This window comes from Rhinatrema bivittatum, chromosome 4 (genome assembly GCF_901001135.1).
Source record: "Rhinatrema bivittatum chromosome 4, aRhiBiv1.1, whole genome shotgun sequence".
NCBI lineage: Eukaryota > Metazoa > Chordata > Amphibia > Gymnophiona > Rhinatrematidae > Rhinatrema > Rhinatrema bivittatum.
The window spans coordinates 481,177,497-481,465,854 of NC_042618.1; the positions used below are offsets into that span (position 1 = coordinate 481,177,497).

The window sequence follows — 288,358 nt, forward strand, 5'->3', positions numbered from 1 at the left end:
AGTACATCCTGTTTTATGCACTAGAACTTAAAGCTAAACTAAACCAACCAAAAAATATAAAAGGCCCGGCTCAAGCCCCACTTTTCAGCCTCTTCCTCTCACCTGCCACAGCCGGGGGTGGGGAGGAGGAGCCCCCTCATCCTCGCCTCTTTGGCACATGTTGAAAGGTTTTTAGTCATTTTGTAACTTTGGGAGCTGTCCCCTGCTGGTGCGCGGGAAGCGGCCGGGGCCTGCCCGGTTGCCCGGGTAACGACGGCTTCCTTTGCGCGTGCGCACGCCGCGTTTGTGCCCTCGCGAGGGTCCGTAGCGCGTGCTCCGGGTGACGCCATTCCCCGCCCTTCTGGCAGCTTCTGCGGCCGTTTTTCTCCTTAGGCGGCAGAGGAGGGCGCGAGCAGCAGAGCGTCATGGCTGCTGCCGAGGGAGCTGGGCCCGAACCGCCCGCCGAGCAGGAGCCGCCGCCGCCGGAGGAGGAAGAAGAGGAGGGAGAGCGAGGCGGCGGCGGCGGCGGCCCGCAGGCGGGGGTGATGGAGGAGGACGAGGAGGAGGAGGACGAAGACGTGGAGGAGAGCGAGAGCCGGAGCAGCAGCAGCAGCAGTGGTGTCGGGGAGGAGGAGAGTGCGGAGAGCCAGGCCGGTAAGGACGAGGAAGAAGAGGAGGAGGAAGAGGACGAGGATGACGACGAGGAGGAGGAGGAGGAGGAGGCGGGCAGCGAGGCGAGCGAGGAGAGCAGCAGCAGCGGCGTGGGCGAGAGCGCCGAGAGCCTGGCGAGCAGCAGCAGCGAGCGCTCCGAGAGCCCGGCTGCCAGCAGTATCGACGGCGATGCCAAGGATGGCAAGGCCGCGGGCTGCGGCAGCAGGGGGCCGCAGGAGCCGCCGCGAGCCGGGGGGCCGGCCGCGGCGGTGGAGGAGGCCGCGGCGGCTGCAGAAGGCGGCGGCGGCAGCGGGGCCCAGGCCGGGAGGCGAGCCAGCCTGGAGATGTCGTCGTCCTCCTCGGACGGGGAGCCGCTCAGCCGCATGGACTCGGAGGACAGGTGAGTGAGCGAGGGGGCTGCCCAGCCCCTTGCCCTGAATGTCTCTCTCTCTCTCGTTAGTTTGGAAAATCCGGCACGTCCTGCTGAGGGTGTGCATGAGCACAAAATGGGAGAGAGAGCTTGGCCGAAGAAGTAAGATGGGGGAAGTCATCCTAGAGTTAGTCCTCCGAGCAGAAGAAGTAGGCTCTGGCTTTTGTAAGGGGATGCACGCTGTGGCCGCTTCTGTGCTTACAATTAGCAAAATTAACACATGTATAGGGAACAAAAGGTTCTGGGAGCCTTCCTACGTTTCCTTTCGCATGATTGACACGAGAAGCGCTATCGTATGGCAAAGTTCACCGTCTGGATAGTATCCGCTCTGGTTGAAGCGCCATACTCCGTTTATAATGAAACCTCTCGGGGTGAGAGACTTCCATGTTCATCGTGCATTGTTGACGCCTCCTAGTACGGCATGTTGGTGCATAGTAGTGAGTTCGTATTAAAATTTTAAAGTAAAAACTCATTGTCTTCATGGGATGTTTGTCATCAGTGTGGTTCTTACACAATGTATCTCTTTTTTTTTTGAGAGAGCAATCGGTTTTTGAACCTTATAAAATACATGTTGCTATCTGTGAGCTATTAGACTAAGCGCTGGCCAGCGTACTTTGCCAAGATCTTGAGAGTTAAATCATAAAATTGGTTTATAGTAAAAACTTTTTCATTGAACTTGTTAGAAACAGCTGTTTTTCAGTGCAGTGTCTGGTATGGTTTTCTGCGAATGGTAATGGTTAAGCCAGCAAATTATGAACTAATAGATTGTGGCTTTAATGTTTAAATATTTCTGTTTTGTGTATTCTCTATTTCTCAGATATTAGAGCATAGTATTTTCAGCAGTTCAGTATGCTTCAGTTAACTTTCAGCTGAAACTTAATTTGTTTAGCAGTATGTAGTGATTTAACGGTAGATACCAAAGACATGTTGATTTGCTGTCTCAGCTTCATACAGTCACATGCCTCCCAGTACATCCTGTTAAATGTAACAAGGTATAAAAAGTGAGTACTAATGTATCTTTACTAATGCAGATTTGTTCCAACTCATCAGCTTAATTTGGGGCCTTATGCAGCTTGTGTGAATTGCAATGAAGATTTAAAAGCTGTCTCTATTTTGGGTTTTGAAGTTTATTGATATGTAGGAAATAAACAGAAACTCTTGTCTAAGTTTGTATTTCTTTCACATGCTAGATTGCTGTTTGGAAACTTTTTTCTTTACTTTGGACTTGGCAAATCAAATGATTTAGTAGATTTTATAAGCGTGGTAAAGTGCCTATAAAAACGTAATTTATAAAACTATTAGACATCTCTGGTAATACTGTTACTTTAAATCCACATTTTTACTTCTTCCTTTTAGAAAACTTTTGCAGTAATTATAAAAATGCACTGTGTAGCTTAGTAAGTTGAACTTACTGGGCTTTCTAAGCCAAAGAAATTGGTAGATAATTTGCATTAGTCTTTTTTAAAATTATATACTGCAGGGCTTGAAAAATCCTGGGAGCCAGGTCACCTGGCTGCCTAAAATTTAGAAAAGCAAACATATAAAGGAAAAGAAACATCATTTAAAAAACCCCCAAAAAATAAAACCCTAGAAAAACACAAAAAGCAAAATATCAACAAGAATGAGAAAAGTAAGGAAAATATTTCCGTCACCTATCTTTCTATACATATTTTCCACCCTTGGTGTACTAGTTTAATATTCGCCTTTCATGACACTTTAAAACAGATTATAATCGGGTACTGTAGCTAACTTTTTGCTTAGCCCCCCCCCCCCCCCCTTTTCTGAAAATTTCACTTGATTCAATGAGAGAATAAGTAATTTGACCAAAATGTTAATTTAGTTTCAATTCTTCTGTTCCTACGCTGAAAAACAAAATACATTGTATTGCATAAGATAACCTGAAAAAATGTAGCTTTTATATAAAATGGCAACTTCTTTACATTTTGTTGATCAGTCTTCTGCCCTGTGTTTGCTGTTAATTCTGTTTTGATTTAGTCTTTATATAAAGGAAAAAAAATAACTTAAATTAAACTTTGAAATATGGTATTCTAAGGTGCACAATATAATTACAATTTTACTTTTTCTTGCTATTAGTTTCTACTGTGTGCTGCTTTGGGATCTGTGTTAGGTGGTACATGTTTTTGCAGAAACTCGCATGTTTAAAAATCTTAACAGGAGTATATATCCATAGGTCCATATTGTCATAATTAGGGGAGTAATTTGCAGGCAATTACAGTTACAATGCAGATTGTGTGAGAATGCAAGTTATTCAGTCAAGAAAACAGAAATTCTGCATTTTTTTCACAAAAATTTGACCACTTCTATTATAATTAAAATTGAAGTACTGTGGTGTATTCCCAAAAGATGGGAATGGCATCTTAACATCACTGTTTTCAATCTCTGGGCTTTTTGATGACCTACGAAACTGCAATCAGTCATTTTGTGCTTTTTACATTTTGATGCAAACAGAACTATCATTCTGTTTATTGTGTTAGATATATGACTGTTTTTCAAAAGATGGCGTGAATGAAACATTGAAAGTGAGTCATCTTGTAAACTGTAAATTTAATTTAATGAAAACTTGTTTCCTTCTGGAAAGAAATAACTTAACATAGAAACATATAAGAACTTATGAACATGCCATAATGGGTCAGACCAAGGGTCCATCAAGCCCAACATCCTGTTTCCAACAGTGGCCAATCCAGGCCATAAGAACCTGGCAAGTACCCCAAAACTGTCTTATTTCATGTTACCGTTGCTAGTAATAGCAGTGACTATTTTCTAAGTCAACTTAATAGCAGGCAATGGACTTCTCCTCCAAGAACTTATCCAATCCTTTTTTAAACACAGCTATACTAACTGCACTAACCACATCCTCTGGCAACAAATTCCAGAGTTTAATTGTGCGTTGAGTGAAGAAGAACTTTCTCCGATTAGTTTTCAATGTGCCCCATGCTAACTTCATGGAGTGCCCCCTAGTCTTTCTACTATCCGAAAGAGTAAATAACCGATTCGCATCTATCCGTTCTAGACCTCTCATGATTTTAAACACCTCTATCATATCCCCCCTCAGCCGTCTCTCCTCCAAGCTGAAAAAGTCCTAACCTCTTTAGTCTTTCCTCATAGGGGAGTTGTTCCATTCCCCTTATCATTTTGGTTGCCCTTCTCTGTACCTTCTCCATTGCAATTATATCTTTTTTTGAGATGCGGCGACCAGAATTGTACACAGTATTTAAGGTGGCGTCTCACCATGGAGCGATACAGTGGCATTATACTTCCCAATTACTAAGTATCCCCTAATTATGGACACTGTATCAAGTACTACTTTTAAGAATCTGCAACTGGACAATTATCTTTGAGCTCAAAAATTTACTTTATTTCATATATATATTTGGCATTGCTTATATTTATATTTATTGCTACGTTAAATAGTTAAACTTCTTATATAAAATTATTATATTTCTTTATTTATTACCAGTTAAACTATTATTACTTTATTTAGCACTATGTTAAATTGTCAACCAGTTATACTGTTCCATATGTTCTACGGTTCCATGTAAAGCTCCGCTCTCTGTTGAGCAGTTCTTCGTTTTATGTAAACCGGAGTGATTTGTAGTCCCTACAAGAACTTCGGTATATAAAAATTTAAAAATAAATAAATAAATAAATAAATTATGACATTTTCCGTTTTATTCACCATTCCCTTCCTAATAATTCCCAACATTCTGTTTGTTTTTTTGACTGCCGCAGCAGAAACATAGAAATGACGGCAGAAAAAGTCCAAAAGGTCCATCCAGTCTGCCCAGCAAGCTTTCATTTTTTTCCCTTCATACTCATCTGTTACTCTTGTGCTATTTCCTTTCCACCCCGTTAGCAGTGCTGGAGCTGCATCTAAGTGCAGTATCTAGCTAATTGTTTAGGGGTAGTAACCGCCGTCATAGCAAGCTACTCCCACGCATGTTTATCCAGCCTGTGCAACCCAGTCCTTGGTGGTTGTCCAAATATACATCTTTTCAACATTCCCCCTGCCGTTGAAGCAGAGAACTATGCTGGATATCAGTGAAAGTGAAGTAACAGGCTTATTTGGTTTGGGGTAGTAACCGCCGTATCAAGGAAGTTACTCCCCTGCTTTTTTGTGGATGCAATTTTTTTTTTTTTCCACATTTCCTCTTGCCGTTGAAGCATAGAGCAATGTTGGAGTCGCATTAACCGTGTGTATGTTTACTGAATTAGGATATTAATCTCCAGGTAGTAGCCGCCATTCCCGCAAGCCACCCCCATGCCTCTTCACTTCATTCACATCCTCTAGACTTTATGGATCCGCAGTGTTTATCCCACGCCTCTTTGAAATCTTTCACAGTTTTGGTCTTCACCACTTCCTCCGGAAGGGCGTTCCAGGCATCCACCACCCTCTCCGTGAAGAAATACTTTCTGACATTGGTTCTGAGTCTTCCTCCCTGGAGTTTAAATCGTGACCCCTGGTTCTGCGATTTTTTTGCAATGGAAACGGTTTGTCGTCTTTGGATCATTAAAACCTTTCAAGTATCTGGAAGTCTGTATCATATCACCTCTGCTCCTCCTTTCCTCCAGGGTGTATATATTTAATTTCTTCAATCTCCCCTCATAAGTCATTTGAAGACCCTCCACCTTTTTGGTCTCCCTTCTCTGTACCGCCTTCATCCTGTCCCTACGGAAATATGGTCTCCAGAACTGAACACAGTACTCCAGGTGAGGCCTCACCAAGGCCCTGTACAAGGGGATAATCACATGCCTTTTCTTACTCGATATTCCTCTCTCTATGCAGCCCAGCATTCTTCTGGCTTTAGCTATTGCCCTGTCACATTGTTTTGCCGACTTCAGATCATTAGACACTATCACCCCCAGGTCTCTCTCCTTCTCTGTGCACATCAGCCCTTCTCCCCCCATCGAATACAGTTCTTTTGGATTTCCACATCCCATATGCATAGTCTGCACTTCTTGGCATTGAATCTCAGCTGCCATATCTTCGACCACTCTTCCAGTTTCCTTAGATCCCGTCTCAATCTCTCCACTCCTTCCGGCGTGTCCACTCTGTTGCAGATCTTAGGGTCATCCGCAAAAAGACAAGCCTTACCTTCTATCCCATTCGCAATGTCGCTCACAAAGATATTGAACAGGACCGATCCCTGCGGCACTCCGCTCAACACAGCGCTCTCTTCAGAGTAAGTTCCATTCACCACTACACATTGTCTTCTGTCCGTTCAATAGAGGACATTTTTAAGTGCCTAATGAATCTCTTCAGAGTACTTTTGTTACAGTAGTTTTTAAGCCTGGAATTAAATCTCTTTTCATTATGCTTGACATAAAAGTCCAGAAATTTGTAAACGTATGTAGTGAGTTAGTAGCAGAATTTTTATTGTTCAGTCTTGAAAAGTGGTCCTGAAGGCTGATGAGCCCTAACAAAGTTAGGGCCTCATATACTTAGGGTTTTTTTCCTCCCATAGAGACAGATTGGGGATGGGGCAGAGTCTTGGTAAGTCACTCTTAGTTGAGCATTATCAAACCAGCCAAATATTTTTATGCAGTGGTCATGTGATGCACTAGCAGTGTTTGGCCATGTCCTTGTTTATCTTCTGCTCCCCCCTAATATAATTCAGTAATATCTGAGAGCTTGTAAAATACTGGAAGATGGCTGAGAGAGGACAAAAGTCTCTGCCCATGATGTGGGAGGAATTGGCACGGAGACCAAAACAATCGTGCTGAAACGTAATGGTGGAGAAAACTGCATGTGCACCGGACGAAATGGCTTCAGATGAGGAGGACATGATGGAAGTGCCCTGCCAGCTGAAAAGTTTGGGTCTATGAAGGGGGTACTGCAGCAACTAGGCGACAAGATTCGCCTCATTCTTGGAGCCAAATTAGATTTGTTGGTGGAAAGGGTCAAGCAGCTGGTCTTCACGTTCAGTGAGAATAACGCCAGGCTGAATTTCATGACAGAGTGAATGGAAGAGGTGGACATATCCCTTACTTCAGTTAGGAGTTTGGAAGTCCTCGAGAATGCTCACAAACAAACCAAGGAGAAGATGGACAACCTTGAAAATCAAGGTCGCTGAAACTTGCGCATTGTGGGAGTTCTGGAGAAAATGAAGGGAGGTGACCCCGCAGGATTTCTGGAGTTCTGGATCCCTACGCTGCAAAAATGGATTGTTAAAAATAGATCGTGTGTACCAGGCCCTAGCCCCGCCTCAAGGAGGTCAACTGAGGGCGCTGATCTTAAGGTTACATCATTTTCATGATGAGGCCAGCTGAAAGGAAGCAAGTGATTTCTGTATTGGCCACAGAATTTACTTCTTTCAAGACTTCTCCCTCTATGTGCAGAGACGAAAGCAAAGTTTCAGGGAGGTAATGAATCTCCTATGCGATGCTCTACCCCGCACAGCTGAGGATTTATCACGGAATCACCAAGTGTTTTGCTGACGTGAAGGTGGCATCTGCCTTTATACAGCAGCTCATGAGGGAGAGAATATACCTGCCTGAGCGGGGAGACCGATTTCTTCTTTATATACTGTACACAGTCATCAGGGTCTTATAGATCTGGAGGTCTCACTGAACCCCACCGCCCCCACCTACATTGTGGGTGGGGGCGGTGGGGTTCAGAGTTTCCCCTTGAACTTGTGGGATTTGGGGGGGGACGGGGATGATAGGGGAGGGATGTGTATTATCTGGTTTGGGTTTGGTGTTAGTATTCTATATTTTTGTAATGGAAACAGAGGTGATGCAAAGCTATAGGTTCATAGAGCATATTGCCACGAGTATGGATGGTGTGTAATCCATTGAATATTGTATCATTAAATGTATGGCGCATTGGGACACTAATTAAAAGGAAGCACATTCTGGGGTTTCTTCACTAGGATTGCTATGTTGCAGGAGACTCATCTCACTGATGTGGGACACAGGAAGCTCCTCAGGGAATGGGTGAGACAGGTGCATTTCTCCTCTTAACTAAAAGTCAGGGGTGGGGGTGTATATATTATACAAATCTTGTCTGGTCATTATTAATAGGGAAGGTTCATAGCTTTGGAGTGCACTTTATATGAATGGCAATTTGTGTTTTAACATACTGTCCCAACGAGGATCAGCAGTGGTTTTTCCATCAATTTTCTGCAATAATGGAGAGTTTTTGTCTCTCCCCATGGTAATCGGGGGAGATTGAACACCTGCCTGGACCCACTTCTGGATAGTTCTGGAGGAGGTGGGGGGGAGATTTTGGCTGAGGGTTTGAGGCATCTCGTGTCCTGTCTAAGGCTGGTTGACCTGTGGAGGGTTCACTACCCTTTGGTAAGAGATCGCTCTTACTTTTCTCCCAGACCCTGCACCTACAGCCGCATAGACTTCTTTCTTTGTTCGGCAGAGTGGCTGGTCTGGACACTGTGTCCTGTAATATCTTGTTGCTTTTGAATATATATTCAGATCTGCAGTCTAAGGCATGGTGTTTTAATTTTTGTTGGGTCAGTGTAGTGAAATGATAGCAAAAGTTATCAAAGATTTTCTGATAATGCTTAAGAATGCTACCTAATCATCTGTGATGCTTTGGGAAAATCCCAGTGGTTTTCAGAGGTCATAATATAAGTTGTTAGTCACATCAACAAGCAGAGAAGACAGAGGGGAAAGATCACTTAGGGGTGCATTAGGGTGCTGGAGACTAAATGCACAGCCTCTTGTCGTCCGCCCCCCCCCCCCCCCCCCCCCCCCCCCCCCCCCGAGTTTATAAAGAATTTATTGCCCTATGACAGGAATTGCAAAGTGTGCAAGTGGGGTAAATAGAGAAGGTGCTCAAATTTACAAGACAGAAATTTTATGAACATAGAAATAAGATGGTGATTTCAGCGCGATCTCTGTGTAAGAGTGCAGTGAACGGGGTTCCTTGGCATCATATTCACTGGGCAGGGAGCTGGGACCTCACAGCTCTCGGAAATCAATATCGTCTCTCGCAGATTTTATGAAAAGCTATACATTGCTTCAGACATCTGTAATGTGGTGGAGATTAATGTTTATCTGATCAGATTACCCTGCCGGGATTGTCTGAGCACTAGGTAGGCTGGCAGCACCCATTTCTTCTCCTGAGTTCTTTAAAGTGATTGCTCAACTGTCCAGTGGCAAATGTCCTGGCCTGGATGGGTTTTCTCTAGATTTCTATAAGTGCTTTAGGTCAGATTTAGCCCCATTAGCACTTAAGTTTTCCCATTGGATTGTGATGTATTGCAGGGAGGAACTTGCGAGACTGAAAGCTTGGACTTCCAAATGACAGATGAAAGTTAGGGGCGTACTTTTGTTCGCGCACCTGGCGCAAACGAGTATGCTGGGTTTTAAAAGATACGTGCGTAGCCGGCTCCCCCCACCTTTCCTTTCCCTAATTCCCCCTCCCCTACCTTTATTGCAAAAGTTACACCTGCCCAACTGCTGGCGCGCCATGTTCCAGTCTGGGGGCTGGTCCAGAGGCCGCGGCCCCGCCCCCCCAGGAAAGCCCAGGGACTTATGCGCGTCCTGGGGCTTTGCGTGCGCCGGCAGCCTATGCAACATAGGCTCGGCGCACGCAGGGGGGAGCTTGGGGCAGGCTTTTGGGGGGTACGCACGTATCTTAAATGCGTACCCCTTTGAAAATCTGCCCCTTAATGTGGACAAGTGTAAAGTGACGCAAATAGGGAAAAATAACCCTTGCTGTAGTTGCACAATGTTATGTTCTGTCTTAGGAGTTACCACCCTGGGAAGAGATCTAGGCAACATAGTGGATAATACATTGAAATTGTTGGCCCAGTGTGCTGTGGCAATCAAAAAAGCAAACCATGTTAAGAATTAACCAGAATAGAAAAGAATACTGCGGATGTCATAATGCCTCTATATCGCTCCATGATGAGACCGCACCTTGAATACTGTGTGCAGTTCTGTTCACAGGATCTCAAAAAAGGATATAGCTGCACTGGGAAAAGGGCGACCAAAATAAGGGCATGGAATGGCTGCTCTATGAGGAAAGGCTAAAGAAGTTAGGGCTTTTCAGTTTGCAGAAGAGATGACTGAGGGGGATATGATAGTCTACAAAATCATGAGGACTTGAACAAATTAATGTAAATTGGTTATTTACTCAGATAATAGAAGGACCAGGGACTCCATGGAGTTAGCAAGTAGCTCATTTAAAACTATTTGAAGAAAATTCTTTTTCACTTGGTGCATAGTTAAGCTCTGGAGTTCAATGCCTGAGGATGTGGTTACAGCAGTTAGTGTAACTGGGTTTAAAAAAGGTTTGGATATGTTCCTAGAGGATGAATCCATAAACTACTATGATGGTAAATAATAAGCAATAGTAGCTTGTGATCTGTCTAATGTTTGGGTACTTGCATTGTACTTGTGACTTTGTTGGCCACTGTTAGACACAAGAAACTGGGCTTGATGGACCCTTGGTTTGATACAATATGTCGTATATTATGTTCTTATGGATTTCAAGCACATCTGTGCCCAAAGGAATTCAAAATGAATTCCCTCAGCATACCGAACAGAGATTGGAGATGTCTTCAACCTAAAGGATGCCTACGCACATATTCCCACCCATCCCTCCAATACCTTTTACCTGCACTTTATAGTGGATTCTTTCTATTCTCATTGCAGAATGCTTCTCTTCGCTCCATTCTAGCACTGAGGGTCTACCAAGTACCTCGCTGCAAAAGCTGTCAGAACATCCAGGAGTTGCCATAAATACATGGTTGGTGGTTAAATGGCCACCTCTAAAGAAGATTCGCTTCCTACCTGCAAAGGTCTGTTCACTTATTACAGCTGTTAGGGATCTTGCTATACTTCTAGAACTCAGCACGAATTCCCTCCCAGCACATTTTCCTTCTTGAAGTAGGAATATTTCTTCATTGATTTCATCTTTTCTCCTGAACACTCCAAACCTCACTTGCTTGCAGATTGCTGTGTGCATAATTTATCATGGGGGCATTTATCTAGATCAGGGGTGGGCAATTCCAGTCCTCGAGGGCCACAAACATGTCGAGGTTTTAGGATATCCTAATGAATATGCATGAAATAGATTTGCATACAACGGAGGCAGAGTGCATGCAAATCTCTCTCATGCATATTCATTAAGGGATATCCTGAAAACCAGACTGGTTTGTGGCCCTTGAGGACCGGAACTGCCCACCCCTGATCTAGATGCTTACTCTGTCCTATTTTCACTTTACCTTTAGTACTGTCATTTCCCTATGGAATAGACAGACTTGTTCGTTGACTACCGGGGTACAATTTTCCAGGCATATTAAACAAATGTTATACTGGTTCCTCAATCCTGTCACAACGTAGACTGTAGCTCCATTCTGGTTACCCATTCCCAGTTTCTGTTTGTAATAGATGTTGCAGCAGATGGCCAGAGCACAGAAGCCCCTTCCAGAATTATTTTCTTCATCATCTCATATATGTACATTTTCCAGAATCCACTTCTGAAGTTAACAGTGATCAGTTACTAGTTATGCAAAATTCGTCAGAGCGTAACTACCAGCTCACCGAATAAGCAGTGACACACAGATATGATTCTTTACCAATAACTTGTGCAAATGCAGCACCTAGCACACTTCCAGCTCTCCTGCTAGCAGCAAAACGTTGAGGATCTCCAGCATGTAAAGGACTTTTTCATATCATATAGAAACATAGAAATGACTGCAGAAAAAGACCAATCGGCCCATCCAGTCTGCCCAGCAAGCTCCCACACTTATTTTCCCATACTTATGTTTCATTATTTTCCCATACTTATCTGTTTCATCTACCAGCAAGTTCAGGGCCCTTGTTGATATCTATCTGATTCAAATTTCCTGCCATTTCCTGTCATTGATGCAGAGAGTAATGTTAGAGTTGCATGAAAGGTGAGCATAAGGCTTAATGGTTAAGGGTAGTAACCGTTGCATCAAGCAAGTTACCCCGATGCTTGGTTACCCAGACTGCACAGATCAATGCTTTGTTGGATGTTGTCTGAATGTAAAACCTGTTTTCCACATTTCCCCCTACCGTTGAAGCAAAGAGCAGTGATGTATCAAGCTTAATTGGTTTAGGGTAGTAACCGCCGTATTAAGCAAGTTACCCCCATGCTTCTTTGTTTACCCAGATTGTGACGTTCAGTCCTTGTTGGCTGTTATCTGAATGCAAATCCCCTTTTCCACATTTCCCCTTGCCATTGAAGCAGAGAGCAATATTGGAGTTGTGAAGGCTTATTTAGTAAGGGTTGTAATCATCAGGTAGTAGCCTCCATTTCCCGTCGATAGCAGGGCTGAATTAGCCATGCTGTCATGGGAACTGTCCATCAGGACCCGGGAGGCGGAGCTTAATTAGCAGAGTGTAGATCTTTTGAGACTCTGCGGCTGTGCGTGAGTTCCCACGCAGGACTAACTGATTCTCAGTCTGTTTTTTGTTGTTTTCCGTGCGCGGGAACGCACACGGAGCTTCATTCTCCTCACAGTAGTGATTTAGTTTTTGAAAATGTCAAAAAAGCCGTCAGGATTTAAACAGTGTCCCTGCGGTAAGATCATGTCCGTCTGTGACGGACATGATCGATGCTACCGCTGCCTGGGACCGGAACACAATCAGACGGATTGTGCTTTTTGTCGAAGGATGTCACCTTGGACCCGGCGTCACCGGGCATATAGGATGCTCAAGCTAAAACTGACCAACAGGCAGTCAACCATCCACTCTTCGGGAACGGGGGCGCGAACGCCACCACAAAAACGGAGAGCTTCTTCCCTGGACCAGCAAACCTCCGGGACCGGAGGTAAGCACAGGGTGCGGGAAATCCAGGGCTCTGGATCCCAATTCGAAGGGCCACCCGACCCTAGGGTACACGGCAGTCATGCCGCAAAGAAACACCACCGCTCGGGCCCCAAAAGGCCGGAACAGTCCACGTCTAAGTCGACCCGCGCGCCAACATTACCAGAAACCACAAAATCGGCGCACAGAAAGAAACATTCTGAGTCCCGACCGGCGCCATCATCAAAACTGGCACCGGGAGATCCGGGGCCGGGAATGAGCGCGCCGTCGGCGTCGAAAACGGCTCGGGAAAGGACAGCATGGCCAGGGCCAGAGCACACCCATACTCAAAAAAGATCGAGTCACACACGCAAATCTTCAGGCGAGAGAAGTCGTTCTTCTTCGAAACACTCACGTTCCGAAAGGGAGTTTTCGACAGGTAGCGACAATTCGCATAGAAGGTCAGGTCATCATAGACCTTCCTCATCTCTCTCCAAACATGCCAGTACACGGAGACGACACTGGTCCTCGGACTATACAACGGATAAATCACTGGATTCCGCTTCCTCCATTATGGAGGGAAGGTCGGGACTTTCTGGGAAACAAACAATTCCCATAACATCTTCTTCATCTCGTTCGCTCACTAGTTCTTCTAATACAGAACCCTCTCCACGACAATCGAGAGAGACAGCCAAGGCAAGTGCGAAATCGCCAATTCAACAACCAGCACACCCAAGAGCGCAATTGTCACCATTGGGCTCTCCTGAGACTCGCCATAATATGCCACCACAGACCCAAAAAGCTTTTTGGGATCTATCACAATCACTGGCGGGCTTTTTCTAAACGCTCCAATCTTCCTTTGTTTTACCTCAGGAGGACAAACATAAAGCCACACAGCCAAAGGGAGCACCGGAGCTGCCAGAAGGTCCTCCACAAACACCGGAGCTAACGCAGCCATTATCTCCAGCCCGTTCTCAAGGCTCACAGGACGAAGCCATAGTATCACAATCCTCCCCGTCTTCATCCACAGGCTACCCCTCAGATCCGCCAGAACAACCGTCTGAGCCGTATTCTCCCCCGGAAGATCTTTCCTACCCCAAATTTGTAGAAAAGATGGGAGCTATTTTGAAATTGGAAGTACAAAAATTACCAGAACCGAGAGTGGAAACGTTAGGGTTACTAAAGATATTCGACACACCGGGAGAGCCAACCTCACTACCACCACATAGTGTGTTGCACAATGTCCTTCAAAAATCGTGGGAAACTCCTTTTGTGATCTCAGCAATTTCGAGGAAAACGGATTTAAAATTTAAATTACAAAAACCGTCCACATATTCTAATCCACAACTACCACATGACTCCATTGTTGTCGAGTCAGCGTTGCAGAGAGCTAAAAAAATCAAAAACACATGCCTCAAATCCACCTGGTAAAGATAATAAATGCTTGGACGATTTTGCAAAGAGAGTCTATCAAAATGCTATGCTAACATCTCGCATATGTCACCATCAATTCTACATGGTACAGTACATGTATGAGTGTGTTCAGGCAACGAAGGGAATGTTTACTTCTCTGGGGGATAACATACCTTCACCTATTCTAGACATTTATTTATTTTATTTATTTAGCATTTTTCTATACCGACCTTCATGGTTAAATACCATATCAAATATGTTTACATCGAACAGGGATAGAGAATTGTAACAGACAGAACAACTTTTTTATAATCAGAAGAGACAAAAGTTACATTTAACAAGGACCGTAAACTTGGAAGCTTGAACAGCTGGAAGGAAAGGCCCGAAGAGGGCAATAAATTAGGAACAAAAGAGTCATAATGGAAACCGGGCTGGTGCTAGTTAAGTTATTAGAAGAGGTATTAATGCATATGAAGTACTTCATATGCATTAGTACCTCTTAGAGGTACTTAGAGGAGGAGCGAGGTTTCATTGCTCGTGAATAGGTTAATCATCTAATGTGTATCTGAGGGATCTGGGAAGGCTTGGCGGACCAGCCAAGTCTTAAGTTTTTTCTTAAATGTTAGGAGGCAAGGTTCCAGCCTAAGGTCTGCGGGGAGGTTGTTCCACATGGAGGAATGTTCCCGACACTTGCTAAGAACAGTATATGAAGGGTTTGAGAACTCCTTTCGGGCATCAGCCACTGCAATAGCAGCACGCAGATTAGCTTGGCTAAAGGCTAGTTCCATTCGAGAGGACTTGCATGACAAACTAGCTAATCTCCCATGCATGGGGGATAACTTGTTCGGTGACCGCTTCCACGATACAGTCAGCAAATTGAAGGAGCAAGCTCTAGCGGTTCAATCTCTAACCACGCCAACAGCCTCCAAGCGCTACTATCAGGCGGCACGTCGACAGCCCTTCTCAAGACGACAGTATAGAAATTACCAACCTTTTCGAATGCAATCGTATCCCATGTACCAAAGGCAGGCTCATTAGGCTCCTCAACAGCAGAGGAGGGGAAAACCGCGTGCACAAAGACAACAACCTCAACAGCCAGCATCAGCTCCAGTAAAAACCTCACAATCTTTTTAATGTCCAGGCCACCAGCACCCTCGACAGCAGCACCCCCAGGCAGAATCACAGCCTGCTTCTCTGCTTGGGAATCAATAACATCCGATCAGTGGGTATTAGACATAGTGAGGAACGGATATCAACTTCAGCTTGTCACCAGTCCCAGTATTCCACACCTAACTTACAACGGCTCAAGAACACCACAGCCTCAACTCTCACAGGAGATTGCTCATCTATACCACCAGAGAGCGATCAGATACATTCCCCCATCAGACTGGAACAAGGGGTTCTATTCTCCTTATTTCCTCATTACCAAGAAAACGGGGGGCAACCGACCTATCCTGGACCTCAGGGAATTGAACAAATGGATAGTTCGGGAAAAATTCAAGATGGTTTCGCTGAAGTCCATTCTTCCACTATTACAACCCAAGGTTTGGATGTGTTCCATAGATCTCAAGGAAGCGTACACACATATTCCAATCCACAGATCCTCTTGGCAATACCTGTGTTTCCAACATCACAATCAACATTATCAGTACAAGGTCCTTCCATTTGGTCTATTGGCAGCGCCAAGGGTTTTCACCAAATGTATGGTGGTGGTGGCCCACCTCCGACAGCAGGGTCTGACAGTATTTCCATATCTAGACGATTGGTTGATAGTAGCGTCAGACCCAACACTTTTGAAGCAGCATCTCACGATAGCGATCAACTGCCTCCACAGCTTGGGATTACTCATCAACTACCCAAAGTCCATGTTACAACCTACCCAGGTTCTACATTTCATAGGAGCTCGACTGGACACCATTTCTACAAGAGCATTCCTCCTGGAGGACAGGAGGATGACAATACGATATCTCCTTCGGTCACTACACGATACCCAGTACCCAATGGCTCGCAATATATTGACCACCTTGGGGCACATGGCGGCAGCAAACTTCACTGTACCGAATACGAGACTGCACATGAGACGACTACAATGGGGTCTCAAAAGGCAGTGGAAACAGCATGTACCGCCATTACAACACCGAGTAACACTGACCTTTCAAATGAAAACTGATATCGAGTGGTGGCTCCTGGAGCATATGTTAACCAAGGGAGCCCTATTCAGTCCACCACCACACAATGCAGTCCTCACGACGGATGCATCCCGGAAGGGATGGGGAGCTCACTTAGACCTCCTAGAGACCCAAGGTCTATGGTCCCTGACGGAACAAAAATTACAGATCAATCTGCTAGAACTAAGGGCGATACGCAATGCCCTGAGAGCGTTTCAGCAACAACTGCAGGGTCGAAGGGTAATGATTTACACAGACAACCAGGTGGCGATGTATTACATAAACAAGCAAGGCGGGTCCGGTTCATGGTCCCTCTGCAAGGAAACTCTTCAGATTTTTCACCATGCACACAGACATTCCATCCAACTGCAAGCGACCTACCTGCCGGGTCTAGCGAACAACAGAGCGGACAGGTTAAGTCGCATTTTCCACCCACACAAATGGTCACTCAACCCGGAAGTGACTCAGCAACTCTTCCATCGCTGGGGTACCCCGGCGATAGACCTTTTTGCCACAGAGCAAAACACGCAACTTCCACAATTCTGCTCGATACGCCCGAGCTCAGCCCGCCTCACCCAGGATGCATTCATCATACCATGGACAGCAAATCTTCTATATGCCTTTCCACCAATTCCACTGATAACCAGAACACTTCAGAAATGCATGTTGGACCAAAGCCGTTTGATCCTCATTGCCCTGAACTGGCCCAGACAACCGTGGTACAGTTATCTCTTGCGTCTGTCGATCGACCCAGTCAGGCTGCCAGACCGATCAGATCTTCTCCTTCAGGAAGGAGGCAGTCTCATTCATCCAATCCATTCGTCACTCCACCTGACTGCATGGAGATTGAACGGACACTATTGACTGCACAAGGAGTGTCAGTGGTGGCGCAATCAGTCATCCTAGAATCATGGAAACAGTCTACTAGACGCAGCTATACATTCAAGTGGAAAAGATATATTCCAACTGGTGCACAGAAAAGGGTATTCCACCTATTGATTGTTCACCGATCCTCCTGTTGGATTATCTACCATATTTTCTGGCGAATAAGACGACCCCCAACTTTTCCAGTTAAAATATAGAGTTTGGGATATACTCGCCGTATAAGACTACCCTTGTGTCACTACGTAACCATACTGTATGTGGTACCCAGTATACAACAACCAGCCAATCACGGCAAGCGATGTACCTTACCGGCGATTGGCTGGTTGTTGTATACAAATCCTACTTGGATTGGTCAGCCCTCCCTGTCTCCAAGACTATCAGAGCTGTAACGCATCCCTCTGGCCCACCCTTGTATCCTATTACCGGTACCACCTCCTCTGCCTCTCAGATCTCGCTCCTGAGGACTGCAGTGAAGCGGCGCAGACGTGCATGTGCGAGATCTGAGAGGCAGAGAAGGAGGTACCGGTAATAGAGATGTGAATCTGAATCGGTTCTGGTTCCGATTCACATCGTGTTTTTTTTTTTTTTTCGTCCGGCCCGATCGGGTTTTTTTTTATTGGCTGTGCCCGAGCCGATAAACAAAAACCCCACCCCGACCCTTTAAAACTAATCCCTCAGCTTCCCCCACCCTCTTGATCCCCCAAGACCTGCCAAATGAATTAAATACAACCCCCCACCCTCCTGACCCCTCCAAGACCTGCCAAAAGTCCCTGGTGGTCCATCGGGGGTCCGGGAGCGATCTCCTGGACTTGGGCCGTCGGCTGCCAGCAATCAAAATGGCGCCGGCGGCCCTTTGCCCTTACTATGTCATTGGGGTCGATCAATGGCAGCGGTAGCTCCTGTGACATAGTAAGGGCAAAGGGCCGTCTGCCAGTAATCAAAGTGGCGCTGACGGCCCTTTGCCCTTACTATGTCACAGGTGCTACCGCTGCCATTGATCGACCCCAGTGACATAGTAAGGGCAAAGGGCCATCGGCGCCATTTTGATTGCTGGCAGCCGACAGCCCAAGTCCAGGAGATTGCTCCCGGACCCCCGCTGGACCACCAGGGACTTTTGGCAGGTCTGGGGGAGTCAGGAGGGTGGGGGGGGGGTTTATTAGATTTTTATTTTTTTTTATATTCGCTCCATAAGACGCAGACATTTTTCCCCCCACTTTTGGGGGAAAAAAGTGCGTCTTACGGAGCGAAAATTACGGTAATTATTCGCCCTATAAGAAGACCCCCGGGGTATAAGACGACCCCCGACTTTTGAGAAGATTTTCAGGGGTTAAAAACTCGTCTTGTATGCCGGAAAATACGGTACATTCACTTTATCACTCAGGTTTGGCAACATCATCCATAAGAGTTCACCTCAGTGCAATTGCAGCATATCATCGCCCAGTGGACAACCATTCCATTGCGGAACATCCGTTGTTATCTAGATTTATCAAGGGTCTACTACATCTTCGTCCACCAACAGCTAAACAACCGGTTCCTTGGAACCTCAATGTCATTCTAGAACAATTGATGCTACCACCATTTGAACCTCTGGAATCAGCGCATGTTAAATATCTAACGTGGAAAGTAGTGCTTTTAGTAGCAATAACATCTGCACAAAGAGTAAGTGAATTACAGGCACTCATACACTATGAGCCATATCTTCAATTCTATCATCAGAAGGTGATCCTTCGGCCTCATCTGGCCTTCCTCCCAAAAGTGGTTTCAGCCTTCCATCTCAATCAGTCCATTGAGTTACCCATATTTTTCCCAAAACCTCATGCCAACGACAGAGAACGTTTGTTACATACGTTGGACTGTAAAAGAGCACTGGCTTACTATAAAAGATGAACTCACTCCATGAACAGAGCATCTCAACTATTCGTTTCTTTCAACCCGAACGCCCCGGGATTACCGGTAGCTAAAAGAACCATTTCAAGTTGGATTGTTCAGTGTATCCAATATTGTCATAATAAGGTGAAGGTCTCACTTCCATCGCGGCCAAAAGCTCATCAAGTTCGTGCCATGGCTACTTCCATTGCGCATCTCAGGAATGTGCCCCCGGTAGACATCTGCAAGGCGGCCACCTGGTCCTCCCTACATACCTTCTCTTCTCATTACTGCATAGACAAGCAGTCTGCAACAGACGCAAAACTGGGACAGGCGATTCTGCACACATTGCCTACTTAAGCGACTACCACAATTATTCATCACGCATAGGCATTGAAAAGCGTGATTTGGAGCTTGGGACTCCCATGACAGCATGGCTAATTCAGCCCTGCTATTGACGGGAAAAAGCAAGTTTGCTTACCGAAAACGGTGTTTCCATAGATAGGATGAATTAGCCATGCTGACCCACCCACCTCCCTGGTAGTCACATCTTCATCAGCTACGCTCAAGCTTAACTACAGACTGAGGAGAATCAGTTAGTCCTGCGCGGGAACTCAGGTGCAGCCGCAGAGTCTCAAAAGATCTACACTCTGCTACTTAAGCTCCGACTCCCGGGCCCTGATGGACAGTTCCCATGACAGCATGGCTAATTCATCCTGCTATCTACGGAAACACCGTTTACGGTAAGCAAACTTGCTTTTCCAGTACCTCCACCCCCATGGCTCTTCTCTTCATTCCCATCCACAGTGTTTATCCCATGCCCCTTTGAAATCCTTCACAGTTTTAGTCTTCACCACTTCCTCTGGAAGGGCATTCCAGGCATCCACCACCTTCTCCGTGAAGAAATACTTCCTGACATTGATTCTGAGTCTTCATCCCTGGAGCTTCAAATAGTGTCCCCTTGTTCTACTGATTTTTTTTTCCAACGGCAAAGGTTTGTTGACCATGGATCATTAAAACCTTTCAAGTATCTGAAAGTCTGTATCATATCAGCCCTGCTCCTTCTCTCCTCCAGGGTGTACATATTTAGGTTCTTCAGTCTCTCCTCATAAGTCATTTTATGAAGACCATCCACCTTTTTGGTCACCCTTCTCTGGACAGCCTCCATCCTGTCTCTGTCCCTTTGGAGATACGGTCTCCAGAACTGAACACAGTACTCTCGAAAGAAATCAGGAAACTGCTTTGCTCCAAACCTTTATTTTGCTTCTCTGAAATATGGATCATATATGCATTTTTATTTCACTATCACTCAAAAACAATTCATAAATTGCCTAGGCATTGTGCCAATCTAACCCTAATATTTCCTATAAGATTTAGATAGTTTTAGTCTCCATATTTAATGCGAATATCTAGCAGTCCTCTCAGGGATCAGATCCATCCTTTTTAACTCAATAGAGGAGTTGATTTCTTTCAGATCTACCATTCCTCCTCTTAACAACTTGGATGTTGGGCCAATGGCCGCTCAGTACTAGCCAGATTCACTCTGTTTAAAGAGGTTGGATGCTTTCTGGTGTCCACTAGAAAGCCATAGCTAGAATAGCCTACGAGATTCATTATATAAATTTTTTCTACGTGGTCTTATATCAGTATCCTGAATCTGTTCACATGGGATTCCAAAGATTCTCTAAACTTCTCACTCACCTTCTTCGTCTTTCTATCTCATCTGTGGAAGTGCATATCAATATTGCAACTCACCATACTCAAATCAACCGTAGACCAATCTTTCTATTTATCCCTTTATATCCACATTCATTGGGGATTTATCACATGCTAAACCTCCAGTTCTGCACCCCATCTACTGTACCACCCACCATGCTTCTAGCTAATCTTATGAAGTTACCATTCGCATCATAGGAGTTGGCTTTGCCTTAGTTTTTTCAAAATTGGAAAGTTATATTCCTTCTACCAGTCCTGTTGGCTAGAAATCTCACCAAACTTCAGGTGTCGCTTCATTATCCTCATATGCGGTTCTTCCACAATAGGGTCATGCTCCATACTCTACCTACATTCCTACCAAAGTAGTATCAGTTTTTCCTATTAAACGCTTTGCTGTGTTAAATATGCTCTTCCCGAGACCACATGGTTAGGAAGCAAAACAAAAAAAAAAAAAAAGCCTTTCATACCTTGTGTTTTAAAAGGCCACAAGTTTGCTACAAAAGTAAAACTGAACCTCATTCTCAGGTTTCTCAAATCTGTTTCCTATGATAGTATCAGACAGTATGGGCAAACATTTGTTGACCAGCTGACTGCAGCCTTCACTACATACACTACACTCTAGAAGACTGATTGCAAATGCTATCATCTATTGGTGGCCAGGGTACTCTTCAGTAGCTGTCTTATGAACAATATTTCTTGGAGATAGACATAAAGCTGTGACATGTTTTAGTATGCACATGTACAACTCACTACTGTCTGAACAGTCTCTCGCAGAGTGCCAGTAAATGAGGACGAGCAGTTTACATATTTTTGTTCTACTGGTAGTCTGCTTTTTTGGTGGAGTCCATGTTGCTTACTCAGTAAATACTCTATTGCAACCCTAAGCTTGGGACTTCCCACATGTAATAGCTAATTCAGCCTGTTTATCAATGGAAAAAGCAAGTTTGCTTACTGTAAATGGTATTTTCCATAGATAAGATGAATTAGCCATGGAATACCTGCCCGTCTTCCTGGAGAGTCGACTACCCTGCTTAATTTAAGCTCTGTTCACGACTGAGGAGTCTCACGAGGCAATGTCTGGATAGGAATTCCCATACATGCTCAGTAGAGCTAAATGCTCTACTAGCTGAGAGAGGGTTCTCTCTTGTGCTGCCAGATCCCATCACCCACATCTAATGGCTAATTCATTCTGCTATCTGTGGAAAACTTTACGATAAGCAAAACTGCTTTAATGAAAATGGGAGAAATACGGGATCTTTTAGGGTCTGATGGGAATTGTAAAGCTAAATTAGGTAGTATTCATAAACAGGCATTAAACTATGTAACTCACCATTATTTGTTTTATAGATAATGTTACTTTTGTAAGCTGCTGTGATCTTTACATGGAATGACTGTATATACTTGGACCGGTGCTTTTCAGTATATATATATAAATGATCTGGAAAGGAATAAGACGAGTGAGGTTATCAAATTTGCAGATACAAAATTATTCAGAGTAGTTAAATCACAAGCAGACTGTAATACATTACAGGAGGACCTTGCGAGACTTGAAGATTGGGCATCCAAATGGCAGATGAAATTTAATGTGGACAAGTGCAAGGTGTTGCATATAGGGAAAAATAACCATTGCTGTAGTTACACAATGTTAGTACCACCCAGGAAAAAGATCTAGGCATCATAGTGGATAATACTTTAAAATCGTCGGCTCAGTGTGCTGCAGCAGTCAAAAAAGCAATTAGAATGTTAGGAATTATTAAGAAGGGAATAGTTAATAGAATGGAAAATGTCATAATGCCTCTATATCGCTCCATGGTGAAGACCGCACCTTGAATACTGTGTACAATTTTGGTCGCCGCATCTCAAAAAAGATAGAGTTGCAATGGGGAATGTACAGAGAAGGGCGATCAAAATGATAAAGGGGCTGGAACAGCTCCCCTATGAGGAAAGGCTGAAGAGGTTAGGGCTGTTTAGCTTGGAGAAGAGAAGGCTGAGTGGGGATATGATAGAGGTTTTTAAGATCATGAGAGGTCTTGAACGAGTAGATATGAATCCATTATTTACACTTTCGGATAATAGAAGGACTAGGGGGCATTCCATGAAGTTAGCAAGTAGCACATTTAAGACTAATCAGAAAATTCTTTTTCACTCAACGCACAATTAAGCTCTGGAATTTGTTTCCAGAGGATGTGGTTAGTGCAGTTAGTGTAGCTGGGTTCAAAAAAGGTTTGGCTAAGTTCTTGGAGAAGTCCATTAATTGCTATTCAATTTTACTTAGGGAATAGCCACTGCTATTAATTGCATCAGTAACATGGGATCTTCTTAATGTTTGGGTAATTGCCAGGTTCTTGTGGCCTGGTTTTGGCCTCTGTTGGAGAAAGGATGCTGGTCTTGATGGACCCTTGGTCTGACCCAGCATGGCAATTTCTTATGTTCTTATGGTTGCCTGGGCCACGCTGGTGCTATGAGGATTAAGTGTGCCCGGTCCATTATACATTTTGAATAGTGATAAGTGGTATCGGAGGAAAAGCGTACATCAGGCGTTCGTGCCACAGAATTAGGAATGCATCTTATGCTACTCTGGAGTTGTCCACAGTGAGCAGAAACGAGGAAGTTGAGCATTCTCCTCTGTTGCAAAGATATCTATTGTCGGAGTCCCCCACGTTTGAAAAAGAAAGACTTTGAACTACCTCTGTGTTCAGAGTCCATTCATGAGGATAAAATATCCGACTTAATCTGTCTGCTCTGGAATTTGCAATTCCTGGTAAGTATGTTGCTTGCAGATGAATGCAATGTTGATGTGCTAATTGGAAGATCAGCAGGGCTTCCTGACAAAGGGACCATGAACTGGACCCTCCTTGTTTGTTTACATAAAACATCGAATCTGACCGATTCGGCAGACGAATCGGGTCTGTTATGGAAAGGCGAAGGTGAAGTAGATAACTGTACAGAGAAGGGCAACCAAAATGATAAAGGGGATGAAACAGCTTCCCTATGAGGATTAGATCTCCTAATCCAACAACAAGATATGCTTCTTCCCCCACTTCACGCCGCTCTTCACTTGACGGCGTGGAGAATGAGCGGCTCTTGCTAGAAGAGCAAGGCATTTCTACAACAGCCCAACAAGTATTGTTGGAATCTAGGAAACAATCAACTAGATGCAATTATGGATTCAAGTGGAAACGTTATACCAATTGGTGCACATCTAACAACATTTCCCAATTGGATTGTTCCCCGGAGCTACTCCTGGACTACCTTTATACCTTATATGATTTGGGTCTTGCAGTCACCTCGATTAGAATTCATCTGAGTGCAGTTGCAGCTTACCTTAAACCAGACCATACCAAAGTCAGCCTAACTCCACTCACCCATTGGTGTCTCGTTTCATCAGAGGACTCGCGTACCTTCGTCCGCCCATTGCGAAACCACCAGTTCCGTGGAACCTAAACGTAGTATTAGAACAACTAATGTTACCACCATTTGAACCCATGGACTCTGCTCACATTAAATACTTAACCTGGAAGGTAGTATTCTTAAAAGCAGTTACTTCTGCAAGAAGAGTCGGTGAATTGCAAGCCTTAGTTCACTACGCCCCATATCTACAGTTTTTTCACCAGAAAGCAGTTCTTCGAACTCACCCAACTTTCCTTCCAAAAGTAGTATCGCCCTTCCATTTAAATCAAACAATAGAATTACCAACATACGTTCCCTATCGTTGGAATGAGGCTTGGGAAAGAATGCTGCATACGCTAGACTGCAAAAGAGCATTAGCATATTACAAACAAAACACATTCTGCGCAACGTGCTTCTCAACTCTGTTTCCTTTAACCCTAACATGCCAGGTCTACCAGTGACCAAGTGAACAATATCTAGCTGGATAGCACAATGTATAACATTTTGCTATGCTAAACAAGGTAAAACTCTACCGAAGTTTCCATCAAGTAGGAGCTATGTCAACATCCATAGCACATCTTCGACATGTCTCTCCCATAGACATATGTAAAGCGGCTACGTGGTCATTTCTTCCTACCTTCACGACCCATTATTGTTTAGACCAACAATGACTGATGCAAAAGTCAGTCAAGCTGTACTGCAATCCTTCTCAGAGTAAAAAAAAAAAAAGTAATAAAAGAGAACATACAAATATGCAGTGCAACAAAGGGCCGACTAACACTTCCAAGATCATGCTCAAAATGACCCAAATACGATGGCGTGATAGGGAGCTTTGGACTCCCACGGCAGCATGGCTAATTCAGCCCTGCTATCAACGGGAAAAAGCAAGTTTGCTTACTGCAAACGGTGTTTCCATAGATAGCAGGATGAATTAGCCATGCTGACCCACCCTCCTCCCTGTTAGTCGACCACTTCTCTAATATGCATATGCCTACGCTTAATTACAGACTGAGGAGAATTTGTTACTTCCTGCGTGGAAACACACGCACAGCCGCAGAGGAAACAAAACTCTGACCTCTGCTTAACAAACTCAGACTCCTGGGCCCTGATGGACAGTTCCCATGACAGCATGGCTAATTCATCCTGCTATCTTCGGAAACACCGTTTACGGTAAGCAAACTTGCTTTTCTTGCTGTTTGGGTAATTGCCAGGTTCTTGTGGCCTGGTTGGCATCTGTTGGAAACAGGATCTTGGGCTTGATGGACCCTTGGTCTGACCCAGCATGGCAATTTCTTATGTTCTTAAATTACTGAAAACAAAGGGCTATTACTGCCATCTATCCCAAACATGTTTAAAGTCTGTCACAGTTGTGGTTGCCACTACCTCTGGTAGTCCATTCCAGGCATCTGCTATCCTTGGTATTTCTTTTTATTTTCTCTGAACTTTCCTTCCTTTACTTTAAGCCTGGTATCTTTATTGAATTTCCTTAAAATGTAGAACATCAATACAAAAAAAAGAGAAACAGCCAGACAGGAGCAAAGTAAAATAAACGTGTCGAGCAGCACAAAAAGCATCAAAAATTGATTAGATTTTTCAGCAGCAAAAGATTCAAACTTCTGCACCATACTAACAGTATTCCACCAAAAATTAAAATCAAACAAGGTGCTGTCTTTCCAATTTACCAAAATCAAATTAAAATGCAACAGATGCAATTTTGATTCAAAGGAGATAGACTTTAAATACTGCTGATTATAAAAAATAATCATAACTCAAGGCAACATTAATTTTCAGTATTTTGAATACTCTTCCATATTTCAGTCCAAAAAGTGAAAATAGTACCTCAATGAAACACACTGAAAAAGGTGCCAGTCTCTGCTTTACAGTGCTAATAAAGATTAGATTTAGCGAAGTTAACTATAAACAATTTTATGGGAGTCCAAAGGACATGAGCAACAAAATAGGGATTGTATTAAACTAGAGGAAAGAGGCTTTCACAACTTATGACCCAAAATACTGTTAGAGAATCTCATCATAAAAAAAGCTTGGAAAGATGTTATCCTGTTCTAAGAACTGTGCATTCATATTTCTCAAAGCCACTTAGTAGTTAGTAATACAGATGTGCTTATAAGTTTACTTACCCCTGGCAGAATTTATAAGATGTGTAGCATTTTAAGAAAACATGAGTAATTAAACAAAACATGTCTTGTTTTTAATGTTTCGAATTAAACTGTTATGCATCACAGAATAGTTCAACCATTAAACCCATTGTAGCAATAAAGGAAAACATAAAATGGTCCTGTTCAAAAGTTTCAGTACCCTTAGTTCTTAATATCGGGAATTGCCCGCTTTTGCATCAGTGATAGCTTGCAGTCTCTTGTGATAGTTGTGAATGAAGCCCTTTATTTTCTTATGTGGTAAAGCTGCCCATTCCTCTTGGCAAAAAGCCTCCAGATCCTGCAAACAGTTTGGTTGTCTAGCATGAAGTGCATGTTTGAGTTCTCCCCAAAGTGGCTTAATGATGGCTATTCCAGAGATTTCCTGCCATCAATTTTGACTAAATTCCCTGTGCTGCTGTAGCTCCCCCCCCCCCCCCCCCCCCCCCCCCCCCCCCCCAAAAAAAACCAAAAAACAAACCAACAGAGATCCAACTTCATGCTTAACGGTAGGGATGGTGTGCTTCTCTTCATAGGCCTTGTTGATGCCTCTCCAAATATAGAATTTATGGTTGTGACCATAAAGTTCAATTTTGTCTCGTCACTCCAAATTATTTTGTTTCAGAAGTTTTGAGGCTTCTCTAGTTGCTGTTTGGAGTATTGTAAGTGGGCTGTTTTGTGGACTTATTGCAGCACTGGCTTTTTTTTTTTGGCAACTCTACCATGCAGCACATCTTTGTTCAAGTATCTCCTTATTGTGCATGCTGAAGCACCCACACCACTTTGTTTCAGAGAAGCTTATATTTCAGTAGAAGTTGCTTGAAGGTTTTTCTTTGCGTTCTGACAAATGTTCCTGACAGTTGTCTGAAATTTTTCGTGGTCTACCTGACTATGGCTTGATATTAACAGAACCCATAATTTTCCAGTTCTTTGGATATTTTTTTATTTTCTGCTCCTGATTTATAAAATAGACCTACTTTTGTTCGAGACCCTTTAACATTTCTTTTGCTTTCCCCATGCTCCACTAACCACTAGTCCAGGGGTCAGGAACCTTTTTGGCTGAGAGAGCCATAAACGCCACATTTTAAAATGTAATTCCATGAGAGCCATACAATATGTTTAAAACTAAATACAAGTAAATGTGTGCATTTTATGTAAGATCACACTTTTAAAGTACAATAAGTCTCTGAAAATATTACACCAGGCCTTAAGACACCAATACATCTCCTATTAGGAAAACGGACCAAGTCAGGCTGCTATAGAGTCCTACACAGAAACTACACGCCAGCAGAAAACCTCACCTGAATCACGTGCTGTCCCTCACCTAACATAGAATAAAGAGACCAAAACGCATAACAAGAAGCATGCAGACAAAAACTGAATTGGAAACTGCAACAAGCCAGAGTCTCTGTATGCAGTGTAACAAAGGAAAAAAGAAACATCACACATCCTTATAAAACAAATCAAGAAATATAAAATCATCAGCAGTAAAACTGTACTAACAAAAAGAACATATTTCGAAACAGCTGATGAGTGGAATATCCAATAATTAAAAACTCATATAAAACATTTCCAGATACCAACAAAATATTTCAAAATAGCAGACACAAAGATCCAGTAATGAAAAATAATAAGGATACAATATTTTTTTTGCTCTGCATACCTGGGAACGTTTGATATCCAGGTGTCCTGAGATTGTTCTGAATTAGCAGGAGGTGGGGTGGTTTGCTTGGAACTTTCTCCTCTCTCAGTCACATACCAGCGCTCTCTCTCACACTGGCTCTCAATGACACACCTATACACACATGCTCTCAGTCACTCACATATACAAATGTTTTTTCTCTCTCACTTATATAGGCTCTTAATTACACATTTACACACATGCTGTCTATCTTTTCACGCTTACACACACACAGGCTTTCAATCACATAAATACATGCTGTCTTTTTCTCTCACACACAGACTCTCATTCACATGCTTACAAACATGTCCTCTCTCTCTCTCATTTAAACACAGGCTCTCAATCACATACTCACATGCTCCCTCACCTAAATCAGCTCTCAATCACACAGACACACATGGTCTCTCTCTCTCATTTAAACACAGGCTCTCAATCACATACTCACATGCTCCATCACCTAAACCAGCTGTCAATCAGACACAGACACACATGATCTCTCTCTTACTTATACACACAGGCTCTTAATCATACATACACATGATCTCTCTCACACACAAAGGATCTCAATCATACACACATACTCTTTCACACAAACAGGTTTTCAATCACAAACTTACACATACAGGTTCCCAATGGTAAACTTACATTCATGCTCTCTCTCTCACAGGCAGGGTCGCAATCACAGACATACTCTCTTTCACATATACAGGCTCTCAATCATTCACATACATGCAATCTCTCACTCACACACACAGGATCTCAAACACACATGCTTGCTCGCTCATTCATTCACTCTCTCCCCCTTCCCCCCCCCCCCGGGAACTCGCGGCAGCAGCAGCCACCTCCCAACGCTAACCTCCTTCATTTTCAGCCCTCGCGGAGGCGAAGGCGGAGTCCCATCGGCCGCGGTTGAAGATTTTCATTTTCCTCCGAGCCGCGCTGCAGTCTTCTTCCCGCGCAGGCACCCGATGCTCTCCACTTCCTCTTCCGGGCCGCGGGAAGAAGAGAGCACCGGCGTGCTCTCTTCTTCCCGCGGCCCGGAAGAGGAAGTGGAGAGCATCGGGTGCCTGCGCGGGAAGACCCGCGCAGGCACCCGATGACTCCAGCGCTGGCACCCGGCTGACACCCGATGACTCCCGCGCAGGCACCCGGATGACTCCAGTCGGCGTGCTCTCTTCTCCTCCCCCCCGCGGCCCGGAAGAGGAAGTGGTGAGCATCGGGTGCCTGCGCGGAAGAAGAGACCACGCTAGTGTGGTCTCTTCTTCCCGCGCAGGCACCCGATGCTCTCCACTTCCTCTTCCGGGCCGCGGGGGGGGGGGGGGGGGGGGAGGAGAAGAGAGCACGCCGGTGCCGCTGACTCCAGCTGTCCTGCCGCGTTCCGCCCGGGCTGACAGCATTTTAAGCCCGGGCGGCGGAGGACCGGGGAGCAGCTGGGTCAGCGGGGAACCGCGAAGTATGGCGACACGTGTCTGCGAGCCAGATGCAGCCCTCAAAAGAGCCATATCTGGCTCGCGAGCCATGGGTTCCCGACCCCTGCACTAGTCAGTGCAGTCCTGGATGAAATGCACAAGAGTTTAAGAGCTAAGAAACTCATTGACTGTTTATACACATAAGAACATAAGAAATTGCCATGCTGGGTCAGACCAAGGGTCCATCAAGCCCAGCATCCTGTTTCCCACAGAGGCCAAAACCAGGCCACAAGAACCTGGCAATTACCCAAACACTAAGAAGATCCCATGCTACTGATGCAATTACTAGCAGTGGCTATTCCCTAAGTAAAATTGATTAATAGCCATTAATGGACTTCTCCTCCAAGAACTTATCCAAACCTTTTTTGAACCCAGCTACACTAACTGCACTAACCACATCCTCTGGCAACAAATTCCAGAGCTTTATTGTGCGTTGAGTGAAAAAGAATTTCCTCCGATTAGTCTTAAATGTGACATGAATTACAATCAAACAAGGCACAGGTGTGGATACCTACCCTTCATTGCCATCTCAAAGCCTGTGTGTGTCAGCATGAGTGTACGTTATCAGTTCAAACATTCAAGCGTATGCAACCTGTTGAATAGGACCATTTTATTATTTCCTTTATTGCTGTGGTTTGTTTAATGATTGTGCTGTTCTGTGATGCATAATAGTATAATTTGAAGCACATTAAAAATAAGACGTGTTTTGTATGATCACTCATGTGTAGTATTATAAGAAAACATCTTACAAATTCTGCCAGAGGTATGTAAACTTATTATAGTTGTGTGTGTGTGTATGTATACCCACAGATGTATATATGTATGTGTGTGTGTGTATATCTCTATATAATATGAATATATATAACTGTGGAGTTTTCCCATGCCAGAGAAACTGAGAAAGCAATCTGTAATCTAGAATAAAATGAACAATAATACAAAAAAGGAGTCATACACAGAGTATCATGGATGGAATCACCCTGAAGTAGAAATGAAATGTTTATTGCATGGTCCCTCTTTGGGTCTTTACAAGCAGGATATTGAATGTTTCAAGTTTTCTACACTGTGATATGGAAATGGTATCTGACCTGTGATTATACTGAAAATAGTAACACTAAATTTTGTAGTGCCTGGATATGCTCATGGTTATGAGGTCACTTGGGTTCACCTTTTGAAGTTTGTGGATTGACTTGGAAGTTTATTTGATAATTTTATTTCTGTCCCGGTTTGACTTTGTAGTCCAGTATACCCCACCATAACAAGTGCAATGGTGACTAGGCGTAAATGCGTTTTTATTTTAAAAAAAAGTGTATAATCATATTTAAAGTCATAATATGGGGATCCCTATGAAACATGACCTAATTTAACCAATTTAAGTTTGAGGCATAACTTCTAATTTGTTAATTTTATAGCCTGTAATGGCAGAGAAACTCTTGATCAACAGTAGAGCAGAAAGTGATAATTGGGATTCAGAGAGTGGTTTCCAAAAGTATTCAAACCCCTAAAAATTCAGCAGGTGTGTGGATTGCAAATGACACTTACATAGAATGTTCCAGACATTCATTATTTCAAACCAAAATTCTCTTAAAGTAAATTTTCAAAGTCACAATTCATTATTTACCTGCATTTTTTTGTAAAATAAAATTAAAAACTGAGGGGGGAACAACGGGATGAGAGTGCAGGGTGTAGAAGAGGGATGATTAGGATGGAGTGGAGAAGGAAGCTACAGTCCAATCCGCCCCTTTCCCTTTGATCCTCTCACTCCAGTTCACACACTTCCCCCCACCCCATGGGCTTCACTTTCCCTATACATTCCTTCCCCCTCTCCTCCTGTGATTTCCTATTCTGTTCTTTCACTCTTCTTCCTTGAATATGCATGAGATAAATTTGCATATCATGAAGAGTCAGTATATGCAAGTTTATCTCATGCATATTCTTTGGTTATCCTGAAAATCTTGATTGGCTTTGGGGTCTCCAGGTCAGGATTGGGAAGTCCTACCATAAGATGTACAGAGAAACATCTACTATAATATAATGGAAGCGGGTTGTGGTGCATTGTCTCCCCCCCCCCCCCCCCCCCCCCCCCCCCTTCCTGTACTTGGCAGCATGGTATTGCACTTCGTTATTTTAGCTTTTTGACTGTCTGGGTCCAGACCACAAACAGGAGACCAGTAAACACTGCGGAAGAATGTCGCCCAGGGCACAATGCCAAAGGGCTGAGAAAATAGAACGATTTAAAATTGGCTAGGGGCTCCTATGCCCTCTCCCCTTCCGAGTTGCATTCTTCGCCGGGACTGACGAAGCATCAAATATGAGAGAGAGCAGCTTCAATGGGCCCTATCTCCTCGGGATCGAGTGAGGCTAAAAGAAACAGAGAATGCTCTCATAAGAAGGGACCTTCTGGTACTGCGGCACCCTCACAAATATCGAAAGACCCGCAGCATGCGTCTGATTCAGCACACTTGTCGACGCACCATGCGGCTCCAGCTCAACCTTTGATGTCCGGGCACTCGGCGAAGCCACTTAAAAGGACTCATAGCTCGACGTGAGAGCATCCATCGAAGCACCTCTCGACTCCTAGAGCCCCAAAATCGACGCATCCATCAACAAGAGCGCATAAGCGACTGATGAGTACTAAGGAACCATCAGGATCAAGGCAGGATGTCATCAAGAATTTATTTAACAGAAGACGTTCTAGGATCAAAACATTCTCACAAGAGAAAACATTTGGTACATTCCTCGGGATCCCCATCACCTGGCTATCACCCGTCACATCCAGACCTACAAGACTTCTCACCTCTACTGTCGACATCTGGTCGCAATAAGGGAGCTACGTCGCATATGGCTTCGGAGGATGATTTGGTGCAATTTTCTTCCCATTCATCCCATTCTTAGTCTTCCTCCCTGGATGTCTTCTCCGATATATCAGCAGTGTCACATACACGTCACAAGGACTCAGGCATACAGAAACCTTTTCATAAGAAAAGGAGGCTAGAAGGCAGGATACCTCCAGAGCTACAGGATCTGGAGGTATCCTGTAGCTCTGGAGGTATCCTGCCTTCTATTCAACTGGCTCCTCTTCCTCACACAGTACCGCCCAGTGGACAGGCTCAGCAGATGCCAGACATAGCACAACAGGCGATAGTGTACAAATTTCAACAGTGCTAACTGGGCTTATTACTTTGATACAAGCCTCATATCAGCTTCCTCAGCTTCCATCATATAGTCCACAGAGGTCTTCAACACACTCCAAAGAGTTGTCTCCTCAACGACCTAGAACTCCTTTGCCACTCTCTCTCCTGGACCATCCTTACCAATGCCAGAGTACCAATACAGCCAAGTCCTGACATACTGCCTCAGCAGCCAATATCGATTCCATCTTCTCCTGCCTCAACAGGATACCCGTCAGATCCTGCGGAAGAACATCAAGAACCATACTCGCCACCGGAAGACCTGGCCTACCCAAAATTTGACAAGGTGGGTTCAGCTCTACATCTGGACTTCCAAAAGGTACCTGACCCTAGGTCGGAAACACTAGGGCTATTAAAAATATTCGACCTTCCCGCTGAACCTACTAGCCTTCCATTGCACAAGGTTCTCGATGCAGTGCTAGAAAAATCCTGGGAAACGCCTTATAACATTACACCGGTGTCTCGGAAGATAGACCTTAAATATAAAATGAAACAGTCTCCATTTTATGCATCTCCACAATTATCACACCAATAAATCGTGGTGGAGTCTGCAGTGCAACGAGCTAAGAAGACAAGACTGCACTCGAATGCCCCACCAGGGAAAGACCATAAGTACCTGGATGATTTTGCCAGAAAATCATTTCCGTCATAAATGCTTGGAGTTCGTATTGGACAACACCAATTCTATATTGTCCGATACTTGTATGACTGTTTGCAGCAGGTAAAGACCTTACTACCAACCTCGGAAGCGACCTCAGGTCTCCCTCAGCCAATTCAGTACATGGAAAAGGGATTACGCCACCTTTTAAGGACCATATATGAATCATTCGAGACATCTTCCCAGAACTCAGTATCGGCAATAGCCACTCGTAGAATTGCCTGGCTCCGAGCTAGTGCCATATGGGAAGTCGTCCACCACAAATTGGCAAACTTACCATGTCGTGGAGACAATTTATTTGTAAGTCTTCTACAAGAAACAGTATCACAATTAAAGGGGCAATCTGTGGCAGTTCAGTCATTGGTCAACCACCCTCCTTATTCCACCTTTCCCAGGTGCTATTATGCACCAACGCGTAGACAGCCTTTCCAGAGAAGACAATTTCGTCCATACCCACCATATCGAATGCCCTCATACCAATGGCCGCAGCGACCACAGGTGTCACAGCGGCAGCCTTAGACGCTGCAGACCTAGAGCCCAAAGTTCCCAGGGACAAACTGTTGTGACTAAGACAAAAACTGTCATCTTTTTGAACCCTGCAGGGCCACCACAATCTCCAACCGCCATAGCGAGCAGGATACAATCCTTCGCCCAATCGTGGTCACAGATTACATCCGACCACTGGGTCCTAGAGATAATACATCAGGGATACCACCTACATTTTTCATCCAAACCACCCCTTCCCTCACTGTTATATGCCAGGGGTGGCATGAGGAACCACCTTCAATTAACACAGGAAATCACTCAACTATTCAAGCAGTGCGCAATACAGAAGGTACCCCAATCATCACGGGATACAAGTTTCTATTCCCCATATTTCCTCATTCCCAAGAAGACAGGGTCTACGTCCCATCTTGGACTTGCACGAACTCAACAAAAAGCTAGTGAAAGAGAAATTCAAGACGGTATCCATAAATACTATCCATCCCCCCTCCTCGAACCCTACAATTGGATGTTTGCTAGATCTGCAGGATGCCTATACTCACATTCCAATGCATCCTGCTTCATGGCTATACCTATGCTTCCAGTTCAAAGGTCAACACTACCAATACAAGGTATTACTATTCGGTCTAGCGGCTGCACCCAGAGTTTTCACAAAATGCATGGCAGTGATGGTGGCCCATCTACGGAAACAAAGCATCCAAATATTTCCATATCTGGACGATTGGCTTCTAGTGGCATCAGATCAGAGACACTTCGATCCCAGGTACACCAGACAATACACTGTCTTCAGGAATTGGGACTCTTCAATTTCAAGAAATCCAACCTCACCCCGACACAGTCCCTTCAATTCATTGGGGCTCAACTGGTCACATATCAAAGCAGAGCTTTTCTTCCAAAGGGGACAGGGCAGTCACCCTCAGGAAATTAAGGAAAATCAAACACACAAGGAAACTGACAGCACATCAGGTACTAACTCTCCTGGGTCATATGTCAGCAGCTATATAGACAGTCCAAAATAATCAACTTCATATTCGCAGAATATAATGGGGTTTGAAGAGACAGTGGTCGCAACACCGTCAACCTTTATCAAAGCGCATTTCTTTAACTCAGGAAATGATTATCGATATAGACCGGTAGCTAAGGAGAAAACCGCTAACCAAGGGAGCACTTTTCAGAACTCTGCCTCACAATGCTGTGCTAACAGACACTTCCCACAAGGGTTGGGGAGCTCATCTCGAGACGCAGGGTCGATGGTCCCAAAAGGAAAGCACATACCAGATAAATCTGCTGGAACTCAGAGCCATCAGGAATGCCTTACAGACATTCTTCATACACTTACGAGGCAAACGAGTCATGGTGTACACAGACAATCAAGTAGCCATGTTTTACAGAAACAAGCAAGGAGGGTCCGGTTCATGGAGCCTTTGTAAGGAAGCGATCCTCATTCTGGAATGGGTGGCACAACATTCCATTCACCTCCAAGCGACATACCTGCTGGGGGTAGCCAATACTCATGCAGACCGACTAAGCCGTATCTTACATCCACACGAGTGGGCATTGCACCAACAAGTTGCAGACAGGATTTTTGACTGTTGGGGTACACCAACCATAAACCTGTTCGCCACAGAAAGGTGTTCCGCTTTTGTTCACTTATGAACAGTCCGCATTAGGTAGCGCAAGATGCCTTCCTAATTTCTTGGATGGGAACGCTACTATATGCTTTCCTACCAATTCCTCTTCTCACTCGAACAATTCAGAACTGCATACAAGACAGAGTGAACCTGATCTTAATAGCTCCAGCATGGCCCGGGCAGCTGTGGTACACTTACCTACTCCGTCTGTCGATAGACAGTCTAGTCCCACTGGAAGACCGCAGCGATCTCCTATCACAAGAACGGGGTTCTCTAGTACACCCTATGCACAAGTCGTTACACCTGACAGCATGGAGATTGAACGGTCATTAACAGAAATGGGCTTATCCTACTCCATCCAGGATGTTATACTGGCGGCCAGAAAACCTTCCACATGATGTAACTACCATTTCAAGTGGAAAAGATACGCTACTTGATGCACATCACACCATTTCAACCTGCATTCCCACCAGAGCACCTTTTAGAATACCTACATACCCTTTACACAGCAGGACTTGCGACAGCTTCGGTAAGGATTCACTTAAGTGCAATTGTGGCCTTGCATGCGCACCATAATGGTCAGTCCATTGCCACTCACCCAATGGTTCCTTGCTTCATGACGGGCCTTTCCCATCTTCGGCCCCCAACCTCAAAACCTCCAATTCCTTGGGACCTGAATACCGTGTTGGAACAACTGTTACCTCCTTTTGAACCTATGGACACTTTACACATAAAATACCTTACGTGGAAGGTGGTCTTTTTAATAGCGGTCATTTCAGCACGCGCACAGTAAGTGAGATTCAAGCCTTAGTGCATTACAGCCCATATCTAGAATTCTGCCATAGCAAGGTAGTGCTCCACACGCATCCATCCTTCCTACCGAAGGTAGTTTCTGCTTTCTATTTCAATTTATTGAAGTGCCCACGTTCTGTCCAAAACCACATCATAATGAGAGAGATGTTTACACACTTTGGATTGTAAAAGAGCTGTAGCCTACTACAAGAGCAGAACTCACGCAGAGGCTAGACATCGCAACTTTTTCTCACCTTTAACCCTAACTTCCCGGGATTGCCCGTAGCCAAGAGAACCATCTCCAGCTGGATTGTACAATGCATAAAGTTTTGTTATGAAAAGAAAGGACTCTGCCTTTCTTTAACCCCACATGCCCATCAGGTGAGGGCAATATCTGCTTCCAAACCCATAGATATATATGTAAAGCGACAACCTGGTCATCTCAACATACCTTCACATCACATCACCATTGCCTTGACCAGCAAACAGCGGATGACACCAAAATAGGCAGGACAATACCTTTACGAAGTGAACAGTCAGAACTGGCTGTCCACACTCCAAGGTCACGCTCCTCTGCAAGGGAAGAGAGACAGGAATTTGCGTAACCATCAGCTTGGGACTCCCAACACAGCATGACTGATTCAGCCCTGCTATCGACGGGAAAAGCAAGTTTGCTTACCGTAAACGGTGTTTCTATAGATAGGATGAATCAACCAAACGGACTTACCCACCTCCTTGGACAGCCAGGCTCACGGTTACTATACCTACATCTACTACTATATTAGACTGAGGAGAATCTGCTTTTCCAGTGCGGGAACTCAAATGTGCAGCCGCACAGAACTAAGCTCTGTCAGGCCGATACAGTACAGTGCGCTGCAGAGCGCACTGTTAACCTGCCCTTGGACGCGCGTTTTCTGGCTTCAGGGATCTGTCCTTGGACCGGTTCTTTTCAACATTTTTTTGAGCGACATAACAGAAGGATTGTCGGGAAACATTTGTCTTTTTGCTGATACCAAAATCTGTAACAGGTTGGACAGCCAGGAAGGTGTGGAAAACATAGAGGGATCTAGCGAAGTTCAAGGAATGGTCTAAGGTCTGGCAGCTAAGATTTAATACTAAAAAATGAAAAAGCAAAGTAATTCATTTAGGATTCAGAAACTTAAGGGAAAGGTACAGTATTGGAGGTGAAATTCTTAAGCACAAAGGAAGAGCAGGATCCTGGGGTAATTGTATCTGATCTTAAGGTGGCCAAACAGGTGGATAAAGTGATGGTAAAAGCTATGTGCTAGAAAGCTGCATAGGGATAGGGATGGTCAGCAGGCAAAGGGAAGTAATATTTCCCCTGTATAGGTCCCTGGTGAGACCTCACTTGACATATTGTATACAGTTCTGGAGACTGCACCTTCCAAAAGATATAAACAGGATGGAGTTGGTCCAGAGGGTGGCTACTAAAAGGGTCCATGGTCTTCAGTATAAAGCATATAGGGATAGATTTATCTAAATATGTATACCCTAGAGAAAAGGCATAATAGGTAGTCCTGGGGGAATTCTGCGCTACTGTGGACTGTAGAATTTGTGCAGCATTTTCCCTTCCTGCAGATTTCCTCCTTCGCCTCGCAAAATCCACCGCAGCTGAATGCTCGGCCGGAAGAGGAAGCAAAACTGGAAGCATTGTGGCATGAGCAAGGTTTGCCACGCATGGAGAGCAGAGGCATCGCAGACGAGGTTTTTGCATGGAGAGCAGAGGCAGCGCAGCACTGGCAAGGTTAGGAAACTGCACCGTGCAAAGGCTAGGACTCTACAATCAGACAGGCTGATACAGAAAGAAACGTGGGAGAGCGGATGCTCTGTGTTGAGCGTCCACTCTCCTGACGCGTGCCCAGCCACCTGTCCTGGGTGCACGATTCAGTATTTAAATGAGGCGGTGCGCTGATAAGGTGCCTCCTTATTAGCAGTAGAGGTGGCTGTCAGCGGGTATGACAGCCGACGCTCTATTTTACCGGCAATCCATTTCTGAATCCACTGACAGCCACTGGTAAAATTGAGCATTTGTTTTGCTAACTGCTGACCGGTGGGCAGATTTTTATATTTTAAGTTTTGGTTCCTCTGGCTTAATATCGCTAGGATATTAAGTCAGAAGGTATAAAGAAAAGCAGTATTTTCTGCTTTTCTGTACACTGTTCTGGGTTGCTCAGAAATTAACGCCTGCCTTTGGGCAGGCGTTAATTTCTGAAAGTAAAATGTGTGGCTTGGGGCACATTTTACTTTCAGTATCCCGGGGACTAACTAATAGCCTCATCAACATGCATTTGCACGTGAATAGCGCTATTAGTTTTAAGAGGGGTTGGCCGTGCGTTTCCCCAAATGTAATGGCAAATTCAGCCTGTTTCATTGACAAAAAAAAAAGAAAGCAAGTTTTCTCACCATAAAGTTTTTCCTTAGATATCAGGATGAATTAGCCATGGAATAGCTGCCTGCTTACCTACAGACTTGAGTACATAGCTAGATTTAGCTGTGATGTAAACTGAGGCGGCAACACATGTGGGAGGGTCCCACACATGCTCCAGAGCTAAAAGCTCTATTAACTAGCAGGCCGATACAGTACAGTGCGCTCCAACGGAGCGCACTGTTAACCTGCTATTGGACGCGTGTTTTCCCTTACCCCTTATTCAGTAAGGGGAGGAAAGCACGCGTCCAACCCGCGGCACCTAATAGCGCCCTCAACATGCAAATGCATGTTGATGGCCCTATTAGGTATGCGCGCGGGATACAGAAAGTAAAATGTGCAGCCAAGCCGCACATTTTAGTTTCAGAAATTAGCGCCGACCCAAAGGTCGACGCTAATTTCTTCAGGCACCAGGAAAGTGCACAGAAAAGCAGTAAAAACGGCTTTTCTGTGCACCCTCCGACTTAATATCATAGCGATATTAAGTTGGAGGTCCTGAAGAGTAAAAAAAAGTGTAAAAAAAAATAAATTTGAATTCGGCCCGCAGCTGTCGGTCCAAAAACCGGATGCTCAATTTTGCCGATGTCCGGTTTCCGAGCCCGTGGCTGTCAGTGGGCTCGAACAGAAGCCGGCAAAATTGAGCGTCGGCTGTCAAACTCGCTGACAGCCGCCACTCCTGTCAAAAAGGAGGTGCTAGGGACGCACTAGTGTCCCTAGCACCTCCTTTTACCCAGATCTACCGCCGGACCTAATTTACATAGAAACATAGAAATGACGGCAGAAGAAGACCAAATGGCCCATCCAGTCTGCCCAGCAAGCTTCCCTCTTTCTTCTCCCATACTTATCTGTTTCTCTTAGCTCTTGGTTCTAATTCCCTTCCACCCCCGCCATTAATGTAGAGAGCGGTGGAGGAGCTGCATCCAAGTGAAATATCTAGCTTGATTAGTTAGAGGTAGTAGGGGTAGTAACCGCCGCAATAAGCAAGCTACACCCATGCTTATTTGTTTTTACCCAGATTATGTTTTACAGCCCTTATTGGTTGTTTATCTTCTCCCCTGCCGTTGAAGCAGGGAGCTATGCTGGATATGCATCGAAAGTGAAGTATCAGGCACATTTGGTTTGGGGTAGTAACCGCCGTGACAAGCCAGCTACTCCCCGCTTTGTGAGTGTGAATCCTTTTTTCTTCTCCCCTGCCGTTGAAGTTATGCTGGATATGCGTGAAGTATCAGTTTTTCTTTTCCCCTGCCGTTGAAGCAGAGAGCTATGCTGGATATGCGTCGAGAGTGAAGTATCAGGTACATTTGGTTTGGGGTAGTAACCGCCGTAACAAGCCAGCTACTCCCCGCTTTGTGAGTGCGAACCCTTTTTTCTTCTCCCCTGCCGTTTAAGCAGAGAGCTCTGCTGGATGTGTGAAGTAACAGTTTTTCTTTTCCCCTGCTGTTGAAGCAGAGAACTATGCTGGATATGCATTGAAAGTGAAGTATAAGAATGGAGTGATCAAGCTAGTTGAAAGGCATCAGGAATTTAAATACTAAATCGCACGCACCGGCATGTAATTTAAATACTGTATCGGCCCGTAGGAGAGAAGAGTCCATTTGGTGCCACTGAAAGATGTCACCCACGTGTAATGGGTAATTCATCCTGCTCTGTGTGGAAAATTCAGGTTTAGAGAGGTGAGCTGGCATAACTTAGGTTTTGTGTGCATAAATCATGTCTGAAAGATTTCGCCGTGCCCCCCTTGTTAAAACATGCGGTTAGCCTTTGCTGAATGCACATTTTAAATTGGGTTTGTGCACCCATTTTCCAGTCATTGAACACTTAACTCTGGTGCATTTGCACTTCATTAGAGTGCAAAATTGTTTAATCTGTGTGTTAAACTTTGTGCTGAGTTTCAACGCATGGTTTTAACTCATACCTTGTTACATTGTGCCCATAGTTACTTAAAACTAGAGGTAGATAAATGAGTGCTTTGCCAGTAATTGGTGGCATGTGATAAAAACTACATGGTTGATCAGTGGAGGTAGAACTTGACATTGTAGTTAACTAGCTCTTTGTCCACAAGGTGTTGCCTCAGTCTTGCATCAGTCCCATGTGGCCAATTTATTTGTTACAACCAAATTTGATCTCACAAGACTGGCCTTATGATACACACACATGCTAGCACAAACATACTTTTTTTTTTTTTATATATAATTAGTGTATCTGCTGCATAACCAATATAATGCAACAGAATCTAGCCATATGAGCTTAAAAACCTGTTTTAAATAGTGAAGAGGTTTAAAAATCTGGTTACCCGAGTGCCTCCCACATACCATGATTCTAAATTGATAGTACTTGGGTTCTCAACAATAGCAGAATATCGGTACAAATTAATCGTGGACTTTAAATAGTTGCTTGCTATAAATTTTGCAACTAAGTGTAAAATATAAACTAATAAGAGATGCATGGACTAGCAATGATTTTTGTCACGACTTTTTTCCAATATGCAGGCTTAATTAGCCATTACATATGAGTAACTTTATCCGGCAGCACAGAATGGGCTCACCTCTCCTAGCTATAGTAGAGCTTTGAGCTGTACTAAGCATGTGTGGGAGTTGCCTCTTGAGCTGCCTCCGTTGTGTGTTTTGGGTTTTTTTTTGTCCAAGCACAGATGTGCATGCACTCTCCAGATATATGTTTTCTTCAAAATACTTTAAAGTTTTTCATTTTCATTATTTTCTTCTGTTTTTCTAATTTGTTGCCTTGCTGTACTTGCAGCACCCACAACATTTTTCAGAGGCCAAACCAGGGCACAAGAACCTGGCAATTACCCAAACACTAAGAAGATCCCATGCTACTGATGCAATTAATAGCAGTGACTATTCCCTAAGTAAACTTGATTAATAGCCGTTAATGGACATCTTCTCCAAGAACTTATCCAAACCTTTTTTGAACCCAGCTACACTAACTGCACTAACCACATCCTCTGGCAACTGGCAGATTCCTTGGTGCTGGAGAATGACTGGGCCGAGCACCGAGGGAAACATTGTCGCCGGCACCAACATGGTTCCACATTCGGTGCAGGCACTGATACCGCACCAGCATCAGTCCATTGAGCCAGTTGTGAACTATCATAAAAGACTGCAAGTTGTCATTGATCAAAAGGGGGCAATTCATGATATTAAGAACTAAGAGTGTGCAAAAGTTTGAACAGGACCATTTTTTTTTATTTCCCTTATTCTTATGGTTTGTTTAATGATTGTGTTATTCTGTGATGCATAATAGTTTTAATTTAAAGCACATTAAAAATGACGTGTTTTGTCTGATCACTCATGTTTTCTTAAAATGCTACATATCTTACAAATTCTGTATATAAACTTATGAGCACAAAGGTATATGGTATTTGTTTTGTTTTGATTGTAGTCCGCACTGAACGCTCAGTCAGGAAGTTGTGGAATATAAGATTTTATAAATCAGTTTGTTTGTTTTTTCAGAACTAGAAATCCGCTGTGCTCATCCCATGCTCTCAAGTTCTATTACTATTTTTGTCTTGACGACCTTTATATGGAAGTCGTTCCATGCATCTACCACCCTTTCAGGAAAGATTTTTATCTGGTGTTACTCCTTAACTTCTAGACCCTTGGAGTCTCATTCTGTGATCTTTGTCCTAGAGCAGTATTTCTCATTTTTTTTGTATGCCAGGTACCAGCTAGCTAATTTCCTTAAATTGCATGGAGCAGCACCGATGAGAAGGGGTGGGGGGAGGATATAGTTCCTTACCCTCATCCCCTTCCTATTCACTCATGTGTCAGCCCTGCAGCTGGTCTTGTCCATTTTCTTAAAAAAAAAAAAAGCTATTGCTATCCCTAGAAGTGAGTATCAAGATAGAGATCTGCTTTTTGGGAACTGTTGTGTATTTGGGACCCAAACTGGATGCTGGGATTTATGGACTTGGACTCAACCAACGTGGCATTTCTTATGATATGAATTTCCTCCTCTTTGTAACATTTTAACTTGTTTGTGTAGGTTTATAGTAGTCTTTTAACTTGTGGCATTACAGAAAGCCTTTACATCTTTGAGACTTCTTTGGGAGTGCAGTTCCAGTAAAAGAATGTATATCTATAAGAAAGCACATTCTGCTGGTTTTCCTTTGCAGTATACATGACACTTTTTTTTTTTTTTAAATAGCATCAGCAGCACTCTGATGGATGTGGACAGCACTATTTCCAGTGGTCGTTCAACTCCAGCAATGATGAATGGCCAAGGAATCGCAACTTCATCAACAAAAAGTATTCCTTACAGTTGCTGTTGGGATCGGTGCCAAATTTGCTTCAACTCCAGCCCTGATCTGGCAGATCACATTCGCTCCATACATGTAGATGGTCAGCAAGGAGGGGTATGCTGCTTAGTTCCTTTTATTCCTATAAGATGCTGTTTTGCTTCAGACTTAAGTAATAGAACTTCATTTCAGTTAGATTTGCTGCCTTACAGGTTTAAATGTTCTGTGAGCCAAGTAGATGTTAATTATCAGCTATTTTACTTTGCTGGATTTTCAATGCCAGACATGTTGCCAGTAATATTTTAATGTATTTCACATTGATAAGATCATGAAAACAAAAATAAGAGTAAGTGTATATAATAACTACAAAGTCTCACTTATTACAAGAAAAATTTGTATACAATTTCAGCATCTTTAATCAAACTATACTTAGGAATCATTCATAAATCCTATTCAAAAATTGTAAATATTCAACTTTAATCATAAACAATCCATGAACCAAACAAATTCACATAAAGGCAGATATCCAAATTACCCACCTACAGACATTATGCCAATACACCCCATTTACTTTTTAAAACCTATACCAAGCCCCCTTTATTTTTCCTCTTCACTAGAATTTCATACTTAAAATGCCTCACAAGTTTGGTCTCAAAGCACCTTCCAACAAAAGCCCAGGTTTCACCTGATGTATGAGGCTGCCTCAAGGAAACTGAAAGCAAGAGATAACGACTGAAACAAAATGACAACCATTCTTTAAAACAAACAAACAAAAAAAACCCCCCAAACTCTAAAGCAAGCACCCGCATGTCACAAACCACACCAAAACATAACATCTTTATAACTGGCAATCCTATTAATTTTTAAGTTCTGTCATTTGTATTATGTATTTTTGTTTGGTTTGTGCTTATTAAAAAAAAGAGGGGGGAGGGGGTGTTGTGGCTTTGATTTTTTTGATTAGAGATTTTAAAATTGTACACATTTTTCTTGTAATGAGTGGGACTTTATTATATACACTTCCCCATATCTTTGTTTTCATGGATTAATTTGGGGAGTGTTTATTTGGCTTAGCCAGTAGATTACTACATTGATAAGATCAACATGATCAGGTCTTTTCTCTTGAATTATTTGCCTATTCAGGTCTGTGCTGTCAAGTAGGGTAATCTTCCATTGGATATCAGAGCTGAGATGCATTATCTGTTCAGGAAAAACCTAAAAACTTGGCTTTATTTGGTTGCAAATAATTAGAAATACTTCTTCACTCTACCAGCTGATTTTTTTTTCCTTACTGATGAGTTTTGTTTGTACTGTTGGTTATATTTGTACTCTTGGTTTTATTCTAAAATTTGTTCCTTGCTTTGGGCACCCACTTTTGTGGATAGGAAGATGGTATAAAATTTTAAGTGTTAGGTTTTTTAGGTCTCTTTAGGGCTAATACCATAAAACTAAACAAAGGTGAAAGTGAAATCCATGCTTGTGCATAGATTTTGTAGCATTTTTCTACCTTGATTGTACTGAAAATGACATCACCCTTACCGACTCAAGATCAGGCCCATGCTTCAACTCCCCCCTCCTTCCACTTTTTCAAGGTGGAATTCAATCAGTGAATTTTTGTAGACATTGCTATGCTTCTGTACAAGACAAATGACTTGAATAACTGGTTGAAGATGTAAAATATTTCTATTGCTATATAGAACATGAATGCAAATATTTGATCTCCCTGCAAAGTTCATGTTCATAGCTTGTTAAATCAGGGAATGGACAGCAGACCCTTCTCTGCAGAGCTTGGCTATTTTTAGGACCTACCATTGGAGTGATTCCTTCCGTTATTTCATATGAGATACACAAAGCAATGCCAGGAGCTGGATAATTGTTCACAGCTTCCAGTGGTGATAAGGTGTTTGGGGATTTCCAGGTGGGGCTGGAGGGTTTGGGTAGGGTTGACAGGGGCAGGAAGGCTTTTTGTGTCTATAGGCTTACAATGTTTTGAAAGTATTTTGGGAAACTTGGGTGGAAGGGTGACTTGGCTGGCAGGGCCATCATTTGTTTCACTGGTGTAAGGGATCAGGCTGGCAGGCCCACGAGGTGGGCTTTTTAAAGTTGGAATCACTAATTAACCAGACATATTCTTTGAGTATAGCTGATTAAGATTAAAGTTATTACAAGAAAAAGGTGCTTCTAATAATAAGCAAAATGTGTAAATGTAAGAAGTAACAGTAAATCATCTCAGACTGGTATCAGAACAATAGTATTGCATGTGAAATTAATCTTTATCTCATGCCTTCAATGAGCTACAGGGAATTTCAGACGCTTCATATTAGATCATATACCAGAATGATTTTCAAATATTTGTGATGTAATAAAAATATGTAACTTATCTTGTGGATCAAATCATCTAGACCCTTTCAGGCACTAATGAAAGATGTGCTGCTCATTCAGGTGCTCACTAATGCCAATCCTTCTCCCCCCTCCCCCCCCCAAATTTTGTTTATTGACCAACACATACATGGGTGAAAAGCCAAAAGGGAAAAAAGTTATTTATTCATAAACAATAACAAAGAAACTATATTATAACAAAAATGTTCAAAATCCCCATTTAAAGAGGGGCATTAAGGAAAATAAAGAAATAGCAAAAAAATGTCTTATTCTACTTATACTAGCTGTTGAGATCTGAATATTTTACAAAGTACCATGTCCAAGCAAATAAGTCAAACCTCTGAGAGAAAATTTCAAGATGTACCAAATCAAAGAAAATATGTCTGTTACTCTGATATATCAGACATTTGCTGGGAATTTTCAAAAAGAAGGTAGCCCCCAAAGAAATTACCTGTTTCTGTGGACAGCGGTTACAGATCTTCCCAGACATTGCTTGGGAGACTCAAATGAGAAGGAAACTCCAATTTTCAGTAGACCTGACCTGGACCAGCTGTCATTTTCAGTGGTTCTTCATGATGTAATGTCTTATTTTTTAAAGTGTCTCCATGATTTGATTCCCACAAGATAAATTATATACTGTATTGCATCACAAATTTGAAAATTATTCTGGTAAATGATTTGAAACCTCTGAAATTGCCTGTAGCCCATTGCAGGCAAAACACAAAGATTAATTTTACACGTAATACTATCATTTTGATATCAGTTTGATATGATTCCACGCTTTGCCAGATAAGGACACAGGAACACGCCATCGGTGTGAACAGCCCTAGCCTGAGGCCCGGAATGGCACACCGATCACCTACCCTCACCTCCGGCGCCAGACGACACACGCAGGGCCCCCCCTCGGACGCTGACGCTCACCCCCTCGGACGCTGACGCTCACCCCCTCGGAGGTCAAAGCCCCCATGCCGGGCATGGTGTGCCGAAGGAGCGCGACCAAGGAGCCTGCCCCTTGGTTTTGCCCCTTAGTTTAGTAGTTGGGGAAAAACTATCTAGATCACCACTCAAAATTCTTAACATAACGCTGTGAATATCAACAGACTCCACTTCCACAAAACGGATCTACTCAAACCACACAACCTCCACTCATCCATATCATACCTTTAGACCTCTGAAAAATGGAACCAAAAACCAATATTCTGATCCTGACTCAAAACCGCAACAAAAACAAAAGAAAAGCCATGATCAACAACAGACCACACACTCTCATACCAATTTATTTATTTATTTATTTATTGTTTTTGTTATACCGAGTTTCATGATAGGCATCACATCAACCCGGTTTACAAATAACAAGGAGTGTAAAGCATAACGTAACGTAAAAAACAATATTTTCAATAAGAACCTTGAACTTTAAATACAGTGAATCAGAAAAAGGGAGAGGGAAAGTTACAAAAAACAAGGAAATAAACTTGGGATGGAAGGGGAGAAATTGAACAGCACAATATTTACATTTCAGCCTATTGATACATTAGAATAGCAAGTGAAAAAATAAGACTATGAAACGGTACATAGGTAATCAAATGAATAAATATGACAGTTGTGAATGGTAATAGTATGATAAATATTCAGCAGGAATTAGTGAGAGAGGGTTTGAGGTTGGTTGATTCGTGTTTACATTCCATTATTGCATACGAGTTAGTGCTAGTGAGAGGAGGTTTTATTCAAGGCTTGGAAATGCTTTTTTGAAAAGCCAAGTTTTTAGTCTTTTCCTAAATGTTAAAGAGCATGGCTCTTGTCTCAAATCAGGTGGGATCGAGTTCCAGAGAGCTGGACCTGCTGATGAGAAGGCTCTGAGACTCAAGGATTTATGTTGGTAGGTTTTGGCCTTTGGAATTTGGAGTGACTCTTTGTAGTGTTCCCTGATAGGCCTGGCGGAGGTGAATTTTTTAAGTGGTATTTGTAGGTCAAGTTGCGTGTGTTGGTTGATAGTTTTGTATATGATGTTAATGGTTTTGTACATGATTCTATAGTGGATCGGAAGCCAATGGAGGTTTTTGAGAATAGGTGAAATGTGGTCAATTTTCCTGGAATTTGTAAGGACTCTGGCTGCAGAGTTCTGAACCATTTGTAAAGGTTTGGTGTAAGAAGCTGGGAGGCCTAATAGTAATGAGTTGCAATAATCTAGTTTGGAAAAGATTATTGCTTGCAAGATTGTTCTGAAGTCCTGAGTGTGAAACAGCGGTTTTATTCTTTTCAGGATATGTAATTTGTAGAGCAATCTTTGGTGGTTTGGTTAATGAATGTTTGAGGTTGAGACGATTATCTAGGATGGCTCCTAAGTCTCTTACGTGGGTTGTTTGAAGGAGTGTGGGTGGTTTAGGAAGTGTGTTATTGTTTTCCGGTGATATGAGCAGGAATTCTGTTTTCGAAGCATTGAGTACAAGGTTTAGACTGTTGAGGAGAAGTTTAATTTCTAATAGGCAACTGTCCCAGTATTCCATTGTTTTTGAGATTGATTCTTTTATAGGGATTACGATCTGTACGTCGTCTGCAAAAAGGAAATGTTTCAGGCTTAATTTTGTTAGTAGTTGGCAGAGTGGTAGCAGGTAGACATTGAAAAGGGTGGGTGAAAGTGATGATCCTTGCGGCACTCCTCTATTAGAAGGGTGGTATTGGGATTCTTTATTATGAATTTTGACTCTGTATCCTCTGTTTTCTAGAAATGTTTTGAACCAGTTTAGTGTGGCACCTGTTAAACCAATGTTTGCCAGCTGTTTTAGAAGAAGGGCGTGGTTGACGGTGTCAAAGGCCGCCGAGAAGTCAAGGAGGATTAGAAAATATGCTTGGCCTTTATCAATACCAGAGAGTAGGTAGTCCATGAGTGAAATTAGTAGCGTTTCGGTGCTTGCGGCTTTGCGAAAACCATATTGGTTTGGGGACAGAATACTGTGGTCCTCTAGGTAGTTGGATAGTTGGGTGTTTACCAGTTTTTTCCATGATTTTAGCTATAAATGGTAGGTTGGAAATAGGGCGGAAGTTGTTGGGATCACATGCATTTAGATTTGGTTTTTTTAGCAGTGGCTTGATTGAGGCAGTTTTTAGGTCATCTGGGTAGATGCCATGTGATAAGGAGCAGTTTATAATATCTGCTAGGGTTTTTTGCTATTGTGTCCGGGATAAGAAGAAGCATTTTGGTAGGGATTTGATCAAATGGGTGTGATGACGGTTTCATTCTTTTTAATACATTTTGTATCTCTGTGATTGTGATGGGTTCAAAGGCATTAAGCTGGATGTCTTTATTTTGGGGAAGATATGTGTTATCTGGAGACGTAGTGTTTGGAATCAGCTGATTAAGGAGATCCGATATTTTTTTGTTAAAATGAAGAGCCAATTCGTCTGCTTTAGTCTGGGCTTGTTCGGGTGGTATATCTGGAGTGATAGGTTTAGTGAGGCTGGAAACGAAGGCGAATAGAGCTTTTGAGTCAAAGCTGAGATGATGAACCTTTCGGGCATAGTAGTCTCTTTTGATTTTCAACGTGGTACTTTTGTAAAGATGGAGTGATCGTTTGTAATCAGAGAGTGAGGCTGGTGAAGGGGCTTTGCGCCATTTTCTTTCTTTTGCCGAAGTAATTGTTTGAGTTTTCGTAGTTCATCATTATACCAGGGTTGACGTTTGGATGTATTAGCAGACCTTGTTTTGGTTGTCAGTGGGCAGAGAGTGTTTGCTATAGATTTTGTTATTTTGGACCAGGATTGGAGGGCAGCGTTAGGGGTAGATACTTCAATGAGTGGTAGATCCGAGGTTAGAGCTTTACTTAGATGTTCCGAGTTGCAAGGTTTTCTGTATAGGAAAGAGGGTCTTGAGTTGAGTTTGGAGTCTGATCGAGGTAAGGAAAAACTGGTGGAGATTAGAGAATGATCTGACCATGGGACTTTTTTGCAATTTGGTTGTTTTGTAAGAGAAATACCAGTGTTTGTAAAGAGTAGATCGAGCGTGTGGCCTGCTTTGTGGGTGGGTTTATTGATTTGTTGTCTGAATCCCATCGCTGACAGTGCGGTGAGGAGGGCTTCACAGTTTGTAGAGAGGGGAACTTTGTCAACATGTAAATTGAAGTCACCCAGGATTATAGCAGGGGAGTCAAGATTGAGATGCAGAGTTATGGTTTCGATGATAGGAGAGGAGTCTGACTCTAGTAAGCCTGGCGGGGCGTAGACTAGCAGGATTTGGAGTTGTTCTGATTTGAACAATCCTAGTTCTAGTTTAGTTACTGTACTGATGGGGTGGTGTGAGAACCTTAAGGATTTTTTTGCAGCTAGGAAGATACCCCCTCCTCTTTTTTTTTGTCTTGGGATGGAGAAGAAATCGTAAGTCTGCGTTGGTAATTGGTTAATGAGTGTGTTTTTGATCGGGATGTGTTTTTGATCGGGATTTTGGGATTGATTCCAATCAATCCCAAATCCCACATGATAGCTCTCACCGCTCTGACTCTAATACTATTAGATGCACATTCTGTAACAAAAAAGATCCCCATAATTCACGACCTTTTACTCTAATCTAGACCAGATGTATGCTGCATAACTGAATCGTGACTCAAAGCCGCTGACATCGCACTAATCAACCAGCTACCGAAAACTAACTGACATTTACTCCTTCCCCAGGCCAAACAAAAAAGGAGGCCTACTACTTCTTGCTCTAAAAAAACTGAAACTCAAAATACACACCATCAATATACCTTCTCCCCTCGAAGCAGGTTTCTTTACATCAAAAAACTTACAAATACTTCTACTATACGCTCCGCCAGGAATCCTTGAGAACAATATATCCCCTCTAATCGAAACCATAACAAGCAATATAAACATGGAATATCCCAGCAATAATCCTAGGAGACTTCAACCTGCATGTCGACAAAAAACCTCCCTCAACCTCCAGTGAACTCCTACTGGTCACCATGGCCGCAATTGGCTTCAGACAAACAGTAAATACTCCCACGCAGAGATCAGGCCACACTCTTGACCTAATATTCCTCAATGAGAAAATCACTAACAACCACCCACAACCTCTACTATACCGTGGTTGGACCACAAATTCATAAAAACTAAAATACATCTGCAAAACGCCCACATCCCATCAAACCATCCTAATAAAATTATTGAATTTACCAAATCATGCCCCGCCAATGAAATAATTGTTCTACTTGACTCACTCAAAACCTTAAACAAAACAGACGCAAACTCTGCCATTAACTCCTGGATCAACATCACCTCAGAGATAGCGGCAATTAAATGCCCAGTCATTAGGAAGGAAATCAAATCTTCCACAAAGTATAACGCTCCCTAGTACACCCCAGAACTAAAAAGAATTAAACGCACACTAAGATCAGCAGAAAAAAATTAGAGAAGAAACCAAACACCCTACCTCAAGGACAAATACAGAACCATCCTTTACATCTACAAAACAGATACCAAGAAGGCAAAATAAGATTTCTATGCCAAAAAAATACACGACTACAATTCAATCCCAGAATTCTTTTTGCCTACGTCAGACCTCACACAACCCAATCAACTCAACACTTCATACTAACTAGGCAAAAACATGCGAAGAACTGGCCCAATTCTTCAGAGATAAGACACTGAACCTAACCACAAAGAATACAACCCCAAACGAGGAAACAAAACTTCCAAAAAAAAAAAGCACATGCCAATTGGACCCACTTTGAAAATGTAGCCTCCACAGAAATTGAAGGAATAATCCGTAAAATGAACCCTGCAGCACATCCCCTTGACACCATTCCGATCAAAATACTAAAACAAACATCCAACATCAACTGTAGACCCATAGCTGGCATAATTAATCTATTAGACCAAGGTATCTTCCCAGAAAAGCTGAAATGTACCGTTGTCAAACCATCAAAAAACCACAACTAGACTAATCCAATCCTGTCAACTTCAGACAATCTCGAACCTTCCATTCATAGCCAAAATCCTAGAAAAAGTGGTTAATCGACAGCTATCAGATCACCTAGAAAACCACAAAATTCTAGGCCCTGCTCAACACGGCTTTAGAAAGTTTCTCAGCATAGAAAACCCTTCTCTCCCTCTCAGGATACTATACTCAGAGGACTAAACAGCCAATCCTATCCCTTGATACTTCTGGACATCTCCGCGGCTTTCGACACCATCAGCCACAAAAGTCTACTGAACAGACTAAGTGAAATCGGTCTAAGTGACATCACAATAAACTGGTTTAACTCTTACCTATCAAATAGGTCCTACAAAGTAAGAATAAACCACACAGAATCCAAGCATATACCACTACCACACAGCGTACCACAAGGCTCATCCTTATTCTCCACACTATTCAACGTATACATGTTACCCCTCTGTAATCTACTGTCTGAATTAGGCCTCCACCACTTCGTCTACACTGATGACATACAAATTCTACTCCCCATAAAAGACACAATTGACAGCACTCTAAATCACTGGGATACCCACCTAGCAACAATAAAGCAACTACTATCGCAAATGTCTCTCACACTAAACCATAACAAAACGGAAATACTATACATATGTAATAAACTCACATCACCACTCAGCCCACATCTTATAACAGGCCTAACCAAAAGCCAAATTGCTCTCACTGTAAAAGACCTAGGAATCGTCCTAGACAGTGAACTAAGCCTCAAAAAATACATAAACACCATATTAAAGGACGGCTACTACAAGTACTAAAAAAAACAAACTTAAACTACTCCTCTACAACCAGGATTTTCAAACAGTTCTCCAGTCAATACTCCTCCTGAAACTGGACTACTGCAACGCAGTCCTACTGGGCCTTCCAGCATCCACAGTAAAACCAATGCAACTACTTCAGAATGCAGCAGCTAGAATGCTCACGAACAGCAAAAAATCAGATTACATAACCCCAATCCTTAAAGCCCTACACTGGCTACCCATACCATACAGGATCCAATCAAAACACTCTTATCCATAAAACACTTTATAACCAAAATACAGATTGGTTCAACTCCAAACTACAATTTCTTATACCCAAAAGGAGTTTACGTTCCTCGAACACTGGACTTCTCCAAACCCCCTCCCCAAAATCTATAAATATTAACACAGTCAGGGAACGCGCCCCTCTCCATAGCAGGACCCCATATTATGGAACAAACTACCAACCGAGCTAAGAATTGAACCCATAATTCCTTAAAAAAAAAAAAAAAAAAACCTTAAGACATGGCTCTTCCAAAAGGCATTCCTCTAAACCTGACTACCGCTACAACAACTATCACCTCCAATGCTGTAAACCTAGTCTCTAAGTGAGCCCCTAAGCACTTAACTACACAATAATATTAAGACCATTTATACAGTCACTAAATTATTCTGTATAGTTACATAAGGAAGTTAATACTGTTTTATACAGTTTACTAAGTTCCTCTATAAGAAATAAGATGCATATGCCTTATTCGTTCTAATTCGCTGTAAACTGTTTTTCTCACAGGACAAGCAGGATGGTAGTCCTCACATATGGGTGACATCAGGATGGAGCCCAATCACGGAAAACTTGTCAAAGTTTCCAGAACTTTGACTGGCCCCTACTGGGCATGCCCAGCATGGCACTAACCCTGCAGCCAGCAGGGGTCCCCCTTCAGTCTTCTTTTTTCCACGCAGCAGTAGCCTCGCGGTTTAGGAGCTCTGAAGAGATTCCTGACAGGAATTTTCCTCACGGAGTTAATTAAACTTTAATTGCCCCACAGGGGTCCCTCCTCTAACTTTTCTCAGGCTGCGGTACTCCGGTAAGTTTTTTTACCCGTTTTCTGTCTATTATCGTCGAGTTTGGCCCTCGCGGCCTACTGGCCGTCAACCGTACCGCGGCTCGATTTATTGCCATGGCGTCGGGGTTTCGTCGGTGCCCAGACTGTACTCGTACCATGTCTATCACAGACCCTCATGGAGTCTGTGTAATGTGTTTAGGCCGTGAGCATGATGTCCTGACTTGCACCAAATGTGCCCTCATGACACCAAAAGGTCGCAAAGCCAGAATGGAGAAGATGGGACTCCTCTTCCGTGCTCACACCCCGACGCTGCCCATCGCATAGACGTAATCGGAACCGGCACCGTTGAAGTCTTACCAGCATCGACCTCCGTCCAGTGACCATCCACCATCGACTTCTTCACGGCCATCAACTCCCGTTACTCCCCCTCAAGATCAAGGGGATCGTAGGGAGAAACATCGCCATCGGCATCGTAAGTCTCGGACCGTCGAGGGAGCGAAATCATCGACCTTGCCACTGTCCAAGCCACCATCGAAGAAGCCCCGTCCAGAAATGGCATCGACCATTCCTGCGACCGGGGCATCAAGGCCACCCTCACCCAATCGGGATTTGGGAGTCGCGATTCCGCCTGTAAAGGTGGTCCCTCCGACTGTGCCTCTGCCTCCGCCTCCTTCTTCCGTCACAGAGCCGGGGCTGCTTGCTCCAGGTCTCCGGGAAGAACTGGATCGGCTGGTCCAGGAGGCCTTCGACAAGGCGATGCAACGGCTCCAGGTTCCTCCGGCACCGAGAGTGGAACCGGTCATCGACCCGATGACAGCAGCGCTGGCACTGCTGCTATCCCGGATGGAGGTGCTCATGACCGCCCTCCCACCGGTGATTCCCGGGTCTCCGATGGCTCCGGTGCGCTCCCCGTTGACAGCTTCATCGGGAGGAGAAACACTGTTCTGCATCCCTCCTTCGGGAGTTTTGCCTCAGCCATCGATGCCATTTCGTCCCTTGCCACCGATTCATTCATCGGGAGCGATACGCACATCGGCGCCATCGATGCCTTCTATACCAGCACCGATGCTTTCCAGGCTGTCCACGGTGCCCCCGGCGATTCCTTCGATTTTCTCGGAGCCTCAGCCGGGCCCTTCGGGTATCCAAGCCCCTTCTCGACCTATAGGTCAGCCTGCTGAACCTTAAGACACCTGGGGTGATGATACTTCCACAGACACCGATGACTTACCTTTACCTCCCTTTCCTACTGGAAGTAGAAAGCGTTCTCCTCCAGAGGACCTTTCTTTCATTAATTTTGTGAAGGAAATGTCTGAGTTGGTCCCTTTTCAGCTTCGGACGGAGCAGGATGATAGGCACCAGATGATGGAGCTCCTCCAATTCCTGGATGCCCCTAAAGTGATCACTTCTATTCCCGTTCATCAATTTCTTCTTGATCTCCTCAAAAAGAATTGGGAAAACCCAGGATCCATTGCCCCAGTCCACAGAAAACCTGACACTACCTATTTAGTACAGTCAGCCCTTGGCTTTCAAAAATCTCAGCTCGACCACCACTCAGTTGTGGTGGAATCGGCTCAGAAGAAAACAAAAAGGACGAAGCCTCACTCATCTACCCCTCCTGTTAAGGAACACAAGTTCCTAGACAATATTGGTCGACGAGTGTTCCAAGGGGCCATGCTTATCTCCAGAATTGCTGCTTACCAGCTGTATATGACCCAATACAATAGGGTCATTTTCAAGCAGATACAGGACTTCTCTGAAACCCTGCCTGAACAATTCCAACAACAGCTTCAAATCCTTGTCAACAAGGGATTTGAAGCAGGAAAGCATGAGATAAGAACAGCTTATGATATCTTCAACAACTCTACTAGAGTGTCTGCAGCTGCCATTTCAGCAAGACGATGGGCATGGCTCAAATCTTCTGACTTTCGGCCAGAAGTACAACACAGGCTATCTGACCTACCATGTGTAGGAGACAATCTGTTCGGTGAACAGATCCAGCAAATAGTGGCTGAATTAAAGGACCATCATGAGACCCTTAAACAGCTCTCATCAATACCTTCCGACTTCCCCTCAAGACAGACCTTTAGGAAGGACTCTAAGAAGTCATTCTTCCGTCCAAGGAAGTACTATCCTCCACCAGCAAGGTCCTGAACTATGAGGCCTTCTCAAAAACCTCAGCCTCGCCAGGCCCGAAACAAAAGCCGCAAGCAGCTCCCCAGCCAGGGCCTGCTTCAGGTTTTTGACTTTCACTTGGAGAGCAGCAGCCTGATTCCTCTGCCAAGCATACCAGTGGGAGGTCGATTGTGCCACTTTCACGGTATGTGGCAATCAATCACAACCAACCAATGGGTGCTTGCAATCATTGCTCAGGGTTACCACCTAAACTTTCTTGCTCTTCCACCAGACTCACCACCTCTGCAAGCATGGAGAATATCCGACCATTCTGTCCTTCTGAAGCAGGAGGTTTCCCTTCTTCAATTAATGGCAGTAGAACCCGTCCCACTCTCGCAGCAAGGCCTGGGGTTCTATTCCCCGTACTTTTTGATCCCCAAAAAATCTGGGGGAGTCCGTCCAATTCTGGACCTACGTGCTCTCAACAAGTACCTACAGCGAGAGAAGCTCAAGATGGTAACCTTGGGCTCGCTGCTACATCTTCTGCAAAGAGGAGACTGGCTCTGCTCTCTGGACCTTCAGGACGCATACACACACATTGCAATAACTCCAGCTCATCGCAAGCACCTCAGGTTTTTAGTAGGCCCAAAGCACTATCAATACCACGTGCTTCCGTCTGGCCTAGCATCAGCACCATGAGTCTTTACCAAATGTCTCGTGGTTGTCGCAGCTTTTCTCAGGAAAGCAGGTGTTCACGTCTACCCCTATCTCGACGACTGGTTAATCAGGGCTCCAACCCAGCAAGCCACTCTGTCGTCCCTCAATTTGACCCTACACACTCTAATTTCTAGGTTTTCTCGTCAATTACGAAAAATCCTATTTAGTCCCATCCCAAACCTTGTCGTTCATTGGGGCAGACTTGGACACCTTGCAGGCAAAAGCCTTTCTACCTCAACAACGAGCACTAACTCTCATGTCTCAAAAAAGCAAACAGAATGTTGGGAATTATTAGAAAGGGAATCTATCGCTCCATGGTGAGACCGCACCTTTAATACTGTGTACAATTCTGGTCGCCACATCTCAAAAAAGATATAATTGCGATGGAGAAGGTACAGAGAAGGGCTACCAAAATAAGGGGAATGGAACAGCTCCCCTATGAGGAAAGACTAAAGAGGTTAGGATTTTTCAGCTTGGAAAAGAGTCTGCTGAGGAGGGATATGATAGAGATGTTTAAAATTATGAGGTTTAGAACGGGTAGATGGGAATCAGTTATTTACTCTTTCGGATAGTAGAAAGACTAGGGGGCACTCCATGAAGTTAGCATGGGGCACATTTAAAACTAATCTGAGAAAGTTCTTTTTTACTCAACGCACAATTAAACTCTGGAATTTGTTGCCAGAGGATGTGGTTAGTGCAGTTAGTATAGCGGTGTTTAAAAAAGGATTGGATAAGTTCTTGGAGGAGAAGTTCATTATCTGCTATTACCTGCCACTAGTCCAGTGTTGCACAGACATTTTTTTTTTTAATTTAACGTTTTTCTTAAAAATCAACGAATTGTACTTCCCTTAATTCTTTGATTATTAAGAAAAAGTTAAATTTCTTTGCAAAACTGGACTAGAGGACCTATGATTAAAAAGGACCTGCAACGGTGTGAACACAAGTTCAAGCTTGTCGAACCGTGGTGTTATGAAGGTCCCAAATTCATAGACAAACTGTGTGGAAATGTTATGAAAAGTTTATAGCACCAGTAACATAAAGAACAAATATTTGTAATACAATGCATTTTTGCTAAAGTTACTTAGGTTGTTGTTCTGTGGACAAATAGACATATTGATTATTGGTAATTGAAATCTCCCATTATTACTGCACTACCAATTTGGTTAGCTTCCCTAATTTCTCTTAGCATTTCACTCTCTCGCCATCTTTGCTAGATTGGATGGTAGTATACTCCTATCATTATACTCTTCCCCAACACACAAGGTATTTCTACCCATAAAGATTCAATTGTCCGTTTAGTCTCATGCAGGTTGTTTATCCTGTTGGTCTCTATGCCATCCCGAACATAAAGTGCTACACTTCCTCCCAGGTGCTCCTCTGTCATTGCGACTTAATTTGTACCCCCGGTATAGCCAGCAAGCACTGTCCCATTGGTTATCCTCCTCCCACCATGTTTCTGAGATGCCAATTAAGCCTGCCATCATTCACTGCTAGGAAATACAAAGAGATAGATGCCTGTATTCTTTTTCAATTCCTTTATTGAAGTGGAGACGTTAAAAATGATAGCCCGACTCTGGCCGAGTTTCGCCACTTGTGACGGCTGCCTCAGGGGCTTGTATGTACAATCATGGACTCTTGATTTAGTTCAAGTCATGAACTTATTTGTTAATTGTGGTTGCATCTGTATAATCCGCAACAATGTTCAATCTTACAATCCACTATAAAACACGGGTCTCCACTTGTAATGCCTAACCAAAAGCCAAATTGCTCTCACTGTAAAAGACCTAGGAATCGGCATTACAAGTGGAGACCCGTGTTTTATAGTGGATTGTAAGATTGAACATTGTTGTGGATTATACAGATGCAACCACAATTAACAAATAAGTTCATGACTTGAACTAAATCAAGAGTCCATGATTGTACATACAAGCCCCTGAGGCAGCCATCACAAGCGGCGAAACTCGGCCAGAGTCGGGCTATCATTTTTAACGTCTCCACTTCAATAAAGGAATTGAAAGACTACAGGCATATCTCTTTGTATTTCCTAACGGCTTTCATAGATCGCCTTCCTTTGTGCTTTTTGGATCATTCACTGCTATACATTCTAATTCTCCCATCTTACTTCTTAGACTTCTGGCATTAGCATACAAACATTTCAAAGTTTGTTTTTTGTTTGTATTTTCATTCTGCTTTTTAATTGATAGGGATAAGTTAGAATTTTTTAGCTCAGGTGAGTTTTTAGTTACAGGCACTTACTTGGACTACTTTTCTTATTATTGGAACCTCACTGTTGGGATGCCCTAATTCTATTGCGTCGGTATCCTTTGAAGATACCTCCCTCCGGACCATGCGCTGCTGAGCGACTGTCAGATTTCCCCTTTGTTCTAGTTTTAAAAGCTGCGCGATCTCCTTTTTAAAGGTTAGCGCCAGCAGTCTGGTTAAGGTAGAGCCCATCCCTTTGGAAGAGGTTCCCCAGTTCCTAACACAACTGAATCACTCTTCCTTGCACCATAGTCTCATCCACGCATTGAGACTACAGAGCTCTGCTTGGAGACTTTAATACCATGATGCTTGCACGAATGACAAGTCGGGCTGAATTCCACCGGTGGACACATGGGCCTCTCTGTTTTTCTGGCAGTGCACACAGCTGATTCCAGCAGAACTGGCATGCTGCTCCTCTTCCTTCCCTGCCCGGCTGCCAACTCCCTGATCTATAACATAGAAACATAGAAACATAGAAACATAGAAATGACGGCAGAAGAAGACCAAATGGCCCATCCAGTCTGCCCAGCAAGCTTCCCTCATTTCTTCTCCCATACTTATCTGTTTCTCTTAGCTCTTGGTTCTAATTCCCTTCCACCCCCGCCATTAATGTAGAGAGCGGTGGAGGAGCTGCATCCAAGTGAAATATCTAGCTTGATTAGTTAGAGGTAGTAGGAGTAGTAACCGCCGCAATAAGCAAGCTACACCCATGCTTATTTGTTTTTACCCAGATTATGTTATACAGCCCTTATTGGTTGTTTATCTTCTCCCCTGCTGTTGAAGCAGAGAGCTATGCTGGATATGCATCGAAAGTGAAGTATCAGGCACATTTGGTTTGGGGTAGTAACCGCCGTGACAAGCCAGCTACTCCCCGCTTTGTGAGTGTGAATCCTTTTTTCTTCTCCCCTGCCGTTGAAGTTATGCTGGATATGCGTGAAGTATCAGTTTTTCTTTTCCCCTGCCGTTGAAGCAGAGAGCTATGCTGGAAATTCGTGATGTATCAGTCTTTCTCCGATGCCGTTGAAGTAGAGAGCCATGCTGGATATGCGTCGAGAGTGAAGTATCAGGTACATTTGGTTTGGGGTAGTAACCGCCGTAACAAGCCAGCTACTCCCCGCTTTGTGAGTGCGAACCCTTTTTTCTTCTCCCCTGCCGTTTAAGCAAAGAGCTCTGCTGGATGTGTGAAGTAACAGTTTTTCTTTTCCCCTGCTGTTGAAGCATTGGCGGCCTCTTGACTTTATGGATCCACAGTGTTTATCCCACGCCCCTTTGAAGTCCTTTGAACAAAGGCCCGCAATGTCAGGCCAATGTTAATCACAAAAGTCTCAAATACAGAGGGTACAATTTTGTTTCCCTACTCTTCAAGTGCACAAACACATAAAGAGAAACACTACTATTTCATGTAAATATATATATTATTTTTTTAAATACATTTATTGTATCAAAGAACACATTCTAGAAAGAACTCAACCTATCTAAACAATTAAACTATCTATCTCAGACATTCACCATGCACATCATTAAAAACATGTAATTGTACATATTAATTTTTCTCTATTATAAATATTTTATTCAACAATTCTTCTTATATCTTCATTATTCTATAAATTTCTTACTCCAAAAATACTTTATCAAAAATTCTTTAAAAACTTATTTTCCAAATACTTTTCAATAAATATCTCTACTATTCCATGATATTTATTTTTATTATTTACCGACATTTGTTCTGAGAGATCACATCAGTTTACATTCAGGTACTGTAGGTATTTCTCTATCCCTAGAAGGCTTACAATCTAACAGGCCGATACAGTAAAGTGCGGCCGCAGTTACCCTGTGTTTAACCCGCTTTGTATGCACATTTTGGACGTGTATGTCTAACCCGCGATTCAGTATCCGGTTTTACGCGTCCTTACTGCTTACTGAAATCGCGTATCCCTTTTCGCCCGCCGCATGTATATATGTTAATGATCGGATTAGCTATTCCCTCCGATACAGTAACGGGCGCCCAGATTATCGCCTTTTTAACCAGCTATTTTGCCACGTCTTTAATCTGCAAATTTACCGCCTACCCTGACCCTGGCGTTAGTGTGGTGTTCAGTCAGTTTCCCGCAGCCTTGAGCGCCGGCTGAAGCCCAGCAGCAGTTCTCTGAATCAGAATCCGTTCTGTCGCACTGCAGTTTATGCCACCACTGGCTCCGGCCAAAGAGTAATCACTAACTGCTGGTTGAGTTGCCCGCAGCAAAGGAAAAAAAAAAAAGCACCACATGCCAGCAACAAAGAGGACTGCTAAAACTTAGCCACCCAGTCCCAAATCAACCCAATCCACAGAAAAAATTGCTTCTCGCACAAGGGGGGAAGTGCCTGGCACCACCGCGCTTAACGTCAGAGTACTTCGGTTCCATCTGGAGCAACTGACATCATTTCCGGGGGCTCCTCTGGCCTTCTCGTGGGTCTGGGCGCCTTGCACCGCTGACTTGCAGTGGGCACGAGCTCCTGTTTCAGGCCCTATCCCTACACACCCTTCGCCGTGACTTCGGACGTCCAGCCGGGCGCTCAGGTCGCGCCGTGCATTCATGCACCTTCCCGCTGCCTTGAGCGCCCAACTTGGACGTCCAGGTGGGCGTTCAAGGCAGCAGGAAAGCACATGAACGCACGCCGCGACCTGAGCGCCTGGCTGGACATCTGAGGTCACAGCGTGCATTCATGCGCCTTCCCGCTGCCTTGAGCGCCCAACTTGGACGTTCAGGTGGGCACTCAAGGCAGCGGGAAGGCGCATGAACACACGCCGCACCCTGACCGGCTACGACAGCGGCAGCAAGCCCAGCAGCAACTGGTACAGCGGCATCAGCATGGGCTTTGACCAGCGGCACGTTGGTCCTCGCTCCAGCTACTTGGACTCGCACTACGGGGCCCCGGGCGACCCTGAGACTGACAGCGCCGGCCCGCCGCAGGCCAGTCCATGCTCCAGCCTGTGCGGTTAGTACCTGGAACTGGAGAAGGAGCTAGTGTTACACATGAAGAGAGAATATTTTGGTGAGTAACTAGTGTGTGGTACTTGCTTAAATGCCGACAGACGTTCATGGGCCTTCCCCCTGTCTTGAGCGCCCAGGCTGGACGTCCAAGCTGCGACCTCGGACTTCCGGCTTGGACGTCCAGCCGGGCGCTCAAGGCAGCGGGGTCTGTAGGAGAACCATCCACTTTCCTGATGGAATGACATTTGAAATGACAGGTACCAGCGCACCCAGGATACTTATAGACGCTGTATACCACCCTACACAGTAAAATGGATTGCGCACGCTTACCGCTTCATGGACGCCGCTTGCATTTGCGTCTCATTTGAATACTGTATCGGGCGGTATGTGAACCAAATTGTGCGCACGGCAAACAAGGGTGCGCCCGGCACTGCCGCACTTTCTTGCGCGTCCTTACTGTATCGGCCTGTATGTTTTGTACCTGAGGCAATGGGAGGGTAAATTAACTTGCCCAAGGTCACAAGGAGCAACAGCGGGACTCGAACCCTGGTCTCCTGGTTCGAGCCCATAGGCTATTCCTCCTCCCCCATTCTCTGGGTATTATTCGCTTATACTGATACTACTCCTCTGGGTATTTCTTGTTTAAACTGGTCCGACAAGGATATCTCCGTTTCACCCTTGCAATAAGGGCTTCCTCAGGGACTCACCCGAAAACACATCACCCCGAATTACTTCATTTTCATTTCTTTATAATAACCGCATATATAATCACCAAAGATATTCCTCCGATTTCCGAATCGCTACTTATTTCAATCAAATTCTCAAAACTAGCATTTCATTTTGCCAATCCGAACATGTTTCCACATGTAATCCCGGAACTGATGTAAGAATGGATATCATGGAATAGTAGGGACATTTATTGAAAAGTATTTGGAAAATAATTTTTTAAAGAATTTTTGATAAAGTATTTTTGGAGTAAGAAATTTATAGAATAATGAAGATATAACAGAAGAATTGTTGAATAAAATGTATTTGATATTGAGAAAAATTAATATGTACAATTACATGTTTTTAATGGTGTGCATGGTGAATGAGTTTTTAATTGTTTAGGTTGATTTCTTTCTAGAATGTTCTTTGATACAATAAATTTGTTAAAAAATATATATATATTTACATGAAATAGTAGTGTTTCTCTTTATGAGTTTGTGCAGGCCAATGTTTAATAACATTATTGCAAGGTGACAGTGGGCTGGATATAATAGGGCAAATTGAAGAGGAAGAGGGCCTGAAAGAAATCTGTTGTCGGGCCGGGTTTGGCCCGTGGGCTGTAGTTTGCCCACCGTTGCACCAGTGGCAAGACGCATGAGTGTTATATGTGGAAACGTCAGTGTAACTGGAAAATATGTGCAATTTTATAAATGAAGAGATTAGTTGTATATGCTTAACTTTTTTTCTTTTTACTTTTTGGCAGGTATTTGTTTGCTTGTGGAAAGGGTGCAAAGTATATAATACCCCATCAACCAGTCAAAGCTGGTTACAAAGGCACATGCTAACACACAGTGGAGACAAGCCTTTCAAGGTAAAGTTGTATTGTGATTGATTGATAAATGCCTTTAGGCCTAGATATAGTAAATAATTTTCCCATGAGCATGGGAAAAATCCTTTATATCAAGCCCTTAGCATGGTAAAAAATTACCTCCTTATACCAAAAAAAAAATCACCTGGCTTTGGTCTTCTGTGACTGTGAAGGATTGTGTATAGCAGTAGGAGTTCAGTGTGATTATTTGTTAGAAAATCAAGAAGAGAAAAATGCTGTAAAAACTCCAGGAAAGGTATATTCTTTAAGTGAAGGGCAAAATATACTAGGGATGTGCAATCGTTTTTCCCAAATTAAATTCGGAATGGTTCGGGAGAACCGAAAACTATCACATTTTTTCCAAAATTTCGGAAAAAACTCATTTTCAGGATAGTGCACACTAATGGGGCAGTGTGCACCACCGGGAGAGTGCGCACTAACCTGAAAATCGGGGCCACTGAAAACCCCTCCCCCACGAAATTCCTGCGCGGGGTGGGGGGTGACGACGACTCCAAAACAAAGCCAGACAGATATCTAGACCCGAAGCACATCTCTAAAATATACCCAGGCCAGATGTATTTAATGGTTTTTTTTATTCTGTTTCTGGAGGATTATCCTAATAACATAAGGTTCCTAGGCAGGTACTGTTTTCCTGCTACTGCACTTAGTTGTTCATTCACTGTTACCTTTCCAGAAAGCATGAACTTTTGAGGACAGAGGCCTATTGCAACCAGAAAGTGCTTGGGATGGTGTACAACATATTCAATATAACAGTATAATCATTTCAGCTCTTATAAATAGTGTTTCTTACAATTAAAATCAATTAAATAGAAATAATTACAAAACTAAAAGCAATACTAAATTCTTCCAATAAAAAAAGTTTGCCTTAAATAATCCTGTCACTTGCAAATCAAAGGAACTACATAACCATAAATAATCAAGGGAAAGTATAGGTAAGAATGTGTCCAAAAGAGACAGTACTCATAGGTTCCTTGTATTGAATGTTCCAGTGAATGCCATAAATTTGGTGCTATATGGGAGAAAATTCTATTTGAACTTGAAATAATTTTGCTGCTGCAGCTGGAAGGTCGTAGCCTCCTAGATGAAAAATTCTGATAAATATGATTTACAAGATATTTAGAGGCTGGATTATGTAAGGGTTTGAATACCAAAGTAATTTTAAACACTTCTATGTTCTATGGGCAGCCAATAATTGCCAATGTTTTAGGGATATTATGATGAAACAAGTTATACCTAGATTATCCCAGGACAAGCAGGATGCTAGTCCTCACATATGGGTGACGTCACTGACTGAGCCCTATTACGGAAAACTTTCTGTCAAAGTTTCTAGAAACATTTGACTAGCACACTGAGCCCACTGAGCATGCCCAGCATGCCATGATCCCTCGAGCCACAGGGGTCTCCCTTCAGTCTTCGTTTTTCCACACTACAGTTAGCATCACGGAGCAGGAGCCCTGTGTGATTTTCTTCATACAACTTTGTCTAAAAAACAGATTAAAATCCCTCTTTTCTCATTCCCCCATATCGGGGTCTCCCTTCAACCACTGGCCGGTGAGTAGAATTTTTGTTTCCGACTCTTATTTGAGTTCACAAAACTTTGTCAGATAACCATCGATGGCTGTCCCGGTTATCATGGCCACAGGTTTTAAAAAATGTCCTAAATGTAATCGAACGATGTTGATTACTGATCCACACCTTGTGTGCTTTGTTTGGAACAATCCCATGACGTTTTGTCGTGTGGAAATCACCGCTAAAAGTCGAAAAGCACGTCTGGAAAAGATGGAACACCTTTTCCACATCCAGCTATTACCTTCTACATCGACGTCCACCCATTCATCTCCTGCTGGAGTGTCGAAAAAGCTGGTTATTAAAAAGCATCAACTGGAGGGCTCGAGAGACAGGTCGTCACCGACCCCCGTCTGCGGCATTGACGAAGTCAACTTCTGGGCTTGAAAAAGCATAGACATTCTTTGATTCCGGAGGCCCTGTTATCACCGGAGCAGCCTGGAGCCAAGAGACCTCGTCTACAAGAATCACTGAGGCCTTCTATACCAAGGCGTTCCCCCACCTCTAGAGGTGCCGGACATCGAGCCGCCATAGGGTCCTGTGGTAGAGCCGATGACGCCTTCACTGCCACCACATATAGCTGCTCTGCCTGCATCAGCTATAACGGAGGAACTGAGCGGATTCATCCGCCAGGCAGTGCGAGAAGCACTTCAGTAATACTGACCATCGACACAGATGGTCCTCCGATGCCGACACTATTGCCGGTGCCAACACCGATGTTGATACCATCACCATTACCATCCCCGATGCCAGTACCCAGACCGGGGACTCCAATACAACCGGATGCTTTGATTTTTCAACCGCTTTGAAAAATCAACGCACTCATTGGTGCTTTGCCATCACAGCCTATTCCTACTAAGCCAGCAGGGATAGGAGATACTTTTGGTCAGTCCCCACTTGATGAACCTCAACCAGGACCTTCAGGACTCTTCAGACCAGTGGTTCCATCAATACCATTGAGGTCTTCTCCTACTTCTCTCCTTCCAAACATGCACCATATGACTCCTGAGACTATAGAAACACAGATTCATCATCGGAAAGTTTTATATCTGAACCATCTCCTCCTGTAGGAAGAAAAGTCTCCACCAGAAGACTTATCCTTCACCACCTTCATAAAAGATATGGCAGACACAATCCCTTTTAGTGTCTGAGGAGGATACAAGGCAGCAAACATTAGAAGTTCTTCAATTTGAGATGCACCAGAATCCGTGCAACCTCTTGTCAGTAGATTTATGAGAGGTTTAATTCACTTTAAGCCACCAGTCATGGAATGGGACCTTAATTTAGTGCTAACAAGGCTCATGCATTCTCCTTTTGAACCCATGAATTCCTGCGATTTTAAATTTCTCACATGGAAGACTATCTTCCTCATAGCCATTACATCTGCTAGAAAGGTTAGTGAGTTACAAGCACTTGTTACATACTCACCCTATACAAAATTCCTCCATGACCGGGTGGTACTCCGTACATATCCAAAATTCCTTCCCAAGGTAGTTACGGAATTCCATTTGAATCGGTCCATAGTTTTGCCCATATTCTTCCCAAGACCTCATTCTCACCAAGGTGAGTGAGCTTTACATACCTTGGACTGTAAACGTGCGCTTGCATATTATTTAGACCGCACCGCAGTCCCTGGAAATCCACTCAACTTTTTGTTTCTTTTGATCCAAACAAACCGGGTAATCCAGTGGGCAAACAAACTCTCTCCAACTGGCTAGCAGATTGTATAGAGTTCTGCTATGAAAAAGCAGGCCTTCCTCTCCAAGGACGAGTAAAGGCGCATTCAGTAAGAGAGCAATGTCAACCTCAGTAGCACACTATCGTTCAATGCCAGTTCTTGACTTATGTAAAGCTGCAACTTGGAGTTCTCTTCACACTTTTGCAGCTCATTACTGCTTGGATAAAGAAGGAAGACAAGATTCAGCTTACGGACAATCTGTTTTAAAGAACTTGTTTCCACCATAATCCCAACTCCTCCTACATCCAACCTGCTGTGATTTAGGCTGCCTCAATATTTCCAACACTACTTCAGTGTTGGTCCACTACAAAATGACTCAGCCTATAGCTTGCTAATCACCCATATGTGAGGACTAGCATCCTCCTTGTCCTGGGATAAAGCAAAATTGTTTACCTTGTGATAGGTGTTATCCCAGGACAGCAGGATGTAGTCCTCACGAAACCCACCCGCCACCCCGCGGAGTTGGGTCTGATACGTTTTGTTTTATTTTTGCTAACGCTTATTGCTATACCCGAGACTGAAGGGAGACCCCTGTGGCTCGAGGGATCATGGCATGATCAGTGGGCTCAGTGTGCCAGTCAAAAGTTTCTAGAAACTTTGACAGAATGTTTTCCGTAATAGGGCTCCGTCAGTGACATCACCCATATGTGAGGACTACATCCTGCTGTCCTGGGCTAACACATATTACAAGGTAAGCAATTTTGCTTTTCCTATGCTCATTCAGTTGCAGAATTTGTTGGTATTTGTGGAACCACCATAGAAAGCCGGGGAGGGTGGGGGTGTTTGGCTGAGTCAATCTGGTGAGATGGAAGCTGTTCAGCCATCGGTAAAGCACTCCAGGAGTTCAAACCTCCATCGATGCCGGTTCCTGCTCCGGCCACTGATCCGATGCCCATGGCGCTTGCACCGCTATTGGCAAGAATGGATAAGTTAATCGGTGCCCTTCCACCGGTGCATCTGAGGGAACTGATGGCCCCGATTCCTTCCTCACCGATACCCTTGTCATCGGAAGAAGAAGAATCACAGATTTCCATTCCACCTTCAAGGCCGTCGATGCCTAGGCCCCGACCTTCCGGAATAACACCGTTACTCCCTTCTGATAAACATATGGGACCTGGTGATGAGCCATACAATCCCTGGACCGATGATTCGTCCCAGGATACACATGATCTGCCTTCACAGCCCTTTTCTCCTGATGAAAGGAAGTGTTTTCCTCCAGAGGACTTGTCCTTTATTAGCTTTGTTAAAAAAAAAATGTCTGAAACAGTTCTATTCCAGCTTCAGACCGAAGAGGACTCTAGGCATCAGATGTTAGAACTTCTCCAATTTCTTGATGCTCCTAAGGAAATCATGTCTATCCCTATTCATGACATCCTCTTGGACCTTTTATGGAGAAATTGAGAGCACCCTGGCTGGCAGACAAGATTCCATCTTCGGCCAGTCTGTGCTACGCAACTTATTTGCAAACTGAGGTATCAACAGCCTTCCGCCAACCCGGTAGGGTTCAGGATGCCCTCTACCAAATTCCACCCTAGTTCTTGTGCCTGTTGCACGTCTTTGGGTAATTTGGTGCATTGTTCGGGCATCCTCAGCTCGGTACTCACCCATGTGTGAGGACTACCATCCTGCTTGTCTTGCGAGAAAGCAGAGTTGCTTACCTGTAACAGGTGTTCTCACAGGACAGCAGGATGGTAGTCCTCACGAAACCCACCCGCCACCCCGCAGAGTTGGGTTCGCTTATGATTTATTTTATTTTTCGCATGTACTTTTACTATAAGACAAGACTGAAGGGGGACCCCTGCTGGCAGCAGGGTTGATGCTATGCTGGGCATGCCCTGTAGATGCCAGTAAAAGTTCTAGAAACTTTGACAAAAGTGTTCCGTGATTGGGCTCCATCCTGGTGATGTCACCCATATGTGAGGACCAACATCCTGCTGTCCTGTGAACACCTGTTACAGGTAAGCAACTCTGCTTTACCTTGCAGGTCATGATGTGTGACATTTACCCAATCAGTGCTTGAATAATGAAGTCTCACATTATTATTGTGTTGCCAGTTTTACTAGCTAGTCCACTCTGCTAGCATTTTTCCTCATCCTGCCCAAGCAGATGGTATATATATAAACCCACTACTATACGTTATAAGTTATTTTACCCATGTATTCTGTTCCAAGTTAAGAACCCTGTTCTATGTAACTTGCACTCTTCTTGCATGTCTTTTTCAGTTACAATGTAAACTGAGATGATATGCAAATTCTGCATGAATCCCGGTATATAAAAATGTTAAATAAATATACTATTCTTTTAGTCTTTGAATTCCTATGCTTAAGGATTGCAGAGTTCAAATGTTTTCCTGCAAAACCTGCTTGACTCTTGGTCATCCTTAACATGTAGTGCCATCCCCCCAACAATTCTATCTGCCCGGTTATGTTGATATAATTTGTACCTAGTATCAGTGTCCCATTGGTAAATCAGTTTTCTCACAGGACAAGCAGGATGGTAGTCCTCACATATGGGTGACATCACAGGATGGAGCCCAGTCACGGAACACTTTTGTGCACCTAATGGGTATGCCCAGCATGGCACTAAACCTGCAGCCAGCAGGGGTCCCCCTTCAGTCTTCTTTTTTCATCGCAGCAGTAGCCATTCGGGTTAAGGAGCTCCACAGAGATTCTTGACAGGAATTTTCCTCATGGAATTACTAAAAACTTTCATACCCCACAGGGGTCCCTCCTTCCAATTATTGACTCTGTGGTACTCTGGTAAGTTTTTACCCGTTTTCGGTCGATTCCCGTTGAGTTTGGCCCTTGCGGCCTACTGGCCGTCGACCGTATCGCAGCTAAATTTTTCAAAGGCCATGGCGTCTGGGTTCCGTTGGTTCCCAGACTGTACTTGCACCATGTCCATAACAGACCCGCATAAAGTCTGTGTAATGTGTCTCGCGTGCGTGCATGATGTCCTGCCTTGCACCAAATGTGCCTTAATGACACCAAAAGGTCGCAAGGCCAGAATGGAGAAAATGGAACTTCTCTTCTGTTCTCAAACTCCGCCGTCAATTGCATCTACGTCGTCTAAACCGGCACCGTCCACTTTGCTCCAGTATCAGCCACTGACCTGTGTCGTCGACTTCTCGGCCTTCGACTACCTCTTCTCCCCCTCAGGACCGAGGGGATCGTAGAGAAAGACATCTGCATCGACCCAGAAGTCTCGGACCATCGATCAAGGAAAATTGACCTCGCCATCGAAGAAACCCTGTCCAGAAAAGGCACCGACCCTTTCTGCGACCTGGTCGCCGAGGCAACCCTCACCCGGATGGGTATCGGGAGCCGTGACTCAGCCTTTAACGGTGGTCCCTCCGGCTATGCCTCTGCCTCCTTGTTCCCTTCCGGAGCCGGGGCTGCTTGCTCCAGGTCTCCGTGAAGAAGTGGACCTGATGGTTCAGGAAGCCATCGATAAGGCGATGCACAGACTCCAAGGTCCCCCGGTGCCGGTTGCAGAACCGACCATCGATCCCATTCCGACAGCATTGGCACCGCTGCTCTCGAAGATGGAAGCACTCATAGCTGCTTTTCTGCCGATGGATCCTGGGTCACCGATGGCTCCGCTTACCCTGTCACCAGGAGGGGAAACACCGTTCCGCATTCCTCCATCGGGAGTCCTTCCGATGCAGATGCACCCATTGGCGCCACCGATCCATCCATCGATGCCTTCGGGGCTCCCAGCCCTTCCCTCGATGCCTTCAGATCCTAGACTAGGACATTCAGGAATACTCCCGTCGTCCTCAGGTTCTTACAGGGACAGGTGCTGATCCCTATGACACCTGGGCTGACTATGCATCTCAAGACACCGATGATTTTCCATCGCCGCGTTCTCCTCCAGAGGACTTGTCCTTCATAAATTTTGTGAAGGGAATGTCTAAATTGGTTCCCTTCCAATTACAGACTGAGCAAGATAAGCATCCAATTCCTGGATACTTCCAAGGAAATATCTTCCATCCCTATTCACCAGGTTCTTTTGGATCTCCTCAAAAAGAACTGGGAACACCCTGGTTCTGTTGCTCCAGTCAACAGAAAAGCTGATACCACTTATTTGGTCCAGTCAGCCCCAGCATTCCAGAAACCTCAGCTGGATCACCAATCTGTGGTTGTAGAATCTGCCCAAAAGAGGGCAAAAAGATGAAAACCCCACTCTTCCTTTCCCCCAGTAAGGAACAGAAATTCCTGGATGCCATTGGCTGGCATGTCTTCCAGGAATCAATGCTTATCTCTCGGATTGCCTCCTACCAGCTGTATATGACCCAGTACAACAGGGTCTTATTCAAGCAGATACAGGACTTTGCAGAGTACCTGCCTCAGCAATTCCAGGAACAGCTTCAAACCCTGGTACACAAGGGTTTCGAGGCAGGGAAGCATGAAATAAGATCCTCTTATGATATCTTCGACACCACTTCCAGGGTATCTGCATCTGCTATTTCGGCAAGAAGATGGGCCTGGCTTAAGTCTCCGGATTTGCGCCCTGAAGTACAAGACAGATTATCTGATCTGCCCTGCAGAGGAGACATTCAGCGGACGGTGGTGGAACTCAAGGACCATCATGAGATCCTTCGCCAGCTCTCTCTGATGCCCTCTTGAGTATTCCTCCCAACAGCCTTTCAGGAAGGATACTAAAAAATCATTCTTCTGTCCAAAGAAGTCCTATCCATCACCGTTTAGAACTCGTTCCACGAGACCTTTCCTAAAGGCCCAGTCTCGTCAATCGCGGAAACAAAAGCCGCAGGCAGCTCCTCAGCCGGGCCCTGCTTCTGGCTTTTGACTCCTGCATAGAGAGCAGCAGCCAGTTTCCACTGCCTCAGATACCAGTGGGAAGTCGATTGTGCTATTTTAACAACCGGTGGCACACAATCACCTCAGACCAGTGGATCCTTGCCATCCCACCGGACTCCCCACCTCTACCAACGTGGAGAATATCCGACCACTCACTTCTCCTGGAGCAGGAGGTCTCCCTCCTCCAACCCAGAGCAATAGAGCCAGTGCCCTAATCCCAACAAGGCCTAGGATTCTATTCCCGGTACTTTCTAATCCCCAAAACATCAGGTGGCGTTCGTCCAATTCTGGACCTACGTGCCCTCAATAACTACCTCCACCGAGAAAAGTTCAAGATGGTGACCTTGGGTTCCCTCCTTCCTCTTCTGCAAAAAGGAGACTGGCTCTGCTATCTCGATCTCCAAGACGTGTACACACACATTGCGATAACTCCATCTCATCGCAGGTTCCTGAGATTTCTGGTAGGCCCCAAGCACTATCAGTACCGAGGACTACCATTCGGCCTGGCATCTGCACCACGAGTCTTCACCAAGTGCCTCGTAGTAGTAGCAGCCTTCCTCAGGACTCAAGGTGTTCACGTCTACCCCTATCTAGACGATTGGTTGATCAGGGCTCCCACTCAGCAAGCTGCTCTGTTGTCCCTACGCCTTACTTTACACACTCTGATTTCGCTAGGATTTCTCGTCAACTGTGTGAAATGCTGCTTAGTCCCATCTCAAACTTTATCATTCATAGGGGCAGGCTTGGACACCTTGTAGACAAAGGCATTTCTGCCTCGACAGCGAGCTCTCACACACCAGCTACAGTCTCAGCACCACCCGACTGCATGCCACTTCCTCATCCTGCTAGGATATATGGCATCCTCAGTACAGGTTACCCCAATGGCCCGCTTGGCCATGAGTCATGCAGTGGACTCTAAGGTCATAATGGACTCAGTAAGTCCAATCTCTATCGACCACTGCCCACATCACCGACTCACTTCATCAGTCTCTAACCTGGTGGCAAAATCAGATCAATCTCCTCCAAGGCCTGCCCTTCCAGGCTCCAGACCCTCAAATAATTCTCACCACCGGTGCTTCCAACCTCAGCTGGGGAGCTCATGTCGCCGATTTGCATACACAAGGAACTTGGTCTCTAGAGGAAGCCAAACACGAAATCAATTTCCTGGAGCTGCGAGCAATCAGATATGCTCTCAGGGTATTTCAGGATCACCTTTCCAACCATGTCATCCTCATTCAGACGGACATCCAGGTGGCCATGTGGTACATCAACAAACAGGGAGAGACTGGCTCCTACCTACTGTGTTAGGAGGCTGCGCAGATATGGGCGGAGGCCCTCTCCCATTCGATGTACCTCTGGGCCACCTACTTGCCGGGAGTGGACAATGTGTTGGCAGACTAGCTGAGTCGTGCATTTCAGCCACATGAGTGGTCCCTCAACCCCACTGTAGTGGACTCAATATTCCAACGTTGGGGTTACCCCCACATAGACCTCTTTGTGTCATCTCAGAACCGCAAAGTAGAGAACTTTTGCTCTCACTCGCAGCCAACACTCTCAGCCAAGAGATGCGTTCTCCCTCTCATGGGCAACAGGTCTCCTATATGCATTCCCTCCACTTCCACTTCTCTCGAAGACTCTCGTGAAGTTACGTCAGGACAAGGGACGCATGATGCTGATAGCACCTCACTGGCCTCGCCAAGTGTGGTTTCCAATACTTCAGGACCTCTCCATTCGCTGGCACATTCCCTTGGGAAAGGACCCACTTCTGATCACTCAGAACGACGGGTGCCTATTCCACCCCAATCTTCAGGCCTTGTCTCTGACTGGATGTTGAAAGGTTAATTCTTCAGCCACTTAACCTTTCGGAGCCAGTTTCCCGTGTCCTGATTGCTTCACGGAGCCTTCCACGAGAAAATCTTATCGTTACAAATGGAACCGGTTTAAATCATGGTGTTCTTCTCAATCCCTTGATCCCTTTACCTGTTCCACCATGAAGTTTCTAGACTATCTCTGGCACTTGTCAGAATCAGGTCTAAGAACCTCCTCATCAGAAATCATGTCAGTGCGGTAGCCACCTTACATAGAGGTGTCATGGATGTTCCTATTTCAGTACAACCTCTCGTAACACGTTTTCTGAAGGGCTTGCTTCACCTCAAGCCTCCACTGCGCCCTCCGGCCCCTTCTTGGGACCTCAATCTAGTTTTGGGTCGGCTCATGAAACCACCATTCGAGCCTCTCCAATCCTGAGATCTTCACTATCTCACATGGAAAGTGATCTTTCTTTTGGCAATAACATCACGCAGAGTTAGTGAGTACAGGCCCTAGTTACCTCTCCGCCTTACACTAAACGTCTGCAGGACAGGGCAGTACTCCGCACTCACCCTAAGTTCTTACCTAAGGTAGCATCGGAGTTTCACACTAATCAATCCATTATGCTCCCTACCTTCTTTCCCAGGCCCCACTCCAATCCAGGAGAACAAGCTCTGCAGACCCTTGACTATAAACGGGCTCTAGCGTTCTATCTAGACCGTACAGCTGCCCACAGGAAAAGCACTCAAGTTTTTGTCTCTTTCTATGGCATCAAATAGGGGCAGACTGTGGGTAAGCAGATTCTCTCCTCCTGGTTAGTGGACTGCATATCCTTTTGCTATCAGGAAGCAGGCATTCTTCTTCAAGACCCTGTTAAAGCACACTTTGTGAAGGCTATAGCGACTTCAGTAGCACACCTATGCTCGGTGCCGCTTCCTGACATTTGCAGGGCTGCTACCTGAAGTTCTCTCCATACCTTTACAGCCCACTATTGCTTGGACAAAGCCAGAAGACAAGATTCCATCTTTGGCCAATCTGTCTTGCGCAACCTTTTCGCAACGTGACGTACCAACACCCTTCCACCTGCCCATTAGGGATTCAGGATGCCCTCTACCAAATTTCACCCCAGTCCTAGTGCACATCTGGGTACATTTGGTGCATTTCTCGGACATCCTCAGCTCGGTACTCATCCGTATGTGAGGACTACTATCCTGCTTGTCCTGTGAGAAAGCAAATGTTGCTTACCTGTAACAGGTGTTCTCACAGGACAGCAGGATGTTAGTCCTCCCTAAACCCACCTGCCGCCCCGCGGTGTTGGGTTCGTAACATTTTCTTATTTTATTTTTTGGCACTTCCTGTAGCTTTAAACAAGACTGAAGGGGGACCCCTGCTGGCTGCAGGTTTAGTGCCATGCTGGGAAGCCCAGTTAGGTGCCAGTCAAAGTTCTAGAAACTTTGACAAAAGTGTTCCGTGATTGGGCTCCATCCTGTGATGTAACCCATATGTGAGGACTAACATCCTGCTGTCCTGGGAGAACACCTGTTACAGGTACGCAACATTTGCTATTAGTTCAGAAGTATTTACAAATGTCCAAGTGATGACCTCTATTTTAAGTAAAAGCATGTCTCTTTAGCTGCTTTATAACATGTTTTCATGTCTAGTTTTCTCTCTTTATATAGTGTGTTGTTGGTGGTTGCAATGCCAGCTTTGCATCTCAGGGGGGACTGGCTCGTCATGTACCCACACACTTCAGCCAGCAAAACTCCTCAAAAGTTTCTAACCATCCAAAGGCCAAAGAGGAGTCCCCTTCTAAAGCTGGACTGAATAAAAGACGGAAGTTAAAGAACAAAAGAAAACGGTCTCTGCGTAAGTACTTTCATTAACCAATCTTTACTAATCATAAAAAGACACTGAGTGAAAGCTTCTTTAACCTTTCTTTTGTTGTAAAGGCCAAAATGCCTCAGATTATGAACAGTTGGCTCCATTTCTGTGTGCTTTATCTTCTCACTTGCCATTTATGAAATTAATTTGTAAACAGTTAAATATGGGCATAGTGTTTCATGCTGATGACATAAAAGGTAATGCCAATCATCCTTAAGAAAAACCATGAAAAGTTTGTTGAGCTCTAAATGAGAGCTCAAGAAGTTTTCATGTCTCTTTAGCACAATACATAATTTAAATGTAATTGTTCTCATGATAAAAATGCAGTATATGCCAGATGAGATTTAAACAAATAACTGGTTCTCAACAAAATCATAATTTCAAGTTCACTCTTCTCTATCTTTTTCTGGTGTCAGCGGCAGCACTAGGAACAACTCCTTATTCTACTGCTACAGTGCAACTCAAAGGTAGATAACATTTCTATCTTACTGCCTGTAATAAAAATTAAAAAAATAAAAACAAATTCTGAATTAAATTGCTTCTAGAAGATTACTTTATGTAGAAATGTACCGAAGTCCATGTTTGGAAACAGATCTGATATTTTGGATCATTATTGTGCAGTGCTCCTCCATGCTTATTATTGGCTAAGACCTGGGGCAAAACTTATTATTTTTGGGCTTTGTTATTTTTTTGTCTGTTGATTTGTTTGGTATTTTTTAAAAATTTGTTTGGTTTGTTTTTTCTCTCCCAGCGTCTTCTGTGCTGGCAGCTGTTTTTCTTCCAGCCAGGTCAAGATCATAGTAGCAGAGTCTCCTCTTTGAACCCTGGCCTGCCAGAGTGGTAGTGGCTTTTCCTGGCCCAGTGCCATGTGCCAATTTTTAGGCAACCTGTCACCTAGAAATTTTCCATTCCATAAATAATTCAGTACCTCTTGTACTGCTGCTTAAATAAAATATACAGGCCTGATGCAGCTATTTTTCATCTCCCTTACTACTCTGTGCAGTTGTCAATCTGGATCACGGTGAGGATGATGGGTTTCGTGGCCACAACTATGCACAGAATTCCCATGAACAAAAGAACATAAGAATTACCATGCTAGGTCAGACCAAAGTCCATTGAGCTCAGCATTCTGTCTGACAGTGGCCAGTCCACATCACAAGTACCTGGCAGATCCCATAAAGTAGATCTAATACATTTTATTCCCAGGGATAACAATAACGTTCTTTAGTTTACCAGGATATGACTGTTAGTTTCCCGTTGATAGCAGGGCTGAATTAGCCATGCTGTCATGGGAACTGCCAGTCAGTGCCCGGGAGGCAGAGCTTAAGAAGCAGTGTGTAGATTTTTTCAGTCTCTGCAGCTGCGCGTGAGTTCTGCATAGGAAAGTAACAGATTCTCCTCAGTCTGTTTTTTTTTCCGCGCGCGGGAGTTCACGCAGAGCTAAATTCTCCTCGCACTTCTTTTTTTGTTGAAGAGAAATGTCGAAAAAGCCCTTGGGCTTCAAGCCGTGTCCCTGCGGTAAGATCATGTCTGTCACAGACGGACATGATCGCTGCTACCGCTGTTTGGGACCGGAGCACAATCAATCAGATTGTGAATTTTGTGGACGGATGTCTCCGCGAGCCCGGCGTCATAGGGCCTACAGGATGCTTGAGCTCAAGGTAGGAGGCAGATCGTTGACGACTCACTCGTCACTGGGACTGGCGTAGCTGGCGCCACCCTCGAAGAAACAAGCCGCCTCGTGGGAGGGCGAAACCCAGGGACCTGGGTCGAGACCCACCGATACCACAAGAGCCCCCGGGTCTAAACGGAGGGCTTCGAGACCGCACTCGCCATCATCAAACAAAAAAACGGCGCCGAGGGAGCCAAGGCCTATATTGGATATTGAGCCGACAGCTCCCCGGACGGGGCCGATAAAACAGCACCGCTCGGTGAGACATACGGAGCGGGTGCCAAAGAGGCCGGAGCCGGCACCGGAGAGGCCAGAGCCGGCGCCGGAGAAAAGAGGATTGGTGCTACTGGAGCCGGAGCCAAGCACATCACGCCAGGAGCCGGGACCGCTTAAAGGACTGGCGCAAGTACGCCGAGAGTTGATAAAGCAATTGGAGCCCCTATCGAGACACACAAGATAGTCCTCGACAGTAGGGAGTCATGCATCTTTAGAGATCCGTATCCGGGAGGGATTCTCCAACAGATAGTAAGCACTCAGACTGACATAAGAAGTCTAAGCACCATTCTAGGAGTTCTTCTTCCTCCTTCAGACGTCAGCATGTTCACACACACAAACATAGACGCTCCTCACATTTCACATAGGGCAAGTCATCAGCCTCATCTTCCTCCCACCATGCCGGAAGATTGAGAAGTTCAGGGCGTTCCGATAGGCAGATAATACGGGTTTCGTCTTCTGCTTCCTCTCGTTCCATCTCTATGTCAACTGACACGAGAATCATCCGAACACTGGTCGAGACGTCACACTAACCCCTCAGAAGGAGACACCAGTTCGAGGCCTCCTACTCCGCAATCCGTCCATCCGGATATTTCCCCGGACGAACCGCCACAATTGGGCACATCTCAAACGCCCTCCAATGCCATCACAAACCAAAAAGGCGTTCTGGGAACTTTCACAATCTCTAGTGGGATTTTTTGTCACGCTGCTGTCTTCTTTTACTTTACCGCCGGAATCCCCCATCTAGCCCTAGGGAACCGCTGGAGCAGCCCCAGTTGTTCCCAGTGGAACCACCACCGATTACAATACCACCACAGCCCTCGTCACCAGCTTGCTCACACTCTTCACCAAGGGATTCGGTATCGTCGCGATGTTCGCCTTCCTCCTCCACTGGCTACCCTTCAGATCCGTCAGAGCAACCACCTGAACCTTACTCTCCCCCGGAGGATCTTTCCTACCCAAAATTTGTGGATAAGATGGGAGCCATTTTACGGTTGGAAGTGAAAAAATTACCGGAACCCAGAGCTGAGACGTTGGGCCTCTTGAAGATCTTCAGTACGCCAGGGGAGCCTACATAGCTTTCACCACACAATGTGTTACATAGTGTTCTCCAAAAATCATGGGAAACACTGTTCACATTGTCAGCGGTGTCTAGAAAAACAGACTTAAAGTTTAAATTGCAAAAATCTTCTGCATATTCCACTCAACAATTATCGCATGAGTCCATCGTAGTGGAATCAGTGTTACAGAGATCAAGAAAGTCGAAGACACATGCGTCCAACCCCCCTGGCAAGGATAATAAATGCCTGGCTGATTTTGTGAAACAAGTCTACCAAAACACAATGCTAACAGCACGCATTCATCATCACCAATTCTACATGGTACAGTACATGTACGAATGCATATAGGCAACCAAAGGAATGTTCACCTCGACAGGGGATAAACATCCCTTCTCCCATTTTAGACATGGAAGAATGTTCACGTCATCTCTTTCAGGCAGTATACGAAGGATTTGAAAACTCCTCTCGAGCATCAGCAATAGCGGCACGCAGACTAGCTTGGCTGAAGGCCAGTGCCATACGAGAGGAATTGCATGATAAGCTAGCTAATCTCCCATGTATGGGAGATAACTTGTTTGGCGAGTGATTCCATGATACAGTTAGTAAGTTGAAGGATCAGGCTCTTGCAGTACAATCCTTAATACCAGCATCTTCTAAAAGATATTACCAGACGTCTCGTAGACAAATCATTTTCTCGTAGACCGTATAGGAGCTATCAGCCTTTCAGAACACAGTCGTATCCTACATTTCAAAGACAGCAGACTCATCCTCCTCAGCAACAACAGCAAAGGAGGGGAAAATCACGGTCGCAAAGACCCCACAGTCTTTTTAAGAACCAGGCCGCCACTTCCCCCATCAGAGGCCCCTCCCGGACGAATCACAGCTTGCTTCACCGCCTGGGAATCCATAACATCGGATCAATGGGTCCTAGACATAGTAAAGAATGGATATCAACTGCAGTTTATCACCAAGCCCCAAATTCCACATCTAGCATCTCAGGGTTCAAAAACGCTGCACCCCCAACTTTGCCAAGAGATAACCCTACTTCGCCATCAAAGGGCTATCAGGTACATCCCTCGGGCGGACCAGGGCAGGGGCTTTTATTCCCCATATTTCCTAATTCCAAAGAAATCAGGGGGCTACTGACCTATCCTGGACCTACGGGACTTGAACAAATGGATAGTTCGGGAAAAATTCAAGATGGTTTCTCTGAAGTCCATTCTTCCCTTATTACAACCCAAGGACTGGATGTGTTCAATAGATCTGAAGGATGCTTACACACATTCCAATCCACCGATCCTCTTGGCAATACCTCTGTTTTCAATACCACAAACAGCATTACCAATACAAGGTCCTTCCCTTTGGTCTCTCAGCAGCACCCAGGGTTTTCACTAAATGTATGGTAGTGGTGGTGTTCCACCAGTGAACAGAAAAACTGATGCTACCTACCTGGTCCAGTCAGCTCCCGGGTTTCATGTATTGACAAAAGAAACGCTTGATTTCCTGCATTTTTTGTTGGCATGTAAACCGATGTGATGTGTAAAATCGAACACCGGCATATAAAAATAAATAAATAAAAGCCAACTGCCCCATCAATCTGTGGTTGTTGGGTCTGCTCAGAAGAAAGCCAAAAGATCATGGCCTTATTCTTCTGCCCCTCCAGGTAAAGAACAAAAATCCTTAGACACCTTTGGATGGAGGGTCTTCCATGGCTCGATGCTTATGGCACGTATAGCAGCTTATCAACTATACATGACTCAGTACTCAAGGAATCTTTGGAAGAAAGTCCAAGAGTTCTCAGAGACCCTACCAGATGAATAAAAAGAAGGGCTTAATACAATCTTTCAAAAAGTACTCTATGCTGGAAAGCACAAAGTGAGAGCAGCATATGATATCTTTGAAACTGCCTCGAGTATCATCCACAACAACTAACCCATACTCAAAATTTTTTCTGTTTTTCTATTTTGTTTTTTTATTTATTTTATAACTTGTACTAATTTAAATTTCCAAATTTTTTTATTACATACAATTAACTAAATTAATCTCACTTGTATATCCCACTAGCACATTTGAAAAACTTTGAAAAAAATATATGAAAGGTAGCTGCTGAGCTACCATCGAAGAGGCACCGGCCACAGGAGACCCAATCTTCCAATACCCCTGGTAGCCCGAGGTGTTCCCCACTGGCAACGGTGCTGGGCCCCTTGCCCCCTCAGGCTCCCTCCGAGGATGTGCCGGCGACGCTTTGTCCCTCTCCTTTAGTCCTTACTTCACAGGACTTTCAGGAGGAGCTGGACCGCAGGGCACAATCGGGCGGTTCTCAAAGCGCTTCAGAGCATTGAGCTGCTGGTGCCACTGGCCCCCAAACCGGTGCTCGAGCCTCCGCCTTCAATGTTTGCTCCCCTGCTGGAGAGTCTGGACATCCTTCTCCGCGCCCTACCGACAGTGTCCAAGAGGCCCTTGATGCCTCCTCGGCCACTGGAACGATCCCGATTCCCAGGTCCGATGAGGAGGATGAGGCCGCGGGGATTGGGCGTCCATGCCCGCGGTTCCCCAGTCCTCCGTCAATGCGCCCATAGCCCTTGGTGCCGTCGGGGCCCGGGCCTAGCGCTCCTCTCGGTCCCTGCCGTCAGCGTCCGGACCCTAGTGAGGAGGAGGACCCATGGGGCGATGACTCCTCGGACACATCATCCGAGTTTTCCGATGACCCCCACGCGGATCCTTCTCTTCCAAAGGAGCGGCGCCGCTCCCCGTTCGAGGACCTGTTGTTCGGCAGCCTTGTAAGGGCCATGGCTGAAGCCATCCCCTTCCTGCTCCTATCGGAGGAGGACTCATGTCATTAGATGCTGGAGGTCCTCCAGTTTATTGATGCCCCAAAAGAGATCGTGGTGGTTCCGGTCCACGACATCTTTAAGGAGCTTCTCCGTATGTGGGAACACCCGGTGTCTGTGGACCTGGTGAACAGGAAAGCTGATTCAACAGGCAGTGGGTTTTGAACGGTGGCACTTATCCCATCAGTCTGTGGTGGTTGAGTCTGCCTTTAAAAAAGGCCAGATGCTCTCGGACACATGCTTTTGCCCCTCCGGGGCGTGAACATAGGGAGCTCGATGGCAATGGGAGAAAAATGTTCCAAGGGGCCATGTTGGTGGCCTCTAATGCTGGGCCTTGAGGCTGGTAGACACGAGGTCAGGTCGACCTACGACATTTTTGAAACCGCAGCCTGCCTAGCAGCCGGGGCGTTGGTACCAGAAGGCTAGCTTGGCTTAGGGCCTCCGACCAGAGGTGCAGGACAGACTTGCGGACCTTCCTTGCACAGGAGAGAACCTGTTTGGGGACAAGGTGAAGGAGATCATGGCGCAACTGAAGGATCAGCATGATACCCTTCTGCAACTCTCCGCCAGCCCCTCTGAGGCCCTTTCTACCAGGAAATCTTCTAGGCTGGGCTCTCGCAAGCCCTTCTACTGGCCAAAGAAGTACTTCCCTCCAGCTGCCCACACCCAGCCACCCCAGCCCATACCCAGAGGCCGCAGCCGGCAGCAGCAGATACCAGGGGCCCATCCAGCCCCACAACAGGCCCTGTCCGCCGGCTTTTGACTGGCGGCGAGGGGACCTGAGCCAAACACCGGTTCCCATGGCGGCCGATCTCCCAGTCAGTGGACAGGCTCCTTCACTTCGCCAGCTGCTGGGAAGTGATTACTTCGGACTGGTGGGTCCTCTCCATTGTCCGCCAGGACTACCGCTTGAACTTCAGCAGGTTACTAAAGACCAGCTCCCCCATGTCCATTGTGTTCGTCCAACCATCAGGCCATCCTGCAATCGGAACTTTCCGCCCTTATAGTGGCCGGCGCTGTAGAGCCTGTTCCACGCAAGCAGTGGGGGCACGGTTTCTACTCGAGGTACTTCCTCATTCCGAAAAGGTGGCGGCTTTGTGCCCCATTCTCGACCTCAGGGCGTTGAACCGCTTTCTTGTAAGAGAAAAATTCATGATGGTCTCTCTGGGCACACTGATTCTGCTCCTCCTCCGAGGAGACTGGCTCTGCTCCCTCGACTTGGAGGCTTACGATCACATTGCAATTGTCTCCAGCCACAGGATGTACCTCTGCTTCCAGGTGGGGATAGTACATTTTCAGTATAAAGTGCTGTCCTTTGGGCTGGCATCAGCCCCTCGCATCTTCACGAAGTGCTCAGTGGTTGTGGTGGCTGCCTACTTCAGGCGTCGCTCGATCCATGTCTTCCAGTACCTGGACAACTGGCTGATCCGGAGCGATTCTCATTCCGGGGCCATGAATGCCCTAGCCTTGACAGTCAACACCTTACAGACCCTGGGATTCGTTATCAACTTTCCCAAGTCACATCTCAATCTGTCTCCAAGGCTGGACTTTATCGGTGTCAGGTTGGATACAGCACAGGTAAAAGCCTTTCTGCCCAAGGATCGAGCGGCCACCCTTCACTGGCTACCCTCGTTCCCAACAGGGCGACGGTACCAGCCTGTCTGCTGCTCCACCTGCTGGGCCATATGGCGGCCTCAGTCCACGTGCCCCCCTTGGCTCGCCTCCACATGAGGCACCCACAGTGGACCTTGCGGTGTCAATGGCAACAGGCATCCCAGGATCTGGAAGTGCCAATGACGATCACAGACCCTCTCCGTAGACTGGCGGGAAGCCCTACCCAATCTGAAAATTGGACTCCCAGCCTGCTCCCAGGGATGGGGGGCCCACACGGACGGCCTGTATACTCAGGGCCTTTGGACTGAGGCTGAATCACGCTTCCAGATAAACTTTCTGGAATTGCGGGCAATCCGGTACACCCTGTGGGCCTTCCAGGACAGGTTGTCCTCCAAAGTTGTCCTCATCAGAACGGGCAACCAGGTGGCGATGTGGTACATCAACAAACGGGGAGGCACTGGCTCCTTCCCCCTCCTGGCCAAGGCAGGTGGTGTTCCCTCTCCTCCAGGACCTATCCGTGAGCGCACCGGTTCCTTTGGGGACGGCTCCCAATCTCCTATTGCAGAACCAGGGCACCCTGAACCACCCGAACCTCAGGACACTGGCCCTCATGGCATGGATGCTGAGCGCTAGATCCTCCAGCCCTTGCAGCTCTTAGATGGGATGTCCAGGGTCTTGATTGAATCCCGGAAACCTTCCACTTGCAGATCCTACAGCTCATAGTGGAAGCATTTCTCCATCTGGTGCGGGGGCCACGGACTGGGCCCTTTCTCCTGTCTGCTCCCATGTCTGCAGGATTATCTGTTGCACCTGTCTGAGTCTGGCCTCCAGACCAGCTCGGTTCGGGTGCACCTCAGCGCCTACCATCAGGATGTCACTGGGGCACCCATCTCAGTCCAGCTACTGGTTGGGCGTTTTATGTGGGGCCTCATCCAACTAAAGCCCTCACTGTGTCTGCCAGCGATCCCATGGGATCTCAACGTCATGTTAGTGACGCTCATGCGACAGCCGTTCGAGCCTCTCAAATTCTGTGACCTGAAATTCCTCACCTGGAAGGTTATGTTCCTGGTGGCGATCATTTCCGCTCACAGGGTCAGCGAGAACCAGGCCGTGGTTACGTACACTCTCTACACGAAATTCTTCAACGATCATGTAGTGCTGCTCACGCATCCAAAGTTCCTGCTGATGGTGGTGACTACCTTCCACATCAACCAGTCAATTATCCTTCCCATGTTCTTTCCGTGGCTTCATTCCCACCCGGGAGAAGGTGCCCATCACACCCTGGACTGCAAACGAGCGCTCGCTTTCTACTTGATTGTACAACGAGACACAGACAATCCACCCAGCTTTTTGTGTCCTTTGACACCCTCAGGCTGGGAGCAGCAGTGGGAAAGCAGACCCTTTCCGACTGGCTAGCGGATTGCATTGCCTTCTGCTACAAGCAGGCAGGCCTCCAGCTGGCCGGCAGGGTGAAGGCTCAGCCTGTGCGGGCTGTGGCAGCATCAGTGGCCCACCAGCGGGCGGTCTCTATCGCCGAAATCTGCAGAGCCGCAACCTGGAGTTCACGCTACACTTTCGCGGCTCACTACTGCGTTGAAAGGGATAGTCGCCAGGACAGCACTGTTGGCCAGTCTGTCCTCTGCAAACTATTCCAGTCCTGAGCCCAACTGTTCTCATCGTGCTCTCTGTGGGGCCAGACTGCCCCTGCTTCCTACAATGCCGCAGTTGTGTTGTACCCGTTGGCACTTTGGCTACTGTGGGTCCCTCTGTTCCCAGGAGGCAGTCTGGCACTCTGTAATCGCCCACATGTGAGGACTACCAGCCTGCTTGTCCTAGGAGAAAGCAGAGTTGCTTACCTGTAACAGGTGTTCTCCTAGGATAGCAGGATGTTAGACTTCAGAAATCCCGCCCGCCTCCCCAGGATGTTGGGTTCACCTTCGCTTGTTTTATTTTTTCGCTCGTATTTTGCTATCTTATGAGACTGAAGGTGGGGACCTCGTATGGATGTGCGGATAGTGACAGGCTGGGCATGCACAGTCTGCCAGTCAAAGTTTCCCATGCTGGGCTCCATCTGATGATGTCACCACATGAAGGACTAGCATCCTGCTGTCCTAGGAGAACACCTGTTACAGGTAAGCAACTCTGTTTTCCCGTACCTTTTATAAATCCCATCTAAAACCCATCTTTTTGAGGCTGCCTTTAAATCTCCATTCCTGATTGTCCCACATAATGCCTTGTTAATTTTTAACCATAGTCTTAAATAAAATTCCTAAAGTCTCTCTTGCCCTGTATGTTTGTCTTGATTATATTTTAAGCTTAAGCATGAGTAGCACTATAGAAGTGTTTAGTAGTAATAGAAGTCTCTATTTGATTTATATTTTGCTTTTTAAGCATTCCAAAGCGGATTACATTCAGGTACTGTAGGTATTTCTCTGTCCCAGTGGGTTCACAATCTAAGCTGAAGAGCCCTAATCTATGTAGCCTTTAATAGGGGAGCCATACCATCCCTTTTATCATTTGTCATTCTCCTTTGCACCTTTTCTAGTTCTGCACTATGGCTCAATACAGAGGCAATATATTTTCACTTTTATTCTCCGTTATTTTTTGCATCATTCCTAACATTGTTTGCTTTCTTTGACTGCCGCAGCACAGTGAGCCAAGGATTTAAACATATTGTCCACGAGTTCCAAGGTTCATTTCCTGGTTAGTGTACCTGTAGTTGGGATTATTTTCCCCTATATACAGGTCTTTCCCACATTAAATTTCATCTGCCTTTCAGTTGCCCATTCTCCTAGTCTCAATGAAATAACTCAGTGGTTTTAAAATGTACAGCTATTCAAAAAAATCTCGCATTTTTAAAAGCCACACAAAATAAATTTCTTATAATTTACAAAATACTATTTTATTTAATCATAAATACATAACAAAACTCAATATAACAATGCTTATTTAAAATCGCTTCTATTCTGCTTTCTAATCTGTCCAGCACAGATATTCATTTATCACTGCTTATCAACTAATTCAAAATTATAAATCAGTAGCCAACAAAAAATTATCAAACAAGTACACATTGAGGCCAAATAACATCCACATATAACACACAACAGGAGAACACCAAAAATCTACCAAGATGAACAAACCAAAAATATTGAAAAGAGAAAAAAAAAACTGCAAAAAGGAAAAAAGAGAAAAAAATAGAGCAGAGAAAAATTCCTTTGATTGCTCAGATTGTCACTTTATATGGAAAAATGGAGAGATGTGTCCAAAAACTGCAGGGTATACTGAATCTTAATCCAATAAATATCCCCAGTGTTTTCTAGTGAAACACATAGATTTATACTAGCCAAATAGTAGTTACTAGAAGAATCAGCAGACCATTCTCCCAAAATATCCCAAAATGTTTTGGCCAATGGGGCTTCATTAGAATTATCAATGGTTGTCCCAGAATCCACATTGCTGGACTGAAATGTGCAGTAGCGTTCATACTAAATATAAAGAATTAAAACTATGCATTAAAAAAAAGCAAAATGAGGTGCATCATACAGACAGAATGCACACACTGAGCATTCTCAGCATGCCACCAGCCCCATGGCCACACGGGGTCCCCCGTCAGTCTCTCTTTTGTTTTTTTCCTGTGGAACTGTTGCCTCGCGGTTTGTGGAGATTTGTGAGAACTTTTTTTCTCACAATTTCCTCTCAGAACAATTCGAAGTTTTTCTTCGTTTTCCCCCATTCAGAGGAGGATGGGGCCTCCTCTCTATGGGCCCTCTTTGGAGGGGGTCCAGCCGAGGCCGATGCTGCTACAGTGTCTGTGCCAGCAACAGACTGTGATGACAGTCGATGCCGGTGTCTATGCTTCCCACAGGGCTCAGCCTGGTCCTTCTCTGGCGCAGAGGAAGACTATGTAGAAGTCTTCCGAGTGACCAGATGCCGGTGAGGGGCGATCTCCCCCTCCTTGATCCTCTCGGCGGGACTTCGAAGGCCCCGAGTCAGTTTGATCCCCACGACTCGAAGTACCCAGTACCGGAGTCGATGGAACAGACTGCTTGGAACCAAACAAGTGCTCCATCTTGTCCAGGCAGGCGCGCGAACTGATTCCTCCGGCATTTGGTAAGTCCATTTCATGTTTTGGTTTTTTTTGCGGTCTGTTCCCAAGTGTCTACCTCCTGGTGGCCAACAGCTACCGACTGCATGCCGCCCCTTTTTTTTATCATGACGACCGGTTTTCGGAAGTGCCCGGAGTGTCCGCAGACTGTCCATAACAGACCCACACGATGTCTGCATCCTGTGTCTCTGGCCTTCTCACAACATCAGTCGGTGTCCCAGCTGTGCTCAGATGAACCCCAAAGGCCGGCGCGCCTGCCTGGACAAGATGGAGCACTTGTTTGGTTCCAAGCAGTCTGTTCCATCGACTCCGGTACTGGGTACTTCGAGTTGTGGGGATCAAAGTGACTCGGGGCCTTCGAAGTCCCGCTGAGAGGATCAAGGAGGGGGAGATCTCCCCTCACCGGCATCTGGTCACTCGGAAGACTTCTACATAGTCTTCCTCTGCGCCGGAGAAGGACCAGGCTGAGCCCTGTGGGAAGCATAGACACCGGCATCGACTGTCATCACAGTCTGTTGCTGGCACGGACACTGTAGCAGCATCGGCCTCGGCTGGACCCCCTCAAAAGAGGGCCCATAGAGAGGAGGCCCCATTCTCCTCTGGACCCGGGAGCCCAGGGCATTCCCCAACGATATTGGTGCTGGGCACTAAGCCTTCATGGACCCCTGTGGACACTCGGGTGCCCAGCCTGCCTCCTACTCCAGGGCCGGTTTTGTCTGCACCCTCGTTCCGAGAGGATTTGGACTGCGTTGTTCAGCAGGCAGTGCTTAATGCCCTTTGGGATCTCCAGCTGCCACATATGCCAGCCCCCATACTGGCATCTGAACCGGAGCCCTCCATTTTGGCGCCTCTGCTGGAAAGGCTGGACGTGCTGCTCTGTGCCCTGCCCTCCACCGGTGCTTTCTCCTGTCTTGATCCCGATTCTGCGCTCCTCGGAGGAGGAAGATGCGGCTCCTCACCCATCTCCACGGATGGTTCCGCCGATGCCGGATCCCATCCCTGGGCCATCAGACCGATGTCATCGCAGGTCCGGTGCCCTCGATGCCGCACCACCGTTGTCTGTTCCACCTCGCTGACCATTGGTGCCCGCGCACTGTACTCTGGGTTTTACCCTCCCTTCTCGACCCAGGCAGTTTCCTGGTGAGGAAGAGGCACCTTATGACCCATGGGAAGATGCTTCCTCTGAGCATTCCTCAAAAGCCTCAGAGGACCTTCTGTCAGAGCCTTCCCCGTCAGAAGAGATACTGCTCTCACCTTCAAAGAATTTCTCCTTTGAGTTTTGTCCAGGAGATGGCAGAGACCATTCCCTTCCAACTTTTAACAGAAGAGGATGCTCGCCACAAGATGTTGTAGGTCCTCCAGTTTGTGAATGCACCTAAGGAGGTGATGGCTGTCCCAGTGCACGAGGTTCTTCTGGACCTCCTTCACCGTCTCTGGGAACACCCAAGTTCTGTGGCTCCAGCCAATAGGAAAATGGATGCCACCTATCTAGTACAACAGGCCCTAGGCTTTCAGAAGAGCCAGTTGCCACACCAGTCGGTGGTAGTTGAATCAGTCCAGAAAAAGGTCAAAAGGACCCACCCTCATTCCTCCGCCCCTCCAGGAAAAGTTCACAGATCCTTAGACACCTTGGGTTGAAGGGTTTTCCAAAGATCCATGCTTATCACTCGCATAGCGGTATACCAATTGTACATGAACCAGTACAACAGGAACCTCTGGAAACAAGTCCAGGAGTTCACTGAGACCCTGCCACAACAATTTCAGGAGGGCCTAGAATCCATCCTCCAGAAAGGACTGGAAGCCGGAAAACAAGTGAGAGCGGCCTATGACGTTTTTGAGACAGTGTCAAGAGTCTCAGTAGCAGGCATTAGTGCCAGACACTGGGCCTGGTTAAAAGCCTTCGACCGGAGGTTCAAGAGAAACTGGCCAATCTCCCCAGTACAGTGGGAAACCTGTTTGGGGACACAATCTGGGACACAGTGGCCCAACTCAAGGAGCACCATGACACCTTACGTCAGCTATCAACTACCACCTCTGATCCCTCTTCGGTGACCCCTAGAGAGGTCCACGTAGGGATACCAGGAAGCAGTTTTACAAACAATGGAGATACTATCCTCCAGCCTCCCGTGCTCAAACAGCTCGGTCCTCCCAAAGAGGCCACCCTCGCCATCAAAGAGCACCTAGAGCTCAGCCAACCCCCCAGCCTGGTCCTGCAGGAGACTTTTGACTGGCATACAGAGAGCAGAAACCTGTCCCCTTTGCCTGCACCATCCAACCCACCTGTGGGAGGTCATTTCTGCCAATTCTTCAACAATTTGCTCCCAATTACTACCGAACGATGGGTATTATCCATCGTAGCACGAGGTTACCGCCTGAGTCTCCTCACTGTTCCTCCAGACTCCCCACCCTTCCCGGAGTGGACCCTCGTAGAATACACATCTACCCTTGAGTTGGAACTCTTGCTCCTGCTACGGTCCAGAGCCATGGAATCTGTTCCCTGGGCTCAGCGGGAATGAGGGTTCTACTCCCGGTATTTTCTCATCCCAAAGAGAACAGGCGGCCTTCGTCCCATCCTCTATCTTCGAGCCTTAAAAACAGGTTCCTTCACAGAGAATGGTCCAGAATGGTATCCTTGGGTAGCCTACTTTCACTTCTGCATCAAGGGTAATGGCTCTGCTCTCTGGATCTACAGGACGCCTACGCGCACATTGCTATTTTTCCACCTCATCACAAATATCTGCACTTCGTAGTAGGCCACCGGCACTTCCAATACAGGGTTCTCCCCTTCAGGCTAGCCTCTGTGCCCTGGGTCTTCACAGAGTGCCTAGTAGTGGTGGCAGCACATTTGCACCGGAACAGGCTGCATGTGTTCCCATATCTGGACGGTTGGCTCACCAAGAGTTCTTCAAAAGAGGGGGCTCTTCAGTCCTTGAAAGTGACATTGAGCCTCCTCCAGTCACTGGGATTCCTTGTGAACTACCCAGAATCTCAGCTGACTCTGTCCCAGCAACTGAACTTCATTGGGGCAGACCTGGACATCACGGTGGCCAAGGCATTCCTTCCTAACAAACCCGTAGCCACCCTGGCCGGGCTGGCCACGTTCATCTGTCGCCAGCGGATGGCCTCTGTCCACCTGCTCCTGAAGTTACTGGGTCACATGGCATAGTCTGTGCACATCACCCCAATGGCCCGCCTAGCCATGAGGGTCGCACAATGGACCCTGCGGTCTGTGGCACCAAGCAGCTCAGAAACTCGGCACTGGTCCATATAACCAAAGCACTCCAGTGGGTGCGAGAATCCAACTTGAGCAAGGGACTTCAGTTTCAGCCTCTGGCTGCTCAGGTGACCTTGACACACAGATGCCTCCAACCTAGGCTGGGGAGCCCATGTCAACGGCCTACACACGCAAGGAGTGTGGTCGACAGCAGAGGCGGGTTGCCAGATAAACCTGCTGGAAGCCGGGCGATGCGGTATGCGCTCTACACATTCCAGGACTGTCTGTCCAGCAAAGTCGTCTTGATCCAGATGAACAACCAGGTGGCCATGTGGTACGTGAACAAACAGGGGCACAGGCTCTTATTGTCTCTGCCAAGAGGCAGCACAGATTTGGGCCTGGGCCCTGTCACGTTCCATGCTTCTGCGGGCCATCTACCTGGCAGGCACTGAGAATGTTGTAGTGGACCGCCTCAGCCGGACATTCCAACCCCTCGAGTGGTCCCTGAACCCCTGTGTAGCGACCAGAATCTTCCACCGGTGGGGTCAGCCAGACGTGGATCTTTGTGTCCTCGCAGAACCACAAGGTGGACAGATTCTGCTCACTGCATGGGGACCGAAAGAGACCAGCCGTGGATGCCTCCATCCACTCCTGGAGTGCGGGCCTCCTATATGCATACCCTCCGATTCCACTAATAGGCAAGACTCTCGTGAAGCTACAGCAGGACCGAGATTCCGTGATCCTCATGGCCCCGAATTGGCCGCGTCAAGTCTGGTTTCCCATTCTCCGCGACCTCATTTGCCTGGGCACCTCGCCCGACCTCATCACGCAGGATCAGGGCAGGCTTCACCCACCCAAACCTCCAGTCACTGTCCCTAACGGCCTGGATGTTGAAAAGCTAATACTACAGCCCCTCGACCTTTCTGATAATGTCTCGCAAGTCCTAGTACCTTCGCATAAGCCTTCCACGCGGAAGTCATACCACGCAAAGTGGAGAAGGTTTTCATCTTGGTGCATGCAGGAGGGCCTTGACCCTTTCTCTTGCCCCACGCCTAGGCTTTTGGACTACCTCTGGTGCCTCTCGGGGTCTGGTCTACAGACTACCTGAATCCGGGTCCATCTGAGTGCCATCAGTCTCAGTGCAGCCCTTAGGGCGCTTCATGAGAGACTTATTTCACCTGAAGCCTCCACTACGTCCCCCTGTTGTGGCCTGGGACCTCAACATAGTGCTGGCGTGGCTCATGTAGCCTCTGTTTGAGCCCCTGTGCTCCTGCAAGTTCAAACACCTCACCTAGAAGGTCATCTTCCTTATAGCGGTTACTTCTGCTTGCAGCGTTAGTGAGCTGCAGGCCCTAGTGGCCTATCCGCCTTACCCGAGGTTCTTCCATGACAGGATGGTGCTGTACACTCACCCTAAGTTCCTGCCTAAGGTAATGACTGACTTCCACCTAAATCAGTCCATCGTGTTGCCCACCTTTTTCCCAAGACCACACTCTCATCCAGGTGAGCGGGCTCTGCATACCTTGGACTGCAAGCGTGCTCTCGCCTTTTACTTAGACCGCACCGCAGCTCACAGGCAGTCCACCCAAATCTTTGTCTCCTTTGACAAAAATAGACTTGGAGTTGCGGTAGGCAAGCAGACCCTGTATTGCTTTCTGCTACCAGCAAGCAGGTCTTCCGCTTGAGGGCTGAGTGAAAGCACACTCTGTGAGGGCCATGGCGACATCAATAGCACACTTCCGGGCAGTCCCTGTTGCCGAAACCTGCAGGCTGCGACGTGGAGCTCCCTCCACACCTTCATAGCCCATTACGGTCTGGATAAGAATGGTCGACGGGACAGCGTCTTTGGCCAGTCTATCCTCTGTAATCTGTTTCCAGTGTAAGAACCCAACTCTTCCTACCTAAGGCCCAGTATGATGTTCAGGCTGCCCCGTTGTTGCCAATAGCACCCCGCCTGTTGTGCTTGTTGCACTTTATTGGCTGTCTGTTGGCCCAGGGTGTTCTGGAAGCAGCCTGCAGCTTGCTATTCACCCACTTGTGAGGACTACCATCCTGCTTGTCCTGGAAGAAAGCAGAGTTCCTTACCTGTAAGAGGTGAACTCCCAGGACAGCAGGATGTTGGTCCTCACGAAACCCACCCGCCACCTCGCGGAGTTGGGTTCGCCTATGTTTTGTTTTATTTTTTGCTCGTGCTTTTCTGTTATAAAACGAGACTGAAGGGGGGACCCCGTGTGGCCACGGGGTTGGTGGTATGCTGGGCATACTCAGTGTGCCCATCAAAGTTCTAGACAAAAGTTTTCCGTGACAGGGCTCCATCTGATGATGTCACCCATCTGAGGCCTAACATCCTGCTGTCCTGAGAGAACACCTGTTAGAGGTAAGCAACTCTGCTTTCAACTGATGGTGTCATCCATCAGAGTGCACCTCAGTACCATAGCAGCGTATCATCCTTCCACACAGGGGAGTTCAATCTTGATGCACCTGCTAGCATCTCGTTTCATGAAAGAGGTTTTAAGACTCCGTCCCCCTGTCTCAAGACCTGCGGTTCCTTGGGATATCCACCTGGTATTGGAAAAACTTATGCTCCCCCCCCCCCCCCCCCCCCCCCGAACTGATGCAAACCGCTCCATGAAATTTTTGACATGGAAAGTAGTATTCCTGGTTGCGTGAACTTCAAGCATTGGTCCACTATCCTCCTTACTTACAATTTTACCATGACAAGGTCACCTTACGGGACCCATCCAGCCTTTCTTCTAAAAGTGGTCTCAGCTTTTCACCTGAATCAGACTATCACCTTACCTACCTTTTTCCCAAAACCTCATGCAACTGGTAAAAGGAAAGGATACTTCGCACTCTGGATTGTAAAAGAACCCTAGCATACTACAAACAGAGGACTTATTCTCCTAAGTTACAGTCCCAACTATCTTTTTCAACCCGAATGCACCAGGGTTGCCATTCACCAAAAGAACATTAGCTGACTGGTTGTCTCAGTGCATTCATTTCTGCTACTCGACCCAGCCATCGCAACTTGCAGCTAAAGTTAAGGCACACAAGCTCAGAGCTGCGGCAACTTCTGTAGCTCACCTTTGCAACGTCCCAGTTCTGGACATTTGTGGAGTGGCTACTCTGTCCTCTCTTCGTAGCTTCACATCCCATTACTGCCTCCAACTACAAACGAAATTGGATGCATCAGTGGGTGCAGCAGTATTGCACCACGCTACTGGCACATAAAGCTGTCCACCAACGAGGTGGGTTTGGCACACTGGACCTCCTAGAATCTGACATCAGTGGAAAATACCACTTTTATGCAGGGGTGGTCAATAGTGTGCTCAATCAACCCTGAGCCTGGGGACTCCCAGACAGCATGGCTAATTCAGCTTGCTTATCAACGGGGGAAAAAAGGAAGTTTGCTTACAGTCAACTGTGTGTTTTCCGTAGATAGCAGTATGAATTAGCCACACCATCCTATCCTCCTCCCTGAACAGCTGCTGCTGCTTCTTACTGTCTTTGCCTGTTTTTTTCTGTTCGCTGCTCGTCCATACTCTATCAACAGAGGCAGTCGTGCGGGAACCACTACGCAGGTACACAGAGCAAAGTTCTGTATTTCTTGAGAGAAGTTTTCCACCTTGAGCCGCCCGGAGGGATGTCCCAGACAGCATGGCTAATTCATCCTGCTATCTACGGAAAACACAGTTTATGGTAATCAAACTTGCGTTTACATTACATAGTTTACCGGTACGTTAATAATAACGTTTAGGTATTTTGAGTGTCTATCTCCCATAACATTAAAGTCTAGTTTACCAGATCTAGGAATCTGAGCACTCATGGAAAGACTGGTTAAGAAAGAAAAAGCAAACTAGTGGCTTTTAAAATGTGAATAGTTTTTATCATATACCTTGTGTTATGTAATACAATCCAAGAATGAATCTGTTCCTCTTAGTATTGCCATTCCATATTTATTTATTTACAAGTATTTGTATGCTGCTTATGCCAAAGCTCTAAGCAACTAAAAATAAAAACACAAAATAATTAAAACAAAACACATATGACCATCAATCATACCTAATAGTAGTAACATGCATCAAAGCAGGAAAAAATGAAATCTGTTTTGGGAACACGAAATGTCAATTAAAGGAAAGGCTACCTGAACAAATGTTTTCAAAGCAGTTTTAAAACTCTTAGAACAAGATGGCACCGTAACTCTTGTGGAAGGGTTCCACAGCTTTAGAGCCACCACAAAAAAGTGCTCACATGTGTCTGTCAATCTAGTGTCACAAATCAAAGGGACCTCTCATAGACCCCTTTGGGCAGATTGCAAAGCATGTGCTGGATTGTGCAATCACAAAATAGCAATAGCCCAAGGGAAAGAAATGAGAGGAGCTTATGGACAAGCGTTGCCATTTTATAGAATATTCGCCATTTAATTGGCAGCCAGTGGAGCTAATAGAGCATGGGAAAGAGATGTTCCCTCATAGAGCTTTCAGATATTAACCATGCTGCAGCATTCTGTAGGAGCTGTAAAGTTAGTAGTAATGTTGCGTAATATTGCTTGTACCTATTGGGAATACCTTTCTTTTTTGGTTAACATAATCCAGCCCACTATATAAGGAGGGTAGGAGACCTGTCATGAAGAAGGGTATTAGCTGGATGGGAGATTCCCTCAACAGGAGCAAGGCTGTACACTTAGGGAGGATCTTCTCCCCTGACCAACCACTACCACCTTGGGTTGAGCCCTCATGTTCTGGTAGCCAGCAGGGCTTTCCTAGAGCTGTACATGGCTGGCAGAGGTCAGGGTGAGCAGCATTCAGACAAAATCAGCATCTAAGCAGGTCATCAAGGCAGGCAGCAAACAAGCAAGATCAAGGCCACAGGCTGTCCAAGTCAGCAACAGGATCAGTCCAAGGAAGACTGATTAGGAAGACGAGGCAAAAGCAGGACAGGGGAACCAGGTGGGAACTGGCAACAGGCAGGAGCTGGGGGCAAGGCCTGGAACAGGAGACAGGAACTGGCATTAGAGACAGGCAGGTGCTGGAGACAAGGCCTGTAACTAGATACATGGCTGGTATTGAAGGACCACAGTGAGTTTCAGGCAGGATGAGACAAGGATAGAATTGGATTGGACTGGGCAGGATCATGAGAACAGGACAAAGAGTATACAAACACAGGAAAACAGGAAACTAATGCAAAGCAAGATATACATGACAAGACCAGGGAGAAACAGACAAGGAAGCCTAAGCAAGGTCACAAGGCAAGCCAGAGAGAGACTAGAAGGCCACAAAGGCCATGCAATAGCACAGTGGTTCTCAATAGGTATGTCGGGGGACACTAGTGTGTCGCGAAGTCCCAAGAGGTGTGTCGCAGAGCCAGAGTAGAAAACTGATCTTTTGTCATCAGTCTGGGCAGGAGTTGTCTGACTTCTCTTTGATTAGCTATGACAGGAAGCTGCTCTTGCTTCCTTTTCCTGGCCAGTGGGAGGCTCCCTCCTCCTTCACCCAGATCAGAATGTGATACCTTCAACTCCTGTTCATATGGGCCCGTCAGAACACCAACTTTGACTTCCTCTGCCTGGCCTGACAGTGAGGTGGTTGATGCTTTCTTCACCCCATGGGGCATGGATGTGAAAGTAGGAGCATAAGGGAAAAGGGTGCGTGCTCTATAGATCCGCTGCTGCCTCATCTTCCTCTCCTTACTGCTTCTTGCCCTCATCTGCTGTTGATAAGAGAGGGAGGGAGACTCTGGATTGGACTGAAGTCTTTTCTGCTGGCTGGGAGCCGGGAGGGGAAAATGTACTGGGCAGGAAGACATGGGAAGATAGGAGTTCAAGAGTCTGCTGGCAGGACGGCATGGAGAAAGAGGGGAGCCGGGAGTCTGCTGAAAAGGAAGGGGGTGAGGAAAGGAGATTGGGGTTGTTGGGTAGGGAGAGGTGGAGGAAGGAAGGCTTGGGGGTCTGCTAGGCAGGGAAGAGAGATGGTGTGGGGCTGCTGGGCTGGGGGAGAGGGGAGCAGCAGGGAGTGGAGGATGCTGAGCAGAAAGAGGTAGGAAAGGTGGTCAGAGGTATTCTGGGTAGGGTAGAGAGAGGGAAGGGCAGAAAGTTGAGCATGGGAAAAGAGGATGTGGGGTGGGGGATGTCGGGAATGTTGGACGGATATGAGCATGTGAAGGGATGATTGAGTAGTTTTGAGAAGTGAGGGGTGATGGGGGCATAGAGGGGAGTGACTGGATACAAGGGTCATATTATGCCAGTTTCTTGAATATGCATTTCTTTCTGTGCACTTTGCTTAGTGGAGGAGAAAATATATTTTTGTTTCGAGTCTCCTGTGTTGCACTGCATGCAGAAGGAGATCTTGGGGTTTCCAGTCCAGGTTCTGTTTGCACACTTGGTAATTTGTGGTCTTTTATTCCATATTTGGTGAAGGCAGGTCTGTCTGTGTTCTGTGTGTATGTAACTGAGATGAGGTACTTTACTAGAGGTTTGTATCAGCCTTTGTTGTATTTTCTCAATATTATATTGCACTGGTGGTGAACTGCATTTTCCTGGGTAGGACTATTCCCGTTTCATTTCTTGGTGCAGTGCAGCAGGTTTCATAGACCATGTACAGAGTGGGGTTTGTTTGTATTATTTTACAATACGCCTGGTAACAGAGGAAGTTTGTAATACTGTTAAGATGACACCAGAATCAGAATATCCTTTTTGTATGGTGAGTTGTATAGTTAGTTCTGCTCTGCACCCATTGTTAGAGAGCAGGGGACTCCAGTGGATGCAGAGCATATGCTTATATCCAGTCCCTTGATGGTCATGTGTTCAGTATGTCATGCATGTGAGCATCATCTCTCAGGTATTTCCTGATAGAAAAAAGGTTGAGAAACACTGCAGTAGCAAGGCAGGCCAATAGAAGGAGCAAAGGTGACTCTATGAAGAGGCACCAAGTTGTGGCAGAGGCAAGGCTAAATAGGGCTGGCCTTGCTACGTCATGGAGCCATCAAGTAGGTGTCTATAGTGGGAGAAAGTGTGACTCAGTAGGACCTCTGCTGGCAAGAGTGCTGCTAGTAGCTAGAATCATTACAAAATCACAATTAGAGTAACATAAATAAGAAACTTCCTGCTGTTAGCCTAAGACAAATTGAGAGCATCAAAGAGAAATGAGAGAAATTGGAGAGGACACAGCTGAGGGATTAAATCTATCTTGTTACTGAGGAAAGCAGTCAAATACCAAGGATGATACAAGACACATGTCACAGATTTCTGCTTCACAATAAACTTGGATGGAAAATTTAAGCAAAAAAGTACCCCGATTTGAAGCACATTCATAAATAGCAACTATCTAGAACACTTAGCAACAAGCTACACACAAATTCCTTGGTCTGACCACCTCCTTATTCAGTCCAGTATTAATATTCTCAATCCTCAGACCATACAAACTCATAATACCATAGAATTTAAATATCAACCACCCTATAACAATGATGAACTAAAGGACAAATTAGAAGAAGAACTAAGACATAACACTTAATGATTGTAAACCCCATCAAAACAATAACTATCAAAGAAACAAAACAAAATAACCACTGGCATAATGCAAAAATAAACGATGCAAACAGAAAGCTCAGAAAATTTGAAAAAATTTGGAGAAAACACAAAACTGAAAACCTAACCAAATTCAGGAAACATTTAGCTTTCTACAAACAACTGATCCTTAATACTAAAAAAGAATACTATTCCAATAAAATAGAAAAGTTTGCCAATAACCCAAGAACCTTATTCTCCATAGTAACGAAGCTCACAAATGACAAACAAGAATCACCTCAAAGTCTTCCTGAATCAAAATGCAATGAATTAGCTAAATTTTTTAGTGACAAAATATTAAACCTAAGAAACAAACTCCCCAAAAACAGCAAACAAGCAATCGTAATGCAAAAAGAGATGTTAACATATGGTCCTCATTTATAGAAATATCAGAACAAGAAGTTGAATCAATGATAAAAAATATAAACCCTGCTCCACACAAAATCGATACAATACCAACAACTGAGATAAAAAAGATTACCAATGTAATAACCCCAACACTAATATCATAAACCTATCCCTAACTGAAGGATTAATGCCAGATACACTAAAAGGGGCAATCATTAAGCCAATCATCAAAAAGAAAAACAGTGACCCGTTAATCCTCATTAACTACCGCCCAGTCCCAAACCTTCCATTATTAGCTAAATTAATAGAGAAAACAGTACAGAAACAGCTAGCTGAACATCTAGACAATAATAACATACTTCACAACCCGGCTTCCGAAAACACTACAGCACTGAGACATTACTTCTCTCACTAACAGACAACATACTAAGAGGTTTTGATAACAGTAAACATTATATCCTTATAATGCTCGACTTATCTGCAGCCTTTGATACAGTAAACCACAAAATACTACTAAAAAGACTTGAAGAAATTGGATTATGTGACAAAACAATAAACTGGTTCAGATCCTACCTAAACAGGTTCTTTCAAGTCCAGATAAAAAACACATTATCCCAGGACAAGCAGGATGCTAGTCCTCACATACGGGTGACGTCACCGAACGGAGCCCAGGCGGGAAAACTTTGTCAAAGTTTCTAGAAACTTTTGACTGGCCCTGTGAGGCCACTGAGCATGCCCAGCATGCTATGATATTCTCTGCCACAGGTGTCTCTCTTCAGTCTTTGTTTTTCCGCGCTGCAGTTTGCATCGCGGTGTAGGAGCCTTTGAGAAGTTTCTCAATAACTTTGTGACTAAAAAGTCACATATATTCATCGATATTCTCTGTCACAGCTCTCAAGGGGTTTTTTCTTCACCGGCTGGTGAGTACCCTATTCTCATATTATTCTCTTAGGAGAAATTTTTTCTCACAGAAAATTCCGTTTTTACCTCGATGGCCGTCGATCGCACTATGGCTACCGGTTTTAAAAAATGTCCGGTATGTGCCCGTAAGATGTCGTTAACGGATCCACATCTCGAGTGCGTAATTTGTCTCGGTGAAAAACACGACGTACAAAATTGCCCGCAGTGTGCCGAAATGACGCCGAAAACAAGAAAATCCCGACTCGAAAAGATGGAACATTTGTTCCACTTACAGTTAATACCATCACCTTCGACGTCATCCAAATCGTCTCCGGCCGGAGCGACAAAGAGCTTACTGCTTAAAAAATCCACCCCGGGACCGTCGGGAGATCGTTCCTCCTCCTCGTCCACTTCGACTTCCGCTGACCCGCAAAAGTCTAAACATAGACATAGACACAGACGGTCATCGACAACTGAGTTAGAGTCCCACGATCCGGTTCCAACGCCTCAGCCTTCGCCACCGCTTACAGCTGCTCTGGTATCAACAGTTGTAACGCCGGAATTGTCTGAAATCATCAGACAAGCGATTTCAAAGGCTTTCAAGGAGCAACTAATTCCGACGGGATCGTCGATGCCGATGCTTCCAGCATCGATGCCGGCCATGTTGCCGATGCCGGTGGGACCACCGATGCCGGTGTCCTCCATGACGCCGAGGACACTAGAGGAATCGACGTCGACACCATGGATAATCACCATGTCGACGTTCATCTATGCGCAACTACCATCAACTGCTATGAGGTCTATGTTACCACCTCCATCAGAGAAAAGACCTCTCTCGACGTCGAGACCAACACAAATACCATCGACACCCATACCTATGGATGACGATGAGGTCCATGACCTACCATCTCTACAGCGTCTACTTCAGAGATATCAAGATGTCATCGACACCTTACCCAAAAAACCTGATAAACAGGGTTTTCCATCTACTCCAGGTGAAGAACCATTGCCAGGTCCATCAGGTCTGCATTTTCCAAAAAGATCCACTCACAGACAAGAGGAAGAGGAATCCTGGGGCAGCCAAGATACAGAATCCTCTTCAGAGGATTTCATGTCGGATCCCTCCCCTCCTGACTCCAGAAAGAAGTCTCCACCTGAAGATCTGTCATTTTCAAATTTTATACAGGACATGGCAGACACCATCCCCTTTAAGTTGGAAGCGGAACAGGACTCTAGGCAACATACTTCAGAGGTCCTGCAATTTGTGGATCCCCCAAAACAAGTTTTAGCAATCCCAATCCACGAAGTACTGTTAGACTTACAGTACCGAATCTGGGAACACCCATCTACAGTGCCAGCTATAAACAAAAGAGTGGATTCATCATATTTGGTACAATCAACTCCAGGGTACCAGAAAGCTCAACTACCACATCAATCTGTGGTAGTTGAATCTGCGCAGAAAAAATCAAAAAGAATCTGGCCTCATTCCTCCAACCCACCTGGCAAGGATCATCGCTTCCTTGATTCCTTAGGAAGGAAGATTTATCAATCTTCAATGTTAAACTCCAGAATCTCTGCATACCAGCTGTACATGACACAGTATCAGAGAAATTTATGGAAGCAGATGGAGGAACTCACCAACTCACTGCCTGAACAGCTTCAAGAATTTGCACAAGCCATTATACATAAAGGCCTGGAAGCAGGTAAACATGAAGTAAGGGCAGCCTATGATAGTTTTGATACTGCCTCCAGAACTGCAGCTGTGGGCATCTCTGCACGAAGATATGCATGGCTTAAGGCCTCTGACCTCAGGCCTGAGGTCCAAGAAAAGTTGGTTGATCTTCCATGCAAGGGAGACAACCTATTTGGAGAAAAAGTTCGAGGCAGTCCAGCAGTTGAAGGAACACACAGAGACTTTACCTCAGTTGTCTCAGATGCCTCAGGATCCTTCCTCACAGCCTCCTCGTCGACCTCCTCGGAGAGAAACAAGGAGGCCTTACTATAGACCGCGCAGATACTACTCCCAGACATCAAGGGGTAGATCCACCAGGCCTCAGCAGCAACGTGCCCAAACTAGACAGCCTAGGGCACCCCGTCCTCAACCACCACCTCAGACGGGCCCTGCTACTGGGTTTTGAGATACAGCCCAGAGAACAAACCACTCCTTTAAATCCTCACACACAACTTCCAGTGGGAGGAAGGGTATCCCACTTCTACACTCACTGGGAAACAATAACAGACCAATGGGTGCTCTCTATAATTGCTCAAGGATACAAACTAAATTTCCTGTCAATTCCACCAGAATTTCCACCGAGAGCTACCCCACAACAAGAGTCTCAACTAATTCTTCTTCAAACAGAATTATCCACCCTTCTGAAAATCAGGGCAATTCAGTTAGTGCCCCATTCTCAGAGGGGCAGAGTATTCTACTCCTGTTATTTCCTCATTCCAAAGAAAACAGGAGGCCTAAGACCCATCCTAGACCCCAAAAATCTCAACAAATTTCTAAAGAAGGAAAAATTCAGGATGGTTTCCTTAGGCACCATGCTTCCTCTTCTTCAAAAAGGAGATTGGCTTTGTTCTCTGGATTCTCCCTTTGAACCCATACATTCCACTTCCATAAAATTCCTTACATGGAAGACTATTTTCCTCATAGCCATTACATCAGCTAGAAGGGTGAGTGAGTTACAAGCACTTGTCACATATGAACCTTTTACTAAGTTCTTACATGACAGGGTGGTTCTCCGTACTCATCCTAAATTCCTTCCTAAGGTAGTTACGGAATTCCACTTAAACCAATCAATAGTCTTACCCACATTCTTTCCACGGCCTCACTCTCATCAAGGAGAAAGGGCCTTACATACCTTGGACTGTAAACGTGCTTTATCCTTTTATCTCAACCGTACTGCAGTCCACAGGAAATCCAATCAGCTTTTTGTTTCCTATGATCCAAACAAACCTGGTAACCCAGTGGGGAAACATACTCTATCCAACTGGCTAGCAGATTGCATACAATTTTGTTATGAACAAGCAGGCCTTCCTCTCCAAGGGCGAGTAAAAGCACACTCAGTAAGAGCAATGTCAACCTCAGTAGCACACTATCGTTCAGTGCCAATCCTTGACATATGCAAGGCAGCAACATGGAGTTCTCTTCACACCTTTGCAGCTCATTTCTGTTTGGACAAGGAGGGAAGACATGATTCAACCTATGGACAATCTGTCTTAAAGAACTTGTTTCCAGTTTAATCCCAACTCCTTCTACATCCAACCTGCTGTGATCTTCGTCTGACTCATTTAACAACAATACTTCACTGTTGCCTTCATAAAAAATGACTCAGACTCTAGCTCGCTATTCACCCATATGTGAGGACTAGCATCCTGCTTGTCCTGGGATAAAGCAAAATTGCTTACCTTGTAATAGGTGTTATCCCAGGACAGCAGGATGTAGTCCTCACGAAACCCACCCGCCACCCCGCGGAGTTGGGCCTCAGACTTTTATTATTTTATTTTTTGCTAACGCTTTCTGCTATATAACAGACTGAAGAGAGACACCTGTGGCAGAGAATATCATAGCATGCTGGGCATGCTCAGTGGCCTCACAGGGCCAGTCAAAAGTTTCTAGAAACTTTGACAAAGTTTTCCCGCCTGGGCTCCGTTCGGTGACGTCACCCGTATGTGAGGACTACATCCTGCTGTCCTGGGATAACACCTATTACAAGGTAAGCAATTTTGCTTTATCAGAAAAATTTAAACTTGAAACAGGAGTACCTCAGGGTTCAGCGCTGTCTGCTACCCTCTTTAACATATATATGCTACCCTTATGTCATCTGCTGGCAGGCCTAGAGATAATACATTACATTTATGCAGACGACATTCAATTAATTCTACCAATAGACACAATTGAAAAAACATTAAGTCTAGCTAACATGTACCTAGACATAATTAAACAACTACTAAACCAGATGGAACTGGTTATCAACATTGACAAAACTGAATTCCTTCACCTTGAGAGAAAACATACTAAAATCATTCAAACACCGATAACCCTAAGAAATAACCAAAAAATTGAGCTAGCCGAAAAAGTAAGGAATCTGGGAGTAATAATGGACCCAAAAATCAACCTGAAGCAACACATCTATAAAAGTAAGAGAAGGCTACGCAAAACTTATGGTCCTCAGAAGATTGAAACCATTACTCACACCTGCCCACTTCAGAACAGTATTGCAAACACTTATCTTTTCTAGCACTGACTACTGCAACGCACTCTTACTAGGACTCCCAAGCACATCGATACGACCACTCCAGATACTTCAAAATACTGCAGCCAGAATACTAACGGGAAAAAAGAGGAGGGACCATATAACCGAAACTCTAGCAGACTTACATTGGTTACCCATCGAATACAGGATAAAATACAAAGCCTTATGCACCATACACAAACTAATATATGATAAAGAAGCAGACTGGCTAAACACAGCCTTACGAGTACACATTCCACAAAGAAACCTCCACTCAGCAAACAAAAGCACTACTAACAATCCCTTCAGTAAAGTCAGCAAAATTAACCCAAGTGAGAGAAAGGGCTTTATCATTGGCTGGGCCCATACTATGGAACACGATGCCACCCGAACTCAGATTGCAGAATAATCTCAAAACTTTTAAGAAAAATTTAAAAACATGGCTCTTTAAAAAAGCCTTCACTAAAGAGTGTGGAGGGTAGAGAATGAAAGTACAAGGTAATGCAGATGAGAATGAATTTAATCAATCCTACTTTTAAGAAGTAATATTTCAAAGCGATAGTAACTCAATAATATACCTGGACTTGACCATCATTACTCAAATAATGATTTTATTTATGAAATTGTAACCGAACTTTATTGGCACCTGTTAGAATGTAAGATATCCCACATTTACTTACCTTAGTCTATGTGCCTATTTGTAAACCGTTGCGATGGTATATAACTTAGCGACGGTATAGAAAAGTTTTTAAATAAATAAATAAACATCAGTAAAATATACTGCCAATGACATTTCTGCATAAATTTAGATACACCAGGAAAAGCCTGCACTTTAGAAATAAGTCATACGTTTAAAAAGCATATGAGGGATTCCCATCTCTAACTTGGTCAAGGTCAAAATTAACAAGGTTACAGAGAGGAATGTGACGTCATCAACCAGCATGGATGTCTAGCCCTACTTCTCTCCCTCCCATGGCAGCAACCTTGACCTTATCTTCACAAATTCCAACCTCATTCCACTTTCACCCCCTCTATGCCTCCCGGTTCCATGGTCAGACCATTTCATGATCACCTCCACCATCAGGTCATTGACAGGATCTTCTGCACCCCTTCAGGCAACCACTCTGTACTACAGGAAACCATGTCCTTCAGAAGACCTCGGCAATTCTCTAATCAAAGAACTTCCTAACCTGGATCTATCTAACCCCAATTCTGCTATTACCTCCTGGCAAAGTATTACTGAAACGATAGCCAATAACTTATGCCCACTGTCAAAAAAAACCATAAATCCTTCTCAAAAAAAACAAGCAGCCATGGTTCTCTAATGAGCTCCGTACCCTGAAGCAAAACCTAAGACAGAAAAAGAATGGAGGAAGAATCCCAATCCCCATTCTCTAACCATATACAAAGCCGCCCTCCACCATTACAGAACGACAATGCTTCGAACAAAAAGAGATTTCTATGCCCACCGTATCCACGATATGATATTCGACGCAAAGGCTCTTTTCTCGTACATATCGGAACTCACCAAAACTGCTCTCCCTACTATCCCAGACAATACAGCCCAATCGAAGGCCAACGATCTGGCCTTATTCTTTCAGAACAAAATCTCAAACACCCTGGCTAGATTACCTACCAGCCAAAACTCACTGTTTCTGGATACCCTCCACCTACCAAACACAGACATAAGCTTGGAATCCTTTGATCCTACTCACACTATAGAGGTGGAAAATCTGATAAAAAGAATGAAACCTTCGACCCACCCTCTGGACCAAATTCCCTCCAAATTTCTGATTGGCATACCAGAGCCATTCTGTTCTCCAAGATTGACTATTTTTATTTTATTTATTTAGCACTTTTATATACCGACTTTCCAATAACAGAGTTACTGATCAATTCGGTTTACATTCTAAACAGAAACATTGACAAGTTAATGTCTTACAATGAACAGGTAGCAGGAACTTGGATACAGATATATGGGGTTAATAACATAACGTAAATGCTACGGAGCCAAATGTAGGCTAAATAAATAGGTGATAGGTATAAGGCTGGGTATTTGATTTTTTTAGACTGCCAAGGATTCATAGATGACCTGAGAGTTCTTTGGGGGGTAATAGAGAGTACTAGAGATGATTTATATAGTTCTCTAGGGGGGTTACCAAAGAAGGGATCCTTGGCAGGGAAAGTTCCGCAGACTGATGATTATCAGAAAGCTTGGTTGAATAACCAGGTCTTAAGTCTTTTTTTAAATGTAGTGGGGAATTGCACTGATCTGAGGTCTGACGGGAGAGCGTTCCAGAGTTTGGGACCGGCTGTAGAGAAGGCTCTTTTGCTTAATGCTGACTTCATCGGTGGAATCTGAAGGTTGTTTCTGTAGGCTTGTCTCACTGGTCTGGTAGAGGTGTGGAGTTTGAGAGGGATTTTGAGCTCGAGTGGGGCGATGTTATGTAGTGCCTTGTGGATTGATGAGAGCCTTTTGAAGAGTATTCTGAATTTGACGGGAAGCCAGTGTAGGCTTTTTAAAATGGGTGAGATGTGTTCTCTTTTGTTAGTCTTGGTTAGGATCCTTGCTGAAGCATTTTACTACATCTGAAGAGGTTTTATGGCGTTAGCAGGGAGGCCCAGTAGGAGTGAATTGCAGTAATCTATTTTAGTAAGAATGATTGCCTGTTGAACTAATCGGAAATCTTGAAAATGGAGGAGAGGTCTCAGTCTTTTTAAGACTTGTAATTTGAAGAATCCATCCTTTACGATCTTGATGAGAGATCTGTAGTTCATTTGGTTATCTAGTATAACTCCTAGATTTCTGACTTGTGGTGACAATATTAATTGAGAAGATAGGTTGGTAATTGGGTGTGTGTAGGTTTCGTCTTGGGAGATGAGGAGGTATTCTGTTTTGTTTTGATTGAGGATCAGATTGAGGCTTGTGAGCATGTTGTTGATGGCTTGTTGGCATGAGTTCCAGAAGTCCAGAGTTTTTTGGAGAGATTCGGTAATTGGAATCAGTATCTGAACATCGTCTGCGTATAAGTAGTAGATAAGATTTAGGTTGAGGAGGAGCTGGCAGAGTGGGAGCAGGTATATATTGAATAAGGTTGGTGAGAGTGAAGATCCTTGTGGGACTCCCAAGTTGCAGGTGACTGGTTGAGATTCCTCCTTGTTGACCTTGACTTTATAATGTCTGTTCTGTAGGAATGATTTGAACCAGTTGAGGGCCACATCTCTAATACCAATGTCTGACAGACGATCTATTAAAGTGTTATGATTTACCGTGTCAAATGCTGCAGTTAGGTCTAGGAGGATGAGAAGACAAGGCTGTCTTTTTTCAAGATTCAGTAAGATGGAGTCCGTTAATGAGATTAGGAGGGTTTCCGTGCTTCGAGATTTGCGGAAGCCGAACTGCGATGGGGAGAGGATGTTGTTATTGTTTAGGTATTCTGTTAGTTGTTTATTTGCAACTCGTTCCAAGATTTTTGTGATGACTACTGCAATTCCATCTTGCAAGGTCTCCCGGCTTCTACTATAAACCCCTCCAGTTGCTCCAAAATGCAGCGGCGAGAATTTTGACGAATACCAATCGGAGAGCGCATATCTCTCCCATTCTAAAAGATCTTCACTGGCTCCCAGTAAACTTCAGGATTCTCCATAAATCACTGACAATTATCCACAAAAATATTCACCATCAGACCCCACTTGATCTTCTACACCCTCTCAAATTGCACTCTATGGCCAGACCCTTAAGGGATGCCTACAAGGGATCCTTACATGTTCCTCCAATCAAAATTGTACACCACTCAAATATCAGAGACAGGACATTCTTTATCACAGGTCCCTCCATCTGGAACGCCATGCCTCCGGACCTCAGGCAGGAAACTTGTCTACTAACTTTCAAAAAGAAACTAAAGACATGGCTGTTCTGCCGAGCCTTCCCCGCCACTAGCCCAACAGCCTGACTTAGAACTGTTCCATCACTTATGTAAATAAACAAATGCTAATTACGCTCACAAGTTATCATGAGGTCGGCTCCTTGCCTCCCTCCCATACTCTATTGTATATAGTACTTTATCTTCGTTCTCCCTCTCTTTTTTCCTACTCCCAGTTAAGGCATCCTTGTTATAATGTAACTTTATGCTCCTTTTAAATTGTCTCTTGTTGATTGGTTGGTTATAGTTACTGCTTAGTTCGATATAAACAGAGTTGATTTGATTTGTATCAAGAAAGTCGGTATATAAAAGCCTTTAATAAATAAATAAATAAAATAAACTATAAACTTTTTTGTGTAGAATCTCATCCTGCTGCTCCCAGAACTACAGCATAGGAAGAACTTTAGAGGTTATGGCCAGTAAAAAAAACAAAAACAAAAAACAACGGTGGACCTCGCTTGCTTATTCCTATGATGCCGACGGATCCAGGTATGCGGCCCTGGGTAAAGAAACCCTTAGGACCACATGTGGAGGCCCAATCAGATCCTGGTATACTGGTGGAGACGATTAATGGTGCAGCGGTGAACTCCCTCACTAAACAGGACTTTGATAAATGGTTCACGGAAATTAAATCTGATATCCGATCACTCAGAAGATGTAAATACTAATTTGGAAGGCATCCGGCAGGACATGCGAGACTTAGGCAGCAGGGTGGAGGACACTGAAGGGATAGTAGAAGGACAGGTTTTGAAGATGGCAGCGCTTGCCACAGAAGTCCAAAAAATACAGAACCAGCATGAGGATATTCAATTAAAATTGGAGGACCTTGAGAACAGGTCCAGACGCTCTAACATAAGGATCAGGGGCTTACCGGAGCAGCCTGAGTATTCAAATGCTATGGATGTATCCAGGAAAATGTGCTGCCCTTCTATCCTCAGCCCCTGAAGCGGGGGAGAAACCAAGGCACACAGAGGTGGTTACAGAACGAGCTCATCGTGCATTGGGGGCAGCCCCCCGTAGTGCCCTAAAGATCTTATCTGCCTTCACAGTTATTTAATTAAAGAAGATATTATGCGCAGTGCACGACGAGTGTCACCCTTCAGCTGGGAGGGACACGAACTACAAATATATAACTATCTAGCCCCGGCCATACGACGACGAAGGGAGGTGCAATCCCTGACTGCAGTCCTTCGGAACGAAGGTATACGATATCGATGGGTCTTTCCTTGGGGCCTTACCTTTACTCTGTAAGGAGTTACATCTCTGGTGAAATCAATGGCAGAAGCCATACCCCTTCTACAAGCGGCTGGCATCGAGATTACTTCTCTAGATAAAGCACAGCAGAAAGCTTCTGCTCCTAGCCAGCCGCAATGGCAACGCATGGGTAAGGGCAGCCGACGTCTTACCCGAAATTTGGAGAGTCAGCCCAGGGCTACACGGGGAGCGCCATCTTGAGGAGAACATAGCCCGGATGGCAGAGGGTGAAGTTTCGACACGCGTCACTTCAAATCGACAACAGAGAGCAAGGCATTGATTGACATGTCATGGGGACTCAGGACTGCTTCATCGAACCCAGATTGAGGAACCCTGGAAAGCTTGGGATTCGCCCCAGGAAGCAGTGCTGATGACTGTTCTATTTACTAGCGGTTTGGATTTTTGTAATGTTGAATTATTATTGGTATTTACTGTTTGCTAAGTCTTCAAATGTTCAAAGTTAACTTACTATGGGGTCTATAAAATCGCCACACCCGTTTAAAGCAGTGGGATGGGTTAAGTTAGGCTGTGGGGGAGGGAGGAGAGCTATCCTCCGTGGTTTAGGGGCTCACCGTTCTGGTGGGTGATCGGATCAGAGGGGAGGGGAAACGGGAGGGGGTGGGGAGCGGGAAGGAATGGTGGGAGGGGAGGGAAGTTGGAAAAGGGTACAAGAGATTGGGGGGGTGGAGGGGAGGGGGGATGAGTGACTAAGTGGTACATATACTATCTGTTGACATATCTAGGGGTCCCGAGGAACACACAATAGTGGGACGACCCAGAGGTGGGAATGAATCTGAGGAAACGTTTAGAGCTACGGTGTGACTTAGGATTTCTTATTTGGACTATGCTGGGCTTGGGTGTTCACTATGTCTATGGGTGAGGTACACTGCATTATCTTTAATGTTAAAGGGTTAAACTCCCTGTTTAAACAGAAGCTGTTGTTTAAGGAGCTAACGAGACTCTCTGCATTGATAGTTTTCTTCAGGAAACTCGCCTCCATCGCTGTCATGAAAGAGTCATGGTCTTAAAGAGGTATCCCCTTCCAGCCACAAATTAAAGGAGATAAAATGGAGTGGGAATCCTCTTTGTACAAGGGATTATTGGTACAAGTCTCTAAGTCATATGCAGACCCTCAAGGCCGTTTTCTCCTCCTTAAAGTCATAATTCATGATCGGGAACTGGTGTTAGTGAATGTTTATTGCAGACCCACTCAGCAAAGGGAGACTACAGAAAAAGTACTAAATCAAACCAACCACTTTCCTGGGCAGCATATAATTGTGGCGGGAGATTTTAATATCGCCCTCTCCCCATCCCTAGATACTTCTGCACAGACCATTTCAGGGTCACATGGAGTGCGTAAGGCCATGAAACATTTTATGGAGACCAGCAATGTGGTAGATATTTGGAGGCTGTATTTTCCCCACAGTCGAAATTATTCCTTTTATTCACATGCCCACAACTCATATACCAGAATTGATTATTTTCTCATAACTAAGGATCTTGGGGGAGATACATCCAGGGTAGATATCGAGCCTATCACCTGGTCAGACCATGCCCCAGTTAGTTGGGCAGTGAATCTGACATCAGCAGATACTGGAAGGAAATTCTGGAGGCTCAATGATTCATTACTGCATGAGCCAAAATATTTTGATCGTATCACTGAAGTGATTGAGACCTATCTTCTCCTTAATGGGCACAAAGAGGTCTCTCCTATTGCACAATGGGGAGGGCCTGAAAGTCCTATGAGGCTATTTTATTAGTATAGCCTATCATTAAAAAGCAGAAACGGGCCAAGAAAGCAATTCTATTACAAGAGTTGAGGGATTTAGAAGGACGACAGGGGAAACCGGGGTCCTTTCCAGTTCGATTAGTAACTCAAAAGCGGGAAGAGATTGCAGCCCTAGATGCGGCGGACATAGCCTTTTCCTTAGATATCCTCAAACAGCGGCACTATGAATTTGGCGACAAGCATAGTAAACGTCTGGCCAGATGCCTACAGATAAAAAGAAATAGAGAAATGATATATCGCATTAAGGCTAAACAGGAAACGATGCTATTGCAACAACCGGAGATCAGGGCCAGGTTTCTGGAGTTCTATGAGGAGTTATATCAGCCGGAGGTGACTCCGAGGAAGAGATTGTGACTTTTTTGGATCCCATCCCTCTACCAGAGCTGTCAGTGGAGGGCCAACACCAATTAGACAAGCCGATATCCCTATTTGAGATCGATTGGGCTATCAAGGATTTAAAGTCCGGGAAGTCACCAGGCTTAGATGGGTTCATGCCTCTTTTTTATAAAAAATTCAGAGACTTATTACGGGGCCCATTAGTAGCCATGCTTAATAAATTGAGGGAAGGTGCAACACTCCTCCCGCATGGGAATATGGTAGGGATTATGCTTATTCCCAAGCCGGGAAAGGACCCCTAATAGCTGCGCCTCATACCGACCTATCTCACTCATAAATGTTGATTTAAAAATCTTGGCCAAAATTTTAGCGTTTCGATTGAGTGGTTATATAGACACTTATTCATGTTGATCAAGCAGGCTTTCTGCCAGGTAGGGCGACATCTGATAATATCCTAAAGATAATGGATTTAATACACATCGCTAAATCCACTAATGCCCCGGCGGTGTTTATGACCCTAGTCGCTGACAAAGCATTTGATAGAGTTTACTGGCCCTATCTATTTGCTGTTTTGCGGAAGATGGGTCTGGGGGGCCCTTTCGCAGTTTGGATTCAGGCGCTCTATCGTGAGCCGTCTGCATATATTAAGATAAATCATGGCTATTCAGCGCCTTTTCAAATTCGGAGGGGTACAAGGCAGGGCTGCCCACTTTCATCGCTTCTCTTTGCTCTTAGCCTAGAACCCTTGGCGGAGTGGATTAGGAGGGAAAGAGAGGTATATGGGATCCAGTCTGGCAGAGAGAGACACAAAATTACTCTCTATGCAGATGTTATCTTGTCTCTCTTTCAGCCTATGACTTCCATGCATAGGGTCTTATCTATGCTGGAACTATATGGAAGAGTGTCGGGATTCCAGGTTAATCTCGATAAATCGGAAATTCTCCCTGTGCACTTTACTGAGAACCTGATGAGGAAAGGTAAGAGTGAGCTCCTATTCCGGTGGACCCCAGGTCCTTTACGGTATCTGGGGGTTAATCATAGTTTGGATTCCTCTCAATTAGTATCTCTAAACTATAAACCTCTGATTCGCAACTGGATGGGCGATATGGACAGATGGGAATGCCTACTTTTTTCATGGTTTGGCAGGGTGGCCGCGATTAAGATGAATCTTTTACCAAAAATTGGCTATCTATTTCAGGTTTTGCCATGTCCCTTTCCTGTTGCGGACCTGAGACCTCTTCAGTGTAAAATGTTTGCCTTTATATGGCATAGAAGGACCCCCAAGGGTCTCCCGTCTGATTCTCAGCCAAACACATAGAGACGGAGGTTTGGGACTACCTTCCCTAGTACACTGTTATGCCGCAGCCCAATTAAAATTCATTGTCGATAGCCATGATTTACAAACGCCTAAACAATGGGTTGGGATTGAGAGCCAAATGATGGGCACGCCCATTCCGGCTTTATTCTGGCCAATGACCAGCACCCCCAGGGAATTGAAATCCTTTACTTTAAGCATCCAGACATCTCTGGTCTGGAAAAAATGGAAACACAAATTGATAGGCAACAAAAATGACTCTGCCCTGTCTCCAATCCAACACCTTCAGGATTTCGTTGAGGGACAGAAAAACCTGACGTTTAAGTGCTGGGAATCTCGGGGGTTAACACATTTAGGACAGCTTTGGTGCCAAGAGATGGTTCCCTTTTAGAGATGGTTCCCTTTTAGCATATGCCCAGCTGCGACACTTTTTGGGATCCCCAGGGCCCTGTTCCGATTTAAGCAGTCCACATTCGATGTTTGAAGGGTATTGCCTTTAGGCACGAAACTTTCGAAAAGGGATTTCTAAGCTTTACCGGTTATTGATACATACCACGGATGGGAGAGCAACCCATCTGTTGGCTTGGGACCGGGACCTGGGCCCTCACTGGGATCGCAATAACTGGGAGGTATGTTTTCAGGCTCTAGGCCAATTTTCAATGTCTGCATCCATGATGGAGAATAGATACAAACTTCTTTATCGCTGGCATTATTCCCCAGTGAGAGTGGCCAAATGGTGCCCAGGCCGCTCACCTAATTGCTGGCGACAGTGTTCCCAGGGAGGTACCTACTGGCATGTGTGGTGGCAATGTCCTAAGCTGCAGGGGTTTTGGAGTGCTTGTCGAGGATTGGTGGATAAAGTGTGGGGAGTTCAGGTTCCCCCTACAAGCAGAGTTCTGGTTACTTTGACTCCCCTATCCAGATCTAGATGATGAAAAACTAAAAATGCTTTATTATCTTACTACTGCTGCCAGACTAGTGATCGCCGCTCAGTGGAAATGTACGAACCCACCCTCACGCAGCTCTAAGGCAAATTAAGACAAATACGCTATATGGAGAAATTAACGGCCCAGAGGCGAGACACCATACGCAAATTTTAAAGGATGTGGACACCGCTGATTCAATACATAGCGCAGATGGAATAGCGTAACTGATAGTATGAGGAGGTTCTGAGAAATGGTGAGAGTCGGGGATTACTAGGGAAGAGTGGGAAATGGCAATTCTATATATGGATATCTGTTAACCTGAGGAAGATATTGCACTGGAACCGTTATGTATTTTATACTTGAGGCAACACAAAAGTTCTGTATTTGCCTATATGTTTGTACTGCTGTTCTCATCTCTAGCATACTGTTTTAATCTTTACATTATACTGGATAATAAAAAATTTTAAATATAAAAAAAAAATTACAAATGACTTATCTTTCCTCCTCCAAAGCCTGAGTCACATTCAGGCAAATAAACTCTAGACAAGAAGGGGAGGAGAATTCTCTGGGATCTTTTAAAAAAAAAAATCTCTAACATTTATTTCTTAAATAGATCAGCTGTTCGATGCCTAACCATATTCTCAAGTCTCAACTTTATCATGTAAAATTGAATTAGCTTTTATAAAACGTCTTCAGCTTTTTCCTGTTTTTCAGCCAAATCCAAATGCTTATTTACTTCCACCTGAATCTGTAATGTAACAATTTGATTCAAATTTTGAAATTGAGAGAAGATAAATATTGAAAATGAGACATTAGTTTCCAGAGCCACAGTGGCTTTCCAAATATTGTCCAAACTGACCACTCAAGGTTTAGCTATTGACACACCTGGAAATAACCAAAGACAATGTTTATTGCGCCTGTCTTATCTCCTTACAAACAGGTCGATACTGTAACGTGCGGTTGAAGATTTCCCGTCTGTAACGTGCTGGGAGCGCACAATTCGGACGCGCAAGGCGATAGTCTCCAGTTTCACGCGTCCTTAGCGCTTCTTAAAACAGACGCATAACCCTTTCCGCACGCAGCATGTATATGATATGTAAATGAACGAATTAGCTATATAATGAAGGAATTAGCTATTCCCCTCCGATACTGTGACACGCGCTCCAACTATCGCTTTTTTTCCCTGCCGATTTGCTGTGCGTTTAACCTGTTAGTTTATCGCCTACCCCTAGCCCTGCGTTAGAGGCAAGAGTAAGGGTAAGCGGCAAACTTTCCCCCAGCCCCCGCTCACCGGCCCTGGCCGCATCCATGGGTGCTGGTCTCCGGGGTAGCCCCAGTCCTCTCCCTCCTCCCGAAGCGAAAAAAAAAATCCAATGCGGCCCCACTTCGGCAGCCCCCCTTCAGCGGAGACGGCAGTGTAAAGCGAGACGGACCACGGCGGACCTTCGGCGGAGATGGCACTGTAAAGCGAGACAGACCGCAGCGCAAGGAGAGGAGGAGAGAGAAGACGCAACTTACTCCAGCCAGCCCTCCTCCGGACATCGGCGACGACCGCGGCTCCTGCCTCCAGCTGTCAGACAGACGCATCGCACGTGGGAAAGCGGCCCCTATGCGTGCAATTGGTTGCTCAAGACGTGACGTCACATGCCGTGACGCCAAACGTCGTGACGTCACGTCTTGAGCAGCCAATTGCACGCATAGGGGCCGCTTTCCCACGTGCGATGCGTCTGTCTGACAGCTGGAGGCTGGAGCCGCGGTCGTCGCCGATGTCCGGAGGGGGGGGGGGGGCTGCAAAAGTAAGTCGCTTTGTCGCTTTAAACTGCCTCCCCTCCTCCTGGAGCAAGGCTGCTTTTCGCGCCCTGCTTCGGGAGGAGAGGAGAAGGGACTACCGTAGCAGGCCCGAGCCTAGGATTGCCCGTCTCTCCCCTCGCTCTCTTGCTACTTTTTCGGTGTTTTGTTTTGTTTTTTTTGCTTCGGGAGGAGGGGACAGGACTGGGGCTGCACCGGAGACCGGACGGGGCCAGGGCAGGTGAGCGGGGGCTGGGGGAAAGTTTGCCGAGCATCAGGGAACATAACTGTCCACTTCCTGGTACCTGACATTTGAAATGACAGATACCAGCGCGGCCGTGAAGCGTTAGGCCCGCGAACCCAGGATACTGTATAGGCGCTCTATACAGTAAAATGGGTTGCGCGGGCCTAACGCTTGCCTAGGGCTTCGCAGCCGCGGCATGCATTTGCATGCAATTTGAAGAGAGTATCGAGCGGTAAGTGAAGAGAACTGTGCGTGCGGGGAACGAGGATGCGCCTGACACTGCCGCACTGTTTCTACCACGGCCTTAGAGTATCGATCTGAAAGATAGGCTCTCCCTCTGTACCAGTAGTTGGAGTCCAAATGATGCAGCCCCCATCTCCTGCAAACCTGCTTGCCTCCAACTTATGCTCCAAAAAGGCTCCACTCAAGGAGCAAAACTGCCACCGCACCCTCTGCCATGATATCCATGGAACCAAACACTGAGTAGGAACCCTCCTCCTCCTCTTGGGGTTAATGCTTCAACACTGGGCAATAAAAGTTGTGCTCCTGGGCCAAATCCATCAGAGTAGCTCTCTTTTCTGCAACAAGGAGAGCCAATGGCTTATTCCCCCATAGAACCCTTCAAAGGTTTCTAGCCAGAACATGTGTACAGTTTTTAATACCATCAGTTAAAAAAGGATTGAACTATAGTGTATTAAGAATTAGAATAGCTCTGTTTATATATCTTATATTTTGTGTGTGATTGTCATCTGCTGTCATGGCTCATGAAGTTATCTATTAGAATGAAGAGGAAAAGTTACTAAGATGTGTTACTCATGTCACGATGGAATACTAAAGTGCAAAATGTGTAAGGAGTGGATGGATGTAACACTAATGTTGCATCTTGAAAATTCTTTAAAAAAAAATACCTTGAGAAAACAAACTCTGTGTACAGGCTTGCTTTAGAAAATTTTTTAATTTTAATTAATTAGGGCAGTATATTCTGAGTTTAATGTTTTGTATGTTTTCCTTTCTTAGCGAGACCACATGATTTTTTTGATGCACAAACCCTGGATGCTATAAGACATCGAGCCATCTGCTTCAACCTCTCGGCTCAGATAGAGAGTAAAGGAAATGGTCACAGTGTTGTATTTCATAGCACCGTAAGTGTTATTTGTTTAGAAATATTACTGATAGCATATCTCAGGTATAATAACAATGGAAAGCATAAATTTAAAATAACTATATCAAAATGTGTAAACAAAAAATTAGGGACAGCCTTCAAACACAGCAGTTTGGATAAACAGTTTTCAAGCTGTATAGTGCAAACCAATGACACATCTGATTACTGGTGATAGTTCCCAAGCTATTATCACTAGCTCATAAATAATGATTGAATTAATATAAGTGTTTAAACTTGTGAGCAGTAGCACCAATCATCAAGGCTTCAACCTGAATTAGTATCTTCTAAGACTGATGCCTGGATACATAGTACCACTGCTCACAAGTTTCAAACTCGTGCTAGTTCAGCCAGTTTTCTTATAGGTTGTCATGTGTCCAGTATACATGCAAATAACTTTTTTCGTGGATAACTATAGTTGGGAGATATTTGAAATCATTTACCTGGTCAAGGTAACATTTAAAAATACTCTGATACAATCTTATCTTTTAAGATATGCAAACAAGTTCAATGCAGAACTAATAGAGCCTACTTTTCATGAGTATATATGAACTGGTAGATGTGGTGTATTTGGATTTTCAGAAGGCATTGGACAAAAGTCCCTTATGAGAGGCTTCTAAGAACTAAAAAGTCATGGGATAGGAGGTGAAGTCCTTTCGTGGATTACAAACTGGTTAAAAGACAGGAAACAGAGTAGGATTAAATTGTCTGTTCCTGTACGTACCCGGATCAGTCCAGACAGTGGGTTGAGCCTCCTTTCCAGCAGGTGGAGACAGACTAAAACTTGCAAGATGCCCTATATCAGGACAGAGCCTATCCTCTCACCCTTCAGTATTCGTCTATCTCCAGCAGGTGCAGCATCTCCCATTCGGTTCTCTGCTGTAGGCTAGTCAGCCTCTTTCTCTTTAGGCTCAAGCAAGTACTTCTTTTGGTTCTTGTTTAAAAAAAAAAAAGATCTCTGAAGGAAATTTCTGCCTTTAGTGCCTTTCTGTTTTTTGTGTGGGAGACGTCCCGGCTCAGGGGGGCTTGTCCCCTTTTGCAGGAGGGGGTTCCCTACATAGTCCTGAGTTCGTGGACGCTTCCAGGTGTGGGGACCGACGCTCTCTGGGCCTCGTTCCCCCCTCTGGCTGCCGAGAGGGTTTTGAACCCGCTGCTGCGCTCAGTAAAAAAAAAAAAAAAAAAGAGTTAAAAGGTGTTAAACTTTCAATAAGTTGCAGGTACTCACCTACCTCTAACTTATTTGCAGCAGTTGACCAGCTTTTTTATTTTTTTCTGGTCAGAGTAGGGCTAGAACCGGCAGTCAGAGAAGCAGAAGGCAGCAGGTTTCCCGTCTGCTCTCTCCTGCTGTGCAGGCTGTCAATCAAGCTTTCTTTCAACTTTTTTTCTTCAGCCGAGGTTTAGCTATGTCCCGGCTGACAGCCTGTCTTTCTTGTGGGCTGTCTTCTTTGCGTTTTTCGCGTCAGGGCCTCTGCACTGCTTGCCTGCCGGGTGGGGAAGGTCCCTCATCGGCAGGACAAGCAAATTTAGCCCGGGGCTTCACTCCTCCCGGCATGGCTAGGCCTTGCCCGGGAACAGCCGCCATCTTGGATTTTTCATCGGGGCTGATTTCAGTGCTCCCTGGGGCTGGGGGGGCCGGATTTTTTTTATTTAACCCCCGATTTGGCCCCCGCAGGTCCCCAGGAGGGGGGGGGGGTCCTGACCTTCCCTCGCCCCCATCCCCGGCAAATCCAGGGTCCCTTTTTCCGCGGATTTCATCGTCCTCATGCACAAATCTTATCTAGCTAGCCTGCATGAGCTTGGATGAAAGCCCCCCTTGCCCCCCCGCCAAAAATCCCTCGTTCAGCGCCGTTGACCACTGGACCGGCCGCGGAGCCTCAGGGACCAGTTTGGGTGCAGGTGGTCCCGGGGGTGTCCCCCCTCCCCCCCGGTGTCTCCCGGGTCCTCGGACCCCGCTGCTTCCTCGGATTCGGCGGATGTCCCCCCCTAGAGGGGGATGACCCCAGAGCCCTTCGTCTTTTTCGTAAGGAGGAGTTAGAGCCCCTCCTCCCTTTTGTTTTGGAGGAGCTGGGTCTGGAAAGTCCCTCCGTGGATAATCTCATGGCCTCACTCCCTAAGGATATGAACCCGGTTTTGGGAGGGCTCCGGCCTCGGCTTTTCCCTTCCACCCCATGCTTAAGCTCCTTATCCTGCAGGAATGGGAGGCTCCTGAGGGTACACTCAGGGTGGGGCGTGCGATGGATAAGCTCTATCCCCTCCCGGAAGAGGGCTTAGAGCTGTTGCGATATCCATTGGTGGATTCTTATGTTTCTGCAGTGGCCAAGCGCACCACGATTCCGGTAGAAGGTTCCACAGCCTTGAAGGATTCACAGGATCGGAAGCTGGAGGCTCACCTGAAGCTCATCTTTGACGTCCTAGCCCTCGGGGTTCGGGCGTCTTGCTGTAGCAGTCTCATGATGCGGGTGGGCCTCCAGTGGGTCCAACAGTTACTCTGCGCCTGGGAGCTTCCGCCAGGTGAGGGAGAACAAGCCGTGTCAGACGCCCTCTACGATTTGGTCCGTGTGCAGGCGAAGGCGATGGTTTCGGCAGTGGCTGCCCAGAGGCTCCTTTGGCTATGCCACTGGTCGGCTGATCAGTCCTCGAAGACCCGGCTGGGCAAGCTTCCCTTCAAAGGTAAGATGCTCTTTGGCAAGGACCTTGACAAGCTTATGGACTCCTTGGCTGACGACAAGGTCCATAAGCTTCCAGAGGACCGCCCTAAGTCTTCTCGGTCCTTCGCAGCCTCTCGCTTTCGCTTCAGGGGTCAGCGTCGCTCCGCTTCTCGCAGGCGGTGCTGCGAGGGGGTCTACTCGTGCGCAGTCCTGGTCGCAGTCCTTTCGTGGCAGGCGGCCTTTTCGCGAGGGCCAGCCCGTGCGTACCACCGCTAAACCTGCCACGCAATGAAGTTCAGCCGACCCATTCCTCTGTCCCTTACCTCGGCGGACGCCTCTCCCTGTTTTTCGAGGAATGGGTCAAAATCACGTCGGATCAGTGGGTGCTCAACATTATCAGAGACGGGTACGCTTTCGACCTAGTCAGGGAACTTCCAGATCTCTTTCTGTTCTCCCCTTGCGACTGGGCCAAGAGGGACGTGGTGGTCCAGACTCTCTCCAAGCTTCTGGATCTGGGGGCAGTGGTCCCAGTCCCAAAAGGGGAAATTGGCGCCGGCCAGTATTCTATTTACTTCACCGTGCCAAAAAAGGACGGGTCCTTCCGCCTAATCCTGGACCTCAAGAGGGTCAATCGGGCCCTCAAGATCCCCCACTTCCGCATGGAAACCCTACGGGCGGTCATTGCGGCGGTCCGTCCTGAATAGTTCCTTGCTTCCCTCGATCTCGCAGAAGCATATTTTCATATTCCCATCCACCGCGACTACCAGAAGTATCTCCAATTCCACATTCTCAACCAGGACTTCCAGTTTCGAGCTCTCCCCTTCGGCCTCGCGACCGCTCCTCGCACCTTCACGAAGGTCATGGTAGTAGTGGCAGCGGCCTTGCGCCGGGAGGGGATTCTCGTCCATTCCTATCTGGGCGATTGGCTCATCAGGGCCAAGTCGGAGACCTCTTGCCGGCGGGCAGTGGATCGCGTCTTAGACTCCTTGCCTCTCTCGGGTGGATAGTGAACTTTTCCAAGAGCAAGCTTCAGCCCTCCCAGGAGGGCTGAAGCTTGCACACTTCGACACCCGAGTAGGCAAGGTATTCTTACCTCTGGCGCGAGCCCTCAAGCTGATCGATCAGGTCCAGAATCTGATTGTGCTATCTTCCCCGACAGCCTGGGATTATCTCCAAGTCCTGGGCTCCATGGCTTCTACCATCGATCTGGTCCCCTGGGCCTTTGCTCATATGTGTCCGTTACAGAAAGCTTTGCTGTCTCGTTGGCAACCAGTGTCGGAGCAGTTCCATGTAGTCCTTCCGTTCTTGGAGTCTACTACCGACGAATTACAGTGGTGGCTGTCTCTTCCTCATCTCCTGCAAGGGATGCCTCTTCAAGCTCCACAGTGGACGATAGTAACCACGGACGCCAGCCTGTTGGGCTGGGGTGCGGTCTGCCTTTCTCAGTCCACCCAGGGGACATGGTCCCAGACTCAGTCGCGCTGGCACATCAATCGACTGGAAACTTTGGCGGTCCGCCTGGCCCTTCATGAGTTCCTTCCCCTGATCCGCGGCAAGGCGGTACGAGTCCTGTCCGACAACTCCACCACAGTCGCCTACATCAATCGCCAAGGGGGCACTCGCAGTCCCCTGGTAGCCTTAGAAGCCAGCCGTCTCCTCGCTTGGGCGGAGCATCACCTATAGTGCCTTGCGGCTTCTCACATCGCCGGAAAAGACAATGTTCAAGCAGACTTCCTCAGCCGGCAGTCGCTCGATCCGGGAGAGTGGGAGCTCTCGGACGCGGCCATGGCTCTGATAGTGGACAGGTTGGGGTCCTCCTCACCCCGACTTCATGGCGACTCTGCGCAATGCCAAGGCCAATCGGTTCTTCAGCCGCTTGAGGGAGCACAGCGCAGAGGGCGTGGATGGTCTGGCTCTACCTTGGCCAGCGGACGTCCTTCTGTACGTGTTTCCCCCGTGGCCTCTGGTGGGGAAAGTTCTCAGGAGAATCGAGCTCCACCGGGGACCGGTGATTCTAGTTGCTCCCGAGTGGCCGCAAAGGCCGTGGTTCGCGGATCTCATGAATCTAGCGGTGGACGGGCCCTTGCGCCTCTGTCATCTTCCTCGACTCCTCCGGCAGGGGCCTGTATTTTTCGACCAGGCCGATCGCTTCTGTCTTGCGGCCTGGCTTTTGAACGGCGTCGCCTGAGGCGCAAAGGTTATAGGGAGGAGGTCATCTCCATCCTGCTGCGAGCCTGGAAGCAGTCGACTTCTCTGGCCTATGTGCGCATCTGGAAAGTTTTTGAGTCCGCGTGTACGGAGGCGGATGTCCCTGTGCACTCCGCCTCGATTCCTTTGATTCTTTCTTTTCTTCAGAAGGGTCTCTCTAAGGGCCTCTCCTTCAGTTCTCTGCGCGTTCAAGTCTCGGCGCTCGGCTCTCTCCTGGGTCGGGTGGACGGTCATGCTTTAGCAGCTCACCCTGACGTGATTAGTTTCCTGAGGGGCGTTAGACACCTCCGCCCCCCCTCTTGGGCTACGTGTCCATCGTGGAGTCTCAACCTGGTCCTTCGTGCTCTCTGTGCGGCTCCCTTCGCCACGCTACGCTCAAGGATCTTACTCTAAAGACTGTCTTTCTGGTCTCTATTTCCTCTGCTCGCCGTATTTCTGAGCTTCAGGCGCTGTCCTGTCGGGAGCCCTTCTTGCGTTTCTCCGATTCCGGGGTTTCTCTCAGGACGGTTCCTTCCTTCTTGCTTAAGGTTGTCTCTGCTTTTCATGTCAACCAGTCTGTCGAACTCCCAACGTTCTCTCCGGAGGAGATTTGCGGGTACAGCGGGTGGCGACCTTCGGCTAGATGTGAAACGAGTCTTGCTTCGCTATCTCCAGGTCACCAATGACTTCTGGGTATCGGACCATCTCTTCGTCCTTTGGAGTGGTCCCAACCGCGGTAAGCAGGCTTCTAAGACCACAATTGCGCGGTGGTTGAAGGAAGCCATTTCCTCGGCATATCTTTGTCAAGGTCGTCCGCTTCCTGAGGGTCTGAAGGCCCATTCTCTGCGTTCTCAGGCTACTTCGTAGGCGGAGAGTCAATCTGTCTCCCCGCAGGAGATTTGCAGGGCCGCCACTTGGACGTCTCTGCACACTTTTGCTCAGCACTACCGTCTGGATGTACACGCTCTGGTGTTTGGTTCCTTTGGGCGGCAAGTGCTTCCAGCGGGACTGTCTCGGTCCCACCCAGTTTAGGGAAGCTTTGGTACATCCCACTGTCTGGACTGATCCGGGTACGTACAGGAAAGGAAAATTAGTTATCCCAGGACAAGCAGGATGCTAGTCCTCACATATGGGTGACGTCACTGATCGGAGCCCAGGCGGGAAAACTTTCTGTCAAAGTTTCTAGAAACTTTTGACTGGCCCAGTGAGGCCACTGAGCATGCCCAGCATGCTATGATATTCTCTGCCACAGGTGTCTCTCCTCAGTCTTCGTTTTTCCGCGCTGCAGCTAGCATCGCGGGTCCGGAGCCGTTGAGTTTTTTTCCTCAACTGTTATTCGACTTAATAGTCGTGATATTGACATTCTCTGTCACAGAAAATCTCTCGGGGTTTTTTCTTGCCGGCCGGTAAGTAACCCAGTCAAAATAAATAAATAAATAAAATTTGATTTTGGAGATCTTAAAAAATTCTCCTCAGTCGAATCGACGGCCGTCGATTTCACGATGTCCACAGGATTTAAAAAATGCCCTGTGTGTACGAGAAAAATGTCTCTTACAGACCCGCACACCGAATGTGTGGTGTGTCTAGGAGATAAACATGACGTTCATAACTGTCCACAATGCGCGCGGAGATGACTCCAACAACCAGGAAAACCAGGCTCGAAAAAATGGAGCATTTATTCAGCCTGCAACTGATACCTTCTCCATCACAGTCATCGAAGTCGTCTCCGGCTGGAGCGACTAAGCGCATAGTCCTTAAAAAACCTCGCCCGGGACCATCGGGGGATCACTTGTCCCCTTCATCGTCCTCGACGTCGACAAAATCGATAGAAAAATCGAAGTCGAAACATCGACACCGTCTTCGAAGCCCCTCGTTGTCCGACCCGGCTTCCCAGGAACCCTCGACAGCGAAGCGGCCTAGACATCAGGAAACCTCGGAGTCTTCAACGCCTCGGCCTACCTCGACTCCATTGCCGACACCAGAGCCAACACAAGGTCCGTCTCAGGAACTTGTGCTTCAGCCTACGCCACCGCCCTCAACCGCTCTGCTTCCAACGGTTGTGTGGCCGGAATTGTCGGATTTAATCCGACAAGCGATTTCACAGGCTCTGAAGGAACAACTTACAATACCGACTTCATTGTCGATGCCGATGTTTTCTACATCGATGCCGGCAAACTTGCCGATGCCGGTGGGCACACCGATGCCGGGGTCATTTTTGACTCCAGTTCAAAGAGATTCGACGTCGACACCAAAAATCATTACGTCATCGACGTCGATATATGCTCAAATCCCAGCTAATTCATCGATACCGCTAGCTTCGATGTTACCGCCATCGACGGAATCGACACCGAGAGCATTACCCTCGACAACTACATCGAGGCCACCTATCCTTTCCTCGATAACAGTGCAAGATGATAGTGACCCTCAGGAGTTAGCACTCTTTCAACGACTATTGCAAAAATATCAAAAAGTCGTCGACACAACTCCTCAGAGAACCATGGAGGACACTCCCCCCATGATTTCCATTGATGACCCTTTACCTGGACCATCAGGTATCTCCAAAAATATAAGAAAAACCCCAAGAACCACCTATCAAGAACCAGATGAAGAAGATTCTTGGGATGATCAAAGGTCAAGTACCTCTTCTGAGGACTTCATGTCCGAACCCTCACCTCCTGAAGTAAGGAAAAGATCCCCACCTGAGGACTTATCCTTTTCAAGTTTTGTCCAAGATATGGCTGATACAATACCATTTAAGCTCTCATCAGAAGACGATTCGAGACAACATACCCTAGAGGTGCTGCAGTTCGTGGACCCACCAAAACAAGTTCTGGCAATCCCCATCCACGAAGTCCTGTTGGACCTACAACAGCGAGTGTGGGAACACCCATGCACGGTTTCAGCAGTCAACAAACGGGTAGATACTACCTACCTAGTGCAGCAGGCACCAGGCTTTCAAAAGGCACAGTTACCACATCAATCTGTGGTAGTAGAATCTGCCCAGAAAAAATCTAAAAGGGTACGTCCACATTCTTCAGCTCCTCCAGGGAAGGATCATCGTTTTCTGGACTCCCTGGGCAGAAAAGTGTACCAAGGTGCACTTTTATCTTCCAGAATCTCTGCCTATCAACTGTATATGACACAGTATCAAAGGGATCTCTGGAAGCAAATGGAACACTTCACCAATTCTCTCCCAGAACAATTCCAAGAGTCTGCACAAACCATCATTGCTAAAGGCCTAGCGGCTGGGAAACATGAGGTAAGGGCTGCTTATGACAATTTTGACACAGCCTCAAGAACAGCAGCAGCTGGCATTACAGCACGAAGATGGGCCTGGTTGAAGGCATCAGATCTCAGACCTGAAGTACAAGACAAGCTTGTAGATCTGCCATGCCGTGGAGATAATTTGTTTGGGGAAAAGTGCAGGATGCTGTTCAACAACTTAAGGATCACACGGAGACCTTAAGACAGCTGTCACAATTACCACAAGAACCAACAACTCAGGCCCCTAGACGTTTTCCTCGTCGAGAACCTAGACGACCATACTACAGGCCAAGAAGGTACTACAACCAACCTGCCAGGGCTAGACCTTCTAGGCCTACCCAGCGCTCTCAGGCCAGGCAACCAAGAACAACTCGTACCCAGCCTCCTCCACAGACTGGTCCAGCTACGGGTTTTTGAACACAAATCCAGAGATCAGACCCACCCTCCTAAACCCCAAACACATACCAGTGGGAGGAAGAATTTCCTATTTCCACTCCAATTGGGAAAAGGTAACAGACCAATGGGTACTTTCCATTGTAGCTCACGGCTACAAACTAAATTTTCTCTCAATTCCTCCAGAATTCCCACCAACTTCCTACCCACAACAAAATTCCCAAATAATTCAATTACAAATAGAATTATCCACCCTTCTGACAGCCAGGGCCATTCAACCAGTGCCCAGGGCTCAGCAGGGCAGAGGATTCTACTCCAGATATTTCCTCATTCCAAAGAAAACTGGAGGCCTACGCCCCATCCTCGACCTCAGAAATCTCAACAAATTTCTAAAGAAAGAAAAGTTCAGGATGGTTTCCCTAGGCACAATGCTCCCACTACTTCAAGCAGGAGATTGGCTCTGTTCTCTGGATCTTCAAGATGCTTACGCCCATATACCAATATACCCTCCTCATAGCAAGTATCTGCGCTTCATGGTGGGCCTTCAACATTACCAATACAGAGTACTGCCATTCGGACTAGCTTCTGCTCCCAGAGTGTTCACCAAATGTCTGGCAGTAATAACAGCACACCTACACAAAAAAGGTGTACATGTTTTCCCATATCTAGACGATTGGCTCATCAGAAGCCAATCTCAAAAAGGAGCAATACAGTCTCTCAACCAAACTATTGCTCTACTGCACTCCATGGGATTTCTCATCAATTATCCAAAATCACATCTAACGCCAAACCATCTCCTACAATTCATAGGAGCGGATTTAAACACCAACCTCTCAAGGGCATTTCTACCAGAAGATCGAGCAAACACACTGTCTCTACTGGCGAGCTCGATTCACTCCAAGAAACAACAGCTCATCAGTTTCTAACATTACTAGGCCACATGGCATCCACAGTTCATGTCACTCCTATGGCAAGACTGGCAATGAGGGTAACTCAATGGACTTTAAGATCACAATGGATCCAAGCCATTCAACCACTTTATTCTCCAATTCAAGTAACCCACCAACTATGTTGTTCTCTACTGTGGAGGGTGAACAAGGACAATTTGTGCAAGGGCCTACCCTTTCAACAACCAGTTCTACAAATAACTCTGACTACAGATGCATCCACCTTGGGTTGGGGAGCTCACATAGGGAATCTCCAAACGCAAGGAACATGGACAAAGCTCGAAGCAACATTTCAAATCAATTTCCTGGAACTTCGAGCTATACGTTATGCTCTGCATGCCTTCAAGGACTGCCTTACAAACAAGACTGTGCTGATCCAAACAGACAACACAGTAGCCATGTGGTACATCAACAAACAAGGAGGGACAGGTTCGTACCTCCTTTGTCAAGAGGCAGCTCAGATATGGGGTTGGGCCTTGAACAACTCCATGTTTCTCAAGGCCATTTACCTAGCAGGCATTCACAATGTAGTGGCGGACAGACTCAGTCGTCAATTCCAACCACACGAATGGTCCCTGGATCCCACAATAGTGACCAGGATATTTCAACGTTGGGGACAACCAACAGTAGACCTCTTTGCATCACATCTGAATCACAAAGTGGACAACTACTGTTGCCTATACAACCTGAACAACAAGTCATGCAAGGACGCATTTGCTCGCCCTTGGAACTTAGGCCTGTTATATGCGTATCCTCCGATACCACTTATAACCAAAAATCTAGTGAAGCTACAACAGGACAAGGGGACCATGATTCTCATAGCCCCATATTGGCCTCGACAAGTATGGTTTCCCACACTTCTAGACCTCTCAGTCAAGGATCCCATTCGCCTGGGAGTAGCTCCCACTCTCATAACTCAGGATCAGGGTCGGTTGCGACATCCCAACCTTCAATCCCTATCACTGACAGCTTGGATGTTGAAAGTTTGATCTTACAACCACTCAATCTTTCATCCAACATATCCCAAATTCTTATAGCTTCATGTAAACCTTCCACAAGAAAGAACTATGTTTCCAAATGGAAGAGATACACTTTGTGGTGCAAGCAAAATGACATCAATCCTTTCACTTGCCCTACAAAATCTTTACTAGAATACTTGTACCATCTTTCAGAATCTGGTCTACAGACTTCATCTGTAAGAGTACATTTAAGTGCAATTTCAGCTTACCATAACAAGGTAGGAGATACACCTATCTCTACACAACCTCTTGTCAGCAGGTTTATGAGAGGTTTAATTCACCTCAAACCACCAATTAGACACCCAGTCACACAATGGGATCTAAATTTGGTTCTAACCAGACTCATGCGTTCTCCTTTTGAATCCATAGATTCCAGTGATCTAAAATTTCTTACATGGAAAACTATCTTCCTCATAGCCATTACATCAGCTAGAAGGGTTAGTGAGTTACAAGCACTTGTCACATATGAACCCTACACTAAGTTCTTACATGACAGAGTGGTTCTTCGTACTCATCCTAAATTCCTTCCGAAGATAGTTAAGGAATTCCACTTAAACCAATCTATAGTTTTACCCACATTCTTTCCAAGGCCTCACTCTCACCAGGGAGAGAGAGCCTTACACACCTTAGATTGCAAGCGTACTCTGTCTTTCTACTTAAACCGCACTGCAATCCACAGGAAATCCAATCAACTCTTTGTTTCCTGTGACCCAAACAAACCGGGCAAAGCAGTGGGTAAACATACTCTATCCAATTGGTTAGCAGATTGCATACAGTTTTGCTATGACAAAGCAGGCCTTCCTCTCCAAGGGTGAGTAAAGGCACATTCAGTAAGAGCAATGTCAACCTCAGTAGCACACTATCGTTCAGTGCCAATACTTGACATATGTAAAGCAGCAACATGGAGTTCACTTCACACCTTTGCAGCTCATTACTGTTTGGACAAGCAAGGAAGACAAGATTCAGCCTATGGACAATCTGTCTTAAAGAACTTGTTTCCAGTTTAAACCCAACTCCTTCTACATCCAATATTCTGTGATCTTCGGCTGATTCATTCAACAACAACATTCCATTACAAAATGACTCAACCTCTAGCTTGCTAATCACTCATATGTGAGGACTAGCATCCTGCTTGTCCTGGGATAAAGCAAAATTGCTTACCTTGTAATAGGTGTTATCCCAGGACAGCAGGATGTAGTCCTCACAGAACCCACCCGCCACCCCGCGGAGTTGGGCCTTCTATTTTTATTATTCTTTTTGCTAATGCTTTTGCTACATACTAGACTGAAGAGAGACACCTGTGGCAGAGAATATCATAGCATGCTGGGCATGCTCAGTGGCCTCACTGGGCCAGTCAAAAGTTTCTAGAAACTTTGACAGAAAGTTTTCCCGCCTGGGCTCCGTTCAGTGACGTCACCCATATGTGAGGACTACATCCTGCTGTCCTGGGATAACACCTATTACAAGGTAAGCAATTTTGCTTTTACATGTTAATTTTCGTTCCTGTAGTACCACGGATCAGTCCAGACGCCCTTCCCTGTCTGTCTTCTGTCCTCTCAAAGCTTGTTTTCTTGCAGGTCTGCAGATTTTCATATTTTCCTTGGTGCAAGATTACTGAGCATTTACACCGGAAGCCTTGGTGGTTATTTTATACCAAGTTTATGCAAGAGCGTATAGGTATACCATGCTTCTACATTAATCTATGGTTGCTCCGTTGAGCTTTTTGGTTACTTGCTTGATCCTATTCTTGGGTTTATTGTTTTATGCTTTGACATACGTTATACTGAAGGGTGAGAGGATAGGCTCTGTCCTGATATAGGTCATCCTGCAAGTTTTAGTCTGTCTCCACCTGCTGGAAAGGAGGCTCAACCCACTGTCTGGACTGATCCATGGTACTACAGGAACGAAAATTAACAGGTAAGAACTAATTTTCCTTTCTCACAGTGGAGTATCTCATGAATCTATACTTGCACTGTTGCTTTTTAATATATTTATAAATGATCTGGAAAGGGATAAGATGAGTGAGGTGATCAAATTTGTGGATGACATATAATTATGCAGAGAAGTTAAATCTCAAGCGGATTGTGATAAACTGCAGGAGGACCTTGTGAGGTTGAAAAATTGGGCATCCAAATGGCAGATGAAATTTAATGTGGATAAGTGCAAGGAGATGCATATAGGGAAAAATAACCCTTGCTATAGTTACATGATGTTAGGTTCCATATTAGGCGTTACCACCCAGGAAATAGATCTAGGCACCATAGTGGATAACTAAATCGTCTATCTGTGTGCTGTGCTGGTCAGAAAAGCAAACAATCAGGCCGATTCAGTAAAGTCTGTGGGAGAGCGGGCGAACGCCCACTCTCCCGGCGCGCACATGCCACTCGCCTGTGCGCGCGATGCAGTATTTAAATTAGGTCTGGCGGTAGAAACGGGCAAAAGGAGGCGCTAGGGACACTAGCACGTCCCTAGTGCCTCCGTTTTGACAGGAGTGGTGGCTGTCAGCAGGTTTGACAGCCGAAGCTCAATTTTGCCGGTGTCTGTTCTCGAGCCCTCTGACAGCTACAGGCTCGGAAACCGGACGCCGGCAAAATTGAGCGTCCGGTTTTCGACCAGACAGCTGCCGGCCGACTTCAAATTTTTTTTCTTTTTTTTTTACTTTTTTTTTACCCTTCGGGACTTCCGACTTAGTATCACCATGATATTAAGTCGGAGGGTGCACAGAAAAGCAGTTTTTACTGCTTTTCTGTGCACTTTCCTGGTGCCCTTGGGTAGGCGCTAATTTCTGAAAGTAAAATGTGCGGCTTGGCTGCACATTTTACTTACTGAATCGCGCAGGAATACCTAATAGGGCCATCCACATGCATTTGCGTGTTGAGGGCGCTATTAGGTTCGGCGGATTGGACGCGCGTTTTCCTCCCCTTACTGAATTAAGGGGTAAGGGAAAACGCGCATCCAATGATAGGTTAACAGTGCGCTCCGTCAGAGCGCACTGTACTGTATTGGCCTGAAAGTTAGTAATTAGGGAGGGAATGGCAAATAAAAATGGTGGATGTCATAATGCCTCTGTATTGCCCATGGTGAGACCGTACCTTGAATACTGTATGCAATTCTGGTTGCCACATCTCAAAAAAGATGTAGTTGCACCAGAGAAAGTACAGAGAAGGGCGACCAAAATGATAAAGGGCATAGAAAGCTTCCCCTATGAGGAAAGGCTAAAGAGGTTAGGGCTATTCAGCTTGGAGAAGAGATGGCTGAGGGGAGGATATGATAGAGGTCTACAAAGTCATGGAAGGACTTGAACAGGTAAATGTAAATCCGTTATTTACTCTCTCAGACAATAAAAGGACTAGGGGGCACTCCATGAAGTTAGCAAGTAGCTCATTTAAAACAAATTGAAGAAAATTCTTTTTCACTCAACGTGCAATTAAGTTCTGGAATTCATTGCCAGAGGATGTGGTTATGGCAGTTAGTGTAACTGGTTTTAAAAAAAAAGTTTGGATAAGTTTCTAGAGGAGAAGTTTGTAAACTGCTATTAACCAACAAAGAATAGTTGCTTGGGATCTAGTTAATGTTTGGGTACTTGCCAAGTACTTGTAATTGGGATTGGCCACTGTTGGAAACAGGATGCTGGGCTTGGTGGACCCCTTGGTCTAACTCAGTATGGCAATTCTTATGTTCTTATGGTTGAATTGCAGGCCTCATTTTTTGCAGTGTATGTTTTTATTTTTATTAATTTAGATTTATATTCCGCTTTTCGCACTTCTTTCAGCGCTTCAAAGTGGATTACATTCAGGTACTGTAGGTATTTCCCTATCCCCAGAGGGCTTACAATCTAACGGGCCGATACAGTACAGTGCGCTCCGGAGCGCACTGTTAACCTGCTCTTGGACGCGCGTTTTCCCTTACCCCTTATTCAGTAAGGGGAGGAAAACGCGTGTCCAACCCGCGGCACCTAATAGCGCCCTCAACATGCAAATGCATGTTGATGGCCCTATTAGGTATGCGCGCGGGATACAGAAAGTAAAATGTGCAGCCAAGCTGCACATTTTACTTTAAGAAATTAGCGCCGATCCTTAATATCATGGAGATATTAAGTCTGAGGTCCTGAAGGTTGTAAAAAGTAAAAATAAATAAATAAATAGACATTTAAATTGGGCCGGCGGCTGTCGGGCTGAAAACCGAACCCTTAATTTTGCTGGCGTCCGGCTTCCGAGCCCGTGGCTGTCAGCGGGCTCGAGAACCGATGCTGGCAAAATTGAGCGTCGGCTGTCAAACCCGCTGACAGCCGCTGCTCCGGGTCAAAAGGCGCTAGGGACGCACTAGTGTCCCTAGCGCCTCTTTTCCCCGTTTGTACCGCACCACCTAATTTGAATACTGCATCGCGCGCACCGGCGAGGGGTAAAGTGACTTGCCTTAGGTCACAAGGAGCAACAGCAGGACTCAAACCCTGGTCTCCTGGTTCATAGCCCACTGCTCTAGCCACTAGGCGGCTACTCCACATATTTATTAACTGATGTTTTTAATTATTTTTCTGGGGTAAGTGTTCTAAATTTTATGTTGATTAATTGCATAGAACATAGCTTATTGCTAAGAAAAGTATGCAGGACACCTAGCAATGCATAAAAATGGGTGGATTTAAAATAAGTTTGAAACTTGTGAACAGTGCTGTCATTTATCAAGGCTTCACTTTTAGCTAAAAAGTTGCAGTCCTGACTATTGGTGTGACTGCATACAAGTTTCAGATTTGTGCTAATTCAACCATATTCTTTATTAACTCGCTAGTAGTAATAGTTTTGATGCAATGACTAATAATTGGAGGTTTCATTGTTTTTTTTGTTTAATGCTTTTTTCTCTTGTTTACTGTTCGAAAACTATATTTTATTTCACAGGTTTCTGTATTTTTCCAAGAGCATTTTTCATACAGGAATCTTTATATCCAAGTCATCAGATTTGTCTGACTTCTAACAGTTGACATCAGAAGATACTAGCTAATATATTTTTAGCCATTCTCTTTATATAAATTGATTCCTCGGGAAGAAGGGAGACAATACGTGGGCAAAATCATATTAGAGACTGATATAATATTGTAAATGAAAATGTAGCCATCATGCCAGGGACTTGTGTCTGCATGAATACCACATTAAAAGCTCTGATACTTTAGATTTTTCTCTCTTTAAACATATTCTTAGCTATCCTCCAGGGACATTTTCATATTTTCTTGAGGGATTTTTTTGTTTTTTAAAATCTGTAATCCTTTAAAAAAATTTGACTTGACTTCTGCAAGTTTTTAGGCAGGGTGGCTTTAAATGAGACAGCTAGTGTTAAATACTATAAGTAAATGTTTCACAGAATTATTTAAAAAGGGCTTCAGGGGCGATCCGGGAAACTATAGACCAGTGAGCCTGACTTCAGTGCCGGGAAAAATAGTAGAAACTATTCTAAAGATCAAAATCACAGAGCATATAGAAAGACATGGTTTAATGGAACACAGTCAGCATGGATTTACCCAAGGAAGTCTTGCCTCACAAATCTGCTTCACTTTTTTTTTTGAAGGGCTTAATGTAGATAAAGGTGAATCGTAGATGTAGTGTATTTGGATTTTCAGAAAGCATTTGATAAAGTCCTTTGAGAGGCTGCTAAGAAAACTAAAAAGTCATGGGATAGGATATGATGTCCTTTCATGGATTACAAACTGGTTAAAAGACAGGAAACAGTAGGATTAATTGGTCAATTTTCTCAGTGGAAAAGGGTAAACTGGAGGGCCTCCGGGATCTGTACTTGGATCTGTGCTTTTCAATATATTTATAAATGATCTGGAAAGGATTGCGACGAGTGAGGTAATCAAATTTGCAGATGATACAAAATTATTCAGAGTAGTTAATTCACAAGCGGATTGTGATAAATTGCAGGAGGACCTTGCGCGACTGGAAGATTGGGCATCCAAGTGACAGATGAAATTTTAATGAGGACAAGTGCAAAGTGTTGCATATAGGGAAAAATATAACCCATGCTGTAGTTACACGGTTAGGTTCCATATTAGGAGTTACCATCCAGGAAAAAGATCTAGGCATCATAGTGGATAATACTTTAAAATAGTCAGCTCAGTGTGCTGCAGCAGTCAAAAAAGCAAATAGAATGTTAGGAATTATTAGGAAGGGAATGGTGAATAAAATGGAAAATGTCATAATGCCTCTGTATCGCTTCAGGTGAGATCACTCATTAAGTACTGCGTACCGTTCTGGTCACCGCATCTCAAAAAAGATATAGTTGCACTGGAGAAGGTACAGAGAAGGGCAACCAAAATGATAAAGGGGTTGGAACATCTCTCCTATGAGGAAAGGCTAAAGAGGTTAGGACTGTTCAGCTTAGAGAAGACTGAGGTGGGGATATGATAGAGGTCTTTAAAGTTATGAGAGGTCTAGAACGGGTGGATGTGAATCAGTTATTTACTCTTTCAGATAATAGAAGGACTAGGGGGCACTACATGAAATTAGCAAGTTGCACGCTTTTTCACTCAATGCACAAACTCTGGAATTTGTTGCCAGAGGATGTGGTAAGTGCAGTTAGTGTAGCTGGGTTTAAAAAAGGTTTGGATAAGTTCCTGGAGGCAGAAGTCCATTAACTACTATTAATCAGTTTGACTTAGGGAATAGCCTCTACTATTACTGGCATCAGTAGCATGGGATCTTCTTTGGGTACTTGCCAGGTACTTGTAGCCTGGATTGGCTACTGTTGGAAATAGGATGCTACCTGGTGACTTGCATGAGTTCCCATACAGGCAGAAAGTCTGGGCATTGACAGAGGCTCAGAGAGTGAAGAAATCTAGAACCGAATCATTCATGGAAAGGAGAGCTCATCTCCACACACCTGGGAACTAGTCTCCTTGGGTCCAAGGTAATCTTCACCTCTGATGCCCTGAATGACGTAGCCTCTCCTCCTGCTTGTCAGCTTGCTCTGGGAATGCATCTCCTTGAGCGAGAGGGTGAGGATGGGCCTGGCCACAATCAGCTTTTTTGCTGCTCCATTGGCGCCATGCCCAGAATCTGTTGCCTGTGCACATCTGTGCCAGAACACTGATGGTTCTCTGGCACAGATGTTCCAGAGTGTGTTAAGGGTGTCATCAAGAGCCCTGTGTGCCATGAATATTCTCAGTACCGTCAGGTGTTATGCGCACCTTTTAACACCAGGGGCCCATCAAGCACTGTGTGCATTGTCATGTACCAGGGACACCATCAAGCACCACTGATGCTGTCAGAACGAGCACAGTCGTGTGCTGTGGATGCCATCAGTTCCGTGGGCACCCTCTGTTGAGCACCGTGGGTACAATGGATGCACACTGTCGAAGAGCGCCCACAAGCGATATAAAGCAATGCCACCTGGATGCCATGGGTGCCATTGCCATCGTTGAGCGTAGTGAGCACTACTGACATCATAAGGTATTGAGACAGCGGAGCGCTAAAGGTGCGGTTGACACTAGCGCATCCCTAGCGCCTCTTTTTGGACATGAGCGGCGGCTGTCAGCAGGTTTGACAGCCAACGCTCAATTTTGCTGGTGTCTGTTCTCGAGCCCGCTGACAGCCACGGGTTCGGAAACCGGATGGTGGCAAAATTGAGCGTCCAGTTTTCAAGCCGCGGGCAGCGGGCCCATTTTAATTATTATTATTTTTTTTATTTTATTTTAACTTTTGGGGCCTCTGAGTTAATATCGCCATGATATTAAGTCAGAGGGTGCACAGAAAAGCAGTTTTTTTCTTCAGCTCAGGTGGGGGAAGTTATCGGTGCCTTGCTCCTTCCCAGTATCAGACTGCCGGCATCGTGCCATTTTTTTCTATTTTTCCGTTCCTCCCCTCAGCTCCTGGACCGCGTGGCTGCGTGGTTTTTTTCAAGGGGCCCTCGCTTTCTCTCTGTGGTCTGTCAGGCGTGTGGGCGCGAAGACAGAATTTAGTTTTGTTTTCCCTCCCTTATCCTTCTCCTAGGGATGGAGAGTTTGTCGGGCCCTGAGCCCTTCCCCCATGACGGGGGGTCTTCATGCCGAGGCTCAAGGGAGGAGGGATCCTCTCCAGTCCTAGCCCTTGTGGCAGAGGACAGCGCTGGGGGACTGGGTGAACCGGCTCCTCAGGATCCCATTCCGGCAGATGGAGACCCGGAGGGGTTTTCGCTGGAGTTTGTCTTGTTGATGCACCAGGCTTTCCTGGCCAGAAAGCAGGCGGGCTTCAGGAGGCAAACTCAGTCAGAGGGTCTTTCTGAGCTGCCGCTCAAGAAGGGTCGACTCGAGGAACAGCAGGCCCGCGGGGGAAGTGATGGTCCCAGGGGGCTGCAGACCCCGCCCCCACTCTCCGGAGTTCTGGACTGGGGTTCGGCTCAAGTTCCGAATTCAGTTCCTGATCTTGGGGACCCTGATCAAGATCATGCAGATGATGATTTGCCACCCACAGAAGGGGATGATCCCAGCGTGGTCCGCCTTTTTAAGCAGGAGGAACTACGACCCCTTATTCCCCAGGTGTTGGACATTCTGGGGCTTAAGATCTCTCAGGAAGAATCAGATAGTGATGGGGTTATTCCGGTCCTTGACAGAATACGGGGGACCACTTTGTCCTTTCCACTGCCTAAAAAGGTTTGCATGCTGGTGACCCGCGAGTAGGACGCACTGGACGCGGGGCTCAAGGTGGGCAGAGCTGTGGCCAAGCTCTATCCTCTTTCAACGGATGTCTTGGATCTTCTGAAAATTCCGAAGGTGGATGCGGTGGTTTCGGCCGTGACAAAGAAGACCACTATTCCGGTAGCGGGTGCTGCCGTTTTAAAAGATATGCAGGAACTTAAGCTGGATAAGTGCAAGGTGATGCATATAGGGAAAAATAACCCATGCTATAATTACACGATGTTGGGTTCCATATTAGGTGCTACAACCCAAGAAAGAGATCTAAGTGTCATAGTGGATAACACATTGAAATCGTCGGTTCAGTGTGCTGCGGCAGTCAAAAAAGCAAACAGAATGTTGGGAATTATTAGAAAAGGAATGATGAATAAAACAGAAAATGTCATAATGCCTCTGTATCGCTCCATGGTGAGACCGCACCTTGAATACTGTGTACAATTCTGGTCGCCGCATCTCAAAAAAGATATAATTGCTATGGAGAAGGTACAGAGAAGGGCTACCAAAATAAGGGGAATGGAACAACTCCCCTATGAGGAAAGACTAAAGAGGTTAGGACTTTTCAGCTTGGAGAAGAGACGACTGAGGGGGGATATGATAGAGGTGTTTAAAATCATGAGAGGTCTAGAACGGGTAGATGTGAATCGGTTATTTACTCTTTCGGATAGTAGAAAGACTAGGGGACACTCCATGAAGTTAGCATGGGGCACATTTAAAACTAATCGGAGAAAGTTCTTTTTTACTCAACGCACAATTAAACTCTGGAATTTTTTGCCAGAGAATGTGGTTCGTGCAGTTAGTATAGCTGTGTTTAAAAAAGGATTGGATAAGTTCTTGGAGGAGAAGTCCATTACCTGCTATTAAGTTCACTTAGAGAATAGCCACTGCCATTAGCAATGGTTACATGGAATAGACTTAGTTTTTGGGTACTTGCCAGGTTCTTATGGCCTGGATTGGCCACTGTTGGAAACAGGATGCTGGGCTTGATGGACCCTTGGTCTGACCCAGTATGGCATTTTCTTATGTTCTTATGTTCTTATCCAGTTGAAGCGAGTCTTTGAAGTGGCTGCATTGAGTCTTCGGGCCATGATCTGCACCAGCCTCATGCAGAGGGCGTGTTTGTGTTGAGTTAAGGCCTCTAAAGCCACTACAGGAGCTGGCAGTGGTGCTGCCATGGAGGGCGCTCATTTGGAGGCAGGCATCACATATGTAGCGGATGCGCTTTACGACCTAGTACGAACTTCAGCGCGCAGCATGGTTTCTGTGGTACTGCGCGCAGACTGCTGTGGCTGCGCAATTGGTCAGTGGATTTGTCTTGAAAATCTCAGCTGTGTAACCTCCCATTTAAGGGGTAAGCTCCTGTTCGGTGAGGAACTGGAGCAGTTGGTGAAGCTACTCGGAGAATCTAAGGGGCATAAGTTGCCGGAAGATAAAAGGCCCACCAGAAAGGTGTTTCCTTTGCGGCCGCGTTCTCAGGATTCACGCCAATTTCGTTCTGGCAGGTATTCCTCGCCTTCCATGTCTAAGCAGACCTCGGGATGGCAACAGTCCTTTCTAGGGGTCGTCGTCCCAGCCGGGATTCTGGACACCTCGGGACAGGATGTAGTAAACCCTCCCAATGAAGCCACGAGTCCCCATTCCGTCGTCGAAGCTGTCGGGGGCAGATTGTCCAGCTTTTACACGGAATGGGCAAGGTCCTGGAGGTGATCAGAGAAGGCTACGCTCTAGAGTTTTCACGTCCTGTGCGGGAGGTGTTCATGGAGTCCTGCGTGGCCTCGTGCAGCAAGCAGGAAGCGGTACGGGAGACCCTGCAGCGCCTGATCCAGCTACAGGCCATTGTCCCGGTTCCGGAGGCAAAAGAGGGTCGGGGACATTACTCGGTTTACTTTGTGGTTCCCAAAAAGGAGGGCACGTTTCGTCCCATCCTAGACCTACAGAAGGTGAACAGTTGTCTTCGAATCTCTCGTTTTCGCATGGAAACCCTGCGGACGGTACTGGCTGCCGTTTGGATGGGGGAGTTCCTTGCGTCCCCGGATCTTATGGAGGCTTATCTGCATATTCCGATACGGCTATATCACCAGCGGTTTCTAAGCTTCAAGGTCTTGGGACAACACTTCCAGTTTCAGGCCCTTCCATTTGGTCTGGCGACGGCTCCTCGAACTTTCACCAAAGTCATGGTGGTGGTAGCTGCCTTCCTTCGCAAGGAGGGGATCCTGGTCCATCCATACGTGGACGACTGGTTGATTCACGCCAAGACCAGGGAGGACTGCGAAAGATCGGTTCGCATGGTGATGTTCACCTTGAGATCGCTCGGATGGGTTATCAGTGTTCAGAAGTCACCTGGAACCCACCCAAGAGCTGACCTATTTGGGAGCCCAGTTCGATACCTTGCGAAGCAGAGTCTTTCTGGCGTCGGACCAGGTAGCCAGGTTGCAGAGCCAGATACAGGTGCTTCTTCTCAGACAAACACCCACTGTGTGGCATCATCTGCAAGTGCTGGGATCCATGGTGTCCACCTTGGACTTGGTTCCGTGGGCATTCGCCCACTTACCTCCGCTACAGTGTGCGCTGTTGTCACGGTGGAGTCCGGTGTCAGAGCAGTTCCACCTACCCTTGTCTCTGCTTCCAGAGCTAATCTGTCATGGTGGCTTTCACGTGACAATCTGGAGAAGGGGGTGGATTTGAACCCACCGAATTGGCTGATAGTCTCCACTGATGCGAGTCTGTCAGGTTGGGGAGCTGTGTGCAACACCAGATCCGCCCAAGGGCTTTGGTCTCCAACAGAGAGCTCGTGGTCCATCAATTGTCTCAAGACAAGAGCGGTACGTCTTGCTCTCAAGCGTTTCTACCCTGGATTCAAGGACGCATGGTTCGAGTGTTCTCCGACAATGCGATGACTGTGGCTTACATCAGTCGACAGGGCTGGACGAGAAGCCCTGTGGTGGCGCTCGAAGCACGTCTTCTGTTCGCTTGGGCAGAGCGTCATCTCGAGGGAATTGCCGCGTCGCATGTCGCAGGCATGGACAAATGGCAGGCGGATTTTCTCAGCAGGCGACAACTCGACCCGGGAGAGTGGGAATTGTCTCCCGAAGCGTGAAACCGCATTTGTGCCAGATGGGGGGGTGCCACAGTTGGATCTGATAGTTGCGAAGACAGAACGCTTCTTCAGCCGTCGAAAAGAACAAGGCTCAGTCAGTCTCGACACTCTGGTATGCCCCTGGCCAATGGGAATTCTGTTGTATGCCTTACCCCCCCTGGCCTCTCATCGGTCGGCTTCTCTGTCGCATAGAACTCCACCCCGGAAGGGTGGTGCTGGTGGCTCCAGAATGGCCACGCCGCCCATGGTTCGTGGATCTGATTCGCTTGACCCTAGAGGGTCCTTTGCAGGTGGCTCATCTACCGCGTCTACTTCAAGGTCCCATCTTTTCGGATCGGGAGGATCGCTTCTCTCTTGCTGCTTGGCTTTTGAGAGGCGACGTTTACGATTGAGGAGTTCTGAACAAGTTATTTCCACTCTATTGCAGGCAAGATGTCCATCCACTTCCGTGGCCTATGTGAGGGTATGGGCGCTCTTGCGATCCTTTAACTGTCGAGGTCTCTCTGGTACTGGATTTTCTGCAACAGGGGATCAAGAAGGGTTTGGCGTTCAATTCTCTCCGGGTCCAGGTAGCGGCCTTGGGAGCCTTGAGGGGGAAAGTTTGCCGGTGGTTCGCTTGCAGCACACCCTGACATTGTTCGATTTCTCAAGGGGGTCAAACATTTACAACCTCCTGTCTGTGCGGTGTGTCCAGATTGGAGTTTAAATCTTGTATTGCGTGTGCTCTGTGGTGCTCCTTTCGAACCTCTACACACGGCTTCCCTGAAAGATCTAACCTTGAAGACGGTGTTCTTGGTGGCCATTTGCTCGGCGCGTCAGATTTCTGAATTGCAGGCCCTGTCATACTGTGACCCTTTTTTGCGGATTCACAACGATAGGACGACGTTACGCACAGTTCCTTCCTTTGTTCCTAAGGTGGTTTCGGCCTTTCATGTTAATCAGACAGTGGAGCTTCCGGGGTTCCCGCAGGGTTCCAGGGGTCGCCTCAGGGCAAGGATCTTCATTTTCCGGATCTTCAGCTACACCATGCTGTGTTCATTTTAAGGTATTTATTTATTTATTTCAGGTTTTTATATACCGGCATTCGAGAGCGCAGTCCCATCATGCTGGTTCACATAAAACAGGGGTGCATTGTAAACATAAACTAAAACAATGGTGCGGAAAAGGCAGTTACATATAACAGGGTGATTAGAACTTGGCGGAGAAAGAAGAGAAAGGACAGGTTAATAATTAATTTAAACATGTAAACAATAGTGGAGGTGGTTAATCATGGTGTAGGTGGTGATAAGGATTGGCGTGGAAGAGATAGGTCAGTTTGAGTCCGGGAATGCTTGTAGGGTAGGTAGGGTAGCATTTGGGTATTGGGCGAGTTACATGTGTCTTGTCTGGCTATTACTAGAAAGGGTGTTGATTCTGATCCCATCTTTGTTGTCTGGCATGTCTTTACCTTGTAACATAGCGAGTAATCCAGTTCTCTCAGCTACTAAGGGGGCATTTCAATTGATAGAACGGAAACTCTCTCTCTTGGTCTCATTCAGAGCATATGCCTGTCTGGTTTAATTCTTGTTTTAGAATTGATAATTGTTTTAAATTGGATCCGGTGGCAAAATTGTGGGATTTGGAGGATCGACCAGTTGCTGGATTACCCTTTCCTACTGTTCAGCAGGAGTTTGGAGCGTCCCCTTGTCAATTTTTTAACTTGCTGTGACTTCACCCTTTTATTATGATTAGTGGTGTGAAATTACAGGACCTATTGAAAGCCTTAAAACTGGGTCAAATATGTGAATCTATTTGGGCATCTAATCAAGCAGAGGGATTTTTATAAATCGATGCAGACCAAGTCTAATAGGAGGTACTTGGACTGAAAAATTCTGGGAACAAGATTTGGATGTGGTACTTGAGTGCCAGTGGACCCTATTATGGGATAAATCTTCTAAGGACTTCTCATTTTGCTTCTCTCACCCAGTCCATGTGTTAGAGCCCTTTGGATGTTGGTGAAAGTTGGAAAACTTACAGGTTCTGGCTCTGCTCCGTGTTGGTCTTGTCAGCTGGAAACTGGTACCATGTCTCATTTATTGTATTTGTGCCAAAATTTGTGTTGGACATTGGTGTGGGAAAGGGTGTGTGCTGTTGTAGGGATTCATGAAGATTTATCCTTTCTGATCATTATTTGGAAGTCATTGATCATATCCTCCTCTCTAATGCTAAATGTAAATTTGATTTTCTGACATCAGTTGCTATACAGCTAATTCTGTTGCAGTGGAAAAATAATTCAAATGTGAATATGCATGCATGGTTGAATACTCTTTCTACTTACTGTAAATGTGAAAGGGTTGCAGCTAAATGAGCTAATCATTAAATGATTTAAGGATTTGGGCTCCTGTGTTACAATATGTCAAATCGAATTTGTGATATCTGTACTTTGTACCCTACTGCCTTGTTAAATGTTCAGGTTTTGTTGTTTTTTTCTTTTTTGCTTTTGATCTCTGAAATTTAATTAAAAAAAAAGTTTGAACATAAAAATGCACAACAATCCAGCATTTACATAGAAAGGAAGCTCTAAAACAAGAGGTTGTCATTTAAGGCAGAAAGATTAATGGATGCATGAAACAGCCTCACAGTGGAAGTGGTAAAGGTAAAAAAAAAAAATTCTGATTTTAAAAGAGAATGGGCTTAGAACAGTGAATCCTTCGTTGCAGGGAAGTTGAAGATAAACCTAGAGTTCAGGTTGTCTATTATATTCTACAGAACAGAAAATAAGGTGGACTAAATGGATCTTGCTGTTTTTATTCATCATTATGCTCTGACACAAAACAAAGTTGTAAAGTTTATGGTTTTACACTTGTTGAAAGTGTGGGAGAGTTGACGTTGACATTAATTTTAACTGATTAATTATATGCCAGAGGTTTTAGAATATAATTTTTGTTTTTGCTATTAGGTAATGGCAAAGAGAAAAGAGGATTCTGGGAAGATAAAAGTTCTACTTCATTGGACACCAGAAGATATGTAAGTATATAAAGTTTCTCACAGAAACAACTCTTCTCGCTTTATGGTCAATGTTCAGCACCTACATTTTTCACATCTTAGAAGAAAATTAAATGTTTGCAATGGTTTTTGATCTTTTGTCAGGAAAGATTGATAGAATATAATTTTAACAGCTATTTTGGAAGTTAAGGCTATGAGAGGTTGGAGATGTCAGATGGGTAGTTGCTGTTGCAGGCTTTGCTGCATTAATTAATTCTTAGCATCCAGTTACTCCAAATGTGGTCCTCTCCCACTTTTTATTTATTTTTGAAGGAGTATTCTAACTCAGGGATTCTCAACTCATTCCTCAGGACACATCTAGCTGAGTTTTCTGGATATCCATAATAAATATGCACATGAGATTTGCATACACTGAAGGCAGCACATGCAAATCTATCTTGTGCATTATTCATTGTGGATATCCTGAAAAACTTGTCTGACTAGGTGTTTTCCTAGCGTGTAGCAGATGGACTCAGGACCAATGGGTATAGATGGACACCATATACAAAATATATACCATATAGATGGACATCTAGAATGGGTATAGATGGACACCAGGCCGAACTCAAGATACCAGCACCCAAGCTTACCCAAACATGTTTCCACTAGAAAACGCTCATTCACTATAGCAGGAACCGCTATTTGGAATAAAATGCCCACTAACCTGCGCCAGGAGCCCTGCTATAGGAAATTCAAACAAAACCTTAAAACCTGGCTGTTCAAGCATACCCATAACAGATATTTCCCCTTTAGAATTGCTGAAATCAGCCCTCTTGACCTTCCCGAAGATCCCCTTGCCTCAATGATCGTTTAACCTACACCTGTCCCATTAGAATAAATCCTCTTTTGTATATTTTTCCCAATTAATATATATTTTTATCCTATATAATTCAATTGTTTAGTATATAATTATCTTTGTTATGCTTGTTACATAAGTTCTAAAAATTGCTCTATAAGTATTTTTATTGTGAAACTTGTTGCTGACTTGTGGTTCAATTTAAACCGAGGTGATGTTCTGAATGTGCCGCGGTATATAAAAAAAAATATCTCTAAATAAAAATAAATAAATATAGTGTACTCTTGATAGCAGTTGGGAGACTGAGTCAGATTTCAAACTGATGTCAGTCTACATATACCCGTGCAGGAAGCTTAACTCTTCAGTATTTCTCAGTCTCCTAAGCAGTTAGGGACACTACACACACACACTTGCACAGTGTTAGAAAATCCAAAACAAAGAAGAAAGAAATCTTACCTCTACAAGACGAGCTCCACTCTCCTGTGGTGATACCTAAGGGTCCTTCCCCCAGTTGAGAATTCCTGAGGTTGATTTCTGAGATCCCTCAGAGGCAAGCCTCGGTCCAGTAGCCGGTTCCCGGCGTGGACTTAGCCCCCACAGTGGCTGAGAGGCAGCAGGTGCAATACCAAGCGTGGCAGTGAAGGTATTTCCCCTCTCCCCCCACAGCCGGAGATCGCCTGGCACAAGGCCGGGAAGCGCCGAGACAAGGTAAGGTAGAAAACTTTCTTGAAGTCTCCGAGGCTCTGTTAGCTGCGCAGATCGTCCTTCCGGCGTCTGTTAAATCGGGTTGAGCAGCCCCGTCCGGGCTAGACCCCGATCCGGTGCAGTGGTCCTCACATGTGGAGACCCTCGGGGGGAGGGGTTTCGCCATCTTGCCCGCATGGTCGTCGGTGCCATTCCCCCCCCCCCCCCCCCCCTTGATCGCTGTATTGTCCGCCCAACTGAGCCGGGCGCACAAACGACTTGTGCGCGCAACGACGCACACAACTGTGCCAGGTGCACAGATAGGCCTGTGTGCACAGCGGCTCGCATCCCCGCTGAGCGCACAAATAGCGGCCTGCACGCACATCATCGGCGCACGACTAAGTCTCCTGGCACGCGCACCTACGCACACAGACGAATTTTGAGCCACTTCACACGCACAAATCATGGCACTGCCAGCCAAGAAAGCTAAGGGACAAGCCCTCTGTCCAGCCTGCCACCTGAGAGCTGCGCAACCCGAAGTGGCCTCTGCCCTATGCTTGCAGTGCGAAGAGACTGAGGGGGAAAAGAAACAAGGCCCCCCTCAGCCAGTACAGGAATCCAGCTCCACCAATGATAGTACCCCGGACCTCTGTATCTCCGACTCAGCCTCTCCTTAGATGGGCACCTCGGGTAACTCCACTGGATTCAATATGGACCCAGGGACCTCTTCCTGGGTGGAATTCTTCAAAGGGCTGCAAACCTTTGTCCAGGCGCAATCTGTACTGCCTGCGACACAGCCACAGTCTCCACCAGAAGAGCAAGACCTTCAAGCCCCTCTCAGACCCCCTGAGACATGCCCCAGCCGGACAAAAGCCTCCCCCTAGGGGACACAGACACCTCAGGGGAAGAGCTTAATTCCCTGGAGGAAGGGGAAATCCCTCCAGGGATGGAACCATACCGAACCATGATGCGGTTCTTCTCCAAAGACGAGTTACCAGATCTCATGTCTCTGAGCCTGAAGACCCTGGCCATTCCTGGTGCAAGTACCACAGCGGAGCCAAAGACGAACCCAGTTTTGGTTGGTCTCCATCAGGCCTCATGCTATTTCCCAATGCTGCAGGCCGTACAACTGATTTGACCTGGAATGGAATGCCCCGGAGGCCAGCTTCAAAGGAGGACAAGCCCTAGAAACCCTATGCCCCCTGGAACCCACGGCCAAAGAATTCCTAGGGTTCCGAAAAGTGGGACGCCATGGTCTGTGCTATCTCAAACGGCACTACCATTCCAGTCAAAGGAGGATCTGCACTCGAGGAAGCCCAGGACAGATGTCAGGAATCCATCCTTAAACAGTCATTTGATGTCGCAGCAATGACCCTGCAGATCGCTTCCTGCTGCGCCATTGTGACACGTGCCTGCTTGCTCCTCTCCAGGGATGCAACCACTTCCGCCGAAACATTAGAACCAGCGATATCTTTCCTCACGGATGCGACCTCTGACCTGGTGCGCAGCTCAGCCAGGGACGTCTCATCCATAGTGGCAGCCAGAAGGCAATTATGCCTCCGAAATTGGTCAACCGACGCGACCTCCAAGACAAAACTCACGAGAATGCCTTTTAAAGGATCTCTCCTATTCAGAAGCGAACTGGAGAAGTTAGCCAACAAATGGAGCGAATCCCCAGTACCTCTGTTACCGGAGGACAGGAACAAAAGAACCCAGCGCTCCTCTCCTCGAAGAACCAAGGGCAGAGGAGCCCAGCATTTTAGACCGTACAAAAACACATACCAAGCACCTCGCCCCATAGGCAGGGCCCAGTCCTTTCGGAACAGACACCACAATGAGAATCAACAGACCCATCCACAGGAAGAAGCCATAGGGGGCAGACTTACCCTCTTCTACCAAAGATGGATCGAGATAATGTCGGACAAGTGGGTCCTAACCATCATTCGAGAGGGATACTATCTGGACTTCCACAGCATCCCTCCAGACAAATTTGTGAGATAACCATGCTACTCCCTCTCCAAGAGGACGGCAGTGGAAACCACACTGACAAAACTACTCAGCCTAAAGGCGATAACCTCTGTGCCCACGCACCAACAAAATACTGGTCACTATTAGAGATATGAATCGGAACCGAAATCGGTTCCGGTTCCAATTCACATTGTGAAAATTTTTTCGTGTGGTCCGATCGTTTGGTTTTTTTTTGTTTTTTTTATCGGCTATGCTCGAGCAGATTAAAAAAAAACCACCCCGACCCCCGCCGGCCGTCCATTACTCCTACCATGTGACAGGGGCCTGCCAATGGCACGGATACCCTGTCACATGTTAAGGGCAAAGGCCATCGGCTCCATTTTTATTAGTGGCAACCGACAGCCCGAGAGCGGGAGATCACTCCCGGGACTCCCAAGGGACCACCAGGTACTTTTAAAAAGTTTTGGGGGGTGGGGGAAGCTAAAGGATCTGTTTTAAAGGGTTGGGGTGGGTTTAGGGGTTGTTTCTGTGTGCCGTCTTTCCTGCCCTCCCCCAAAACGATGAGAACCCCACGAACAATTTCGTGGGGTTTTCCTATCTGTTTTGGGGAGCCCCCGATTTCTGACGACTTTGAAAATATCGTACAATATTTTCAATCGTCAGAAAAAGATTCACATCCCTAATCACTATTCCATCTATTTTATCATCCCCAAGAAGGAGGGAACGTTCCGGCCCATCCTGGACCTCAAGATCGTCAACCGCTACCTGAGGGTACCACACTTCCGCATGGAAACCCTACGCTCAGTCATAAAGGCAATACAACCAGGAGAATTACTGATTTCACTGGATTTATCCAAAACCTATCTCCACATCCTGGTCCACCACAACCATCAGCGCTTCCTACGCTTTGTGATACTGGACCATCATTACCAGTTCCGGCTGCTACCCTTCAGACTAGCTACTGCTCCTCGGACGTTCACCAAAATCATGGTGGTAGTGGCGGCGACACTGAGTAAAGAAGGAATCCTCATACATCCGTATCTGGACAATTGGTCTCATGACATTGTCCACACCCTGGCGGGTATGGACAATGTTCTGGCAGACTCTCTGTCGGGAATTTCAGCCCCACGAGTGGCCTCTCAACCCTGTAGTTACGGACAGTCTATTCCGAAAGTGGGGGCGCCCAACCATCGACACCTTTGCATCTCTGCAGAATCGCAAGGTGAAAAACTTCTGCTCTCTACATCGCAGTCGCCACGTTCCACCTTGGGACGCTTTCGCCTTGTCCTGGAAGGAATGCCTCCTTTATGCCTACCCACCACTTCCTCTCATCAGCAAAACTCTCGTGAAGCTACACCCAGACAGGGGTCTAATGATTCTCATAGCCCCCTACTGGCCACGTCAGGCTTGGTCTCCCATCCTTCAGGGCCTCTCACTGCGTCCATAGATTCCTCTAGGCTCAGACCCGTCCTTCATATCTCAGAGGGAATGGCCAATTGCGCCACCCTAACCTTCAGGCCTTGTCACTGACGGCTTGGATGTTGAAAGGTTGATCCTACAGCCTCTCAATCTTTCGGAATCTGTATCTCAGGTCCTGGTAGCTTCACGAAAGCCTTCTACTAGAAGGTCTTAGTCGAAATGGAAAAGATTTTCTTTGGGGTGTACTTCAAAGAGGTTAGATCCTTTTACCTGCCCCATGAATCAGTTTTTAGACTATCTCTGGCATCTCTTGGAGTCAGGTCTACAAACCTCCATCAGAGTGCCTGTCAGTGCGGTGGCCGCCTTCCATAGGGGTACAGGGGATGTCTCTATCTCGACACAGCCCCTGATGGTGCACTTTATGAAGGGCAACTCATGAAACCCCCGTTTGAGCCTCTGCATTCCTGCAAGTTGTGGCATATCACTTGTAAGGTCCTTTTCCTTCTGGCACTAATGTCCTCTCGCAGGATCAGTGAGCTGCAGGTGCTGGTTACATACCCTCCTTACACGAAATTTCTTCATGATCGGGTGGTCCTTTGCACTCATCCTAAATTTCTACCGAAAGTGGGTATCTGAGTTTCATTTAAATCAATCCATAGTGCTGCCTACTTTCTTTCCAAAGCCCCACTCATTTCCTGCTGAGCGGGCTCTGCATTCCTTGGACTGTAAACGTGCGCTTGCCTTTTATTTGGAACGCACTGCAGGCCATAGGAAATCCACCCAGCTCTTTGTTTCCTTTGATAACCTTAAGCTGGGAATCCCGGTCGGAAAGCAGACCCTGTCCTCCTGGTTGGCAGACTGCATTTCCTTCTGCTATCAGCAAACAGGCCTTCCGCTTCAGGACAAAGTTAAAGCGCACTTCATTAGGGCTATGGCAACATCGGTTGCATACCTTCCTTCTGTACCTCTCGCTGATATCTGTAAAGCTACAACCTGGAGTTCTCTTCATACCTTTGCAGCACACTATTGCATAGACAAGGCTGGTACACAAGATTCTATCTTTGGCCAGTCTGTTCTACGCAATCTATTCTCAGCGTAATATCCAACTTCCTTCTACATCCGCTGGGATATTCAGGTTGCCCATATACCAAAGAATCAGCCCTGTTGTTGTGCCTGTTGCACGTCTTTGGGTGTTTTCGGTACATGCGCGGGCATCCTCAGCTTGTTGTTCACCCACATGTGAGGACTACCATCCTGCTTGTCCTGTGAGAAAGCAGTTGCTTACCTGTAACAGGTGTTCTCACAGGACAGCAGGATGTTAGTCCTCACGAAACCCACCCGCTACCCTGCGGAGTTGGGTACGCTTGCGATTTATTATGATGTTTTTCGCATGCTCTTTTTTGCTATACATAAGACTGAAGGGAGACCCCTGCTGGATGCAGGGTTATTGCCATGCTGGGCATGCCCAGTAGGTGCCAGTCAAAGTTCTAGAAACTTTGACAAAAGTATTCCGTGATTGGCTCCATCAGATGTCACCCACATGTGAGGACTAACATCCTGCTGTCCTGTGAGAACACCTGTTACAGGTAAGCAACTCTGCTTTCCTGCTTTGATATCTTCTAGAATCAGGGAGATTCTGGATTCTCTGCAGGGTAAACTGTTCCATCAACTGGTAACAGAACCCACATGGTGGGGGGGGGGGGGTGATACTGGAACTGGAACTTACCAATGAGGACAATGTCTTTGATGTAGTGAATGATCATCTGGTGATTACCAGTTGGTGTGGATGAAAATAAGAGCACAGGAGGTAAAGATTCATTCAAAGGCAAGGTATTGACTCCAGGAAGACTGTTAAAATGGGGTTGTACCTTGAGAAGTTAACTGGATGGGAAAATCTAGGTCAGGATATCCCACACCTGTACTAGAGTTTGCACAGCCAGTTGGATTTTCAGGATATCCACAATAAATACGCATGAGAGAAATTTGGATATACTGAGTTTCCATGATATGCAAATTTATCTCATACATATTCATTGTGTATATCCCGAAAATCCGACTTGCTATAAGGTTCTTAGGATAGGTTTGGGGAGTCCTGATCTAGGGGATGTATGTGAAATGAAAAGATATTGTAAAGGCGACTAATCTTTTTGTTAGGAAGGTAAATAGAGGAAAGAGGAAAAAGAGGCTGCTGTGGATTTCTGATGTAGCTGAAAAGATAAGGGCGAAAAAGTTAGTATTCATAAACTACAAGAGATCAGAGAAACAAATGACAATTTATAGAAAAGCTAAGCAAAACTGGGAAAGTAGTCAGGAATGGAAGAAAAATAGCCAACACAACAAACCAGAGGTACAAGACTTATTTTATTATTATTTTTTAAGATATGCTAGTGATAGAAAGTGTAAAAGTGGCATTGTGAAACTTGGAGGTGAAGGGAATGAATATGTAGAGACTGAGGATAAAGCGAAATTGCTTTAAAAATATTTCTGTTCACTATTCACTCTGGAAGGGCCAAGGACAGGATGTATAAAACAAATACAGCTAAGATTAGAAGTTAGGTAAACTTAATTGATTTTCAGAAAAGTGTATTCATGAAGATCTAACTAAACTTAAAGTAGATAAGGCTATGGAGCCTATTTATTTATTTAGACATTTTATATATCATTCCATGTAAAGATCACAACTGTTTACAAAAATAACATTCATAGCTATAAATCAGTAAATAATGACAGGTGACAGAGGTGTAGTATTCATAAACAGGCATTAACATCTATTAAATGAAATGTTCCAATACACATTAAAGATCTAGGACATAAGGCGTGTGAAGTACAGGAAATAAAATAAATACAAATTTCACATATTAGTCATATTAAGGGAGCTTAATTTCTGGCAGCTCTGCTGTCTGACTTCATCAATGCTGCTTTAACATCAGAAGTAGTTTTGGAGGACTGGAGACAGGCGAATACGGTTCCTGTTCATAAAACTGGATGTAAGGAGGAGTCTGGGAATACAGACTGGTTAGCCTGACCTTTGTGGTGAGCAAATAAATACAATCACTGCTAAAAGACAAAATAGTACAGGTTTCTGGAATCCAATGAATTGTGAGATCCAAAACAGCATGGCTTTTACCAGAGGTAGATCTTGAGAGACAAATCTGATCAATTTCTTTGACTGGGTGACCAGAGGGTTGGATCATGGGAGAGCGCTAGATGTAGAGTACTTGGATTTCATTAAGGCCTTTGACATGGTTCCACGTAGCCAACTTATAAATAAATTGAGAGCTCGTGGTTTGGTCCCTAGATTGACTAAGTTAGAAATTAGTTGCGTGAGAGGCAACAAAGCGTAGTTGTAAATGGAGTTCACGTCTGAGGGGAGAGTGTTACTTCCAGTGTGCCTCGGACTGATCCTTGGCCAGTTCTTTTCAACATTTTCATGAATGGCATTGCAGAAGAATTGTTGGGAAAGGTTTGTTTTTGCTGATAATACCAAAATCTGCAATAGGGTAGACAACCAGGAAGGTGTGAAATGAGGTATCTAGCAAAGCTTGAGGATTAGTTTAGGGTCTGGCAGTTAAGATTTAATGCTAAAAAATGCGAAGTTAAGCATTTAAATTGCAGAAAACCAAGGAAGATGTATAGTATTGGATGTGAAATTCTTCTAAACATGAAAGAAGAGCAGAATCTGTGGGTGATTTTATGATGATCTTAAGGCAGCCAAACAGGTGCAAAAAGTGACTGCAAAAGCCAGAAATATGCTTGGCTGCGTAGGGAGAGGAATGGTCAATAGAACAAGGGAGATATTGTCCTTGTATGTATCCCTGGTGACATCTCATTCGGAGACTGCACCTTCAAAAGGCTGTAAACTAGTTGGAGTCAGTCCAGAGGATTGCTACTAAAATGGGCAGTGGTCTTCATAGGCATATGGAGACTGACTTGAATATCTAAACAGGTATATCCTAGAGGAGAGTTGGCCATCTCCCGTTCTCAAGAGCCACAAACAGACCACGTTTTCAGAATATCCCTAGTGAATATGCAGATCTATCTCATGCATATTCATTGTGGATATCCTGAAATCCTGGCCTGTTTGGCTCTTGAGGACTGAAGTTGGCCCCCATCTGCCCTAAAGGAAAAGCGAGTTAAGGGAGATATATGATAACTTTTCCGCTGCTGAGTAACAAAGTGCCATAGCTGAGAAGTTTACATTAATCATGTATTTGGTTTATATTTGCACAGGTTTAAATGTATAATTGCAGGTATGCTTCAAAAGTGATGTATTTTTAGCAGTAGATGCTTCTTACAAGTTATTTTATTTATATACCATTATTCCAATATACACCAAAACGGTTTACAGATTTAAAACATACATAGTATGTAAACATAGCATAAAACTCCACAGAATACAAGAAACAAGGCATAGATCTCAACAAAACAATTACATTGTTGATCATTCAAGTCTATCATTCTTGTGCAGCTTCTCATCTCCAAGTGTGTGTTCATTTTACCCTTCAGTGGAAGAGTTAAACATACAGATGTGTTTAGCTTACCATATTTTGGGAAATTGATGTACACTGTAGTCTATTACTCCATCCCCTCCTACATCCCAGTGAGGCTGGTTTTCATTTACTTTTAACGAATATACATAAGTGTTTGTGCAGCAATCTCTTAAATCTTGATGTATGTAAATGTCTATTGCATATTCATTAGAGGTAGCCTAAACCCTGATGGACTTAGAGAGGGGATCTTGAGGACCTCTTTGAGAACTGCTACGCACAGTACTTGTATCAATGCAGGAAATGAAGAACATGGGCTGTACTGTTACAGTAGATTGACTCTAATTTTTATTTCATATTTTTCTTGTAGCCTTCCTGATGTGTGGGTAAGTGAAAGTGAGACACATCAATTAAAGACAAAAGTTGTACACTTGTCAAAGCTGCCAAAAGACACAGCATTGCTTCTGGACCCAAACATATACAGGTAACTTTGGCAGCAATTACTTGGGGGGGGGGGGGGGTTCATACAGTATCTGTTTTTTTGTTTTGTTTTTTTCATTTGTAATCAAGAAAGGCAGTTTATAAATTTTTAAATTAAATAACCTGGCAAAGTTGGCTAAAGATGTGATAAATGTAGAAATGTCAGCTCTGGAGCAGATGATAAGTTTGAGAGTTTTATGTGATTCTAAAATGATCTACTTTCTTGCTTTGTCATTCAAATTCTTTTTGCTGCAAAATAAGCATTTAATTTATTTACTGTTACATTTTTATGCTTGGTGTACAGAAATGCTAGCAAAAGGAATCCTGAAAAATTATTTGTTAGTATACAAAAAAAATGTGATCCTGTTTTAAATCCCAGTTTATCTTCTGTGTAATCATCAGCTGGTAATACATTTAGTATTACAAAATATTTTTTAAATAGATTTGCAGACTTGGGTAACTGGGCACAAACCAGATATAGCTTATAACAAGACTTCATAAGATTTGTAGATATGAATGGTTTTATTTTAATACATTTTATATATTTCATGATTGGCCTTCCTGTACTTTAGTGTATAGCATTTAACAAAGGAAGCTCTCAGAATTGCATAATAAAACCTATTTTTAACAGATTTTACTCAGAGAGATGAACCTTTTTACAGAACAAGTAAAAAAAAAAAAATTAAAATATACCTCCTAGCAAACTATTGAAACGCATCTTTTTCTCTGAAGACAAACAGCTCATGCGGTCACACTTGTGGATGATGTAATCTCTTACAGGTTCAAATGGATTCTTAGAAACTATCAGTGCTGCTAAATGTTTAGTCACTTTATGATGTTTTTCAGAACAGCCCACTCTTCTCTGGTTGGTTTTGGCCTCTATTTTCTTTTTTGCTTGTCTTCATGATTTTTTTTCTTTCAGTTTTAGATTTTTGTTCTGTAAGCTATGTATTTATTTGCAGGGGACAGCAGTCTTTGTCCCCTGTTTCCTGAGGCTTTTCAATACAATAGGTAAACGTTGAATACGTCTATTCAACGTTTACCTATCTCCTCTTTGTCGACTTCTGGTGAAACTGGATCTCCGTCATTTCATATACGCCGATGATGTACAGATCCTCATCCCCATCTATGATTCACTCGCTAATGCCATGAAAACCTGGGATTCGGCCCTTGCTGAAATAAAAAATCTACTCACAGAAAACTGTCTTGCTATAAACACTACCAAGACAACTCATCATCACGCCACACAAGAACACCTCCGCTAACACCTCACCTATATCATCATCAGACAATCCCCATTTGCAGCAAGTCCGCAGCCTTGGCGTTATGATTGATAATCACTTTTCCTTAAAGAATTTCATCTCGGCCACAATCAAAAATGGTTTCTTCAAGCTACATACGCTAAAAAGAATTAAACCTCTCTTACACCCACAGGACTTCCGGACTGTGTTACAAGCCACAATTCTGCCGAAACTAGACTACTGTAATGCCTTACTACTAGGTCTCCCGAAAAACGCTATTCAACCATTGCAGATGCTACAAAACTCTGCTGCTCGCTTACTCACCAATACTCGCCGACACGAACACATCACTCCAGCTCTCATGTTCCTGCACTGGCTTCCTGTAGCATACAGGATTACATTTAAAGTTCTCTCCCTCATTCATAAATCTATACATAACCAAGAGATGCAATGGTTTTCTGATCAGTTTATATTCCGTACATCTAATAGACCTATAAGAAATATCCACCAAGCTAAACTTGCCTCTCCTCCTCTTAAACACATCAAACACGTGACCACAAGAGACCGTTCTTCCTCTATAGCTGGTATCAACATCTGGAATAAAATGCCCATGGACTTGCGTCTCTAATCCTGCCATAAAACATTCAAAAAAAACCTCAAAACTTGGTTGTTCGAACAAGCTTTCACACTATGATCATCGATTAATCTGAAATGCCGTTTTCTTGTTTACGTTTCACTAGTTTCCTGTTACTATTCTCTCCCTTATATTGATTCAATCTGCTAATTTATCTGTTCTCCATTCACGCCTGCTATGCCTATTTGCAATATTTGTGACTTGACATTAACTATTGGAATAGGCCTGTAGCAGGTTAATTGTATATATTGCTCTCCTGCTTCGTTATTGAATTAGAATATGCATTTGTTCTTAAGAGTTAAAGTAGTTATATTAGGCACTCCTGAATTCCGTTATTTATGTAAAGCCTGTTGCTGTCATTTGTTTACTTCCTGTAAAGCCTGTTCCCTGTACGTACCAGGATCATTCCAGACGGTGGGTTATGTCCCCCGTCCAGCAGATGGAGTCAGAACGAAAAACTCTCAGGGGAGCGCCTTATAGCCACGCCTCCCCTGCTTCAGCTTTCAGTAAAGTTCTGACTCCAGCAGATGCGAGCAGGGAACACTGACGTTCCCAGCATTTAGACTTAGGTTTTTCTATTTGTGAAAGTAATCTTTTTATTTGTTTGAGGGATCAAGTTTTGTTTTAAGGAAACTTTTCTTATATTAAATTTTCTATTTAAATATTTTAGTCAGGTTTCTGACTTCTGGGACTTGCTGACAGACTGTTTCTCACTGTCTTTTTCTCTTATTTCTACCTCTTCCTGTCGGTTTTTCTTCTTCAGGTTTAGAGGTAAGTTCCTTTTTATTTTTTCAGGTACAGAGGAACTTGTTGTTTAGGGTCCGAGGGGCATATCGGTGGTGCCGGTCACTCCCCTCCCGCCCGTGTTTGTGGCCATCTACCCCCCTCCCCTCCCCCCTTCCGGGTGGTGTGAGGAAGGATTTTAACCCGCGGCCCCGCGAAGTTATATTCCCCGGGGCCGCCAACCGTTGGGAAGTCCCATTCCCTGACGGTTCTTGTGGGTTGTTGGGGGTAGAACCGGATTGGACCCTCAGCCTTTTTTTTTAGGCTGCCTGTTTTCACTCTGTGCGCTCGAGCACCCTCCGTTTTCGCGCCGAAATGCAGCGGGACTTAGTGACTGATGGAGACGGGGTACAGAGGGAATCTCTGTCCCGTGAAAGTCGCCGTTTTACCGTCTCTTCGGGAGGGGAGGATAGCCCTTCTCCAGACGAAGTCGACTTGCCTCAGGAACGAGCGCACAGGAAACGTCAGGCTCCGTTCCCGTCGAGCGCGGGAACGGCGGCCATTTTGAATCAGGAACCAAGCACCGGCGTTTCGACAGTTGACACAGGAGCCCAGTTTTCCTCTTCCCTGCCGCTTTCTACTAGCGGAATTGCTCCGTTGGCACATCATATTGGAAACTCTGAGGGATTTTTCTCTCCAGAGTTTGTTTTAATGCATAAGGCTTTTATACATAGCAGGGACTCTCTAGTTGGTGGAGGGGGACCTCCCCCATCTAAGATACCATGTATGCCTTTGGGAGGGCTTCCTCCCCAGATTACTCCTGTTCTGGGAGCACCGGGAACTTCCCGGGGAACTCCACCTGTCATGACAGCACCTCAGACTCCAGCGGGAGGAGATGATCCGCTGGCTGACGATCCCTCTCTTACAGCACAAGTAGAGGGGGATGACCCTAGAGTTCTCCGCATTTTTCAACTGGGAGAACTTGATGAACTTATTCCACACATCCTCCAGGAGATGGACATTGACCCTCCTCCAGATCCTGTGACACAGGATCCGAGTGTCAAGAAAGGAGATCCACTTTTAGCGGGACTTCGTCCTATGGCAAAAGCATTCCCTACTCATCACAATATTTTACAGCTGATTTCAAGAGAATGGGATACTCCTGAATCCAACCTTAGGGTTGGAAGGGCTATGGATAAATTGTATCCTCTACCGACGGATTTCTTAGAGCTTCTCCGTGTCCCAGCGGTAGATTCGGCAGTTTCCGCAGTGACAAAGCATACGACTATTCCTGTTACAGGAGGGACTGCATTGAAGGATACTCAAGACAGAAAGTTGGAAGCTTACCTAAAACGGGTTTTTGAGGTCTCGGCTCTGGGTATGCGAGCTGCTATTTGCAGTTCATTAGCTCAGAGTGCGGGACTTCGTTGGATCCAACAGCTTCTTACCTCTCAGTCTTTGCCGGTCGGCGAGGCTCAGCTAGCAGACAGATTAGAGGCCGTGGTGGCTTACGGAGCAGATGCCTTTTACGATCTTATCAGAGTACAGGCTCGTGCCATGGTAGCTGCGGTATCAGCACGCCGTCTCCTCTGGTTAAGGAATTGGGCAGCTGATGCCTCTTCCAAAACCCGTCTAGGATCTCTTCCCTTTAAAGGTAGATTCCTCTTTGGGGAAGATCTGGATCAGATTATTAAATCTCTTAACGAAAATGCAGTTCATAAGCTACCAGAGGATCGACCTCGCTCTTATAGATCTTTCAACACTGGCAGAAATAGGTTCCGAAATCAGCGTAAATCTCGGTCCATGAAACAACAGCCACCTCGACCTCCTTCTACTCGTTCCCATACTTGGAACCGGTCCTTTCGAGGCCGGCGTGTTGGTAAGGACGGACATGGAACGAGTACCGCTCAGAAATCATCTCAATGATGCCAGGGGGACCCACGAGCCAGTTCCCCATTTGGGGGGACGGCTTATGCTTTTCTACGAAGCATGGGTCCACATAACCTCAGACCAATGGGTACTAAATATCTTAAAACACGGTTACGCGTTGGATTTTGTCTGTCCTCCTCCAGACAGGTTTCTATTCTCTCCATGCGGGTCCTTACTCAAACGCCATGCTGTTCGACAGACACTGGTTCGTCTTCTTACCTTGGGGGCGATAGTTCCTGTTCCAATCTCCGAACTGGGTCGGGGCCATTATTCCATTTACTTTGTGGTACCCAAAAAGGAAGGGACCTTCCGGCCCATTCTGGATCTCAAAACCTTAAACAACTCCCTCAGGGTCCCTCGGTTCCGCATGGAAACCCTCCGTTCTGTATTAGCTGCGGTACACCCAGGAGAGTTTTTAGCCTCCTTGGATCTTACGGAGGCGTATCTACATATTCCAATCCTTCGAGACCACCAACGATTCCTACGCTTCAAGATTCTGGAACAACATTTTCAATTCCGGGCTCTACCTTTTGGGTTGGCCACGGCCCCTCGTGTCTTTACAAAGATTATGGTAGTGGCTGCGGCGGCTCTCAGAAGGGAAGGGATCTTGGTACACCCTTACCTGGACGATTGGCTCATTCGAGCAAAATCCAGAAGTCAAGGGATTCAAGCAGTAAACAGGGTTCTTCAGTTTCTCCACTCACTGGGTTGGATTGTCAATTACTCAAAGAGCAGACTACGTCCTTCCCAGACTCTGGATTTCTTAGGAGCACACTTCGACACGAATGCGGCGATGGTGTTCCTTACTCAGGAGAGAGCACAGGCTCTACGCGAGCAGATCCTCAGGTTTTTGTCTCTCGAGGTCACCACGGCGCGGGACTATCTACAGGTTCTGGGAACCATGGCCTCCACCATCGATTTGGTACCTTGGGCCTTTGCTCACCTGCGACCTCTTCAGAGAGCCTTACTATCTCGATGGAAACCGATCTCTCAGGATTATCAGGTTGTTCTACCACTTCCAGAATATGCAAGACTAAGCCTCGATTGGTGGCTAAATCCACAGAACTTAGCTCAAGGAGTGTCCTTGGAGTCACCAAACTGGGTGATAGTGACCACAGACGCCAGTCTGTCCGGCTGGGGAGCGGTCTGTCAAGACAGCTCAATTCAGGGGCGTTGGTCGACGCACCAATCAACTTGGCCAATAAACCAACTGGAGGCCAGGGTTGTGAGACTCGTCCTACAAGGTTTTCTACACCTGTTGCACCACAGAGCGGTAAGAGTTCTATCGGACAACGCCACCACAGTCGCGTATATCAATCGTCAAGGAGGAACAAGGAGCAGACTGGTTTCCTTGGAAATCGACAGGTTGATGCAATGGGCGGAACTTCATCTTCTCCGACTGGCAGCCTCTCACATAGCGGGCGTCGACAACATACAAGCGGACTTCCTCAGCCGACAGCGTCTGGATCCCGGAGAATGGGAACTCTCAGACGAAGCAATGTCTCTGATAATCAGACGTTGGGGAACTCCCCGTCTAGATCTAATGGCGACGGCCAGAAATGCCAAACCGTTCGCTTTTTCAGTCGAAGAAGAGAGCATGGAGCGGAAGGAGTCGACGCCCTAGTTCTTCCATGGCCACGTCAGTATCTTCTGTATGTGTTTCCACCGTGGCCACTAGTGGGCAAAGTCATTCGAAGAATAGAGGATCATCAGGGTCTGGTGATTCTCGTAGCACCAGAGTGGCCCCGTCGGCCGTGGTTCGCGGATCTTCTCCATCTAGCAGTAGACGACCCTCTCCGACTCGGTCATCTCCCCCGACTTCTGCGTCAAGGGCCAATATTTTTGCCAGCGGCAGATCGCTTCTGTCTTGCGGCTTGGCTTTTGAAAGGTGTAAGATGAGACGCCGTGGTTATCCGGAACCCGTTATATCCACCCTGCTTCGAGCGCGCAAGCCGTCCACTTCGGTCACCTATGTTCGAGTTTGGAAGGTTTTTGAGGAGTGGTGTGTTTCCCAAGATATTCAGGCTCCACAGGCATCGGTAGGACAGATTCTCTCTTTTCTACAAGCGGGTCTGGATTTGGGTTTGGCATATAATTCTCTCCGGGTTCAGGTAGCGGCTCTGGGGGCTTTGCGCCAGGGGATGGATGATACCCTTCTTTCTACCCATCCAGATATTCTACGATTCCTCAAGGGAGTGAAGCATATTAAACCTCCAATACGTCCTCCATGTCCGTCTTGGAATTTGAACTTGGTGCTTAAGGCTCTCTGTGTTTCGCCTTTTGAGCCTTTGCGTTCTGCTTCCATCAAGGATATCACTTTCAAGACTATTTTTCTAGTTGCCATTACTTCTGCACGACGGATCTCGGAGTTGCAAGCGCTCTCATGTCGGGAGCCATATCTTCGATTCACTTCTACTGGAGCTTCTTTGCGTACGGTGCCTTCCTTTCTACCCAAGGTAGTTTCAGGTTTTCACCTCAACCAGACTGTTGAACTTCCATCCTTCTCCTCTTCAGAGTCGGGTGATTTACATAAGTTAGATGTGCGACGTTCTCTTATGCACTATCTGGATGTCACGAATGAGTTTCGTCTTTCTGACCATCTTTTTATCCTATGGTCGGGGCCCCGCAAAGGATGCATGGCCTCGAAACAATCCATTGCTCGTTGGCTGAAGGGAGCTATTGTAGCGGCATATCTGGGATCAGGTAAGTCTCCGCCACTAGTAGTCAAGGCGCATTCTCTTCGTGCTCAGGCAACCTCTTGGGCGGAAAGTTCTTTTGTATCCACTCAAGAAATCTGTAGGGCTGCCACTTGGAAGTCTATTCACACCTTCACTAGACATTATCGTCTAGACGTACAGACGTCCTCGGAAGGACAACTGGGAGACAGGGTTATCCGGGCAGGGCTGTCCGTAGCCCACCCGTGATGGGAAAGCTTTGGTACATCCCACCGTCTGGAATGATCCTGGTACGTACAGGGAAATGAAAATTATTTCTTATCTGCTAATTTTCGTTCCTGTAGTACCATGGATCATTCCAGACATCCTCCCTTGTTTTTGGGGGTTTTTTCTATGTGGGACATCCCTGCTAATCCTGTCTCTAATTCTCTCTTTATCTGTACTTCTTATACTGCGGGCCTGTTTGTTTTTTTTTTCTTTCTCGCAGTTCTGTTTACAAGTTGTTTTTTTTTGGCACAATTTTGCATTTTGTTAGTTACTAAATTTGTTGTTTGGGCCCCTGTTGGGTCGACAGTTCTTGAAGAACTTGATCCCTCTAGTTTACAAGTCTTTATTTGGCTTGGATATTCTATTTACTGAAAGCTGAAGCAGGGGAGGCGTGGCTATAAGGCGCTCCCCTGAGAGTTTTTCGTTCTGACTCCATCTGCTGGACGGGGGACATAACCCACCGTCTGGAATGATCCATGGTACTACAGGAACGAAAATTAGCAGGTAAGAAATAATTTTCATTTGTATGTAAAGCCTGTTGCTAATTTATTGTTTACTGTAAACCGAGGTGATGTATATCTTTACGTGCCGCGGTATATAAAAATCACTAAATAAATAAATAGATACTTTTTGCATCCACCACAGCAATTTTTAGCGATTTTTGCATCGTTGATTGATTTTTATTTATTTATTTTTGTGGCATGGCTAAAAAGACCAGCGTCTTGAAGAGATGCCCAAATGTATTCCAACTATGTCCCTAATGGATCATCAATCAAATTTCCACCAATGCCTGGATGATGATACCAACTGCAGCATCTGACAGAGCCATCACATCATATAGGGAGAGGCTTCAGGCCCATCTAGCTTTGAAATATAAGTTCACTACCTCTTGACTGGTCTCAAAACCCATGAAACAGGGCCCTTTGAAGCAGTATTGATTGCTGAAGGCAAGGAGTTGCCCAAGGATTCTTCTGCTCCTTTGGCACTGAAGCCCAAAGGGTGGCTACAGTCCCGCTCCACCAGTTTTGTGCCAACTTGAGGGCCCTGAGCTCTTAAGCACTTAGCCAAGGAGGCATAGCATTGAAGGATTGTAGGCACAGGTCACCTTTACATTGGATGAGGAAGGTGGGGCCTGAAACATGCCATCTGATCTGCCTCCAAGAGTAGTTGCTGCAGCTATTTCCACAGGGCCAGATACTGGTGATGGTTTCACCTTAAAGCACTATACTGTGAAGACAGCTAACCTTCCTATTTGCCCCACCATCTTCTAAGTCAAGCATTTTTGAGGCATAACTTGAGTATTTCAGAGGTTGCTCAGCACATCAGGAGTGTTGCTGTTCTGCATCATTTGACGCCTCTTGATATGTTGTGACACTTCACCTCTATCACCTATTATTGCACTGAGCATCAATGCACAGACAAAGTCCAGCATCAGTCCTAAGTACCAGTGTATAGCACATCAAGTTTGGCTGGGAGAGGTAAGCCATTCTGCCTGTTTTTTGAACTTGAGGACCTTGTACCAAGAGTTGACCCTTTGTGCTGGGAGGTGGTCGACTCATGGTTTGGCGCATATGTATTAGTCTTCCCCAGTTCTGTCTGGTCAAAATCAAGTTTAAGGCAGTCTTCTATAGATGAAAGGAACTTGTGTCCGAAGAGGAGAACACTGTCCTCCCTTCTCATCCAGAACCTAGCAGCAGTTCCCCACTTCAGGATCTCTTCTTCGTTGATTCTATGTGGGTAATGGCTAAGGCCATTCCTATTAAATATCAGGATGAGGTTGAGTCCAGGTTATCTTTGGCCATTTCAAATACCTAGATGCCCCAAAAGAGGTTGTGGCCATACCTATTCACTCCCTCTGCTAGGATTTCCATTTAAAGTAAAATTAAATTCTTCTTCAGCTAGCATGGACCAGTCCAGATGCATGGGTTATGGTTAGCAACCAGCAGATGGAGCCAGACTAGCAGGCTTGCTGACATCACCTCTTTTATGCTCCTATGCTGACCTCAGCCTGCCAGTATTCGGTCTCCAGCAGATGGTAAGCAAGCATCCTGTGCTGTGAGCTGAAGCCTGGTAGGCTAGGTGAAGAAAACTGGAGAAAAGGACAGGTCCTGTGATGAAAGCCTTGTTTCCTCCCTCAGAAGAACAGAGTCCTAGACTAGGGGGCTTCCAGGTATTGGTTTAGAGCTTCTGATTTAGGTCTCTTGCCCCTCCCCCTTCTTCTCTTGCTAAAGCTTCTTCCTAGTGATCCTCATTCAAAATAAGACCAAATCCTCTGCCTGTACATTCTGTAGTTTATAAATTAGAAAAAAAAGAAAATGAGAGAAGAGAAGGAAGAGTAGAGTGGCTGATTGTAGTCTTGCTACAGAACCTTTGGTTGGCAGAGCTGTTTTTCTTGGGAACCGCAGTAGGTGCAGACGGCAAATTTCTCTTTTCGGGTTTTTTGTACAGCTGCAAATCCATTTACAGAGCCATGTCTGCTCCTTTCGAGCACAGGGAAAAAGCATATGTTGTGTTCAGTGTGTGGGAATTAGAGGCAGGCACTGGGAGGAGGATTGCTTTGTTGCAGTTGTCTGTTGCTGAAGGAGAACAAGCAACTGAAGGAGATTTTAACCCTGGAAGTGGGGTGACTGCATTGGCAGGATCAGTGAGCCAGCCGTTTCCCTGCTGCTTGGAGTGATACCACGGTGGCGATTTTGAGTGCATTGCAAGAAGGCAGTGATCTGGGGCCATCCTTCTTAGTTCATGCGAGGCAGGAATCTACAGTTATTACCTCTGGGTTGATGCTAACTGCAGGTCTTAAAGGAATACCTCTCTCCTGCATGGAGGCATTCTTCTTCAGTCTGGTTTGCTATTTCTTCAGGGTTTTTGAATTATCTTCACCAGGCACTTTGCTTCCATTCTCCCAGGTGAATAAAGCTGGGAATGATGGATCTTCCACATCACTTGCTTCTCTTACTGACCTGAGGGTTCTTAAAGAGCAGTGCAGAGAGGGGGAATTAGATGGAAGATGGATTTGCCATGAGTCTTTCATAAAGAGGAGCTTTGTTCTTTAGTTTCTCATTCTTCACAGGTTCTGCATATTGCAAAAGATAAGGTGGAGGAGGGTCCCAGTTCTACTGAGGGACCATATCATGATTCATCTTCAAAAGCCTATGAGAGCTTTTGCTTTGCACAGGTTGGTCAAATATATGATTGACTTGGAGTAGGAGTCTCTAGAGGCCAAGTTTAAAGGAGGGCGGACTCTTGCAAAAATGTATCTCCTCTCTGCTCAGGAAATGCGGCAGTTTAGATTCCCTAGAATAATGTTCTCTGTAATGGATTACCATGCCAGTGGAGGGTAGTGGTATCCTCAAAGATGCTCAGGAAGATTAAAGCAGGTCTTAAACAACCCCTTCAGGCTGCTGTTATTGTCTCTTCAAGGGGCAGCATGCAGCTGCATTGTAGTAAAAGCTGTGTTATATTTGTCTTAGGGGAGACCACAGGGAAGTGATTGCTCTAACGCTCAATTGTCTTCTCAACATAGGGGTGGTGGTTCTGGTCCCGTTTTTGCGCAGTGGGGACAGAATTGATATTAGATTTCCTTTGTAGTTCCCAAGAAAGAGGGAACATTCCATCACATTTTGGACCTTAAACAGGTAAAGACATGTCTGAGATTGCCTCATTTCAGGATGGAAACCTTACAGTCAGTTGTAGTTGTAAGCCTGGGAGAATTCATAGCATCCTTAGAGCTGTTAGAAGTGTATCTTCATATTCTCTGAGAAGACCATCAGAAATATCTTTGTTTTGCTGTTGTGGTTAGAAACCTTTAGCCCATTCCCAGCCAGCCATATCAGAGATCCTCACTGTGCTGGGGGCCATTTTCAGTTTCAAACCCTACTCCCCCATGGTCATGGTAGTGATAGGGGCAGCCTTGTGTCAAAGGCATTTTAGTTCATTCCTGTCTGGATGATTGGTTGATTTGTGCAAAGTTGGCCCAGGAACGTGAGGCAGCTATAGCAAGGGTAGTTATTACAGGACCTGTGTTGGGTAATCAAATTATGGTGAGCAGGTTGAGACAGACTCTGACCCTGGAGTTCTTAGAGTACCATTTCGACAAGAAGAATGGTTGAGTGCACCTAACAGAGCAGAGTTTGCGGAAGCTGCAGACTCAAGTGTATTCTCTGTTGGATACCAGGAGAGCAACAGTGGAATTACCATCAAGTTTTGGGTTCTATGATGGCAGCTTTGGATCTGGTGCAGTGGACAAAAGCACAGATGAGACTATTATAAAAGGCCTTGCTGTCCAGGTGGAATCCCAGGTCTCAGGATTGTGCAGTTGAGGGAAAGTTTGCATTTGTGACTGATCATCAAAAATTTAACTGGAGTGTCTGGAAATTCCTCTGGGATCATAGTGACTACAGATGCCAGCCTGTTTGTATGGTGAGCTCATTGTCAGGGGCAGGTAGCCCCGGGGTCTTGGTGGGTGGAGGGAAGACTCTTTGGCCGATAAACCGATTGGAGATCAGAGCAATTCATTTGGTGCTCCTTCAGTTCTGTGAGGACAAGTGATAAGGATTTTGTCAAATATTGCTATAGCTGAGGCAAATTTAGAAGTGGGTCCCCTGTTAGATTGGGCAGAAAAACATCTTAGGCTGCTATCAGCATCTTGCATAGTGGGCTTGGAGAATGTTCAAGTGGATACAGGACAGGGGGAACTATTGAGGGAGGCTTTTGCTTGCATAGTGCAGCAAAGGAGAAGAGAGAGGATCATCGAGTCTAGATGTCTTGATTCAGAAGTGGCTGGTAGAGTGCCTTCTGTATGTGCTTCCCCCATGGCCTCTTCTAGGCAGGGTTCTTCTGAAAATCTCCTCACAATGGGGCTTGTGATAATGTTTGTTTATTTAGATTTTATGTTCCGCTTTTCGCACTTTTTTTTTTTTAAGCACTTCAAAGCGGATTACATTCAGGTACTGTAGGTATTTATCCCAGGACAAGCAGGATGATAGTCCTCACATATGGGTGACATCGATGGAACCCTATCACGGAAAACTTCTGTCAAAGTTTCTAGAAACTTTTGACTGGCACACTGAGCCCACTGAGCATGCCCAGCATACCATGATCCCTGCAGCCACAGGGGTCTCCCTTCAGTCTTTTTCTCCACGCTGCTTTTAGCCTCGTGTTGAAGGAGCTCTGAGTTTTTCTCACAATTTTTTCCTCACGGAATAATTTTTTCTGTCAGAAAATTCCCTTCTCGGGTCTCTCTTCGATATCCTGTTTGAGCACTCTTTGGAGTCTTTTTCAATTGATTCCGGATACTTTACTTCAGTATCTGCGGGCCACCGACCGTTCCCCGGCCTAATCTTTTTATAATGGCAACGGGATTCAAAAGATGTCCTAATTGTCCCCGGACAATGTTGATTACAGATCCACATGACATCTTTGTTCTCTGCCTGGGATCGGGCCATGATGTTCGCGCATATTCCACCTGCGCTCAGATGACACTGAAGGGCAGGCATGCCCGACTGGATAAAATGGAGGAACTTTTCAAAAAGATTACTCCATCTTTTGTGTCGTCACCGAAGAAAATTCCTTCCTCTGAAAAACATCGAGGAAAGAAGAAGTCAGATGACCATCCATCACTGACCCCCATCCGGATCTTCCATAGCGTCCTCTTCGATATCCAGCAAAGACCATCGAGAGAAACGATGCCATCGACACAGTTACAACTCCGTTCCATTGGGAGAATCTGTGTCCGCATCGGCTTCGAAGGACATCGAGTCGATGAAAAAACGGGTTCGGGTACAAGAGCCACCATGCCCCTCTGTACCTGAGACACCGAGGCGCTCTCTACTGGCATTGGTGTCAAAGATTGTGCCACCACATTCTGCTGTGGAAGTGCCAGTCTTACCCTCTGCTGCGACAGTGGACCCAGTCCCAGTCTCCAGGGAAGAAGTGACTTCCATGATTCAACAGGCAGTCATCGAAGCCTTACAGAAATTTCAACCGACACCGATGCAGGCATTGGCACCGACACTGGAACCAACTATGTTGGCTCCTCTTCTCACAAAACTGCACAGATACCATCGACTGGTCTTCCATCGATGCCGTCCATACAAAACATTTACAGATGACTCCAGCAATACCCATTCCAGGCTCATCTGAGGACGATGACGGAGACTCTGATCTGTTACCAGGGCCATCGGGCTTACAAAAGCCCCGTATTCCATCGATGCCCTCGATGCCATTCCCTGGTCCATCGATGCCTTTATAGCCTGGTCCATTGGGTGATGCCGATCATCGGTTCCCATCGGTGCCATTGTATGCCTTTCGGTTCCCCGTCGATGCCTTTTCTGCCTTCATAGATACCAAAGCAGATTCCAAAACAACCATCAAAATCTGCATCGATGAAAAAGTGTCTTCTTCCAAAGGACCCTTTAGATCCTTCTGGATCCCATTTCCAGCTTCAACACAGTCCTTGGGAGGATGTTGATACTGATACTGATGACCTTGCATCTGAACCTTCTCCACCAGAAGAAAGAAGGAAGTCCCTACCAGAGGACCTTTCCTTTCAACACTTCATAAAGGACATGGCAGATACCATTCCTTTTGAATTACTTGCTGAAGAGGATACCAGACATAAAACTCTTGAAGTCCTCCAGTTTGTAGATGCACCAAAAGAGGTCATGGCGATACCTATCCATGAAGTACTCCTAGAACTTCAGCATCGCCTATGGGAGCATCCCTGTTCTGTGCCAGCTGTTAATAGAACAGATGCAACATACCTGGTCCAACATACACCAGGTTTTCAAAAACCACAATTGCCACATCATTTGTTGTTGAATCGGCTCAGAAAAAAGCAAGGGAGCAGAAACCACATTCATCTGCTCCTCCAGGAAAAGAACAAACATTTCTGGATGGTTTAGGGAGGAAAGTGTTCCAAGGATCCATGCTTGTATCCCTTATTGCAGCATATCAGTTATACGTGATGCAATATCAAAGGAACTTGTGGAAACAAGTTCAGGACATAGCGGATACTCTCCCTCAGCAACAGCAAGTGTCACTCAATGCTCTTATTGACAAAGGGCTGGAGTCAGGCAAACATGAGGTACTGGCTGCATATGACTCTCTTGAAATATCTGCCCTTCTATCAGCTGCTGGAATTAGTGCACGGAGGTGGGCTTGGCTGAAGGTTTCGGATCTCAGATTAGAAGTCCAAGAAAGGCTGGTGGATCTCCCATGCCCTGGAGACAATCTCTTCAGAGAAAAGATCCAAGCCACTGTCTCTCTACTTAAAGATCACCATGAGACACTCTGCCAGCTCTCCGGGTTGCCATCGGACCAGCCATCCTCAGCATGGAAATCCACAAGACGTGATACCAGAAAGCTTTTCTATTGGCCTCGTAGGTACTATCCACCTACTTTAACACACCCTTTCCATCAGCCTCAGAGAGGACAACCACGTCAACCAAAACAGGCAAAACCTCAGCCACCCCACAAACAGGATCAGCATCTGGTTTTTGAAAGGAATACCAGAGCGCAGCAGCCTCTTCAACAACCCCGAACCCAATTTGCCTGTAGGAGGTCGACTCCATTACTTCAAACACCAATGAAGTCTCATCACCACAGATCAGTGGGTGTTAGCCATCTTGAACAGGGGGTACCGTCTAAAATTCCAAAAGTTACCCCCCGGATTCCCCACCCATTTCTCTGTGGTCACACAGCGTGATAACATCTCAGCTGCAGTCAGAACTCTCCATCCTGCTGACTACCAGGGCTATCGAAACCGTTCCCCGGTCTCAAAACGGGTTCTACTCCCGCTATTTCATAATTCCAAAGAAAACAGGCGGACTCTGCCCCATCCTAGACCTCCGCAATCTCAACAAATTTCTTCAAAAAGAAAAATTCCGGATGGTCTCCCTAGGGGACCATTCTTCCCTTATTGCAACAAGGAGAATTGGCTCTGTTCTCTGGACCTTAAAGAAGCCTACGCCCTCATTCCCATTTCCCCACAACATCGAAAGTATTTAAGATTCATAGTGGGAACAAGACATTTCCAGTACCGAGTCCTTCCATTTGGACTGGCCTCAGCACCTCGAGTGTTCACAAAATGCCTGGCAGTTGCGGCTGCACATCTCAGAAAAAACAGCATTCATGTTTTTCCCTACCTAGACAACTGGCTCATCAGGAATCCATCCAAACAAGGAGCTCTCGCTGACTTGAGAAGCACCATATCCCTGTTGCATTCCCTGGGTTTTCTAATCAACTATCAGAAATCACATTTGAACCCGTCTCAACTCCTCACCTTCAATGGAGCAGACCTCGACACCAGTCGCAAAAGCTTTTCTTCCAAGAGACCGTGCAAACATTCTAGCAAATCTTGCAAATTCCTTGAGCAATTGCAACTTCGCCTCTGCCCATCAATTCCTTACACTTCTGGGTCACATTTATTTATTTATTTATTTTAAAGTTTTTCTATACCGGCATTCGTGATTAAAAATCACATCATGCTGGTTTACATATAACAGGGGGAGTGCGTCAAATAACAGAACGTTAACAAGTGCGAAGGTCAGTTAAGGAATAAATATTTAGCATCTAAATATTTATTCCTTAACTGATCAGTTAAGTAGTGGCATATACTGTCCACGTGACCCTTATGGCAAAGTTAGCCATGAAAAGGACTCAATGGACCTTAAAGTCTCAGTGGCTTCCAACTGTTAAGCCACTGTCATCCCTAGTTACAAGTCACCAACCAGTTACGTCTCTCACTTCAATGGTGGACAAGCCAACCAGCTTTACGGACCGGGTTACCGTTCCAACAGCCGACTCCTCAAATAACTTTAATCACAGATGCATCCAACTTGGGATGGGGAGCTCACGTCAGCAACCTTCAGACTCAAGTTACATGGACTCCGCTTGAAAGAAAATGTCAAATCAACTTTTTAGAACTTCGAGCGAGAAGATATGCCCTTTATGCCTTCAAAGACTGCCTCTCACACAAGACTGTGCTGATACAGATACAGTAGCAATGTGGTAAATAAACAGGGAGACACAAGCTCCTATCTGCTGTGTCAAGAAGCAGTGCAGATTTGGGTCTGGGCCCTAGCACATTCCATGCATATCAGGGCCACTTATCTAGCAGGCATACGAAATGTCCTAGCAGACTATCTCAGTTGATGTTTCCATCCCCACGAATGGCATCTGGCTCCCTGTGTAGCGAGCAAAATCTTTCAATGCTGGGGTCGCCCAACCATCGACCTCTTTGTGTCCAAAGTGAACCACAAAGTGGAAAGGTTCTGCTCCCTCCACAGCCGTCTACAAATGTTCCCCAGGGATGCCTTTGCTTGCCCCTGGAACACAGGGCTTCTATACGTGTATCCTCCAATACCGCACATAGCCAAGACTCTCGTGAAGCTACAACAGGACAGAGAGTCAATGATCCTCATAGCCCCGTACTGGCCTTGACAAGTATGGTTCCCCATACTTCTGGACCTCTCGATCAGAGAACCGATTCGTCTGGGCACAGCACCCACCCTCATAACGCAGAACCAAGGCAGGTTACGCCATCCAAACCTAAAAACCCTTGCCTTGACAGCTTGGATGTTGAAAGCTTGATCCTACAACCATTCAGTCTTTCAACTCAAGTCTCTCAGATTCTCGTAGCTTCACGAAAGCCCTCCACACGTAAATCTTACTGTTCCAAGTGGACTAGATTTACCAATTGGGCACTCAAAAAGGTATCAACCCTTTCTCCTGTCCCACTCCATCTCTATTAGACTAGCTATGCCACCTCTCAGGATTCTGGTCTCCAGACTGCTTCTGTGCATGTACACCTAAGTGCCATTGCGGCATACTACAAGGGTATAGGGGATGCCCCAATAACAGCACAACCCTTATTGAGTCAATTTATGAGGGGCTTACTTCAACTTAAGCCTCCCATTCAACCACCGGTTACGGGATGGGACCTTAATGTAGTTCTTACAAGGCTCATGCGATCTGTTTGAGCCTTTGCATTCCTGTAATGTAAAATTTCTTATATGGAAAGTCCTTTTCCTAGTAGCCATTACATCTGCTAGGAGAGTCAGTGAGTTACAAGCCCTTGTCACATACTCATCCTACACAAGGTTCCTGGATGGCCGAGTGGTTCTCCGCACTCACCCCAAATTTCTGCCTAAGGTGGCAACGGGTTTTTACCTTAACCAATCCATAGTCTTGCCCACTTTCTTTCCATGGCCTCACTCTCACCAGGGCGAGAGAACTTTGCACACCTTAGACTGTAAACGTGTACTCACTTCTTACTTAGACCGCCCTGCAGTCCATAGGAAGTCCACCCAACTCTTTGTTCCTTTTGACAAAAACAAACCAGGAGTTGCAGTTTGCAAACAAACTCTCTCCAACTGGCTGGCAGACTGTATTGCATTCTGCTATGAAAAAGCAGGTCTTTCTCTCCAGGGGCGAGTAAACATAAGAACATAAGAAAATGCCATACTGGGTTAGACCAAGGGTCTATCAAGCCCAGCATCCTGTTTTCCAACAGTGGCCAATCCAGGCCATAAGAACCTGGCAAGTACCCAAAAACTGTCTATTCCATGTTACCATTGCTAATGGCAGTGGCTATTCTCTAAGTGAAATAGCAGGTCAAGAACTTATCCAATCCTTTTTTAAACACAGCTATACTAACTGCTCTAACCACATCCTCTGGCAACAAATTCCAGAGTTTAATTGTGCGTTAAGTAAAAAAGAACTTTCTCCGATTAGTTTTAAATGTGCCCCATGCTAACTTCATGGAGTGCCCCCTAGTCTTTCTATTATCCAAAAGAGTAAATAACAGATTCACATCTACCCGTTCTAGACCTCTCATAATTTTAAACATCTCTATCATATCCCCCCCTCAACCTCTCTTCTCCAAGCTGAAAAGTCCTAACCTCTTTAGTCTTTCCTCATAGGGGAACTGTTCCATTCCCCTTATCATTTTGGTAGCCCCTCTCTGTACCTTCTCCATCGCAATTATATCTTTTTTGAGATGCGGCGACCAGAATTGTACACAGTATTCAAGGTGCGGTCTCACCATGGAGCGATAGAGGCATTGACATTTTCCGTTTTATTCACCATTCCCTTTCTAATAGTTCCCAACATTCTGTTTGCTTTTTTGACTGCCGCAGCACACTGAACAGACGATTTCAACGTGTTATCCACTATGACGCCTAGATTTCATTCTTGGGTTGTAGCACCTAATATGGAACCCAGCATTGTGTAATTATAGCATGGGTTATTTTTCCCTATATGCATCACCTTGCACTTATCCACATTAAATTTCATCTGCCATTTGGATGCCCAATTTTCCAGTCTCACAAGGTCTTCCTGCAATTTATCACAATCTGCTTGTGATTTAACTACTCTGAACAATTTTGTGTCATCTGCAAATTTGATTCTCACTCGTATTTCTTTCCAGATCATTTATAAATATATTGAAAAGTAAGGGTCCCAATACAGATCCCTGAGGCACTCCACTGTCCACGCCCTTCCACTGAGAAAATTGTCCATTTAATCCTACTCTGTTTCCTGTCTTTTAGCCAGTTTGCAATCCACGAAAGGACATCGCCACCTATACCATGACTTTTTACTTTTCCTAGAAGCCTCTCATGAGGAACTTTGTCAAATGCCTTCTGAAAATCCAAGTATACTATATCTACCGGTTCACCTTTATCCACATGTTTATTAACTCCTTCAAAAAAGAGAAGCAGATTTGTGAGGCAAGACTTGCCCTGGGTAAAGCCATGCTGACTTTGTTCCATTAAACCATGTCTTTCTATATGTTCTGTGATTTTGATGTTTTCCACTATTTTTCCTGGCACTGAAATCAGGCTAACCGGTCTGTAGTTTCCCGGATCTCCCCTGGAGCCCTTTTTAAATATTGGGGTTACATTAGCTATCCTCCAGTTTTCAGGTACAATGGATGATTGTGACTGAACCAACACACAAAGCAGGCCATACACTGGACCTTATCTTCATAAATGAAGGTATCACAACCCACACCACTCCAACTTGCACTCCAATACCTTGGTCAGACCATAGAATTATATCATCAGTTTTAAAAATTAAAGATCTTCCACCACAATCCATACTACCAATAACTATATCATTTAGGAAACAGTGCTCTGGAGACCAACTCAGTGAACACTTGGCCAAGGAACTTGAGCACCTTGACCTATCCGACATAAACTCAGCAACTTCATCATGGACCAACATCACTAAAAAGGTTGCAGATCAAATTTGCCCCATGACAATTAAATCTATAAATCCAAATAAAGACAACAGGAGACCCTGGTTCACACAGGAGCTAAAAAATCTTAAACACGAACTGAGATGCAAGGAACAAAATTGGCGAAAAAACCCATCTTCAACCACCCTCCTCACCTACAAATCATGCCTTAACTCTTACAGAAACAACATCAACACAACAAAGAGACTATTCTTCTCCAAAAAAATCCACCACCTCATTTTTGATTCAAGAGCTCTTTTCTCCTATGTATCAACCCTCACAAAACCCCCGGCACCCATCATTCCAGACGATCAAGCACTCAATAAAGCAAACGAACTGGCAGACTTCTTCGACAACAAAATCACCTCACTCCTAGCCCCCCTCAAGGGACCATCTACACATCCAAAACACGTAATCAACCTCACCCCTCAATCTTCGAGTTCACCCGCTCAACAAACACCACTCTCAACCACTCAACAACCTCCACTCCCAACAGATCAACAACCATCGCACCCAAATGTCAATCAACACAACACTTCACTAACAGTGCTCAACACTTTTGAGCTCACATCCACTCTAGAAATAGAGAACATTCTCAAGAAGATAAAACCATCCTCCCATCCATCAGACCATATTCCATCCAACAAACTTAGTCTTATCACCAACACCATAGCCAAACCTTTAGCAGACATTATTAACTGCTCTTTCAACCAAGGACATGTCCCGAACCAACTCAAGTTAGCCATGCTCAAGCCGCTCCTCAAAAAACCCAACTTACCCACCTCAGACCCAGCTAACTTTAGACCCATAGCAAACCTCCCTTTGATTGCCAAAGTTATGGAGAAAGTTGTTAACAAACAACTTACAGAATATCTTGACGAAAACAATATCCTCACCTCAAACCAATTTGGCTTTCGTAAGACTATGAATACCGAATCATTATTAACATCATTATCAGACACTATCATTTTCAACCTAGAAAAGGGCCAACCTTGCCTCCTCGCTCTCCTGGATCTCTCATCAGCGTTTGATACTGTTAACCACTCATGCCTCTTGCAACGCCTAATAGACATCGGTATTACAGGAATAGCTTTTAACTGGTTCAAATCATTTTTGGAGAACAGATCATACAAGGTCAAGATAAATAACAAAGAGTCCCACACCATCGAATCCAAAAGGGGGGTACCACAAGGATCATCCCTCTCCCCGACCCTTTTCAATATTTATCTGCTCCCACTCTGTCAACTTCTTACTAACCTTAAGCTAAGACATTACCTATACGCGGATGATATTCAAATCCTCATCCCTATAGAAGATTCCCTACAAAAAGCCATATCATTCTGGAATAAATGTCTGTTAGCTATCAACAATCTACTCACCAGCATCAACTTGGTTCTAAACAAAAACAAAACTGAAATCCTCATCATTTCACCGGAAAACTATACCCTCTCCTCACTTTCTACCACTAACCAACATCCGGACACCGCAGGGCTCTCCACCTCGCAACAAGTTAGAGACCTGGGAGTCATCTTAGACAGCAAACTCTGCCTCAACAAATTCGTCAACAACACAACAAAAGAATGTTTCTTTAAACTTCAAACATTAAAGAAACTTAAACCTCTCCTCCTTTACAGAGACTTCCGCATGGTCTTACAAGCCATCATTCTCCCAAAGCTTGATTACTGTAACTCCCTCCTCCTAGGCCTTCCAGCATGTACCATCAAACCACTTCAGATGGTCCTGAATGCCTCTGCAAGAATTCTTTCAAATGCCAAAAAAAGAGATCATATCACCCCTATTCTCCACCATCTCCACTGGCTTCCGATTAAATACAGGATCCAGTTCAAATCTTTAATGATGATTCATAAGGCCTTACACAACATCGCACCTCTCAACCTAACATTTCAAATTCGATTACACACATCCGTGAAACCAACCAGAAGCGCCTATCAAAACAGACTAATCACACAACCGGCGAAATCCATTTTGAGGAAACGTGCATTATCCACAGCTGGCCCATCACTTTGGAACTCACTCCCTCCAGACCTTCGTTTGGAAACATGCCACCCTACATTTAAAAAGAAACTTAAGACTTGGCTGTTCAAACAAGCTTTCCCCTAGAGCCAAGAACACGAAGAAAAGTATTTTCAAGCCCACAACGTTTTATTCAGATCTATTATTTTATTCAATCAGAAATTTACACATGCTGAATTCATACATACTACATACATATACTCATATTGACTTCACATTTTTCCATGTTATTCATTGATTTATTAACTGCTTGTTTATTAACGGTTAAATATCATACACTATTTGCTTCAATTAATTTATTCAATGTAAAAACTTTGCTTACTTAGATTTGTTCAATGTAAAAACTTCTTTTATTATGTTCTATGTTCTATGTAAACCGCTATATTTTTTAGCGATAGTTACTGTTCTTTGTAAACCGGGGTGATATGTATACTATACAGGAACCTCCGGTATATAAATCATTTAAATAAATAAATAAATAAATGATTTTAATGATAGGTTACAAATTTTTACTAATAAGTCTGAAATTTCATTTTTTAGTTCCTTCAGAACTCGGGGGTGTATACCATCCGGTCCAGGTGATTTACTACTCTTCAGTTTGTCAATCAGGCCTACCACATCTTCTAGGTTCACCGTGATTTGATTCAGTCCATCTGAATCATTACCCATGGAAACCCTTCTCCATTACGGGTACCTCCCCAACATCCTCTTCAGTAAACACCGAAGCAAAGAAATCATTTAATCTTTCCACGATGGGCTTATCTTCTCTAAGTGCCCCTTTAACCCCTCGATCATCTAATGGTCCAACTGACTCCCTCACAGGCTTTCTGCTTTGGATATATTTAAAAAAGGTTTTTACTGTGAGTTTTTGCCTCTACAGCCAACTTCTTTTCAAATTCTCTTAGCCTGTCTTATCAATGTCTTACATTTAACTTGCCAACGTTTATGCTTTATCCTATTTTCTTCTGTTGGATCCTTCTTCCAAAAGGCGCGCACTCAGTTAGGGCTATGTCAACATCCATAGCACACTACCATTCAGTACCTATTGCAGACATCTGTAAAGCTGTAACTTGGTGTTCTCTGCATACATTTGGACAATCTGTCTTGAAAAACCTATTTCCAGTGTAATGCCCAACTCCTTCCACAACCACCTGCTGTGATTCAGGCTGCCTCATCTTAGTCAATGGCACCTCAATTGTTGTGCCTGTTGCACGAGTTACTTGCCATTGACCTATTACAGGATGTCAGCCTGTAGCTTGCTAATCACCCATATGTGAGGACTATCATCCTGCTTGTCCTGGGATAAAGCAGAGTTGTTTACCTGTAACAGGTGTTATCCCAGGACAGCAGGATGTAGTCATCACGAAACCCACCCGCCACCCCACAGAGTTGGGTCCGTTGCCGGTTTTTTAAATTTTTTCGCTCGCACTTATTGCTACAAACGAGACTGAAGGGAGACCCCTGTGGCTGCAGGGATCATGGCATGCTGGGCATGCTCAGTGTGCCAGTCAAAAGTTTCTAGAAACTTTGACAGAATTTTTCCGTGATAGGGCTTCCATGATAGATCATCAGTATGTGAGGACTACATCCTGCTGTCCTGGAATAACACCTGTTACAGGTAATCAACTCTGCTTTCCCGATCCCCAGAGGGCTTGCAATCTAAGTTTTGTACCTGAGGCAATGAAGGTTTCCTGGTTTGTAGCCCGCTGCTCTAACCACTAGGCTACTCCTCCACTCCGGATTGGCCCAAATGACCTTGGTATGCAGATATAGTCAAGAAGTTTGACAGGAGCCTGCTGCACTTTCTGTAGATGCAGGGTCTTCTGTGCCAGGGTGCAGCGGGCCACGAAAACTCTTTGATGTTTGTCCTATGGCATGGTACTTGACAGGTCTCTTGATTAACAAGTGTGATTTTCAAGAGGTTGTAAATAACACTGTTACTTTCCAGAAAGATATCTACCTCCCTAGCTTAAGTGAGGATACGGCAAACTTTTGAGGATTGGTGCACAGATAAATAGATTCTAGCTAAAGGATCCTCAATCCCTTGTATTTTGTGTTACATTTGGTAGCTCATGAGACTGCCCCTCTAGCAGTCGCAGTCACCCCAGCTTCTGCGCAACGCTGCCAGAGGCCTCCTGTTGCAGCAGAACACTGCCTTCGTTATGCTGCCGACTGCCACTGACTCTGCCATTCCAGCCAGGCCGCCACCTCCCCTTAGGGCATGTGCATAATATAAGCCCCACAGCAGGAAACGCTGAGCAGCGCCCCCCAGTAACATCACTCTAACTGGGCAATTTGAGCAAAGGCCCCACTGCATTATTTCGCCTCAGCAGCGTGTTACTCCTGCATTTCTGGTGGTTCCTCCTGCATTTCTGGTTGTTCCTGTGTCCAGCCTTGCCTTGCCCTGCTGTCCCGTCCAATGTCTTCCGTGTGTCTTTGTCCATCTTTGACGACCTCTTGTGTTGGACCAGTCTGCTGCCTGTCTTGACCCCAAATTGCCTCTGGACTCTGCTCACTCTACTGCCCGAGGGACCTACCTAAGTCGTGCCAGCTGCCAGAACCCAAGGGCTCAACCTGCAAAGGAGGCAGTTGGTATAGGCGAAGTTCCAGTCTCTCACTTCCATGTGCGTTCACCAGCTGTCAGTGTAGGCCTCATAGATTCCTTTGCAAGGCTGTCAATGATGCCACAGCAACAAGGGCTCACTCTCACTACTTGTCGCATTCTGCAGTTTTTGATGGACGGTTTGAATAAGGGTTTGGCCCTAAAGTTTTTGAAGGTGCAGGTGGCGGCTGCCGTTTCAGAGGCCTTGTTTTGGTAGAGTCTTGTCTTCTCATGCTCTTGTGTTATTTTCCTTAAGGGAGTGAAGCACATGAGGCCTCCAGTGAGGGATTCAGTGCCATCTTAGAACCTGAATCCAGTGTTGTTTCTGACAGGTTCTAACTTTGAGCCTTTAAGAAAGTCTTCTGTTAAGCTTCTCATTCTTAAGGCGGTATTTTTGTTGGTGATCTGCTCAGCCAGGCTAATTTCAGAGTTGCAGGCCAATTTATACAGAGAAATGTTTTTGATAATTTCTGCCGAGGTGGTGAGGATTTGTACAGTTCCTTCTTTTCTTCTGAAGGAGGTTTTGTCCTTTCACGTAAATCAGGTAGTTTGTCTTCCTATGTTTAGAAGGGAGGAATGCTGGGAGGAGTATGCTCAGCATCATTTCTTGGATGTAAGGAGAGTGGTTTTGCTTTATTTGAAGGTCATGAATAATTTCTGAAGGTCAGAGCATACTGTTTGCTGGGCCCAGAAAGGGAGAAGCATTAGCATTTGAAATGCTGTCTGAGCACCTACCCAGACAGTATCTCAAATATCTGGGTAGGTGCCCACCTGGGCACCATTAATCTTCAGACAGTATGGTTGGATATAACTGCCAAGAGGGAGGTAAGTCTCATGAAGATCAAGGTTCTGGATTTCAAAAAACAGACTGGTAAAATGGCAACAAATCTCAAGAAGGATCTAGAAGGCTGGGAGGGAATGGGTGAAGTGAAACAGCAGTGAGCCAGATTAAAAGTTGCTAACAAAGGCTACCAATATTTATATAAGAAAAGTAAATAAAAGTAAGAGAAAAGGGTAATAGATATGGTACTCCTGGGAGGTGGCTGTGAAAATAAATGCAAAAGCTTGAAATTTTTTCAGAATCGGGGAGCACTTTCCAATCTCTTGTCTTCACAGCTTGGATATTGAAAGTGAAGCAGATTCGGCTTGTCAAATCCTTCAGATCCTTTTAGTTTTTAGAAAGAATTATATTACACTAGACAGTCTTATCTCTATAAATGGAAAAACATATCATCTGGCTCTGCTCAAAATCTGCTTGACTGTCTCTTACATATTTCAGAGTCTGGTCTTAAAACCAGTTCAGTTGGAATTCACTTTAGTGTTGGCACGTATCACTATTTTATAGAAGAAAAACAGATCGTTACTTAGCCCTTAGTTATACTTTTACTTTTATTTTTATTACCTGTATTCTATTTCCATTCTAAGCTGGGGAACAATGTTGATAAAAACCTCACAAAAAGTATGCTGCTTTGGGGGAGGAAGCAGTTGCTTCATTTGAAGTTTCCTATCTAGCTACAGTTAGTATCATGGGACCTCATTGTGGTTCTCACCCAGCTGATGAATGCATTTTTTTTTTAAGTCTCTGACTTCTTATGGGCTGAAATACCTGATCTGTAATATTGCTTTTCTGATGGCAGTCATCTCTGCATGCAGAGTCAGAGCACAAAACCTCAGTGACTTATCTACTTTATACTAAGCTCCATCATAATATGGTGATATTTTGCATGCCCTCAATGTTCCTGCTTAATAATCAGTTATCCTACCAACATTCTTTCACAGGCCCCATGCCATCAAAGACAAATGTTTTTCACAACTTGGCTTGCAAAAGAGCCATCACCTTCTATCTGGAAAAGACTAAAAACTTTAGAAATTATACCCAGATATGTTTCTTTTTACCCTAACCCAGCGAGATTAGATAGCAGATTACATATTATCCCAGGACAAGCAGGATGCTAGTCCTCACATATGGGTGACGTCACTGACTAAGCCCCATCACGGGAAAACTTTCTGTCAAAGTTTCTAAAAACTTTTGACTGGCCCTGTGAGGCCACTGAGCATGCCCAGCATGCCATGATATTCTCTGCCACAGGGGTCTCTCTCTAGTCTTCGTTTTTCTGCGCTGCTGTTAGCATCGTGGATCAAGGAGCCTTGTGAGTTTTCCTCACAGTATTTCTGATTGAAAAGTCAACAATTTTCTCCCATAGGGGATCTCTCTCTGTTTTCCACTGGCCGGTGAGTAAACTCAGTCTTGTTTTTACTTTTAGTAAAAACGTTTTCTCACTTTCTTTTCCCATTTTTTCATCGACGACTGTCGACAAAAAATGGCTTCCGGATTTAAAAAATGTCCGGTTTGTAACAGGACAACGTCCATAACAGATCCACACCTAGAGTGTGTTATCTGTTTGGGAGACAAACACGATGTTTCATCCTGCCCTCAGTGTGCAGAGATGACTCCTAAAGGAAGAAAACTTCGACAGGAGAAGATGGAACATCTTTCACCTCCAGCTCCTTCCTTTTCCATCAACGAAGTCATCCCCGGTGGGGGTTACAAAGCGAAATTTATTGAAAAAATATCGTCTGGAGGGATCGGGAGATCATCCATAAACGATGGCATCGATAAGGTCGGTAGTCTAACATCGACCAAAACATCGCCACCAACATCAACACACATCGACTCCAGCAACACCTCTCTCCCCAGAGGAACAGACCGCTAAACGGCAAAAACATCAGGAAACTCAGCTACCTTTGGCGCCGGGGCCTATACCTGCATTGATCGAACCTCCACAGGGATCTGCGGACGTGATATCGCCGCCTACACTGCCACTGCATACAGCTGCTCTGCCTGCACCAGCTGTATCGCAGGAATTGTCAAATTTTATTAGACAAGTGGTGCTCCAGGCTCTGAAAGAACACACACCTACTCCGGCGACGATGCCGGTTATTGAACCGATGCCGGTGCCCTCACCAATACCGGTGATTGCACCGAGGCGGGTGACCATACCGATGCCGACGACCCCGTCGATGCCGGTGGCGATACAGATTCCAGTCAAGGTGACACCGGCACAACCACCGAAGATACTGACGCCATCGTCTATTCCGGCACTGTCACCATCGATGCCATTCTCTCCCGGGGACCCGGGACATCCAGAACTGGCACTCTACCATCTTCTAATGAAGAGATTCGATGAAGTGGTCGGTGCTCTTCCTCCCAAACCTGGGAAAGAACACCTAGAGGAGTCACCCGTGGAAGATCCACAACCAGGTCCTTCAGGGATTCCTAGACCGCCTAGAACATCCACAATTTCTCCACCTGAACAGGATCCATATGACACTTGGAGTGATACACACTCAGATACCTCATCTGAAGCCTTCATGTCAGATCCTTCACCACTGGATCCAAGGAAAAAATCTCCACCGGAAGATTTCACATTCGCAACCTTTGTCCAGGAAATGGCTGACACCATCCCATTCACCTTGGTCACAGAGCAGGATGTCAGGCAGCAAACATTGGAGGTTCCTTAATTTGTGGACCCCCCAAAACAAGTGGTAGCTGTACCAATCCATGATGTCCTTTTGCAATTACAACATCGGATTTGGGAACATCCCTGCTCAGTGCCAGCTGTTAACAAGAGAATGGACACTACATATTTGGTGCAGTCTGCTCCTGGCTACCAAACATTGCAGCTTCCTCACCAGTCAGTAGTGGTAGAATCTGCACAGAAGAAGTCCAAGAGAATTAGACCACATTCTTCAAATCCCCCAGGTAAAGATTACAGATTTTTAGATTCCCTGGGACGGAAAGTCTTCCAAGGGGGCCATGTTAAATTCCAGGATATCTTCGTATCAATTGTACATGACCCAGTACCAAAGAAATTTGTGGAAGCAAATGCAGGACTTTATTCCATCACTTCCATCACAGCATCAGGAAGCAGCCCAGATGATTATTCATAAAGGGCTAGAAGCAGGCACACACGAGAGGTCTGTGTGGCCTATGATAGTTTCGAGACAGCTTCCAGAGTGGCTGCATCGGGTATAAGTGCCAGACGTTGGGCATGGCTTAAAGCCTCGGACCTCAGGCCTGAAGTCCAGGACAAGTTAGTAGATCTCCCATGTCTTGGTGGTGATCTTTTCAGATCTAAAGTGCAGGATGCAGTTGTTCAATTAAGAGCATACCGGAACCCTAAGGCAGCTTTCAGCGATCCCCCAGGATCCACCTATGCAGCCAATTCGTAGGCCTCAAAGGAAGGATTCTAGAAGACCTTTCTATAGACAGAGGCAGTACTACTCCCCTACATCTAGGAGCAGGTCTTCTAGGCCACAACAAAGGGCTCAGCCCAGACAGTCTAGACCATCCAGGCCTCAACCTCCACCACAGACTGGTCCAGCTGCTGGCTTTTGAGGCCATTTCCAGGGAACACAGCCGTCTCTCCATTCCTCATCCAGACCTTCCGGTAGGAGGTTGAGTATCCTACTTTTACAACCATTGGGTTCGAATAACAACCGACCAATGGGTTCTGGCAATAATATCTTGAGGTTACCAACTCAATTTCCTCTCAATTCCAACAGAGTCTCCTCCGAGACCTCTTTCTTTCAACGAAGATCACATAATTCAATTACAAGTAGAATCCACCCTTCTCAAAGCCAGGGCTGTGGAGCCAGTCCCCTGGACTCAGCAGGGTAGAGGATTCTGTTCCCACTATTTCCTCATTCCAAAGAAAAGCGGAGGTCTACGTCCCATCCTGGACCTCAGAAATCTCAACAAATTTCTAAAGAGAGAAAAATTCAGGATGGTGTCTCTAGGCACCATGCTTCCACTTCTTCAAGCAGGAGATTGGTTTTGTTCTCTGGATCTTCAAGACGCTTACGCTCACATTCCAATATTCCCTCCTCATCGCAAATATCTTCGCTTCATGGTAGGTCATCGACATTTCCAATACAGAGTACTGCCATTCGGGCTTGCCTATGCTCCCAGAGTATTCACAAAATGCCTGGCAGTAATAGCAGCACACTTACACAAAGAAAGTGTCCATGTCTTTCCCTACTTAGACGACTGGCTTATCAGACGTCAATCTCAACAAGGAGCTCAGGCTTCTCTGTCGCACAATTACTATACTTCACTCCATGGGCTTTCTCATCAATAATCAAAAGTCCCATCTTACTCCATCTCACCTGCTTCAATTCATCGGAGCAGAATTGAACACCATCCTCTCAAAGGCTTTTCTACCCGACTATCGAGCAGAAACACTTTCCCTACTGGCAAACTCGATCCACTCAAACAGCTCATCAGTTTCTAACCTTACTAGGCCACATGGCTTCCACAGTTCATGTCACTCCTATGGCAAGGCTAGCCATGAGGATAACTCAATGGACTTTAAGATCACAATGGATCCAAGCCATTCAACCACTATACTCTCCAAGTAACCCATCAGCTACGTTCATCTCTCCGTTGGTGGGCGAACAAGGACAATTTGCGCAAGGGCCTTCCTTTTCAGCAACCAGTCCCACAGATAACTTTAACTACAGATGCATCCACCTTGGGTTGGGGAGCTCACATAAACAATCTCCAAACCCAGGGTACTTGGACAAAACTTGAAGCAACATTTCAAATCAATTTCCTGGAACTTCGAGCTATATGTTATGTGCTGCATGCGTTCAAGGACTGCCTTTCACACAAGACTGTTCTGATCCAAACGGACAACACAGTAGCCATGTGGTACATCAACAAACAGGGAGGTACGTACTCGTATCTCCTTTGTCAAGAAGCTGCACAGATTTGGGACTAGGCCCTGACACATTCCATGTTTCTCTGGGCCACTTATCTGGCGGGCATTCACAATACAGTGGCGGATCGACTCAGTCGTCAGTTCCAACCACACGAGTGGTCCCTGGATCCCTCAATAGCGACCAGGATCTTTCAACGTTGGGGACAACCAACAAGTAGACCTCTTTGTGTCACATCTGAATCACAAAGTGGACAGATTCTGTTCTCTACACAAACAGAAAAACCAGCCAGCCAAGGACGCCTTTGCTCGCCCTTGGAACTCAAGCCTTCTATACGCGTATCCTCCGATACCGCTCATAACCAAAACTCTAGTGAAGTTACAACAGGACAAGGGGTCCATGATACTCATAGCCCCGTATTGGCCTCGACAAGTATGGTTTCCCACACTTCTAGACCTCTCAATCAGGGATCCCATTCGTCTGGGTGTAGCTCCCACTCTCATAACTCAGGATCAGGGTCGGTTGCGCCATCCCAACCTTCAATCCCTATCCCTGGCAGCATGGATGTTGAAAGCTTGATTCTACAACCACTCAATCTTTCAACCAATGTATCGCAAGTGCTTATAGCTTCAAGTTAAACCTTCAACACGAAAGAACTATTCTTCAAAATGGAAAAGTTTTACTTTGTGGTGTATACAAAAGAGTATTGACCCTTTCTCCTGCCCCACAACTTCTCTACTAGACTACTTATGCCATCTTTCAGACTCTGGTCTCCAGACTTCATCTGTAAGAGTACATTTAAGTGCAATCTCAGCTTACCATGACAAGCTGGGAGATGCACCAATATCCATACAACCTCTTCTCAGCAGGTTTATGAGAGGTTTAACTCAACTTGATGGCTTCCCGAATAACGGTATATAAAACTCTTCAAATAAATAAATAAAACTTAAACCACCAATTCGGCCATCAGTCACAGAATGGGACCTGAATCTGGTCTTAACAAGACTCATGCGTTCTCCTTTCGAACCTATGAATTCCTGTGATCTTAAATTTCTCTCATGGAAGACTATCTTCCTCATAGCCATTACATCGGCTAGAAGGGTTAGAGTTACAAGCACTTGTCACGTACTCACCCTATACAAAATTCCTACATGACAGAGTGGTCCTCCGTACACATCCAAAATTCCTCCCCATGGTCGTTATGGAATTCCACTTGAATCAATCCATGGTTTTACCCACATTCTTTCCAAGGCCTCATTCGCACCAAGGAGAACGAGCCTTCCATACCTTGGACTGTAAGCGTGCGCTAGCATTTTGCTTAGACCGCACTGCAGTCCACAGGAAATCCACTCAACTCTTTGTATCTTATGATCCAAGCAAACCGGGTAAAGCAGTGGGTAAACATACTCTATCCATCTGGTTAGCAGATTGCATACAGTTTTGTTATGAAAAAGCAGGCCTTCCTCTCCAAGGGTGAGTAAAAGCGCATTCAGTAAGAGCAATGTCAACCTCAGAAGCACACTATCGTTCAGTGCCAATTCTTGACATATGTAAAGCAGCAATATGGAGTTCTCTTCCCACCTTTGCAGCTCATTACTGTTTGGATAAACAGGGTTGACAAGATTCAGCCCACGGACAATCTGTCTTAAAGAACTTGTTTCCGGTTTAATCCCAACTCCTTCTACATCCAATCTGCTGTGATCTTCGGCTGCCTCATTTTCAACAACAATACTTCACTGTTGCTTTACTACAAAATAACTCAGCCTCTAGCTTGCTAATCACCCATATGTGAGGACTAGCATCCTGCTTGTCCTGGGATAAAGCAAAATTGCTTACCTTGTAATAGGTGTTATCCCAGGACAGCAGGATGTAGTCCTCACGAAACCCACCCGCCACCCCGTGGAGTTGGGCCTGATATGTTTTATTTTATTTTTGCTCACGCTTATTGCTACATACGAGACTAGAGAGAGACCCCTGTGGCAGAGAATATCATGGCATGCTGGGCATGCTCAGTAGCCTCACAGGGCCAGTCAAAAGTTTCTAGAAACTTTGACAGAAAGTTTTCCCGTGATGGGGCTCCATCAGTGACGTCACCCATATGTGAGGACTACATCCTGCTGTCTTGGGATAACACCTATTACAAGGTAAGCAATTTTGCTTTCTTTGCTTATGCCCAAGCAGGCTTGACTTGAGAAGGCCATGACAAAGCTTATAATGTGAGAGCTATAGTTGGCCCATCTTGAAGAAAGATTCAAGGCTGCATCAAATTTGTCCACACATTTGCATCACATTTCTATTTGGACAGGGACTCTGATGTGACAGGTTTCAGCTGTTTGTGTTTCAAAATCTTTTTTTGGACCCAGCAGTTTCCTTTTTCTTCTTTTGGCCTCCAGCTCAGTCAAAACAATTGCTGAGATCCTGGTGCCATGAGCATTCATTCACAACTACATGGGGATTTTCCCCTTATTTTATAATCTCATCCCCACTGAGTACCTAGTCTACTCATTGCAGCAACATTTCTCTGCTGGGAGCCATACACCATGGCTCCCTCTGGAACCCTGCAATCATGAGCTCTAAATCCAGCCACTAGAGGATACACTTGAGCAATGATGAGGACTCTCTGCCCTGGGCGCTATTAATGCCTCCACAGCATCCCCAGCCCTGGCTAAGCTGGGGAGCAGAAGACCTGACTCAGATCAAACCAGGGACTTCTGCGTGGCACTGCCACTGGCCAGACCCTTCAGAATCTCTTCTCAGAGTTGGGGGATTAATCCAAGCCCCTATAGTGTCCTTTTTTTTTTTTTGTTTTTCTTCTGTTGAAAAAAGAAAGGGGGTATATTCTATTCCTGCCTGTTGCAGCAACTTGTGATTTCTTGTGGTGGCAGTGTTTTGAGGACCTTTAACTAGGGTGCTTCATATTTACTGACGTGAACTGCTTTCCTTCAGAGAAAACGGTTACATATCTGTAATGGGTGTTCTGAGAATAGAAGTTCACCAGTCACACATATCTGGCCTTCTTTCCTTCTGGAGTTGATATCATTAGCTTGATGACAGGACTGTAGCACATTGTGGGCATGGGATTTGCCACACATGCTTAGAAGCACTGGAAAAACTTCTAAGAGAGCTCTAGTTTTTATTGTTACACGCTTTGCTGTCTTGCCATTAAAGGCGTGTTAACAAATAGTAATAAAAGTCTGTTTGGCGCTGTCACAGATAACGTTACTCACATGTGTGACTGGTGAATTGCTGTCCCTGGAGAGCACCCACTGTAGGTAAGTAACTTGTTTTTACTTAAATGTTTTTTCCAAACTCAGCCATATTGTAAATGGCCATTTTATTTTTCAGTGTTAAGAATTTCTTTCCTTGACATTGCAATTACAATTTTGTGTTTACGTTTAGTCTTTAGACAGATTATATTGTTGGCACAAAGCTTTTTTTCATTAAATCATAAAAAAGAAAGTTTGTATGGAAAAGTAAACAATAGCAAATTAATGTGAAAATATTTATTAATCAACAAATGTTGTTCCTACACTTTATTTAGTTAGTTAATAGCATTTTTTAATCGCTTCACTGATTAAAAATTGCTCAAACTGCTGTACACTACATAACAGCAATTGAATACACATCACAATATAAAAACAATTAAAAACATAATCCATCATTGCTCCAATCTAATGCCCACATAATATGTAACATTGGACCCCGATCTTCTACCTAATTGCCATTGTTAGCATATTGAGTCATAAACCATGTTTTAAATTTTCTTCTCTATTGTTTCAAGGCAAGAAGTTCTTGCAGCTCTAGAGGGAGCTCATTGCACACAGCTGGGACTCCTCCCTCAAAAGATATTTTCTGTAATATAATTTGGTGGTGATTTTTTACAGAAGGAATTTGCATCAAAGATTTCCCCTTAGATCTTAAGCTCTGGGTGCATCATGCCATTTTATCTAAACATTTGTAGACCCCCTATATCCACCTTAACAAAAATGACAAGAGGCTGGTGGCACCTTATAGACCAACCAATTTATTGAGACATGAGCTTTTGAGGATAGAGTCCACTTCATCAGATGCATGAAGTGTAATACAGAGGTGGGTAAAATATATGGGGATTTGGGAGGGGGATACAGAACAAAGAAAAGGCACTGAATTTGGCAGGCAGTGTGTGGAAACAATGTTAATAGTATTCTCACAGGACAAGCAGGATGGTAGTCCTCACATATGGGTGACATCATCAGGATGGAGCCCAATCACGGAAAACTTTTCAAAGTTTCCAGAACTTTGACTGGCCCCTACTGGGCATGCCCAGCATGGCACCAACCCTGCAGCCAGCAGTGGTCCCCCTTCAGTCTTCTTTTTTCCGCGCAGCAGTAGCCTCGCGGTTTAGGAACTCTGAAGAGATTCCTGACAGGAATTTTCCTCACGGAGTTAATTAAACTTAAATTGCCCCACAGGGGTCCCTCCTCTAACTTTCTCAGGCCGCAGTACTCCAGTAAGTTTTTTGACAGTCTTTCGTTGATTACAGTAGAGTTTGGCCCTCGCGGCCTACTGGCCGTCGACCGTACCGTGGCTCCATTTTTTTCGATGGACATGGCGTTGGGGTTTCGTCAGTGCCCAGACTGTACTCGTACCATGTCTATCACAGACCCTCACGGGGTCTGTTTAATGTGTTTAGGCCGTCAGCATGATGTCCTGACTTGCACCAAATGTGCCCTCATGACACCAAAAGGTCGCAAAGCCAGAATGGAGAAGATGGGACTCCTCTTCCATGCTCACACCCAGACGCCGTCCATCGCATCGACGTCATCGGAACCGGTACCGTCAGTCGCACCAGCATCGACCACCGTCCGGTGACCGTCCTCTATCGACGTCTTCACGGCCATCAACTCCCGTTTCTCCCCCTCAAGTTCGTAGGGAGAAACATCGGCATCGTAAGTCTCAGACCGTCGAGGGAGCGAAATCATCGACCTCGTCACCGTCCGAGCCACCATCGAAGAAGCCCGTCCAGGAATAGCACAGACTATTCCTGCGACCGGGACATCGAGGCCACCCTCACCCGATCGGGGTTTGGGAGTCGCGATTCCGTCTGTAAAGGTGGTCCCTCCGACTGTGCCTCTGCCTCCCTCTTCCGTCACGGAGCCAGGGCTGCTTGCTCCAGGTCTCCGGGAAGAACTGGACTGGCTGGTCCAGGAGGCCATCGACAAGGTGATGCAACTGCTCCAGGTTCCTCCAGCACAGACACCGGCACCGAGAGTGGAACCGGTCACCAACCCGATAACAGCAGCGCTGGCACCGCTGCTATCCCGGATGGAGGCGCTCATGACCGCTCTTCCACCAGTGATTCCCGGGTCTCCGATGGCTCCGGTGCGCTCCCCGTTGACAGCTTCATCGGGACGAGAAACACCGTTCTGCATTCCTCCTTCGGGAGTACTGCCTCAGCCATCGATGCCAATTTCATCCCTCGCCACCGATTCATTCATCGGGGGCGATATGCACATTGGCGCCATCGATGCCTTCGATACCAGCACCCATGCCTTCCAGGCTGTCCACGGTGCCCCCGGCGATTCCTTCAATTTTCTCAGAGCCTCAGCCAGGACCTTCGGGTATCCAACCCCCATCTCGTCCTACAGGTCAGTCTGCTGATCCTTATGACACCTGGGGTGATGATGCTTCCACAGACACCGATGACTTACCTTCACCTCCCTCTCCTACTGGAAGTAGAAAGCGTTCTCCTCCAGAGGACCTTTCTTTCATTAATTTTGTGAAGGAAATGTCTGAGTTGGTCCCTTTTCAGCTTCAGACGGAGCAGGATGATAGGCACCAGATGATGGAGCTCCTCCAATTCCTGGATGCCCCTAAAGTGATCACTTCTATTCCCATTCATCAAGTTCTTCTTGACCTCCTCAAAAAGAACTGGGAAAACCGTGGATCCATTGCCCAGTCCATAGAAAAGCTGACACTACCTATTTAGTACAATCAGCCCTTGGCTTTCAAAAATCTCAGCTCGACCACCACTCGGTGGTGGAATCTGCTCAAAAGAAAGCAAAAAGTACGAAGCCTCACTCATCTACCCCTCCTGTTAAGGAACACAAGTTCCTAGACAATATTGGTTGACGAGTGTTCCAAGGGGCCATGTTCACCTCCAGAATTGCTGCTTACCAGCTGTATATGACCCAATACAATAGGGTCATTTTCAAGCAGATACAGGACTTCTCTGAAACCCTGCCTGAACAATTCCAACAACAGCTTCAAATCCTTGTCAACAAGGGGTTTGAGGCAGGAAAGCATGAAATAAGAACAGCTTACGATATCTTCGACACCTCTACTAGAGTGTCTGCAGCTGCCATTTTGGCAAGGCGATGGGCCTGGCTCAAATCTTCTGACTTTCGGCCAGAATTACAAGACAGGCTGTCTGACCTGCCATGTGTAGGAGACAATCTGTTCGGTGAACAGATCCAGCAAATAGTGGCTGAGTTAAAGGACCATCATGAGACCCTTAAACAGCTCTCATCGATACCTTCCGACTTCCCCTCAAGACAGACCTTTAGGAAGGGACTCTAAGAAGTCATTCTTCCGTCCAAGGAAGTACTATCCTCCACCAGCAAGGTCCCGAACTACGAGGCCTTCTCAAAAACCTCAGCCTCGCCAGGCCCGAAAGCATAAGCCGCAAGCAGCTCCCCAGCCGGGGCCTGCTTCAGGTTTTTGACTTTCAATTGGAGAGCAGCAGCCCGATTCCTCTGCCAAGCATACCAGTGGGAGGTCGATTGTGCCACTTTCGCAGCATCTGGCAATCAATCACAACCAACCAATGGGTGCTAGCAATCATTGCTCAGGGTTACCACATAAACTTTCTTGCTCTTCCACCAGACTCACCACCTCTGCAAGCATGGAGAGTATCCGACCATTCTATCCTTCTGAAGCAGGAGGTTTCCCTTCTTCTCCAGTTAAGGGCAATAGAGCCCGTCCCTCTCTCGCAGCAAGGCCTAGGGTTCTATTCCCAGTACTTTTTGATCCCCAAAAAATCCGGGGGAGTTTGTCCAATTCTGGACCTACGTGCTCTCAAGTACCTACAGCGAGAAAAGTTCAAGATGGTAACCTTGGGCTCGCTTCTACCTCTTCTGCAAAGAGGAGACTGGCTCTGCTCTCTGGACCTTCAGGACGCATACACACACATTGCAATAACTCCAGCTCATTGCAAGTACCTCAGGTTTTTAGTAGGCCCAAAGCACTATCAATACTGCATGCTTCCGTTTGGCCTAGCATCGGCACCACGAGTCTTTACCAAATGTCTCGTGGTTGTCGCAGCTTTTCTCAGGAAAGGTGTTCACGTCTACCCCTATCTCGACGACTGATTAATCAGGGCTCCAACCCAGCAAGCCGCTCGGTCGTCCCTCAATTTGACCCTACACACACTAATTTCTCTAGGCTTTCTTGTCAATTACGAAAAATCCTATTTAGTCCCATCTCAAACCTTGTCGTTCATTGGGGCAGACTTGGACATCTTGCAGGCAAAAGCCTTTCTACTTCAACAACGAGCGCTAACTCTCGTGTGTCTCGCTCACCAGTTGCAGTCTCAGCATACAGCAACAGCTCGCCAATTCCTCGTCCTTTTAGGACACATGGCATCCTCAGTCCATGTCACACCAATGGCCCGCCTGGCCATGAGACTCATGCATTGGACTCTGAGGTCACAATGAATTCAAGCTGTTCAGCCTCTGTCGTCCATTGTCCACATCACGACTCACTCCATCTAACTCTCGCCTGGTGAAAAATCACAACAATCTCCTCCAGGGACTGCCCTTTCAAGTGCCAGATCCTCAACTCATCCTCACCACCGACGCCTCCAACCTCGGGTGGGGAGCCCATGTGGACAATCTACAGACACAAGCGTCTTGGTCTCCAGGGGAAGCCAAACATCAAATAAACTTCCTAGAACTTCGAGCAATGCAATATGCTCTCAGGGCTTTTCAGGAACGCCTGGCAAATCACGTCATCCTGATTCAGACGGACAACCAGGTGGCATTGTGGTACATCAACAAGCAGGGAGGCACAGGCTCCTTCCTTCTGTGTCAGGAAGCTGCGCAGATTTGGGCAGAAGCACTCTCCCACTCGATGTACCTCAGGGCCACCTACTTGCCGGGAGTGGACAATGTCTTGGCAGACAAACTGAGTCATGTCTTCCAACCGCATGAGTGGTCTCTCAGCCCCTCGGTAGCGGACTTTATCTTCCAACAATGGGGCTATCCCCAGACAGACCTCTTTGCGTCCCCTCAGAACCACAAAGTCGACAATTTCTGCTCCCTCATTCGGAGTGAGCGCTCTCAGCCCAGAGATGCAGTCTCCCTCTCGTGGGCAACCGTTCTGCTCTATGCATTCCCTCCACTTCCTCTTCTTTCGAAGACTCTTGTGAAGTTACGTCAGGACAAGGGAACCATGATCCTCATAACATTCAGCCATTAATCATGCCGTTTGTACATAGCATTTAATTTAAGTTAATTTGTATATTGTTTAACCATTTATTCTTTCCTATCTCTTCCTTCTTGTCCAAGTTCTGCTACCCTTGTTAATTGTAACTGTACTTTCGGTCACCACAGTTCTAGTTTGTTCTATTTAACGCACTCCCGTTTCATGTAAATCAGCAAGATATGTGCTCATGATTGCCGGTATATAAAAACCTTAAATAAATAAATAAAATAAAATAAATGATCCTGATAGCACCTCACTGGCCATGCCAAGTGTGGTTTCCAATACTTCAGGATCTCTCCATCCGCAGGCACATTACCTTGGGAACGGACCCGCATCTGATCACTCAAAACCACGGATGCCTACGCCATCCCATCAATCCATCATACTACCTACCTTCTTTCCCAGGCCCCATTCCAATCCAGGGGAACAGGCTCTGCATACCCTTGACTGTAAACGGGCTCTAGCGTTCTACTTAGACCATACAGTTGCCCACAGGAAGAGCACTCAGTTATTCGTCTCTTTCCATCCCAACAAATTAGGGCAACCTGTGGGTAAGCAGACTCTCTCCTCCTGGTTGGCAGACTGCATATCTTTTTGCTACCAGCAAGCAGGTATTCCTTTTCAAGACCGTGTTAAAGCACACTCTGTGCTGGCCATGGCGACTTCAGTAGCAAACCTACAATCTGTGCCGCTTCCTGACATTTGCAGGGCTGCCACATGGAGTTCTCTCCACACTTTCGCAGCCCACTATTGCTTGGACAAAGCCGGAAGACAAGATTCCATCTTCGGCCAGTCTGTACTGATTAACTTATTTCCAATGTGACGTACCTACACCCTTCCGCCTGCCCGGTGGGGGTTCAGGATGCCCTCTACAAAATTCTACCCCAGTTGTTGTGCCTATTGCACGCCGTTGGGTACATTTGGTGCATGTTCGGACATCCTTAGCTCAGTACTCACCCATATGTGAGGACTACCATCCTGCTTGTCCTGTGAGAAAGCAAATGTTGCTTACCTATAACAGGTGTTCTCACAGGACAGCGGGATGTTAGTCCGCCGCCCCGTGGTGTTGGGTTCGTAACGTTTTGTTGTTTTATTTTCGGCACTGACTGTAGCTTTCAAATAAGACTGAAGGACCCCTGCTGGCTGCAGGGCTGGTGCTATGCTGGGCATGCCCAGTAGGGGCCAGTCAAAGTTCTGGAAACTTTGACAGAAGTTTTCCGTGATTGGGCTCCATCCTGATGATGTCACCCATATGTGAGGACTAACATCCTGTTGTCCTGCTGTCCTGTGAGAACACCTGTTACAGGTAAGCAACATTTGCTTTATAGTCCAGACTACTGACAGCTGAGGTAAGTGTGAAAAGACAGTGAATTGAAAACAGTCAAGTTTATAGATAGCTGTAATATGCCATGAAGCCATTGTGTCTCTCAGACCTAGGGTGATGGTGTTACATTTTTTATGAGTTCCAATTCATGAGTTTCATACTGGAGTGTTCTTTTTGATGTTTCTTTTTAGGAATATGGCAATCCTAAGATCAGATAGAGAATATCCTGGAAGGCTGAAATGTTCTGGTTTCTGAATGTTGCCATTTCTAATGCCAAATTTGTCCATTTATTCTTTTCCTTAGGGATTTACCTGTTTGTCCTATATAGACAGCAGAGGACATTGCTGGCAAGTGATAGCATGTATTACATTGGCAGAACAGGAGGTGAATGAATCCCAGATGTTGTAGTTGATGTTGCTGGATCCTGTGATGGTGTTGCCTGGGCTAATATGTGGATAGAGTTGGCAACTGGGTTTTTGGCAGGGTCTGGTTCCTGAATAGTCCTCGTAATACTATTTGTGGTTGGGGAGCTGTCAGTAGGCCAGGATAGGCTTGCCACCCATGGCCTGTGAGAGAGTGGGTATCATTGTCCAGGAAGGATTGCAGATCCTTGATATGTTTCAGTTGTTTCAAGTGGGAGCTATAGGTAACAACCAGAAGTGTTCTGTGTTCTTTTTTTTTTTTTCTTTTTTCTTTTTTTTTTTTTGCTATGATCCTGTCGCAGAGTGTTCCTTTGTATTTGTTTGGCTTGGTTGATCTAGTAAGATGGGAGAGTGAGTGTATAGCAGCAAATGATGAGATTGACATAATTGGCATCACAGAGACTTGGTGGAAGGAGGATAACCAATGGAACAGTGCTATATCAGGGTACAAATTATATCGCAATGATAGGGAGGATCAACTTGGTGGGGGTGTGGCACTTTTTGTCTGGGAGAGTATAGAGTCCTACAGGATAAAGATCATACAAGAGACTAAATGCTCAGTAGAATCTATATGGGTAGAAATCCCATGTGTGTTGGGTAATAGTATAGTGATAGGAGTATACTACCGTCCACCTGGACAAAATGGTCAGACAGATGAAATGCTATGAGAAATCAGGGAAGCAAACCAATTTGGTAGTGCAATAATAATGGGAGATTTCAATTACCAAAGTACACTGGTGCAGGATAAATTTTGTCACCACCAAGTTATTCAAAAAACACTTTATTAAAGTTCCAACGAGAAAAAGTAAATCAATGTACAGACGGCAACTCCATGAGTTAAATGGAAGGCATATCACAGCGGTCCCCCGACACGGTCCCGTGTTTCGCTAGGCTCCATCGGGAGGGACCAACACGAAGGTTATTATCTAGACATAAAAAATATAATGAAAGTCACTATACATAGGTGGTGAAACGGCTATGCATATAAAAGCAGTGTGTACAAGCCGGTCACGTAAGTTTTTGCCCCGCCGAAAGGTGAAGCGCAGGGGGCTCTGCAGCAAGTCAGAGAGTGCCAATGAAGTCCAATGTCGGCGAATCATGGTGGCTAAAGTGCTCCCTAGAATGGAAAATGGAAGGATACAATTATTAGCCACGTCCGAACTAGTGGAGGGAAGGAAAAGCCAATCCCTATGTGTATAGTGCCCTTTTAAATGCTTTTTTTATCACCCTAGAAGGGTAACCACGTTCTAGAAACCGAGTTGTCATAACCTGTGCCTGTGCCAGAAATTCTGCTCGAGAGGAGCAGAGACGGCGGAGCCGCAGGAACTGTCCGGTAGGAATATTATCCTTCAAAGGTCTAGGATGACAAATGTCCACTATTGTCCACATCGCCAACCAGCTCCGCTTATCCCTGGCTTGGTGGATAAACCAATCCAATTTGCTTCAAGTCCTTCCATTTCAGGCTCCAGATCCTCAAATAACCTTGACAACAGATGCCTCCAACCTCAGCTGGGGTGCACATGTTGCAAACCTGCAAACTCAGGGCATTTGGTCTCCAGAGGAAGCCAAACACCAAATCAATTTCCTGGAGCTTCGTGCAATCAGATATGCTCTCAGGGCTTTTCAGGATCACCTGTCCAACCAGGTCGTCCTGATTCAAACAGACAACCAGGTGGCCATGTGGTACATCAACAAGCAAAGGGGAACGGGCTCCTACACCCTGTGTCAGGAAGCTGCACAGATATGGGTGGAAGCCCTTTCCCACTCGATGTACGTCAGGGCCATCTACTTGCCAGGAGTGGACAATGTGTTGGCAGAGAAGCTGAGTCGCACTTTTCAACTGCATGAGTGGTCCCTTAACCCCACTGTAGCGGACTCAATATTCCAACGTTGGGGTTACCCTCACATAGACCTCTTTGCGTCAATTCACAACCGCAAAGTAGGGAACTTCTGCTCTCTCACTCGCAGCCAACACCTTCAGCCAAGAGACGCTTTCTCCCTCTCGTGGGCCAGCGGTCTCCTTTATGCGTACCCTCCACTTCCACTTATATCGAAGACTCTTGTGAAGTTGCGAAGGGACAAGGGTTTGATGATTCTCAAAGCCCCTCATTGGCCATGCCAGGTCTGGTTTCCAATTCTCCAAGACCTATCAGTACACCGGCACATTCCTCTGGGGAAGGACCCGCTTCTGATCACTCAGAACGTCGGCTGCCTTCGTCACCCCAACCTCTAAACCCTCTCCCTGACTGCCTGGATGTTGAAAGGTTAATACTTCAACCTCTTAACATTTCAGAACTGGTTTCTCGTGTCCTAGTAGCTTCATGAAAGCTTTCCACAAGGCAGTCTTATCGTTACAAATGGAACAGGTTTACGGTATGGTGTACTTCCATGTCCATCGATCCCTAAACTTGTTCCACACCGAAGTTTTTGGACTATCTCTGGCATCTATCAGAGTCAGGTCTCCAAACTTCTTCTATAAGTGTACATGTTAGTGTGGTAGCCGCCTTCCATAAAGGTGTCGGGGATGTACTTATTTCAGTACAACCCCTTGTAACATGCTTTTTGAAGAGCTTGCTCCACCTTAAACCTCCTCTGCGCCCTCCGGCCCCTTCCTGGGACCTCAACTTGGTTTTGGGGGTGGCTCATGAAACCGCCATTTGAGCCTCTCCAATCCTGTGATCTCAGCCATCTCACCTGGAAGGTGATTTTTCTTTTGGCGATCACATCCGCTCGCAAAGTTAGTGAGTTACAGGACTTAGTCACCTACCCACATTACACTAAACTTCTGCATGACAGGATAGTACTCCGCACTCACCCTAAGTTTTTGCCTAAGGTAGTATCGGAGTTTCATATCAATCAATCCATTATACTACCCATTTTATTTATTTATTTATTTATTTATTTAAGGGTTTCTTATATACTGAGGCACGTTTGCAAAACATCACCTCGGTTCACAGTGTAACATAACTTAGCAACAAGCTTTACAAAAATTAGAAACAAGCTTTATAAAAAAAAGCTTTACAAAAATTTTCTTTCCCAGGCCCCCACTCAAACACAGGAGAATGGGCTCTGCATACCTTTGACTGTAAACGTGCTCTAGCATTTTATCTAGACTACAGCTGCCCACAGGAAATGCACTCAATTGTTTGTCCTTTGATCCCATCAAATTGAGCAAACCAGTGGGTAAGCAGACTCTCTCCTCCTGGTTAACGGACTGTATTTCCTTTTGTTACCAACAGGCAGGCATTCCGCTTCAAGACTGTGTTAACGCACACTCTGTCAGGGCCATGGCAACATCAATAGCGCACCTACGCTCTGTGCTGCTTGCTAACATCAGTAAGGCTGCTACCTGGAGCTCTCTCCACACCTTCCCAGCCCATTATTGTTTAGACAAGGCTGGCAGACAAGATTCCATCTTCAGCCAGTCTGTGCTACACAAATTTGCGAACTGAGGTACCAACATCCTTCTGCCAACCTGGTAGGGTTCAGGATGCCCTCTACCAAATTCCACCCCAGTTCTTGTGCCTGTTGCACGTCTTTGGGTACATTTGGTGCATTGCTCGGGCATCCTCAGCTCAGTACTCACCCATATGTGAGGACTACCGTCCTGCTTGTCCTGTGAGAAAGCAAAGTTGCTTACCTGTAACAGGTGTTCTCACAGGACAGCAGGATGTTAGTCCTCACGAAACCCACCCGCCACCCCGCGGAGTTGGGTTCGCTTAAGATTTATTGTTTTATTTCCCGTCTATAGCAGGGCTGAATTAGCCATGCTGTCTGGGAAGCGTCGCGACCCGAAATAGGCGGACTCTCTTCAGCTAGTAACAGAGCTTTGACTCTGTGCAGCTGCGTGGTGGTGTTCCCGCGTGGTTCCCTCTCCTCTTCAGTTTCTTTTTTTCCGTGAGCTGATCGCACGCGGGGATTTCTCCTAGTTTTTCTCTTTACAGAATCCGTTCCCTCACAACAATCTCCTCTCAGTGCACACTTTCACAGCAGGATCAGCATTACCTACACCAAAACAAGCTCACGCAAATCCCAACATTCACAGTGGGAATACTTCACCGCAGAATATTTCGCTACATTCTATTTATCCTCCACATAAAAGACAGAAATTGCACATCCTTCCGCAAGGAACCCTTGCAGCATCTGCAATGTCAAAAATATCAGAAGTATCCACATTTTTTCAAGACCTGGAACAAGGTAATCAGGTACCACCAGTGTTCTCTCCACATACCTCTACACCCTCTTCAACGGATCCCTTACAGGGGACCACAGCTCAGAACCCGAGCATCACTCAGCAAGCCCTGTTTCACAGGTTTCTACGGTTTCGTCTAACTCTTCTACCGGATTACCATCGGACCCCCCCAGAAGGGACCACAGGAGCCTTATTCTCCTCCTGAGAACTTAACCTACTCAAAATTTATTGAGAAAGTAGGTACCCTTCTCCAAGTTCCAACAGGACAAATCCCAGATCCTAGAACGGAAATGATGGGCATTCTCAACATTTTTTAAACCCCTGCTGAACCTACTGCCGCATTCGTTCTTGCAAAACCTCCTTATAAAAAATTGGAAAACCCCATTTTCCACGACCGCAACCTCCTGGAAGATTGACATTAAATATGATTCGTAACTCTTCAATCTATGAATCTCCTCATCTTCCTCATCAGTTGCAAAAGCAAAACGCTCAAAACTACATTCGAACGCCCCACCAAATAGAGAACATAAATGTTTGGACGACTTCGCAAAGACGATTTATCATTCCTCCATATTGACATCTAGGATTCAACACCATCAATTTTATACTACACATACCTATTCAAGACTCTTCAAAAACTTCGCCCACTCTGTCTTTCAGAAGATAATACCCTTCCACAACCATTTTTGGATTTAGAAGAAGGACTTAGATATTTGCTCAGATCCGTTTATGAATCATTTGAGTCATCTACAAGAACCTCCGCTTCGGCCATAGCAGCCAGGCGTCTTACTCTGCTCAAGGCAAGCACAATTTGCACTGATGTCCATGACAAACTGGCGGACATTCCATGCATGGGAGATAATCTTTTTGGTGACCAGTTCAGACACACTCTCCCATTTGAAAGAACAAAGTGCAGCCGTACAATCTCTTACCTTCCCCTCGGAATCACACAAGTCTCAGCAGAGAGATTTTCAACCTTTCCATCGTCTGTATTACCCACAGTTGTCATATTCTAGACCGTATGCACAATATAGGCCACATCCATATGCACCCCTCAGGTCCACGCCCCAGAATACGCCCAGGGGAAGACCCAGACAACAAAAGCAAACACTGCAGGAAAAGCAGCAAAAGTCTTTTTGAGTACCATCCAGCCACCGCCACCTCCAGACTTCATAGGAGGGCGTCTCCAACTTTTTCTAAACCACTGGGAATCCATCACTTCAGACAAATGGGTGATCAACATCATCAAGGAAGGTTACCATCTAAATTTCAAATCCATTCCACCCCTTTCTCACCTGTCTCCAACACGAGCTACACCCTCCCATACATCATCCCATACATCATCATTTCTATTCAAATGGTTCCTCTTCAACATCAGAACCAGGGTTTTTATTCCCTATATTTTCTCATTCCAAAGAAATCGGGAGGCCCCCGTCCTATACTGGATCTCTGCCTCCTGAATCAACACATTCAAAAAGAGAAATTCAAACTGACTTCTTTCAAAACTATCCTACCTCTGATATAACCCCACGATTGGCTATGTTCCATCGACCTGAAGGATGCTTATTCCCATATACCAATTCACCCTTCCTCTTGGCAGTATCTCTGTTTCCAGATTCAGAGTTCACACTACCAATACAAAGTGCTCCCCTTTGGTCTGTCTTCAGCCCCAAGGATGTTCACAAAATGCCTAGCAGTGGTGGTGGTGGCTCATCTCTGGCAACTCTCGATCCAAATATTTCCTTTTCTGGACAATTGGTTAATAGTAGCTTCCGATCCGTCCACTCAAAGTGCACAAGTTACGCACAATCAGTTGCCTCCAAACGTTGGATTTCCTGATCAACTTCGAAAAATCCCAGCTCCAACCTACACAAATACTCCAGTTTGTAGGTGCTCTCATCAAAACGACAGAAGAGAAGGCCTATCTCCCACAGGACAGAATGCGCACTCTTATGACCTTAGCGCAGAGCCTCATCAACAAAACTCAAGCATCTGCATGCCAAATCCTTCAACTTCTGGGACATATTTATTTATTATTTATTTATTTAAAATGTTTATATCCCGGCATTCATGATACAATCACATCATGCCGGTTTACATAGAACAGGGGTGTACAAAGAACAAATGAGTAACCTATTAGTGAGGAGGAAGCAGTTACAAATAACAAGGTACTAGAACTGGGAGTAGAGAAGAAAGGGAGAGGATAACATTAGATAAAGATATTTACATTAAATTAACATTTTTACAATGGGGAGGTAGTTCAACAGGCTGCAGGGGTTAATCAGTGTCCGGGAATGCTTTTTTGAACAGCCAGGTCTTAAGTCTTTTCCTGAAGATTGGGAGGCTGGGTTCTTGTCTGAGGTCTGGTGGGATGGAGTTCCATAAAAGGGGGCCGGCTGTTGAGAAGGCCCGATCTCTTAGAGTGATGTGTTTAGTAGTTTTGGCTGGGGGTACTAGGAGGGCTCCTCTGAGTGCGTCTCTGGTTGGTCTGGAGGAGTTATACTTTTGGAAAGGGACTTGTAAGTCGAGTGGGGAGTGTTGATGAATGGTTTTATGTATTATGGAAAGAGATTTGTAGAGGATTCTAAAATGAATCGGCAACCAATGGAGATCTTTTAGGATTGGAGTAATATGGTCCTTCCTCCTGGAATTTGTCAGTAATCTTGCCGTAGCGTTTTGTAACATCTGTAGGGGTTTAGTGTAGGAGGAGGGTAGGCCCAGAAGGATAGAGTTACAGTAGTCGATCTTAGAGAAAATGACAGCTTGAAGGATGGTTCTGAAATCTTGAGTGTGGAAGAGTGGTCTAATTCTTTTCAGAACTTGAAGTTTATAGAAACAATCTTTGGTGGTTCTGTTGATGGAAGCTTTAAGGTTCATCCGGTTGTCTATTAACACTCCTAGATCTTTCACATGTGTAGTAGTGGGGGTGGTTGGAAGATTAGAGATGGAGTTGTTATCTGGGGAGATGAATAGTAGTTCTGTTTTAGAGGAGTTTAGTACTAGGTTTAGGTTAGATAGGAGGCGTTTAATTTCGAAGAGACAGTTTTCCCAGTGATTCAGTGTTTTTGTGTAAGACTCTTTAATGGGTATCACGATCTGGATGTCGTCAGCGTAAAGGAAATGTTTGAGGTTGAGGTTGGAGAGGAGTTGGCAGATTGGTAAGAGATAGATGTTAAAGAGGGTAGGTGACAGGGAGGAGCCCTGAGGGACTCCTATGGGAGCGTCCATTCTTGAAGATTCTTTGTCCTGTATCTTAACCTTGAAGCCTCTGTTGGAAAGAAAAGATTTAAACCATGAGAGTGCGGTGCTTGAGATGCCTATAGAAGCCAGAATGGAAATGAGAGTGTAATGGTTGACCGTGTCAAAGGCAGCTGATAGGTCTAGTAGAATCAGGAGGAAGGATTGGCCTTTGTCAAGGCCCATTAAGATGAAGTCAGACATAGAGATGAGGAGGGACTCTGTGCTCAATGATTTGCGAAATCCGTATTGTGATGGGAATAGGATTTTATTTTCTTCAATGTAGTCGGAGAGTTGAGTGTTGACAACTTTTTCTAGAATCTTGGCTATAAATGGGAGATTGGCGATGGGTCGGAAATTGTTAGGGTCTTTGGAATCCAAGTTGGGTTTTTTAAGTAGAGGTTTGATGGAGGCCAATTTGAGGTCGTCAGGATATAGACCTTGGGTGAGTGAGCAATTTATGATGTCCGTTAAAGATTTTGCGATGGAGTCAGGGATAGCCAGAAGCAGTTTGGTGGGGATGGTATCCAAAGGATGGGAGGAAGGTTTCATTCTTCTTAAAAGAGTTTGTAACTCTAAGATAGAGATGGGTTCAAGTGTTTCCAGACCATTGTTATTGATGGATGACTATTGAAGAGACTGGTACAAAGTGGGGTTGGTGGGGATTGTGGGCAGTTGTATTAAAAGGCTGTTGACTTTATTGTGAAAGTGAAGAGCAAGTTCTTCAGCTTTGGGTTGTGCTAGGTTGTTTGGAATCTCCTGTGGGTTGATTTTGGTGAGATTGGAGACATAGGCGAAGAGGGCTTTTGCGTCGAAGATTAAGTGATGTATCTTGGAAGCATAGTAGTCCCTTTTGCATTTAGAGGTAGTAGACTTGTACTGGTGGAGTGAGGCTTTGTAGATGGATCGTGAATGGGTGCTAGGGGATTTGCGCCAGTCGCTCTCTTTCTGTCTTAGACTTTGCTTTAGCTTTCTTAGTTCTTCTGTAAACCATGGTTGCCTTTTGGATGCGTTTGGCAATGGTTTTTTGGTTGCTAGTGGGCATAACTTGTTAGCTATGGAATCAGTGATGGCGTTCCAAGAGCGGAGAGCTGTGTTCGGATTTGAAAGATCAATGGATGGTAGTTGGGAGGCTAGGTGTGAGCTAAGGTCCTCTGTAGAACAGGATCTTCTGTAAGGGAAGGATGGTAAGGGCCCCTTGGGGGTGGAGGATTTTTTCAATGAGAATGAAGTTGAGATAAGTGAGTGATCAGACCAGGGGACCTTCTTGCTCTTGAGGCGCGAAGAGTGTTTGATGCTTGAATTAATAAAGATAAGATCCAGCGTGTGTCCCGCTTTGTGTGTGGCTTTAACTATCTGTTTAAAACCCAGGGCTGAGAGGGCTGTGAGAAAGGATTCGCAACTGGGTGAGAGGGTGGGATTGTCCACATGCAGATTAAAATCTCCTAGGATGATTGCTGGAGCGTCCAATTTGATTAGGGTTGTGATTATTTCTACTAGGGGGGAGGGGTCTGTCTCAAGGAAGCCTGGAGGTGCATAGACAAGTAGTATTTGTAATTGTTCCGAGGTGAAGAAACCAATTTCTAGTTTAGACTTTGAAGTGAATGGGTGTAGGGTGAGACAGGTCTTTTTTAGATGCAAGTAGGAGTCCTCCTCCTCTTTTTTTCAGACGGGGGATGGAGAAGATGTCATAGTTTGAGGTGGGAAGTTGGTTTATAATTGCTGTGTCCGTGGGTTTGAGCCATGTTTCCGTTATGGCACATATATCAGGTTTGGTGTTGAGGAGATAGTCGTTAAGGATTAGAGATTTCTTGGATAAAGATTGAGCATTGAATAATGACAGTGAGAATAGGGTGAGGCCTAAGAGTTGGGTGATAGGTGTTATCAAAATTGGGGTGAGTGATTTAAGGTTACGATGTAGGATCTGTCGTTTAGATTGTTTTGTAGACGGTAAGAATGGTATGTTAGATTTACCTATAGATGAAATGTTATGTTGTAGTATAGGTATTGGGAAGGTAGGAGCCATTTTAGCAGGTTGTTCTTGTGTTGTGATGGTGCTGCGTTAGTGCTGACGGAGGACCGGAGGTAGAGGGCAAACGTTGTGTGCTATGGTACGTTGGAGCTGTGGCTGGTAGTAAGGTCCTCCGGGGCTGCACGAAGGGGCGCACAAAGGGGCAGGCCCCTTTGTTGCGCTCCTTAGGCGCGCGACGCCTGAGAGTAGCGGGATTTAAATCCCCACTGTCCGCTTGCTGATTGGCTGCTGGAGGTGGCCTCGCTCTGGGCGGGCTATGGCGATGCGGCAGGCCGAGCTGGAAGGCTCGCGCTGAAGAGGAGCAGCGGCGAAAACGGAGCTCGCAGGCGGCGCTGAGACGGCTTGGGGTAAGTGTATATTTAGAGCCTTACCCCGGCAGGTCGAGGCGCCGATTGCGCAGGCTTTCCCGTCTGGAGCGGCAAGGAAGAAGAGATGGCGCCTGAGAGGAGCGGGATTTAAATCCCCGCTGTCCGCTTGCTGATTGGCTGCATATGGCGGCAGCCATCTACGTAGTTCCCCACACCAGGCTTCACATGCGCCGCTTACAGTGGGGGCTAAAGACGCAGTGGTCTCAGTTTCTACAACCACTCAGCTTCAAGATTCTCATTACCAACACAATGAAAGACGACATCCACTGGTGGCTCTCTCCTTCCAACCTATCAACGGGGGCCCCCTTTGTCTACCTCCACATCAGCTCACGCTCACTACCAATTCGTCCAGGAAAGGTTGGGGGGCCCATCTCGGCGACCTAAAAACGCAAGGCGCCTCGACATCTCAAGAATCTATGTACCAGATCAATCTCCTAGAGCTTCGAGCGATCATGAAGGCACTTAAAACCTTCTCAATTCAAATCCAACACTCGAACCTCATGGTGTATACCGACAACCATGTGGCAATGTTTTATATAAATAAAGAAGGAGGGTCCGGTTCTTGGATACTTTGTCAGGAAGCACTCCGGATACTTCACTGGGCGCTCAAGTTCCAAATCTCTCTCCAAGCCACTTACTTCCGGGCCTAGACAATATAACAGCAGATTGTTTAAGCCGAGTATTTCATCCACACGAGTGGACCTTGAATCCAGAAGTAGTGGAAAACATTTTTCAACAATGGGGTTTTCCATCAATAGATCTCTTTGCTACAGAAAGCAACAGATAAGTTCAAACCTTCTGCTCCATTTATCCAAGCAGCATATGGTTAGCCCCAGATTTGCATATGGTTGCCCATGGATTGAATCCATGGGCAACAGGCTTGATGTATGCTTATCCTCCCATTCCACTAATTTCTCGGACAGTTCAGAAGTGCATACAAGATGTGGCGGACATGATACTCATCGCTCCAGCATGGCCAAGACAGCCATGGTATGCGTATCTGATACGTCTTTCCATCCGCCCACCACTTTTGCTTCAAAACTGTCCACATCTAACACAAGAAGGGGGCTCTCTTCTTCACCTGATGAATCAATCACTTCATCTCACAGCATGGAGATTGAACGGCAAGTACTGAATCACCTTAATTTACCCACACATGTGGAAGACATCCTCATCGCATCCAGGAAACCATCTACCAGACGTAACTATACAGGCAAATGGCATTGCTATCTAACCTGGTGCACTCATAGGAACATCAGTCCTTTTTCTGCTACCGTCTCTCAATTACTACAGTATCTACACACCATATACGAGGCAGGCTTAGCTACCACTTCAGTCAAAGTACACATTGGTGCTATAGCAGCGTTTTCATGACCAGCATAACGATCTACCTATATCAAATCATCCACTAATATCTAGATTCATGAAAGGCATGTTACGACTTCGCCCGCCGGTAACCAAACCACGGTACCATGGGATCTCAACATAGTTTTGGAACAGCTCATGCTACCACCTTTTGAACCAATGGACACCAGCCACATGAAATATGTGACATGGAAAACAGTTTTTCTAGTGGCCATCACATCAGACGGGAGGGTCAGTGAACTCCAGGCATTGGTTCACTACTCCCCCTATCTAGAGTTTTACCATGACAAAGTGACTCTCCGACATCACCCTACCTTTCTCCCTAAGGTGGTTTCCTTTTTTCACCTCAATCAAACCATCACTCTCCCCATTTCTATGCCAAAGCCGCATGCCAACGAACGAGAGAAACTTCTACATACTCTAGACTGTAAAAGAGCTCTAGCCTACTACAAACAAAGGACTCAGTCCACTTCTAGGCACTCTCAACTGTTCCTATCCTTTAACCCCAATGATCCGGGCCAACCCGTTTCAAAAAGGACTATAGCCAGTTGGTTATCACAGTGCATTCTATTTTATACAATAAATGTTCTATCAAACTTGAATGTAAGCCTAAGGTGCATCAGATACGCGCCACAGCAGCATCAGTTGCCCACTTGAACAATGTTCCACTATTGGATATCTGCAAGGCGGCAACATGGTCCTCCATTCATACCTTCACATCTCACTATTCCCTTCAACAACAAACGACCTCTGATGCAGCACTAGGCACAGCAGTCTTATCAACAACACGTAACTTATGAGACTGTCTACTACTTCAAGAGTTGCTGTCCAAACCTTCAAAAACATTATACATGGACACAACCCGGGAGCTTGGGACTCCCAGACAGCATGGCTAATTCAGCCCTGCTATTGATGGGGAAAAAGCAAGTTTGCTTACCGTAAACGGTGTTTCTGTAGATAGCAGGATGAATTAGACATGCGTTCCCTCCCTCCTCCCTAGACAGTCTACAGGACACACTAACATATATTACCTCTTGCTTGGCTACAAAGAAACTGAAGAGGAGAGGGAACATCACCGCACGCCGCACAGAGTCCAAGCTCTGTTACTGGCTGAGGAGACTCTGCCTACTTTGGGTCGCGACACTTCCCATGACAGCATGGCTAATTCATCCTGCTATCTACGGAAACACAGTTTACGGTAAGCAAACTTGCTTTTTTTCACCTGTACTTTTACTATAAGACGAGACTGAAGGGGGACCCCTGCTGGCTGCAGGGTTGGTGCTATGCTAGGCATGCCCAGTAGGTGTCAGTCAAAGTTCTGGAAACTTTGACAAAAGTGTTACATGATTGGGCTCCATCCTGATGATGTCACCCATATGTGAGGACTAACATCCTGCTGTCCTGTGAGAACACCTGTTACAGGTAAGCAACTTTGCTTTACTTGTGCTTTATATCTTAATGTAATAAAATGTGAGAGGGTTAATTAAAAATATTTCTTCCCTATACTAATCCCCCACTTTTAGCTGCTATTATGGAAAAATGCCTATAGGGCTGAGTCTTAACAACAGTAAAATTGATATTTGTATTTCCTTTGTTTTAGATTAAAACATTTTTTCCCTTTTGTATAAAAGAAGTTTTATCATTCAGAATGAGCATTCTGCAGTTTAGTTATTCAGGTTGTTTGCAATTATATTTATTTAAAAAATCTTATATACCACTACTCATTACATTGTAGCAGTTTACAAGATGCATATACATTACCATAACTGCCTACATTGAAACACACAAAACCAATACAAAAATATAATGTACAAAATAAAACATATGGGGTAGATTTTAAAAGGTGCCCTCGCTCGGGGTGCGCAAATTTTATAACATTGGGGGGGATTTAGTAAATTACGTGCGGCAACTCAATCGGGCCTTCCCCATTTCTCTCCAAGTCTGCTCCAATTAAAAAGTGTTCTGGGAGGGAACTTCCCTACCTAAACTCCATCTTCCCCTCTCCATCCCCTATACCCATCTAGCAACTAACTTTTTTTTTTGTTTTACTACTTACTGCTCCCCTGGAGCAGAAGTAGTTTGCGTGCACCGGCCAATTGCTGGTGCGCACTTCCCCAGAACAGCGGCTAATGACTGCTGTCTCACCATGCCCCTGGCCCGCCCCTATTCCAGGGCCCGGTACTTGTGCGCACATCAGCACTTATGCGTGTGGCCGGGCCCTTTTGAAAATGCGCACAGGGCCCGACCACACGCATAAGTGCCGATTTTTACACATGCGGCCGTTTTAAAAATGTGGCCGATAGTGTAACATTCATTACACTTTACTGTGAAGTTATACTGTCAACTGCAAATTCCTCAGCATATAACCAGGTCTTTATACCTTTATTAAAGATCTTTGTCACCCTATAGTGAATTTCTAGAACAATCACAGCTTGGAAGGCAGCATAAAATAAAAAAATTGGTGAAAAAGAAACCCTTGACATTAGTTATTGAGATTTAAAATATGAGCATATTGGATTTTCTTCTGGAATGGATTCTAGCTTGTTATGCCAAAAAGAGGCATTGGTTATTTGGACAAATTTCATAGATAATTTGTGATTGGGTTGTTTGTACAATCATTCTGTTTGTGTGCATTGAGTGACCTAGAACCCCTCAACATAAAGATTGCATTTTTTTTTCCCCAGAACGATGCCACAGAAGAGGTTGAAAAGAAGGTAGAACAACCAAGCAACCAGGATGTCTGCAGTCTTAGTCACTGACTGGGTTTAGAATTAAAATTGCACATTAGTCTTCTCCCCCCCCCCCAAATTTCCCCTCAATTATTAGATATTTATGCTTAGTATAAACATTCTGTGAATGGAATTCATGCTTCTGTGGAATATATTAATATATTACATCCACATTATTTTCATGGAATGGTGCAGTGGGAGAATGAGAACACTCTTCTGGCAACTTAGTGGAACAACTTAAAGGCTTTGCATGTTTTTGCTGCTTTAAGCTGCTTTTCTTTCTTTAGTGACTGCAAAATTGTATATTCAATGAATTGAAAACCCACTCTATCACAGATCCTAGAAAATCTATAAACCAGAAGGTATGTGTAATCTGATGCAGTATTATTTAAAGTGAGCATACTCTAGAGAACCAAGCTATATCACGGGATTATTAAGTTATTCTCCAAGCACTATGTGTGCTACACAGTGGGATGTTTTCCAGTTTAGAATATATATTTGGTTCAGTTTAACTTTTTCTCTGAGGACTGGCTGATATGCTTTTCATACACACGGGATTACTTGACTGTGCATGTCCCTGACAGAAGAAACTTGAAGAACTTTGTGGAAAATATTTGTTCCAGGCATGCATGGGAGTTCTCATGCTACAGCTGCTCTGCCACCCACATGAATTTCATGTTATTCACCAGCAGCATTGGATGTGACTTCAGCTGTGCAGCTGAATTATTCTTTCAGTGGGTTTTTGGTTTTTTTTTTTTTTAACTTCTAGCATAAATTTTACATCTGTTTCCACCACTGCCCTACCCAGTCTTCCTTAGTCAGGATTTTCATTTGTTTCTAAGTTTCTTGAACTTGTTGACAATCCTACTATTTCTCCAGTTCATGCATTGTTTTCAGTGGTACCATGCATTACAGGCCACCAGCTATTCTTTTTTTTCAGGTGTCTCTTCTACAGGAAGAAAATTTCAGCTTTTGATTTGAGTAGAGTTTTCCTCACATGTTTGAGATGCAATCCACCAGCTTCATCTTTTGCCCCAAGTGCACACGGATATCAGTCACTATCACATACATTACAACCTCTGGTTGTGAGATCTGCATAAAAATGTTGCCTAGAACGGTTTGAGCTTTACTTGCCGGTAAGCTTATCTAGCTCCAAACTGCTGACCTCAAAGGCTCAACACACACAACTGCCTAGGGTCACGCTAATGGCTAGGCTTTACCAAAGGGATCCTTAAACTCTTGGGTTAGATCTTGTGACCAGGGACTGCAAGGACTTGACTTGAGAACTAAAAAGAATTGGTGCCAAGCCCTAGGTGGATGTTTGTGTGGCAATACAGCTCTTCAACACACAGCTCCAAGATCTCACATTTTAGAGGTTCCACGAAATAAAGGGGGCATATTTGAAGGCCAGCTCACTCTCAGATGCTCATAAGCTATCATTTTCTGTCTGGAGTATACTACAGCCCTTAGAACAGCCCTTCCCAAACCTGTCTTGATGACCCTACAGTCAGTTGGGATTTTTGGATATTCATAGTGAATATGCACTCACATTCAGATTTATCATAAACATACGGTATTCATTATGAATATCCTAAAATCTTGACTGGCTGTGGAGTCCCCAGAACCAGTTCACTTAGCAGTTTTTCCTTTGACTCTTTTTTTTTTTTTTTTTTTAAAGGTTGTGTGGTGACCACACCTTTTCTAGTTAGCTAGCCGATTGCACCTCCTTCCATGCCTGGCAAGCTGGACCTTAATTGGGCACATAAGATCATGGAAATGTCAGGTCATCCATCTAAAACAGGGATCCCCAAACTTTAAATGAGGGGTCACATGCAACGGTTCAAATCACTTAATGGGCTGAAGGGGTTTTGCCTTGGAGGCTTGATGAGTGGGAGAGTTCTCCTTTGTGGAGTCTGGTTGTTTCAGTGATTTCAAATACTAGAGAAGAAGGGAAGGTAGGATTCCCATAGAAATATGGCAGATATAACCCTGCCACACCCCTTCATCTGCAGCTAGCAGGTGGGTGAATAGAATGGTAAGGTAGTATGTATCTGGCACACTTTCCCACTCATATACCTCCCATAAACTCTTGCTCTCACCTTTCTGTTTTCACCCCTTTCCTCCACTTACTGTTTTCCGCTCACTCTTTCTCTTCACCCACACTTCCTTTCACTCTTCCTTTCCTTATTCACACTGCCTTGGCTTCCTCTCACACCCTTATCTTCCTCTTACCCTCTCTGCTTCTCTCCTCACCCCCTCCTGCTTTCAGTTCACTTCTTCCCCATTCGTTCACACTTTCCCCTTCCCTACTTAAGGCTGATGGGCCTGAACTCTCTGCCAGTGGAGCTGGTTGTTGGTGTGGGTCAAGCAGTTTTTCCCTGGTGGGTGCCATTTGGTAGCTGTTCCTTGCTGGTGGGGCCCGGTAAACCCTGCCAGTTTTCCTGTAGCTGCTGCATCTATGAAAAGAAACACGAGTCCTTCCATAAGTCACACCTGGCCATGCAAAGGACAAGCATGACAGGCCAGGAAAATGAGCTTGCCTGCAGGCTGTAGTTTGGGATCCTTGTTTTAAAATATTCCTCCCTGAGGAGATTTGTATGGGTGACGCAGTTCAGCCCACACATTCACATCTTATTGTTTAGATTGCTCTATTTGGACACAAGAGGGCCGATGCAAAAAACTGTAAGTTAAAACTGCACTGAAGTTCAGCACACAGTTCATACCACATAAGCTAATTATTCTTACTCCTGATACAGTAAGCTAATGGTATGCTAATACAGCGGGAATTAAAAAATGCATACAAACTAGAAAATGCAAACAGAAAAGGCTTTGTGCACAGAAAAACTAGTTTATGCACAGAAAATGTAGGCAATGTGCACAAATCCCGTTTTCCATGCATTCAATATGAGTTGTGTGAACAAAATGCTTACTGATCAGAAAGCATTTTTTGCATATATAATCATACTGTATGCATGGAAAACATACCTTTTTATGTGCAAAGCGTATTTTCTATGCTTAAAATCCCACCTAAAGATCCTAGCACCAGAACTCCAGTTTCTACTGCAGTCTTAAGGTGCCTGCAATGCTGTCCGTTTCAGGAGTTAGAAAGTTCAAGCAGTAATAAAACAGGATGTAATCCAGCACACCTCTTTGCATTCAGGAATAATACTTAATGCCATCGTTAACAGCAATTTCACTATGAGGGCATGAATTTAAATGCACAGTGTTGTACACAAAACTCCTTGTTGCATTTGCAGAGTGTGCGCATAACTGAGGTTTAAACTGTGTGCTGTGCTAAGCGCACCTTTTTGCATCAGCCTCTAGGTGTGACTTGTCTGTCCTGCAGGCCTTTTTGATGGCTAGATGATGATTTCCCTCCTCCCTCAATCTGTAGTGTCCATTTTGTGGTTTCAGCTTGTCTTCTCCATTGTGTGTTCTTACTGTTAAAAAGGAATAAAATGCACATTTTTTTGCCCCAACAAAAACATTTGTTTTTCCCCATTTGGTGGATGTGGTATGTTCCATTTTTTATTGAAGACAGCCCCTAGCTAGGGAGACTCATGCGTGTGGACTGACTAATCGGCTGGTCTTCAAAGAGTGAAGTTGCTTACCTGTAATAGGTGTTCCCTGAAGACAGATCACCTGTCATACCTACTCATCCTGCTTCCTTTTGTGTGGTGGGTGTTTCATTATCAACTGGAAACTGAAACAGGCTGCTGGGCTGGTGCCATGCAGGAGCTCCCATGCATGCTTGGAGAGGAAACTTTTTTCTCCCTCCCACTCTTTCCTAAAAGCTTAGGAAATCCAGTCTGTCACGCCCACATATGGTCTCGTGACCCCCATGTGTGCAATCTTGTGATCTGTTGTCTTCAGAAAACACATTACATGTAACCAACTTTGCATGCTTGTCATTTTTAATCAGCTAAATATTAAATGTGTAGCAAATGTGAATGAAACGTTAAGAATCTTGTCCAAGTACTTCTGTTGACAACTTCAGGACTAAGATTCATGCATGCACTGAAAGTTAAGAGTTAAATGTATAGCTCAGTAAACAGATACAGAACTGAATTTGCAACCATTTTTTTTAAGAACTCTGTACCTTTAATACTTTGGTGCTGTATTGTAACTATACACTTAAGAATATGCTAGCTGTTTTATGAATGGTTATCTTGTTTCATTTGGCTTACCATTTTCTAAATGTAAAGAAATTTGTATTTTTGGACACATCTAGAAAGCTCATTCCTTGATGCACCAAAGTTTGTTTTAGAAAATTAAAATGAAGTCGTACCAATATATATATATATATTTTTTTTTTTTACATGCAGAAACAATAGAAACTTGTGTGATTCATTAGCCTTGTATGGCAGATAGGTAATAGTAAAAAATTCAGCTTGTACATAAATCAGCAGATTTGTAATATATTTTTATACTATGAAATGTAGATTTTTTTAGAGCATGAAAGTGAAAATGTACATATTATGATGGTAGTAATTTTGAAGGATATTGTAATTCACTAGTGCTGCCAGAAGAACTGTTAAAAAGCACCTTGTTAACAATGTCTTTCGGGAGCTTATAACGACAGTGTACTACTGTTAATCTTGTAAGATTGGAACAAAACTTTCTCAGAGGAAAAGCAGGATATATAGTCCTCACATTTATTTCTGTTTTATTTGGATTTATCTGCCTTTTTGAATAAATTCACACAAAATGGGGTTCAACATATTAGAATAGCAGCATACTATCGGGGATCAATAACAGCTTAACAAAAGGTGGTGCACAGTAAGCCCTGAATTAGAAATAAATGAAGGACTAAGCCTAGGAGAACTACATGAACTTGAAATCAGTAGTAATGCCTAAAATTAAAATACATAACATCTCAGCAATGCAATGGATTGTAGTGGCATATTGGTAATTTATAACATTCATAGCATGTATAGGGGCAGGCTTCATATACTTCTTTGAATGGAAGAAGTTTCAGGTTTGGTATTAAGTCTGGCAGAAGAGCCAAACTTTTACTTGCTTCCTGAAGTGGGAGAACCACCAGCATCTAGCAGAGCTCCTCTGGGGAAGAGTTCTGTAGGGAAGTGCTGTTCCCAAGAAGGATCATCAATAGGTATCTGTTTTGATTTATTTTATCAGATTAGGCTGCTTAGAAACGTTAGTTGAACACTCCTAGAGCTTTGACATGCTCTGTTTAGCATATGCAAGACATCTTGCATTGCAGCAGCTCCATAAGCTTCCTTAGTTTTTTGGGGTTTTTTTACAATTGCTTTTTTTTCATTGTAAGGAAAGCACTTTTTTTACACTGAGGATTGTGTTCTTAGAAAAAAAACCCTTTTATTCCTTTAAACAGGATTTTTGTTGAAATTGTTTTCTTTTTTCTTGTGGCCATTTTCATGGTTCATCAGTCAGCTTTGTCTGATTATTGAGACATTTGATTTTGCTTCAGTAATATTCTTGACAATGTTCCAGGAGAAGGCCAGCAGGTTAATGCTAGCATCTGGCACCCCCACCATAACAATGATTTATACATGCTGTCTTGTGTGTAAAGCACAACATTTTTAGCACCTGTCAGATGTCTCCCAACAGTCTTCAGATCAGATGTGTGTATGGAGAAGCTAGTCTGTTTGAAGAAGTCCACTCTTTTGGCACTGACCTCGATAGGCATTGGAGCTGCAGTGGATGCTTGTGGTGCATCGATATGGAAGTAGCGTTGATCCACTTGGAGTCCAGCACTGGGGAGCTAGAGTATCCTCTAGCTCCTTAGATGCAATAAATGTATTCTGCTTCATCAGCATCAGAGCAAAGGCAAAGAAGCATTGTCATCAGTGGCTGTCAATGAATAGTGCTGAAAATAAGGAGATGTAGATGGTAGACATATATCCCCACCCAAGCATCCCCCACAGAGAAGGTCACACCCCCCTAAGAAATTTGGAGTATTATGATAGATATCCTGGGTCACTACCCCACTATTGCTGAAGTGACCCAAGAGGATGTAGAGTTGGAGAGAAGGATCCAGGAGTCACTGGACTGCCATCTTGAGAACTTCAGGGCACTAGCATAGATAGCAATGTGGATGGAGGTACACCAGTATTGGCAACATATGAAGTCATTGTCTTTAATGTCTGCCAGAAGGAGCATCAATATTGATACCAACCTCAGTGCTGTCAGTTTCAGGAAGCTCTCCACCAAGGCAAAAGATTGCATAGATGTCTAGATTCCAGTAGTCATGAGGGGAACATTCAGCGAGGACTTGACTTAGCTAGAAGCAAACTCAGACACTCCATCAGTATAGGATACTGAATCGGAGTCTGAGCACTCCTGGGGTTACCAGTATAACTCTGAAATTTTCTCTGCTCAGGAGTCATTGATGGGTCTCCCCTCAGACTCCTGTCCTCCACAGGAAATAAGGAAGTGTCTACCTGAAAACCTCTCTTCCAGAGTCCATTCCATTTGTTGGAGGAGAAAGATGAGCCCAGGGCAAAATTGGACATTGTCCAGTTTAATAACCTTCCCATTCCTATTGGAAACCCACCATGTTGCCCACCAAGAGGATCATGGTCTACCTCTCAGCATCAAGTGTTACTACTCAAGAAACTGTCATCTTTAGAGGCCAAAACGGTTGAACCCATTTCACCAGGGAAAAGAGGACAGGGATTTGATTCCAGATATTCTCTAATCCTAAAAAGAAAAAGATAGGGGACTGTCCTATCCTAGACCTAAGAACATTAAATGAATTCCTGTTAAAGGAAAAGTTCAAGATGGTTCCCTAGGTACCTCGGTGCCCTTTCCAGGAAAAAGAGACCTGCTCTGTGCTCTGGATTTAAACATAAGAAATTCCATGCTGGATCAGATCAAAGTTCCATCAGGTCAGCCTCTTGTCTCTCATAGTGATCATCCAGGACACAAGTACTTGCCAGGATCTCAAAGAATAGATCCAAACCTTTTTTCTCATAAGGGATAAGCAGTGGCCACCTACAAGTCTACTACACTAACTGCTTTCACCACTTCTTTTAGCAAATTCCATAGTTTGCATGCTGAGTGAAAAAATATTCTTAAATGTTTTAAATGAGATACTTATTAACTTCATGGAGTATCCCATAGTCCTAGTACAATTTGAAGGGATAAATAACTGTTCTCTGTTTACCCATTCCACCTCATTCAATTTTTATAGACATCTGTCATCTCTCTTCTGTTGTTTCTTATCCAGATTGTAGAGCCCTAAATTATTTAACCTTTCTCATGAGGAAAGCTATTTCATCCCCATATCCCTTTGGTTGCCCTTCTCTGTACCTTTTCTAGTTCTGCTATAACTTTTTTTAAGATGGTGAGATCAGAACTGCACACAGTACAAGTGCGGTTGTACCATGGATTGATAGAGGCATTATATTGTCCTCTGTTTTATTTTCCATTCTTTCCAAAATACCTAATATTCTGTTTGTTTTTTGATTCATTGGCCTGACGTTTTCAAAAGTATTTTCCACAGTGACTCCAAGATCCCTTTTCCTCAGTGATGATAGCTAATATGGAACCCAGCAATGCTCGTGTATAGTTTGTGGTGTTCTTTCCTATATGCATCAAATTTCATCTGCCGTTTATGTGCCCAGTACCCCAGTCTTGCAAGGTCCTCATGATCGAACAGCTTTGAATAATTGTCATTGTTCATTTAATTACTTTGCTCTTTACTCTCTTTTCCAGATCACTTATAAATATATTTAAGCCCCAGTCCTAGTACAGATCCCTAATGCACATCACTATTGACTGTTCTCCATTGAGAAAAATGACCAGTCCTCCTTTTGCCTGTCCTTTAACCAGTTACCAATCCACAATAGAATATTGCCTCCTGTCACATGACTTTTTAAAATGTCCTGTTGTCTCACATGAGGGACTTTGTCAGCTGCCCTCTGAAAATCCAGATATACTGTATCAACACCCACCCGTATCAACGTATTTAACTCCTTAAAAAAAAAACACAAAAAAACTAACATTTGTAAGGCAATATTTCCCTTTGATAAATCCATTTTGGCTTTGCCCCTTTAGTCTGTATCTATCCAGGTGCTGCCTAATTTTGTTCATCAGAATAGCTTCTACTATTTTGGCCAACACTGACATCAGGCTCGCTAGTCTGTAGTACTTAGTCACAGAGAGAGATATCCAAGACACAGCAAGTATTTCAAATTTATAATTGGGAAACACACCGCCAATATTGTGTACTGTCATTCAACCTAGTGTCAGCACGACTTGTGTTTGTAAAATATCTAGCAGTGGTTACAGCACATTTATGCAAATTGGGGTACACATTTCCCAATCTGGATAATTGGCTGGTTGAATACGCATCCAGCCTCCAAGACCGCATCCAAATAGTCTTCATAGAATTAGCTTTCTCCAAACCCCACTCACTCTCCTGTGGAGTACCACAAGGCTCCATCTTCTCATCCACACTTTTCAGTATATACCTAATCCTGCTCTGTGAACTCACAAGAAACTGCCACAATGCCCATTACTCTTACGCAGATGACATCTGTCTCCTAATCCCTTTGGCCAAAAGCCGTCACCCACCTCAGTGAATCCGCAGAGAAAATTGCAAACTGGCTAAACCAAAATTAACTAAAATTCAACTCCCAAAAGACAAAGATGCTCTAGGTTGGGGAAGAAGACCGTGTCCATCCTCTTTCAAAAGTAATCTTGGGTGGAACAACCCTCCTGCTCAGCTCAAATGTTGCGTCTTGGCTTCACTCTAGACTCCCAACTCTCCACCAGAGTCTGAGTCCAAGTCCAAGAAATAACTAAAACAGCTTTCTTCCACCACCGGCTACTTAATTTTGTGAGTTAAAAAAATAAATAAATTCTATTTGTTTTAAATGTACTCTAATAATTTTATTTCATGTCCCCTAATCTTTGAATGTTTTAAATTAAACAAATTTGCATTTACCCATTCCACTCCACTCATTTTATAAACCTGTCATCTCTCCTCAGCCATCTATTCTCCTAGCTGAAGAGCCCTAATGTCTTTAAACTTTCCTCATAAGGGAATCGTTCCACCCCCTTTATCATTTTGGTCTCCCTTCTCTGTAACTTTCCTAATTCAGTTATATCTTTTTTTGAGATTCAGTGACCAGAATTGCACACAGTACTCAAAGGTGCAGTTGCACCATGAAACGATAGTTGTCATAATATTCTCTATTTTATTTTCCATTCTATTCCTAATAATTACTATCATTCCATGTACTTTCTTTGCCACTGTCCCACACTATTGAGAATTTCAACATATCCACAATGATGCCTAGATCCTTTTCCTGGGTGGTGACTAGAACTATGCCTTGTATAGTTATAATTTTGGTTACTCTTCCCTATGTGCATTGCTTTGCACTTGTCCACACAAAATTTCATCTGCCATTTGATTGCCTAGTCTAGCAAGGTCGTCTTGCAATTCCTCACAAACCTCTTGTGAGTTAAAAACTTTATTAATTTTGTCATCAAATTTTATCACCTCCCACATTGTTTCCATTTCTAAACTGTGACACAGAGTTCAGTACACATATTTGCATCATATTTGTATAGAGACTCATATCTTGACAATAAGTTTGGTCAATGTCTTGCAAGGTCTCTTTGAGGTTTTGGAATCCAACTCATTCCTCTCTAGCCCCCATTCCAGGTTGTCATAAAAGAAAGAATGACATTTTTGCCCATTGTCAATATTTTTTGATAGACACCCTTTAGCTTGGGATTCCCCTGTGTGAGGACTGCATATCCTGCCCATCCTCAGCAAAAGCAAAGTTGCTTACCTGTAACAGGTAATCTCAGAGGACAACAGGACATCATTCTTTACAAAACCCTCCCACATCCTCCAAGGAGGAGTCGTCTCCAGTTTATAGATATATACAGAATGAAAGGAAGTCTTGAATATGCATGTCAAAGTTCTAAAAGCTGAGTCACTTTTCCAATCGTGCTTCATCATCACGTCTCTCGTGTTAGGACTGATATCCTGCAGTCCTTCAAGAACACCTGGTAGATGCAAGCAACTTTGCTAAATTACATGTTCCAGATTTCTCTGCTAAAGAAATAGTGCCCATAATAAATATGGCTCTGATTTGTAACTGCATGCTTAATAGGTACAACAAAACACAGATTGTTGTGTACCACAACAGAACTGAGCTTTTGTTGCTGGAAAACATGCAAGTCATTCTCTTGAATCTGAAAGAATCAGTGGTTACATTAAATGCTAAATTCAACTTTGAAATTCTTTGGCACTGCCTCCCATTGCAGTGCACTAATACACTTGTATTGAAGCCAAAAAAGGGGAGGGGGGGGGGAAGAATCCCTCTGCTTATTGACCACAGGAAATAATTAATGCAACTATCAGAGCTATGATGCAAATGAAGTAATCAGTACAAATTAAGTAAAATGTTTGGAGAGATTGTTTAATAAGGATGATACTCCCATGCTCTGTCATGTGAAATTAATTTAGTCGAGCACTTCATGTTCATTATCTGCTTTATTTTGTACTTGTAAAATCTGCAATCTCAATGGTTTTTATTTTATTCAAAATTTGCTATGAAATTACCAAATAGGTGTTTCAGGTATAGTTTTGTATTTATTTTTCTTTGTATTTTTCTTTGTGACAGTGGCAGACAATTGTAGATCTGTTGATGTTTTGGGTTTTGTTTTTTTTTATAATAAAATAAGATGAAACAAATTTAGCTTCATATGCTAGTCGGACATTTTGTAATTGGATTGGTGAATGTATAGTAAATGTATGAAAGTGTATGACAATCTATTTTCGCTCATTTAAAATTGTTCAAACTGGTTTAAAACCAATTTTAAATGGTTTCTGACACTTTAGACATTTCATTTTATGGGTTGAAATGCTTTTCTCCGTGGTCAAGCAGGAATAAACTCCCATACTAGTGGGTGATTTCATCCTGTGGGGCTAGGATGGAATGTGCTCTCTGAGCTCAGAAGGAAAAGAAAAAAAAAACTTCTGAGCATAGGCAAGGGTTCCCATGCTGCTGTCTCCATGTGAGTTCTTCGGTTTTATTCTGTCTGCTCTACGAATGCTTGTAATTTTTCTCTTTCTATCACCACAGTTTTTAGCTAACTTTTTTTTTGTTTCTTCAGTTTTTTCTCTTTGAGGTTGTTTTTAATCCTTATGTTTTCCTTGTCGCAAAACCATATCAGAGAAGTCTCAGAGGGCAATTGTGCACTAAATGCTACATAAGATGGCAGGTCAAGATCTGCATGACTTATGTCTAAAATGCTTGGGGACCCACTCGTGATTCAACTAATTGGGTGCCATGTGACAGGATGTCTCTTTAAGCACGAGCTTTTCAAAGCATGAAGTTAAAATACCAGATGTCATCTTAGAAAAAGATCATTATGAAAGAGACTGATAACAGAAAAATTAGTCTCATATGGGTAGAAAGAAGACTCTCTCTCCCCCCCCCCCCCCCCCCCCCCCCCCCATATGCTACACCAACAAAAGCAAAAAAAGCAATTCTCCCACTCGGCACTGATGGAGAAAAAACCCAGTACCAAAAAATCCTTGGCACTGTCAACTCTGGTGTCAACTGCTGTTCCTTCAGCACCAAAGCATATTATGCTGAAAAATCTTCACGGTGCAGACATGCCAGCTCTACTTAATCTAGAATGTTTGCATTCATTTTAATACCTGAATCGTTCATCAGTAAAAACACATTCAGTATTTCTTCTTCCCCACTCTGCCAGAATGTCACACATTTGTACAAAAATTGTGATTGGGTTTTGTGAAAGCTTACAAAATTCAAGTACCATCAGCTCTAAATAGGAGTTCAGAATTTATATTAGGAAGGCTGTATTTGCAGATGCAATTGCAATATCCATTTAAACCTTTACAGAAGGAACATTCACTTCAGGAATTTGAAAACTCCTGTTTTAGTCACTTTGAAAAGAGTTAAAGGAAATTCCAATGATCCTTTCTGATTCTGAAGAATCTCTGTTCTTATGGATCATGTTCATGTCAGTCCATGGAAGAATTAACTGGTTTGCTGTCTGATCCTTCCCCCAGAACTTCCCCGAAGCAACACATAGAAGACATGACATCAGGTTTTCATACAAAAAATGTCTGAAATTGTTCCATTTAAATTAGAGGTGGATACTCAGCAATCAGAAGAATTTGAGAGAGTTCTTAAATGTATACAACCACCAAAACAAAGGCTGTACCGGTTTATAAAGCAAGACCTACAAGCAAAAGTATGGAAAACCCCTCTATGCATCATATCAGTAACAAAAAAACATACATTTAAAATGTAGGGTTTAGCAATGTCCTGGTCACACTGAACTACAGCTACTGCATGATTCTTTAGTAGTAGAGTTGGTTGTGAGAAGGATGAAGAAATAGACAACACATTTAAGTACTCTACCAGGAAAGGATTCCAAACTTCTGGCTGCTCCTGAAAATAAATTATTTCTACCAGCAACTCTTTAGGCTAGAATTGCAGTCCATGAGTTATAAATGGTGCAATAAACGTACAATACCTTACAAAAGATGAAGGAATGTACTAAGCATTTGACTAGCTCAGTCTGACTCCTTTGACATTAGCCTCTAGGTCATCAGCCCATAAGTATCAGTACTGGAAGGCTTGCTTGGCTAAAGGCATTGGGTTAGTAAAGATGTGCATGAGAAGCTAGCTGACCTGTTACAGAGAGAATCTTTTGGAGAAAAAGTAAAGGAAACGGTAGAGGCCATAAACAAGCACTGTGTTGTACTACAGATGTAAACAGTAGGGTCCTTTGTTTTCATTTCTGATCAGTCTTTATTACAAGAACAACAAAAATGGGAGAGATCGGAAGAAAATGACTTGTCATTTTTCCAACTAGCATATTTGTGGGGAAGTACATGAAGCTCCTTGTAACAGCTGAGCAGTCAGGCAGTGCTGGAGACAACCCCTCCCTAACATCGGAGAAGCCCATCGGAGCCTTTGAATTCCACAGAGCTGTGGCACGCCAAAGCTGCGCTCCAAAGGGGCACATCCCTCTGCCTGATTTTGGTAGTCTCTTGCGAGTGTTTGTCAGATTCTGATGGGAACATGGGGAAGAAAAGGAAAGGTACTATAAAGGCGACTCCCTCTGTGCCTTCTGTCCCTCTCTCAACATCCCAGCTAACCCTAGAGCCTTTCTTCAATTTCATATCACACGATATAGCAGAGCAAAATTTATACTTGGGTGACACTCTTGTTTCCCTGAGCCCTGAGGATCCTTCTATATTGCAGCCTATCCAAAGGACACAGGTGGGAACTAAGCCTGGAGCTGAGTCCAGAATAGTCTGTCCCCTCCCAGTCTAAGTGGGGAGTTCCCCTCAGTTGAAGGCTTGTTGGCATAAAACCCAATGAAGGTGGGTGTGCAGCCTATATAGTCAGTCTGGAAGGCCAGCGATTATCTCCTTATAGGCATTGTTTTTTTTTTTAGTTTATATTTCATATGTTTACATGATTGTAATTGTTTTATATCATATGTATAAGTAATATAGTGTACTTTTAAAGCAATATAAAAATAATGATCAAGCCCCCATCAGTGGATGACAGGTTACCCAAATAAAGTAGTAATAAGGAAAATAATCATGCATTGAAACTACTCTGCTATTATCTGAAACTTGAACTTAAATATTAAGGCTTATTGATTAGAAATACTTCTAAATGAGAGAGATCAGAAAAGATAAACTTACTGCCCTGGAAGCAAGCAAGACACTTGCATGGGAACTTTTAGTTAGAATGAAGCTTCAATAGCCATTACTTGGGGTTTCAATTGGAGAAACTCTCCTCAACTGAGTCTCCCTAGAGACATCTGGAAATATTTGAATCTTTTGTCCACACAATACACTCTCCTCATAGTTAAAACATTGCCAAAACAATGAACTTTATCAAAATCTAGTGCAAATGTCATGACAAAAGTAGCTCTAGTAGTTATATTGGCTGGTTGAAGAAAAAGTGATAGCTCAGGGCTAGATGGTGGAGCTAAAATGTCTGAAGCCCCTTCCTCCAAACTATCTTCCTCATAGGTAAATAGAAACAATTAGATAATAGGAAATTCTTATCAGGTGAGAAGTGAAAAATCTGTTACATATTTCTTAATTCCATTCCAGAAAGGAGACGAGTTACAGGAAAATTCAATAAATGTAAATTCCTAGAACGTAACCTGTTTTCCAATAATTCACATTTCTGATTAATTAGTATCCTTAATACCCACAATAGTCGCTGATTGTGATTTTGAGAGTACTCCAGAATGAGCATTAGAATTTAATTCGAGTCATAGTTCTTGTTTCCAAATCCAATAATTTTTTGTAGCAGGAGCGGTATATTCACATAATTGATTCACAGATGTAGATGGGGTAGAATCAATCCTGGATATCTCTAGCCATGTCTGTAAGGGTTATCTTTGCTGGCTCAGCGGGTAAACTCCACTGGTCCCTCCCTATGCAAACTAGGTCGCTCTGGGTCCAGTACAGGGCACCTTATTCTATTTGGTATAGCTATATTTATGGGCATAGATAAGACAGTTTCCCCAAATCTAGGCAACTGTGTGGTCTCAGGAATGTTCACCTCCCTTTCATCACTCTGAACTGTCTGAGGGTCATCACATCCCTGATGATTAGAACCCTGCCATAAGAAATTCAAGCAGAATCTCAAAACTTGGCTGTTTGAACAAGCATTCTCCCAATGAGCATCCGTTTCCTGAAATGCCTATTACCTAACCCTGTTTTCTTTGATCCATATTTACTCGCCTAGTAATCACCGCCCATTGATTTATTATCTTTAGTTTAATTGTTCTTTGTTTTTAACTTGTGTTTAATTTATATATGATGTGTCTTAACTTGTTTTTAATTTATCTATGATGTGTTATGATAAATGATATGTTCACAATAGTTAATATTGTCTGTAAAGCTTGTTGCTAATTATTGTTTATTGTAAACCGAGGTGATGTTATTAACATGCCGCGGTATATAAAAAATCACTAAATAAATAAGGGCAGAAACATTAACATTTGATTCCTCCAGCAACGTACCTGATGGAGTTTGAGGCATAGATGGTGGGAATTACACTTTGGGAGAAAGGGAGATCTCAAGTGAACTTGCAGTGGAGAATTAGCTCTTAGGACATGAGTTCATAGGTCCGTGTGTAGAGGTAGGAGTTGATACAATCACTAGCAACTTTCCTTTTTTCCCCCCCCATCTCGGAAGATGGGGAAAAAAGGCATAAGGGGCACCCCCCTTTGGTGCGCTGCTTAGGCGGTCTGGCGGCAGTGCGCTGCTATGCGCCACTTTTTAAAGGACCCAGTTCCAGCTGATATCTGTCGGGTGGCCTCAGATGTGCTTGCGGCTCAATATCCCACAAAGCCTCCGGATTTCATGTGAGAGGGTACTGGCTTTCCACCACCATATAGGCATCATAGACTGTAATAAACAAATTGGAATCTTTATCTGTGAGGATTGACTTTTTCACTTCCCAAGGATCTGTGTCTGCCCAAGTGAATGTCAACTCTCAAAAATTAAAAGAATGATAGAGGGGGTCACGTGGTGCAGTGAACCTGGATGGCTGCTTGAGCTCGGGCTCCGGGCACTACCTTGGCAATAATCAGCAATAACTTCAGTCTGAGATTTACTAGCTGCAAACGAATGCCGAATAAGATCACCTGACAGTATATGGACAGATTTAATACAAAATTCAGAAAGGTAATGAGCACCAGAACCGTGAAAAAAGTGAGAGAAACCCCACAACTCCTACAGACCAAAATGGCTGTCACCAAAGAAAACCTATGTGCGACACCACTTACAGTAGCAAATATCGAAACACTAACGGAAGCGGTGGTGAAGTTGCTGAGTGGAAGATTCGATGAGATCTCGACACAAATTATGGGAATACAAAATTCTATAGTTGAATTCAATGTGTGCATAGAGGATACAGAAGAAAATAGGAAAAAGCAAAAGCACTGGTAAGATGTAAAACATTGATAAGGCAAGCAAAAGGAAAATTTGAAAATAAGCTTGCTGAGAAGGAAAAAACTCATAATAAACATTTTTTCAAATACATCCAAAGCGGGAAGCCTGGGCAGGAGTCGATTGGACTATTGGATGATCAAGGGGTAAAAGAGACATTTGGGGAAGAGAACATAGAGGAAAGGATAAATTAATTCTTTTCTTTTGTGTTTACTGAGGAGGATGTTGGGGGATACCCATGCTGGAAATAATATTTAATGGTGATGATTTGGACGAAATGAAACAAATTACGGAGAACCTGGAAGATGCAATAGGGCAAATTAACAAACTAAAAAGTAGTAAATTATCTGTACAAAATGGTTTATACCAAAAATGAAATTGCATACCTATTACTAGTAATTTGTAACCTATCATTAAAACACACTATTCTACCTGAAGACTGGAAGATGCCAATGTAACACCAATCTTTAAAAAGGGCTCCAATTATGATTCAGGAAATTATAGATTGGTGAGCTTTATGACATTGGCAGAAAAAAATCATACATCCTATTCTAAAGAATAAAATTAAATAACATATAGACTGACATGTTTTAATGGGACACAACCGACATAGATTTACCCAAGGAAAGTCTTGCCTTACCAATCTTACATTTTTTGAAGGGGTTAATAAACAGGTGGAGAATGGTGAACCAATGGATAATAGTATATTTGTAGTTTTGAAGGTATTTAACACAGTCGCTCATGAGTGTCCTCAGGAAATTAAAAAGTCATGGGATAGTGGGCAATTGACTATTGTAGAATGAGAGACAGAGAGTAGGATTAAATGGTCAGTATTCTCAATGGAGAAAGGTAAATAGCGGAATGCTTCAGGGTGGGTACTTAACATTTTTATAAATAATCTGGAAAAAGGAACAATGAATGAGGTAATCAAATTTGCACATTACACAAAATTATTCTAAGTTATTTTAAAATTGTTCTTACAAACAGATTGTGAGAAACTGCAGGAGGGCCTTGTAAGACTGAGAGACTGGGCATCCAGATGGCAGACAAAATTTAATGTGAACAAGTGCAGTGATGCACATGGAGAAAAATAATCTAAACTACAGTTATATGATGTAGGTTGCAAATTGAGTCACCACCCAGGAAACTGATCTAGGCATAATTGTGGATAATACATTGAAATCCTTGGCTCAGTGTATGGTAGAGGTCAAAAAAGTAAACAGAATGTTAGGAATTATTTTGGAAGGAATGGAAAATAAAATGGAGGATGCGATACCTCTGTATCGCTCCATGGTGCGACTGTACCTAGAGTAACATAGTAATGATAGCAGAAAAGGCCAGATGACCCATCCAGTCTATCCATCAAGCTTCTTATGGTAGTAACTGCCACTCTGTGCTGGTTATTCCCAAGCCTTATGATAAGAATAGTAATATTTACAATTAATCAAAACCTAGCAATTGTCAAACCCATAAATTACTGCTAGCAACATTTTTACTAGGTGAGGATCCTTCTTGATAATTGCCTTGTGTGCAATTCTGGTCACTGCATCTCAAATAAGATATAGTGAAACTAGAAAAGGTACAGAGAAGGGCAACCAAAATGATATAGGGGTTTGAAAGGCTCCCCCTATGAGGAACGATGCAAATGTTAGTATGCGAACAATACAGAAGGTGGAAAAATTGGTGGAAGAACAAGCAATGTTAGCTGGCACAAACTAAAAAATTGGGGCATAAAGACTGTTTTTTTAAAAAAGAATTGACCAAAACGCAAAGACAACAGTCCAGAAGTGCCCTGCTTTACCCAGCTTGTCCCAGGCTAAACTGTGTTGGGACCGGTCCTGTTCAATATCTTTGTGAGCGACATTGCGGACGGGATAGAAGGTAAGGTTTGTCTTTTTGCGGACGACACTAAGATCTGCAACAGAGTGGACACGCCGGAAGGAGTGGAGAGAATGAGACGGGATCTAAGGAAACTGGAAGAGTGGTCGAAGATATGGCAGCTGAGATTCAATGCCAAGAAGTGCAAAGTCATGCATATGGGGAGTGGAAATCCGAATGAACTGTATTCGATGGGGGGGGGAAGGCTGATGTGCACGGAGCAGGAGAGGGACCTTGGGGTGATAGTGTCTAATGATGTGAAGACAGCAAAACAATGCGACAAGGTGATAGCAAAAGCCAGAAGAATGCTGGGCTGCATATAGAGAGGAATATCGAGTAAGAAAAGGGAAGTGATTATTCCCTTGTACAGGTCCTTGGTGAGGCCTCACCTGGAGTACTGTGTTCAGTTCTGGAGACCGTATCTACAAAAAGACAAAGACAAGATGGAAGCGGTACAGAGAAGGGCGACCAGGAAGGTGGAGGATCTTCATCGGATGACGTACGAGGAGAGATTGAAGAATCTAAATATGTACACCCTGGAGGAAAGGAGGACCAGAGGTGATATGATACAGACTTTCAGATACTTGAAAGGTTTTAATGATCCAAAAACGACAAACCTTTTCAGTAGGAAAAAAATCAGCAGAACCAGGGGTCACGATTTGAGGCTCCAGGGAGGAAGATTCAGAACCAATGTCAGGAAGTATTTCTTCATGGAGAGGGTGGTGGATGCCTGGAATGCCCTTCCGGAGGAAGTGGTGAAGACCAGAACTGTGAAAGACTTCAAAGGGGTGTGGGATAAACACTGTGGATCCATAAAGTCAAGAGGCCGCCAATGAAGAGTGGGTGACTCGCCAGAATGATGGCTACTGCCTGGACACAATACCCTTATTCAATAAACATACACATGCTTACTGTGACTCCAACATCGCTCTAAGCTTCAACAGCAAGAGGAAATGGAAAAAAGGATTTGCACTCACAAAGAGGGGAGTAGCTGGCTTGTTACAGCGGTTACTACCCCAAACCAAATATGCCTGATACTTCACTTTCAATGCATATACAGCATAGCTCTCTGCTTCAACGACAGGGGAGAAGAATAACTGATACTTCACACATCCAGCAGAGCTCTCTGCTTCAACGGCAAGGGAGAAGAAAAAGGGTTCGCACTCACAAAGCGGGGAGTAGCTGGCTTGTTATGGCGGTTACTACCCCAAACCAAATGTGCCTGATACTTCACTTTTCATGCATATCCAGCATGGCTCTCTGCTTCAACGGCATGGGAGAATGACTGATACATCACGCATTTCCAGCATAGCTCTCTGCTTCAACAGCAGGGGAAAAAACAAAAAAAAACAAAACTGATGCTTCACGCATATCCTGCATAGCTTCAACGACATGGGTGAAGAAAAAAAGGATTCGCAATCACAAAGTGAGGAGTAGCTGGCTTGTTACGGCGGTTACTACCCCAAACCAAATGTGCCTGATACTTCACTTCACTTTCAATGCATATCCAGCATGGCTCTCTGCTTCAACGACAGGGGAGAAAAAAACTGATACTTTACGCATATCCAGCATAGCTCCCTGCTTCAACGGCAGGGGAGAAGAAAAAACAACCAACAAGGGCTGTACAACATAGTCTAGGTAAAACAAATAAGCATGGGTGTAGCTTGCTTATCGCGGCGGTTACTACCCCTACTACCCCTAACTAATCAAGCTAGATATTTCACTTGGATGCAGCTCCATCACTGCTCTCTACATTAATGGTGGGGGTGGAAGGGGAATAGAACAAAGAGCTAAGAGAAACAGATAAGTATGAGAGAAAAAATGTGTGAAGCTTGCTGGGCAGACTGGATGGGCCATTCGGTCTTCTTCTGCCGTCATTTCTATGTTTCAATGAAGATAGACGACTTAGAAAATCGTTCCAGGCAGAATAACATAAGAGTTGTTGGAATCCCAGAGTCTATAGAGGAGAAAAGCTTGAAATCATTTTTAGAAACGAGCCTAGTGGCAGGTCTCGGCTTTTCTGAGAATAAAGGCCCCATACTGATCGAGTGGGTACACCTCCTTAGAGGCGTGATGGTGGGGAGAGTGAGACCATGGGTGGTCTCATATCCAAGTTATTGAACTATGCACAAAAAATTGAGATACAGCGATACCACCAGCAACAAGGACTGAGAATTGAGGACCACTGTATTCTTCTCTTTCAGGTCTACTCGGCTGCTGTCTCGGCTAAAAGGAAATAATTTGCAGCCTTATGCTCTAAATTGCATGCCCAACAAGTTAAATTTGCACTCCTATATCCAGCCCGCCTCAAGGTCTGGCATCAAAATATGCCATAGATCTTTGACATGGTAGCAGATGCAACAAAGTTTGTGGAGTCGTCGCTAAATTCAGGCGACTGAAGATTTCTGGGGCTGGAAGAGAGCGATGTGCCGGGAGATGGTCTATACAGCAGTGAGTATGGATAAATTGAGTCAGACTAATATGGATTTATTTGACATGTAGATATGACCGCTGCTCCTCTACCTAGCTGGGAAGAAATTGTCAATTACTTGAATCCACTGGACTACCCAGTATGGAATGGAATCAGGAAATATTATGGAAATAAACATGACCCTACACCAATATATGGGAGCCCTGATGTGGAAATAAGCTATTGTTAACCTCCGCACTTTTTGGTATACCACTTCACTATACAAGACTCCTGGAGTAAATCTGGCTTGTTGAGCTGAATGAGACCTCGTGTGCTGGATAGGATTTGGCATTTGGTGATAGTCTATGGAGCAGCTGGGCCAAGATACAGTCCGGTTTTGAGCTGGAAAGACAACGGAAGATAAGGTATCCCGGAAAAGGTACAGCAAATCGTCGAGGCAGCACCCGATTGCACCAATTTGAGCCCATCCCTTTGAGAAGGAAGGGCAGAAACAGGACACAGGAACCAGAAATATCTGGGGGGGGGGGGAAGTAATGGGGATGGGAAAGGGGTAGATTACTCAGCAATGCCACTGAAGGTACAGTTAAATACTGGGAAGATAGACAGAGAGGAAGAGGGGCTCGCTAGGGACGCCCTTGCCCTTTACAGTATAAATAGATACTTCAATTGAATGTATATCATGGAACTTGACAGGAATATGCCAGTAAAAAGGGCAAAGGTAATGACACACCTTAAATGGTTAAAAGGTAACAATTGTTTTTTGGTTTTTTTTTTTTACAAGAAATGCATATGCTGGAAAAAATTTCGTAAGTTACGCAATAAGTGGTTTATGCAGCCCCTGGGTCAACTAAAAAGAGAGGGGTGGGAATACTAATCGATAAGAGCATTCCAATTCAACTGGAGACCATAAAACAAGACTTGGAGGGCAGATATTTGCTCATCAAAGGGAAACACAGTGGAAACACTGAGAGGAGAGGATCACCTTGCTGGTGGCTGAAAGGAATCAGTAAGTTTTTGCTTGGGACATTGACTTTTTTAAAAGTATTGGGGCAAAGTTAACTATTTGGGAATATTATTTAGTGTGTTTGTGCCTTTAATAGTCAGTCAGTGAATAAAACAAGTTTAGACTGTTTGCATTTTTAAATAGTCAGTCATAAGGTAGCAGTAGGTAGGCAGTGAATACACAAGTTAGACTGTTTGTATTTAGTCAGTCAATAAGGTAGCAGTAGGTAGTGTGTTTATTTTTTAAAAGTCTGCCTGACTATTAAAGTGTTCTCCAGACTTTTAAAGAGCTAAGTGTTTTATTTAATAAATAACTGAGTGCATTGTATTGAAAAACAAAAAAAAACACACAAAAAACCCCCCCCCCACAAAAAAGTAGCCAGAAGCTAGAAATAAGCTAGGAGCAGTATATACCAAAGTAAAAAAGTTGAATAGTTCAGCTCAGTTACTCACCTTGGAAAGGTGTTGAGGTAGTGTGATTAGGTTTGAATAGGGAACAACATTTGTTAATCAAGGGAGCTGTGAGTCACTCAGGCTGACTAACTAAAGTTAGACTGTTTGTAATTCCCAGCCCACCCACCCCAAGCTCATCCCTTAATTTATAGGCAGGTGCCACTTGCACAAAAAAAAAAAAACCAAAAAAAACAAACCCATCAACAAAAACTTTATTGAGAATTCGATCAGACCCCAGTAGGCCACTACCAGTCATATAGTGAATTCACTAATACATTTAAAGGAACTTAGACACAGTCCTACTCCCATAGCAACCTAAAACTTAACTAGGAACTGATCAAAATTGAGATGAAGGCAGCAGTCCAGCAGCAAGAGGGGGGCTTCCCAGTCTTTTGCATCGAGTGTCACATGTATGATTTTTTACCCACCGGTGAGAAGTTGTACATGTGCATGCGATGCAAAGAGCTCCTGGCTCTCAGAGAACGAGTCCAATCTCTGGAGGCTAGAGTGGCAGACCTGGAGGAGCTGAGGGAGACAGAGAGGTATATAGATGAGACCTTCAGGGACATAGTAGTCCAGTCCCAACTTCAGACTGGCAGCCCTGTTGCTGCCTTGGAGGAAGAAGGTCTCATAATGGGAGAGCACCAACCAGATATAGCAGGAAAGGATCCTGTAGCAAGGACCTGCTCTCTAGGTGATGCATTGTCCTTTCGCACTGAGGATATCTCCCCAAGGCCTACTGCCCAGGAGGGAAGGGTTAGGTCGGCCGTCATAGTTGGTGATTCGATTATTAGGAATGTAGATAGCTGGGTGGCGGGTGGGCGTGAGGATCACTTGGTAACATGCCTACCTGGTGCGAAGGTGGCGGACCTCACACGTCACCTAGATAGGATTTTAGACAGTGCTGGGGAGGAGCCGGCTGTCGTGGTACACGTGGGCACCAACGACATAGGAAAATGTGGGAGGGAGGTTCTGGAAGCCAAATTTAGGCTCTTAGGTAGAAAGATTAAATCCAGAACCTCCAGGGTAGCATTCTCTGAAATGCTCCCTGTTCCACGCGCAGGTCACCAGAGGCAGGCAGAGCTCCGGAGTCTCAATGCGTGGATGAGATGATGGTGCAAGGAAGAGGGATTCAGTTTTGTTAGGAACTGGGGAACCTTTTGGGGAAGGGGGAGTCTCTTCCGAAGGGATGGGCTCCACCTTAACCAGGGTGGAACCAGACTGCTGGCGCTAACCTTTAAAAAGGAGATAGAGCAGCTTTTAAACTAGAACAAAGGGGAAAGCCGACAGTCGCTCAGCAGCGCATGGTTCGGAGAGATGTATCTTTAAAGGATACTAATGATGCATTAGAATTAGGGCATCCCGACAGTGAGGTTCCAATAATTAGAAAAGTAGTCCAAGTGCCTGTAACTAAAAACTCACCTGAGCTAAAAAATTCTAACTTATCCCTATCAATTAAAAAGCAGAATAAAAATACAATCAAAAAACAAACTTTGAAATGTTTGTATGCTAATGCCAGAAGTCTAAGAAGTAAGATGGGAGAATTAGAATGTATAGCAGTAAATGATGACATAGACTTAATTGGCATCTCAGAGACATAGTGGAAAGAGGATAACCAATGGGACAGTGCTATACCAGGGTACAAATTATATCGCAATGACAGAGAGGAGCACTCGGGAGGAGGTGTGGCACTTTATGTCCGGGATGGCATAGAGTCCAACAGGATAAACATCCTGCATGAGACTAAATACAAAATTGAATCTTTATGGGTAGAAATCCCTTGTGTATCAGGGAAGACTACAGTGATAGGGGTATACTACCGTCCACCTGGTCAAGATGGTGAGATGGACAGTGAAATGCTAAGAGAAATTAGGGAAGCTAACCAAATTGGTAGTGCAGTAATAATGGGAGACTTCAATTACCCCAATATAGACTGGGTAAATGTATCATCGGGTCACGCTAGAGAGATAACGTTCCTGGATGGAATAAATGATAGCTTTATGGAGCAATTGGTTCAGGAACCGACGAGAGAGGGAGCAATTTTAGATCTAATTCTCAGTGGAGCACAGGACTTGATGAGAGAGGTAACGGTGGTGGGGCCACTTGGCAATAGTGATCATAATATGATCAAATTTGATTTAATGACTGGAAAAGGAACAGTGTGCAAATCCAAGGCTCTCGTGCTAAACTTTCAAAAGGGAAACTTTGATAAAATGAGAAAAATTGTTAAAAAAAAAACTGAAAGGAGCAGCTACAAAAGTAAAAAATGTCCAAGAGGCGTGGTCATTGTTAAAAAATACCATTCTAGAAGCACAGTCCAGATGTATTCCACACATTAAGAAAGGTGGAAAGAAGGCAAAACAATTACCGGCATGGTTAAAAGGGGAGGTGAAAGAAGCTATTTTAGCCAAAAGATCTTCATTCAAAAATTGGAAGAAAGATCCAACAGAAGAAAATAGGATAAAGCATAAACATTGGCAAGTTAAATGTAAGACATTGATAAGACAGGCTAAGAGAGAATTTGAAAAGAAGTTGGCTGTAGAGGCAAAAACTCACAGTAAAAACTTTTTTAAATATATCCGAAGCAGAAAGCCTGTGAGGGAGTCAGTTGGACCGTTAGATGATCGAGGGGTTAAAGGGGCACTTAGAGAAGATAAGGCCATCGCGGAAAGATTAAATGATTTCTTTGCTTCGGTGTTTACTGAAGAGGATGTTGGGGAGGTACCGGTAATGGAGAAGGTTTTCATGGGTAATGATTCAGATGGACTGAATCAAATCACGGTGAACCTAGAAGATGTGGTAGGCCTGATTGACAAACTGAAGAGTAGTAAATCAGCTGGACCGGATGGTATACACCCCAGAGTTCTGAAGGAACTAAAAAATGAAATTTCAGACCTATTAGTAAAAATTTGTAACTTATCATTAAAATCATCCATTGTACCTGAAGACTGGAGGATAGCAAATGTAACCCCAATATTTAAAAAGGGCTCCAGGGGCGATCCGGGAAACTACAGACCGGTTAGCCTGACTTCAGTGCCAGGAAAAATAGTGGAAAGTGTTCTAAACATCAAAATCACAGAACATATAGAAAGACATGGTTTAATGGAACAAAGTCAGCATGGCTTTACCCAGGGCAAGTCTTGCCTCACAAATCTGCTTCACTTTTTGAAGGAGTTAATAAACATGTGGATAAAGGTGAACCGGTAGATATAGTATACTTGGATTTTCAGAAGGCGTTTGACAAAGTTCCTCATGAGAGGCTTCTAGGAAAAGTAAAAAGTCATGGGATAGGTGGCGATGTCCTTTCGTGGATTGCAAACTGGCTAAAAGACAGGAAACAGAGAGTAGGATTAAATGGGCAATTTTCTCAGTGGAAGGGAGTGGACAGTGGAGTGCCTCAGGGATCTGTATTGGGACCCTTACTGTTCAATATATTTATAAATGATCTGGAAAGAAATACGACGAGTGAGATAATCAAATTTGCAGATGACACAAAATTGTGCAGAGTAGTTAAATCACAAGCAGATTGTGATAAATTGCAGGAAGACCTTGTGAGACTGGAAAATTGGGCATCCAAATGGCAGATGAAATTTAATGTGGATAAGTGCAAGGTGATGCATGTAGGGAAAAATAACCCATGCTATAATTACACGATGTTGGGTTCCATATTAGGTGCTACAACCCAAGAAAGAGATCTAGGTGTCATAGTGGATAACACATTGAAATCGTCGGTTCAGTGTGCTGCGGCAGTCAAAAAAGCAAACAGAATGTTGGGAATTATTAGAAAAGGAATGATGAATAAAACGGAAAATGTCATAATGCCTCTGTATCGCTCCATGGTGAGACCGCACCTTGAATACTGTGTACAATTCTGGTCGCCGCATCTCAAAAAAGATATAATTGCGATGGAGAAGGTACAGAGAAGGGCTACCAAAATGATAAGGGGAATGGAACAACTCCCCTATGAGGAAAGACTAAAGAGGTTAGGACTTTTCAGCTTGGAGAAGAGACGACTGAGGGGGGATATGATAGAGGTGTTTAAAATCATGAGAGGTCTAGAACGGATAGATGTGAATCGGTTATTTACTCTTTCGGATAGTAGAAGGACTAGGGGACACTCCATGAAGTTAGCATGGGGCACATTTAAAACTAATCGGAGAAAGTTCTTTTTTACTCAACGCACAATTAAACTCTGGAATTTGTTGCCAGAGAATGTGGTTCGTGCAGTTAGTATAGCTGTGTTTAAAAAAGGATTGGATAAGTTCTTGGAGGTGAAGTCCATTACCTGCTATTAAGTTCACTTAGAGAATAGCCACTGCCATTAGCAATGGTTACATGGAATAGACTTAGTTTTTGGGTACTTGCCAGGTTCTTATGGCCTGGATTGGCCACTGTTGGAAACAGGATGCTGGGCTTGATGGACCCTTGGTCTGACCCAGTATGGCATTTTCTTATGTTCTTAAATTAGAAGATAGGGAGATTATCCTAGCCTCAGTATATGCGCCCAATTCTTATAAACATGCATCTTTCTCTGAAGTGGTTAAAAAATTCAGGAATTGGGAACTGCCCCCATCATGGTGGGAGGAGATTTTAATATTGTGGCAGATTCTGAGGTTGACAGAATTCCAAGTGTCCCTAACCCGGCAACTTATAAAGAAGGGAATAAATTTTTTATGTGATACTCTAAATTTATTGGATATTTGGTGTATTCTTCACTCGGGGGAAAGAGATTTTTCTCATCTGGTGAGGACACATGATTCCAAATCCCACATTAATTATGTATAGATTAGTGAAGAGCTATTCCCCAAGGGTAGAGAAGCGAAAATAGGCCCACTTGTGATATCAGTCCACTGCCTGGTGCTATGCACATTAGGAAAGCAAAAAATTATCCTTGAGCCCCTATTTTGGAAAATGCCAGTGGCTCTTAATAATGATGTGGAATTTAGATCTTTTTTGGCAAGTAAATGGAAAAAATATGTTGTTCATAATGCACAGCACATTTCTACCCCAACACTCTACTGGGAAGCAGGAAAAGCTGTAATGCGTGGAGAAATTATAAACTATCTAGCTCTCAAATGGAGGAGGATGAATGGCACCATTCTAGAGTTATCTAAACGGTTGGGGCATTGCAAGAAAAAATATGTAGATATGAGACAGTCACAATGGAAAGATCAGCTCTTGCTTATGCAGAAAAGTTTAAATGATTTGCTACACCAAAGAGCACTAAATTCTATTTTTGCCTTAAATCACAAATAATATCGATGTGGCAACAAATCTGGTAAAATGTTAGCAAATCTGACTAAAGCACAGAGAAGCTAAGCTCAGGTTAAAAAACTGCTTGACCAAAAAGGAAATTGGCACTCAGACAAAGGGATAGGATGGGTTTTCCGGGACTATTAGCGAGAGCTCTATCCACAGGACCCGGAAGATGCAGGGACTAGAGATAAATTTGTCACAAGTTGATCTGCCTAGAGTAGATTTGGAGAGGCTCAAAACCTTATACCTACCATTAACACAAGAAGAGGTAATACAAGAGCTAAAACTATTTAAATCCCCAGGACCTGGTGCTCTACATGCGCTCTCTTATAAAATTCTGCAAGGTTCAATATTTCTTCCCCTTCTAGAATATTTCAAAGATATGATCCATAGAGGAACCATGCCACACTCTTCCAAAGTGGCAGTAATAGTAGTTCTACCGAAACCAGGGAAGGATGCCACATGCCCCACATCTTACCATCCAATATTGCTTTTAAATTTGGATATAAAAATATATGCAAAAATACTGGCAAATAGAGTCAAAATGGTATTACCCACATTAGTATCAGAGGAACAGGCAGGCTTTGTGGCAGGATGCCAAGTGAACTCCAGTATTAAAAAAAATTACTTTTGGCCATGTAAAAAAGCAATTTTGGGAAGCCACCTCAGATACTAATAGTAAGTTTCGATGCAGAAAAGGCCTTCGATAGGGTCTCGTGGTCCTTTCTACAACATGTCCTAACTGCATTCGAATTTCAGGGATACATACTGGATGCCATAAGGGTACTATATTCTAACCTGGCTGCTTACATACAGGTCAATGGCAATTTATCCAAGGAATTTCCTCTCTTTAGGGGGTACTAGACAAGGCTGCCTGATGTCACCTATACTATATATTCTTACCCTGGAGCTGTTAATTAGAAGAATAAAGAACAAGAAAGAGATACGGAGTATCAAATTTGGGCCCATTGAATCAAAGATCATGTTGTTCACTGATATCCTAATGACCCTATCTGAGGCACAGCACTCCCTTCCAAAGGTTCTGGACATAATTTTGGAATATGGGAAGTTGTCTGGGTTAAAATTAAATCTTGAGTAGATCTGAAGGTCTAGACACAACAGGGAAGTTCGAGATCCAAAGGGAAGACTTTCCACTGCGATGGGTGACAGACAAGATTAAATATCTAGGTATTTTCATTCACAAAGACCCATTTAATGGTATGCCTAAAATATATCAGACCATTAATACGGGAGTTCCAACAGAAAACAACAACATGGATGCAGTTGCTTATATCTACCATGGGCCGAATGGCTTTGTTAAAAATGGTCCTGATCCTCGAGATTTTATATATTTTGCAGATGGTTCCAGTTCTCCTCCTCAGACAGGATATTAAAACCTTAAATTGTTGTAATAAATTTATATGGAAAAGGAGAAGGACAAAAATATCAATGATGAAACTTACTCAAAAACCGCAGGGGGATTGAATTTTGCACATCTTAAGTATTATAAGTTGGCAGCCCAATTGGGTAATCTGGGGGAATGGTTAACTAATCCCATCACCTCACTGACCATGCAAATGGTGATTAATTATGAGCCATCAATACACCCATGCTATGTCCTACATGCCCAAACACGGGCTCTCCCACAAGCAATGAGCCAATCCTTATACTTTACAGTGATATGAAAAGCATGGAAGTTTCTGTGTACACTATTGGGGTTGGCATGGGAAATTTCTCCCTGTCTGCCACTCTGGTAACTTGGACTTTCCAGCTGGGAACTCAGTCAGATTTTAAATGCTTAGAGACAATATCAATGAGCTGCAGACTTTTTATGACTTACAATCAGGGAAGCCGCATCCATGGCAATACTGTATGGAGCATTTAGGATTTTGCTACACAGACTTTTTGACATATAAGCAGATTGTCAGTTACATCCAACAATCTTTGAAAGCTAAAAGGGGGGGGGGGGGGGGAAGCATACATCCGGGAGCCTTCCAAAGATTTTTGCATCTAGGGAGGCTTACAGGTACCTGCATTCCATCTCCCAGTATGGGATAGCGGACGTCCTGGCGGAAGTCTGGAGCAGAGATCTGGGCAAACACCTCACCAAAATGGATATGTTGAAGGGGTTGAAACTTACAAGTGCAGCTACAGAATCCATGATGATAAAAGAAATGCAACTCAAGTCGGTTTATAGGATTTATTCATGGCCAATCAAGGCATATAAGGCACGGGTTGCTCCAACAGACAGCTGTCTAAAATGTAAATACTCGAAGGCTACGCTCCTACATTGTCTATGGGAATGTACCAATATAATGAGATTTTGGATAGAAATTAAAAAAAACTCCTCCAGACACATTTACATAGTGAAATACAGTGGTCAGTCATCTTTTGCCTGTTGGGCATACATGAGGAGAGGAATGCAGGCTCTGGAACAGAGTCCCTTTTGTTAAAGGCAACTTATGGCAAAGAGATGTATTTTTACTCACTGGCTGGCGGACAATGCGCCTACATTGGGTATGTGGAAAGGTAACATGGTAGCCCACCTGCTACTAGAAGCAAAGTCAGTAGACCCTTTGGTTGCAAAATCTAAGTGAAAATTTTTAGGTGTTTGATCTCCCATGCTCCATCTGCTGCCTGCGAGTCATGAAGAACTATTTAAAGAGGTGCGGAGAAATCCATACACAGAGGGGAGGTGAGGAACTCTTCAAGGAAATAGGTGTTACAAATTATATACAGTATAAAGGCCTACTGGGGCTAGTCCACATTTCAGCATCATATTGTAGGTTCTGCAAATGTAATAAATTACTTGGGAACGACTGTACTAAAGTGGTGGGGGAGGGGGAAGGGAAGGTACGGATGGGGTTGAAAGTTTCATGATTATTGTATTCTACTGTTGTGATGTCTTCTAAAGTTGTATGGATCTCTTCTAATCTTATATTGAGACTTGGAAGCTGTTATGCTATCATTGGAAAACACAATAAAGTGATTATACAAAAAAAAATGATGTACAAATTTCAGCAATTAGAGAGAAAAGCTCCAGCTTGCATGAAACTCTCCTTAATTTACTCCTGGGGGAATTCTGCGCAACAAAATTGAAAATTCTGCAACAAAAAATTGAAAATTCTGCGCACACTCTTTCTAAATTCTGCAAGCATCTGCACATTTATTTGTCAAAATAATACTATTTTTTACAAATTATTCTGCATTTCAGTGCAGTCCAGTATTTTCATGAAGAGGTAAACAGGAACAGAAGCAGAGATCAAAGGAGGATTCACATCTCTACGTGCTCTAGGCCAGGGGCAGCAACCCACAGCACTGGACAGCTGAGCAGACAATGACCGCCGCCACTACCTGAATCAGAAAGTTAGCTCCAAGCCTCACATGCAGCAGCAGGAGTCACATTTAACCAAACATCTCCCGCTGCTGTGGGGCCGGTCTTGGGCAGCGGGAGATGTTTGCAGCGGACGTCAGTCTACTCAGCTGTCCAATGCCAGGGCACACATGTCAAGGGTTGCAGACCTCTGGCTCAGAACAAATGGAAATATAAATCCCCTTTGGCCTCTGCCCCTGTCCCCATTCACCTGCTTTCCCCTCATACCTTGAGCCCTCACTAGAAACTCTCCCCCTCCCCCTTCCCCCTCTCTCACCTCTCTCCACCTATATCCCCCTTCCCCTCTATCTGCCCTCTCCCTCCCCCCTCTCCTCAATTATAGAGTCCTGGCCTTTGCACAGTGCAGTTTGCTAACCTCACCTGTGCCACACTGCCTCTGCTCTCATTGCAGGAACCTCATCTGCGATGCCTCCGCTCTCCATGCACCCATGCTGTGGTGAACCTCGCTCATGCCGCAATGCTTCCAGTTTTGCTTTCTCTTCCAGCAGTACTCTTTAAAAACAAAACTAAAGTGTAAGAATATCATCAATCTGAAGCAATGAAGATCTCAGTTTAACAACCACAATGATGTGATATTGATGTAAATGTCAAAACAGAATATGAATGAACATCATAATAGAGCACCAATTAAAGCAATGAGGAGCATGAAATACAGATCCTCTTAATGCTAAAGGACTATTCGAGTCCTCTGTGCTGCAAATTTTAATCAGTGATTTCTTATTACTAGTTTGTACTTTTTATAAAAACATTTGTAATATTTTTGAGTTTTAGGCTGTCTGTAGATATATAAACTACAGCAGGAGAAAGAAGTTTGAAATCACCCGACACTGCAATGTTTTGGAAGGGAAAAACCAACTTTCCTTCAGGGGAACATTGAAGAGACTCTGTCTTAAAATATAAGAAAATGTGGAATCCTGTATTGAAGAAGCTTCTATCTCTGCTGGCGATATGCTGTTCTCAATTGCATTTCAGAGAAGATTTATATGTATATATCTAGCGTCTCCGTTATCTTTGATGCAGAGATCATGTTTTTCTCCAAAGATTTCTTCAATACAGGATACCGGGTTTTATATTTTAAGACAGTCTGTTCAACGTTCCCCTGAAGAAGGAAGATTTTCCCTTCCGAAACATTGCAGTGTTGGGTGATTTCAGAAGACAATTGAGTTAACTGTTTAAGACATCTTTCTCCCGGTGTGGTGTATATAACTATAGACATAACATAAGAAATTGCCATGCTGGGTCAGACCAAGGGTCCATCAAGCCAGCATCTTGTCTTTCCAACAGAGGCCAAACCAGGCCACAAGAACCTGGCAAGTACCCAAACACCAAGAAGGTCCCATGCTACTGATGCCAGTAATAGCAGAGGCTATTCCCTAAGTCAACTTGATTAATAGCAGCTAATGGACTTCTCCAAGAACTTATCCAAACCTTTTTTAAACCCAGCTACTCTATGCACTAACCACATCTTCTTCTAGCAACAAATTCCAGAGCTTAATTTTCTCCGATTAGTGTTAAATGTGCTACATGCCAACTTCATGGAGTGCCCCCTAGTCTTTCTATTATCTAAAAGTGTAAATAACCAATTTACATCTACTCATTCAAGACCTCATGATTTTAAAGACCTCTATCATATCCCCCCTCAGCCGTCTCTTCTCCAAGCTGAACAGCCTTAACCTCTTCCTGCTACACCAGGGTGCTGTTCTACTGGGAGACCTTTCTGATCCAAGGTAGCACTGGGGTCCAGACTAGATTTGGGACTTGGCTACTATGTCCCTAAAGGTCTCATCAATGTAACTCTGCCTCAGCTCCTCCAAGACTGCTACTCTAGGCTCCAGAGATCGTTCTTGTTCCCTGAGAGCCAGGATAAGTGCATGCATAGGATTTTCCTAAAATTCAACAATACAAACATTTTAGAAAAAGTACAAATTAGTAATATGAAATTACTGACTGATTAAAATTTGTAGCACAAAGAGTACTCTTGAATAGTCCTTTAGCATTGAGGATCTGTATTTCATGTTCCTCATTGCTTTAATTGGTGCTCTGTTTTGATGGTCATTCATATTCTGTTTTGACATTTACATCAATATCATGCATCATTGTGGTTATAAAAGTGAGATCTTCATTGTTTCCTCCTCCAGCAGAGCATTTGGAAGGGAGAATCATTCGGCAGCGGTAGATTCTGCGAGGGAGGAAATGTGAAGGAAGGGAGAATTCTTCAGAAATTCTGCATTTTGCAGTAGCGTGGAATTCCCCCAGGACTAGATAATTCTGTATTACATCAAAGAATTGAAAACCTAGGAAGTTTAAATACATTAAATTTGATTCCTAAACTTTCCTAGGTGCCCTAATTCCCCTTCTGATGCTTAAAATGTTTTATTCTGATTTTCTGAGAGTTTCTAAAGAACCTATACTTTCTGTTAAGATGTATTTACTTGAAAATGTTTCTTCAAAAGATATTGTCTGTGCTAAATCTGATTCCTTTGTTCTAAAAAGCCAGAAAGATCAATCAGAATCCATGGTTAAAGATTAGGGCTATTATAATAGTTGAATATCAAAATGAATCTGACAAATAGTGAACACTTAAACTGTTTTTCCAGTTTAAGGACACAAGTTTTTTAGGGTATAAAATATCTTTTCCCATCGATAGCGGGGCTGAATTAGCCATGATGTCATGGGATCTATCAATCAAGTCCGGGAGGCGGAGCTTTACAAAGCAGAGATTTAGATTTTAGCTCTCTGCGGCTGCGTGTGTGTTCCCGCGCAGGAAAGTAACAGATTCTCCTCAGTCTGTTTTTTCCGCGAGCGGGATCGCATGCGGGGCTGACTTCTCAACAATTTCTTATTTTATTGAAATGTCAAAAAAGCCGGGGTTTAAACCCTGTGCCTGTGGCAAGGTAATGGTCACGGATGGCCATGACCAATGATACCAATGCCTTGGGACCAAAGCATAATTTACAAAATTGTGATTTTTGTGCTCGAATGTCCCCAAGAGCCCAAAAACAACGGGCCTACAAATTTTTGAACTTTTCACGTTTTCCGAGCCATCGGAGGCTCATTCTTCACCAGGTCCCTCGTTGACGGCGGATCAGTCACAAAAAAGAGCGTCGTCATGGGATCCTCAACCCTCCAGGCTTGGAGGTAAGGACTTATCGAGCCGACATAGGTCTTTGGATCCGAGAGGACCGAAAGAGCCTCGGTGATCGGCACAGGAAACAACAGCGCCTAAATCTTTGGCGCTGACAACTTATGTGCCTGAAGTACCTTCTGCGCCCAAATCACCATTGGCGCATAATACTTCTGCGCCCGAATCGACAAGACACCAGCGCGCACAACGCAGGAAGCATGCGCATAAGGTGCCGAAGACTTCTGCGTGCATGGCGCCGAAGACGTCTGAAGCGAGCTCAGAGCTGAAACCATCTGAGCGCACAAGTCTGAGTATGCGCACAACTTACAAAAAACATCGGCGCACATGGCGCCAAAGGCATTGGTGCATTCGGCAGCACACAGATCGATGCACAGTGGACTACAAAAGTCCAAACAAATATATCATTCAATACCACATGCGGTAAAACGAAGACATCAAGTCTCCAGAAGTACCTCATTTCACCTCTTCAGACTCTGATTCTACAGCGGTGAAGTCAAAATGAATCAGACGATCACTGTCGGGAGATGGAACCCATACAGGATCATCGTCACACCATCACCGTAGGCGATCACGTCACTCACATCAAAAAGCTGCGAAGACGAGAGATACATGGGCAGTGAGCCCTTCCACTTCTAGGTCATCTCACCCATGAAGTGTAGATTCCTTATCTCGTAGACAATTAATACAAATCACTTCCTCTGCTGCATCTTTGTCCTCAGATATTTCTGTTAAGACCACAGAGGGTAAGATGAGGAATAAGTATGATTTACCAGCTGCTTCCACTAAAATTCCTACAGTATCACCTAAAACAGGTGAACTACCAAAACAATCTGGTCGTGCAGCAATGCCTCCTCAAACAAGAGGCATTTCTTCAATTATTCCAATCATTGGCACGGTTTTATGACACTCTTCAATCATCTTTTAAGATGTCTAACGAACTATCTGTGAGTTCTCCAGAACACAATATACATACCTCTAGGGAACAGTCGGTAGAGCCTCTGGCATCCCCAATGATGAAACGACCAATTTCACCAATTCAACAGCAAGATACCCCTATAGATTCTCTATCTCCACAAACGTCCCCATTGTCATCTACTGGATTCCCCTCGGATCCACAGGAACAACCACAGGAACCAAATTCTCCTCCAGAGGACCTGACATACCCAAAAGTTTTAGAAAAATTGGGCACAATACTACATCTGGAGGTCCAAAAGAAGACAGACCCTAGGTCAGAAACCTTTGGTCTCCTAAAGATTTTCGATGCTCCGGGAGAACCAACATCTCTCCCACCACATGAATTATTACATTCTGTCTTACAGAAGTCGTGGGAAATGCCTTATTCTCTATCAGCCGTTTCCAAGAAAACGGATATAAAATTTTGTATGCAAAAAACATCGCCTTACTCTATACCACAATTACTACATGCTTCAATTGTGATAGTCAGCAATGCAAAGATTCAAAAAAGCAAAAACGCATGCCTCGTATCCACCGGGCAAAGACAACCGGTGTTTAGATGACTTTGGCAGGAAGATGTATCACAACTCAATGTTGAATGCCTGCATTATGCACCATCAATTCTGTATGGTACAATACCTATATGAGTGCATACAAGCCACAAAAGGTATGCTTTCCTCGACGGCTGATCAGGTACCACTGCCTCTTCATGATATGGAGGAGTGTTCTCGACACCTACGATCGATAAGAGGCATTTGAAACATCTTCTAGGGCGTCTGTGACAGCCATAGCAACCCGTAGGATGGCATGGTTACGCTCTAGTACGATATGAGAAGATTTACACGAGAAACTGGCGAACCTCCTGTGTACAGGAGACAACCTGTTCCGAGAACGGTTTCAAGAAACAGTTGGAAAATTAAAGGAGGAAGTTCTAGCAGTCCAATCCTTAACATCACAATCTCACTACTCGACCACGCGTCGTTATGTGGGATCTACATGTAAACAATCCTATAATCGTAGGCCTTACAGGTCTTATCAATCTTTTCGAACACAGACGTATCCATCTTACCAGCGTCCTGCGCCGCTACAAAACACTGTTCAACGTAGGGCTAAACCACGTAACCAGAGACACAACAACCGGCTGCTGCAGTAAAATCAACGCTGTCTTTTTAATAAACCAGCCACCACCACTACATCAAGCACCACCTGGCAGAATTCATTCTTGCCTGGCAGCCTGGGAGAAAATAACAACCGATCAATAGGTTTTAGAGAGAGTACGACATGGCTATCAACTCCAATTTACCACAAAACCCATATTACCTCACTTTTCCACTCTAAAGAGTCAAAGCTTCCAAACACAACTTGGGGAGGAGATTGCTTTGCTTCGCAAACAGCAGGCCATTTGACGAATTTTCCCGAAAACCCAAAAAACAGGGTTCTATTCCCCATACTTCCTCATACCCAAAACGTTGGGTGGACTTCGCCCCATATTAGACCTATGGGAATTAAACAAATTCCTGACCAAAGAGAAATTCAAGATGGTATCGTTGAAATTGATCTTACCTCTGATTCAACCCAACGACTGGATGTGTTCCATTGATCTGAAGGATGCATACACACACATGGCCTTGGTCCATTATTCTCCGTATTTGCAGTTTCATCACCAAAAAGTGGTTCTCCGAACTCACCCATCCTTTCTACCAAAAGTGGTTTCTCACTTCCATCTCAATCAGACCAGAGAAGTACCCATCTTTTTCCCTAAACCTCATGCAAATGACAGGGAAAAATTACTTCATACCCTAGACTGCAAAAGAGCTTTAGCATACTACAAAGAAAGAACAAACTCGGACTCCCGTGTTTCTCAACTCTTTATCTCTTTCAACCCAAAGGCGCCTGGACTACCGGTGGCTAAACGCACCATCTCCAGCTGGATAGCACAATGCATCAAGTTCTGCTATGACAAACAGAAGCTACAGCTACATTCTGTTCCCAAAGCTCATCAAGTTAGAGTAGTGGCGGCCTCCTTGGCACACCTTAAACATGTACAACCTATAGACATTTGTATGGCAGCTACATGGTCTTCGCTCCATACCTTCACATTGCACTACTGCCTTAAGAACATAAGATCAACAAGCAGCCACTGATGTGAAGATAGGGCATGCAATCCTGCAATCTCTATCCTCTTGTACACGGTGAATGCCACACTGTTAATGATCACGTACAAACATATATACCATAAACAATGTGATCGGGAGCTTGGGACTCCCATGACAGCATGGCTAATTCAGCCCTGCTATCAACGGGAAAAAGCAAGTTTGCTTACCGTAAACGGTGTTTCCGTAGATAGCAGGATGAATTAGCCATGCTGACCCACCCTCCCCCTTGGCAGTCACTGTCTTTCCGAACTACAGCTTAATCACAGACTGAGGAGAATCTGTTACTTTCCTGCATGGGAACACACACGCAGCCGCAGAGAGCTAAAATCGAAATCTCTGCTTTGTAAAGCTCCACCTCCCGGACCTGATTGACAGATCCCATGACAGCATGGCTAATTCATCCTGCTATCTACGGAAACACCGTTTACGGTAAGCAAACTTGATTTTATTCCAGATAATGTGAAGGAGACCTACCAACGCAGAATATTGTTTTTGATGAAGAGAGAGGGCCCTAATTTGAATAAATGTTTTTTTTTCTGAATCGCGCGCACAGGAGAGTGGCCTGTGCGCGCGCTGGGAGAACGGGCACTCTCCTGTGATTTTTACTGTATAGGCCTGTCAGAGACTTTCCTCCAGAATAAAGTTCAAAGTGGGTAAACCATCTATTTGGATCAATAATTTGCTTCTTTTCTTTTTCTTCACAATGTTTCATATATATTTCTTCAAAAAAAACAAAAGGAATCCACCAATGTTATTCAACAACTCTCAACCCCAAATCAAAGATTAAATTTAGATTATGTATGAAAAAGCCGTATCAGCAAGCCTGACAATGTGTCCTGCAAAAAGCAGAGCCATCTGGTCTTTTAATCATTTGCAGCTATAGAGGCTATCAAAAGAGCACCAGCAAGTGCTTCCAACAAATTTAAGAGAGAAATTTTTAGAAAAAAGTTTGGATAATAATTGTTTGAATATATATATGATAAATAATCAAAAAACAAAGAAGCAGAACACCTCTCTAATATAATCAAAAACTAACATAAGTTGCTTCATCAGGAGTCGGTATGACAGAGAATATGTCGCTAAGATGTGTCTGTAAACAAATAATGCAGGGTAGCCATATTGTAACAAGTAAAGTTTTGGTACTTAGCTTCATTAAGATGGTGCAGCGAACCTCTGGAATCCATCCTTAAGCAGTCATTCGAAGTATCAGCTATGTTACTACAAATTGCTGTGCCGTAGTAACACGTGCCTGCTTATCCATGAACAGGAACGCCGCCACACCTGGCGAAGCACTAGAACCAGCGGTATCCTTCCTCACGGATGCGACCTTTGACCTGGTATGCACCTCAGCCAGGGGCATCTCATCCGTAGTGGCAGCCAGAAGACAACTCTGGCTCCGAAGTTGGTCAGCCAATGCGACTTCCAAGACGAAACTCACGAGAATGCCCTTTAAAGGAGCCCTCCTGTTCGAAAGTGAACTGGAGAAGTTAGCCAACAAATGGGGCGAATCCCCAGTACCTCGGCTACCGGAGGACAAGAACAAAAGAAGCCAATGCCCCTCTCCCCGATTACCTAGGGGCAGAGGATCACAGCACTTTAGACCCTCCAAGAGTACATACCAAGCCCCTCGCCCCACAGGCAGGGGCCAGTCCTTTCAGAACAAACACAACAAGAGGGGAGCTGGCTCTGGCACAGGCCCCAGCCACACTCCACAATGAGAATCAGCCGACCCATCCAAAGGAAGAAGCCATAGGGGGCAGGCTTGCCCTATTCTACCACAGATGGGTCGAGATAACAGCGTGCAAGTGGGTCCTAACCATCATTCGAGAGGGATACTATCTGGACTTCCACAACATCCCTCCGGACAGGTTCGTGAAATCTCCTTGCCACGCACCCTCCAAGAGGACGGCAGTAGAAACCACACTGGCAAAATTGCTCGCCCTAAAGGCCATAACACCGGTGTCCACGCAACAACAAAATACTGGGCACTATTCCATCTATTTTATCATCCCCAAGAAAGAGGGAACATTCCATCCCATGCTGGACTTCAAGTCAGTCAACCGCTACCTGAGGGTACCACACTTCCGCATGGAAATACTGCGCTTGGTCATAAGGGTGATACAGCCGGGAGAATTCCTTACATCCCTGGACCTGTCAGAAACCTACCTGCACATTCCAGTCCATCACGAGCATCAGCTCTTCTTACGCTTCACGATCCTGGACCACCACTACTAGTTCTGGGTGCTACCCTTCGGGCTAGCCATAGCCCCCCTCACGTTCACCAAAATAATGGTGGCAGTGGCGGCGACACTGAGGAAAGAAGGAATCCTCGTACATCCATATCTGGACAATTGGCTGATGGGCAAAATCTCCAGACGAAAGTCACCAGGCGACCACCAGAGTCAAGACTGTACTGGAGAGCCTCGGGTGGGTCGTCAACACAAACAAGAGCTGTCTGCAGCCCTCCCAATCTCTAGAACAGTGGTTCTCAACCGGTGTGTCGCGACACACCGGTGTGTCGCCAAGCACCGGCAGGTGTGTCGCGGCTCCCGGTGTTCCACTGCCCTGCTTGTGCTTCCCTTCTCCCCAGGGGCGGGGCTGAAGAACGGAGAGACGCTGCGCGCCACCGCTGGAGGCCAGGCCGGAGGGGCCGAAGAAAGAAGAGACCTGCGCGCTGCCAGCGGCGGCTGAAGAGCGGAGAGACCTGCGCGCCGACGCCAGCGGGGCCGAAGAACGAAGAGACCTGCGTGCCGCTGCCGGCGGCTGAAGAGCAGAGAGACCCTGCGCACCACGGGAGGCAGCTGGAGAGACGTTGCGCACCGTGGGAGGTCAAGCCAGAAGCGGTTGAAAAGTGGAGGCCAGGCTTATTGGGCCAAACAATGAGAAGAGGCTCCATGTGAGCTTGTGTGCATGAGTGGGAGTTTGTGTGCCTGTGGTAGAATGGGTGCCTGGGTGCATGAGTGAGAGCCTGTGTGCCTGAGGTAGAATGGGTGCCTGGGTGCATGAGTGGGAGCTGTGTGTGTGTGTGTTAGAATGGGTGCGTGAATGGCAGCTTTGTGTGTATTTGTGTGTTAGAATGGGTGCCTGGGTGTGTGAGTGGCAGCTTTGTGTGTGTATGTTGGAATACATGCCTGATTGCATGAGTGAGAGCTTGTGTGCCTGTGGGTAGAATGGGTGCCTGAGTGGTGAATGGCAGCTTTGGTGTGTGTGGTAGAATGGGTGCCTGGGTGCATGAATGAGAGCTTGTGTGTGTGGTAGAATGGGTGCATGAGTGGCATTGTGTGTGTGGTAGAATAGGTGCCTGGGTGCATGAGTGAGAGCTTGTGTGTGTGGTACAATGGGTGCATGAGTGGCAGTGTGTGTGGTTGTAAGTGATTAGAGTATGTGTGAGATTGTATGTAAGTGACAGAGCATGTGTGTGATTGAGAGAGACTGGTCAGGGAGGTGACTGGTGTGTGTGTGTGAGAGAGAGAGACTGGTCAGGGAGGTGACTGGTGTGTGTGTGAGGAAGAGATACTAGTTAGGGAAGTTACTAGTCTGTGTGAGACAGAGACTGGTTGTGGACCTTAAGGAAGAGGACTGTGAGAACAGAGCTTCAGCAGCCACTGCTGCTTCTGATGAGTGCTATTGGTCTGCAAGGGAAAGGAGTAGGAGAGTTGCTGGAGAGGATAAGTAAAGGCAGCTTTTTAAGTTTATTTTTCTTGATTGACTGCCATTTTAATTATTGGGTATTATGTGATGTCTGCTGTTTTGAAATATTTTGATATTTAGACAATTTTTATTAATTTTTATGAGTTTTTAATTGTTGGATGTTCTGTTCATCATCTGTTTTGTAACATTTATTAGTATAGTTTTACAATTATTTCTAAGTGGGTATCTATAGCAGCTTGGCTTGCTCTGTTTTCCCAATAGGAGGTGTATTAGTTTTTAGGGCCTGGTTAAATATTTGTAGTGGTAAATTACTGTCTTTTCATAAGGAGGGGTATTGTGCCTGCCAGTAAAGAGAGTTTATTTTGCTTTTACTGAGATGTCATCAGATCCAGAATATCTTTTTTTGTATGGTGAGCTGTACGGGTAATGCCCTAGTTCTGCTCTGCACCCATTTTTGGGGGTCGACGTGGTTCCTGAGGATGCAGTATGTATATTTACATTTTGTCCCGTGACGGTCACATGTTCAGCGTGTCACGCACTTGAGAACCATCTGTCAGGTATGTCCTGGCTGAAAAAAGGTTGAGAACCACTGCTCTAGAATACCTGGGAGTCTGGTTCGACACCAAATAAGACAAGGTCATTCTTCCCCCTAAAGGAGAAGAAAACTGATGAACCAATTGCGAAACCTGCTAGGAGGTCCCCACCCCAAAGTATTGGACTACCTCCAAGTCCTCGGCCTCATGACATCAACCATGAAAGTGGTCCCGTGGGCAAAAGCCCACATGCAACCACTACAGCGCTCCCTACTGTCACGATGGAACCTGATGTTCCAGGACTACTCCGCCTCCAACTCCCGGAGGAAGTGCGGAACCAGCTCCAATGTTGGCTACAAGAAGACCATCTAAGCAAGGGAGTAAGGCTATCTCCACCAACCTGGGTCTTGCTCACCAAGGATGCGAGCCTACGAGGGTGGGGAGCCCATTGTCAGGAACTTACAGCCCAAGGGCAATGGGACAAGAAGAGTCTGGATGGAACATCAACCGACTGGAAGCCCGGGCGGTCAGACTAGCCTGCATACAGTTCAGTCACAAAATCCAGGGCAAATCTGTCAGTCATGTCCAACAATGCCACGACAGTTGCCTATATCAACCGCCAGGGAGGAACCAGAAGCCAACAGGTGTCCCTGAAAATAGATCCTCTAATGGCATGGGTGGAAGCAAACTTACAAGGGATCTCAGCCGCCCACATTGGGGGAAAAGACAACATCACTGCGGACTACCTCAGCATAGAAAGTCTAGACCCAAGGGAATGGAAGCTGTCTACCACAGCCTTCCAGTTGATAGTAAACCACTGGGGAACCCCAGCCATGGATCTCCTGGCAACCCGGTGCAACGCCCATGTTCCCAACTTCTTCAGTCACAGACGAGAACCACAATCCCAAGGGATCGATGCCCTCGTCCAGACCTGGGCACAGGAAGATCTGCTATACGCCTTCCCCCCATGGCCACTACTGGGTGGGATCATCTGCACGATAGAGCACCACAGGGGGCTAGTACTTCTAGTGGCCCCGGACTGGCCAAGAAGGCCGTGGTACGCAGACATGCAAAGACCCGTGACGGGGAGCCCTCTCCCTCTACCTCCACACAGGGATCTGCTCCAGTAAGGCCCGATCCTCCACAAAGACCCAACTCGATTCTCTCTTAAAATCAGGCCGTTGAGAGGACACACCTGAAGAAGAGCGAATACTCGAGGGCGGTGATTGACACCTTGCTCCGAGCATGCAAGTTCTCCACATCACTGACCTACATACAAATATGTAGAATATTCAAAGCTTGGTGCGAAGACCGCGACATCCTTCCGCGAACAGTCAAAATTCCCATGATCCTGGAATTTCTGCAGGATGGATTACAGAAGGGGTTATCTCTCAACTCCATCAAGGTTCAGGTGGCCACGTTGGCATGCTTCGGAGCCAAAGTGGAAGGCACCAGACTAGCATCTCATCTGGACGTCTCCCGCTTCCTGAGAGGGGTCAAGCAGATTCGACCACCCCTAAAGTGGCCGGTAACTCTATGGAACCTCAATCTAGTATTAAACTTCCTAGCGGGGGAGCCTCCTTCAGACCTATCCGAGGTCTGCCTCTACGATTCCTAACCTTGAAGACGGCATTCCTAGTGGCAATATGTTCGGCCCGTCGCATTTCCGAACTTCAAGCACTATCCTGCCGATAACCGTTCCTCAGGTTCACACCGGGATCCATACAGCTATGCACGGTCCCCTTCTTCCTCCCAAAAGTGGTTTCTCACTTCCATCTCAACCAAACCATCTCGCTGCCATCTCCAGATGAGCATAAGGACTCGGAAGATTCTTGCCACCTTCTCCATCTTAACGTCTGCAGACTCCTAGTCCAATACCTAGAAAGGTCGGAATCCGTACGAAAGACGGACCACCTATTCGTCCTTCACAGTGGGAAGAAACAAGGGGAAGCGGCCTCGCGGGCAACCATAGCCCGCTGGATCAAAGAAGTAATCAAGGTGGCCTACGTAGAGGCAGGCAAACCCCTACAAGTCAAGGCCCATTGCACTAGAGCGCAGGCAGTGTCCTGGGTGGAAACCATGATGCTGTCACCTGCCAAGATCTGTAGGGCAGCAACATGGTCCTCCATTCATACCTTCTCTAGGTTCTACCGCCTGGATGTTCAGACTCGGGAGTTACAGCATTCACAAGGGCAGTACTAAGTGGGCCACGGGCAGCCTCCCACCCGGTTTGGGAGTAGCTTTTGTACATCTCATTGGTCTTGAATCCATCTGCTGCATGCTAGGAAATGGAGAAATTACTTACCTGATAATTTTGCTTTACTTAGTGTAGACAGATGGATTCAGTATCCCGCCCAAGGGTGCCGCTATGCACGAAAACCTCGGGTGGCAATTCCTGAGAGCAAGACAAACACGGATAAGCCACGCTTCCCTTCATCTAGGATACCCATAATTACCGGGTGTCAGTGTTTCTCGGTTGAAGGCACTGGCGGTTTCCAGCTATAATCCACGTCAACCAGTTCAAGTTGGTCAAGTTTCTCAAGTTATTCAAGTTAACCAAGTTAATCAAATTATTCAGACACACATATATCCACAATTGCTTTGCGAGGAGAATACTGAAGAGCAGGTGATTTACTACTCTTAAGTTTATCAGTCAGGTCTACCACATCTTCTAGGTTCACCATGATTTGGTTCAGTCCATCTGAATCATGGACTTCCAAGACAAAACTCACGAGAATGCCCTTTAAAGGAGTTCATGGACCGAACCAAATCACGATGAACCTAGAAGATGTGGTAGGCCTGATTCCAACAGTGGCCAATCCAGGCCATAAGAACCTGGCAAGTACCCAAAAACTAAGTCCATCCCATCGGGGAACTGAAGACTAGTAAATGACCTGGACTGGATGGTATACACCCCAGGGTTCTAAAGGAACTAAAAAATGAAATTTCAGACCTATTAGTAAAAATTTGTAACCTATCATTAAAATCATCCATTGTACCTGAAGACTGGAGGATAGCTAATGTAACTCCAGTATTTAAAAAGGGCTCCAGGGGCGATCCGGGAACCTAAAGACCGATTAGCCTGACTTCAGTGCCAGGAAAAATAGTGGCAAGTGTTCTAAGTATCAAAATCACAGAACATATAGAAAGACGTGGTTTAATGGAACAAAGTCAGCATGGCTTTACCCAAGGCAAGTCTTGCCTCACAAATCTGCTTCACTTTTTTGAAGGAGTTAATAAACATGTGGATAAAGGTGAACCGGTAGATGTAGTGTACTTGGATTTTCAAAAGGCATTTGACAAAGTTCCTCATGAGAGACTTCTAGGAAAAATAAAAAGTCATGGGATAGGTGGCGATGTCCTTTGGTGGATTACAAACTGGCTAAAAGACAGGAAACAGAGAGTAGGATTAAATGGACAATTTTCTCAGTGGAAGGTTGTGGGCAGTGGAGTGCCTCAGGGATCTGTATTGGGACCCTTACTTTTCAATATATTTATAAATGATCTGGAAAGAAATACGACAAGTGAGGTAATCAGATTTGCAGATGATACAAAATTGTTCAGAGTAGTTCAATCACAAGCAAATTGTGATAAATTGCAGGAAAACCTTGTGAGACTGGAAAATTGGGCATCGAAATGGCAGATGAAATTTAATGTGGATAAGTGCAAGGTGATGCATATAGGGAAAAATAACCCATGCTATAGTTACACAATGTTAGGTTCCATATTAGGTGCTACCACCCAAGAAAGAGATCTAGGCGTCATAGCGGATAACACATTGAAATTGTCGGTTCAGTGTGCTGCGGCAGTCAAAAAAGCAAACAGAATGTTGGGAATTATTAGGAAGGGAATGGTGAATAAAACAGAAAATGTCATAATGCCTCTGTATTGCTCCATGGTGAGACCCCACCTTGAATACTGTGTACAATTCTGGTCGCCACGTCTCAAAAAAGATATAATTGCGATGGAGAAGGTTGCAGGAAGAGGTGAGGGATTGATGGAGGTTAGGGAGTGAGGGGGCAGGGGGGGGGGGTGTGAAGAGAGATGAGGGGAAGGGATAGAGAGGACTTGAAAGCATACTTAACAGATTTGTTAGTATAAGACCTATGCTTCCCATCTCTTATTGCTTTTCTTATCAAGATTGATTGTGGGTGGAGGCCTGATTCTTGCATTAGGCTCACCTAGGAGAGGTGAGAGACTGTTCAGTTTCAGTAGCAGGTCCTATGATCTGGAAATCTGTGCCTGAACAGCAAAGAAATACAATTGACATTAAAACATTTAAAAGCAACCATGGCTGCTCAAGCAAGCTTTTGAATCCCTGAATTAATGATTTCAAGTAATTTTTTTTTCTGTCAAGAGAGAATCTCCATGAAAGCAGCGTTATTCAGGAGTTGTGCCCTTTGTTTGGTATTTTATGTAACTATATATGTTTTATTTTGTAAACCAGTCCTAAACATGCGGCTCTATGCTATATATAGGAGGAAAGGATATTTAAACTCAACGGGGTAATCACCCTAAGAGTCCTGCAGTTTCAATCATGGGTTCAAAAAACCTCCTCCCTCCTTTTTTTTTTTTTTTTATTCTATTAATTTTAAATTAACTTTTTAAATATTATTTAATTCACCATTATTTAAAAAATGCATATTTTGTCAGTGTTATCTCTTTGGTTTTAAAACCTTGCCAAAAAAACACTTGTCCTATATGATTGTACCACTGTTGTTCATATAACTACTGAATCAATTCAATGCACCCAATCGATTTGCTCAAAATGAAAACTCATTGTAGTAAACTTATGTTGTAATCAAACAGGATTTCCTCCTGGTTAAACAGCAAAGATCCTGGTTTCCTCCCTCCCACCCCCCCCCCCCCTCCCCTCGCCCCTTCTCCTCCCCCCCTCCCCATGTTCTAATATCAGTTTCATTGTAAAGCCCTGTTGGCTACTTTCTTGTTCCATGGAAACCAATGTGATGTTTTCTTAACGAATGTTGGTATACAAAAACTTTAAATAAATAAATAAATAAAATATTCAAGCATTGGCTGTATAATCCATATAAACAATGTATTGATTCACCACACCTGACACTGACAGCGTTTCACTATAAACGGATGCTTCGGGGTATTTTCTGAAAACATATAACAGAAGCCATCAACATGATATGCTGTACATTAAAAAATCTTTCTGATGCGGTGTAATGCAAATAAGCACTTCTTCACGAACCAGTCTGTGATCAATGGCGACACAATTCAAAGTAAATGCTTCTTGCCCTATTTGCAGTCAGCTGAGCCTACATCAACCAATCATTTCTCTTTACAATCGACCAATCAAATGGACACCATTCTTCTTAAAACTATACCATTGGTCATTTTTTCATGCAGTTTAGATTGAGTCCCACTCCACTGCCACATTCAATCCTCCCAGTTCCACAATAGCTAGATGGAATAGCCATTGCTGCTCCCTCCTCATAAGGTATGCATCGGTATTGCCCCCTCGATGATTTTACTACTTCAATTACATGACATTGGAGCTACTCAAAAGCTGATTATTTTTGAAACAGTGATCCACCATTGGCGCTGTACTTTTTCTTAACCTTAGACAACTTCTGTGCTTGTTCAATCTCGTACATAACATTCTTGTTTTGCCAATGTAAATGAGATCCTAGGACATTTAACCAAATATACATCAGAAGCTGTTGCACAAGTAGAGAACCCTTTCAGTTCATATTGTTTATTAGTCTTCGGATCTTTAAAAGATTTCATTTTGGACTCATGATTGAAACTGCAGGACTCTTAAGGCAATTACCCAGTTGAGTTTAAATATCTGCACTGAGGTCCTTTCCTTCTATACATGGCATAGCGCATGTGTTTTTGGGACTCATTTTTATGTAATTTCTGGTCTCATGTTAGTTCTGGTCTCTTATGCAACTTCTTTTGTAAACCATCATCTTCATAACATGTAAATGATTTTAAATTAATAAAAATAAACAATATCCAATTGGATAACGTGGTCCCTGCCCACCTATGATACCACTTTTGGTCTTAAATCTTGCTTTGCCCCAAACACTTTTCGTTGAATCTTGACTAAATTGCAAGCTCCACTTAGCACAGACTTATGAGCTATAGAAATCAATAGTAGTAGCAATGCTGACTTCATTTTCAGCAGCCACAAGTGTTTATAGTGAGGTTCTTTGTTTCAGAGCTGTTCTAATAAATATACCATTAGAACACAAAACTTTGGTACGGGTAAAGCAATCAAAGTGAATAAGAGTGAGGTACATGCAGTTTGAACAAAGAGTAACACACCACACACAGAGATGAAGCAAATAAAATGTCTTTTTTGTAATCCAAACTCAAACAATTCTAGTCAACAGTCCATAACAGCAGAAATCTGTCCCCCGACACAATTGTGTTTCATGTCTGGGCTGCAGCGGGAGGGACAGGGTACTGTGAAATTAGACACAGAGATAAAGGCATTTAAGAAAAGTGCAATGTATGGAGACAAAATACAACCAAAGCCATCCAGGAAAGAAGTATCCCAACAGAACTGTACCTGAATATAAGAAAAGTCATACAGAGGCCCGCTGGCCGTTACAGTATGGAGAGCAGGGATGCTAAAGAAGGTTGAAAACTGCAGCAAAGCTAGTCCAGTGGTTCTTCACAACCAATGGCAACAGGCGATGAAAGGGAAAGGGAGGGGGTGCCAAAATGTCTAGAAATTACGCAAGTCTAACAAAACACATGCACTAAGAAGTTCATCATAAAAGCAGAGAGGAGACAGGAAAACAGAGCCATGACTGACGTCTGCATAGTAATACATTGCATAATCAGCAAACAGGGTATAGAGGGACGACATCATAAATGAATGGAGACGATGTCCATAGAATGCAGGGGAACATGGAGTCAATAGAAGAGCGACCCATCTCACTGCAAATGGATGTAACAAACAGCCACCATTGCAGGCAGTATTCTAAGGTAGCCTTGCTCCAGTCTTCCATGAAGTTTTTGTTGTATTTCGTATAATCAGAAAGTGCAGAGTTTTCAGTTACCAGAAAGATGGCATCTGTAGAAATGAAAAATTTAAATGGAAACTGAAAACTAGTTCAAGTTGGTTATCTGTTTTATATTTTAACATGTGCAAAGTGGAAGTTTGGTACATTGCTATAGTCAGAAAAATGTACAATTATAAAAGCAAGTTTGCTTACCGTAAACAATGTTTCCGTAGATAGCAGGATGAATTAGCCATGCTGTCATGGGATCTGTCAATCAGGCCCGGGAGGCGGAGCTTGTCAAAGCAGAGAACAGAGCTTTGCTCTCTGCGGCTGCGCGTATGTTCCCGTGCAGGAAAGTAACGGACTCTCCTCAGTCTGTAATAAAGCTGTAGTGTAGTCGAAGACTAGGTGACTGTCAGGGAGGAGGGTGGGTCAGCATGGCTAATTCATCCTGCTATCTACGGAAACATCGTTTACGGTAAGCAAACTTGCTTTTTCCCGTCGATAGCAGGGCTGAATTAGCCATGCTGTCATGGGAGTCCAAAGCTCCCGATCACGTCATTTATGACATATATGGTTGGACGTGATCTTTGACAGTGTGGCAGTCACCGTGGACAGGAGGATAGAGATTGCAGTATTGCTTGCCCTATCTTCGCATCCGTGGCTGCTTGCTGGTCAAGGCAGTAATGAGATGTGAAGGTATGCAGTGATGACCATGTAGCTGCCTTGCAAATGTCTATGGGTTGCACATTCTTCAGGTGTGCTAAGGATGTTGCTACTGCTCTGACTTGGTGAGCTTTAGGAGTAGACTGTAAATGTAAATTCTGTTTGTCATAGCAGAATTTGATGCACTGCGCTATCCAACTGGAGATGGTGTGTTTAGCCACTGGCAGTCCAGGTGCCTTCGGGTCGTAGGAAACAAAGAGTTGAGAAACACGGGAGTCCGAGTTCGTCCTTTCTTTGTAGTGTGTTAAAGCTCTTTTGCAATCCAGTGTGTGCAGTAGTTTTTCCCTATCGTTTGCATTAGGTTTAGGGAAAAAAGTTGGTAATTCCATTGTCTGATTGAGATGGAATGGGGTAACTACTTTCGGTAGGAAGGAAGGGTGAGTTCGTAGAACTACCTTTTGTTGATGAAATTGCAAGTATGGAGGATAATGGACCAAAGCTTGTAACTCACTAACTCTTCGTGCTGATGTTACCGCAACCAGGAATACCACCTTCCAAGTGAGGTATTTAATGTGTGCTGAGTCCATGGGTTCAAATGGGGAAAGCATGAGCTGTTCCAGAACTATGTTGAGGTTCCATGGAACTGGAGGTTTGGATACCGGAGGACGAATGTGTGTTAAACCCTTTATGAAACGAATCAGTAATGAGTGATTGGATATAGGAATGTCATTGATTGGTCTATGATAGGCGCCTATGGCACTGAGGTGAACTCTGATGGATGATGTTGCTAGACCAGCTACATATAGTGTATAAAGATAATCAATGAGCAATTCCGGGGAACAGTCCAATGGTGGCACATCTTTGGAAGTGCACCAGGCAGAGTAGCGTTTCCATTTATAGCTATAATTTTTCCTGGTTGAGAGTTTCCTTGATTGTAACAAAATGAATTGTGCTGAAGTGGAAACTCCTTGTTCTGTTAGAAGGAGCCTTTCAATCTCCAAGCTGTCAAGTGTAGAGATGAATGTAGCGGGTGTAGTAGTGTTCCTTGATCTTGGCTGAGAAGATCTTGACGATTCCGTAATAGAATTGGATCCTTGATGGATAGTCGAAGTAGGAAACTGTACCATGGTTGCCTCGGCCATGCCGGGGCTATGAGTATCAGTTGAGCCTTGTCCGCTATGCACTTCTGAATTGTTCTTGTTATGAGAGGTATGGGAGGAAAGGCATAGAGAAGGCCTGTCGTCCACGGAATGAGGAAGGCATCTTGAGCAATCCTGAATTGGCTTGGTCTTATCGAGCAGAATTTGGGAACTTGAGAATTGATCTCTGTTGCAAAGAGATCTATGGAAGGTGTCCCCCATTGCAGAAATATGTCCTGGACTACTTCTGTATTGAGTGTCCATTCGTGGGGATGAAAGATGCGGCTTAGCCTGTTCGCTCTTGTGTTTGCAACTCCCGGTAGATAAGTTGCTTGCAGATGTATGCAATTCTTGTGAGCGTGCTCGAAGATTGTCAGGGTCTCCTTGCAGAGGGACCATGAACCGGACCCTCCTTGTTTGTTGATGTAAAACATCGCTACTTGGTTGTCTGTGTAGATCATGACCCTGCGTCCCTTCAGGTGGTCTTGAAAGACTAGCAATGCATTGCGAATTGCTCTGAGTTCCAATAGATTTATTTGTAGATTCTGTTCTGAGAGTGTCCATAACCCTTGGGTTTCGTAAGTCTCGAGGTGTGCACCCCATCCCTTGCGAGAAGCATCTGTGGTTAGGACTGCATTGTGAGATGGGGGGCTGAAAAACGCTCCTTTGGACAGGGTAGAGTCTAGGAGCCACCATGCTATATCTTTTTTCATCTCTGTGGTCAGCGATACCTTCTGCGTCAATGGTTGTGAATGCTGTTTCCATTGGCGCTTTAGACCCCATTGCCAGGCGTCTCATGTGTAGCCTGGTATTGGGAACCATGAAATTCGCCGCTGCCATGTGGCCTAGAATTACTAGGACTTGTCTTGCTGACGGCTTGTGAGTATGTTTCAAGGTGTGTAGAAGTTGACGGAAATGTGATATTCTGTCGTCTGGGAGGTACGCTCTGTTGCATGTAGTGTCCAGGCATGCGCCTATGAACTGCAACTGTTGTGTTGGCTGTAGGTGTGATTTCTGAAAGTTGATTACTAATCCTAGTTCTTGCAAACAGTGTATCACCCGATGGAGGTGATCCAGTAAAATGTTTGGAGTTGAGGCTATTATGAGCCAATCGTCCAGATATGGAAAGATGGTTATACCTTGTTTCCTGAGATGAGCCACCACCACTATCATGCATTTGGTGAATACCCTGGGTGCAGCAGATAGCCCAAAGGGAAGAACTTTGTACTGGTAGTGTTGATGTCTGTAGCGAAAGCACAGGTAACGCCACGAGGATGGATGGATTGGAATGTGTGTGTAAGCATCCTTCAGGTCGATGGAGCACATCCAATCGTTGGTTTGAATGAGTGGAAGAATTGACTTCAACGATACCATTTTGAATTTCTCCTTGGTGAGAAATTTGTTCAACTCCCTTAGGTCTAGTATGGGTCGAAGGCCCCCCGACTTCTTGGGTATGAGGAGGTACGGGGAATAGAATGCTGCTAATTTGGAGTGTGGGTGGATTAGTCGAATTGCTTGTTGTTTGCGAAGTAAAGCAATTTCCTCCCCCAGTTGTGGATGGGAATTGTAAATCTTGAGTGTGGAAAGATGAGGCAATATGGGTTTTGTTACAAATTAGAGTTGGTAGCCTTGACGTACTATCTCCAGAACCCATTGATCCGATGTTATTCTTTCCCATGCTTTCAGGCAAGCACGAATTCTGCCTGGAGGAGCTTGATGTGGTGGTGGTGGTGGCTGAGTAATTAAAAAGATGACGTCGCTTTTGCTGCAGTAGTCGGCTGTTGTGCCTGCTGCCTCTGGTTACGTGGATTACCTCTTCGTTGATTTGAGGTATTGTTTAGTGGAGCAGGACGCTGGTAGGCAGGGTATGACTGCGTACGAAAAGATTGATAAGATCTATAGGGTCTTCTGGCATATGATTGCCTACGAGTAGACCCCACATAACGTGTAGTCGAGTAAATAGGATTCGATGCTAGCGATTGTACTGCTAGAGCTTCGTCTTTAATTTTAGTTACTGCATCCTGAAATTTCTCTCCAAACAGGTTATCTCCTGTACATAGGAGGTTTGTTAGTTTCTTGTGCAAGTCTTCACGTATCGAACTTGAACGTAACCATGCTAGTCTGCGGGCTGCAATGGCTGTTGCAGATGCCCTGGATGATGTTTCATGTGCTTCATAGATTGACCTCAAGAGGTGTCGAAGAACATTCCTCCATGTCATGAAGAGGCTGAGGTATCTGTTCTGCCATTGAGGAATGAGTACCTTTCATAGCTTGCATGCACTCATAGAGGTACTGCACCATGTAAAACTGATGTTGCATAATTCGTGCAGTTAACATCGAGTTATGGTATATTTTCCTGCCAAACTAGTCTAAATATTTGTTGTCTTTCCCCGGTGGGAAAGTGGTATGCAATTTTGTTTTCTTGAACTTTTGCATCGCCGACTCTACTACAATCGATGCGTGAGGCAGTTGTGGTAGAGTGTATAGTGATGTTTTCTTCATACGAAATTTTATGTCTGTTTTCCTGGAAACGGCTGCTATTGTGTAAGGGGCCTCCCAGGATTTTTGTAAGACTGAATGCAGGATATCTTGTGGTGGAAGAGAAGTTGGTTCCACCTGAGTATCAAAAATCTTTAGAAGACCGAGTGTTTCTGCCCTAAGGTCTGTTTCTTTTTGGACCTCTGGATGTAGAATGGTACCCATTTTTTCTAGGAATTTTGGGTATGTAAAGTCTTCAGGAGGGGAATACAGCTCCTGTATGTTGTCCTGCAGATCTGAGAGACATCCCACTGATGATGATGGGGATGTTTGTATTGAAGGAGAATCTAAAGATGTCTCATGGATATGAGTTGGCGAGGCTGGTTGGTTTATCATGGGAGATGTCTGTTCTGCAGACCGCTCTTCATTAGACTGTGCTTCGTATTTCGTAGCATCGTCATCAGCAATATTAGTCATTTGGAATGATGATTGAAGCGTCTCGTAAAACCCTGCTAAAGATTGAGACAGTTGAAAAAATGCTTCTCGTGTATGAGAGGGCATTACCATACGACTGTCTTGTTGTTGCTTGATACTTGTTTGAGGTGAAGTTGTAGGAACTTCCTTATCTTTTTGTCGTGTATTGACTGAAGAATTCCTTAAATCTTCCGAATCTGAAGAGGTGTTAGAGGAAAATATTTGTACTATTTCTCTTTTTAAGCAGGTAGTGGTTTTAAGAGATGATTTAGAAGTCGAAGGACTTATCTCCCATGTAGCACTCCTCTTTGGTAATTTAGTACGGTGGGAGTGTCTTGAATACTTGTGATAGTCATCAGAAGATGTATCAGTATCCATGGTTTCAGTGTCTGGAGCAGAGCTGTGTGAAGGGTATCGTTTCCGCTTCAAGCTCGCTGTTAATTTTATGATTGAATATGGTTTTCACGCACAGATTTTGAACTATGCGCTGAGTTAGATTTATGCGCGGATATATGCTTACGCGCAGATGTAGAGTTATGCGCGGGTATGCGCGCATTCGCGACAGTCGACTTATGCGCACTTGTATATCTGTGCGCGGAAGTATATTTATGCGCATTTGTAGGTTTATGCGCATATATTTTTGATGCGGCGCGCACATGGGTTTTCGGCGCCGATGTGTTAGGCGCCGTGCGCATAAGTTTCTTGTAATTCGGCGCCGTACGCACAGGCTTCTCCGGCGCCGTGCGCGTAACTTTTCCGTGCGGTGGTTTCTTCTGCACCATGCGCGCCGGAAGCTGTGTGCACGCAGACTCCGTCCTCGGTGCCAGTATGTTAGTCTGCGTAGACGGCGCCATAGGCGCAGAAGTCTTCGGCGCCGAGGGTTCCTCCTCCGATGAGGTATGTTGCGGCTCTATAGGCACTGGGGATTTATGAGAACCCACTGGCCTTTGATTTTTTGCTTTCCTCTTACCTCCTAGAGTGGAGGACTTAGGATCAGACGGCAAAGGTTTCTTTTTCGATGGAGCCGATGAAGTTAACGGACCAGGCGATGAATGAGCCTCCGACAGATCGCGAGAGGCAAAAAGTTCCTGAAGCCTATAGGCCCTTTGTTTTAATGCTCTTGGTGACATTTTCGAGCAAAACTCACAATTCTCTGTATGGTGATGTGGTCCAAGACATTGATAACATCGGTCGTGTCCATCCGTGACCGACATTATTTTTCCACATTGACAGGGTTTGAACCCGGTTTTCACATTTTATTTCTGTTTTTAAAACTGAGGAGAAAAACAGCTCCGCGTGTGATCCCGCTCGCGGAAAAAACAGACTGAGGAGAGTCCGTTACTTTCCTGCGCGGGAACACACGTGCAGCCGCAGAGAGCAAAGCTCTGTTCTCTGCTTTGACAAGCTCCGCCTCCCGGGCCTGATTGACAGATCCCATGACAGCATGGCTAATTCAGCCTTGCTATCGACGGGAAATGTACTATATTTTTTGGTTTGCACATCCCTTCTCAAATATATTTATAAATGATGTTTTTACTTAGGATGAAATGAATTGAGATCTTTCTTCACTTTCATGTGATTCTGCAACCTTTGTTTGCGTTTACTGCACAGCTGGATGGTTTTTATCTCGCTCACTTACCAGCATCATGTATGCCCAAGATGATAAAGTGGGAAATTGATAGTACAAAGGAAAATCTTTAAAGGACAGTACATTAATCTGCCCACTGGGTGCCAGTGTTGCCCACTGATTAAATTAGAAGAGCTGAATGCTTGGCACTCAGATACATACTCCAGACATAAAGTAACTTTTATGTGAGATGATTTAGAATTTCCCAACTTTAGGGCAGAATGTTATCTTTATGCTTTTCTCTTCAGTAATAATATATTTCCTAAAATATCCAACTTAATTTAATCTTCACATTCTGTTCAATATTTCCTGGCTAGACAGGCACTTCCTAGCAGATTGCAGTAAGGTTATGACAGCCACTGGCAGAGATAAAGTGAATTACGACAGTAACAGTTAAATTAATAGGTTGAGGTGTCATATGTATACATATTGAAAGCTAAAAATGTTGGGGTAAATAACAAAGAGAAATGCCACATATCTTTAGCGTCTGCCATGTGGGGACAGCAGCAAAGGCTGTTTTGTTGGCTTATAGGATGGATGTGAAATGTCCTTAGCCTTGCTGGTTGAAGAACCACGTTCCTGGTTAATGACAATGCTATGTATAATCAGCAAAAAGAGCTAGATGGAAAACTTAATCTTGTAAACTAATGATGCCGCCATCCCTATGTGACATCCCCTAATGATACTAAGTTTCGCTTGAACTTTGTGCATAGTGGTTGTTGGGTTCTTTTGGATAGGTAATGCTATGTAATCATTAGTGGCCTGCAAAGGTTGGAGGAAGAGTTCCACAGTTCAGGGGTCACTCTCTTTTGAAGGTCCTGGGTCCATTTTTGTTTGTGTTTTGTTTTTTCCAATTAGAGGGTCTTGAGAGAAGGAGTGGATAGATGCTGCTTTTGGCTTGATCGGTGGTTTCCACTCATCTGTTAAGTCAGTAGGGGTGATGGCCTTCGTTGCGTTGTATGTGACGGCAGTGAGTTTAGGAGGGGGAGGGAGTCCTGTTTGCCTTTCTGTGGCTAATGCTGTTTCTGGCAGCTGCATTTTGGAACGTTTTGTAGTTTCTTTTGCAGTAGCTCCACACAGATGGCATTTCAGTACTCAGAGTAAGCAGCACTGATTGTACAACAGTGTTGAAGTTTTTTAGTTTTATTTATTTAAAATATTTATAACCTGCACTAATCGCAAAATGTTCGAGTCAGGATGCCATAGAAACATTCATAAACATTACATTTAAAAACAGGATGCACAGACATGGACTGCTTCTGATACATAGGTAAGGATCTTCTTTTTAGTTTACTTTAAATGGAAATTTCTCAGTTTATTAAAAAAAAAAAAAAAAAAAAGGGAGAAAATCAGTGGAAAAATATTAGTTGACTTTTTCCCTGCTGATTTTCTCCCAGTTTTGTTTGTTACAAATACGGAGAAATTGCTGGGATAAATAAAAAGTGAAAACTAAGGTCCCTATATATGGGTCATCTTAATGCAATAATTGAAAAAAAGCTGACAAGACAAATTTATAACCAGGGGATTAAAACCCACTGAATTACACTTCAGCACTGCCTGGGAATACCTTTGTAAACATGAGTGTGTTAAGTGCTTCCTGAAAGTCAGGGTGACCTGTGGTAACTTGCACTCAGTTTCTTCGTTTCCATCTTGTAATCATTTGGGATAGTCCATGTTTATCCAACACTCCTATGAATTTCCATTACAGTTCTCTCTTTCACCACCTCTTTGGGGATGGCTTTCCATGCATCCACTATCCTTTTTGAAAAACATTTTTCCTGATGATGTTTGAGTCTACCACCTTGGAGATTCATATGACCCATAGTTCTGTAGTTTGCTTTCTATCAAAAATGTTGATTCTTATGCATTAATACTCCAAGTATGTGGAGCTCTTTATTATATCCTCCCAGTCTCCTCTCCTCTAGGTTATACATATTTAGGCCCTCAAGTCTCTTCTCATGTGTCTTGGTGCAGACCTACATCATTTTGGTTGCCTTTCTCTGGACCACTTCTATCCTATCAACTTTGTTAGAGATACAGTTTCCAGAACTGAACACAGTACTCTAGGTGAGGCCTTGCCAATGACCTGTATGGAGGCATTTTCACCTCCTTTTTCCTTGTTGGTTATACTTCTCTATATGCAGCCCAGTATCTCTCTGACTCGTCACCTCCTTGTCATATATTTTTTTTAAAATGTATCCTGCACTAGACCCAGGGTTCAAGGTTAGATACAATGCAACTGTCATAAAAATTACATTTAAACACGATAATCACAGAGGAGGGACTCAAGATGGCATTGAGTGAGGATGCTGTTTTGAGATTGCTCCTGAATAATCTATTTCCTGTCATAATTTCAGTGATTTTTTCCAATAGTTAAACAATGAGGAAGGCTGCAGAGATTTCCCCCTACTCACCCTCAGAGTCCTTCCATGCATTAATTGACAATTACAAAGCTTTTTCTTACTTCCTCTCCTTCTGGGCTTACCTTTGTTGCCACTGCTGCTGAGGGAGCAGAGCACCGGTTAGAAGTTAGCACTATCTCGCTTAGCCCTGATGATAGAATTCTCCCCTCCCTGGAGTGTATGGTGACGCCGCTGTCTGTTGCTGCGATTCCGGTCAGGATAACCCGTATGCAGACAGGAGGGGTTCAGCGGCATCTATGCACAACAGGATGGAGGTCATTTAAGGAGGTGGTACTGAAGTTCTGCAGGCTACTGGGGGCACAGAAGAAGCCATAAGTGAGGCAGATGCTTCAGTCGCAGTCACGGGGGCTTCAGTGTTGGCATCAACCAGAGTCCATAGAGGTGAGCAAGCTGCAGTTCCAGGTTTCGGCCCTGCCATTTCTAAACCATCCTGATATGTGTGCCTGAGCTTGAGACCAACATGGAAGACGGCAAGTGACCCAGAATCCTCTGCTAACTTAGCTTTTCTGGCTATGTGACCTTTAAATGCCTGACCTGGAGGAATATCAAGGACACCTGGACAGCAGTTGAAGCTGGCGACAATTTGTTATGCCTAATTATAGGGTCACAAAAGCAGAAGGCAAAGGTTAGAACCTCAGGCTAGAATGTTGGTTACAGGGGCATCTGTAAACACAGCCTAAGATATAACGATTGCCCTGAACAGCAAGATTTTAGCAGAACAAAGGATTATCTAAAGAGTGATGGTAAATGGGCCTGAACTTGGAGAACTGGTCAGGGTAGTTTAGGGATACTCTATCATGCTGTTGACATGACAACCTATGTAAATGATACTCCAGGTGGTCATGCAACTTAAGAATTTTTGACCTAGTACTGTATTGTATTTTACCTATAAAAGAAGGATCAGTTCATGTATACAACCAGATGCTGGTGGTCAATGTGTCAGAGAAAGGGCATCCAGCATCTCCCAGGAATACTTATATTGCTCAATAAAAAATGATGCTTTCTACAAAATCTAAGTGTTCTTGTATCCATGGGTAGCGTCATAAAGCGTGTTTTGGCGCTTAACATTTTGGCATCCCAGATGGGATCTAGCGGTGGCTGTGGCCACCGTGCATTGTGCAGTCTTGCATCTGAATCTGGTGGACAGGCTCAGACCCAACACTGGTACTCTGACATTAATTGGCTCTCATCCGAAGGAAGTTACCCAGATAAAGATTTCTCAATGTCTGATTATTGCATAGTGATTCATAGAAACATAGAAACATAGAAATGACGGCAGAAGAAGACCAAACGGCCCATCCAGTCTGCCCAGCAGGCACAGAAGATTTCTGGATGTCTATTTAGAAGTAATACCCGGAGACAAAAGAGATAGAGGGCTCGCACCACTGTGGTAAGCGAAAGACAGATCTGTATGTAAGTATAATTTTGTAGTTAGCAAGTAAAAGAGTCTCTTTGGCCAATTGTAGATAAAAGTGCACTATTTATTTTGATTTGTTGTGGGGACGCCTACTCATTTTTAGATTTATTTTATTATACTTAATGAAAACTTATTAGGAGGGATTCTGGTTCATTTGCCTGTATATTTGTTAATAAATTTGTACTGGAAAACAATACGAAGAGGTTTAAGATAGCAACAATTAGTCCTTTATTTTAAGTCCTTGCCTTGCTTGCAGGGCTGTGGGATTATTAGAGGAGCATAAAAAGGGAACGTTTTTGGGAAAGCATTGTTTGGAATCTTGTTTTCTGTTTGTCTGATTGCTGCCACATGTAATGCATTGCAGTGAGTGCGGTCTCAATTTACAATTGCCGTGGAAGTTTCAAAACTTGAAAGGGCACTGGGACCTGGAAAGTTAACTGTGTTGTAAGAGGAAGTGGGAGGTATGTAAAGCTGAAAGTTATTCTTATGCGCAGGTGGAAACAGTGGGGAGAACTGGTTTAAATGAATTGCTTTTTCTGTTTGAAAGTTATAAACAGACTGATGAGGAATTAAAGTTGTGGAGAAATGAGTTGATTTTTACAGAAAGTGAATTTAGTTTAGAATTTTATTTATCGTGTTTTGTATACCGTCATTCGGTTTCGCCATCAGAATGGTTTACAGAATCATGAACAGGTTGTATAAACCTCATCACAGCATCTTATGTAGCGTAAGTTGGTTACAAATAATAGTTATTAATTGTAAGGGTCATATACAGTAAAGATCTTATGTACAGCAAAGATATTACATATATACTGTTACATATAGGCTTGGGTTAATAAGTGAGGGAGAGGGGAAGGTGTTTAGGTTGGGTGAGATATACATTTGGATCTGTAACAGCAAGGGGGTTTGACAATTCAAAGTGTCTTTCTGATGAAGTAATATATACTATATGAGGTCGGATGTGTTAAGCGTTCTTTGGTAGATCTAGGGATGTAGCATGTTTCTTGTTGTTGGGTTGTGTGTGTACTTGGTGGGCTGGTTGATTGAGTGAATCTGCGTAGGCTCTAGTGAACAGCCAGGTTTTCAGGTCTTTTTTGAACATTTTGATGCTTGGTTGAGTTCTTATTCCAGTTGGTTTTGTGTTCCATAGTGTGGGGCTGGCGATGGATATGGCTCTCTCAAGTGTTGTGTTCAGTCGAGTGGTTCTTGCATGAGGGATTTTGAGGAGGCCTTTATTCATTTAGCGTAGGTTCCATTTTGGAGTGTGTATAATGATGGATTTGCTTAGCCAATTGTTTTGTTGTCCTATGATTATTTTATGCAGGGTTGTAAGAACTCTGTATTCTATTCGGTATTTTATTGGGAGCCAGTGTAATGAGATGAGTGTTGGTGCAATGTGTTCAAATTTTTTTGATCAGTCGGAATTCTGGCAGCTGTGTTCTGTATGATTTGGAGAGGACGGATGGTAGCAAAAGGTAGTCCAAGGAGTAGGGCATTGCAGTAGACTAGGTTGGAGAAGATGAGTAGTTGCAGGACTGTTCTGAAACCATCTTGTGTAAGGAATGGTTTAAGATGTCTGAGTGTCAGTAGTTTGTGATATCCTTCCTTTATCTTGTTGGTTATATGGGTTTTGAAGGATAGTTATATAGAAACATAGAAATGACGGCAGAAGAAGACCAAACGGTCCATCCAGTCTGCCCAGCAAGCTTCACACATTTTTTCTCTCATACTTATCTGTTTCTCTTAGCTCTTGGTTCTATTTCCCTTCCACCCCCACCATTAATGTAGAGAGCAGTGATGGAGCTGCATCCAAGTGAAATATCTAGCTTGATTAGTTAGGGGTAGTAGGGGTACTAAGCGCCGCAATAAGCAAGCTACACCCATGCTTATTTGTTTTACTCAGACTATGTTATACAGCCTCTTTGTCAATGGTGATTCCTAGATTTCGCGTATGAGTGACAGGTGAGATTACTCTTTTTGGGTTTTCTGTTTTGAGCAGCTTCATGAGGGCGGTGTGGTTTTTTTTGTCTAGGATGATTAATTCAGTTTTATCGGTTTATTATGAGTTTCAGGTCATTTAGTTGCTTTTTTATTTCCGAGACATAAAAACATAAGAACAATGCCATACTGGGTCAGACCAAGGGTCCATCAAGCCCAGCATCCTGTTTCCAACAGTGGCCAATCCAGACCATAAGAACCTGGCAAGTACCCAAAAACTAAGTCTATTCCATGTTACCGTTGCTAGTAATAGCGGTGGTTATTATCTAAGTCAACTTAATTAATAGCAGGTAATGGACATCTCCTCCAAGAACTTATCCAATCCTTTTTTAAACATAGCTATACTAACTGCACTAACCATATCCTCTGGCAACAAATTCCAGAGTTTAATTGTGCGTTGAGTGAAAAAGAACTTTCTCCAATTAGTTTTAAATGTGCCACATGCTAACTTCATGGAGTGCCCCCTAGTCTTTCTATTATCCGAAAGAGTAAAAAAACGATTCACATCTACCCGTTCTAGACCTCTCATGATTTTAAACACCTCTATCATATCCCTCCTCAGCCATCTCTTCTCCAAGCTGAAAAGTCCTAACCTCTTTAGTCTTTCCTCATAGGGGAGCTGTTCCATTCCCTTTAGCATTTTGGTAGCCCTTCTCTGTACCTTCTCCATCTCAATTATATCTTTTTTGAGATGCGGCGACCAGAATTGTATACAATATTCAAGGTGCGGTCTCACCATGGAGCGATACAGAGGCATTATGACATTTTCCGTTTTATTCACCATTCCCTTTCTAATAATTCCCAACATTGTTTGCTTTTTGACTGCCGCAACACACTGAACCGATGATTTCAATGTGTTATCCACTATGACACCTAGATCTTTCTTGGGTGGTAGCATCTAATATGGAACCTAACATTGTGTAATTATAGCATGGCTTATTTTTCCCTATATGCATCACCTTGCACTTGTTCACATTAAATTTCGCCTGCCATTTAGATGCCCAATTTTCCAGTCTCACAAGGTCTTCCTGCAATTTATCACAATCTGCTTGTGATTTAACTACTCTGAACAATTTTGTATCATCGGCATATTTGATTATCTCACTCGTATTTCTTTCCAGATCATTTATAAATATATTGAAAAGTAAGGGTCCCAGTACAGATCCCTGAGGCACTCCAATGCCCACTCCCTTCCACTGAGAAAATTGTCCATTTAATCCTACTCTCTGTTTCCTGTCTTCTAGCCAGTTTGTAATCCCAAAAGGACATCGCCACCTATCCCATGACTTTTTATTTTTCCTAGAAGCCTCTCATGAGGAACTTTGTCAAATGCCTTCTGAAAATCCAAGTACACTACATCTACCGGTTCACCTTTATCCACATGTTTATTAACTCCTTCAAAAAAGTGAAGCAGATTTGTGAGGCAAGACTTGCCTTAGGTAAAGCCATGCTGACTTTGTTCCATTAATCCATGTCTTTCTATATGCTTCAACTCTGTGTTCACTAAAGAAGACCCTGGAGAAGGACCATCTCTACACAACAAGAAACTGGAGGGAAGTGGAATGGATATAAATCCTTTTACAGTAGAAAATGTGTGGGAAGAGCTAAAGAACCTGAAAGTGGACAAAGCCATGGGGCCTGATGGGATTCATCCAAGGATTTTGAGGGAGCTCAGAGATGTTCTGGCAGCTCCGCTGTGTGACCTGTTCAATAGATCCCTAGAAACGGGAGTGGTGCCAAGTGATTGGAGAAGAGTGGTGGTGGTCCCGCTTCACAAGAGTGGGAACAGGGAGGAGGCTGGCAACTACAGACCGGTTAGCCTCACTTCGGTGGTGGGAAAAGTAATGGAGTCACTGCTGAAAGAGAGAATAGTGAACTATCTACAGTCCGGAGAATTGATGGACCAGAGGCAACATGGATTCACCAGGGGAAGATCCTGTCAGACAAATCTGATTAACTTTTTTGACTGGGTAACCAAGGAATTGGATCGAGGAAGAGCGCTTGATATCATATACTTGGATTTCAGCAAAGCTTTTGATACGGTTCCGCACAGGAGACTGGTGAATAAAACCAGAAGCTTAGGAGTGAGGGCCGAGGTGGTGACCTGGATTGCAAATTGGCTGACAGACAGAAGACAATGTGTGATGGTAAATGGAACCTTCTCTGAAGAGAGAGCGGTTTTAAGTGGTGTACCGCAAGGATCGGTGTTGGGACCGGTCCTGTTCAATATCTTTGTGAGCGACATTGTGGACGGGATAGAAGGTAAGGTTTGTCTTTTTGCGGATGACACGAAGATCAGCAACAGAGTGGACACGCCGGAAGGAGTGGAGAGAATGAGACGGGATCTAAGGAAACTGGAAGAGTGGTCGAAGATATGGCAGCTCAGATTCAATGCAAAGAAGTGCAAAGTCATGCATATGGGGAGTGGAAATCCGAATGAACTGTATTCGATGGGGGGGGAAAAGCTGATGTGCACGGAGCAGGAGAGGGACCTTGGGGTGATAGTGTCTAATGATATGAAGTCTGCGAAACAATGCGACAAGGCGATAGCAAAAGCCAGAAGAATGCTGGGCTGCATAGAGAGAGGAATATCGAGTAAGAAAAGGGAAGTGATTATTCCCTTGTACAGGTCCTTGGTGAGGCCTCATCTGGAATACTGTGTTCAGTTCTGGAGACCGTATCTACAAAAAGACAAGGACAAGATGGAAGCGGTACAGAGAAGGGCGACCAGGAAGGTGGAGGATCTTCATCGCATGACGTACGAGGAGAGATTGAAGAATCTAAATATGTACACCCTGGAGGAAAGGAGGAGCAGAGGTGATATGATACAGACTTTCAGATACTTGAAAGGTTTTAATGATCCAAAGACAACGACAAACCTGTTCCGTAGGAAAAAAATCAGCAGAACCAGGGGTCACGATTTGAAGCTCCAGGGAGGAAGATTCAGAACCAATGTCAGGAAGTATTTCTTCACAGAGAGGGTGGTGGACGCCTGGAATGCCCTTCCGGAGGATGTGGTGAAGACCAGAACTGTGAAGGACTTCAAAGGGGCGTGGGATAAACACCTTGGATCCATAAAGTCAAGAGGCCGCCAATGAAGAGTGGGTGACTCACCAGAATGACAGCTACTGCCTGGAGACAATACCCTTATTCAATAAACATACACATGCTTACTGTGACTCCAACATCGCTCTAAGCTTCAACAGCAAGAGGAAATGTGGAAAAATGGATTTACACTCACAAAGAGGGGAGTAGCTGGCTTGTTACGGCGGTTACTACCCCAAACCAAATAAGCCTGATACTTCACCTTCAATGCATATACAGCATAGTTCTCTGCTTCAACGACAGGGGAGAAGAAAAAAGGGTTCGCACTCACAAAGCGGGGAGTAGCTGGCTTGTTACGGCGGTTACTACCCCAACCAAATGTGTCTGATACTTCACTTTCGATGCATATCCAGCATGGCTCTCTGCTTCAACGGCATGGGAGAAGACTGATACATCACGCATTTCCAGCATAGCTCCCTGCTTCAACAGCAGGGGAGAAGAAAAACAACCAATAAGGACTGTATAACATAGTCTGGGTAAAACAAATAAGCATGGGTGTAGCTTGCTTATTGTGGCGGTTACTACCCCTACTACCCCTAACTAATCAAGCTAGATATTTCAATGGTGGGGGAGGAAGGTAAATAGAACCAAGAGCTAAGAGAAACAGATAAGTATGAGAGAAAAAATGTGTGAAGCTTGCTGGGCAGACTGGATGGGCCGTTTGGTCTTCTTCTGCCGTCATTTCTATGTTTCTATGTTTCTATGTTTCTATATATGTTCTGTGATTTTGATGTTTAGAACACTTTCCACTATTTTTCCTGGTACTGAAGTCAGGCTAACCGGTCTGTAATTTCCCGGATCTCCCCTGGAGCTCTTATTAAATATGGGGTTACATTGGCTATCCTCCAGTCTTCAGGTACAATGGATGATTTTAATGGTAGGTTACAAATTTTTACTAATAGGTCTGAAATTTCATTTTTTAGTTCCTTCAGAACTCTGGTGTGTATACCATCCGGTCCGGGTGATTTACTACTCTTCAGTTTATTAATCAGGTCTACCACATCTTCTAGGTTCACCGTGATTTCGTTCAGTCCATCTGAATCATTACCCATGAAAACCTTCTCCAGTACGGGTACCTCCCCAACATCCTCTTCAGTAAACACCGAAGAAAAGAAATCATTTAATCTTTCCGCGATTGCCTTATCTTCTCTAAGTGCCCCTTTAACCACTCGATCATCTAACGGTCCAAATGACTCCCTCACAGGCTTTCTGCTTCGGATATATTTTAAAAGGTTTTTACTGTGAGTTTTTGCCTCTATGGCCAACTTCTTTTCAAATTCTCTCTTAGCTTGTCATATCAATGTCTTACATTTAACTTGCCAATGTTTATGCATTTTCCTATTTTCCTCTGTTGGATCCTTCTTCCAATTTTTGAATGAAGATCTTTTGGCTAAAATAGCTTCTTTCACCTCCCCTTTTAACCATGCCGGTAATCATTTTGCTTTCTTTCCACCTTTCTTAATGTGTGGAATACATCTGGATTGTGCTTCTAGAAAGGTATTTTTTAACAATGACCACGCCTCTTGCACACTTTTTACTTTTGTAGTTGCTCCTTTCAGTTTTTTTCTAACTATTTTTCTCATTTTATCAAAGTTTCCCTTTTGAAAGTTTAGCACGAGAGCCGTGGATTTGCTTACTATCCCCCTTCCAGTCATTAATTCAAATTTGATCATAGTATGATCACTATTGCCAAGTGGCCCCACCACCGTTACCTCTCTCACCAAATCTTGTGCTCCACTGAGAATTAGATCTAAAATTGATCCCTCTCGCGTCGGTTCCTGAACCAATTGCTCCATAAAGCTATCATTTATTCCATCCAGGAACTTTATATCTGTAGCGTGTCCCGATGATACATTTACCCAGTCAATATTGGGGTAATTGAAGTCTCCCATTATTACCGCATTACCAATTTGGTTAGCTTCCCTAATTTCTCTTAGCATTTCACTGTCAGTCTCACCATCTTGACCAGGTGGACGGTAGTATACTCCTATCACTATAGTCTTCCCCGACACACAAGGGATTTCTACCCATAAAGATTCAATTGTGCATTTAGACTCATGCAGGATGTTTATCCTGTTGGACTCTATGCCATCCCGGACATAAAGCGCTACACCGCTTCCCGGGTGCTCCTCTCTGTCATTGTGATATAATTTGTACCCCGTTATAGCACTGTCCCATTGGTTGTCCTCCTTCCACTGTGTCTCTGAGATGCCAATTAAGTCTATGTCATCATTCACTGCTATACATTCTAATTCTCCCATCTTACTTCTTAGACTTCTGGCATTAGCATACAAATATTTCAAAGATAGATAGCTGTTCTATAGCTCTTCTATTGTATGTATCTTCCAGAGTATTCTGTATAGGGACTAGTATTTGTATATCATCAGCGTTTAGGAAGTTGGTCAGACCAAGACATTCTAGTGTATGACAGATAGGGAGAAGGTATATGTTGAAGAGTGTAGCTGATAGAGCGGATCCTTGTTTAACTCCTGTGTTGAGGTTTACTTTATTCGAGAGGTTGTTGTTGTACATTACTTGGAAATTTCTATGTGATAGGTAGGAGGAGAACCATTTCAATGTGTTACCCATGATTCCTATTTCAGATAGTCTGTCGATTAGGATGGAATGGTTGACTGTCGAAAGCAGCTGATAGATCCAGGAGGATTAATAGGTAGCTTTGTCCTTTGTCAAATCCTCTGAGCACTGTGTCATTTAGTGAGAGCAGGAGAGATTCTGTGCTTAAGTTGTTCCTGAATCCGAATTGAGAAGGGTGAAGAATGTTGTTCGTGTCGAGGTAGTCGGAGAGTTGGGTTTGGGCGATTTTCTCTAAGATTTTTGCAATGAACAGTAAGTTTGATATAGGTTGGTAGTTTTGAATGTTCTCCGGGTCTAGGTTGTTCTTTTTTATTAATGGTTTGATGATTGCTGATTTTAAGCATTCAGGGTATTTCCCTTCGGTGAGGGAAAGGTTGACTATGTCTGTTATTGTTTAGTTTATTGAGTTTACAATCAGTTTAATTGTCTGAATGGGGATACTATCGATAGGGTGGCATACTGGGATTCATTTCTTTGATTATATTTTGGATTTCAAGAGAGGAGGCAGTGTCAAAGTTAGTCCATGTTGATGTAATTGTCCAATGCAATTTTGGGGTTTGGGTGTGTGTGTTGTTGGTGATGGAGTTGTTTATTAGTTTTTTTTTATTTTTTCAGTGAAATATTTTGCAAATTCATTGCTGTTTGTGCTGGAAGGTGTTCTTAGTTCATTTGGTGGTTTGGTGAGGCTTTGTACGATGTTGAATAGCATTCTGGTGTTATGGTGGTATTTATTTATTTTATTCGAATAGAAATCTTTTTTTGCATTATGTATTAGGTTTTTTTTATAGTTTGCTAGGTGGGTTCGGTAGGCATTGAGTAGTGGGTCAGTTTTGTTCTTGAGCCAGGATCTCTCTTTTTTTTCCTGAGTTCTCATTTGGCTGATCTTATGCTATTGTTGTACCATCGATTTTGATATTTTGGGTTTTTTATTGACTTTATGATGGTGGGGTTTATTCTATCTGCTATGTCTTTGGTGATGTTGAGCCATGAGTTTGTGGCTGTTTCTGCATTTGTAAAGTCAATGTTTGTGAATTAATCTTGTAGATTTTGTTGCAGTGTTTCACTATCAAAGGGGGGGGCAGTATGTGAAGGTTCTTATGTTGTTTTTGGTGGGTTTCGTGTTGTAGGTAAGGGAGGCGTGGATGAGGGAGTGGTCTGACCAAGGGATTTCAGTTGTTTTGGTTTGGTGTGTATCCCAGGTGTCTGTGTTGATAAAAATTAGATCAGGGGTGTGTCCTGCTTTGTGAGTTGGTCCCTCGACGATTTGTTCTAGTCCCATTGTTGCTAGTGCATCTGTGATTGTTTTGCATGTGGCTGTGAGAGGGTGGGGGTCCATATGCAAGTTGAGATCTCCTAAGATGATTGGCTTATTGAGTGTTAAGTTGGTTATGATGAATTCTATTACTGGAGAGCAGTTTCATTCTAATGAGCTAGGGGGACAGTATAGTAGACAGATTTGTAATTTAGGCGAGTCGAATAGTGCGATTTCAAAAGGGGGAAGATATCTTGGAAGTGATTAGTTTCATCTGCAAGCTTTTTTTGCTGATTAACATGAGACCTCCGCCTTTTTTTTTCGGTCTGGGGATTGAAATAGTTTTGTAGGTTGGGTCTTCTATTTGATTAATTAAGACACCAGAGTTTTTGATCCAGGTTTTAGTGATTGCTATGAAGTCTGGTTTGTTATCAGTGAGTAAATTTATTTATTTATTTATTTTTAATTTTTATATACCGAAGTTCTTGTATCAGATACAAATCACTCCGATTTACATAAAACAGTGAGATGCCCAAACGGAAGGGGCTTTACATATAACTATAAAACTAATACTATAAAAAAAAAAACAACGTACAACCGGAACATGGTTTAGAGATCGTTACAAGAGAAGGAAAAACTTTTGATATCAATATCATATTATAGTGAAAAATAACAATGGGTATGGTAGATTTGAGAATAAACTGAAATAAATAAAGGTAAAAATAATGGGTATGGTAGATTTGAGAATAAACTAAAATAAATAAAGGTAAAAGAAATGCAATAAAACAGTATAATGCGGAAGTAATAAGCGCAGTATATACAATAAAGCATATTATCTTAATGGGGGAACATGTGGAGGCGTTGAATTTGATTGATAACTCTGTTGTATATTATGCGAGAATGCGAGCATCTAGGCTGCGTTAAGTGTCTGGGTAGGCTTGGCGGAAGAGCCAGGTTTTTAGGTTTTTTTTGAACTCCTGATGACTGGGTTCAAGTCTTAGATCTGGGGGGAGCGCGATCCACTGCTGGGGGCCTGCTGAAGATAGTGCTCTTTTCTTTAGTAGTGTTTTTGCAGGTGGGGCTTAAAGTGTGCCTTTGTAGGCGCTTCTGATGAGTCTGGTGGATGTATGAGGTTGCAGTTGTGTGCTTAGTCTGATGGGCGCGAGTTTGTTAGTCGCTTTGTGAACGATAGTGAGAACTTTGTAGAGGATCCTATATTTTATAGGAAGCCAGTGAAGGTTGCGGAGGATTTGAGAGATATGTTCTCTTTTGTTGGTGTTTGTGAGGATTCTGGTGGCAGCGTTCTGTACCATCTGTAGAGGTTTAATCGAATTTGTGGGGAGCCCGAGTAGAAGGGAGTTACAGTAATCTAGCTTGGAAAGTATGATGGTTTGGAGTACTAGCCTGAAGTCATTGAAGTGTAGGAGGGGTTTTAGCTTTCTGAGGACTTGTAATTTGTAAAAGCAGTCCTTTGTGGTAGTGTTTATGAACTTTTTGAGGTTTAGGTTGTTGTCAAGCCAAGCTCCTAGATCCCTGACGTCGGGGGAGAAATTGATGTTTGAGTTTGCTGGTTGAGAGGAGCTTGATGCGGTGGTGGGGGGGGTCATGTGAGATAATGATCATTTCCGTTTTGCTGGCATTCAAAACTAAGTTGAGTCTGGAGAGTAGGTCTTTAATTGGCTGAAGGCAGTCATTCCAAAAGGTAATGGTTTTTTGCAGGGATTCCGTGATCGGGATCAGGATTTGTATGTCATCCGCATAGAGGTAATGGGTAAGCTTCAGATTTGCGAGTAGGTGGCAGAGAGGGAGGAGGTATATATTGAAAAGGGTGGGTGAAAGTGAAGATCCTTGAGGGACTCCTTGGTCTGTAGAGATGGGATGAGATTCCTTGTTGTTAATCCTGACTTTATAGAATCTATTGTTCAGGAAAGACCGAAACCAACTGAGCGCTGAGCCTTTAATGCCTATGTTGGCTAGTTGGTCTATAAGTAAAGTGTGTTTTACCATATCGAAAGCTGCAGACAAATCTAAGAGAACCAGCAGGTAGGATTGTTTTTTCTCCAGGTTTATGAGGATGGAGTCCGTGAGTGATAGTAGAAGAGATTCAGTGTTTAGGGATTTGCGAAAGCCGTACTGAGCCGGAGAAAGAATGTTATGTACTTCGAGATATTCTGACAGTTGCTTGTTGACAATTTTTTCCATCAATTTGGCAATGAGGGGTAAGTTTGCGATTGGACGGAAGTTGGCTGGGTCCGATGGGGAGGCGTTAGGTTTTTTAAGTAGAGGTTTGAGGATTGTTAATTTTAACTGGTTGGGTACTAAACCTTGAGACAGAGATGTATTGATAATTTCGGAAATAGGTTTAGAGATGGTGTTCGGGATAGTGATAAGCAAGTTTGTCGGTAATGGGTCTGATGGGTGTGAGGATGGTTTGATTTTTTTGAGGGTATTTTCAATCTCCAAAGAAGAGGTGGGTTCAAATGACTCGAGACTGGCATTTTGTTGAAGCAGGGTTGTGAGGTGGTGTATTGGAGGGCTGTTGTTGGGTGTGAGAGAATCGGTAAGGTTGGAGATTTTTGTTTTAAAGTAGTTGGTGAGTTCATTGGCTTTGTTGAGTGCTTGGTGGTCTGGGATGGTGGGGGGAGATGGTTTGGTAAGAGAGGAGACATAGGAGAATAGTGCTTTTGAATCGAAAATGAAGTTGTGGATTTGTTTTGCGTAGAAATCTTTCTTGGTTCTCAGGATGGCGTTCCTGTAAGTGTTGAGGAGGGATTTGTAGATGTCATGTGATGAGGAGGTTGGGTTTTTTCTCCAGCTTTGTTCTTTATTTCTTAGTGATTGCTTAAGTGATTTAAGTTCTGGGGTAAACCACGGTTTTCTGTTGTCCAGTGTGGGTTGTATGGTTTTGGATGATGTTGGGCAGATTTGATCTGCAATTTTATTAGTGAGCTTGATCCAAGTGGAGGTTGCAGTGGTTGCGTCTGTGAGGTCTAGTTGGTTTAGCGCTTTGGATATCTTTTCGTTGAGTAGGTCTAGAGAGCATGGTTTCCTGAAGTGGATGGTAGATTTGGTGGGGACTTGAGGTGGTTGATTTTTGATCTTAAGGGTCGTGTAGATGACCTGATGGTCAGACCAGGGAACTGGAGAGCAGGTGGGAGTGGAATGGATGGTAAAGCTTTCGTTAATGAAGATGAGGTCCAATGTGTGGCCTGCTTTATGGGTAGGGCTGTTAACAATTTGCGTGAAACCTAAGTGACTGAGTGATGAGAGGACTGTTACGCAGTTGATGGATTGTGGAGAAGTGTCCACATGTAGGTTAAAGTCACCTAGGATTATTGCGGGTTTGTCGGCGTTGATGTATTTGGTTATCAGCTCAATCAAAGGAGAGGGATCTGAATCTAAGGTTCCTGGTGGGGCGTAGATGAGGGCTAATTGAAGATGATCGGATTTGAAGAGCGAGAACTCTAATTTGGTGGTGGAGTTTGCAACAACCAGGGTTATGTCTAGACCTTTTTTTGCTGCCAAAAGGAGCCCTCCACCTCTTTTTTTGGGTCTGGAGACTGAGAAGAGATCGTATGATTGCGTAGGAAGCTGGTTTGTAAGCACACTGTCTGTATTTTTTAACCAGGTTTCTGTGATAGCACAGATGTCGGGGTTGACTTCTGTGCGAATGGGCATTTTTATTTATTTTTTTTTTTACTATGGATTGTGCGTTTAGTAGTATGAATGATAGTATCATGCATTTGGTGTAAGTTTTCAAATTCCTGTATGTAATGTTTGATTGTACTCACTTTTTTTCTTGAGTTTTCTGCATTCTTCAATCAGTGTGTTTTCCAGTTGAGGAGTAGTGGTATCCATTTTGCTTCGTCCGTTGGTTGGGATGTGATGGATTGGCATGCTTGTTGTTGTTCAGAGCGGGCTGCCGTGTATACTTGGCTTTTTGCAAAGCAAGCGCTTCCAGTCCTCTTGGGGGTTTGCCTCCCGAAGGATCAGGATGTCTTAAAATGAGCACTATGCAGACACATGAAGGGGCACACAAAGGGGCAGACCCCTTAGTTGCGCTCCTTTGGCACGCGACGCCCAGCGCAAGACACCTACAGTGCGCCACCATTCTTTAAATCGATCTGTCCCTTGTCGCGTCTTTGATGAGGTCAGTGGGTGGAGCGTCACTTCAGGAGGGCTGGTCCTGTCGTCTCAACGTGGTCGGCCGGTGTAGATTCTTTAAGAAAGTTTGGTTTCATCAGCTTTCTCTTGATTGCTAGCATTGAATTTGGACAGAAACTAATAAGGTATGATTTCTTTAAATGATGGATAAATAAATACTTGTATGTGAGGTGAACAGCTCTGACGCTCTCTTGTCCCTTTTCTCTGCATATAACACTGGGGAACACAATTTTCATTGAGTTAGATCTGACATTTGTTTTTGACTAACTTTTGACATCTGAATCCAAAAATGACCCCAGTTTTTCTCTATCATGTCTACTTTTTAAGGTACAGGATACCCTCCCTTTGTCCCAAAAATCATACAAAATGTACATACAAAGGAAATAAAAGAAAAAAATTACCTGAATATACTTTTTGTTTAGTTTTTTTATTCATCCAAAGGCTATATATTGTTACTGTAAATCAAATTGTGTACAAGTAGTAAAGTTCTGCTACCAAACATTCATATTAAGGTAAAAATTTATGCTTATAGCTTTTCTGGCAGTGTTCAATCTGTGGACAATCTCACCTGATGCTCCAACAATAGTCAGCCATCATATGTACATCCCATCTACCCTGATACTGTACCTCCATGACCTTCAAATCTTGGTGGAATCGTTCACCTTGCTCATCACTGACTGCACCAAGGTTTTTCAGGAAATCAGCAAGATGGCTAGCAGAAAATGCACCTTGATGCTCATGTTGTAATGAAGCATTTTGAAGCTCTCCAAGAGTTTCTGGACAATTTTGGTGTAATTCTGTGCTCGTGTATTTCCAAGAAATTCCTTGACAAGGTTTTTGAATGACAAACAAGCATTCTTTTGGAGTTCTGACATTGTCCCGATGAAATGTTAATCTTTAATGAGCAATAACTTTTTCACAGTTTGTAGTAATATCTATGCGAAGCATTAAGATAGGCTGTTTTCGCAAAGTGCACTATTACCATAAACACGCCCCTTTTCCTACGCATGCGATATTTAGTACATTTTGATAAATCCAGGTCTAAGATAGGCTGCAGAGAAAAAAAACTAACTGCAGTTTTGAAATCAGCATGCCTATTTAAGTCTAAAACAGCTATAAAATCAAACTCAACAGGAATTATGTTAAAAATTGTTCCCCAGTGTATGTTTTGGTCCTGAATCAGACTGGAATGCCTGTTAGATGTCTGTGTTCATAATGTTTTGTATTTTATCCCTATTATATGTAATGAAATACTAATAGATACTGTTTATTTAGGGAAGGAACCTATATGGCAGAATGAGTTGAAATATGCAGTTTATAACTTTGGATAATATCAGGACTGTACTTTCTTCCTTAATTTCCCTTACTTCTATTGTGAATAATTTTTTGCCCCGAATGTAAGATTAGGAGATCTTGGCTCACTCTGAGAAGATTAAAAATATGGAAGCTGATTTGGGAAAATTTCCACAGTCCAAAATACCTTGGTGCAAGATAGATCTGTTGCACATCGTAGACTGATCATTTAGGGGCAGATTTTCAAAGGCTACGTGCGTAACCCGAGAAAATCTGCCCCTGCGCGTGCATATTATAAAATCAGGCATAGATTTGTTCCCGTCGGGTTGCGCGAACAAATCTACGCCCGCGCGTAGATTTTAAGATCTGGCCCTTAATCTTCAAATTCTTAAATTTCCGTGGGTCCCATGAACTTTTCAAGACCTGTATACAGGAAGTGCTTGGGCTGTCTCAATCTGCTTTTCCTCTGATTCATAAGGCCCCTACCTTTTAGGTTTAAAAGGGCAAGCAGGTGGAGATCCTGGTCAAGGTGTGTAGTGAGTCAGGATGGGGCTACTTTGGATATTTCTGCTATCTTAGAAACTAATGTTGTTGACAAAGCACACAGAGCTGGTTACTTCAAGATTAATGCTTTGTCCAGTATTTGAGTAACAGATTATTCTAAAAAACATAAACAAGGGCAGGAAAACCAGAAAAGATTATTATAGCAGTTTCTGATTTCCAAAAATAGAGTATAGATACAATCCACTCCAGATTCAAAGTCAGCATTTACAAGCCTCACTTAGAGGCAAAGCCCAGAGCAGCTTTAGGAGGGATAAAAAAACTATTCCTTCCCATCTACTGTGATGACGTTTCCAGGTTTCATAGCATTAAGTGCTGGCCCAGAGGATTCCTAGCTTCATTTTCTATGAGTTCTGTGGCTGAAATTCACTTAAGCATTGCCCCTTCATTTGCTTCCAGGATGCTATTTCAGTGATGGACCTGATCCAGAGCAGGTCTGAATGTGATATGACTTCTGGATTTTGGCAGCATTAAATGCTGGCCTGACTCGGAGAGGAGATAAAGATAAAGGAGGTTAATTCGCATACTCACCTCTTTGTATGGCCTGTCCCTTTTCTTCTCTTTATAATTGCAAGCTGATTTTCAGGCCCTTGCTGAAATTATTCTGACATAACTTTGGATTGATTGACTGCCCGGGTACCTACGTGGTTTACTCCTGTTACACATAAATGACTTTGCGTCTCTCTTTTCGAGGCCCTTAGAATGTATCCTGGGAGGGGAATATACGCTAGATGTTAAATATAGGAAATATATTTCTCAACTGTCTTTGTTGGTTATGTCCAGTTCTGACTAAAGTTCAATTGAATTCTATGCCTGAGTGCAATGAATGTTGTACTTACAAATGCTCAATCTCTTAGTCAATGACAACTATATGGGTAGACTTCTTTGAGGCAATATAAGATTAGTTTGCAGATAAAAGTTCAATAAAAATGGAATGTCTTCTGTATGAGAATAAAATGGGCATTATTGTCATTTCTTATTTTATGTATGCTTTTATTGTACTTAGCCCCAAATGTTTGGAAGGTGTGGGTTATAAATACCTTTTTAAATAAATAAAAATCATACCCAGAAAGGGAATGATTCTTCTTTTGTTTATGATTGCCAGTTAATTTTAAATGTTTTTATCTGTATTTTCCCAATTTGGTGTGAGAGGTAACTGTGCTGGGGCTTCTTGGCAATGGTGATCATATCATCAAATTTCACCTGAAAACTGGCGGGAGGACACTAAGGAAATGCACTGTGACAGCATTTAACTTTCAAAAGGGAGGCTGATAAAATGAGGAAATGGTTAGGAAAATACTGACGAGAACAACTGCAAAGATTAAAGAATTTACATCAGGAATGGATGACGTTTAAAACAAATTCCATCTTGGAATCTGATATCAGATGTATTTCATGCATTAAAAAAGGTGGGAGGAAGGCCAGAAGACAGCATGGTTAAAAGATGTGAGAGAGGCTATAATAGCCAAAAGAATCTTTCAAAAAAATGCAAAAGGAATCCAAATGAAGAAAACAAAAAACGCATAAGCCCTGCCAAGTTACATACAAAGTATTGATAAAGAAGTCAAAGACAGAATTTTGAAAAGAAGCTTGCCGTGGAAGCAAAAACTCTTAATAAAAACTCTTTCAGGTACATATGAAGCAAAAAGCCTGCAAGGACGTCAGTTGGACCATTACATGATCAAGGGATGAAAGGGACACTAAGGGAGGACAAAGTCATAGCAGAGAGATTAAATAAATTTTTTGCTTCAGTTTACTGAGGAAGATGTAAAGCAGATACCCATGCCAGAAGTGATATTTAAAGGTGATGATTCAGAGGAACTGAAACAAATCTCAATGAGTCTGGAATATGTAATGGGACAAATTGACAAACTAAAGAATAGCAAATTATCTGGACCAGGTGGTATACATCCTAGAGTGCTGAAAAAACTATAAAATATTGCAGTAATCTGTAAACTATTATTAAAATCAACTACAGTACCTGAAGATTGGAGCATAGCCACTGTAATGCCAATTTGCATCATGTCTCCCATCACAAGGGATTGAGAAGGATTCTTAAATACTTGCTCATTAAGGCATGTTTAATAGCAAAGTGCTGTATCCTTCTAAAATGGATATAATTGCACCCTCCTGATCTAGAAATGTGGGGCACTCATTTGTTTGATTTGATGATTATGGAATATAGAATGGCAGACCTGAAAGCCAAGCCAAAAACCTTTGTGACAATGTGGAATCCTTTTTTTTATTGTCTTTAGATTCTGATGTGTGAAGAATAAACTTAAATAAAATAAATACAAGTTAATTGTTGGTTTGTGTATGAAGAACCCAACCAGCAAGCCATTTCCTTGCTTTACTAATTTCATTTGTTCAATTCATTCACTCTGTGTTTTTGGTTTGTTTGTTTTTTTTTGTTTTGTATGGAAGGAATGGGGAGGGGTGGGAGGCAGGGTGGACAAAGGTGAATACAAAAAAATTGGAAACTCTGAGATTTTATGGTTGTATATTTGCACAATGTCAATAAAAAGTTGTTTAAAAAAAAAGGTGTTCCAGGGATGATTAAAAAAAACTACAGACCGGTGGTGATCCTGACACAAATACTGTGAAAAATGTTTGAAACTATTATAAAGAATAAAATTACTCCACATATACATAGGTATAGTTTAATGGGACAAAGCCAACATGGATTTAGCCAAGGGAAGTCCTGCCTCACCAATCTGATACATTTTTTTGGAGGTGTGAATAAACATGTGGCTAAAGATGAGCCAGTTGATATAGTGCATCTGGATTTTCAGAAAGCATTTTAGAAAGTTCTTCATGAGAGACTCTTGAGGAAATTGAAAAGTCATGGGATAGGAGGTGATGTTCTATTGTGGATTGAGAAGTGGTTTAAAAGATATAAAATGGAGAGTAGAGCTAAAGAGAAAATGTTCCCAATGGAGAAAAAAGAATAGTGGCGTGCCCCAGGGATCTGTACTGGGACCACTGCTTTTTAACAATCATTAATGGCCTAGATATGCAAACAAGTGAGTTGATCAAATTTACCAATACAAAATTATTCAAAGTTATTAAATTGCAAGAAGATTGTGAGAAATTGCAAGAGGACCCTGGGAGACTGGGCATCCAAATATAATCTCAATAAATTATTGTTCCTTCCTGAATCTATTTTTTGCCACTTGATAAAATGAAAGATAGATATCTATAATGTGACCATCATGCTAGGTGTCGTCAAAGATATTCACGTTTCTTAATCTCTGCCTTATATATAATCATAGGCAGTGTATATTATTTTTTTGAAACAATGTTTTGCAAATAAAAACTAAGGGGTAGATATTCAAAATGGATTATACTGCATATTAGCCTCTTATCTGGCTATAATTTAGCTGAATATAAAAGGGGCATTTTGGGGGTGTTCCAGGGAGGGGTCCGGTATATCCGGCTAAGTTGGCCACATCATTTTTGCCCTGCTTCTGAGCAGCTCTAAAGTTATGTGGCCTCTTGGGAGGGAGTTGCAAGTTCGTCCCTGTAGGGCCTTGACACCTCAGGTGGGAGAGAGGCGCAGGACAGGCCACGATGTTTGATTTGGAGCAACAACTGTATATATTCTTTTTTTAATATATCCAGTTAAGGCTAAAGTTATATGGCTAATCGTAGCCAAATAACTTTATATATAACCAGCAATATTCAAAAGAATATCAGGTTATGTTTAAAGTTATTTGGTTATGGTTAGCTGAATAACTTTAAGCAAGTATATTCATCGGAACGTTTATCCCGCTGAATATATGGGACAAGTTATCTGGCTAATCTTAACTGGATAACTTGTCCACTGAATATTGGCCTCAAGATGGCTTTAAATATTGAACCATTGCTACTTATCTTGAAAAAATGCTATCTTTCGTTTTATGTCCTGTATGTGTTTTTAAATCTTATGTACGCCTCTTAAATCTGACACAGGCCCATGTTTCTGTCAAATGTCCTTCATCAGGGTATGGCCACTGGCAAATTTCTGCAAAGAATATATAAGGTGTTAATGCGGTTATGTAAATGTGATTGACAGGAATTCTGAAAATAAACGGAAGAGAAAAGACATCATGGTAAATGACATTTCCAGTGCAGTGTCTATATGCATAAAAAGAAGGGGGAAACGCTGAGTAGGTTTTACTGCTATTCATGATGTAGAGATTTTCTTTGAACTAATCTTTGACTGCATTAATGTCATATTATTTGCAGAAATATGCCAGTGGCCATACCTCGATCGGACCCGTTTCAGATTTAAGAGGCGCATGTAGAAGATTTAAAAACACACATGGACATAAAACAAGGCAGCATTTTTTCAAAATAAGATAAATAGCAGCGGCTCAATATTGGAAGTCATTTACTTTTTATTTGCAAAAACTTTAAACAAATAAAAAAAAACCCACTGACCTATGATTATATATAAGGCAGAGATTAAGAAATGTGAATAACATCTTCGATGAAACCTAGTATGATGGTGATATAGATATACTATATACCTTTCATTGTATCAAGTGGTAAAAAATAGATTTGGGAAGGAACAATAGTTTATTGGGACTATAAGGTAAGAAATGTAAGCTTTAGGGGGTAATAGTAACTACCCCATGTGTTCAATTTCATTCTCTAGCCAGCAGGGATCCTCTGTGTTTCTCCGACACCCTTTTGAATGCCATCACCATTCTTGTCTTCACCACCTCTTCCAGGAGGGCATTCCCCCACCTTCTCTGTGAAGAAATATTTCCAGACATTGTTCCTGAATCGTCCCCCTTTGAGTTTCATATTGTGACACCCTAGTTTTCCCGCTTCCTTTCCATCAGAAAAGATTTGATTTTTGTGCATCATTAATTCCCTTCAGGTATTTAAAGTTCTGCATCGTATCTCTCATGTCTCTTCCAGAGTATACATTTATTTATTTACAGAATTTCTGAACCCCATATCAACTTTAGTAGGTGGTATACAAAATACCATCCATAATTAAACAAGTGATTTAAAAATGATAAAACAAACAGTAGGGCAGTTAAAATATATCAATAAAAACATACATAAATGAAACATTCAGCATCACTATACTCCTTCAATAAATATAAATAAATCACAAGCTGACACCCCTTGCTCAGCATTGCCAATCAATATAATGAATTAAAATCTCTAAGGCTTACATATTAAGGTCCTTTGGTCTCATCTCCTATGGCTTTCCTTACAGACCCCTACACTATTTTGGTTGTCTTTTCTCTGGATCGCTTCCATTCTGTCCTTATCTGTTTTGAAATGAGGTCTAGAACTGTACACAGCATACCAGGCGAGGCCTCACCAAGGATCTGAACAGTGGCCTTATCACATTAGTATTTCCTGTTGGTTGTGCCTCTTTCAATGCAACCCAGCATTCTTCTGGCCTTAGCCATCACCTTGTCACATTGCTTCAAAGCATCAGACACCATCATCCTGAGGTCTCTCTCCCAGTTTGTGCACACCAGTCTGTCACCTCCAACACATGCTACTCTTTTGCATTGCCGTACCTCAAATGCATGACTCTTTCTTGGCATTGAATCCCAACTGCCAAACCTTTGACAAGTCCCCCAGTTTTTCTAGGTCACTTCTCATTAAATGGCAGATAACATTTAATTTGGGCAACTGCAGAGTGATGGACGTAGGTGAGAGCAATCCAAATTATAGCTACACAATGCATTGGGAGTCACCACCCAGGAAAAGGATCTAGGCTTCATCGTGGATAATATTGATATCCTCTGCTTAGTGAGTGGCGGCAGCCAGGAAAGAAAATAGAATGCTAGGAATTATTAGGAAAGGGATCTAGTAAAGCTTGAGGAATAGTCCAGCTACCATCAGCTAAGATTTAATGCTAAAAAAAAAAAAATAAATCACAAGCTGACACCTCTTGCATTTAACTGCAACAACCGAAGGAAGAGGTGTATAATGTTGGAGGTGAAGTTCTAAGCACAAAAGAAGTGGACTCTGGGGGTGATTGTAGCTGATGATCTTAGGGTGGCAAAACAGGTGGATAAAGTGATGGCAAAAGCCAGAAAGCTGCTTGGCTGTGTAGGGAGAGGAAGTCTCCCAGCTTCCCACAGTAGCCTGTGGGACTTAATAAAGGCATTTCAATTCTGTGTAATCAAGTGACAATTCCCAACTCTTGGAGGCATTTAAATCCTATGAATAGGGTTTTCACTAGTTTTCTAAGGTACATAGAGTCTACCCTTAAGTATATTCCATCTCAGTATCAGATATTTTATTTTCCTACAGTAGGTCAAACAAAAATTGAAACCCTAGTTATTTCTGGTCTTGCCTAGATTGAAATAGACTTCTGTATAGAAGGAGACAGACTCTGGAAGATGCCTTTCTGACAGAGAGGGGTAAACAGCCAATGACTGACACGCCACACAATTTCTCTCTTTTTCTGTTGGTAAAATGGCCTCTACTGGTCAGGAAGCAGGAGATTTTAGCTCAAGTGCAGTGATTTCAAAGTCCACCTCTGTAGGGTTGTGACAGGAGATCAGCAGAGATGCAGCAGTTTCTGCATAGAATTCTCTCAGCAACGTTGATGCCGTCCCTCAGGGTGTCTGTGGCAGCTGATGGCGGGCTCGTCTCCCCGTGGCTTATCTAGCAGTCAAGATGTCATAGTCAATGCACATGGATGCATATGGTTCCTTTAATTGGAATACATTTCTGTTTTTTTCTGGGAGAAGTTAAGAGTTAAGCTTGGCATAGAGATGTATGCCTGTCTCAGAAATACTTAAAGCTAAATGATGTCCAGTTTCAGGCAAGTCTGGTGACACTGCCTAATCAAGTTTTATAATCTAGGCATATTTTTTCAGTGCCTGCACTTCATGGTTCTGTTGCATATGGACGTTTAGCCATAATGCTTATTTCTGTGGCTCGTGTTGGTGTATGGTGCTGTGCTAGGAATTCAATTTTCAAGCTAAAATAACCAGGCTGAGCACTGAGTCCAAGACTTCTGTATCAGAGGGACTCTACCCAAGGACCAGAGAGTCCGTCCCCCCTACCTATCCCTAGAGTGATCTCAGTTGAACCCTTGCCATTTTTTAAATGGCTGGCAGGGAAGATAAGAGGAGGAGGCATTCTACAGATTAGTGGGGGTTGGAGGGTGAGGCTGGGGGCTTTCTGGTCCCAGGACAGAGTCTCTGACTCAGGCTGGAACAGACACACTTCCGTTTTTTGAAGTTAAAAATTGTAATGGCGTGGAGGCATAGCCTGCGGGTGGGAGTTTAGATCCGGCTTCTCTCTCAGATGCTCCTTGTGACCTTTGGCGGGTCACTGCACTCTCCATTGCCTCAGGTACAACGTGGATTGTCCACTTGAGTGGAGTAATGAATTGTAACTCATCTTCAGCTCAGACTTGGAAAAGGTAAGTAATTACATCTAAAGTTGATGCACTTTTTAACTTTAGTTTTTAGTGTACCTGGCCAATATAAAAAGGTGGTAAACTTAGCATACATTTTCACTCCAATTTTACTGCATGTTTTATTATGGCACACTTTTTTTTTTATTCTTTTAACCCCTGATGCATTTGCATACCATTTCCTTTCTGCATTGACAGTTAAATCCATTTTTTTTAGTGTGCATTTAAATGTGGGTACTTTTTTTCCTGTTTCTATTACATTGACCTCACTGTATCTGGTCTATACTCTGTGCTCTTTATATTCTAGGCAAACCAAGTCAAATACTTAGATTTTGCTAGCTTTTGTCACTGATCCCAGATTTTCTGAAATGTTGCTATCTTGTCATTAGGTCTGGCTATAGTTATGTTATAAGGATGCAACCTAAGAGATTAGATCAGTCCAGCTTAAATGTTTCCTGTTTTCCAATTCCTTGAAATGGTTCTATGAGCTAGTGGCAACGCAGTCAAGTCTTCACTCACATCCCATTGTTTTTTTTCCTAGAAATCTTTTCATTTTAATGAAAGCTTCTCCCTATCTGGTTTCAGGTGTTTTCACTTGAAAATGTTAGTCTGGACCCATTGTTTGAGTTCAGAGAAGCTCCAGTGATGATGTGTGTATACCCATGTACTGGGATTGTCTTTTACTCTCTTTGGTGTTTCTGACGCTTAGATATAGATCCTTCCACTACATCACAATTGCCTACCCTGTTAAATAAAATAAAAGCACAGTCCTGGTCTCACCTGGAGTACTGTGTTCAGTTCTGGAGATCGTATCTCAAAAGAAACAGAGACAGGATGGAGGCAGTCCAGAGAAGGGCGACCAAAATGGTGGGAGGTCTCCATCAAATGACTTATGAGGACAGGTTGAAGAACCTAAATTTGTATAACTTGGAGGAGAGGAGGTGCAGGGGGAGATGATGATGCAGACCTTCACATACTTGAAAGGTTTTAATGATGCACAATCGATGACCAACCTTGTCCTTTGGAAAGAAATTAGAACCTAGGGGTCACAAAATGAAACTCCAGGGAGGAAGACTCGGAACTAACATCAGGAAATATTTCTTCACTGGGAGGGTGGTGGATGCCTGGAATGCCCTTCCAGAGGTGGTGGTGAAGACAAAAACGGTGAAAGAATTCAAAGGGGTATGGGATAAACACTGTGGATCCCTAAAGGCTCGAGGGTGGGAATGAGAGCATGGAGGTAACTTGCTACCCTTGACCAATAGGCCTTCATACTGTTAATGAAACTCCAATATTGCGCTCTGCTCCAATATTACTCTTTGCTTTAATGGTAAAGGGGGGGGGGGATCAGACTCAGATAGCAACCAACAAGAGCACTAAATTTTAAGGTCTGGGGAAACAAGATTGGAGGTAACTTGCTGATGTGGCTGTTGCTATCCTTAACCAATAAGCCTGATACTTGATGCTACCACAAGCTTGCTGGGCAGACTGGATGGACCATTTGGTCCTTTTCTGCTGTCATTTCTATGGTTAATGTGGGAAAATTGATCACAGCATTGGAGCATATTCAGATCCGTCTAGTTAATAATAGGGATGTGCAGGGGGCAAAATTTGTTTGTGTTTTCAAGAGGTTTTTTTTCCCCCATGAATTTCAGTTCCTGAATTGGTTGGTTCATTTCATTCGTGTGAAAAAGAATCAAACAAAAAAGGCCAAAAAATGAAAACTAGGCCTCCTTCCAACAATCCCGGAAAAATGACGGGGCCAGAACCCCCCATTTACCCATTCCGATGGGGATCCGTCCGCTAGGTCTAGGCTTGAAGCTTTGGACTTGCGTAGGCCAAGGCCATGATAGGTAACCAAGGCCTCGGCCTAAGCTGGAGCCCGGACCCAAGCATTTGTATAGAAATGACTAAACCTTTTTGTTCTCTGTTAACCTCTTCCTTACTACTGGCAGTTGATTCAAGTAATTTTGAATCATTTTTATGTGATTGTCGGCTGAAATCCCCCTCTCCCTCCCAAGCTACTTCAGCTTTAATCATAACTTCCTTGGTTTAAAAGAATCCTTAGAGGAGACCTTACTTCAAACCCTTTGCTGAGTGACCCTTTGGCTATGTGTTTTATTATATAAAATAGGTAAGTCAAGCATTCAGATTTAACAGCATGTGACTGCAAACTAAAATCCTGTTTTGTACACCATCTTCCAATGGATTTCAACTAGCACATGTTATTTTTGTACTTCCAGGGCTCTACAAAGTATTGTACAAGACTTATCTGTGTGTGCAGTTTTTCCAGTGCCCAGAACTCACATAGAAGTGTGAATCTTTGTGATTGCAGAGCAGTGTGTAAGCACAATAACACACCCACCATGATAAAGGATTCAGAGTCCTAGCAACACGTGCGCTAACATATCGGTCACGTACCAAAATCTTGTCATGCGTGCTCTGGCATGTGCTATTGCAAATATAATCGTAGGCACTGAAGATTGAATGTACTCGGGTTTGAGAACTGTTTATACCAGGGCTTCCCAAACCTGTCCTGGGGAGCCCACAGCCAGTCGGGGTTTCAGGATGTCCAGAATAAAAATGCATTAGATAAATTTGCATATAACGAGTCTCCATAGATATGCAAATGATTCTCGTGTATATTCATTGTGGACATCCTGAAAACCCGACTGGCTCTGGGGTCCCCAGGACAGGTTTGGGAAGCCCTGGTTTATACTCTGATCACTGATACCAAGTAGGGTGGCAAACTGGCTCCAGATTTTCCGGACAGGTTCCTCCAATCCTGATTTTACCCTATTGCGTGCAAGGATCTGTTCTTCTGACTTGCGTTCCTTAAGAAAAGCAAAACTACAATTTCCAGTCCTGGTTTTACTCCACTGCGTGCAGGATCAACCTGTCCTGAAAATCTGGAGCTAATTGGCAATCCTAATGCAAAGCAATACTAGAATTCCCTGCCTAGAGGGACCTGCATCATGAAAAGGACATTTTGCCAGGATACTGTTATAGATCCCGCCCATTATTTAAAAGTAGTTTGTTTGAATTTTTCAGTTGTCACTTTGTATGAATATATATTTTTTAAGGGTTGGATTTCACAGGGTTTGAGTATTTCATGTACTTCAGTGTTCAAGTGAGAAATCTGAAAGCAGAGTCTATCTTATGCTGCTGAAACAGGTCTTACGCAGAAAGAGGACCCTGCATTTCTTTCTAAATACATTTTTGGTGTGTTGTTTTTCTGTCCCACCTCTAGGCTATGTCCTGTGTCTGAACGGTACCTGCGCAAACGGGGCTATGAAGCTGCTGCTTCACCTCTTATTCGCTTGCAGCATTTGAAGTTCACCGTCCTGGCACAGCAAAGCAGATTTTCTCACCAGAACAAGTGTTTGCTTTGTCAATGTCCAGGTTTTATTTTTCCTGTGTTAACATCCGTCAGACGGAGACGGTCAAGAATGCTGCCTAATTAAATCAAGAGAGATTTTATTAAA

The 288,358-nt window shown here is 44.3% G+C and overlaps 1 protein-coding gene across 4 annotated transcripts; it reads left to right on the top strand.

Moving 5' to 3' along the window:
- Positions 1–349: 349 nt before the first annotated feature.
- Positions 350–213,438, top strand: AEBP2 (AE binding protein 2). Of its 4 annotated transcripts, none has more exons than XM_029597351.1 (9): positions 350–1,030; positions 42,948–43,155; positions 62,730–62,837; positions 74,468–74,654; positions 75,086–75,136; positions 115,082–115,206; positions 140,373–140,440; positions 150,183–150,296; positions 204,444–213,438. In XM_029597351.1, exons 1-9 carry the CDS (start codon positions 405–407, stop codon positions 204,475–204,477), a joined length of 1,521 nt encoding a protein of 506 aa, XP_029453211.1. In that variant the 5' UTR covers positions 350–404; the 3' UTR covers positions 204,478–213,438. The 4 variants fall into 4 exon arrangements, with proteins under 4 accessions (XP_029453211.1, XP_029453212.1, XP_029453213.1 ...); XM_029597352.1 differs by lacking the exon at positions 204,444–213,438 and adding an exon at positions 183,570–183,605; XM_029597353.1 differs by lacking the exon at positions 75,086–75,136.
- The last annotated feature ends 74,920 nt before the right edge of the window (positions 213,439–288,358 follow it).

Bases quoted from the DNA above. Each gene is read 5' to 3' on its own strand.
- AEBP2 (XM_029597351.1), top strand. From the start codon at position 405: ATGGCTGCTGCCGAGGGAGCTGGGCCCGAACCGCCCGCCGAGCAGGAG. The intron at 1,031-42,947 runs GTGAGTGAGCGA...TTTTTTAAATAG, and splicing joins CGCATGGACTCGGAGGACAG to CATCAGCAGCACTCTGATGG. The intron at 74,655-75,085 runs GTAAGTACTTTC...TTCTGGTGTCAG, and splicing joins CAAAAGAAAACGGTCTCTGC to CGGCAGCACTAGGAACAACT.